General features: G+C 48.7%; 3 protein-coding genes across 7 annotated transcripts in view; 2 read left to right on the top strand and 1 right to left on the bottom strand.

Moving 5' to 3' along the window:
• Positions 1–93,816, top strand: part of ABCC1 (ATP binding cassette subfamily C member 1) — a 155,198-nt gene extending 61,382 nt beyond the window's left edge. Inside the window, exons 6-32 of one of the 4 annotated variants that reach the window (XM_052652080.1) lie at positions 9,233–9,294; positions 10,977–11,108; positions 21,727–21,957; positions 23,157–23,334; positions 24,536–24,697; positions 31,186–31,278; positions 32,927–33,130; positions 42,800–42,946; positions 44,826–44,913; positions 47,660–47,735; positions 50,283–50,409; positions 54,774–54,950; positions 57,021–57,188; positions 59,078–59,261; positions 66,830–66,856; positions 69,612–69,702; positions 71,648–71,780; positions 74,818–75,025; positions 76,303–76,613; positions 82,948–83,147; positions 84,531–84,657; positions 85,228–85,329; positions 87,968–88,114; positions 89,347–89,505; positions 90,222–90,388; positions 91,501–91,695; positions 92,255–93,816. In XM_052652080.1, the coding sequence (XP_052508040.1) occupies positions 9,233–9,294; positions 10,977–11,108; positions 21,727–21,957; positions 23,157–23,334; positions 24,536–24,697; positions 31,186–31,278; positions 32,927–33,130; positions 42,800–42,946; positions 44,826–44,913; positions 47,660–47,735; positions 50,283–50,409; positions 54,774–54,950; positions 57,021–57,188; positions 59,078–59,261; positions 66,830–66,856; positions 69,612–69,702; positions 71,648–71,780; positions 74,818–75,025; positions 76,303–76,613; positions 82,948–83,147; positions 84,531–84,657; positions 85,228–85,329; positions 87,968–88,114; positions 89,347–89,505; positions 90,222–90,388; positions 91,501–91,695; positions 92,255–92,363 (4,005 nt within the window). In that variant the 3' untranslated portion in view covers positions 92,364–93,816. Of the gene's footprint in view, positions 1–9,232; positions 9,295–10,976; positions 11,109–21,726; positions 21,958–23,156; positions 23,335–24,535; positions 24,698–31,185; positions 31,279–32,926; positions 33,131–42,799; positions 42,947–44,825; positions 44,914–47,659; positions 47,736–50,282; positions 50,410–54,773; positions 54,951–57,020; positions 57,189–59,077; positions 59,283–66,829; positions 66,857–69,611; positions 69,703–71,647; positions 71,781–74,817; positions 75,026–76,302; positions 76,614–82,947; positions 83,148–84,530; positions 84,658–85,227; positions 85,330–87,967; positions 88,115–89,346; positions 89,506–90,221; positions 90,389–91,500; positions 91,696–92,254 lie in introns of all 4 variants that reach the window. The other 3 variants (XM_052652079.1, XM_052652082.1, XM_052652081.1) reach the window with 3 other exon arrangements.
• Positions 93,817–99,102: 5,286 nt separating this feature from the next.
• On the bottom strand, positions 99,103–164,396 carry ABCC6 (ATP binding cassette subfamily C member 6). The gene is made up of 32 exons (XM_052635750.1): positions 164,361–164,396; positions 162,998–163,180; positions 161,439–161,564; positions 161,159–161,287; positions 157,608–157,733; positions 154,929–154,990; positions 151,216–151,347; positions 146,726–146,929; positions 142,821–142,998; positions 139,360–139,521; positions 134,482–134,574; positions 134,083–134,286; positions 133,364–133,510; positions 132,690–132,777; positions 130,459–130,534; positions 128,379–128,505; positions 128,031–128,207; positions 126,125–126,292; positions 125,505–125,679; positions 123,180–123,230; positions 122,512–122,587; positions 120,055–120,175; positions 118,381–118,588; positions 111,922–112,232; positions 109,678–109,877; positions 107,632–107,758; positions 106,163–106,264; positions 104,738–104,884; positions 102,472–102,630; positions 102,019–102,185; positions 99,525–99,719; positions 99,103–99,211 (listed from the first exon to the last, which is right to left on the bottom strand). Exons 1-32 carry the CDS (start codon positions 164,394–164,396, stop codon positions 99,103–99,105), a joined length of 4,566 nt encoding a protein of 1,521 aa, XP_052491710.1.
• A 3,044-nt stretch (positions 164,397–167,440) lies between these two features.
• On the top strand, positions 167,441–223,986 carry LOC128063884 (nodal modulator 1). Of its 2 annotated transcripts, XM_052656715.1 has the most exons (31): positions 167,441–167,681; positions 172,388–172,477; positions 174,016–174,061; positions 177,289–177,389; positions 178,297–178,403; positions 180,727–180,799; positions 182,575–182,727; positions 184,292–184,429; positions 184,760–184,849; positions 187,894–187,999; positions 188,180–188,330; positions 192,837–193,011; positions 194,343–194,484; positions 195,686–195,817; positions 197,071–197,207; positions 198,698–198,785; positions 202,293–202,356; positions 202,918–203,013; positions 206,181–206,399; positions 206,502–206,584; positions 207,411–207,570; positions 207,930–208,056; positions 209,582–209,695; positions 210,549–210,676; positions 211,597–211,738; positions 216,423–216,506; positions 217,676–217,786; positions 218,745–218,846; positions 220,324–220,443; positions 222,847–222,939; positions 223,419–223,986. In XM_052656715.1, exons 1-31 carry the CDS (start codon positions 167,517–167,519, stop codon positions 223,548–223,550), a joined length of 3,669 nt encoding a protein of 1,222 aa, XP_052512675.1. In that variant the 5' UTR covers positions 167,441–167,516; the 3' UTR covers positions 223,551–223,986. The 2 variants fall into 2 exon arrangements, with proteins under 2 accessions (XP_052512675.1, XP_052512684.1); XM_052656724.1 differs by lacking the exon at positions 195,686–195,817.
• The last annotated feature ends 61,572 nt before the right edge of the window (positions 223,987–285,558 follow it).

The raw sequence follows: 285,558 nt of genomic DNA, 5'->3' as shown, positions 1-285,558 counted from the left end.
TCTTAAAAATTACTCAGCTCATTTGGTGGAAGAGGTATTTTTAGTCCTGTTTCATAAATATGGAATATTTTACACAGAGCGTTTCAAACCTGCAGAAAAGTTGGAAGACGCAGTGAGTACTTGCCATCTACCTGCCAGCTAGATTGCTAAAAGTTAACATTTTGCTAAACTTGTTTTTATCACGTATCTGTCTAGCCAGCCAGCCGGCTAAGATTTTTGGTATTTAAAACTGACCTTGAAATAACATCAGTATCCTTCATCCGCACACTTAACCATGTGAATCATTAGCCAGAACTCAACATCTCATTATGGTTCTATCTGGGGTTTTGGTTTTTTTTTTTCTTCCTTCAAGTAAATTTACATAGTGACATTCCTGAATCTTAAGTTACCCATTTGATGAGTTCTGACAAACGATAACTCAAACTCCTGGAGCCCCAGGAAGTCCCCTCCTGTTCCTTCATGCCAGCCCTACCCTTTGCAGCCCAGAGGCCACTGCTGGGCATAGACTGTTAATGAGAGCATGGAAAACTCCACTTGTAATTCCTTTCTCTACCGTGTAGTACTTCATTGTGCCAGGGGCTCTGCTGGGCTCTGAGTACCTAGAAATGAACAGACCTCGACCACCCCAAAGGAGAGATGGAGGAGGAGGCAAAGGCCCAATAAGCCAGCTCTGTGGGATGGACAGAGGGTTCCCAGGCAGGGAAGTGCTGGGGGCTGTGGAGGAGCAAGGAGCCAGTGGTCCTGAAGTCAGCCCGGGGCCCCAGAGCCGGCATCCAGACGAGGGGATGCCTCTGGCCAGTAGGTTGAAGGCTGGAGGATGGATGGGAAGGTTCTCCTGCTGGTGGAAGCAGCATGTCCACAGGCCCAGCGGTGTGATGGAATCTGTGGGTGTTTGGGAACTGCATGGCCTTGTGCTTGGCCAAGTTAGGGGAGCCAGGGAGCTGAGCATGAAAGATCAAGGGTAGAATTGAGTGTCACCATATGGACTTGGAATTATAATCCGAGGGAAAGTTTCTCAGCTGGAGGCGAGTGACACACTCAGGTTGGAAGATCCCTCTTCTTTTGGACGATCCCTCTGGCTGAAAGGAGGGTGCAGGAGGCTGGTGGCACCTAGGAAACCATTACCGGAGCCCAGGCAGATTGAGAGGAACGCTGGCCCGAAGAGTGACCCTGTTCAAAAGCCACGGAAGGAAGACGGACAAGTTCCTGGGGAAAGCACACGTGGTGTGTGTGTGCCATGGTAGAAGAAACCGTGGTCCTGAGCCTGGAGGAGATTTGCGTAGCTGAGAAGCAGCAGAACGAACCAAGAACACCAGTGTTACACACTGTATCACCGGATTTCTTACTGTCAGACATTTGGGTGGTTCTAATCAATAATAATAATAGCAGCCTTGGGTTAATAAAATTAACTTATTTAATCCTCACTGCAACCCAGCATTGAGGTGGAACTATGAGTCTCCCCCCATTTTACAGATGGGAACGCTGAGGTTCAGGGTGGTGTAGTGTCACCTAAGTTCACAGGGCTGGATCGGGGGGTGAGCCCTTCACACCTGAGCAGGCATCAGGATCACCTGGAGGGCTTGTTACAACTCAGATCATTGCTGGGTCCCCCCTGCCCCCAGAGCTTCTGAGTCAGTCGGTCTGGGTGGAGCCCAAGGCTTTCTGTTTCTGACAAACCCCCAGGCCCGCAGATGCTGGTGATGAGGTGGGGTCTGAGAACCTCTGGTCCGAGCCACACTGCTGCCATGCATCTCTTACTGCTGGGCATTTAGGCATGCCGAGTTGGAGTCCTCGGCAGAAAACTGAACTAAAAAGCAGAATCAAAACCAGAAAGGGCGGCGGGGGGGGGGGCACCCAGAGAGTTTCTGATGGAAATAGCTGAGGGCTGAGGGCCCCAGACAGGGTCCTTCGAGCGGCCCCTGCGAGGTCATGGGGGACCAGTTCCCAGAGCCAGCGTCTGGGGCTGTTGTACCAAATTAGTTTAAACCTCCCGTGCCAGGTAAAGATGCCAAAGAACAGCTCCCTCTGTATGAACAGCTTATTCCTTCCTCTTCATCCACCTTCAGCTGGGGCCTGAGTTAATCTCGTTTTCACTGAACGGGGGATTGGTCATTAATAAGCTTCCTTCCTCCTGGGACAGGAGTTCCTCCGTTTCAGTCTCAGAGGCCCAGAAGCCCCGAGCCAACATCCTTGCCTTCTCCACTTTGTGGATTAGACCAGAAAAGCTTTGCTTTGTTTCAGCTGAATGAAGTGCTGCTTGGATCCTTGGCCAGCAGCCCTCCTTTTTTTTTTTTTTTTTCTTCTTTAATGATCAGTTCTTGATTACTTCAGACCTCTGATTATGTTATCACGTAAGGCCTCTCACTCGTGTCAGATAGGGACTTCCAGAAACCGGCTCCCAAATTACGTAATTTCTTGTCTGGTGATGGGACTCGGTGTCTGCCCAGTGTGATCTGAAAGTCTATGTCTGGATCCAGGGGGAGGGAGCAGGGCTGGGGAGAGGAATTACGGGAGACTCCTGGATGCTGCAGCTTAGAAACTGCAATGCTTATGTTGCTGACCCAGACTCAACTGAATCTGGGCTGGGGGGAAGGTGGGGTTGGCTCTCCCAGGGTAGGATTTGTACTAGCCAGAGTGAGCAGGAATCTCTGCCCCTGGGCCGTCACGCCTTGTGGTCTCAGGTAGGACTCCATCTGGGCACAGTTGGGTATAAAGGGGTTGAATTCATCTCCACTTATGCAGCCTTCTCCCTTCCCCCACCCCCAGTTTTATTGAGGAATATTTGACTTACATCCCTGATTTAGCTTAAGGTGTGCAACATTGATGGTTTCATATACGTATATTGTGAAATGATTATTATAGTAGGTTTAGTTACCATCTGTTGTCTAATACAGATAGAATAAAAGGAAAAGAAAAAAGCAGGGGTTTTTTTGGGCTGATCTGCACCAACCAGGATCCTTGCATGGCTTACAGAATCTTAGTTCCCCAACCAGAGGTTGAACCCAGGCCCTCAGTGAAATCATATTGGACCTCCAGGGGATTCCCCGCAAAAGAAGCTTTCCTGGTGGCTCAGATGGTAAAGAATCTGCTTGCAATGCAGGAGACCCAGGTTCAATCCTGGGTTGGGAAGATCCCCTGGAGGAGGAAATGGCAACCCACTCCAGTATTCTTGCCTGGAGAATCCCATGGACAGAGGAGCCTGGCGGGCTACAGTCTGTGGGGTTGCAAAGAATCAAACACGACTGAGTGACTAACACTAAACTTATAAATGTTGAGACCAAGACTGAATGCTTCCACCTCTCCTTCCTCATCCTCTCCTCCCAATTTTATCATATGTTAAATTATATCAGTAACTAGTGTTTCCAGCATTATAGCAATTGTAAATATTTTTCACTTGCAGAACTGACTGGAGTCCTATGTCTACGTGTCCTTTTTTAAACCGGAAGTATAATTGACCCACAACACTGTCAGTTCTAGATACACATCATAGTGATTCACTGTTACTATATGTTTACAAAACTATCGTTATAAGTCTGCTGCTGCTGCTAAGTCGCTTCAGTCGTGTCTGACTCTGTGCGACCCCGCAGACGGCCTCCTACCAGGCTCCTCTGTCCCTGGGATTCTCCAGGCAAGAACACTGGAGTGGGTTGCCATTTCCTTCTCCAATGCATGAAAATAAAAAGTGAAAGTGAAGTCGCTCAGTCGTGTCTGACTCTTAGCGACCTCATGGACTGCAGCCTACCAGGCTCTTCCGTCCATGGGATTTTCCAGGCAAGAGTACTGGAGTGGGGTGCCATTGCCTTCTCCGCATTATAAGTCTAGGTTGCTTCATTTTTTTTTTTTTTTCTTAAACCTTATTTTAATACCCTCCTCACCCCCCAAATTGGGACAGACCAGAACAGTCTGGGCTGGGTTTAATTTTAAATTAATACACATTTTTTTTTGTCATTGTTTAAATCAACAGTGTGGCAGTAAGGGGTTATCCTTGGAAAAAGTGAAACCCATGTTAACAAAAGACATCATGGAAGAACTCCACTTAGTGATTCACTGGCTACTTACAAGTCTCCTTGCTGTTCTCTGAAACTCTGCATTCAGTTGGGTATATCTTCCCATTTCTCCTTTGCCTTTCACTTCTCTCCTTTTCTCAGCTATTCGTAAGGGCTCCTCAGACAGCCACTTTGCCTTCTTGTGTTTCTTTTTCTTGGGGATGGTTTTGGTCACCACCTCCTGTACAGTATCACCAACCTCTGTTCACAGTTCTTCATGCACTGTGTCTACCAGGTCTAGTCCCTTGAATCTATTCGTCAGCTCCACTATATAATCATAAGGAATTTGATTTAGGTGATATCTGAATGGCCTAGTGGATTTCTGTACTTTCTTCAATTTGAGCCTGAATATTGCAATAAGATCTGTACAGTCAAAGCTGTGGTTTTTCCAGTAGTCATGTATGGATGTGATAGTTGGACCATAAAGAAGGCTGAGCGCTAGAAAATTGATGCCTTTTAAATGTGGTGCTGGAGAAGACTATTGAGAGTCCCTTGGATAGCGAGGAGATTAAACCACTCTATCCTAAAGGAAATCAGTCCTGAATATTCATGGGAAGGACTGATGCTGAAGCTGAAGCTGCAGTACTTTGGCCACCTGCTGTGAAGAACCGACTCATTGGAAAAGACCCTGATACTGGGAAAAATTGAGGGCAAAAGGAGAAGGGGGTGACAGAGGATGAGATGGTTGTATGGCATCATGGACTCAATAAACATGAATCTGAGCAAACTCTGAGAGAGGGTGAAGGACCAGGAAACCTGGCGTGCAGCAGTTCATGGGGATGCAAAGAGTTGGACTTGACTTAGCGACTGAATGGTAACAACAGCTTACAAGTTGGACTTATGCATGCAGTGGAAAGAGGCTTTGCCCAGACTCACTCAAGCCTAGTTAGTTCCAACCAGGCCCTGGAACTAAAAAGAGCAAGAAGAAAGGGCATCGCTTCTTTAGAATGAGGGCAGAAAAAGAAGCTCGCCAAATAAGATGCTACAGCTTTCCTCCTAAGGACTTGGGGGAAAGGAGGCAGGAACTTAGAGGGAAGGCTTGGAGATGCAACATTCCATCCTGGGCTGTTTCATTCCTGATCCACATCCAGGCTTGCCTGATTTCAAAGGAATGGCAGGATTTATGAGGCCCCTGGGCGTATAAGTCTGACACGCTGACAGTTTGCGCTGGGGTCTCTATGCAGGTTAGAGAAAGGCACCTGGGGAGCTCCCTGGCAGCTCAGTACTTACGACTCTGTGCTCCCACTGCAGAGAGCGTGGGTTCCATCTCTGGTTGAGAAACTAAGATCCTACGTGCCGTGTGGTGCAGCCAAAAAGAAAAAAAAATTTTTTTTAATTAGGAAAAGGTGTCTGGCCCCCCTGGGTGGGTGAATTTGAGAAAGGCCCTGCGTCCTTCCTGCTAATGCAGTCCCCCCTCCCTCATGCCCCCGTGGCCCCCAGGTCCAGGCACCGGCTGAACTTCAGCCCCCACTTGCCCCCTTGGCTGGGGATCTTTGTGCAGGGCTGACCCTGTGTTGATGGCCAAGACTGAAAGAAGCTGCATTTGAGCTCCAGTTCCTCTCCTTAAGAATCCCCATCTTTAATGTCATGAAGTCTGATGTAAGCAGGGGTTAGCCAACTTTTTCTGTAAAGAGGCAGATGTTAGATAGTTGTAGACTACACGGTCTTTGTCGCAAGTACTCAATTCAGCTGTAGCTCAGAAGCAGATATGAACAGTACGGAAATAAATGGGCATCACCATGTCCAAATAAAACTATTTTGTAAGCGGCTGGACTGTGGGCCTGAGTTTGCCAATCTTGACATGAAACATCTGCTTGGTATGTCAGGGTCTGCAGGAAACGGACTTGTTACTGGAGTTACCATTAGTATTAATGTTAATACTGCTAATGTCATCGCTTGAGCTTTTTGCTCTGCACCAGGAACTGTCCTGAGTACTTCGCAGGCTTTATTTCATTTAATCTCACCATCACCAAGTAACATGGCCCAGGCCCCTCAGTCAGTAAGTGGCAGGGCTGGGATTCAAACCTCCTTCCAATCACCTTACTCCATGTTGCTTCACCTCTGGGCGCCTCCTACCCTGGTACCCGCCCTCTCCCTCCCCACCCAGGCCCCTTGTTTCGTTGTTGTTCTCCACATAGCTCTGACCATTTATCTTTGTGTATTTATTTGCATCTTGGTTTGCTTACTGTCCTGGAGGCGGTACAGAGCGAGGACCTCACAGGCTGGTCTTGGATATAATGATATTTAGCCATCTGGCATATAAGCAGGTCCGCCCTCAGTATTTGCCTAAGAAATAAATGAGTCACTGTCCCAAGCGTCTCCTCTCTCTGCCAGCATTTTACAGGGGCAGGAACTAGGCGATATTTGAAGTGCATTTGTGACTCTTTGATAACCTGCCCACTTCCTGGGGGGGGCGAAAAAAAAGCCTGCAAAACAAATACCACCACCTCCTCCGGGAATAATGCTGCGGCCTCGGGTTGGAAAAATTGCAGCTTCCACGCTGTCCCAAGGACCTCGTTCCTCCTGGGAGTCTGCTGGGGGAGGCTGAGCAGTGTGTCTCACCTGACTCCCATTTCCCAGGTGTGAAAACTGAGACTCTGGGGTGAAAAGACTTGCCCAGGGCCATGCAGGTAGAAAGTGCAGGGTTGGGGGATTCAAACTCAGGACCATGTGGCTTTTGGTTGGTTCGGAATGTAGGTCTGTGGGCCAGCTGCATCTGATGAAAGCTACCCTGATGGCCAGGGTCCTGCCCCCAGAGAGGGTGATTTAGTTATTCAGGGCACCTGTGCTTATGACGCTCCCCAGGTGATTCTGGGACAGGTAGGACTAGTGAAGCCCGGTGGTTCTCGGCTCAGGCTTCATATTTGACTCATTGGGGAAGATTTTCATGATAGAAACTTTCAGCTGTGTACAGCAGTGGACAGCATAGTATAATGAGTGCCATGGAGTATTTTATTTATTTATTTAAAATTTTTGCCTGCCATGGAGTATTTACCCTGCATCACATGTAAACATTTCATTAGGTATCTGCAACAGATAAGGAATTAAAAATTTTTTTAAACATTTTATTTTGAAATAATTTGACCCACAAAAAGTTACAAAAATGGTGTTGTTCTTGTATACCCTTCTCCAGCTTTCCACAATAATATCTGAGAGATGAGGATTTTAAGTTATACAACAATGGTACCATTATATGGCCTAACAACTTACTGATTTCTTAATATCACCAAGTATTCCAGAAATGCACTGTGGTTGCAGAGTGGTGCAGCCCCTTAAGTGGTATTGTTCCTTCTCCACCTGATAGCTGAACCATTTTATGCAAAGACACGTCCCCTCATCTCTTTGGTCACCCCGTGTTGTCATAGACAAATGCTTGTTTCTTTCCGTCTGTTTTCAAAACAGTGACTTGGTTCTCTAGTACCATCATCACTGACACCAAGAGGTTTTCCTTTTCTTCCAGTATCAAGGTGGACTTGTGTATTTAAAATGTGATGTGTCTCAGTCCTTTTGCCTTACTGTCTGTATTGCAGCTCAAATTGTCCCTTTCTGGGCTCGTGAGAGCCACTTCTGGTTGCATCTGAGGTCTTTTACCTACCTTTGTCTTGTTGGGTGTGACAAGATATTCTGGGCTTATCTTGTACATTTCCTGCCCAGCCACTTGGCCAAGGAGACTGGGAGCTGAAAACAAAAACAATAATTCAAGTACCTGGACCCACCCCAGACCAGCTAAATGTGAATCTCTGGGGAGCGGGGCAGATACAGTGTGTTTTCTGAGTGCCCCTGGCCGGGGTGGACAACCGCTTGGGTAGAATGTGTTTCCTCATCCGTCTCTCAGTTTCTTTCTTTCTTTTTAGGAGTTTTAAAATATCTTTATTGAATTTGTTACAATATCATTTCTGTTTTATGTTTTGATATTTTGGGCCACTAAGCATGTGGCATCTTTGCTCCCCTAGAGGGATGGGACCCACACATTGAAAGGCAAACTTTTAACCACTGGACCTCCAGGGACATCCCTCCCCAGCATCTTATCTCTGCAAAATTCTGGGATGGAGAGTGACGTCCTCGGCTAGTGATCTTGTTGTTAGTCTGGTGACCCTACCTTCGCCAATGCTCGCATCCCCAGATTTAGACTTGAATGTATCAGCCCTCGTGTGCAGTCCCAAAGGCTCTGTCTGATGGCCTTGGCTGCGTGGCCCTGAACTGGAGCTCATCTCTGTGGCTCTGGGAAAGAGGTTCTTTGAAAGCCTGCTTAGAATCTGTTGATGACTTCCTGTTGCCCTTGGGATGGAGACCAAAATCCCATACGTGGCCTCCATTGTAGCCTGAGCACAGCTTCCAGTGTAGACTGCTCAGGCCCCCTCTTGTTGGCTGGAGCCCACTGCGCTCCCCTCTGCCTCGGGGCCTCTGCACACATCAGTCGCTCTGCTGGGACCACCTCCCGTCTCTCTCTTCACTTAGTGATCCTCTCCTCACTTTCCAGACCCCAGCTTGAATGCCTTCCCTGACCTCCACCAACTGGATCAGCCCATGAGGTCCCAGTGATCTCACTGGTCATACTAACCTGCCTCTGGGATATAATCCTTGTTACAGTTGTGGTTTTGAATTTGTTCACATGATTGATTAATGTTTCTCTCTGACTATTTGGGACTCATGTTCTGTCTCCACCGCTTCCAGCTCTGGCACCCTGGGGATGGCTTTTCATCTCTCTGCCCCTCAGTGTCCTTAACTACAGAATGGAGACGATGCCTTTATCTAGTTCCTAGTGTGATTATGAAGATTAAAGGAGATCATTTTCATAAAACATTTAAAACAGAACTGTTACTAGCTAGCAGAGTGTTAGCAGTTGACCTGGATTAGGGTTATGTCTGTTAGTTCAGATTTGTGTATAGTAGGTGCTCAGAAAATACTTGTAGAATCAGTGAGTGAGTGAATGAAAGAAAGAGGAATAGAGGTCATACCAGGTTCTGTGAAGATACGAGATAATGCTAGTACTTTGTCTGTGCCTGCCACTTTGTAGATGCTCAGTAAATATTTGTGGAATAAATGAATGAACTAATAAATGAATGAACCATTGGCCCACTGGGAGGACCAGGGAAGCTGGCTGCTCCCTGCCTGGAGCTGGCATAGACGAGAAGTTTAACCTGTCATTTCCCCTGGGTTCTGCACCCTGTGCTCTCTCTCCATAGAATCCTTGCCCGGAATCCAGTGCCTCCTTCCTTTCCAGGATCACCTTCTGGTGGATCACAGGGTAAGTCCTGGCCCCCAAACCTCGGGCGAGTGCTGGGCCACCAGTGTGCAGCTCTCCCTCCCTCGCGCTTGCCGGCAGGGCTGTGTCCTGAGTGTGTGTGCCCTGGGCATGGGTCTTGGAGACACCGACCCTGAGCCCGCAGTCATGTGATACATGTATAAATAGCTCGGCCTGGGCAAGAAGCTGCACACTCCTGGCTCAGCTTCAGATTTGGCTGGTTTTGTTTTGCACTGGGTGTAATTATTATCATTATTCCCCTCCCCCCTGAGATAAATAATGATCGCGCCCCCCCCCCCACCCCCCGAAATAAATAACACAGGGAAAGGGGGTGAGAGAAGCGTGTCTGGACTGGTAGCAGCAGAGGCGCCGCCACCCGCAGCTCAGCACACTGCCTGCTCGGCCTCCTCTGGTTTGCATGTTGTTTTCTGCACATTGTCAGCGTCTTACTAGGGGTTATTTAAATCCCTCCTCCTCCCCCCCCCAAGCATTGTTTCCTTGTCTTTATGAACTTTTTACACTTTGTAATTTAGTATTTTTCTGAACTGATTTTCAGTTGCTGTTAAAGAAGAGCTCTGGGACAGTTGATGGAGTTTGGGCATGGCCCACAGGTCACGCCAGCCAAGCTCATGTTTCTGATTTTGGTCTCTGTCCTCTGGTGATATCAGAGTGTGTCCTTTCTCTTAGGGGGATATACACTGATATTTAGGGGTGAAGGTGTGGAGGGTCTGCAGCCTCCTCTGAAATGGTTCAGAAAAAAGATAGAGGCATGCTTCATTGTGCTTCCCAGCTACCGTGTTTCCCAGATTGAAGGTTGGTAGCCACCCTGTGTCAAATGAGTCTGTTGGCACGCTTTTCCCATCAGCTTTCACTCAGTTTGTGTCTCTGTGTCACATTTTGGTAATTCTCACAATCTTTCAAACATTTTCATTATTATTATATTTATTATGGTCATCCTTGCTATTATTACTAGGATTTGCTGAAGGCTCAGATGATGCTTAACTTGGCATTTTTTAGCAATACAGAATTTTTAAGTTAAGCTCTGTATGTTACTTTTTAGACATAACGCTAGCGTAAATATAACTGTAGTATGGGAAACCAAAAAAATTCTTGTGACTCGATTTGTTGTGGTATTCACTTTATCATGGTGGTCTGAAACGCACCTATAGTATCTCTGAGGTCTGCCTTGTATGTGTTCGCACACTTGTGAAATGTGAACAGTCTTGAGCTTGGTGAAGGGTCGACAGGAATTCTTTGTACAATTCCTATGGTTTTTCTGTGAATTTGAAATCTTTCGAAATAACAAGTTAAAATACTAAGTTTCCCTTTTATAATGAAAGTGTTCAAAGCAGAACGACTAGGCTAATAAACCTTAAACTCATCACCTAATATAATGATGGTTAATGCTCTGCGATGTTAGCCTTAAAATTTTTTTTGAAAGTAAATTAGAAACATCCTGCTACTTTCCTCCTAAATACTCTGTATATTTGCCTAAAAACGAGGCCGTTTTTCCTGGGGGATCTAACGGAATTCGAAGTAATGATGCCATGTGCCCACATGTCCATTCATGCTGAGATTTCCCTGATCACGGCTGCCTGCGGTTGTGTGGGCTGCGGTAGCAGGGAGGGCCATCGTGTCATCTCCTTCTGACTCTCATCGCCTCCCCTCTTGTGTTTTGGCCACAGGATGATGGTTCAGGGCTACCGCCAGCCCCTGGAGAGCACCGACCTCTGGTCCCTGAATAAGGAGGACACGTCAGAACAAGTCGTGCCGGTCTTGGTAAAGAACTGGAAGAAGGAATGTGCCAAGTCCAGAAAGTAAGTACCAGGCATCCGGCCACGGGCAAGCCGGACGCTCACTAGGTTGACCCGATAGCCTTGTCCCTCCACTGTGGCCCGGGATGGTCTCAGTGCCACCCCTTAAGTGTCATAGCCCTGGGCGGGCTGCTTCCCTTCCCAGAACCACGGTTTGCTCACCTGTGAACGGAGTCCAACATGTAGCTCAGGCAATTTGGATAGAAGAGAAAAGAGAAAGATGTCAAGTGAGCGGATTCTGTTTGCCGCGACCCTCAGCGACCCCGTCCTCCCAGAGTTGTTTGTTTCCCCCCGCTTCTCTCTGAGCAGCTGGCATCCTAAGCGTTCTTACTGTTTTAAATGGTTTGGTTTGACACGTCAAATCAACTGCTTCTCGAGGTGTTCAGCCTAAGAAGCCCCAGTTGAGGGTGATTTGGGCTGCACTGGATTGTTTTTTCAACAGACTTTTATTTTTTGGAGCACTTTTAGGTTCGCAGCAGGGCTGAGCAGAAGCTGCAGAGTTGCACACACTCCTCCCCCACCCGCTGTCAGGGTACCCCTACCAGAGGGGCACATCGGTGGCAGCCTATAAGACTACACTGAGTACGTGGTTTACATCACTGTTCACTCTCTGTCTTGGATTTCACACCCTCCCCTCCTTGCGAGCTGTATGCCAACCCCAAGCTCTGTCAATCGGGGTTATTTTGGGCGTCAGGCAAGGGCCTCTCCAGCATGTATTGTGTCTTATTTCTTCAAATATAAGAGTGATCAGCTGTGCTGTGCATCATTATGATGTCATCACCTGTGTGATGCACCAAGGAAAACAGCTGCCAGTTAAACCGGGCTATGACATTGACTTAAGACGCATCCCGCGTCCAGAGAAGCCCGACAGGAACTCGCGAGGGACTCTGATGGCAGGGGATGGTGTCAGTCCCCCTGTAGTCATTATGGGATGGTGCCCACCGTGGAGAGCTGGCTGACGAGGGCCCGGCCTGGTGTGCGTGCATGTGTGCTAAGTCGCTTCATTTGTGTCTGATTCTTTGCAGCCCTATGGATTGTAGCCTGCCCAGCTCCTTTGTCCATAAGATTCTCTAAGCAAGAATACCGGGGTGGGTTGCTGTACCCTCCTCCAAGGGATCTTCCCTACCCAGGGATCAAACCCACGTCTCTGGCGTCTCCTGCATTGTTTACCACTTGTGCCCCCTGGGAAGCCCCAAGCCTGGTGCACAGCCCCACAGAGCAGCTGGCCTCCCAGGAGAGGAACCCTGGCTCTCCAATTCCTCACCTTTTGCAGGAATGCCCAAGCTCCAGGTCTTCAAGCTGCATCAGGCTGTGGGTGGGGAATGTGGGCCATTGATGCTGCTGGCCACCAGGACGTCAGCAGAGGACCCTGTGACGGTCTGCAGTGGCCATGAACAGAGGAGACGTTGTCTCCTGGGAGGTGGGTTGAGCTGAGCGTCTGTGGCCTTCGTGGTGAGGAGGTGCTCTGTGCGCATGTGACTCTGGCTGGGTGCCGTGTTTGTGACCCAGTGGAGGTTCTCGGGCATAGTTGGGGTTTCCGGTTCCCTTTGGCCTGGCCTGCAGCCTCCTCCCTGACGAGAAGGCGTGTCCACAGGCTTTTTCCCACACGAGGTGGCAGGGGGTGCCCACCCGGCTGTCCTCTGGGGCTCCGCCCATGAGCCGGTTGCTGCAGCTGTGGGAGAGGTCAGCAAGGAGACTTGCTAGGAGAAGCTCCATCACCAGCCTGGCCTTTGGTTGTTTTGTTCAGCAGATAGAGTTGATGACTGCCGATGTGCTGAGCGTGGTTTAGGCCCTGGAGGTTCAGAGAGTGGAACAGGAGAGACAGGATCCTTGTCTGGTGCAACTTAGATTCCATGTGGGATCCAGGGCTTAAGAAGTCAAACACACCCTGTGAGAAGCTGGAGAGAGTGTGAAGTGAGATGATGAGCTTAACAAGGAGGGGCCATGAGGGCCAGAGTGATGGGGTTGGGTGGTCAGGGGTGGCCCCTCTGAGTGGAGATTCGGTGTCAAAGGAGGGAGGGAGCTAAGTGCAAACATGGGAAAGGGCTTTCAGTTCGCAGGAACGGCTAGTGCAAAGGTCCTGAGGTAGAGGTGAGGTGGCGTGCTGACAGAGCAGCACAGGGCTTGTGTGGCTGAAGTGCAGTAAGAGGTGGGGAGAACGGGAGGAGAAAAAGCAAGAGAAGTATTTGCAGGGGTTCATGGATCTGCCTAGTGGCTCAGATGGTAAAGCGTCTGCCTGCCATGCGGGAGACCTGGGTTTGATCCCTGGTGGGAAGATCCGCTGGAGAAGGAAATGGCAACCCACTCCAGTAATCTTGCCTAGAAAATTCCATGGACTGAGGAGCCTGGTGGGCTACAGTCCATGGGGTCGCAAAGAGTCGGACATGACTGAGCAACTTCACTTTCACTTTCATAGGCTATGGTACTGGGCTAGGGTTTGATCCCGGATGTGGTGGGAAGACAGGTGGGCTTTTTGCAGGGCAGTGGCACATCCTCTGGGTCTTCCTGGCATGTGAGATCTTTAATTGCGGCATGCAAACTCTTAGTTGCGGCACGTTGTGGGATCTAGTTGACTGACCAGGGATTGAACCTGGGGCCCTTGCATGGGAAGTGTGGAGTCTTAGCCACTGGACCACCAGGGAAGCCCCCGGGAGTTCTGTTTTGTAACAACCAGTTGGGATGCTCTGGGGATGGTGGATCATGGGACGAGAATCGAGGGAGATGGGTCCCTGGCTCTACTCCTGGAGGTGTGAACCATGCCAGCACCTGTGACCCCTGGGGGTGTCGGTGTAGGTGGGGAGGGTCTGCTGGGCGCCCAGGGGCTCCTGGGGAGCAGGGGACCAAGACCTGGGCAGGAGGGCTGCCTTGGCTTTTTGGGCTCAGGCTTCCACCTCCTCTCCTCACCCCTGAGTGCCTCCTCTCAGGGCCAGGTCCGAGCTGCTTCCCCCACTCTCCTGACCTTTGGGTTTTAAAATCCAGTGGTTCATTGGTTTTTATCAGATGATTTTGAGTGTAACAAAAAAAGAGTGGAAATTTCTCAACTTAATGGCCTCCCATAGATTAAGGCTACGCTGGACAGTGGTTCCTGTTGGGTTGACTATAAAATGATTTGGCAGCTCTGAAAAAGACTTGGGCAGTTTAAAAAAAAAAAAAGTTAGGGACTTCCCTGGTGGTCCAGTGGTTAAGACTTCACCTTCCAAGGCAGGGGTGGGGTCCAGGTTTGATCCCCGGTCCAGGAGCTGGGAATCCCACAGGCCTCGTGGCCAAAATACCAAAACATGACACAGAAGCAATATTGTAACAAATTCAATAAAGAGTTTAAAAATGGTCCACATCAAAAAATATTTTTTTAATTTATTAATTTATTTTAATTGGAAGCTAATTGCTTTACAGTATTGTGGTTTCTGCCTCACATCGACATGTATCGGCCATGGGAGTTAAACAGTTACGATACCACCCAGCCATTCTACTCCTAGGTGTATACCTGAGAGAACCGAAGATGTATGTTCATGAGCTCGTGCAGAGATGTTCATAGCAGCTTTGTGTGTGGTGGTCAAAGCTGGGAGGAACCCAGACAGCTGTTAACAAGTGAGTAAGTGATAGTCACTCAGTCGTGTCTGACTCTTTGTGACCTCACAGCCTGCACCCCACCAGCTTCCTCTGTCCATGGAATTCTCCAGGCAAGAATATTGGAATGGGTTGCCATTTTCTTCTCCAGTTAACAAGTGAATAGGTGTGCAAATCTTGGTGTAGCCATGCAAGGGAGCACTTCTGAGCAATACAACAGAATGAACTGTTGATACACTCAGCAACGTGAAAATCTCTAAATAATTAAGCTGAGCAAACAAAGCCAGGTAGCGGTACCTACTAGGTGATTCCTTTTATGTGCCAGTCAAGAAACATGAAAGCAAGTCAGTAGTGACAGAAATCAGATCAGTGGCGGCCTGAAGGAGGAGGAAGTGGTCAGATGGGAGGGAGAAATTCCAGAGAGAGGAGGGCCCTGTGGAGGTGATAGGTGTGTTCATTGTCTTGATTTCCCAGATGGTCTGACAGGTGTATAAATATGTCCATCAGGTTGTGCACTTGAAATGTCTGCACTTGCTTTGCAGGCAGTTTTTTTTTTTTACCCTCTGAACCACCAGGGAAGCTCTGATCTTATATCAGTTATACTCATAAGAAAGCAGTAGTGTTTAAAGAAAGGTGGCCATTTTAACTTAATTGTCTCTATTTCATAAAGGATTGCAAACAGCAAATAACAAACAAAAACCAAAAGGCTCCGAAATACAGGTGTTAAGCTATGGTTCCCAACCTTTCAGATCCATTGCCCCCTTTAATAAGAAAGACATTATTATTAAAGACATTAAATATAGATATTAGTATAATACCTCCTTAAATGTAAGGATATCCATTAACATAACCCAACCATGTGTCTTAGTTTAAAAATCAGCAAAATGTTCTTGCTAAGCTTTAAAGCTAAAAGGTGAGTGATTTGTAATGAATCGCCATGTGTGTCTATGTAAACACTCAGGCACGCGCTAGAACAGAGAGCGAGGAATTGCTGTGTGCTCATAAGTGGAACCTTTTCTGCGGCAGCTGCAAGTCCTGACCAGCTGGGTCTGGTGGTTCTGGAGACCAGAACCATCGTCACCCTCACGGACAGGGTTTTGCGAAGTGGCGATTCATACTTGGCAAAGTTCTGAACAAAACTTAATTTGCACGCTGACTGCATTTCTAAAAAATCAAGGTGTATTTCATCTTGCAAAAGAAAATACATGCTGTGTGTGGATTTTTTCTCAGTCTTTCCCAGCATCAGGGTCTTTTCCAATGAGTCAGCTCTTTGCATCAGGTAGCCAAAGTATTGGAGGTTCAGCTTCAGCATCAGTCCTTCCAGTGAATATTCAGAGTTCATTTTCTTTAGGATTGACTGACATGCTGCAGTCCATGGGGTCACAAAGTGTCAGACACAACGACTGAACAACGATAACAGCCGTGAATTTATGCTGAAGATGGAGTTAGAGTCAAGATTTGGGTGATTTGGGGTACTTCCCTGTTGGTCCAATAGTTAAGACTCTGTGCTTCTTCTGTAGGGGACTTGAGTTTGATCCCTGGTCAGGGATCTAAGCTGCACAGCATGGCAAAAACAAACAAATCCATAGATTTGGGTGATTTTAGGCAGACTCTGCAATGAACACGAACTTGGGCAAACTTTGGGAGATGGTGAGGGACAGGGAAGCCTGGCCTGCTGCTGTCCATGAGGTCGCAAAGCGTCGGACTTGACTGGGCAGCTGAACAACAACAAGCCAGGCTCTTCACCTACATGGGTGCCTGGTGGGATTGTCTTTGGGATGGTCCAGTACATCAGTGGTACCCAGCGTTTTAGGCACCAGGGACCAGTTTCATGGAAGACTGTTTTCCCATGAAGCAGGAGGTAGGGGATGGTTTCATGATGATCAGGAGCATTACATTTATTGGGTGCATCAGTTGGTAAGTCATGTTTGACTCTTTGTGACCCCACAGACTGTAGCTCGCCAGGCTCCTCTGTCCATGGGATTTTCCAGGCAAGAATACTGGAGTGGGTAGCCATTTCCTTCTCCAAGGGATCTTCCTGACCCAAGGATCAAACCTGCCTCTCCTGTGTCTCTTGCGTTGGCAGGTGGGGTCTTTACCACTGAGCCATCTGGGAAGCCCTAACTTTATTTCTGTGATTGTTACATCATGATAATGTGGTAATACAAGCGGGGGAGAGCGACTGTAAATAGGGATGAAACTTCACTTGCTCGTCTGCCCCTCACCTCCTGCTGTGCTGCCCAGTTCCTAACAGGCCACCGACCAGTACCAGGGCTGGGGACTCCTGCCAGATGTCAGAGAGAGCCTGGTCTCTGGCCCAGTCATCGTCACGTCAAAGGCTGAGAAACCCCCTTGACAGCCTGTTTGTGAGAAACAAAAAGCGCTCTCCAACAACAACAGAAAGGGGGAGAATGATCTTGAGTATGGGACACGGTTAAAATCTTACCCAGCTGTACTTTAGTAGGGGTGGGGAGGCGGTTGCCACACCCATCTGTGGTTTCCAAAACCATCATCCCTACAGCTCTGAGGAGGATAAAAATGTGCGTTAAGGGTGTTAAGTTCATTCTCTGCCCTTCTGTATTACACTGGATATTACGGATCAAAGACCATGCTCAGAGTACATCCATAAAATTGACTGAGCTATGACCTTTTTCAGTTTGAGATTTTTGCCTTTGGCCACAACGTTAGAGATCTTATTTATTTTTTATAACAAATGACAAGCACAGCCTGTGGGAGCTCCTTGTGGGCCTCTGGTTGGTTCACTCCCTGCCCAGTCTGCTCTGGTTCCCTGAGGTTCTTGGAGTGGCTGCCTCACCTCTTTTCAAAATCCCTCAGTCCCAGGCCATGCTGATCCAGTTCCCCCTGCCTAGAGTGCCCTTTCTCTCACCGAGTGGACTCGCTCCCTCATCCTGCAGGTTTCAGCTTTGATGTCACCTCCTCCAGGAAGCCTCCATGATATACCTGCCCCTCACACAGACTGATCAGATTCTCTCACAGGGCTGCTTGATCGCGGGGCTCTCCCCATGGCTCAGCCCCAAGCAGGGCCTTCGTGGAGGAGAGCGCGATGGGCAAGTTCCTTTTTCTTCCCAGCTTCCAGCTTCCCCACCCTTCCTGTTCCCCTGTCCTGGGCAGTTTTCTCCTGACTCAGACCTTCCCTCTCCAACTTTCCTTCCATTCCCGGCCAGACCATCCAGATGCCCAGCTTTCTTCCTCCCTCCAAGAGCGCCTGCTTCCCTTGGAAGCCTCTTGTTCACTGGATGTCTTTTTCTCTCCTGACTCGCCATAGCTGGTCCCTCCCTCTGCTCCTTCCACCCAGGCCTGAGCCTTCCTCCTCTCTGCCCATCCGAGACCTTCCTCCAGGCCCTTTGGCCGCCTGTCTACTGGCCCGCCAAAAACGATCCTGTGTCAGTGCCAGGGCCCAGCTTAGGACGTGGTGCAGAAAATGAATGGCGGGTGTGGGGAACGGAGCCACTTCCTGTCCCCCCTGCCCTGCCTTGTTGTCCTCCTTTCCAAGAGGGCATGTGTGTGCAGAATGAAATCACACTAAAAATCCCCGCCAAGATCCCAGCTTCAGGGCAAGTCAGTGAAATGAGCAGGGAAAGTGCTTTCACTGACAATACAAGAAGTAGCAATAATCCTCTGTGGTTGGTAGAATGTCCTCCCCACCCCCACCCCCCCAAAATAAAGTATATCCACATCCTGATCTCCAGAACCTGTGTATACGTTACATGGCAAAGTTCAGCTCAGGGTGTGCTCCGTCATGTCCAACTCTTTGTCACCCCATGGACTGTAGCCCGCAGGACTCCTCTGTCCATGGGATTTCTCAGGCAAGAATACTGGAGCAGGTTGTCACTCCCTTCTCCAGGGGATCTTCCCAAGCCAGGGATCAAACCTGCGCCTCTGGTGTCTCCTGCATTGGCAGGCAGGTTCCATACCACTGTGCCACCTGGGGAACTGGCAGAGTCCCTTTGCAAATGTGATTAAGTTCAGGATTCTGAGAAAGGTGACTATGCTGGGTTTTTTGGGTGGGCCTGATGTAATCATCATGAAGGTCCTTATAAGGAGGAGACAGGAAGTCAGAGAGGGAAAGTGCTGAGCTGCTGGCGGGACGAGGAGGCAGGCCCTCCATGCCCAGGTATGCACGCATCTTCTAGATGCTGGGAAAGGTGGGAAGAGATTCTCCCATGGAGCCTGCGGGCCAGCTTAGCTGACCTCTGCAGCTATGAGATGTGAGCTTTGTGTTATTTCAGTCCACTCGTTTGTGTTCACTGGTCGCAGCAGCCACAGGCAATCCTACAACTTCACCCAGAGTTTACGTTTGAGTCTGGACGCATTGGGAAGCCAGCAGTGGAGCCGAGGTTGGGGAATGAAGTGCTTTAGGAGGATCCCATTGGCTGCCATGCAGGGGCTTTGTTGTCAGGGAACAAGAGTAGAAGGGAATGGGGGAGCACGGGGGGGGGTCCCTGGTGATGGTCACTTGTGTGGGTTGGAGGCCGTGGTGATGGATAGTGTGGATGGATGACTGCACACACATTCCAGGAGTGGGACGTACATGACACACACCTGATTGGACCTGGGAGCGTGGAGGAAAGGGGGTCAGGGAGGATTCCCGTGTTTCTGGTCCTTTCCTGGGGTGGGAACATCGAAGGGAAGGATCTGGATTTGACAGAGCCCACTCCAGTGCTCGGATCTCTTACCACTTCCCAGCTGGCGCCAGTGGTAAAGAACTTGCCTTCCAATGCAGAGGATGTAAGAGACTCAGGTTCAATCCCTGGGTCAGGAAGATCCACTGGAGGAGGGGTTGGCAACCTACTCCAGTGTTCTTGCCTGGAGAATCCCCATGGACAGTGGATCCTGGTGGGCTGTGGTCCACAGGGTCACAGAGTCAGACACGACTGAAGTTTCTTAGCATGCATGCACGTACAGACCAGTGCCCATTGGAGTAGGGATGGGGAGGGAACCAAGGCAGACTGGGAGGCTGCGGTCTCCAGGAGGGCGTTTGAGCTGGTCCAGATTGTTAGGTGTGGCTTGGATGGAAGAGGCAACAGTCCCTTGTGATTAAGCGCTGTTCAGTGATCTCCTGCTGTGGACAAATTCTGTAAATGGTGAACCTTATGGTTGTGTGCGGAGGAGCTGGAGCTGGAGCTCACGTTTGGCCATTTGAGGGTGTTGCTTTGTCTGCATTTTGTGGGAGAGGTAAACTGAACCTATTGCTACACAACAGGTCACCCAAAATGTAGCAGGCTTAGGGAAGAACGAACATTTACTGTCTCACACCATGTCTCTGGGTCAGGGATCTGGGATGGGTCTGGGTCGGTGGTTCTGGCTCAGGGTCTGTCGTGGCTGCAGTCATCTGAAGGCTTGGCTGGGGGCACAGATCTCCTTCCACGTTGCACATGGTGGGCATGACTGTGCTGGCTGTTGGCAGAGTCTCACCATGGGGTCTTCTCCAGAAGGCTGGTTGAGTGTCCTCATGACCTCGTGGTTGGCTTTGCCCAGAGTGAGTGATTCATGAGAGGGCAGGACAGAAGCCATGATGTTTTCTGCAACCTAATCTTGCAGGTGACAACTCTCCGTTTTTTGACAGAGTTGTGAAGTCATTTCTCCAGTATCCGATTCTGAGTGGGAGGGGACTTCACAGGGGCGTGTATGAGAGTTCCGATTTCTCAACATCCCTGAAACCTTGTTATCTGACTTTTTGACGATAGCCGTCCTAGTGGGTGTGAAGCAGTGTTTCATCCTGGTATTGCTTTGCATTTCCCTGATGACCTAAAGAAGTTAAGCAATACTTCATGTGCTTAGGCCATTCACACGTCTTCTTTGCATCTTTTTAAAATTGGGTTGTCTTTTTTCTTACCAGGTTTTTAATTGGCAAATATTTCCTCCCATTCCATGGGCTGTCTTTTCACTTTCTTGGTAGCACCTTTTGAAGCACAGAAGTTTTTGGTTTTGATGAAATTCAGTTAATTTTTTTTCTCTTGTTGCTTGTCCTTTTGGTGTCGTATTTAAGTATCCAGTGCTAAATCCAAGGTCGTAAAGATTTTGCCCCCTTTTTGCCTTCTAAGAGTTTTACAGTTTTAGTTCTGTGTTAAGTCTTTCATCCATTTTGAATTAATTTTTGTATACGGTGTGAAGTAAGGGTCCAACTTCATTCTTTTGCCTGTAGCTATCTAGTTTTTCAATACCATTTGTTGAAAAAAACGATTCCTTTCCTGTTGAATGGTCTTCACAACTTTGTCAAAAATCAATTGAGTTTATTTCTGGATTTTGAATTGGGTTACATTGATCTCTGTATATGCCCATCCTCATGCCTGTCTTGGGGGTTTCCCTGGAGGCTCAGACAGTAAAGAATCCACTTGTAATGTAGGAGATGTGGGTTCGATCCCTGACTTGGGAAGATCCCCTGGAAAAGGGAATGGCAACCCACTCCAGTATTCTTGCCTGGGAAATCTCATGGAAAGAGGAGCTTGGTGGGCTACAGTCCTTGGGTCACAACAGAATTGGCCATAACTTAGTGACTAAACAGCAGCAACATGTCTGTCTTGATTATGGTTGTCCGGTAGTAAGTTTCGAAACTGGAAAATGTAAATCCTCCAACTCTGCTTTTCTTGTTGAAGATTGTTTTGGCTCTTTTCTATCCCTGGAGCTTCCATATGAATTTTAGGATTCGCTTGTTCATTTGTACAGAGCGCTCGGATTCTGATACAGATTGCGTTGATTCTGTAGGTCACTTTGAGACTGGCGCTTTTCTGAGCCCTTCACCTACAGTAAGTCACTGAATTTTCACGAAAGCTCCGGGAGGCAAGTCCTACTTTCCCCCCATTGTACAGATGAAGAAACTAAGAGCTGGAGAGGTTAAGACACTCACCTGAAGTCACACAGCTGGCCGGGGTCCTGAGTCTGCGGTCGTAACTGCCATGCTCGGCTGCTTCTCTGCAGTGACTGGTTTTCTGGGGCTAGGCCTCTGTGGGGGTGAGCTTCTCCAGTCCTCTCCCGGCTGGTGGGCTGAGGCTCTGGCAGACCCCACAGCCGCTCCTCACTCCTTGTGTTCTAGGCAGCCGGTGAAGATCGTGTACTCCTCCAAGGACCCCGCCAAGCCCAAAGGGAGCTCCAAGGTGGATGTGAACGAAGAGGCCGAGGCTCTGATTGTCAAGTGCCCCCAGAAGGAGCGGGACCCGTCCCTGTTTAAGGTGTTATACAAGACCTTCGGGCCCTACTTCCTCATGAGCTTCTTGTTCAAGGCTGTGCATGACCTGATGATGTTTGCTGGCCCGGAGATCTTAAAGTAAGCCCCCCACCCCATCCCAGCCGGGCATCGTCCTTGACCTTCCACTTGGGCGACACCCCTCACCCTCCCCTGGGGTCACACGCTCAGGGTTCCCTGGGCTCAGAGCCAAGTCTCCCCATCCTCACCTGCTTTCCCTGATGCTTTGCTTTAATAAGCCATCTTAAAGGCTTGTTAAACCACGATGGTTGTCAGAAACAGAAATCTACCAGGCTCCCCTGAAGCCAGAAGGGAGAAGACGGAGGCTTATCTCTGGAAGTCAACAGCAGGGATGTAGGGTAAGGGAGTTAGAGAAGGTGAGGTTCGGGAAAAGAGAGACCGACACTTTGCAAGAACAGCTCACCTTTAGTGAGGCGAGAAGGGGAAGCAGTCAGGTTAGTGAGCTGCTGCGCTAACCCAAGAAAAGAGTAAGGCTCTGTAGGCATATATGTGGAAATTTACTGTCTCCCCTGGTGGCTCAGAGGATAAAGCGTCTGCCTGCAATGCAGGAGACCCGGGTTCGATCCCTGGGTTGGGAAGATCCCCTGGAGAAGGAAATGGCAACCCACTCCAGTATTCTTGCCTGGAGTAGACACGACTGAGCAACTTCACTTCACTGTCTTAAGGGGCCTGTTCTTCTCCAAGGTTGTCAGATTAGTTATCTCTTAAAGGGCTGGGGCAAGGAATTCAGATCAGTCAGAGGCTGGGACCAGCTGGGAGCTGGGCGTAATCAACCTTACTGTCCATTTTTTCCTTCTGGTGAGAGTTCTTTGTTTTGCATAGAATGGTGGGGAGGACGCAGAGGAGAGTTTTCACTCCAGGCTATTTTGAGCCCTGTTAACTTTCCTTCAAGGGAGTGTCCGATTGTCTGAAAGCTTCGAGCTGAAACAAGAAAGGTTTCCCTCCCTCCCTCCATCTCTGCTTCTCTGTGTCTCTTTAGGGCCACTCCTTTGTTCTCTTTGCCTCCTTCCCTCTGCCCTGTGCTCCTTGCTGGGTCACTTTTGCCTGCTGAGGCGGAGCGGTCAGTGTGAGGAGCCCCGGGCTTCACCCCTGCAGCCCCGGGTGGGTTGGGCTTCCCATCCTTGAAACCAAAGCGCGAGTGCCCGACTCGCCCGGCTGGCTCGGGAGAGCGCCACCTGCCGACACCAGAGGGCTTGCCCCCGCGTGGGCGCGTGCTGTCGCGGTCTCTCACGCCGGCTTCTGTCCTCGCTGCCGCACAGGTTGCTCATCAACTTCGTGAACGACAAGAAGGCCCCGGAATGGCAGGGTTACTTCTACACGGCGCTGCTGTTCATCAGCGCCTGCCTGCAGACCCTGGTGCTGCACCAGTACTTCCACATCTGCTTCGTCAGCGGCATGCGCATCAAGACGGCCGTCATCGGGGCCGTATACCGGAAGGTGGGGCGCGGCCCCCCGCGGAACCCTCGTGGGGGCTTGGCCAGGTCACCTCTCAGGCCCAGCTTGCAGACCAGCGGCATGAAGGTGGTCTGAATGGCTGTGGGTTGGCAGGGGGTGACCATCAGGCTTGACAGCTTAGCAGAGCTACTCCTAGAGGCTTGTCTGGGGGGCAGTGCCCAGGAGCCCCCCTGCCCGGGTCCACTGCGGGTAATTGCATTTCTTGAGTTGGGACGATCCAGATCCTCGCCCTACTGTTAATGTACTATGTGTGAGCGTGTTCTGACTCTCCATTTGAACCGAGAAGATGGTACCTCCCGTGGATGAGAGACTCTCAGCACAGAGAGCCTTAAGGGAACTGAATTACCTCCTCGGCCCCTTCATTTCTTAGCCTCTGGGCCCCACAGGTTAGGAAGAAGCTCTTCGGCAGCTGGTAGGGAAAGATGGATTTGATCATTGGCTCTTAGCCGTGTCTGCATGTTAGACTCATCCAGGGAGCTTCAGAAACTTCCAAGGACCAGGCTGCACCCAAATCAAGTCAGAATCTCTGTTAGGGGTGGGGGGCCAGGCATCAGTATTTCTAAAACTCCCTAGGTGACAGCATGAAGCCATCGAGAGCCAGGGCGAGTTTATCCCTCCGTGAGATGTTGGCAGTGTCTGGTTGTCATAACTGGGGGTGGAGGGGTGGAGACTGGGGATGTTGCTGAACGTCCTGCAGTGCACAGGACAGCCCCCCAGAGGATCATCTGACCTCAGGTGTCAGTAGTGTCACAAAGGAGAGACCCTGGCCGAGACCTTGGTCCTTCAGGGTGAAGTGGGGACCAGCAGTGTCAGCATCTCCTGGGGCTTGTTAGCAATGGATAGTCCCCCTCCAGTCTTACGGAGTCAGAAATTGTCTCCTAACAGCCTACCTGGAGTGTGTGTGTACATGTACACACTCAAGTGCATGAAGCCGGGTTTAGGCAACCTCTGAGGTCCCTTCTGTACTGACGAGCTCAGGATGGGGGAGGCAGTGGGTGCTGTCGATAAGAGAGGGGGCTGTGTGACGAGACACACGGGCTGGGAAGGCAGATAAGCCACCAGGGGAGGAGAAAGCGGCGACCTCTCCGCTGGTGCACTGTCTCCTTCCTCCACGTGGGCCTGGACGGGGGCCCTGGCTCTCCCCCACCACACCCACCCTCCTTCCCTCTCCTTTGTCCCACAGGCCCTGGTGATCACCAATGCGGCCAGAAAGTCCTCCACGGTCGGGGAGATTGTCAACCTCATGTCCGTGGACGCCCAGAGGTTCATGGACCTGGCCACGTACATTAACATGATCTGGTCAGCCCCTCTGCAAGTCATCCTTGCCCTCTACCTCCTGTGGCTGGTGTGTGTTTGACGTCATTTCCGTGGCGTGTGGGGAGGGACCTTCATGTGTGGGCAGTGGGGGGCGAGGGAGTGGGTGCCAGGGATAAGAACCTCTGTAGCTCACTGGCATTTCTTTAAAAAAAAAACACACAAACTTTTATTTTGTATTGGGGTATAGCTGATGAGCAATGTTATGATAGTTTCAGGTGAATAGTGAAGGGACTCAGCCATACGTATACATGTATCCATTCTCCCCCTAAACCCCCCTCCCATCCAGGCTGCCATATAACATGCTTGCTGGCGTTTCTTGCCGTCATTCACATTTTATTTTCTGGCTTGTCAGCCAGCTCCTGGATATTTTGGTCCTTTCTTCCGTTTCTTGCCGTCATTCACATTTTATTTTCTGGCTTGTCAGCCAACTCCTGGATATTTTGGTCCTTTCTTCAGTTGTTGGGTTATGTTCTCTCAGGTGATGTGGTATTTATTTGCATATTTCTTTTCTTGACAGTAAGTGTAGTTAACCACTCTATAACATATCCATTGTATTTCTCCCTCTGTGTCTTCCCAAACAGTCAGCAAACTCATTTATTCATGAGTCCTAAGTTATGTTGGTCTTTCAGTTGCAGGGGGTAGAGGTGCATTTTAGAGCAACATAAGGAAGTAAAGGGAATTTTATGGGTGGGATAACTGAAGAGTCTAGGGGACGGGCTTCAGGGATGGATGGATCTGGGAGTTCAAGCAGTGCTGTAAGGACGCAAGCTCATGCCCTCATCATTTCTTAGCTTGGTGTTTCTCTGAGTTGACTTCATTCTCAGTGGGATTTCTTCACATGGCTTCCATAGCTTTGGGTTTATATCACATTCACAGGTATTGGTGCCAGACAAAAGAGAAGATAACTCCTTTCCTCTTTGTCTCAGTCAGACTCCCAGGGAGGCCTGTGGCCCAGCACAGTCCTAGTCGCATCCTTGGAAAAATGTCAGGGTGAAATAGGCAGCATTCTCTGATTGGCCAGCCTGGGTAACATGTTCTCTCTCATTGTGAAAGGGGTGTGATTGACAGCCCTTCCACATGGGAAGGGCACTTCCCAAAGTTTGAAGATGATGAGCAAAGATGCTCATAGCCTAATCCAGGCCTTACTGTTTCTACCTCTGGGCCTTGGCACATGCCTTTCCTTCCACCAGGAATTCTCTTTCCTCCCTACTGATGACAAGGACTTCCACACTATCCCAAAATTTAAGGCTGTGATAAATACCACTTCCTCTGATTTTTGCCCCCTTTCAATTAGATGGACTTCTTCATGGCAGGTGTCTTGGGGCATCTACTTCCCCCAGAAAGTGCTGTCGTGGAACAGTCCATTTAGAATTGCCTTCAGGGTTGATTTGTGGACCACTAAGAAAATGGCTTTATTTTAAATGAGAGTTGCTGAAAGTGTTATTGATACGTGGGGCAGGATGCTTCTTCATTGTTGGGGGCTGATCTGTGTGTTTCCTCCCTAGCCTCTCGCTAGGAGACACCAATCACATACCACCTCTTCACCCCTACACTCCCACCACCACTTGCGAAAAGGTCTCCAGACGTTTTCAAATGTCCCTTGGGGGAATATGCCTCACTGGTTGGGAACTGCTTTATCAGACCAAAACCATGCTTTCTCTGACAGTCAAGAACATAGGATAACAGGCAACAAGACGGCTCTGAAATCGGGCCCCAGTTCAGATCCTGCCTCTTGCAGCTCTTAGGGCTTAATGTCACTACGTCTTGATGTCCTCATCTGTAAACTGTTGACAGTCAGGAAACATCATTGCAGTGATTGATGTCAGGACAGTTGAATGAATTGCTGCAGGTAGTGTTCCCTGAGCAGTACATGGTACAAAGATCTGCCCGGTGTCTTTTAGTTACTATGATTTGCTTTCAGAGTTGATTCTGAATGCTTCAGATTGTTGGTAGGAATCACCTTCATTCTTAGAGGTAGATTAATCGTCACTCAGCAGAGCTCCATCACAGAAAACATTTGGAGCAGTTGGTGTTCAGTCGCTCAGTCGTGTCCAACTCTGTGACCCCGTGGACTGCAGCACGCCTGGCTCCCGTCCGTCACCATCTCCCAGAGCTTGCTCAAACCCATGTGCATTGAGTCGGTGATGCCATCCAACCATCTCGTCCTCTGTCACCCCCTTCTCCTCCTGCCTTCAATCTTCCCCAGCATCAGGGTCTTTCCAATGCATTGCCTCTCTGCATCAGGTGAACAAAGTATTGGAACTTAAGCTTCAGCATCAGTCCTTCCAATGAATATTCAGGGTTGATTTCCTTTAGAATTGTCTGGTTTAATCTCCTTGCTGTCCAGGTGACTCTGAAGAGTCTTCTCCAGCAACATAGTTTGAAATCATCAATTCTTCGGCACTCAGCCTTCTTTATGGTCCTACGCTCACATCCATACATGACTACTAGAAAAACCGTAGCTTTAACTAGACAGACTTTTGTTGGCATAGTGACAGTGGAGCAGTAGGCTGGAGCAGTAGAGCAGCTTTTTGGTAACTAGGACTGGAGCACCCAAGGGTGACTCCTTGGAAGGGACTAACATGCTTACCCTGTAGTTCCGACCATCCATCTCAGCTGAGTGCGTATACACTGGGCAGACTCCTCAGGCTGTCTCTTCTGATGTGTGTAACTTGCACGTTGAAAAATGTCGATCCGTACCTTGCCCCAGTCATGATTTCTTAACCTTTCTGAGGTGCAGTTTCCTTAATCTGCAAATAGGACCACAGAGCAGTCTATAGCTTCTTATCTACAAGTCCTCATATCAAAAAGCTCTAAAAACCGAAAGATTTTCTTAACTCGTTTGGTGGCCAGAGCTGACCTGAGCAGATGTGTGATTTATCATCTTGATTATCCCTCTCAGTGGGAATTTTCCCATTTGCTACTGAAAAAAAGAATTGCATTTCCTTATGGAGTGCTGTTCCAGGGTATGGTGGGGTGCGATATACAGGCATATCCACCTATGTCAGGGGGTCCCTGGACTCCAGCAGGTTCATGATTTGCTAGGGTTACAGCAAGATTAACAAAGGTTGAAGGGGAATCAGGGACAAGCTTCCAGGCGTCCTCTCACCCTGGAGTCACACAGTTCAGTTCAGTTCAGTCGCTCAGTCGTGTCCAACTCTTTGCGACCCCATGAATCGCAGCACGCCAGGCCTCCCTGTCCATCACCAACTCCCGGAGTTCACTCAGACTCACGTCCATCGAGTCAGTTATGCCATCCAGCCATCTCATCCTGGGTCGTCCCCTTCTCCTGCTGCCCCCAATCCCTCCCAGCATCAGAGTCTTTTCCAATGAGTCAACTCTTTGCATGAGGTGGCCAAAGTACTGGAGTTTCAGCTTTAGCATCGTTCCTTGCAAAGAAATCCCAGGGCTGATCTCATTCAGAATGGACTGGTTGGATCTCCTTGCAGTCCAAGGGACTCTCAAGAGTCTTCTCCAACACCACAGTTCAAAAGCATCAATTCTTCGGCACTCAGCCTTCTTCACAGTCCAACTCTAACATCCATACATGACCACTGGAAAAACCATAGCCTTGACTAGACAGACCTTAGTCGGCAAAGTAATGTCTCTGCTTTTGAATATACTATCTAGGTTGGTCATAACTTTTCTTCCAAGGAGTAAGCGTCTTTTAATTTCATGGCTGCAGTCACCATCAGCAGTGATTTTGGAGCCCCCCAAAATAAAGTCTGACACTGTTTCCACTGTTTCCCCATCTATTTCCCATGAAGTGATGGGACCAGATGCCATGATCTTCGTTTTCTGAATGTTGAGCTATAAGCCAACTTTTTCACTCTCCACTTTCACTTTCATCAAGAGGCTTTTGAGTTCCTCTTCACTTTCTGCCATAAGGGTGGTGTCATCTGCATATCTGAGGTTATTGATATTTCTCCCGGCAGTCTTGATTCCAGCTTGTGTTTCTTCCAGTCCAGCGTTTCTCATGAGGTACTCTGCATAGAAGTTCAATAAGCAGGGTGACAATATACAGCCTTGACGTACTCCTTTTCCTATTTGAAACCAGTCTGTTGTTCCATGTCCAGTTCTAACTGTTGCTTCCTGACCTGCATACAGATTTCTCAAGAGGCAGGTCAGGTGGTCTGGTATTCTCATCTCTCTCAGAATTTTCCACAGTTTCTTGTGATCCACACAGTCAAAGGCTTTGGCATAATCAATAAAGCAGAAATAGATGTTTTTCTGGAACTCTCTTGCTTTTTCCATGATCCAGTGGATGTTGGCAATTTGATCTCTGGTTCCTCTGCCTTTTCTAAAACCAGCTTGAACATGAGGAAGTTCACGGTTCATGTATTGCTGAAGCCTGTCTTGGAGAATTTTGAGCATTGCTTTACTAGCATGTGAGATGAGTGCAATTGTGCGGTAGTATGAGCATTCTTTGGCATTGCGTTTCTTTGGGATTGGAATGAAAACTGCCCTTTTCCAGTCCTGTGGCCACTGCTGAGTTTTCCAAATTTGCTGGCATATTGAGTGCAGCACTTTCACAGCATCATCTTTCAGGATTTGAAATAGCTCAACTGGAATTCCATCAGCTCCACTAGCTTTGATCGTAGTGATGCTTTCTAAGGCCCACTTGACTTCACATTCCAGGATGTCTGGCTCTAGATGAGTGATCACACCATCGTGATTATCTGGGTCGTGAAGATCTTTTTTGTACAGTTCTTCTGTGTATTCTTGCCACCTCTTCTTAATATCTTCTGCTTCTGTTAGGTCCATACCATTTCTGTCCTTTATCGAGCCTATGGTTGCATGAAATGTTCCCTTGGTATCTCTAATTTTCTTGAAGAGATCTCTAGTCTTTCCCATTCTGTTGTTTTCCTCTATTTCTTTGCATTGATCGCTGAAGAAGGCTTTCTTATCTCTCCTTGCTATTCTTTGGAATTCTGCATTCAGATGCTTATATCTTTCCTTTTCTCCTTTGCTTTTCGCCTCTCTTCTTTTCACAGCTATTTGTAAGGCCTCTCCAGACAGCCATTTTTCTTTTTTGCATTTCTTTTCCATGGGGATGGTGTTGATCCCTGTCTCCTGTACAATGTCACGAACCTCATTCCATAGTTCATCAGGCACTGTATCTATCAGATCTAGGCCCTTAAATCTATTTCTCACTTCCACTGTATAATCATAAGGGATTTGATTTAGGTCATACCTGAATGGTCTAGTGGTTTTCCCTACTTTCTTCAATTTGAGTCTGAATTTGGTAATAAGGAGTTCATGATCTGAGCCACAGTCAGCTCCTGGTCTTGTTTTTGCTGACTGTATAGAGCTTCTCCATCTTTGGCTGCAAAGAATATAATCAGTCTAATTTCGGTGTTGGCCATCTGGTGATGTCCATGTGTAGAGTCTTCTCTTGTGTTGTTGGAAGAGGGTGTTTGCTACGACCAGTGCATTTTCTTGGCAAAACTCTGTTAGTCTTTGCCATGCTCCATTCCGCATTCCAAGGCCAAATTTGCCTGTTACTCCAGGTGTTTCTTAACTTCCTGCTTTTGCATTCCAATCCCCTATAATGAAAAGGACATCTTTTTTGGGTGGTAGTTCTAAAAGGTCTTGTAGATCTTCATAGAACTGTTCAACTTCAGCTTCTTCAGCATTACTGGTTGGGGCATAGACTTGGATTACCGTGATATTAAATGGTTTGCCTTGGAAACGAACAGAGATCATTGTGTCGTTTTTGAGATTGCATCCAAGTACTGCATTTCGGACTCTTTTATCGACCATGATGGCTACTCCATTTCTTCTGAGGGATTCCTGCCCACAGCAGTAGATACAATGGTCATCTGAGTTAAATTCACCCATTCCAGTCCATTTTAGTTCACACAAGAGGTCACACAAGAGGTACTTAATTCCCCAGTTTGGACGACTGTGACAACATGTGTGAAACGTTACCAGCCAGGGAAGCTCTCGAGAGACCCCCGAGTCCAGGGTTTTCACTGAGGGCTGATCACACCGGTAGCCTCTACCTGGCGCAGACCAAAGTTCCAGACACCACGGGGGAAAAGGCTTAATCAGCAGAAGCCATGTTGTTTGTACCATTTAGGCACAGTGAGTCAGTCTTACATCAGTTCTGACAATTTTGGGAGCTCTCTCCAAACCCAAGCACCCAGACCCCAGCCAGGGGCCTTTGAGCAAGATAGCCCGTCAGGTGGGTGTATTCACTATTTTCTGTTTCATATCTCATTACCTTTATGAAATCTTTCAGTTCTCATTTGCAAAACCCACCCTGTTGGTAGAAACCAAGACAATACTGTAAAGCAATTATCCTTCAGTGAAAAATAAATAACAGCAACAACAGCAAAAGCCCCGACCTGGTCTTAAGGGTTTCAGATAAAGGATCGTGGCCTTAATATTCTTATAGGGTTTGTGGGGCCCTGAGGGATGCTCTGGGATCAGTCTGAGAAGTGAAAGAACTGCATGGGGTGGCTCAGCCTGTGGAGGCCCTGTGCTGAGGCTTTGTTCTCGTTTCTCCCGTAGAACCTGGGCCCCTCCGTCCTGGCGGGGGTGGCCGTGATGGTCCTCATGGTCCCCCTCAATGCTGTGATGGCCATGAAGACCAAGACCTACCAGGTAAGGCAGTGTCTCCATGGGCTCCGAGCCGGGCCCCTGCCTGAGGCCTTTCCACTGAAGTGTTGGCTGACTTCCTTCTGCAAAGGCCATGGGGGCCTCAGCCTTGCCTGCCTGTGGGAATCCTCTGGGGCGCTTTCATAAATGCTGGTCCCCACGCCCCATTCCAGGAATTCTGAGCCACCTGATATGGGTGGGGCCTGGGCATCGGGTTTTTAAAGCTTCTCATTGGGCCGCCAAGGTTGAGAGCTCCTGAAATATTTAGACCTCGTGGGCCAGTGTGTGAAGCTGCATCTGTGGACCTCTGGGAGATTCCTCATTTCCCATGGGTTCTATTCCTTTATGTGGGTATGCGTTGTCCAGAGCTGAGCAAAAACCACCCCTTGCTTTTTTCCCCATCACCTTACGCTGGTCACAGCTACTTAGTATTTTTTAAGTTTTCAAATAGTCAAGTAACAGAGTGAATGTCTTCTCATTATATTTTAAAAGTTCAAATAATGCAAAAGTGTAGGGCCTGTCCCCTTCCCTGTCCTTTCAACCACAGTGAACACACCGAAGAAAATCCTTCTCGAACTTTCTGTGTGGTTATGTAGAGATCAGACTCCCTGTATAGTTAGGCTTGGCGTGTATAATTGTGTGCATTGTGGTGCTATCGCCATATATATTTTAATACACACAGGCCCTTTTGGCAGCATGATTTTGTCGTTTGATACCATGCCTGGGGGATCTTTCTGTGGCATGCCATGTGGTCTGAATTCATTCTCTTGAGCTCATGTCTAATAGTCCATAACAGAGGTGGGCTGGAGTTCATTTTTTTTTTTTTTTGCTTCCCCATTGATGGTTATTTATGATATGCCTGTGGAATTTCAAATGAGAGAGCTTGGCTGCACTGATGATGCCGTAGGAGAGACAGGTTCCAGAACGTGGGCCTGGTGGGATGAGGTTTGGGAGGGTAGGGGGATGATGATGGCCTCTCATCTTCTTCCCTTGAATGGTCCACCTCTGAAGCAGTTTCCGTCTCTGTCCTTGACCTCATGTTGCTTAAACTGTCCTGTTCTGTGACCCAGGAGGGACATGGCACTTAATGATAGGGTTCTTGTGAGCAGGACTAAATGCCCATGAGAAGCTTAGAAAAGTGTCTGGCTTAAGGAAAAGGCTAGGTGATATCAAAAATATTTAACAGCTCTATAGCACGGGTACCCAGTGGTCAGAACCAGTGCTGGCAGGTACAGAAATACTTCAGTATTGTAACAACCATGTACTGGCTGATAAGCAGTAAAGAAAATAAGAAAATGGAGGGGGGAAAAGTATCTCTCATATTTGGATCAGCAGAGTAAGGCATGTGCCCCTTCCTCCCTGGATGGCTGTAAAGTTTTTCTTGCCTCTCTTCTAATTTTAAGAGGTTTTGCTAATAATGTCAAATCTAACATGATTCAAAGCAGTTTTTTGCCTTGAAAAAACGAATCCTTTGGAGGGCTCTCAGGGTCCAGAGTCAGGGTTCCCAGGGATTGCAGGCCCACTTTGCCACCCTCAGGAAGGCCCATTCTTAACAGATGGAGCTGTTGGTCTGGTGCCAGGGCCAGAAGTGAGCGGCCAGCCACCCCCCCCCGCCCCACCCCCGGTGAGGTGTTGACCACTTCTCTCTTCCAAGGTGGCCCACATGAAGAGCAAGGACAATCGGATTAAGCTGATGAATGAAATTCTCAACGGTATCAAAGTGCTGAAGCTTTACGCCTGGGAGCTGGCATTCAAAGACAAGGTGCTGTCCATCCGGCAGGAAGAGCTGAAGGTGCTGAAGAAATCTGCCTACCTGGCCGCCGTGGGGACCTTCACCTGGGTCTGCACCCCTTTCCTGGTGAGTGAAGCCAGATTTCTCCTGGCCCACACGGTCAGATGTTTTATCATGTCGTCATTGCCTAAGTATTTTTCGGAAGTCGCTATTTCAGCACAGTCTTCTCCGACCACTCTTTTTGAAAGTACCACCCCTGCCCTTTGTTTTATTCACAGCACTTAATAGCTTCTAGCCCAGGGCTACCTGGAGCAGCCAGTTCAGGAACTGTTACAGGTTCACCATGAGCGGAGAAGCTCGTGCTGGAACACAAACCTCTGCTCTCTGCGTCCTTCATCCAGAAAGTCTGGCTAAGAAACAAAAAAAGTCAGCAGAACTAAGCTGCATGCTTGGTGCCTTAGTTGAGCCACTTGATGGTGTCAGCTCCTTATCTGTGGGCATCTGGTCACACACGGAGGGTTGGCAGTGACTTGTGGACCACACTCTTAAGTGGCCGTGCCAAACACACTCTAAAAGTTGCTTACTATTTCATGAATTGTCTTTCTCCACTAGAATGTCAGCTCCAGGAGGGCAAAGATTTTTTTCTGTTTCCTTCTGTACCCTAGTGCCAGAACCAGTGCATAATAGGTGGTCAACAAATACTTCTCATTCATTGAAAAAAATAATTCAAATCATATGAAAAGTTACGAAATAAAAAGTAATAAAAGTATATTATCCTTCCATCTATCCCTTTCCTCCAAAATGACAGTTTTGTATATCTTTTTAGGAAAAAAATGTTGATGTGTGTGGATATTTTAAAAATATTTATTATATATTCAAAAGGAGTCATACTTACATGGTGTTCTGGACCTTTGGACTTAGTATATAACTGCTCAGTCCATGCATTCAGCTCTGCTTCATCTGTTTGACCGATGTATACTTGTCCGGAGCGTGGGTGTGCCGTTGTGGACTTAACCCATCTCCCATGGCTGGCCTTTTAGGCTGCTCCTTGTTCTTTGCTGTTACTGAATGTTCTGATACACACGTCTTGGGTTACTGTAATGGGTCTGTTCCTAGCTGGCCATCCTTGAAACGTTTAAAGACAAGAGTGTAAGTTACTGTTGGCCCAACCTGGCCGCAAACCCAGGAACCATACAGAGAGGGACTGTGGAAACCCTTTAAGCCCAGTGGACCGTTAAACATGGTTAAGGATGACTTCAGATCATGCGTCCCCCCACCACCCCCCACCATGCTTCTTTTTTCTTTCTGTCTTTGTATTATTAACTATGTCATTCTTTTTTTGAAAATGTTGTGCTAGTAGTGAGTGTTACTTCTTATTTACATTGGCAAATATGTATTCCTATGGGAAGTTCCTATGACCAAAACCACAATTTTCATAAATAAGACACAGAGTTTTCTAATAGGCTACCAAGTTGCAGGTGGAATGTTTAAGGAAGCTCCTGCTTTTTTCGATGTTTGTCAAAGTATATTCATTTGGATACTGGATTTTGTTAGGCTCAGCTTGATGTCTCCTAGATTCTTAACACACACACAAGGCAATGTGGTGGGAATCAGTGATGCTCCAGCTTGTGCAGGCCTCACACTCACCTGCAGGCCTTGTTAAAGCCATGCTCGCTGGGCCCAGTTTCAGATCCAGTCTGTCTAGGAAGGCCCTGAGTATTCACATTTCTAACATGTTCCCAGGGGCTGCTGCTGCTGTGGGCCTGGGGCCCACACTTTGTCCTCAGCACTGGGGCCCATAGACCAGTAGCATCGGCGTCACCAGGTTGCTTATTAGAAATACAGACTCTTAGGCCTCACCCCAGACCAAGCCAAGACAGATCTAAATTTTAGCAATTGCCCCGCCAGGGGATTTGTATGCACATTAAAGTTTGAAAAACATGGGCAAAAAGGCGGAGTAAGCACAGTTTTCTGTATAGGACCACCCAGTGAATAATTTAGGTGTCCTTGGCTGTGTGATCTCTGTGGCAGCTGTTTATCTCTGCTGGTGTAGTGCAAGAGTGGCTATGGATGGGACTTGACCGGTGGTCCAGAGGTGAAGACTTCTCCTTCCAAAGGGGGCACAGGTTCAATCCCTGGTCAGAGAACTGAGATCCCACATGCCGTGGGGTGTGCCCAAAAATTTTAAAAAAACAGTAGGTATGGATAAGACAGAATGAATGGGTATGGCTGTGAGCCTATAAAAATTACTGTATAGACACTGAAATTTGAATTTTTTATACTCTTCTACGTGTCATGAAATGTTTTCTTGGATCATTTAAAAATTGGGGTTTTTTTTAGATCATTTGAAAATGTAGACTCCGTCCTAAGTTCATGGGCTGAGACATAACCAGCTGAGTCTTGGCTTAGAGGAGTGGAATGTTTCTCTGAGAGTTAGGACGCCTGCTGAATTCTCCTGCCAGCTCACGGAGTGATCTGCAGCCGGTCATTTTACCTCCCTGCCTCTGGATCTTTGAGCAGGAGAGATGAAGGGGCTGGAGCTTTCCTGGTGGCTCAGTGGTAAAGAATCTGCCTGTAATGCAGGAGACACATGTTGGATCCTTAGGCTAGGAAGATCTCTTGGAGGAGGAAATGACAACCCACTCCAGTGTTCTTGCCTAGGAATCCCCATGGACAGAGGAGCCTGGCAGGCTACAGTCCATGGGGTCGTAAAGAGTAGGACATGACTGACCATGAGCATTTGGCTTGACTTGGCTTTGATGAAGGGGTTGGGCCCCAGGGCTATGCGCGCGGCCCTGCCCTCCGCAGGCCCCTTGCCTCAGCCAACACCCCTGGACAGTCATGGTGCTCCCTTCCACTAAATTATGCTCAAGCAGTCCTCCAGGCGCATGAACACTGCCAGTGGACTGGAGTTGGCCCAAGCAGCAAGGTCACTTAGCTGTTCTGGGTCTCTGTGTTCCCTAAGATCCCCTCCGGCTCAAACTCTCCCACACTCCAGGCTGGAAGGGTCTGCTGTCTCATTCTTTTCACGCTCCAGCCTCCCCAGTCTTCCCCAGGTCCTTAGTGACTCTCTTTGTTTTTTTTTTGTTTTGTTTTGTTTTTTTGCTGTTTAAATTGTTTTATTTATTTATTTTTTTTAATTTTAAAATCTTTGTTTTGTTAAAAGTAAAAAATACAATGCTGCATGGTAGTTAACAGGGGTTGTTCTTATTTTCTTCCAACTGTTCGATCCCACCAGGACCCTCTGTCCATGGGGTTCTCCAGGCAATAATGCTAGAGTGGGTTGTCATTTCCTTCTTCAGGGGATCTTCCCCACCTAGGGATCGAACCTGCATCTCCTGCATCAAAGCCAGATTCTTTACTGTCTGAGCCACTTTCTGGAGGCTCAAATGTTCAATAGTTCATATGCATTAAATACAACTGTTAAATAGTCCTTACTGTATATATGATGCATTTTATTTTAAAAACAGAAAGTAATGCATTCGTGTGGTGAAGATAGTTAAAGCTGTTCCGAAGAGTCTGCAGCTGAGCTTCTCAACTCCAGCACTGCTGACATTTGGGGCTGGATAATTCGTTGTTTCTTCTTGGGGAGCTGTCCTGTGCACTGTAGGATGTTGAGCAGCATCCCTGCCCTTCCCCCACTAGATGCCAAGGGTACCTCTCCCCAGTTATGATGATCAAAATATCCCCAGGTGAGAAACACCTATCTGCAGTGAAAGGCACTGCCCTTGCTTCCACCGGCCCCCATCACCCAGCTTCCTTGTCCACACCAGTTTCTTCTGTGTGTTTACGGAAACAGCCTGCATGTATACCAGCATAACATTGACTATATACAATAAATGTACTGAAACTGCTACATCTATTTTATCTACTTTCATACTAGTGATAGCAAATCACACAGAAATCCAAGATGTTTGGATTCCTTTTTGTTCTTTTTTATAAATAGGCAAAGATCTGAAGTCAGATCAGTCAGTCAGTTATGTTATGCTTAGGACAAAAGGATCTTTCCCCATAACCCTTTGCTCTGCACATCAGATCCTCTGACAAAACCTGGCCATTTCTAGCTAGGCACCCAAACTGCCAACCGTTTAAATAATCATTTCCTGCCCTGGTCTCCCTTAGGAAAGCACAGCAAGAGTTGCTTAAAAAGTGTGACTGGCTTTTCTTGACCTTCAATTTGCCACTCAGCTTTGGGGTGATGGTGGACTTCCAGAGACAGAGTTGGCTGAGCTGTTTGTCATGAAACAGATGAGCCTAGGAGTCGGTCGGGGACCTTGACCCTGGCCGAGACATCGAAGCCTCTGCCTACATTAGGATAAAATATGTGGCCTCTGAGTCCCTTGGAAGGTGTTTGCATGTTCTTTCCACTGGTGGATTCCTGCACTTCAAGGATGATGATGTGTTTACCCACTGGTAGGTGTGATGGAAGACAGAGTCCTGAGGAGGTCAGGCAGGAATGGGGATGCCAGGTGGCAGGATTGATGGGATTGTTTTTCTGGAATATAGAGCCTGGCATTTATCATGTCCTCATGTCCACCTAATGCACTTTCCTAAAATAGCATCCCCAGGCAGCCGTCAGTATTTAGCATTTGCTATCTTAGAAGGTTTGTGAGCGTCTTGTCATCTCTGTGCCTTGTATGTCCCTGCTTTAGAGTAATTACCCTTCTATATGCTGATTACCCGTTGTGCAGTTCTCCACCGACCAGGACATGCACGGCTCTTCTCTTTTATTGCTTGTATCCCTGAAACACAGTGCATGCTAAGTTGCTTTAGTCATGTCTGACTCTTTGCAGGTAGCCCACCAGGCCCCACTGTCCATGGGATTTTCCAGGCAAGAATACTGGAGTGGGTTGCCATTTCCTTCTCCAGGGGATCTTCCTTACCCAAGGATCAAACCTGGATCTCTTAAGTCTCCTGCATTGCCAGGAGGATTCCTTACCACTAGCACAACCTGGGAAGCCACTGAAACATAGTGGACTCGGCAAATAGTACCCACTCATTAGGTGTGTGTAGAATGACTGACTGAATAGACTGAAGATTTGGATAACCTGTATTAGTTAGGAACCATCTTGCAAGTGGCAGAAACCTAACTTAGATCCACTCAAGTGAAATGAAAAGAAGGGAGATTTTTGAGTCACAAAACTGAAGTCTAGGAAGATGTTGGTTTTAAGCATGACTGGGGTTTCAGGCATGGCTGGATCCAGGTGCTCCAAAGATAATGTTGGGTATAATTCCTTCCCTGTCTCCTACCTTTGCTTTCTCCACAGTGGTTTCTTTGTCAGATGCAAAGTCAACATGCGGTTACAATTGATCCTGTCATCTCAGTAACCACAATGAGGAGAGAGCTCCCCTTTTCCCATCAGTTCCCACAGCAAAGCTGTGGGGTTGAGTCTCATTATGGTTGATTGAATGCTTGTCCCTGAATCACTGGAGTCAGGGAACAGGGATGCTTGGATTGGCCAGGCCTGGATCATGTGACTTCTGTCAGAGATTAGGCTGTAATGTGGACGTTTGATCTGTGGCTGAACCTCGTGGACTGAAGTTGGGGGAGATTCAGCTGCCCAGAGGAAAACTGACGTGTTGTTACAACCAACAAGAGGGGATGCCAACCAGGCAGAAGGAACAGATGTTCTCACAAAGACACGGCAGGTTTTTAGGGGTTGGGCTGGGGTGGTTGGTTCGGGCCTTTGCCCCATTTCTCAGTGTGAAGGGAGGCTCTGTTTTCACCCAGAGAGGTCAGTAGTTCTTTCTTGTTTGTGAAGGATTTTCCAAATGCTTGACCCTCACCGTTTGTAAGGCTGTGGCAAACCCCAGCTCCCCAGCCACCTCCACACACTGGCAGACACCCTTGCTCCAGAGACCCTGGTTTACTACCTATTTCCTGCTCGACTGTGAGTCTCAGTATCTCCAAGCCCGCCGTCCACAGTGCCTGGCACACAGAGGGTGCCACAGATGGATGAATGAGTGCCCTCTACTTCCTGGAGAAGCGGACGCTGCAGATCTCACAGGGCCACTCGATGCGCTTCCCGTGCTGCCAGCAGTCACCCCATCAGTTGGGCCAGTGGAGCTGGGGTATCCTGGTGGTGAGATGCCTGGTTTCTTTGTTGTTGAAGAGACACCCCTGGGTGTGTGCTTTCTTGCAAATCCATCCACTCACTCACCCATCCATCTACTTACCTATCCCACCCATCCACTCACCCACCCACAAACATTTTCTGGGTGTCTGCCACGATCCAGGTGCTGTCCCAGGCACTGATGATAGAGCGGTGAACACTACAGACAAAAGCCCTCACCCTCGTGGGGTGTTCGTTCATTCATTCTAACTGGGAGAAATAGACAATGCACATAATGAATGCATAAAGAATATATAGTATGCTAAACTGTCATAAGTGCAACGGGAAAAAAAAAAGGTTCTGGCTAGAGCAGCTGTGAGGGCTTACAGTTTTTAAACGGGATGATCATGGGAGTTCCCTGGCGATCCGGTGATTAAGACTCCACGCTTTCACTGCATGGGCCGTGGATTCTATCCCTGGTCGGGGAACTAGGATCCTGCACTCTGCGGCCCAAAAAAAAAAAAAAAAAGGATGATCCGAGACTTCACTGAAAAGGCGATACCCAAGTGTTCAGCTGGTGGCAGTCAGGGGCCCGACATTTGAGAAGGGAGAGTGAGTGCAGAGGCGCTGTGGCAGGATTGTGTCTGCCTCACGGAAGAGTAACCACAGAGGCCGCGGGGCTGGAACAGAGGGAAGGAGCGGGGAGAGTGGTGGGAGAGGAGGGCAGACAAGTTCAGAGCTGTGTCGTTTACCAATCAGTCAGATCCTGGGGCCTGAGTCAAGACTGTGGCTTCTACAGTGAGTAAAATAGACTGATATTGGAGAGGTGATTTTTAAAAAAATTTTATTTTAATGATAAATAATTCACCACATCTATGTGTGCAGTTCCGTGGTGTTTATTGTATTCACCGGGCTGGGCAGCCATCCCCACTGCCTAATTCCAGAGCACTTCCGTCACCCCAGAAGGAAACCCCGTACTTACTGGAGTCACTCCACATCCTCCAGCCCAGGGCGTCCTCTCTCTACCGTCTGTCTCTGTTTCTGTTCAGTTGCTCAGTCGTGTCCAGCTGTTTGCGATCCCATGGACTGTAGCAGACCAGGCTTCCCTGTCCTTTACCATCTCCCAGAGTTTTCCTCAAACTCTGTTCACTGAGTCACTGATGCCATGCAACCATCTCGTCCTCTGTCGTGCCCTTCTCCTCCTGCCTTCAATCTTTCCCAGCATCAGGGTCTTTTCTAATGAGCTGGCCCTTCTCATCAGATGACCAAAGTACTAGAGCTTCAGCATCAGATATTCAGGGTTGATTTTGATTTGCCTCTTCTGGAGATTTCATTTAAATGGAATCATATATAATGTGTGTGGCCTCCATGTCTGTCTCCTTTCATTTAGGACCATGTTTTCAGGGCTCCTCTGTGGCGCAGTGGGTGTCAGCACTTCAGTCCTTTTTGAGGTTGAATGCTGTTCCTCTGTGTGGATCTGGTGGGGGAGTTTTGAGTGAGGAGACTCTCCAGGTGGGAGGCGAGTGTGGCATCAGAATCTGGGGGAGGGGAGCCAGCATGTGCAGGCGTCCCAGGGATTGGGTGTCGGTGGCTTTTTGAGCACCTAACCTCCCTTGTGGCCACAGATCCTGGAAAATTTCCATGCCTTCCCTCAGGGTCACCTCCCTTGTTAATGTCAGAACCTGCTCTGCTTTCCAGTGCCCTGTTCTTGGTGGTTTGGTTGCTAAGTTGGGTCCGACTCTTGCGAGTCTGTGGACTGTAGCCCGCCAGGCTCCTCTGACTATGGAATTCTCCAGGCAAGAATACTGGAGTGGGTTGCCATTTCCTTCTCCAGGGGATCTTCCTGACCTAGGAATCGAACCTAGGTCTGCATTGCAGGCAGATTCTTTACCGACTGGGACCCGGTTAATAGATTCTTTGGAAAAATAGTCCAAGGACTTCGAACTGAGTCCTAAAACAAGAAATAAAACAGCCACCATCTGTTGCATTTTACTGTTCCCCAGGCACAGGGTTAAGCACTCTTCACTAGTGCCTGGTTCCTTGCTGCCAAAAGCCCTGTGCATGCTTATTCTGATTTCCCACTTCATAGATGGAAAAACAGAGGCTGTCTACTGCCCAGGGTCACACAGCTGATAAACAAGCAGAGCTTATGGGTTTAATGTTTAAGATGTATGACCTTCTAATAGGTAGCAAAGAAATGAGGCAGCTGAGACCCTGAAAATACCCCAGACCTCAGCTGCACCAGAATCTTGGCCACACTGGGATCTCCTGATTGATTGCTGGCCATCTGTCCCGAGCTCAAGAATGAGGTCCCAGGCGGTTTTTTTTCCCCCAGGGAAAGCCTTTAATGGCTCTTGGAGCCTGGGCTAACGTGGGGTTGGAGACTTGTGCCTATCTGCTGGGTCCAAGGTTTTCCAGATTGCCTTGGTAATGTGTGCTGGTGACCTCCAGGGGATGTTGTTAGCCTCGCCGGCAACACCTGGTACTGTCCTGGCCCCAGCAAAGGGGCGGGGCCCGGGGACACACCTGTTGATCTTTTCCCACCTAAACAGTGCAGCCCAGCCTTGGATTATTTGGAGTCTTTCCTTTTTCCTGGTGAGGGAGGGCCTACTGTCTCAGACAGCTGAACCCAAATTCCCGTTGCCTGGGAGTTGAAATCCTAAGCCTCCCCACAGGACTTAAGGAAAGTCTGATTTTGTGGGGAAGGGAGTAGGCTGAAGACCTTTGGCTGTTTGTTTTTTCTTTTTTTAAAAAAAACCTATGTTCCTTTCCTGAGGGTGCTCTGAGCTGGAAGGAGCTTTCAGCAGTGGTATGAGTCCTCCATGTCCACTCCTATTTCACAAATGAGACAGTGGAGGCTGGTGAGAGGAGGGGACTTGCCTGAGGTCTCAGGGCTCCTGTGTTCCTGGGGTCATTCTAGGCACTGAGGATACAGCCACATACACAAGTCCCTACCTTTGTGGAGTTCGCATTTCAGTGCAGAAGACAGACACTCAATATCTGTAATCTTACAGTGTAAGGTAGTGATAGGTGTTATGAAGAAAAATAAACCAGGGTGTAAGGATGGTGCTGGAGAAGACTCTTGAGAGTCCCTTGGACAGCAAAGAGATCAAACCAGTCAATCCTAAGGGAAATCAACCCTGAATACTTATTAGAAGGACTGATGCTGAAGCTCCAGTACTTTGGCCACCTGATGTCAAGAGCCGACTCATTGGAAAAAACCCTGGTGCTGGGAAGGATTGAAGGCAGGAGGAGAAGGGGGCAACAGAGGATGCGATCCTTAGGTAGCATCACTGACTCGATGACCGTGAGTTTGAGCGAACTCTGGAAGATAGTAAAGGACAGAGGAGCCTAGTGTGCTGGAGTCCATGGGGTCACAAAGTCAGACACAGCCTGGCGACTAAACAGTAGCAACAAGGATGGAGAGTGGTCTCGGGGCTGTTGTAAGTTGGGCATCCTCTCAGAACAGGGAGAGACTGGATGGGAAAGTCGTTTTGGGCAGAGGGCACTGCACTGACGTTGGCTCAGAGGTTTGATCTCGCTTGGTGATGTTGAGGGACCCCTTGAATGCCCATTCAGTGTCCACTGGAGAACGGTGGTGGGAATGGCCGGGACTTTTGGCTCCTAGCCATTGGTTTATCCAGTTCATTCTCTGGGTGTTTAGTGAGTGCCTGCTGTATGCTAGGCTTTGGGCATGTGCCACTGCTCCTGTGACTGAGATGCTGACCTTGCCTGCTTGCAGGTGGCCCTGTCTACATTTGCTGTCTATGTGACCGTCGACGAGAACAATATCCTGGATGCCCAGAAGGCCTTCGTGTCCTTGGCCTTGTTCAACATCCTCCGCTTCCCCCTGAATATCCTCCCCATGGTCATCAGCAGCATTGTGCAGGTACAGGCGAGACCGGGGGGTTTCAGGGAAGGGGCTCGGGGGAAATAAGGCCAAAGGGCACGGAAGTCCCCTGGGTGCAGCTGCCTCTGTGTGACTTGTCCCACTGTGCTCAGGGCGGGGGGGATGGTGATCGAGGCCCGGACCTTTGTGCTTTTGTTGGTCCTGCCCTAAAGAAAAAGATGCATACCCAAGTGTATGTGTGTGCGCGCGCTTGCGCTCAGTCAGTCGTGTCTGACTCTGCGACCCCATGGACTGTAGCCCACCAGACTCCTCTGTCCATGGGATTCTCCAGGCAAGAATACTGGAGTGGGTTGCCATTTCCTTCTCCAGGGGATCTTCCTGACCCGGGGATCGAACCCACGTCTCTTGTGTCTCCTGCATTAGCAGGCGGGTTCTTTACCCTTGCGCCACCTGGGATGCCCCAGGTGTGTGAAACAAAAGTTATTGCAGCTAGGCTTTCCTGAGCTCCGCAAGATTCTTTCTGGATCCTCTTCTATTCTAATTGAGTCTCTTCCACCCTGCCCTGTCGTACTGTGTTCTGTTTCTTACACCTCCAGCTACTTCATGCTGATGTATTACAGAAATCAAACCAATATTGTAATTGAAGCAATTATCTTTCAATTAAAAATAAATAAATTAAAAAAAAATGCCGCCACTAAATTGGTTTTGCAACCCACTCATGGGCTTGGCTCACCATTTGAGAAGTTCCAGCTGGACTCCCTGGAAGCCCCTAGCCCAGGTGGTGATTCTAAAGGAGAGGAAGCCACTCAGTCACACTTCTACCCTCTGAAGCTCCTGCACTTTCTTGCCCACGGCGTTGGTCACACTCTTCTCCCTAATTGTCCACACGTTTCCATGAAAACTGTATCATTAGCCACATTGACAAATAAGCCTTAAGGTTTCATTGTCCAAGCCCTGGTCAAAGCTTTTAAAAAATAAGCCAGTAAAACCCCTTCTTATTATGACCAATTTCACGTGTATGCAGAAGTGACGAGAATAGTATAAGAATGCCGCGTGCCCATCACCCAGATCCAGCGTTTCGCCGTGATTACTTCATCCGATCCTCTGTCTTCCTTCCTCCCTTCATTCCTTTCTCTCTCTCTCTTCTCTGAAGAATTTTAAAGGAAATCCCAGATCTCTTGGCATTTCACCCATAAATATTTCAGCATGCATTTCTTCTTACATAAGTAACACCATTATCAGACCTAACAGAAGTAACAGTAATCTCTTAAAATAATACTTGTTCCATATTAAAATTTTCTGGATTATCTCTCAGAAATGTCCTTGCTATTGGACTGTTTAAATCAGAACCTTTGCTTTTTTAAAATTTGTTTTTGTTGAACATATGTTCAGTACACACAGCATAGTGATTTGATACATGGACTTGTGGCACTGCTGTTACGACCATAGCGTCAGCTATACCTCAGTCACCTGTCACGGTTATCGTTTGTTTTTTGTGATGGGAGCCATGCAGTTCTCGTCTCTTAGCAGCTGTGGAGTTTATCATACAGTATCCTTGGCCACAGCCACTGTGTAGTGCATTCAGCCTTCAGGACAACTTTATCTCCGAGTTTCAAGTTTATCTTAAGCAAGACCATTGCCTTCGGTTGCTTCTCAAGTCTCGTCAGCCAGGATGGTCCCCCACCCTCCTCTGTAATGCCACCTGTGGGCCTTTTAAAGGAAGACACACTAGAACCCAGACCCATTTAATTTTTTCTTCTGAGGCGTCCGCTCAGGGTAGGAAATGCAGAAACTTAACAGATAAGAGAGGATGTGGGCCCCTCCGCACCCAGGGGAAACCACTGTGAGTTAGCCTCGGGTCTGTTTTTGCAAAAACGTGTTTAAAAATAACTGCAGCCTGTTGTTGCTCTCCGTGCAGGCCAGCGTCTCCCTGAAGCGCCTGAGGGTCTTCCTGTCCCACGAGGACCTGGACCCTGACAGCATCCAGCGCCGGCCCATCAAAGACGGTGCGTCCCGGGAGCGTGGACAACCTACAGGCCTTCCCAGGAGGGTGAACGTGCACCTCTCTTATCTGCCTTCTTGTGAGAGGCCCACCCCTCCCCGAGGGCCAGGTTCCAGGGCCCCAGCTTCCACTCCATTCTGGGCAAATCAGCAAACTGAGGAAGTTGGAGACTCAGCAGACGCCACCCCTGCAGCTGTGCTGCCTCAGGCGGGTCACTTCACTGCTCTGAGCCTCACTTTCCCCATCTGGGCAATGGAAAGGACAGTGCCTTTCTTTCTTTTGTGTTTGGTAGATTTGTTATTCTGTAGCTTATTGATTTATCCTTTCCCAATGGACCCTTGAGCAGGGATCTCCAGGCACTCAATAAGAAATATTCATAGCACTAGTGGTAGTAACTGCTTTCATTGCAATGGCACGCCTGCTAGGTGTGTCCTGTCCTAAGGACGTCACCATACTCACCCGTCCATTGCTCACTGCAGCTGTGGAAACCCTCCATCAGCAGACGAGGACGCTTGCCTGGGTAACTCACACACTAGTACGAAGTAGTCAGGATTCACATCCGCTGCCCGTCAGCATAATCTGTGTTCTCACCCATGGTTCCACATCTCCGCACTGAGATTTACTGAGCACCCGCTATGTGTCAGTCATTGTTCTAAGGACTGTCTGTGTTGCCTCATTTTTCTCCTCATGACAGCCCTGTGAGGTTGATCCCATTAACAATCTCAAGTTTACAGATGAGGAAAGTGAGGCACAGAGAAGTTAACTAACTTGCCTGTGCTTCTCCAGCTAGGAAATGGAGATTTCCTAGCACACGGGATTTGAACCCACAGAGTCTGGCTCCCAAGCCCAGTAGATGTGATCAGAGGGATGAACGTGTGTATGCATGTGAGCGGTACATCGCGTGTACACACGTGAGCAGTGTAGCAGGTATGTACATGTGAGCGGTGCAGCAGGCATTCAGATGTCCTCAGTGGCGTATGGAACACCCAGCACAGCACTTGACAAACAAAGATCATGGTAGTCGACCCCCCCATGTATGTGCGAGGCGGTCGGCATGGGGGGCCGCACCCCTCAGCCTCAGCACCACCAACATTCGGGTCAGGGTCGCTTTGCTGTGGGGATGTCCCGTGTGTTGTATTGAGTTGGCCAGAAAGTTCATTTGAGTTTTTCTGCATAATGTTACGAAAAACCCAGAGTTTTTGACCAGTGCTATAGGCTGCTTGAGCAGCACCCCTAGGTGCCAGTAACACCCATCCCAGGTTCGACAACTGAAAATGTCTCCAGACATTGTGTCCCTGGGGGATCAAAGTCACCCCTAGTTGAGAACCACCACTTCCTGGAACCTCCCTCCCGATTTCCCTGGCCTGTGGTTGTCCAGTTTCTGTTGTGTTGAGGATCGAGTTATTCCCTGCCCCCAACACACACACACACACACGTGTACACAGACATGTACACACAAACACGTTGCAGAATGATGCCATCTACTCCAGGGTTTGGGATCAACCAAAGAGGTTTCAAGCTCCCCAGATCAGCTCACAGCAAGAGTCACGTTGGAAAACCCCTGGGCCTGGGTCCAGGCCTCAGTTGAGGCCTTAGCCCCGATTCCCTGCCCTGAAGGCAGCCTCTCTTAGGTGCTCAGCCTTTGAGATGTTTATCCACACTCTCCAGGTGCCAGATGGGGGCCCCTAGGCAGCTCCTGGCCAAGTCTTATAGCCTCTAGCTTGACCGACTCTAGTGGCTTTTCTTAAATTCCTTAAATAGCACCTTCCAGCTTCCTCCTTGTTTGCTGTTGCAGGGGACAGATGGGAGCCAGGCAGGTTAAGTTTGGTTAACCAGTAACTTCCGCTCCTCACAGATTTTGTTGCTTTGGTGGGTGGGGCAATTTATTTATGCCTTTGACAACTTAGAAGCAACCCCCATCCCCCCATCCCCCCCCCCCCCCCCCACCATCTTCTCTTTAGATGGTTTCAAGTTGCCTCATCATTTAGGTCAGAAGTTGTTTGTGTAAGTGAGGGGCATGGAGTAAAAAGAGAATAAAAGGAGGGAATGTTGATGCAGGCAGAGGGCTAGAACACATAGGGCCGCCTTACGCAGACTTTGTCTGGCGTGCCTTCCCCTCCCCTGCCACGATTCCCCATTTCCTGTTGCATCCCCAAGTTTGCACAGTTTACAGAGATTGGTGTTGAGGGGAAGACTGACCTGCCCTGACGTGAGCGGTGTGGCTGGAGGAAGGGAGAGAGGGGATGCAGGGAGGTGAGTTAGGAGGCCTTCCCGGAATCCGGGAGTTTCAGGGTGAAGGACCCTACTTTGAACATTAGAGGAGGGGCCCTGGAGGTGTAATGAGGGCCAGCCTGAGCTGATCACGGGCGACTGCATGAGGGAGCTGTTGGCGCCCTGTGACCTTAGCTTCTGCTCACCCCGCCCCGCCCCTCCCCCAGAGCTGCCGGAAGCTCCCGGAATGAGTACGGGAGGCCCCGGGGGTCCCTGGCCTTCCCAGATTGTGCGGCCTCCTATCTTTTAAAGGCAGAGCCCTCTCGTGGTTTCAGCTCTCTGGGTGGAGGCCGCTTCCAGAGCTGCTGGTTGAAGTTCTTCAGAAACAGTGACTGATGTGACCAGATAATGCCTAGCATGGGTGTCCCGCCTCTGGAGTTGAACTGCCTGATACGGAAAAACAAAAAGTAAGAGCCTGCTGCTCCAGCGCAGGCCGCGGCTGCCCCTCCGCCTGACGTGTTATCTCTGGTGCCTTCCAGCTGGAGCCACGAACAGCATCACCGTGAAGAACGCCACATTCACGTGGGCCAGGAATGACCCCCCCACGCTGCATGGGTAAGGGGGACGTGGAGAGAGCCACGGGGCCCTGGGCAAACGCAGGTCTGAATTCCAGCGAGCTCCAGCTCTGTGACTGTGAATGGGTCACTTTGCCTCAATGAGTGTCAGTTCGGCTCATCCGGCAGGTCCCGTCGCACCTGCTTGGGCTTCGGGGAGGAGCAGATGACCGTGGGCCTGGCTCAGAGGGTTCCCTCAGACTGTGAGTGACTCGAACCTTGCCCAGATCGGCTTATGCAACAAAGAGAAACTTCTGGTTCTCGTAACTGCCAAGGTTCACTTTCAGGTTCGGTGTGATCCGGGGACTCAGACAGTGCCTCTCCTTCGTGTCTTTGTTCCCCAGCCATCTGTGCTGCTTCCTTCTCAGACGTCCTCTTCCCTCAAGATCCAAATGTCTCCCATCGACTCCAGATGTCCCCCCTATGTCATCAGGAGACCCACTTGCCTCTTATTGGCCCAGGTTGGGTCACGTACTTCTCCGTGAGCCAATCGCTGTGCCAGAAGAGACGGAGCACACTGATTGGCTGAGTGGGTCTGAAGTTGTGATGGTGGCAGGAAGGATTGGGTCTGCTGAAAACTTGTCCACTCACCTGTGATATCAGACTGGGTTGTTCTCCATCCTCTCTCTTAGCTGCCTGGTTCACCCTTTCCCACCATTTCTATGTCTGAGACACTGCCCACCTCAGTCCTTATTTTTCTAAGTCACAGCATCCTGGGAATTGACCTGCTTCCCTGGCTACTTGTCCAATGCCTCTGAGTTCTTTCCAACTGCAGGCCTTGCTCCGGGGATCTCAGACTTCTTAAGGAGTCCCCCATCACAGGGCCAGACAGGACATTTTTAGGGGCCAGATTTATATCCCTCCATGCCCCTAAATAATTGCCCCCTTACTGAGTAGCCAAATTACTGCTGTGTTTTATTTGAGGATGTGGGGAGGGGCAGATCAGACTTTCTGGAGAAACGAGTCTGTGTAACACTACCCTGGATGGGACTGCATGTTTAGGAAGTTCTTCCTTATGTCTAACTTAACTCATGTCAGCTTCAACTTTAGCTTTTCTCTTGTCCTCCTTCATAAGTGAGTAGTCTGTGTCTATGCCTCTGTCCCTCTGTCCTTCCAGCCTCAACGAACTTTTTGTTCCCGTCACCCTCTCTTGACCGACCCATTGAATATCCACCCTTCAACCCCCACCGACCCCAGATTTCTCCATCCAGACCTATAAAATTTTCCCGTCTTGCCTGGATGATCACAGGAGCTGTCTCACTGGGCTGACTGTTCTGTCCTGGCCTCTTCATCCATTTTCCTCCCAGCATAGAACAAAAGAACAATCAGTGTGACAAAAGAACAATCAGTGTGACCACGTAGCATGTATGGAAGAATTGAACAATGCGAGCAAAAGCCATCAGCCTTTCCAACCTTTCCACCAATATGTTGAAATCATAATAGCAGCTCTTGGAAAGTGCAGCCAATGCAGGTGAACCCGAGGAGGCCCTGGACATGCCTACCCTCCCCCAGCGGGTGGGATCCCCCATCTCCACTTTGCTGTCTGCTGTGGAGGGCCGGGCCTGGTCCTATAACGTGTGACAGCCCATCTTGTCTGCAGAGTGTTGAGCCTGTTGTGTTTGGTTGGCCAAAACGTGTATTCGGAGTTTTCTGTAGCAGTTTATGGAAAACCCTGAACAAACAGTTTGGCCAGCCCAATACTTCGATTAATGTTATATCCGCCAAAGGGCTGTGTCAGTAGAGACATGTTTCTGAAACTCTGATTCACATGTGTTAGGCCCTCCTGTCTGGCTTCCAGCTGGGAAGCATGTCCTCTGGGGCCCTCTCGAGTCTGGACGCCACCCACCCACCTCTTCAGGACTGCCCCCCCACTCCCTGCCTTATCTTGTGTCATTGACGTGTCTACCTGTGGTCACACCTGTGATTTCACACCCACGGGCCTTTCCTCAGGCTGTCCCCAGGTGTCTGGGTCATGCTCCCCCTTCCTCTAGCCTTGGTTTTGGGATGGCCTCTTTGTTGAGCTTCCCCGTTAGTTCAGTAGCAGAGAATCCACCTGCAATGCAGGAGGTACAGGAGATGGGTGTTCAGTCCCTGAGTCGGGAAGATCCCCTGGAGGTGGGCGTGGCAGCTCACTCCAGTATTCTTACCTGGAGAATCCAATGGACAGAGGAGCCTGGTGGGCTACAGTCCGTGGGTCACAAAAGGTTGTACATGACTAAGTGAGCACACACGCACCCTTCCTTGAGCACCTGCATCACGCCCCCAGGTGAAGGGAATCCCCCTCCACTCAAGCCCCCTTCTCCTGTCTCGGGGTCACTCAGGTCGCTCCTGCAGGGTCTTTCCTAAGATGCAGCTGTGTCAGGCCTGGCACAGAAGCCTCTGGGGCAGTTCCCTGAACTAATAAGCTCATTGTAGAAACAGTGGGAGTGATGTCCAGACCTCAAGACTCCGGACAACCCTGCCTTCCCTCTCTCCCAACTTGGGGCCCATCCAGCGTCGGGAAGCCGGGCTCCCCCATCTGAGCCCAGGGTGTGTCATGTCGTTTCAGCATCACCTTCTCTGTTCCGGAAGGTTCCCTGGTGGCCGTGGTGGGCCAGGTGGGCTGTGGGAAATCGTCTCTACTCTCAGCGCTCTTGGCCGAGATGGACAAGGTGGAGGGACACGTGACTGTCAAGGTAGGAAGCCTGGGTGGGGGCCAGGTAACTCACGGCCAAAGGGAAGGCCAAAGGGCAGTGCGGTGTTTCCTTTTATGACCTTTTATGACCTTGTTCAGCAGGTGGGGACTCCTTCGTTCTCTTCTTCTCTGCCCTCCCAGAAGGCAAGATTGTGGTGTCATTTAGCTCCTGCTGTGTCTCAGCACCTAGAATAGTGCCCAGGATGTAGTAGGCGCTGGATAAGTAGTTAGTAAACACACAAATGCCCCCTGGTCCACCCTCTGCCCTCGACTCCCTCCCCATCACCACCCTGCAGTATGCATCCCGGGGCCGCCTCAAGCATGGCTCTTTCGGGCTTGTTCTTTCTCTTTGTGGTTCTCCTTGTATCTCTTTTGGCAAATGTAACAACACTTAAAATTTTTTATTGATGTCATTGGAATATTTCCTTGGAGAATTCTTTTTAAGGGACTTATTTAAATTCTCAGTGTTTGTTGGATTCTTAATATGGGGCTAAAGGGAGACTGTTTTTACTGCTTTTAAATACACAGTGTTTTGAACTGAGTTGCAGTGTCTTGGGAGAGAGTTTAAGAGGCTGCCTTAGTGAACAGATGTGTAACATCAGAATCAGGAGCCTTGTTTGGCATTTAGCTCTGTCCCCCACCCCCAAGACCCTTCCCTGGGGTTGAGGATATTTTCTTCCAGAGTTTTATTGATACCAGCATTTCTTGGAGCATGATCTGCAGCAAATTCATCTTACTGTTCAGGGAATAAAGAGTCCTGGGCTCAAACAAGCTTGGGAAATAGTACAGATTCTGATTCCTTTCCTGTTGAGCATTTAAAGGCTCTGATAAGTCCTGCAGGGAGGGGGGGAAAAAAACCCACCTGTTTAACTTTGGTTAATCCTGCGTGTCCCAGACACATTTGCCTGTACCTCTTCATTGCCTAGACAGCAACTCCTTATGTCTTAAGATTACTGTCTCCTGGAGTCTACTTTTGGGGCATGCTGGTTTGTGCCATCATATGCCCTTGAGCCTAATGTGCGTTAGAGCAAAGTGTATGATAGTTGGGTCCAGACTAATGAGCGTTTCCCAGGTGGCGCTAGTGGTAAAGAACCTGTCTGCCAGTGCAGGAGACACAGGAGACAGAGGTTCAATCCCTGGGTCAGGAAGATCCCTTGGACCTATTGTTTTAAGAAATGATCTGTCATTACTTTCAAATACATGTTATAAAGTAAAGTTCATAAGCAGCATGAGCTAGGTTAATTGGAAGAAGACTCAGGATCATGGTGGGATCCACATTGCCTTCTGTTCGATTAACTGTGGGTTTCCACAATCACAGCCCTATTGACATTTCATGCCAGATAATTCTCTGCTGTGGAGGCTGTCCTGTGCACTGTGGGGTGTTCAGCAGCATCCCTGACCTCTGCCCATGAGATGCCAGAAGCAGCCACAAGTCATAGCAACCAAAAGTGTCTCTCGACATTGTCACATATGTCCCCTGGGGGGCAAAATTACCCCCAGTTGAGAACCACTGAATATATAGATGATGGACCAAAAAGTGAGGGTGTTTGAATATTTGGTTTGATGAGGTTGTAGATTTATTCGTGACTGGTTATTTTGCCTTGGTAAGGGAAGGGCTACCTACAATGTGGGTAGACCCCAGGTTCGATCCCTGGGTCAGGAAGATCCCCTGGAGAAGGGAATGACAACCCTCTCCAATATTCTTGCCTGGAAAATTCCATGGACAGAGGAGCCTGGCGGGCTACAGTCCATGGGGTCATAAAGAGTCGAACATAACCGAGCAACTAACTACAACAAGGAAAGTGCGGGAAATGTGTTTAAAATGTTTATTTTGTCTCAGTAGTTTAGTTGGTAGGGCTCATGCATACTGTGGGAATTACCTGTGGGTTCTGCAGTGAGGCTTTGTGACAGTCTGGCCACTTTAAGTTAGGATATTGACGTCAGCAGTTTGGTTATTTATCTGAGAGTGGAGATGAAGAGCTGGGCTCCCTGGGTTTCATTTCCAACCTCATCCTCCTAACATCCCTTTATTTAACAGTCTTTGAGGGCTCCCCTTTGCCCTTTTAGTGAAGCTCATACTTCTCATCCCAGAGAAGGGAACGGCAATCCACTCCAGTATTCTTGCCTGGAGAATTCCATGGGCAGAGGAGCCTTGTGGGCTGCAGTCCATGGGGTCGCAAAGAGTCAGACACTACTGAGCTACTGAACTGATCTGAACTGAACTGAGCAACTAACACACACACACACTCACACACACTCACACTCACACACTTGTCACTAGGACCACCAGCCTCGTGTGAATCCCCTCCCACCCCCCAGCTCCTTCCTGCCTGTCTTCCTCTCACATCATGGTCCCATCACACTGGCCTTCCTGTTGCTCAGACTTGCGAAGTTCCTCTTGATTTTGGACACACACAGCAGTCAGCGGCAGCTTGCAGCAAGTGGCAGTGAGCAGTAGCTGGCAGCCAGGTCTTAGTTTCCTGAACTGGGAGTCCTAACCCCGGACCACAGGAGCCAGCAGTTAGGGCCTGAGTCCCTAGCCCTAGCCCTTGCCCACTTGGTCAAGAACAAATTCAGGAGAGGAGGCAGAAGGTACGAGTAAAGTAAAAAGTTTGTTGAAAAGAAAAGTGCCTGCAAAAAGCTCCGTGGGCAAACTCAGAGAGTTGGTAGTTGCTTTTCGGAAGTTTAAATCCTTCATAAGGGGGCAGTTTTCCAGGTCTTTGTCTTCCCCTGAGGTGTGCACACCTTAGCCAAGATGGATCTCAAAGTGGAGGCTTCTGGGAGGAGTAAGACTCATTATCGTCTGACATTATTCTCTGACTTTTGACCCTAAGGAGCCTTTCCATGCTTGTGCAGTGTCTCCTTTGTTCCAGAAAAAGGAGGGGAGTGGAGATCCCTTAATCCTTTACCCAAACAGGATTTTGCCCTTCTTTGTCCTGACCATGACTATTCTCTTAAGGATATTTACAAGACAAAGACTGCCTATTTACCCTGTTTCTGTTGTTCCATTTTGGAGGGCAAATAGGCTGACTGTAAATGCCTTGACTGGAGCCCACCTCTCTTGTCTCAGGAAATGCAAAGAGGAGATGAGTTGTAAGCATCCAACCTGAAGCCCACTTCTTTGTCCCCCCATGAAACGCAGGCAGAGGTCACGTGTAAATGTCTAACCTGGAGCCTTTCTGTCCCCTGCCTCCCTCTCACGCAGTTCCTCAGACTGAAATGCTCTTTCCTCTTCTCTTTATCAGACCAACTTATTTTCACCTATCAGTCCTTGTTTAAATTATTTTTTTTCAGTTACTGAAATACATGAAACAAATGCCCTCCTCGTAGTCTTTGTTCTTATGCCATTCTGACACCTTGCATTATGTGGAAATATACAGCAACTTTAGAAACGGACAGTTTTTATACAGATATCTTTGCTTAAATTTCATCAAGGAAATCTCAAGGGCTCTTTTAATGTTGTCCCAAACTAAGTCTCCCTTTAAAAAAAAGTTTTTTTTTAATTGAACTATAGTTGATTTACAATGTTGTGTTAGTTTCTGGTGTACAGTGAAGTCATTCAGGTAAATGTATATACGTATTCTTTTTCAGATTCTTTTCCGGTATAGGTTAAGTCTTCCTTTTAAAGGACTTTTTGGAAAGTCTTATATTTTTCTCTCTCTTAGCCTGTGCCACAACAATAATCAAATAATTATTATTATTATTATTATTCAGGTACTTCCCTTTCTTGGGAACCAGGAGGTTTTGGTTGTTGTTTATTTTAAAATTTATTTTATTTTAAATATTTTATAAAATTTCTTAAGTTGAAATATAGATGATGTGGGGGCTTCCAGGTGGTGCTAGTGGTAAAGAACCTGCCTGTCAGTGCAGGAGACATAAGAGACGTGGGTTCGATCCCTGGGTTGGGAAGATCCCCTGGAAGAGGGCATGGCAACCCACTCCATTATTCTTGCCTGGAGAATCCCATGGAGAGAGGGGCCTGGTAGGCTACAGTCCATATGGTTGCAGAGTGTCAGATGTGACTGAGGCGACTTAGCACACAGATGATGTACAGCATTTTATAAGATTCAGGTGTGCAGTGTAGGGGAGCTAGGCGTTTTGTTTGCTACTAAATACATAACTAATCTCATTAACAAGGACTTCAGCTCTCAAACTCTCAGTATTGGAGCCAGTGACTGGCCTAGAATGGACTCTGATCCCAGCCCTGGTGTCTGTAGTCCTTTGGGACTTGTTTCCCTCTTGTTGAAACCATAGATGTGATGAAGGTATCTTGTGCAGTAAGGCCTTCCTGGACAGGGTGTAGGCCGGCTGCTCTCTTGATGACCAAGTCTGTCTGTCCTGCCACCTTCTTTGTTTGCCACCTAGGGCTCAGTGGCCTACGTCCCACAGCAGGCCTGGATTCAGAACATTTCTCTCCGAGAAAACATCCTTTTTGGACGCCAGCTACAGGAACGGTATTATAAGGCTGTGATAGAAGCCTGTGCCCTCCTCCCAGACCTGGAAATCCTGCCTAGTGGGGACCGGACAGAGATTGGTGAGAAGGTCAGTAGACTTCAGCATGGCCCCGTATCAGTCAGCTATTGCTGTGTAACAAACGAGCACAAAAAAAATCTCAGTCACTTATGATGTTAAACACTTATGGGTGGGTCAACCATGACTGGGTGACCCAGGCTGGGCTCAGCTGGGTGGCTCTGTTCCACATTGCAGGCCAGCTAAGCCCGGTTCCAGGCTGTGGCTGTGGCTCAGGTCTTCTCAGTGGCTTCTTACTAGGGCCTGGGTGAGGGGACAGCAGCTCCCCAGGGGGAAGCTTTTTCAATGGCAGCAGCAGAAGCCCAAGAGAACAAGAACAAGAACAACAAAATGTGATGTCTTTTAAAGCACACCATCCTTTCTACCCATAAAGCAAATCACTTGGTTGAACCCGAAGACAAAGAACCAGAGAGTGCATGTTACTTTTGCGGTCATATGACAGACAAGTCCCAAGACCATTGGCACTATACAGGGCATAGGGGTGTCAGTGATTCAAATGTCCACAGCCCTTTTCAAAACATTATCATTATGATAATGATACACATAATAATATAATAGCTAACACTTATGGAGTAATCGCTATGTGCCAGGCACAGTGCTAAACACTTTATACATATCTTGTCCTTACAGCAAGCCCAGGAGATGGGATTTACTGTTAATTCTGTGTAATGGTAGAGGAAAAGGAGGCACAGAAAGGCCAAATGACTTCCGGAGCCCCTTCCTATCTCAGGGCCTTTGCACATGCTTTCCTCTCTGCCTGGCTGGCTTGCTCAATTGCCCCCTGGTAGTTAAGTGGTGTGCACATGAGGAGTGCAAATGGTCTGGAGCCGACTAAAGAGCTTTCCCGTCCTTGTTTTTAGTTATTAATGCAAGCCAGTGGCTCCACCAACTTTCCTACTTTGTTAGCCATTTATTTGAGTGAAACCTGCAGTTCCTTGGAAAGAAAAACAAAATTATTAGAGCTTTTTGGGTTTTCAAGTGGCAAAGAATCCTGAGTGAGAACTTAATTTACAGGCATTGTGTGGAATCCAAGGGCTGGAATGTGGTGGGGCTCAGGAAGGGACTGATTCCTCCTCTGAATTTCGTCTCTGCTTTTCTGCGGAGCTTTGTCGTTTTTTTTCCAAAATGTATATATCTGCCACTTGGAGATTCCTCACTCTCCTTGTTTAGGCTCTAGTAATCAATGTGGGGGCTTCCCAGGTGGCACTTGTGGAGATGTAAGAGACGCTGATTCGATCCCTGGGTTGGGAAGACCCCCTAGAGGAGGGCATGGCAGCCCACTCCAGTATTCTTGCCTAGAGAATCCTATGGACAGAGGAGCCTGGTGGGCTACCATCCATAGGGCCGCAGAGTTGGACACGACCAAAGTGACTTCTCAGGTACACACGCACCTAGTTTTGGAGGAAGAGGATGTGATTGGCTTAGTTTGGGTCTGATGTCTGCCTGGGGCCAAAAAGCTGTGAACTAGAGGAACTCTCAAAATGAACCTGGCTACCAGGACCCTGTCTCAGAGCAGGGGGAGGGTAGGGTGGGCATCTCTTGGGACGGGAGCTGGGCGGTTAGCCTAGCAGGTGTCCACTCTGACTCCAGCCAGATATGCAAGTGATGCTGGCTTACCTGCTGCAGGAGGGCCCCGTGGACCTTGTGCCCTGGTTCAGATTAGCAAACATTGCCCTTCCTGCTGGCTGGCGGGGTGCAGGCTGGATTGCAGCACCCCTGGGGCACAGCCAGCCTTGACTGCATGGCTTCACCAGTGAGCGAAGCCTCAAGATCACGAGCCTTCCTGTAGCCAGCACTGTGTGGTGCCACCAGCCTCGCCTTCCTGACCGTGCCCTGCTCAGCAGCATCCGGCGGCTCGGGTTTTCTCTTGGCGGGTTTCACAGTTGAGGCTGAACCCGGAGCCAGGACTTGAACTCGCGTTGGCACAGGCGCGATCTTGCGCCGTTACCACTGCTCCTTCCGCGGGAGGCAGGCTCAGCCCTGCGGGGCCTCTGGCGAGGGGCGATGCATGGTGAGCTGGTGCACCCCTCTGCCTGTCTCGGCTTCCCAGGAGGCCCACCCTTCTGCCGTGTTTCTCCGCAGGGTGTGAACCTGTCCGGGGGCCAGAAGCAGCGCGTGAGCCTGGCGCGGGCCGTGTACTGCGACTCCGATGTCTACCTCCTCGACGATCCCCTCTCGGCCGTGGACGCCCACGTGGGCAAGCACATCTTTGAAAACGTGGTTGGCCCCAAGGGGCTTCTGAAGAACAAGGTACCTGCTGTGGGGGCGGCTTGGGATCCCCGCTCTTCGGTCAGGTCGTGGTGGGTCCCCTTTGGGACCCCTTCGCTTGATTGGACTGGAGATCATATTTTCGAATCCATCCCTTGGCGGCCTTCCGGGGACAGCCTTCTTGTTCTCATTGCCTCCGCTTGGCAGAAAGAAGCCTTTCTTTCTGCTTAAACAATAGGGGTGGTGTCGCCGAGGGAAGTACCCTCCCCCACACACCATCCCCTGTCCCAAGGAGCTGGCCCTCCTTTCCCTGCTGACGTGGCCGTGGGCTGAGGGACAGAGGTTTGAGCAGGAAAACGGCCACCAGACCTTAACATGACAGGAAAGGGTTCCTTTCCTCTTTTATTCTTTTTGAAATTTGTTTGTTTAGGGGAGTTACAGAGGCTCTTCTTCAGCCTCTCCCATTAAATAGTAAGACATGCCCATGGGAAAAAATGTAGCAAATTCAGAAAACCATGAAGGAGAAAAACAATTATGCATCGTCTCACCACTTAGAGATTTTTGTATTTCTTTCAAGTCTTTTTGCTGTGTATATAAGCTTTTTTTGTTTGTTATTTTTGGCTGCACTGGGTCTTCCTTGTTGCCCACAGACTGTCTTTAGTTGTTTGGGAGCACATGGAGCTGGCTGGCCACTGTCTGGTTTCCATGTGCACGCTTCTCATTGTGGAGGCTGCTCTTGTTGTGGAACACAGACTTTAGGGCACAAGGGCTTAGTTGCTCCTCACATGTGGGAACTTCCCAGACCAGGAATCAAACCTGTGTCCCCTGCACTGGTGGGTGGATTCTTAACCACTGGGCCACCAGGGAAGTTCTGTATAAGCTTTTTAATATGATTATCACATCATGCATATATATATATATGTATACATATAATAAACATGCTCCTTAATCTGTTGTAAGCATTCCATGCACCCCATAAGAATTCTGTTTAATTTTTAAATATTAAAAACTTGTTTTGGTTGTGAAAGAAATACATGCCTATAGTAACAAAACCAGACAGTATATGTAAAGTTAAAAAAAAAAAAAACCAATTCTCTCTCATCCTGCAGCCCTAGCTGCTCTTGAAAGCAGGGGCCAGTGAATCTAGCCCACTGCCTGTTTTGTAGGCAGCCCACCAGCCAAGAATGGTCTTTACATTTTTAAGTGGTTGGAAAAAAATCCTGAAGACAAATATTTTGTGACATAGGAAAATTGTATTAAAGTTACATATCCGCTTCCATAAATAAAGCTTTACTGGATCATGGCCAGCCCATCTGTTTATGTCTTGTGTATGAGCAGAGGGCCCATAAAGCTGAAAATGTTTACCATTAGGCTGTTTTAAGAAAAAGTTTGCCAACTTGTGTAAACGGTTTGATGCACATCCTCCCAGACTTTCAGTTAGATAAAATAGATACCCATGTACAAACGCTGTAGTCTTTTGGGGGTGGGGAAATGAAAAACTTAAGTCACAGCATGCACATTTTTTTGCAGGAGCGTCATTGTTTTATTCATCTACACATGGATGGTTCCTTCTCTGCGTCTCCTCCAGATTTTTGTTCAAAACCAACTTTCCTCATCACCCTTATTAAAATTGCAACCCCCCCACCCCCCATCTCGGTATCCTTTCCACTTTACTTCCACGTGCTCACAACACAGCACACAGCATTTTACTCATATCGGTCTGGACCCTAGAATCTGGAACAAGGATCATTGTTTCCCTCACTCCTGCCCGTGCCCCCGGCGCCCCCACCCCAGCTCCTGGCCTGCAGGTTGCAGTGCTTCTGTGTGCCTGCATCCCAGGCGCATGTACAGGTGTGTGGGGTGGGGGTGGGGTGAGAAATTCCCTCTTGCGCGCATGCGCTAATGTGGCTGTGTCTCTGCTCTCCCTGCAGACGCGGCTCCTGGTCACGCACGGCATCAGCTACTTGCCCCAGATGGATGTTATCATAGTCATGAGTGGTGGCAAGATCTCCGAGATGGGCTCCTACCAGGAGCTACTGGCTCGGGACGGTGCCTTCGCCGAGTTCCTGCGTACCTACGCCAGCGCCGAGCAGGAGCAGGGGCAGCCGGACGACAGTAGGACTGTGTGGGCCTTCGGTGCGGGTGGTGTCTGGTCGGCCCCAGGTCTCCCTCTGAAAGTTCTCACCAGCCGCCCTGGAAGCTCAGGAGGGCATCAGGTGGGGGGCTAGGCCAGGCCCTCTCAGGAACCATCTGGAAGGACTTTCAGTTGAGAGGGAGTCCCAGTACTTTAGACAGCTGGGTCAGCAGAACTGGACACAAGTCCCGGTACTTTAATACGATATATCTCTGGGCCTGTGGAGTTACCGTGGTTTCATGACAAAGATGGAGGTAGTGATAATTACAGTCCTCCTGGCTCCCAGGAGGCTGTGAGAAGCCAGTGGCACATTCACCTTGTTGTCGTTCAGTTGCTCAGTCACAGCCAACTCCTTGCAACCCCGTGAACTGCAGCATGCCAGGCTTCCCTGTCCCTTGCTGTCTCCCGGAGTTTGCTCACATTCATGCCCATTGAGGCAGTGACACGGGTCATGAGGCCAAACCTGGTGGCTGAGCCTGCAGGATGGAGGTTGGCAGGACCTTAGTTCCAGTCTCAGCTGCTGCTCTTTCCAGCTGTGTGACGTCTGGCCATTCCTGATGAAGCAGTGAAACAACAGACCCGACCTTCTGGCGCCTGAATGTGCTAGATTACTGGAGCCTTTGGCACAGTGCCAGTGACAGCTGCTGCTGTTACTTTTCTTGGGAAGAGTGCCCCCTTTTACCCTATGCATGTGGCATCTGCCAGGTTCAGGTAGACCTGCCCACTTCTCAACCACCACACCTGCTCTGTCCTCACAAGAGCATGCTCTGAATTCTGGGCTGGGGCCTTACCCTGCCTTTATTTGAAGCAAACAGGGTGAGGCGTCTAAGAATCCTGTTCTCTCTTATTATGTGTATGCGTGTTAACTGGGTCGTACCTGACTTTGCAGTCTCATGGACTGTAGCCCACCAGGCTCCTCTATCCATGGGATCCTCCAGGCAAGAATACTGGAGTGGGTTGCCATTTCCTACTCCAGGGAATCTTCCCTACCCAGGGATTGAATCCGGGTCTCCTGCATTGCAGGCAGTTTCTTTACTGATTGAGCCAGCAGGGAAGCCCCGTTCTCTCCTTTAGTTGGTTTGAAATTCAGGGAATTGGTTGGCCTGCAGGTTGCCCTATATTTATGTCAGATGGGCATCTGGAACGGATCCTCCGCTGGTTGCTCCCCACCCCCTCCAGGAGCCTTGACCTGCCTTACACAGAGAGGAAAGAAGTCATCTGATGCCTTTTCTACTTTGGTTTCAGCTGTTGCTAATAAGAGTGGAACTAAAGCGAGATGGCCTGTCCTGCTGTGATCTCCCTCTTCCAGGAACTAATTACAGACTCCCTGGGCCCCTGGGGTGTGTTTGTTACATGCTCAGTCCCCAGGCAGGTCTCAGATAGGCTGTCTCCCAACCCCCCACCCCCCGGTTGGGGCTGCAGGACTGTCCTGTTGCACAACTCCCGTGGGCAGAGTTGTCATCGGGGTGTCTGTGATGTGAGGATACATGTCAGTGAGTGATTGTTGACTGCTGACCAGGGCTTCTGTCCCCGACAGGGGTCATCACGTTGGCTCACTCACTCCTCCTCACAGCTTCTCATGGGAGGGAAGATGGTGGTGCCCAGTCCACCGGGGAGGAAAGTGAGGCTCGTCCCGGGATTCCCTGGCGCTCCAGTGGTTAGTACTCTATACTTCCACTGCAGGGGCTCAGGTTCAGTCCCTGATTGGGAAACTAAGACCCCACTTGCCAAGTGGTGTGGCTAAAAGATTAAAAACAAAAACAAAAACGGGGTCTTGTCCCTCGTGTGCCAGGGGCAGGTGGGTCCCTGTCTCTGTGAATGCGGCTGAGCACTAAGAAAGCTATTTACCATTCACTGATTGGTGTTCACTGAGCACTCAGCCATGTGTTAAGCTCTGCTTCGTTCTCCTAGGGCTACTGTAACGAGAGTCCCGCTAGCTTAAACGATGGGAGTGGGTGGTCTCACGGTTCTGGAGGCTGGACGTCTGAGGTCAAGGTGGCGGCCTTCTCCTGAGGGCCGTGAGGGTGCCATGCCTGTCCGCCAGCATCTCGTGGTTTGCTGGCGCTCTGTGGTATTCCTTGGCCTGCAGGAGCATCTTGTGTGTGTGTCTGTCTCCAGATCTCCCCTTCTTACGAGGCACCAATTATATAGGATTAGGGTCCATCCTCAGGAGCCCACGTGAACAGTTAACACCAGAGACCATGGCTCCTCATGCAGTTACATTCCTAGGTACTGGAGGTCAGAACTTCAACGTATGAATTTAGTTGGTGGGGGATGTAGTTTGGCCCTTAAACTATAAGCGTTCTAGATTTGGGGGAGACAGAAGTGAGCAAGATCCAGGCAAGTCCTGCCCTCACAGAGCTCAGGGTCTAGTGGGAGAGAAAGGCAGTCAGCAGTCAGCCAATGGAAATGGTTCTGTGCAGCATTAAGTGCTGTGAAGGAGAGCATGTCGGGCAATGGGCTGAAGAGTTTGGGGGTTCAGGCACCTCAGGCAGCGTGGTTAGGGTTCCCTCTGGGGAGCAGTGTTCTGACCCAAGTAACAGCAGAGGCCTCAGCCCTTGCATGAGCTCAGTCTGTTCAAGGAACAGGAAAGAGGCCAGTGTGGCCACACCATGGTGGGCAAGGGCTGAGGGTGGGAGATGAGGCTGGCGAGGGGGTTACCCATCCGGGTCTTTCAGCGTGAGGAGTTTGGGGTTTGTTCTCATTGCAGCTGGGGAGCTGATGAATGTCAGAGACGGGAGGGCCCACAGCCAGAATGCTCAGCTTCATTCCTCTGCGTGAGAGTTTGCTGGAGTCCTCCTGGTTTGGGGTTTTTCTTTTTCTTTTTTTTTTTTAATGTGAGCCATTTTTCTAAAGTCTTTATTGAATTTGTTACAGTGTTACTTCTGTTTCCTGTTTTGGTTTTTTGGCCCTAAGGCATGTAGGTTCTTACCCAAGCAGGGATAGAACCTGTACCCCTAGCATTAAAAGGCAAAGTGTTAACCACTGGACTGCCAGGGAAGTCCCCCTAGTGGTTTTTAATAAGTCCTTTATTGAGATACAATTCACACATCATGTGATTCAGTGAGTTTTAGAAATACTCCAGTATTTTATTTGTGCAGCCATCACCAAGATGAGTTTCAGAACAGTCTCACCCCCTCGAGGAAACCTCACATCCTTTGGCAGTCACTCCCCATTTCCTCCCTGCCCTCTAAGTCCTAGGCAACCACTTAATCTGCTTTTTTTCCGTCTGATTTTTGAGTTGTAATTTCTTCTGATTTGTAATTTACAAAGAACTCTGTGTAAATCTGAGGCATGGGATTTGACTTAGTACATCCTGAAATAGGACCACAAGAAGTTTAGTGTACATCCATCATTTCATATAGTTGCAAAAGTAAAGAAACAGAAAAAGAATATTTTTGCCTGTGATGAGAACTCTTAGTAATTACTAAGCAGTTTTAATTATATTAATCATGTACATTATATTTCTAGCACTTATTTTATAACTGGCAGTTAGTGCCTCTTGACTACTTTCATCCAATTCTTGCTCCCCCCACCATCTCTGGTGACTACAAATCTGATCTTTGTTTCTATTTTGCTTTTAAAGCATAACTTACCTACAACACTGTGTTAGTTGCCAGTGGTATTTCTATTTGTCACAGTGGTCACCACACAAATCTACCTTCTCTATAGGTTTGTCTTACTCTGAACATTTCTGTACGAACAGAATTCTTTTGTGACTGGCTTCTCTCACTTAGCATGACATTTCCAAGGTCCGTCTGTGGAAGCTTGCATCAGAACTTCATTTCTTCTGATTGTTGAATCATATTCCATTGTGTAGACACACCACATTTTATTTATCCATTCAACAGCTCATGAGCATTTGAGCTGTTTCCCGTTTTGGACTATTATGAATAGTGCTGCTGCAAACCCTAGAGGTTTCAAAAGAAAAGTATTTACTTTTGCCAGTGTGAGATAGCCAACTCTCCCTTTTAGCATTTAAATGCCCGATCAAATGAGTTTCTACATGTCTATGCTCCTGTGGTCGGAAAGTTCTGCTGTAAGTCTAACCAGCTCTCCTCTTGCTACAGAGTCTCCTTTCTCAGATTGTCTCTTAGCCCAAGTCAAGCCAAAGTCACACAAAGCGTGGTAGCAATTTTGAAATAACATATTTCCCGCATCTGCTTGGTGGGCGGCTGCTGCTGCTGCTACTTCTAAGTTGCTTCAGTCATGTCCAACTCTGTGCGACCCCATAGATGGCAGCCCACCAGGCTCCACCATCCCTGGGATTCTCTAGGCAAGGACACTGGAGTGGGTTGCCATTTCCTTCATTTAGGCAAAAATAACCCTCTGTGGATTTATCTCAGTTTTTTTTCCCCAGAATGAATTCTCTCTCTTCTCCCCATTCTTTCCAGGTGAGCAAGGACAGTCCTTACACCCTATTGGCCACAGAAGGGATTTTTTTTTTGCCCTTCTCTTTGTCCCCAGCCACACGCATATCCAACGCAGATTATGCAGAACATGGGATGCTGCCAATTAAAAAATTTTTTGTGTGTGCACGTCAGCACTTAATTTTGGTGGTAAAAATACCATCCAGTGCCCTTGCACCGCTGTGGGGTCATTTCTCCAATTTAGCCACTCAGCCCCCTGCTAGGCAGGTCACAGAGGTCCTCTGACTGTGGGTCTAAAATCAAATTTGCTGTCTCCCCCCACCCTCCGGTCTTTTCACCTCTCTGGAGGGACCCTGACGATAAGGCTTGGCGTCAGGGACCAATCTTGCTCAGCTGTGGCCAGTGCCAGTGACCTTGGATTTGTCTGAAACACATTTTTGGCTCCTCCTAAAGGGAAATTTTTGTTTCCGTGTTGGATTAATCACGTCTTTTGTAGAACACCCAGGCTGGAGGGCGAGTGTTTGGTTTGGTGGAATTCTGTCTCTCTCAGATGGAGAACGGGAGCTAGGCTTGGGATGGGAGGCATCAGGAGCCGGGGGGGTGCTACTGACTCCCTCCCTGGGAATATGCCTTATCCTGTTTCTAGGAGACTTTTTGTTTGTTGGCAAAGAGATTGACAAAGTGGTTCATTAACCTTTGTACCTGGAAGGTATAGAACATGTTTATTTACTCTGGTGACTTTATTAGGAACCTAAAACCTAGAATGGCAGTTTGCAAACAACATTTGTGCCTCCCGGGGACACTTGGCAATGTCTGCAGGTGTGTTTGGTTGTCATAATGAGGGAGAGGGGGCATCCCTGGCATCTTATCAGGAGAGACTAAGGATGCTGCTAAACACTCTGCCATGCACGCGGCAGCCCCCTCCCGCCTGCCCCACGCCACCCCCCAGAAGCAGAGAATCACCCCCCGACGATGTCAGTGGTGCTGAGGGTGTGGAAGCCACTCTGCTTTGACTTCTCTCTGCCCAGGCTCTTCCCTTATCTTGGGAGAAAGACCTTGACTCCAGCAACGTGACCGGTTTTCGAAACCTTATTCCAGTCTTATTTTCTCAACCTTGTCACTCAGTCTTATTCCCCTCTTTTCCAGATTTTTGCTGAACTTTTTTTTAATCTGATTATAAAATCAATATGTGCCTCTTGTAGACCATGGCAAATGGTAGAACAGCTCCAAGAACCAGCAAAAAGAACGTCCTTCAGCTCTCCCACCGCCCCAAGGGGAGCTGCCCTGGCATTTGGCCTGTTTCCCACCTGTCTTTTTCGTTTAGGACCTTTTTCCTAGGGTGCATTTTTGTCGCCAGTTTTTCTGTCCCTCTTTTTCGTTTCTTTGCTTAACACTAGGTCCCAGGTGCCTCCCCTTGCTGCAAAAAGTCAGTCGTAAGCACAGAACAGCAGCTGGAGAGCCCGTCAGATAGATGGCACATTCCTCCCCTCTATCCTCAGTGTCCGTGTTTCTTCCCCTTTTGAGTCTGAAGAACTTGCAGGGCTGAGGCGGGAGGCTCGGGCCGGGTGATGTAGCCAGTCGATTCCGTTTTTGGTCAAAAACCCGGCATTGACTGTAAAGCAGTGACTTGAATTCTTCCCTCAAGGGGGAAGCTTGCCTGCTGGCTCTTGCCCAGGCAGAGTTCCAGAACCTTCTTGAGAATAAACAGCCTGCGAGGTGCCAGCCTTGAGGATGAGCGGCTGGCTGAACACTCGGCCCAGGCAGCGTTTATGTGATTCAAGGGCCGGGAGATGCCTGGTTACCAGCATCACAGCCCCGTCCCCGGGTGCTCGGAAGCCCTCCAGGGAGAGCCATTGGGTTATAAATCTTATGTCTTTGCTTCTGAATTATTTTAAATGATCCTCCCTCTCCCAACTCCCCTACCCCCGCATCATTCATATTTCCTCCTTACCTGGCTTTCTGTTTCTCTGTAGCGTTTAACACTGCCTCACGGTAAATTCTGAATCTGCTACTTTATGCTCTCTTTCTCTCCCTTGGGATCCAAGCTCTGTGAGGGCTTTTGGTCACCTCTGTGTCCCCAAGACTGAGAACAGTGCCTGGTGCATCATAGATACTCAGGGAATGTGTTAAATAAGTGAATGAATGAGTTACGTCTTTATCGTTTAAGGCATGTCCTGCGTAATGGTCGGACAGTAACACAGCTGTGTATATACCCCAGATTAGGAACAACTGTGAGCCGATTTTACACATTTCTCTCAGGGCTGGTTTAGAAACCAGCTTTGTGGATATGGGCTACGACATGGCATCACTGTGTCTGATATGGTGCCTCTTCCGGCATTGGAAGGTCATCTCTGCTTGTTCATGTGGCCGTTCATTTGTTAATTTGTCCATCTGCTTCTCTGCTGTGTGCCACGGGGACATCTGGTACTTGAGCTACCATGTGGAATGGTGCCCTGTGGATTGTGCAGTGCACATCCTGTGCAACCCCACATGGCCATCAGATGCACAAAGTGCTGGGAATAGAGTGGTAGATAAGACCTCGGAACGCTCTCTTGAGAGCTCACAGTCTGATGGGGGAGACAAATGCTAAATAATCAAGGACATCACCGTACTAAACATGTGAGGGAGGCGAGCCTGGGGAGTTGGAAGGACCCTGAGATGGGTCCCTGTCCTAGCCTGGGAAGGTCCAAGATGATATCTGAGCCGAGTCACCACCCCTCCCCCCTCCTCTCCACGTGGAACTGGCTCAGAGCAAGGTGTTCGTGCCCTTGAAGAAGCAAGGACTGTGGCCTGGCTAGGGGCCTGTGCCACCTTCTGGCTGGCACGCCTGCCCTTCACACTGTAATACTTTCTCTCTCTCTCCCTCTGCTGCCTGGAAAACAGGCATGAAGACAGAAGGTCAGTCTGCATTTTTCTAGCTTTCCTTATGTTTGAACACTTCGAGCTTTTAGAGAAGGGAGTAGGCCCCAGGCAGTAGTGTTCTTGTCAGGGATACACCCAGATCACGTGGGATGGGGAAACCAAAAAGCACAAACGCAACAGGTCCCTTAGCTGTCCTTGCCCCTCACCTTTAAGGAAAAACATTCGTCCGCCTTCTCTGGGCATTTAAATGGGGGTCTCATGGGGAGGGTTCTTTTGCCTTGGTTCTTAACACTTTCTTGGGTCTTGTGAATTCCTAGGCGTCAACGTGGTGGATGAGGAGGAAGGTCAGTGCCGGCGGGTTGGAGTTGGCTGTGCCTGCAGCTCGAGGCTGCACATGACTTGTCCTGCTGCTGCATGCCTGGGGAGGGGCCTGTGAACGTCTGCATTTCCATCCCTTTCCGTCATTCATCCAGCATTTATTGGGCACCTACTGTGTGCCAGCTTTGCAGTTGTCCCTTGGGGATACAGATCGACTCTCCCCATCTCTCACTGGTCAACTGAGTGACAGTGGCTAAGCTGTACTGTGTCGCAGGTCAGATGACCACAGGCAGCGAGCCTTGAAAGAGACCCTGGTTGTGAAATGCCCAGCACCCAGTAGGTGGAAGATGCATGGTAACAGTTTGGTTATTACGATCCCACCCACACCTCCTGGGCATGATTAAGACCCAAGCACAGGGTGATGGAGCCCCTCGTCGAGTAGCTGCAGGTGCCAGGGGTGCCCAGAGGTGGCATGTCTTCTAGAAGAACTTGAGCAGGAAAGGCTGCCCAGTCTCCCTCTAGTGACAGAAAGGTATGAACTGGCCCCAGAGCAGACCCATGCCTCCTACCTTCCAGAGCCAGCAGTGTGTGGCTGGGGGTTCACACCAAGGCCCCTTTTGACAGCGACTGAAGCTGATTTTGGCCACTTAAACAAGGGTGTTTACCAGAAAGATTCCAAGTAGCAAAAGGAAATCAAAAGCAGATAGCAGAAATCAAAGGCAAAAGTGGATGATCAAGACTCAGACATTGGGAGCTCTGGACGTGAGACTCCTTTGGGGACAGAGCAGTTGTACAGATCTTTGGTCCTTGTGGGGCCACCACTCAAAGTCCTCTGGGGGAGAGGTCCTGATGGGCTGACCTTGGGCAGGTTCCCCCTTGGCTGGGAAGCCTGGGCATCCTGGGAGACTGGGGAAGGGGGCAAATCCCCTGCAAAGAACAGGACGATGTAGCACACACATTCCCATTCTCCTCCTGGGACTCACGGTCCCTCCCTTGCAGACGAAGGTTTTCCAGCTGCCCCAGTTGGTGTATCGCCAGTGGACTGATAGGGTTTTGATGAAGGGGCCACCATGGAGGCCACTGTGGGGACCTCCACTGCATGTGAAGCAGGAGGGGGTAGAGAAGGCTGAGGTTCCAGAGGGCGCCTGGGCAGCTGGGCAGGACGGGGCTCTCTGAAGTAGCTGTTGCAAGACGGGGGTCTCTGGGAGTGTTGTAAAGCACCCCCACCCTGCATAGCGGAAGACAGGCAAGGTCAGGCTTGGGCCCCAGTGTTATGCATGTGTGTTTGCGCTGTCTGCAGGCCGCTGCGTGGGAAGTCCTGCCTGTTATCACTCTTCTTTTTCATTTGTTTTACTTCCCCCCCCCCCAATTTAAAAAAAAATTGCTGATTTTAAAGGAAACATTTAAAACAGTGATTCTCAGTCGTGGATGTGCCCCAGAATTATCTACGGGACACGTTTAAAAATGCAGATAACAGTAAGCACCATGACCTCGTCTTCCATTCAACAAGCGCAGCGTCATTTCTTCCTCTTGCTCATGGGGGCTGGTGCTGCTGTTCCTCCCATTCTGCAGATGTGGAAAGTGAGGCTCAGAGAGGTTCATTGCTTTTCTAGTTCACACAGCTAGGAGGTGAGCAAGCACTTCCCACGCATCCCAGCCCCCTGACTGCTCACAGCGTGGGGTCAGCCTCCCTGGCAGAGTCAGTGCAGGGACCAGGGCCGGCCCCAGGTCATCCCCAGATGATTCACACACGGCCAAGATTGAGAATCACCGGCTCAGGGCCCCCGCATCAGCCCAGGAATGACCCCCAGCCCTGCTTCCTTGCCATCCTCTGTCACTTCCCGTGGTTGTTGCCTGAGAGAGTCACTCTTGCTGGATTCTGCTTTAATTCATGTCGCATCAGCATGTTCGCGAGTTTGCTGCCGGCTGTGTATTCATACCCTTTTGTAGCTTCTCTCCTGCATCCTCTGCCAGGGTCAGCCCTTTGGAGTCCTACATTACGTTCTGTCTCCCGGCACCAAAGAGTGAGGAAGTCAGTGCAGAGTGGGTGGTAATAAACATATCCCTGACTTGCCGGAAGATTAAAGGAGATAATGTATTTCAGCAGAGCGCAGTGGCTGACACTGAATAAATGTCAGCCACTGTCCCTAAGGTGACAGGGATCAGTGTTAATGCTGGGCGGATACTTCCTGGGATTGGAGCAGATACCCAGCTGGTGTGCCCGTGGTGCCTGTTTCAGTTGTTGAAATAGTTCCGTATTACTGGGAGAACAGCCACTGCCCCAGCAGTCCCAGGTAACCCCTTACCCCGATCTTCAGGACCTCCCCTTGATCCTGCAACCAGTGGGTTAACCCCTTGGCTGGGGGCGCCTGGGACTCCAGTGTCTGATGCCCTTGTCCACAGGGGTTGTTATTTATTTGGGGTTTCACCCCTGTCTGGGATGCTTGGGGACCAGAAGAACGTGTCCTTTCTCCTGCGTGGTTCATTTGTGTCCTGACCCCATGAGCCAGGCTGCATACAGCCCAGGACATCAGCAGAACTGGATTTTGCTGGTTGCTGCTGGCACAGGGCACTTGCTCAGGACTCTTGAGATGGTTGCAAAACACCATCCCTGTCCCCGGGAGAGCTGGCCAGCCGGGAAGCCTGTCTGTGGCCGCTGCAAAGCAGGTCTTGCTTTCTGAGCTTCCTGGCGGCCAGGTTGTCTGTCGTCTCCCCACACGGTGACAGGTGTTGGTGTCCAGCCCTTGAAATCACCATCCTCCCCCTCCTCCTTTCTGCCAGGCTTGGCAGGTGTCGGCGGTCCAGGGAAGGAGGTGAAACAGATGGAGAACGGCATGCTGGTGACAGACACTGCAGGGAAGCAAATGCAGAGGTGAGGTGGAGCAGGCCGGGGGACCCTGTGGATTTTCCCGGCACCACGTGTCTCCCCCTGCCAGTGGGGAGGGAGGAGGAACGGGGTGTCCGCAGCAAGGCTTAACGCCAAAAAAAAGCCTTTAGCTTCTGCTTCCCCCGCCCACCCCCCCCAAATCCTGGCAGAACCTCACTTCCCAGAGAGTAGAGGCTCAAAGGGGAAGCCTCGTTGTGCTCCTGCCAGGGGGCATGGCTCACGCAGGCCTCACAGCTGGATTTAACCATCCGTCTGCACTTCTGACACTCAAGCTCCCTACATGGCGTGGCTCTTTGCTCAAGTCACTCAGCGGGGCCTGGAATGTTGAGGCTGTAAGAGCCAACAGCCAATTCAAAATAGTCACAGTAACAATAGCAGCTGCGTTTTATGTGCCATTAGGAGCCAGGCGCAGTGCCAAGTCCTGTATAGTCCATAAACCTGGAGGTAGTTTCTCTTATCTTCCCATTTTACAGGTGGGCAGACTGAGAGCTGTCCACAGGCCATACAGCCAGAGAGAAGCTGGGCTTTAATATTTGAACCTGACTTCAGCCTCTGAGCCAGTGCTCCTAAGTTTTATGCTTTGGTGCTTTAAAGAAGGTTGCTTTTGGTCAGATCATGGGGTATTTGGAGGAGCGGCATTGACCTGCCTGTGCCTCGGTTTCTTCCATTGTCGAATGGGGTCTTTGGTGCCCCTGCCGTGTAGGATTGTAGGAAGGCCTCTGTGATGTGGCATGTGAGCGCTCAGAACCGTACCTCCTGCCTTCGGCACTCAGTAAATGCTGCGCAGTTATTATTTAGGTGAGCTGGAGCTGCCTGGGGTTACTTCTTTTGGGGTGGGGGGATTTCACAGACATGGGCTGGGAAGAAAATGAGCATAAGCTTCTGTGCCCCTCAGAACCCTGCCCACAGTCCCCCTCCTGCGCCCAGCTGTGTGTCGTACACGACACACTTCCTTCTCTGCTCGGGCAGCAGTCAGGGTGTGAGCTTGGCATGTGTGTGAAGCATGCATAACAGTGCTTTGCCTGGAGCATGCACGGGGCTGAGGGGGCACTGCCCTGGTCTGTGCAGGCGGCCAGCATAAGGGAAGAATTGGCTGAGATGGGGCAGGCGCCTGCAGGCAGTCCTGGGGTTTCGGAGCAGGTGACCACAGGACGCTTGCAGCAGCACGCCATGGGTGGACCGAGCAGAAACACACAGCAACTGGGTATTCATTTTTCTATTGCTGCGTGACAAGTGATCACAAGCTCAGTGGTTTGTCATCTCAGTTCCTATGGGTCGGGGTGTCTGGGCACAGCTTAGCTGGCTCCTCTGCTCAGGGTCTCTCAAAAGCGGTAACCAAGGCATCAGCTGGGGTCTCAGCTGAAGGCTCATCTGGGGAAGGATCCTCTTCCAAATGCACGAGGCTGCTGGCAGGACGTGGTTCCTTTTCCCTAACTGGCCGCATTCTGGAGGACCCCTCGGTCCCCAGCTCCCTGGGCCTCTCCCACCTCCACACGCACAGCATCGGGGCAGACAAACAAACCAAGAAGGCAGCAGAGTTGACTACAAGATGGAAGTTGCACCCCATCCTTTGCTCATGTGGATCTGAGCCATGTGCACACGCGGACACACATGAACACACACACCCCACGACGTCCCGCAAGTACACACCTCCTCAGGGAGGAAAGCTCTCTGGGTGATGATCTGTCATGATCTGCATAAAGCTGATGAGCACGGGGTGGGGGTGTAGGGGAGATGCTTTTTGAATAAAATCTGCCTAAAGGAATAGTTCTCCCATGGGACCCTGGGGCCAGACCCCTCCCCTCTATGAGTCTCCTCTACATAATCAGGAGCGTGAACGAGGCCTGGTGCTTAGGGCAGGGGGTGGGGGGGGCATCGACCCTGCCCAGGGCCTTCATCTGGGGGACACCCGTGTGCCTTGCTTCCCCAGGCAGCTCAGCAGCTCCTCCTCCTACGGCGGGGATGTGAGCCGGCATCACACCAGCACCGCCGAGCTGCAGAAGCCTGGGCCCACGGAGGAGACCTGGAAGCTCGTGGAGGCGGACAAGGCTCAGACGGGGCAGGTGAGGACGGCAGTCAGGTTGCTGTGCGTCTGCGGGGGCTGGACCCTGGGCGGGGTGCTCTGGTCATCTTGACTTAGGTCTTCCTCCCCAGGAGGCTTGAAAGGTACTGTTTTAAGCGCTGGAAACCAGGGTGGAGGGCCAAGGTGACTTGCCACAGGTCACGGCTGGTGAGCAACAGAGCTGGGATGTGAACCCAACACTCAGGCTCCAGGGTTGGCATCTGTAGTCTCTGCCTGCCTGACCGCTGCCTCCTTTGAGCAGCTGGGGCCTTGGTGGCCATAGATGACGCGATGCCTTGAATCCAGGCTCCAGCCTCACAGGGGTCAGCTGTGTGTGGGTTGGTTTCAAGTCATCACAGACGCAGCCCTGAAGAACATTAGTTGTGTCATCAGAAAAGATTATCTTTCACTTCTTTTTATTTTCTTTTTGCCCTTATTACAGGCAGATCTTGTTTTATGGCATTTGGTTTTGTGGTATTTCACAAATGCTGTTTTTTACAAATTGAAGGTATATGGCAATCTTGTGTTGAACATCAGTGCCATTTCTCCAGCAGCATTTGCTCACGTTGGCTCTCTGTGCCACATTTTGGTAGTTCTTGGAATATTTCAAACTTTATCATTATTATAGTTTGTTATTAATATAAAATATTATATTTGTTATTGTTATACTATGTTAACATAATATTTGTGATCCTTGATGTTACTGCTACAACTCACCGAAGGCCCAAATTATGATTAGCACTTTAGCAACCAAGTATTTTTTTTAATATAAATTTATTTTAATTGGAGGTTAATTACTTTACAATATTGTATTGGTTTTGCCATACATCAACATGAATCCACCACAGGTATACATGTGTTCCCCATCTTGAGCCCCCCTCCCTCCTCCCTCCCCATACCATCCCTTGGGTCATCTCAGTGCACCAGCCCCAAGCATCCAGTATCATTCATTGAACCTGAACTGGCAATTCATTTTATATATGATATTATACATGTTTCAGTGCCATTCTCCCAAATCATCCCACCCTCTCCCTCTCCCACAGAGTCCATAAGACTGTCCTATACATCTGTGTCTCTTTTGCTGTCTCGCATACAGGGTTATCGTTACCATCTTTCTAAATTCCATATATATGCGTTAGTATACTGTATTGGTGTTTTTCTTTCTGGCTTACTTCACTCTGTATAATTGGCTCCAGTTTCATCCACCTCATTAGAACTGATTCAAATGTATTCTTTTTAATGGCTGCTTAATATTCCATCGTGTATATGTACCACAGCTTTCTTATCCATTCATCTGCTGATGGACATCTAGGTTGCTTCCATGTCCTGGCTGTTACAAACAGTGCTGCAATGAACATCGGGGTATATGTGTCTGTTTCAATTCTGGTTTCCTCGGTGTGTATGCCCAGCAGTGGGATTGCTGGGTCATATGGCAGTTCTGTTTCCAGTTTTTTAAGGAATCTCCACACTGTTCTCCATAGTGGCTGTACTAGTTTGGATTCCCACCAACAGTATAAGAGGGTTCCGTTTTCTCGACACCCTCTCCAGCATTTATTGCTTGTAGACTTTTGGATCGCAGCCATTCTGACTGGCGTGAAATGGTACACAACCAAGTATTGTTAATTAAGGTGTGTGCATTGTGTTTCTAGTCATAGTGCTATTGCACACTTAATAGACTTCAGTATAGCATAAATACAGCTTTTATATGCACCAGGAAACCAGAAAATTCATGTGGCTCAGTTTATCAGGATATTCGATTTATTGTAGTAGTCTGGCACCAAGCTTACAAGTGTCTAAGGTGTCCCTGTTTATCACTGAGAAGGTCTCAGCTGGGGCTTTGTCTTTAATACCTGTCTTAGTCCCTTTGGGCTGCTATAACAGAAGACCGTGGTACAGGTGGCTTAGAAACAACATACATTTATTGCTCATAATTCTGGATGTTGGCAAGTCTGGGATCATGGCGCCAGCAGATTCAGTGTCTGGTGAGAGAGCTCCCTGGTTCATAAATGGCCATCCTCTCACAGCATCCTCATATGACAGAAGGGTGAGGGATCCCTTTTATAAGGGCACTAATCCCATTTATGAGGAGTCCACACTCATGAAAAGCCTGATGTGACAGGGAGCACACACAGGGAAAGATACCTGGAGTTTGCCGAATCCATGTCACGCAGGTTGGGTGTCAGGCTGACCCAGAGCACACTGCACCCATCCGTGGTGTGCAGCTGTGCTTTGAGTCACCACATGTAATTACACGGACCCCATGAGGGGCTCCACAGGAGATACCGGAGTAAAAGAGGCCCCCAGCTGTCACTCCGTGGAGCTGGGAAACAGGCTGAGCAAGCGCCCAGCGGTTAGAGGCCAGTTGCGAGGGGCAGGAATTGGTGTTGTGTTCAGAGGACTGAAGCTGTGGGGAGTGGATATGACACTTGGTCATGGTTGCTAGGCAACATGTCCCATGTTCCCATTTTCTTCAAACTCTTTGATGCCTTCCTGATAGTCCTGGAGTAAAACTTAATCCTGTCCAGCATCCCTCGGGTCCTGTGTGGTCCAGCCACTCCCTGTTCTCCAGCCTTGCCTCCTTTCTGCTTCCCTCCTACCTCAGGGCCTTTGCACATATTGGTCCCTGTGCCTGGAATGCCTTTTTTTTTTTTTTTTAATTTTCACCTGGTTAATTCTTTGATGTCCCTTCCTTACAGAAAACCTCCTCTGATTCCTCTCCACCCTGGGTTAGGTCAGGGTACCCAGTTTCATATTCCCATGGAATCATGTACCACTTCCAGCCCTTCTCAGGGATTATACATTTATCTGGGCAGTTATTTGATAAAAGCCTGTCTCACTGCTCAGCCTGAAGTTCCATGAGGGCAGAAACCTTGGCTTTGCTTCTGTTGATTTCTTTGCCAAGTAACTAAGGGGAAAGGGATTGTAGGCTTGAGCACAGGTGGGGACAGTGGACTGCACAGGGTCTGTTGAGGCTGCTTACCTTGGGTAGGCACGGCTGGTGGGTGTGTTCTGTAAGATGCCTTCTCTCCTGGTCTCAGGTCAAGCTCTCCGTGTACTGGGACTACATGAAGGCGATTGGACTTTTCATCTCCTTTCTGAGCATCTTCCTTTTCCTGTGTAACCACGTGGCTTCCCTGGCCTCTAACTATTGGCTCAGTCTCTGGACGGATGACCCCATCGTCAACGGGACCCAGGAGCACACGCAAGTCCGGCTGAGTGTCTATGGAGCCCTGGGCATTTCACAAGGTGAGCCTCTCCAGGCCCCCACTTGCTGTTGGCACTAGGAGCCACTTCCATTTCTTGTTATAGAATCAGATCCCCCAACTTGTCAGGGTTTTGTTAGACCCACAAACCAAGCTAAACACACATGAACACTATCACATAATAGACACTCAGATATTTGTAGAATGAACGTTTCTCGGATGCTCTGTTTCCTGTGGCTCTGGGAGACAGAGGGGAAGGGAGCTCCAACGTGCCTATTTTACAGATGAGTTGAGAAACAGAAGGTGACCAGGGACCCTTGCCCCTCATTGTTCTGGCAGGGTGATGGAGTTTCTGTGAAGTCCTATTTGTGGACTTCTGCCTTCTGCCCAAAGGTGGGAATTAGTTGCTACTTGTGGTTCGTAACACAGGCAGTGCTACCCTCATGTCTAGAGATACTTAGAGTTTAGTCATATCTAGAGATACTTGAAGTTATCACAACTTCCCCGTGGAGGCAGGTGCTGCTGGGATCTAGAGGCCAGATGTTGCTAAACGTCCTGCGGTGCCCAGCGCAGACTCCACAATGGAGGATGATCCAACCTCAGAGGTTAACAGGGAGGATGCTGAGAAGTCCTGTGTATACCCTTCCTGTGATCCCGCAAAGATCACCAGATGCAGCAGCGTTACCAGTCATAGCTAATGTTTGCAGCACTTACCTGATGTCTGGTTCTGTTGTCAACACTTTAAGGTGTTTTATTCTACTTTTTCAGCAGTCACATGAGGTAGGAGCTCATTTTTCTTAGTTTTAGAGATGCGGAAACTGAGGCCCAGAAGGGTGCAGTAAGTTGCCCAAAGTCACACAGCTTATTCATGGCAGAGCTGGCACTGAGCAAGGTAGTGTGGCTCAGAGCCCACCCTCTTCTTCCTGAGGGCAAAGGAGTTCACCCATCTGAGCTTCAGTTGGGCTTCCCTGGTGGCTCAGCTGGTAAAGAATCCGCCTGCAATGTGGAAGACCTGGGTTCGATCTCTGGCTTGGGAAGATTCCCCTGGAGAAGGGAAAGGCTACCCACTCCAGTATTCTTCCATATCTGTAACATGGGTACTAATAGAACATATACAGGGTCCTCAAAAGGATTAGATGCACATAAAAGACATGGTGAGTTTTGCACATAGTGTGTGCTGGGTTAATAATAGCCACCATTATGGTTGTTATTAGAAGCTGGGAGTCCAGGCTGCTTTGTCCACATGGTCACATGGCTCCTTGCCCCTGCCCCAGCTCGGTCCCTCTCCTGCCGTGGAGTTTGACACGAGAGTGTTTGTAGGTATCACAGTGTTCGGCTACTCCATGGCGGTGTCCATCGGGGGCATCTTCGCCTCCCGCCGCCTGCACCTGGACCTACTGCATAACGTCCTCCGGTCGCCCATAAGCTTCTTCGAGCGGACCCCCAGCGGGAACCTGGTGAACCGCTTCTCCAAGGAGCTGGACACGGTGGACTCGATGATCCCGCAGGTCATCAAGATGTTCATGGGCTCCCTGTTCAACGTCATCGGCGCCTGCATCATCATCCTGCTGGCCACGCCCATGGCTGCCGTCATCATCCCGCCCCTGGGCCTCATCTACTTCTTCGTGCAGGTGAGAGGTGGGTCCTGGGATCCAGGACGAGCCCTGCTCTGTGTCACTGTCCCGAGAGAGCCATTTAAGTTTAAATGGTTTAAACTTTCTACTTTTAACTTAAATGGGGACCACTTAAGTTTCCCCAGCGTGAGGCTGTGGAAGATGTCCCAGAGGAGGGTTAAGGTTTGTTTTTGTTGGTTTTGAATACCTAAGTTGATGGCTTTCAGCTTGCAATAATCAAACATCCTTTTTTCCTAATAATAAGGGTTTTATTAAGCTGAAAGTTTTAAAAGGAAATAAGCTATAGCCATGAAGAAGTGAAGTGAAGTGAAGTGAAGTCGCTCAGTCGTGTCCGACTCTTTGTGACGCCGTGGACTGTAGCCTACCAGACTCCTCCATCCATGGGATTTTCCAGGCGATAGTACTGGAGTGGGTTGCCATTTCCTTCTCTGGGCAGATAATGGCGACATGATAATAACAGCTGTGATATTTTTTCCCCTGTGATAGGAATCTGAAAGTGGATGTGGAAGTGTGAGCTGCTCAGACATGTCTGACTCTTTGCAACCCCAGGGACTGTGGCCCACCAGGCTCCTCTGTCCATGGGATTCTCCAGGCAAGAACACTGGAGTGAGTTGCCATGCCCTCCTCCAGGGGATTTTCCCGACCCAGGGCCATCTGCGCCATCAAGGAAGCCATAGTAGAAATTTAGAGGTGTGCTATTCAGGGCTGATAAGACAGCTTCCGGCTTCCCAGGTGGCTCTAGTGGTAAAGAACCCACCTGCCAATGCAAGAGACATAAGGATGCGGGTTCAGTCCCTGGGTTGGGAAGATCCCCTGGAGGAGGGCATGGCAACCCACTCCAGTGTTCTTGCCTGGAGAATCCCATGGACGGAGGAGCCTGGTGGGCTACAGTCCATAGGGTCACACAGAGTCGGACACAACTGAGTCGAGTTAGCACGCACACACACATCTGACAGCTTCATGAGTTTGGTAGCTTCAGATTCCTTCACTGTTTTGTTTTGGTGTGTGTGTGTGTGTGTGTGTGTCTGTGTGTGTGTGTGTGTCTGTGTCTGTGTCTGTGTCTGTGTCTGTGTCTGTGTCTTTGTCTTTGTGTGTGCTTCTGTCATCTTTGCCTTCCATTCTTAAGTTGGTTTCATGGTCCAGGATGGCTGCTGGAGCTCCAGCCATCACAAATAAGCTCAAGAAAAGTGAACAGAGTAAGGGAGCATTTGATGGCTGCATCAGCTTCACTGTGGTGCTTCCAGTTAACAGATCAGCATGTTGAGGTCCAGGGGGCAGAACTGGGAATGTGAACTCACATCTGATGTAACTGTCACTGTGCTTTCCTTCCCCTGAAAAGGACACCTTTTTACCTTGCTCATGCTGATTTTAAGTGTTCTAAATTCAGAGTCATCAAATGCATGTTGCTGTTGCTGTTAAATCACTTAAGTCATGTCTGACTCTGTGTGACCCCATAGACGGCAGCCCACCAGGCTCCCCTGTCCCTGGGATTCTCCAAGCAAGAACATTGGAGTGGGTTGCCATTTCCTTCTCCAATGCAAAAGAAAGTGAAAAGTGAAAGGGAAGTCGCTCAGTCGTGTCCAACTCTTCGCGACCCCATGGACTGCAGCCCACCAGGCTCCTCCATCCATGGGATTTTCCAGGCAACAATACTGGAGTGGGGTGCCATTGCCTTCTCCGTCAAATGCATGTATATTAGTAAAAATATTTTTTTAATTAAAAAAAGTAGCTGCAGCATACACGCTAATGGGTGACTGCTATTTAGATGTGAGCCTAATAGCTGTTGCACAAAATAAGAATAAGAAGCCACGGGGTGCTCTGTACCTCACACTGCACTGTGTGTGGCCTGTTGGTGTGGGTTCCTAGAGGCCTTGGCCAGGTCAGCCAGACCCCATGCCCTCCCACACCATGGCTTGGCATCACCCTGTGGCCCGGCATTGGTGTGTGAACAAAGAGGGAATCAGAGCACGTCCAGTTCCCAGACCCTCTCTGTGTTCTCTTTAAATCAATGCCAGCTTTTGTGAAAAGTCCTCCAGCTGCATTTATCAAAAATGTTACCCATGTTCTGACCCTGGCTGGACCTTTTCCTGGAGGACCCAGTTCAAAAGAACAAACGAGGAGGCCCAGGGTGACGTTCAGGGCAGTTCAGATGCCTGCCGGCAGCAGGGCCTTGAGCACACCGCGGATAATGTGGCAGTGGACTGCTAACATCCCTCTAACAGGAGAACTGGGAACACACTGTTGCGGCATCAACAATTTTATTTTTAAACAACAAAGGGAAAGAAGTTAGCCAAGGCCCATGTTGTCGGCACACTGTCATTATAACTGACAAAATGCGTAATGTGCGTGGGCAGGACTGGAAATGGAGGTAGAAAAATGAAAACATTGCCTTACTAATCCTTAGAGATTATGGGAGAACTTTTTTCATAGCATTTAACTAAATATTATTGTTGTTCAGTGGCTAAGTCATGTTAAACTCTTTGTGACCCCTTGGACTGCAGCACACCAGGCTTCCTTGTCCTTCATCCTCTCCCAGAGTTTGCTCAAACTCATGTCCATCGAGTTGGTGATGCCATCCAACCATCTCATCCTCTGTCGCCCCTTTCTCCTCCTGCCCTCAGTCTTTCCCAGCATCAGGGGCCTTTTCCAGTGAGTCAGTTCTTAACATCAGGTGGCCAAAGTATTGGAGCTTCAGCATCAGTCCTTCCAGTGAATCTTCAGCGTTGATTTCCTTTAACGCAGCATCTCACTCAGTGTGTATGCTAGGAGAGGGACTTCCTTGGTGGTCCAGCAGCTAAGATTCTGATCTCCCAATACAGGGGGCCTGGGTTCTATCCCTGGCTGGGGAACTAGATCCCACATAAAACGACTAACAGTTTGAATGGTGCAACCAAAGATCCACATGCCACAGCAAAGATCAAAGAGCCGTTGTGCCTCACCTAGGGCTTGGCGCAGCCCAATAAATAAACTTAAAAAAAAAAAAAAGAATCAAGAGACTGTATCACAGAAACCAATCGGCTAGAATGTGCTTAGTGTTTTGATTCATAATTACCCCAAATGTCCATCACAGGAGGATGGATGCATACATTGCGGTGTATTCATACAAAAGACGTGACCTAGCAGGAGAGAGGAATGAGCTACTAATATGCACAAGGAGGATGAGTCTCAGAGATACTATACTGATCAGAAGAAGCCAGACACAAAAGAGTGCATTTGTGTGATTCTGTTTTTATGAAGTTGAAGAACAGGCAAGAGCAATGAAATACAAATCAGAATAGTGGCTCTACGGGGAATTGACTGTGAGAGAACACGAGGGAATTTCCTAGATTCTGATCCGGTGGTGCATATACAGGTGTAGATAAAACGTTAAATTCACCAAGCTGTAAAGAGTTAGTACACTCTCTAGTGGAAGTAAGTTGCATCTCAAAAAGAGCCTTTTAAGATGTATGTGTGTAAGGGTAGGTGTTCTTTCTCTCTCTCTGGAAAATAATTAAAACATTATACACTGAAATCAGAGTAGTGGTTATCTCAGGATCATTGACTTAATGTAATGTTTTTCTAATCATCCTATCTGTATCACTTGAAAAAAAATTTAAATGGATATACATTAGTGTATATCTAGTATACATGAATTGTGTATTATATACATTATAATTATATTAATGGTTAATATACACTAATATAGAAGAGGGCTTCCCTTATAGCTCAGTTGGTAAAGAATCTGCCTGCAATGCAGGAGACCTGGGTTTGATCCCGGTTGGGAAGATACCCTGGAGAAGGGAAAGGCTACCCACTCCAGTATTCCAGCCTGGAGAATTCCAGGGACTATACAGTCTATGGGGTTGCAAAGAGTCAGACACGACTGAGCGACTTTCACTTTCACTTTCAAATATAGAAGAAAAGCTATGACCAACCTAAACAGCATATTAAAAAGCAGAGACATTATTTTGTGGACAAAGGTCCGTCTAGTCAAAACTATGGTTTTTCCGGTAGTCATATATGGATGTGAGAGTTGGACTATAAAGAAAGCTGAGTGCTGAAGAATTGATACTTTTGAACCATGGTGTTGGAGAAGACTCTTGAGAATTCCTTGGATTGCAAGGAGATCCAACCAGTCCATCCTAAAGGAGATCAGTCCAGACTATTCATTGGAAGGACTGATGCTGAAGCTGAAACTCCAATACTTTGGCCACCTGGTGCAAAGAACTGACTCACTGGAAAAGACCCTGATGCTGGGAAAGACTGAGGGCAGGAGGAGGAAGGGGCGACAGAGGATGAGATGGTTGGATGGCATCACTGACTTGATGGACATGAGTTTGAGCAAGCTTTGGGAGTTGGTGATGGACAGGGAAACATGGTATGCTGCAGTCCATGGGGTCACAAAGAGACATGACTGAGCAACTGAACTGATACATTAGTGTTTGCAAGTCATTTTTAGGAAAAGCAATGTAAGAGGTAAGGTGATGTGCAATTCTGTTGGGGCCTCCAGGTTGTTGGAATAAGTAATTTCTACTCCTGGAATTGCATGGCATCTGTGAAAATTCCCTGGCACTTGCCTTAGTGTCTTAGCTCCCAGCCCAAGGCCAGCACCAGACAGGTGTAGGTTGAACATTCATTTTCATTCACGAGCACCAGGCACTCCTTGGAAGAATCAGGTGAGTCCACGGGGTGGATTCTCTCCAGGAATAAAGCTTAAAAGGAATTATTTTTATTTAATTTTTTAAAACTATTTTTTGAAAAGTCAGACTATTCCATAACAAAAATAAGTCTCAGGTTCACTTTTTAGAGGAAATAAAATTCAGAGGACCTGACAAGTGGAATAAGTCGAGCAGGTCAAACATTTTAGAACTGTTTTCACCCAGGAGGAAAGAAAGCCGGGAGAGGAGGTGATCCCAGAAGAGGGTAATGAGAGCAGATGCCGGGGTCCTTGAGCCAGACCACGGGGTCTGGACTGCATCCGAAGGCAGTGGGAGCCGCCGGAGGACAGGTGGCATCTGACCATGTGCAGGGATTGGCAGAACCCCCGATCTGAGGTGGCCCGGGTTGGTGTCCCCCCTGGGTTCTCAGAGTTTCTGGGGCCCCCAGAGGGCTCCCCAACATGTGGTTCAAATTCCCATGTGAGCTGGCATCCAGAAAAAGTTTGGAGAACCCTTAAGAGCTGCCCACTCTGTTCAGTGTTCTCCATGGAAGGTCTCTGCCCCTGAAGATGGCCCAGGGCACCCAGCACAGCCCAGGAGGCAGGAGACATGGCCCTCAGCACCTGTGTTCACTTGCCTGGCTCTGCTGTTGAAGCCGGTGCAGACACGTTACATCTTCAGCACGTCCGGGAGAGGGCACTTCGGTCTCAGCGGGTCCTTTTGTACAGATGTAGAAACTGAAGCCAGGAGAACAGAGGTGTCTTCAGATGGCCAGTCCAGCCTCTGTCAGAGCGCCTCAGTGCTCCCGGGGGGCTCTTGTTCTGTCTCTTAATGAGCTGAACACCCGGGTTAGGGCAGGAGTAGAGTGGATGTGGTCTCTGCCCATGGGGACAGGCGGAGGCAGGGTTTACGCTGAGGTCTGCTTGTACTAAAGCAACGCTGTGGGGTCCATAAACCCTCGAGGTCAGTGGCATCAGAGAGGCCATGCTGTGTTGAGGTCAACTCTTTGAGACCGGACTGTTGGTGTTTGAATCCCAGCTCTGCCACTTCCTAGCCACATGGCTTTAGGGAAGAGGTTGACCTCAGTTTACTCGTTGTGAAACAGGGTTGAGCACCTCATAGGTTTTTGATGAAGATTAAAGAGCTGATGGCTGTGAAGGTGCTTCAAGTAGTGCTGGGACGCTGGGCTTCGCATGTAGTGTAGTGGAAGTCACTCAGTCGTGTCCGACTCTCTGCGACCCCATGGACTATACAGTCCATGGAATTCTCCAGGCCAAAATACTGGAGTGGGTAGCCTTTCCCTTCTCCAGGGGATCTTCCCAGCCCAGGGATCAAACCTAGGTCTTCCTAGAATCGCACTGCAGGCGATTCTTTGCCAGCTGAGCTACAAGGGAAAGCCCAAGAATACTGGAGTGGTCTAGCCCCAGGAATTGAAGCAGGGTCTCCTGCACTGCAGGCAGTTTCTTTACCAGCTGAGCTACCAGAGATCCGGGCTCCACCGGAGCGTGAGCTATTATCACTGCTGCCGCCCTGGTGGTTGTAGTCAGTGCACCTGCCGTTCCTCGGGTGAACGCAGCCCCGGTCCAGCATTCCGCCCCCAGAGAGGTCATTTACGTCCAGTCTTTCTGCAGCACGGCCCTGGAAGGATGGGATGAGGGGCCCCTCGCCTACCCCTGGTCCATTCTCTCCCCTAGAGGTTCTACGTGGCCTCCTCCCGGCAGCTGAAGCGCCTCGAGTCGGTGAGCCGCTCGCCGGTTTATTCCCACTTCAACGAGACCTTGCTGGGCGTCAGCGTCATCCGCGCCTTCGAGGAGCAGGAGCGCTTCATCCGCCAGAGCGACCTGAAGGTGGACGAGAACCAGAAGGCCTACTACCCCAGCATCGTGGCCAACAGGTGGGCGCGGGGCCGTGGGGGAGGCTCCCGGAGCCGCGGTGTGGGGCCCAGCGCCGGCCTCACGGGAGGGAGGCTTGGCCTCGGCGAGAGGAGAGGACGGAGGGACCGTCAGAAACGGGCGCGGTCAGCGCGCGTGTGGCCGCAGGGGCCGCTGAAGCGCAGGCGCAGAGAGTTCTGAGTCGGGAGATAGCGCAGGGCCCTGCTTCAGCCGTGGCCCTGGTGATACAGGACCATCGGCGACGGCGGCCTCGGCTCCTGAGTGTTCTCCTCACATGCCTCTCTTCACCCCCGCCCCCGGGTGATGAGTGTGGGAAGCAGTTTTATTAGTAATACTATTAGGTTAGACCGTGTGAAATTGCCCTTTGGGGGATCAAGCATGGTTGAATAGCATCGGGCTTAAAAGAAAAAGGAGTAGAAGTTGGCTAATTATTGATGGAATCTAGACCATCCCGTCCTCACTTGCTTACATCCTAAGATGTTTTTTGAGATATGAGAGAGAGAGAAGACTCCGGGGAGGGGTCAGAGCACCCTGGCAGTGACCCACTGCACACCGGGTAATCCCTTAGTGTGAGACAGGTGGGAAGATTGGGCATTGCTGGAAAGACCTTGCAGTTCCCTTGCAGAGTTTGTTTAGGGAGTTTGTTGAAATCTGAGTTTCTGTAGGAATAACTCACACCCCGAGAATCCGTCACATGGATCTTTAAGAATGTGGTGGGAAAAAAACAGATTGATAATACTGCCTCTCTAGAATGCTTTACATTTTCAAACATAAAAACAGTGTTCCTATGTGATAGCATACAAAAGTTAGCTTTAAACGTGTAGATCTGTCTATATTTTGAAGGAAAGATAATACATTTTAATGTTTCTAAAATAGCGGTGATCTAGGTCTGGGGACCCTTTGGCTGTGTTGAGAAGGGTCGTTTATTTTTCACTCTCCCCTCCCCCCATCCTGCCAAGAGCCGTTTGTTTTAAATCAGGGATGCCTCTCAGAGTTGATGATTTTTCTTAGCATTTCGGAAGTCTCTGAGACATCTTTGTTGTAAAATGCACACATGGGTGTGTATTTTTAAGGTTTCAGTGAGAAAAGGTTGGCCCTTAAAAAAGCAAGTTTCAGTTGCCTGGGAAGATCACTTATGGAGAACTCTAGTTATTCCCTGGGGTTGCCAGACCAGTGAAGAATTCCTGAAATTGTGTCCCTTTTTCCCCATGTCCCATGAACTGGACAAACAAGGCCTCTCTCAGGAGCTATTGGGGAATTATTTCAGTAAGCAGAGTGGCCACCCAGCTCCCTCACCCCACCCTCAACCGGAAACCAAGCCTCTGAGAAGCTGACCTGGGCGCGTGCATGTGTGTCCCTGTCCCTCTGCCTGTGTCTCCACGCAGGTGGCTGGCCGTGCGGCTGGAGTGTGTGGGCAACTGCATCGTCCTGTTCGCCTCCCTGTTTGCCGTGATCTCCCGGCACAGCCTCAGTGCGGGCTTGGTGGGCCTCTCGGTGTCTTACTCCCTGCAGGTAAGCCGGGGGCACTCTCAGGTGGACTTTTCTCTTACTGGGGAGCCGGTTGTCAGGCGCTTGGGCCTTTACTTTGAATCTCTGTGGGCGTGGGGGAAGGGGACGAGGCCAGGTGGAGTCTGAGGTGCAGGTCTAGAGCCCAGTGACCGACTGAAGCAGGGGAGAAATGAGACGGGCAGCCAGGACTCCCCCATCAGCCAAGGAATGTCCCTGACGGCTTGAGAGGATGCCTCCAGCTGCCAGAAGAATGCACTCAATACTATAAATTTCCCTCGAGGCGCTGCTTTAGCTGCATCTCCCAAATTCCGACGCAGCGTGTTTTCCTAACTGTCATCTAGTTGGCAATACATTCTCATTTCCTTTCTGATTGCTTGTGTAGCCCCGTGGGTTATTTTGAAATGTGGCGCTGGCATAAGAGACGCACAGTAGCAGGTCTGGCCGCGGTATCTGAGGTAGCTATCTTCTGGGCCTTCATTATCTGAATCGTTTCATAATTCCTTCTGTCTTCATGAGAAGAAAACAACTCACGCTCACTCTAGATGCTCCATCGGATGACTCTTCCCCTCACAGGTCACCGCATACTTGAACTGGCTCGTTCGGATGTCGTCCGAGATGGAGACCAACATTGTGGCCGTGGAGAGACTCAAGGAATATTCGGAAACTGAGAAGGAGGTAACATAAGCAAGCCCCCGGCCTGACCTCTTGACCATGGTCTTCGGTGTAACTTGACTCAGAAGAATCCTCTGAACCCCAGCATGTGCCTTCTGCAGGCAGCCTCCACCTGACCCAAAGGAAAAAAAAAAAACCCTCTGTTATTTGTTAATGTGTTTTGAATGGGGATTTACATTACGCAAAATGAATCATACTAATTTTCTCTTTAGAATTAAAAGTTAAGTACAAGTGAGTCATTTAAAAATATCAGGTATCAGTAACGAGAATCAATATAAGGATATTGCACAAATTATGCTATTACTGGTAAGGAGTTTCCCGAAGTTTGGGAAACCCTGCAGTTATTTCACCCAAGTCCTCATTTTATGGATGGAGGAAAAGGGCACGTAGTGAGGGGCGATGGCTGGTCTGAGGTCACGTTCATGGTCAGGAGGACAACTGGGAGTAGGGCCCAAGGCTTTGGTGTCACATTGCCCCTAATAACTGCCTTATTCTGTCTGCACACCATCTCTGAATAGCAGGAGTAGTGTTAATGACAATAGCAGTAATGCCTAGCGATAACTCCATCCCACCACCACCAATAATAATAGGGACACACACATTGGGCCCTTGTGTGGTGTCAGGCCCTGTTCTAGACACTCTGCGTAGAATAATCCATTCATCCTTTACACAACCTTGCAATTCACCTTCTACTGTCACCCCCATTTTGCAGGTGAGGAAACAGACACAGAGAGGATTAGTTACTTGCCTAAGATCACATGGGCTTGCTTCCCTGTAGCTCAGACGGTAAAGAATCTGCATGCAATGTAGGAGACCGGGGTTTGATTCCTGGTTGGGAAGATCCCTTGGATAAGGGAGTGGCAGCCCACTCCAGTGTTCTTGCTTGGAGAATCCCATGGACAGAGGAGCCTGGTGGGCTACAGTCCACGGAGTCTCAAAGAGTTGGACACGACTGCGTGACTATCACTGCATTCCAAGAAAATGCCCCCCCGGGAATGAAACTAAAGGGACCCTGGTTAGACTCTGACTTAAGGATTTACTGAAGTGATCTGTGCCAAGTCCTTGAATTCCGTGAACCAGGGCCCACCTCATCAGAGAGCATTCTTCAGAATGATGTGAGTGCCCCCTGTGGAAATAAGAGCACATTACAACAGCAGGTTCCCACCCTACCTTGATTTATCCATTTATTTATATCAGCTTTTGAGGTATAATTCATATGCCATGCAGTTCACTCATTTAAAGTGTGAAATTCAGTTTTTTACTTTTAAAAATACTGTACTTATTTTCACTACTTTTAATTATTTATTTTTATAGTTTTAGAATAAGACCAAATTTGAAAAATTCAAGAAAAAGATCTCCCAGAGTCTTACCACTATTAAAATATATCTGTTTACTTATCTGTTTGTACATATTACATAAGATTTACAGGTAGAAAGTTCCACCAATTTCTCTCCAGTCCCCTCCGTGTTCTTATAGCAGTGTCTCCTTATTTATATGAGGGGTGTAAAAAAATTACCGTAAGAAGTTTATGGGGGAGAAAGGATGGAAGTCCTCTTTATTGTCTTCTCCGTTCCTCTCTTCCCTGAAGAGAGTGTGGAGCGTAGCCCAGAGCATATCCAGGTGTAGACCTCAGGAAATGTGACCTGAACGGAGTAGCTTTTCAGAAATAGGGGCTGTGTGACTCCAGGCAAGTTGCTTTCAGTCTCTGTGTCTCAGTTCCCTCGTGTGTAAACTGGGGATGGGAAGGGACTCCACTCTTGGGATTGTAGTGAGGATTAAAGGAGGTCATGGGATAGAGTGACCGTCAAGTGTTGGCTGCTGCTTTTACGGTCGCCCTCCAGGCCATGGACTTCCCTGGTGGCTCAGACGGTAAAGCGTCTGCCTACAATGCGGGAGACCCGGGTTCGATCCCTGGGTTGGGAAGATCCTCTGGAGAAGGAAGTGGCAACCCTCTCGAGTACTCCTGCCTGGAAAATCCCATTGATGGAGGAGCGTGGTAGGCTACAGTCCATGGGGTCCCAAAGAGTCAGACATGACTGAACAACTTCACTTTCACTTTCAAACTTTCCAGGCCTTCGAAGCCATCAGATTATCTCTCCTTTAGCTTTGTGTCTGTCTAGAGGAGACCGCCATTCATTGATTCAGTCCACAGATGTTTATTGAGCACCTCCTGCGTGCTCTGGGCTCTAGGATGTAGCAGTGAACAAGTGAAAGAACCTGTTCTCGCAGAGGGGCTGTTCCAGTGAGCTGTGGGTGACGGAGTAAAGAGACACTTGCTTACAATGCCAGGAGGTAGTGAGCGCCCTCAAAGACAGTGGATGCAGAGAGTGTGGGAGAAGAGGGGCCCAGGGCTCGGAGGGCCATTGCATTAACCTGGATCCACAGCAGCCAAGCAGGCCAAGGGGGTAGTTTGGCACAGAATGTTCCAGGCAGAAGCCGCAAGTGCAAAGGCCCAGAAGCAGCACATGTGGGTATGTTTAGGGAACAGTCCAGAAGTCAGTGTGGGAGCAGTGAGGCAGTGAGTGGGAAGGAGGGGGCCGTGAGGTCAGAGGGGTCATTGAAGCCGCTCACGTGGAGCCCTGGGGCACGTGAGACGGACTTCAGACCCCTCACGCCCACCCACTGCCCACTGTCATCGCAGGCTCCCTGGCAAATCCAGGATATGGCACCGCCCAGTGACTGGCCCCAGGTGGGCCGAGTAGAGTTCCGGGACTACGGCCTGCGGTACCGAGAGGACCTGGACTTGGTTCTGAAGAATATCAATGTCACCATCGATGGCGGGGAGAAGGTGGGTGCCCCTCGACCCCTGCCCGTCCGTGGGCGGGCACAGGCTGCCACCAGGTTTCCCCTGCCCCCGAACCGCAGGGTGGAGGGGGAGAGCCTTTGGCAGTAAAATCTGCTCAGAGTGTCCCAACTGCAGACTGGTAGCCCAGGAGCCAGAGGAGATACGTTTTGGAAATTGCCAACACTGAAAAATCTGGAATGTTTTATGTTAAAAAAAAAAAATTCCATTTCCTGCTTTTCTTGAAAGCTCAGAACTTCTGGCAGCACCGGGCCCATCCTTCCCACCTGGCTCTTTCTAGATAAGACGTGAGCCTCCCAGTTCACTGACCAGTCCCTTCCTCCCCTTTTCATGTGCCCCCTTGGCCACAAGGCCTCTAGAATAGAAAGATGCCCTCCTCACTACTAGGGATGGCTCAAGGGTATCGCTGCTCCTAGAGGACGTCTTTGCCCTGAGATCCTCAGACCCTCCTGAGGAATCAGACTGAGGGTCTTTGTGCCCATTTGCCAGAGGCCAGTGTTTCTTTCTTCTCTGAACATGCAGGAGTTGTTAAACACCCAGTCAGGAGGCCCAGAATATTCCATTCCCATGAGAGAGTTTCTCTAACTTGTAACAAGAGGAGGAACAGAGTGGGTGGTGTTCTAATGGAGACTTTCTGGCTTATGTTGCATAATGAGGCTGCCCTGTGAGTTGCTGTCTGAGGGTGGAGGAGCCTGCCTCTCTGAAGCCCAGATGAGAAGGGGAGAGTTCTGCCTGGAACGTCAGTCATTAGCCATTAAGTGGGGAGCCCAGTTCCCTCAAGAGGATAAGTGGAGGCCTGGTCATACCCATGACCTCTGCTCACTCAGCTGGGATACAGCGGCATCTTCCTGAACCTTTAAGATATTCCAACACCTCAGGATGGGGAAACTCACCATCATAGAACTGAAAAACCATTTGATTGTTACTTAATACTGTCTTGAGTTGCAAATAACTAACTTACTAAAGGAACTGATTATAATTTTTAATTTCTAAAAAGAGCTGGCAGAGACTAGGAAGTCCTTCTTGACCTTTGCCCAAAACAGCCCCTAAAGGAATGTCTCTGGAAGCTGCTGAAGGGAGTAGATATAGTAGGAGAAGGGTGGGTTGACCAGATGACTGAACTGCTCTGTGGCTGGTTAAACTTAAGGATGTGAGGAGCAAGAGGTCAGCCCAGATACCAGTGTTCCCATTTCACCCAGGCCCTTCCTGCCTCACAGGTTGGCATCGTGGGGCGGACAGGAGCCGGGAAGTCGTCCCTAACCCTGGGCTTGTTTCGGATCAAAGAGTCAGCCGAGGGAGAGATAATCATTGATGACGTCAACATCGCCAAGATAGGCCTGCACGATCTCCGCTTCAAGATCACTATCATCCCCCAGGTGGGTGGGGTCACACTGAAAGTGACGCGTGTGTATTTTCACAACAGATGGACATTTGTTCCTGCTTTGTGGTTTTCATGACTTTTTACTGAAATTGTGCTATGTTTCTTCATGGACTCTCCCCTTCACACATAAATAACAGGGAGAATTAACTAGGTTTCATTCATTGCTTCACTCCTGCCACCCAGTAGGCAGTGTCCTAAGCATCTCACAGCATCCAGTTAAGACACTGGCTTCTCTGCTGGACAGGAATCTCTCACCTTCCCAAGAGCTAGGTGAGAATGATGAATTTTCTAGACTGATTCCTGTAGGTGGCGATTGCATAATATGTTGCCTCTTAGTGTTGTGTTGCCTTAAATTTTTTCTCAGATTTTAATTTGGAGGCAGGAGACGGAGGGGAATCCATTTACCTTGCAATTAGGAATCGCCCTAATCTGCATGCTGGTTCTTGCTTCCAGAAGGTTCCCAACACGTTTGTGTACTGAGTGCTCTGGGAAATCTAACAGGAAAGAAATCTGTTTTATTTCCCTTAACTCAGAGTTTTCCAGATTTTTTTCCCCCATCTTCGACATCTTCAGAAATGGTGATTTGGAGGAACTCCAAAACCCCATTTTGAACAATTCTAGCAAGAACATTCTACATCCCACCTATTTGCCCACCCATGTCCAACTGTGCCTCGAGCCTCACACGATGTCTGCCGTCTTCCCTCCAAACAGGACCCTGTTTTGTTTTCGGGTTCCCTCCGCATGAACCTGGACCCATTCAGCCAGTACTCGGATGAAGAGGTCTGGACGTCCCTGGAGCTTGCCCACCTGAAGGGCTTCGTGTCAGCCCTTCCTGACAAACTGAACCACGAGTGCGCAGAAGGCGGGGAGAACCTCAGGTAGGCGGAGTGATGCCCAGCCGGGCCTCCACATCACCTCTGTCGGGGCCTTGGTAGGTTTTGTCTGTTTGCATCAGGTTCAGACCTGGGCTTGAGTTCCAACTCTGCCACATGAGCCATTTGTCTCCTAATCTCTTGGACATCAAGTTTCAGTATCTAAAACGGGTTTCATGCTGGGCTGATTTTTACCATGAGGTGTAACCAGGATGATCCCAACAGCTCCTTTCTCACACCAGGTCCCTTCGGTGGAGAGTGAAGTTGTTACATTTTGGAAAGGCTTCTCTCCCAGTCAGTAAATAGCCCTGCTCTGGGCCCTCCCTTCCCCGACCCAAGGCCCCAGCTACCTGGCCCTTCTCCCAGGGTCCACCCGGGATCCAACAACTAGAGCGGTAATGCCTGGCACAGCAGGGATCCTCTGCCTCTCCCGCTGCATCCATCACCGTGACCACCAAGCACCACCCCTCAGGTGTGCTCAGCAAGAGCCGGGGCCACTCACACCAGGGGGCGGCCAGCCAGGCGGCTCTGCTGGTCTTGGCTCACCCACGTGGGTGGGAGCCGCTGGCTGCAGGCGGATATTCTAGCTGGCCTCCACTGGGGCCGTTAGGCTCTGCCCTGGGTGTCCCTCCTTCCCCGGCAGACCAGCCCAGGCATGTTGTCACGGTGATGGCGGAGGTGCAGGCGTGAGCACACCCTGGTGTGCACCCTGTTCAAGCCTCTAGGTTTGCCAGCATCCCAGTGGCCAAAGCCAGGCACAGGGTCGAGTCCAGCGTCCACTGAGAGAGGCCCTGCAGAAGGCAGTTTGCCTTCTGGGGCAAACTTTGCTTGGGGCCAGTTTGCTCATTGTTCTACTCGCTGTACTGAACTGATCAGATATCCTGGCTATCACCTCCGAGCTCTGTGTTGAGAGTGAATCTGAGGCTGCTTCTAGCTCAACAGGAAGACCGTGCTGATCGATTAGTGATGGCCAGTGTGGGCGCGGATGTGGCGGGTGGACGTGCCCTCCTGGTCTGAGCAGCAGACAGTGTCTCCTCTTCCTCCTCTCAGCTATGGCCTGGACTCAGCGTCAGGGGTGATTTTGACACTCATTTCCTGGTCTTTCTCTCCTGGTCAAGCGTTGGGCAGCGCCAGCTTGTGTGCCTGGCCCGGGCCCTGCTGAGGAAGACAAAGATCCTCGTGTTGGACGAGGCCACGGCGGCCGTGGACCTGGAAACGGACGACCTCATTCAGTCCACCATCCGGACGCAATTTGATGACTGTACCGTCCTCACCATCGCTCACCGGCTCAACACCATCATGGACTACACGAGGTGACGCCCTTGGCCCAGAAGGCCTCCAGGCCTCACGGTCCACCCCACCCACCCCGTTTACCCACCCATTCATTCATTCATGCAACACTGACCTCATACCTAGTGACAGCCCTGGTGTCTCTTTGTCCTGGTTAGTACCAGGCATTTTTGCCATCACTCAGTCAAAAGTTAACACATGTGTGGATTGTCAGCCACATTCCTGGCCCTGTTCCAGACACTGGGGACTGAGCCAGGAGCTGTCACACAAGGAGCCTGCCTAAGGGACCTTATGGATTAGTTGGGGGCTGGGTGCAGAAATAGATAATAAACACAGCAACAAATAAAAGCGAATTGTGCTGGGAGGGAAATACACAAGGCGATAAGAGTACTGAAGGTGATGTCACAGGACACTGACTAGAACTGGGGTTGAGGACAGGCAGCCAGGTGGATGGCTACTGCAGCAGGCCTGGCAGAGGGTGTTAGGGGTCTGACCCAAAGCAGGGACTTGTCCAGGTAGACTCCTGGAGCACGGGGTGCCAGCCCCTCCCCAACGCCTCACGTCTGTGTCCCTCCCTTGCAGGGTGATCGTCCTGGACAAAGGAGAGATCCAGGAATGGGGCTCCCCCTCTGACCTCCTGCAGCGGAGAGGTCTCTTTTACAGCATGGCCAAAGATGCTGGCTTGGTATGAGCCCAGAGCGGGTGCAGCTGGTCAGAACTGCAGGGCCAACCTGCCAGCAGTCAGGGACGAGTCAGCATTCTTCGGAACCCAAGGCTCTCAGACTGAAACCAAAAAAAAATGAAAACCCCCAAAACCAAAACATACACAGAGCAGCCGCCCTCTGGCCCTTTTGCCTAGAACTGGCCGTGAGGAAACAGGAGAGACGCTGGGATGCAGCCCCCCCAACAATGCACACGCCCTCGGCTCTGTTACCCCCCGAAGATGCACACATGCTCTCACACCCCTGGGAGGGCACATATGTTCTCCCTGCTCTGTGGGGACATTCGGGCCACCAGACTTCCAGAGAAATCGGTTGCGTAAAATCTGCTAGTGACCAAATCCAGCCAACTGCCTCAGGTCTCTCCAGCTGAAGTCTGTGGATTCCGCACCTTGGGGAAGCTCGCTGGTCCCTGGCACCTCTCCGTCCTTGCCTGGCTCTCCCTAGATGCTTGTCTCCCCAGGGCTGCAGTTGGAGGTCAGGGGCCTGGTGAAGCCCATGCTCACCCTCAGGCAGTGTCCCGAGGACCACCGACAGCCCTCTCACCAGCCGTCTGGTCTACGAGGTGCTCAGCTGCTGGGAACCAGCCTCCCAGCCCTGTCTCCAATGGGACTTGCTGCCTGGACTCCGGGTGACCGGGCCTGGAGGTCCAGGCTGGGAGAGCCCTCTCAGTGCCAGCTTCCCTGCTTGGCTGCTCACCTCCTTACCCACCCCAGTCTTTGCCTTCCTCCCTCCGTCTTTTTACCCATGGCTAGAATGGGTTTACGCCTCCAGGTGCCTGAGAATGAAAACCTGCTCATAGTTAATGAAGCATTCTAAGCCAAGAGCGCTGGTCCCTCCGGGTGGGAGCATCTGGTACTGAAAAGAGCCCCCGTGAGTCCCCTCCTCGTTTGTAGATTTCAGTTTCTCACTGGGGGCCACTGGTTCACTGTCAGGGCCGGCTTGGTGGATGACTTGACTTAACGGTTACTGAGTCTCTTCTGAGACAAAAAAAGGACCTTTTCACAAGTGTCAGTGATTTTCTTTTTTTTTAAAGTACTGCTCCAGGGAGATGAACAGTCTCAAGACTTTATTTTCTTGGGAGGAAGCGTTAGGCCGAAGAGCAGCACCCCAGGGAATGGCCAGGTAGGTCCAGCATCTGGAGGTTGGGGGCTGTCTTCTCAGTCCTGTAGGTCCCTCAATTGGAGACCAAAGTGAGATGCCAAAAGCAGAGAGAGGTTGCTATTCATGCTCGCTATGTGAATTACATTGCTGACTTCAAACCAGAGAAGCATCTTTCTCCTTTTAGGTGAAAATATATATTTATTTTTTGTAAGTTAAACCATTCTTTCACATTAGATAAACCAAGTGTTTCTTGGGGATCTTTTTGTAATGACTTAACACTGGAAACGTGAACATTTGCAAATAATTTGCAGTAAAAAAAAAAAATTTATTTCTTTCTAAACGACTGTTCCATTTTCTTTCTGTCGAGGATTTCTGCTCTCTCTCCAAGAGTCAGGATGGGGCACTTCTCGTCTGCTGCTGTCCTTTCTTCTTGGCAAGCATGTTGTTTCTAGCGGGAGCTCTTGGAATTGGGAACCTAGAGGTTAAGAATCTGGTGGGGACTCAGCATGGCATGGTGGACGGACTTGAGTCCTGCCCTCATCCTCTGCAGGCTGTGTGACCCTGGGCAAGTCACTTAGTCTTTGTGCCTCAGTTGCCTCATCTGTAAAATGGGGCTGATCATACCTGCCTCCTGGGCTTGCTATGAAGATGAGCACTGATGTGGGTGTTATGTGCATGGCCCAGGTTGGGTTCTAAGACACAGGCAAGGCAAGCATCACGTGTGGCAAGAATTTCCCTTGGGAGCTTCCCTGGTGGTCCTGCGGTTAAGAATCTGCCTTCCAGTGGAACGCATTCCCCCCACCCCTGCACGACGGTGTCCCTCTCCCTCCAGGCTGCCTTGCCAGAGGGGCTGGGGGGCGGGGGGTAAAGATGCTCAAGGAAAAGCAGCTGTGAGGTTATCACCCTTAGAATGAGAGGCACGTGGGAGAGCCTGGTCGGTTTTAGATGTGCATGTATTTGTCTCAGGGCCTGATGCTGAGTGTTAAGATCCCAGGTCAGTGGCCATGGGACCTGCATGTGCCTGTGGGGACGTTGTGGTTGAAGTTCACCCGCCTCATGAAGAGGTGTGGGTGCAGCCTGAGGAAGGGGAGGAGGCGGCCCTACACACCCGCCCTTCCAGGTGAGCACCCCAGTGCCGTGGAAGAAGGGGGACCAAGCTTGGTTGTGCACCTGCTGTGTGTCAGGTCTGGACTCAGCGCTTTGCACAGTTGTCCTCTGGGAGGGGAACTGGGCCGGAGAGGAGCCCCAGGCTCACCCGCCTGCTCACCTCGCTGCTGTTCTTCCAACCTCAGGGTCCTCCCTCTTCCCCCAGCTGCTGGCGTCCCCTGCTCTCTTGCCTGTTTGACAGTGGCAGCTCTGTGTGAGCAGGGCTGTCTGTTCCTTGCTGAATGCCCACCTCTAGAGCAGGGCATAGGACACGTGCTCAGTGACCACGTTCTCTGAACCGGGCCTGAGCCCAGAGTGGAGTCACTGGGGCCCTAGAACTTGCCCTTCTGGAGTCACGGCCTCACTGGTAGATCTGGGATCCTTGTATCCACCTGACCAAGTGGCTGTGAGGGTGAACACTGATTGAGGTAAAGCACCCAGCATATGCCTCGCCCTTAGGATGCCTTCATACATGGTGGTGCCGTTCGTGCATTCATGCGTCTGTCTGTCCGTCCATCTACCTGTCCATCTCTCCCTCCATCCATCCATCCATACAGTAGGTAAATGTTGACCCCTCCTATGTGCTGTGTACCGTGCTGGGGCCAGGGAGAGCACAGCCAACACAGATGCACCAATCTCCCATCTCGGCCCAAGAAGAAAAAGATCCTTTTCCCTCGGGGGTGGGGGGGTGGTGGTTCTGGAGTGGAATTTAGCTGTTATCCGTGAGCTGATGTTAGAGAAATGTGCAAGGAGTGGTGTGGCACAGTACTTCAGTTGTGGGCTCTGGAGCCAGCCTGCCTGGATTCAAATCTCTGCTTAGCACTCTGTTTTGCTCACCTGTAAAAGGGGCCTCATAATACTACCTTCCTCAGCAAAGCATCCTAGGAAGGCGCAGGGTGACATAACTTCCCTTTCCAGTTGTGAGGATTAACTGGGCAACAGGCATTTAGAGCCTGGCTCTGCTGGCAGTGACCAGTGGGACTCAGGTGAGGTTAAAGGACCTACTGAGAGGCACTGACCAAGGAAGGCCTGTATGTGGCTTTTCTGGCTCTTCACTGTCTCCGCCTGCCAGCCAGGCACTGCTGGCAGGACCCACAGCAGGGGGATTAATGGCCCGGGTGGCCAATGGGCTGGTGTCCAAGGAGCTGTGGGGTGCGCCAGACAGCAGCCTTGTCAGCAGGCTTTCAGGGTGCTGGCTCCATGGCCCACACTCTGCTTTCTGGCAAAACACTTCCCTCCGTGAAGGAGGCTCTTGTGGCCCTGGAACGACCCCAAGGGAGGGTGCCAACCACACAGCTGCTGCCCATGGGGGCTCTCCCGGGGTGGCAGGTGGCTCAGCTCCAGGCAGAGACACAAGCAGCGCTGTGTCTGGTCCTTTGCTGCATGTCGCCGCATCTTGCAGTTGGATGGACACCCGCCTGAGATGACGTGGACTTTGGCATCAGGCCCAGGGTAGATGCCCGCTCTGCCACTTCCCAGCTGGGGGGCCCTTGCCAGGTCACGTCCACTCCCCGAGCCTCAGTTTCTTCATCTGCAGAATGGGGCAAAATCACTAGTGATGACGACATTTGGCTGGCATGATGGGCAGGCAAGAGATGACAACACCCAACCCATTTTGAAGTTATCAAAATGAACTTCTGGTCACATCCGGAAAAGCGGGAGGTAGCAGCTGGGTTTAGATTACTCTGGGCTGAAAATCCCAGGTCAGGATGGACACCTCAAGCTGGGTGGGACACGGCAGGCTGTGTCCGGACAAGTAGGTGGGTGTCAACAGGCTCCTCTGACTCACTACCACGGTGCCCAGGTATCGGTGCATTGTTGATGGCGGGGATCAGTGACTCAGTGGGCAGTCACTGTTTCATCACAACTAGAGGAGAGGGTGCTAGTGGCTTCGAGTGGGTGGAGGCCAGGGATATCACTGACCATCCTGCACAGGGGCACAGGACGTCCCTGACCTTGGCTTTCCAACAGCATCTCCCCCCCTGGCACCTGGTAGGCAGAAGTGTGACCAGAAATTCCCTGGGTGTTCCAACTGCTGCTGGGGCAGAACTCGGTCTTTGATAAACAAATGGATGAAACTCCAAATCCTGAGCAAATTCTCCCGGTGAGGCCCAGAAGACCTGGCTCCTCGCATCTCGGTTTAGGAACTGAACTGCGTGCTGGGTTTGTGCCTGGAGAGGGCCGTCCCTTGTGTGGGTTGTGGTTTGTGCATCTGTTCAGACAAGATACTCCCAGGAGCTCAAGGATGAGGCTGAAGCAGTGGTTCTCAGTCCTGGCTACACATTGGAATCACATGGGCTGGACCAGTGATTATGGGGGTGGGAGGGAGGCAGGTGTGGTTGAGGGGTCCATGTAGAGATGGAAGCGGGCAGCATCCCAACTGTGGCAGATGCAGGAAGTTGTATGGGTGATGCCATTGCATAGAAAGTAAACACATACACAGTGAGTACAAGTAAAACTGGGGATCTGAACAGGATCTGTGGGCTGTACCAGTGTCAATTTCCTGGTTGTGATATTGAGCTATTGTTTTTTAAGACGTTACTGTTGGCTTCGTAGGTGAATTCTATCAAACATACTATACCTATCCTTCTCAAGCTCTTCCAAAGAACCGAAGAGGAGGGAACACTCAAAAGACATTCTAGGAAGCCACCATCACCCTGATACCAAAACCAGACAGACACCACCAAAAAAGAAAATTATGGGCCAACATCTTTGATGAATATAGATGCAAAAATTCTCAACAAGATATAAATAAACTGAATCCAACAACACATAAAAAGATCATACGCCACAACCAAGTGGGGTTTATCCTAAATTCACAAAGATGGTTCAACACACAAAACCAATGTGATACACCACGTAAACAAAAGATAAAAACCACATAATCACCTCAATAGATGCAGAAAAAGCATCTGACAAAATGCCATTCATGAGAAAAAGTCTTAGCAAAGTGGGTACTGAGGGAACATATCTCAAGATAATAAAAGTCATTTATGACAAGTCCACAGCTCAGAGTACTTTGAAAGCCTCTCTGCTAAAGTCCAGAATAAGACAAGGATGCCCACTCTTACTTCTGTTCAAGATAGTACTGGGAGGCCTATTCACAGCAATCAGACGAGATGAATCCAAACTGGGAGGGAAGAGGTAAAATCGTCATTATACGCAGATGATATGCTACTATATATAGAAAACCCTAAAGACTCCGCACAAAACCTACTAGAACTGATAAATTCAGCAAGATAGCAGGATACAAGCTTAACATAGAAATCTGTTGCATTTTTTTACACCAACAATGAAATGTCAGAAAGGGAAGGTAAAAAAAAACTTTCAAAATTGCAACCCCCCCAAATAAAATACTTAGGAATAAACCTAAGGAGGTAAAAGACATATTGCTGAGAACTCTAAGATATTAATAAAAGGAATTTGTGGTGCTGGAGAAGACTTGAGAATCCCTTGGACTGCAAGGAGACCAACAAACCAGTCTATCCTAATTGGAAATCAATTCTGAATATTCATTGGAAGGACTGATGCTGAAGCTCCAATACTTTGGCCACCTGATTTTAAGAGCCAACTCTTTAGAAAAGACCCTGATGTTGGGAAAGATTGAAGGCAAAAGGAGGAGGCAGCAGAGGATGAGATGGCTGGAAAGCATTACTGACTCAATGGACATGAATTGGAGCAAACTCTGGGACATAGTGAAGGACGGAGAAGCCTGGCGTGCTGCCTGGGGTTGCAAAGAGTCTGACACGACTGAGTGAGTGAATGATAACAACCACAAAGATGGTTCAAAGAAATAGATACTCCATGCTCTTGAACTGGAAGAATTAATATTGTTAAAATAGTCATATTTTATGACTTTTATGATGTATATATAGCACGGGAAACTATACTTAATATCCTATAATCATAATGGAAAAGTATTAAAAATATATGTATCATCACTTTGCTATACAGTAGTAATTATCACAACATTGTCAATCAGCTATACTTAAAAAAGAAAGATGTTACTATTAGTGGGGAAGGGGTATACAGGAGCTCTCTGGACTATTTTGTTTTTAACTGCTTGTCAATCTGCAATCATCTCAAAATAGAAGGGGTACTCTGTAAAAGGTACACACACCATTGCTCCAGTCCCAGGGATTCTGATTTCATTGGTCTGTGGTGGAGCCTGGGCACAGACGTTTGGGGGTCCCTGGTTGAGTTCAGGGGGCAGCCAGGGCAGACAGCTGCTGTTGACTTTGGATCTGGGATAGAAGGGGTTGGATGGGCCCTGATCAGGCCAACTTTGGGGTGGCTGCGTCCTCCTGGCTCTGGGATGATATGGCACTTTCTCCTCCCAGAGAGTAGAAAGGAGTCTAGACTCAATTCCATGGGGCCATTGATGACCCCAAGTCAGCATGTCTCCAGGGCTTGGCAGAATCTCCAGGTTGGTGGGGCCAGAGGAGGATCGAGGGGCCACACTCAGACCAGGCCTGACTCCTGTGCCAGCCTGTAAAACAGGCCCTTCTGGGCCAGCAGCTGGGCCGGGCTGCCACTCTCTGCCACCTGCCCCTCGTCCATGACCAGAACCCTGCAGGGGAGAAAGAGACAGGCAGCTCCTTAGATTCCAGCCCACGGACTCAGTTGCTCTGAAGGCCGAGCATGTCTGCTCTGAGAGAGTCTGGCCTTCCATGCAGCTTCTTGACCCTGATGACCCAGTTGGAAGCATCTGCTGGACATGTGTCCTCAGGCTCATCCTTCCCTTGTGGGCATCAGTCTTGCCATCTGTACAATGGGCACTTGATAATGTATTCCAGAGCCCTTCCAGCTGTAAACCCTGATGCCTTCCTCTGCTTGCAGGAGTGCCAGCTACATGGAGTAGGATGGAGGGGAGGGAGGCTTACCTGGCACAGTCCAGCACGGAGCGCAGGCGGTGGGCAATGAGCAGTACTGTGCACTGCGCAAACCAGCTCCCCAGGGCGGCCTGCATCTGGCGCTCTGTCCCTGGGTCCACAGCAGCCGTGGCCTCGTCCAGAATGAGGATCTGGGTTTTCCGGAGAAGGGCACGTGCCAGACACAGGAGCTGCTTCTGGCCCACGCTGGGAATGAGTGGGACAGTCAGGCCAGATGTCTGCACCTCGGGCCTGACGTGCAGGACATGCCCACAAATGTGCCCCCACTCCCACGGGAGCCACAGGAGCGAGGGATGCGTGTCCCCGCTTGTGGGTCCCCTATCTACAGAGCTGATAGGAATCCTCACCCTGCCTTTTTTTGAGCAGAGTGACATTAGGCAAGTCATACAAAGCCTCTGTGCCTCAGTCTCCCCATCTGTGGAATGGCTATTTCTATCTCTATGCTATGGTCTTCACTGTGTGCCAGACACATCTCGTGTGCTGGTGGATACTGACTCATCTCATGGAGACCACAAAGGTGGGGGTTATATTACAGAATCCTTCCTCACTAGGTTGTAAGGACAAGCTAAGTCATGTAAAAGCCGTGATCATCACAGAGTAAGTCCTTCTTTTACCCCAGTTACAGATGAGGAAGTTGAGGGTCAAGGACACGCAGTCACTGAGCTCCCAGAGCCTGGAGGCTCAAGGGTCTTTGAGGGGCTATTTCCTGCCATGTTCAGCTTCTGCTCTGAGTAAACCCTTTAGGGAACCTGGACTGACTGGCCTGGTGGGTGTCAGATGCCTGGACCTCGCTCCAGACTCACCACTTATGAGCCAGGCAAGTTGGTAAGTCTGAAGCCCCAGATTCCAACTCTGTAAAATGGGATTAGTGAGACTGTAGCTTTGAGGATTAAAATGAATAGTGAAATGAGTATTTCTTACACACCAGGCACTGTGTCAACAACTTTACATGTATTGTTCAATCCTTTCATGGGTAGGCAGGTTCTAATTATTATTCCCATTTTGCAGATGAGGAAACTGAAACACAGGGGATTAAATAACTTGCCCAAGGTCCTCCACTATGTCTATGCTCTTGGCCACCAAGCTCTGCTGCCCCTCTACTGCCATTACCACCCATGGGGCCTTACCACCCATGGGCCCTTACCCATGGGTAAGGGTTGAAGAACCCAGAATGTCTTGAGTTTTAAAAAGGGATACAACTGCACATCTATGTTCACAGCAGCACTATTGACAATAGCCAAAATGTTCAAACAACCCAAGCACCCATCAATGGATAAATGGATAAGAAAAATGTGATCTATCCATACAACAGAATATTATTCAACCTTTAAAAAAGGAGGAAATCTGGCACTTGTTACATCATGGGTGAACCTGGAGGACAGTATGTTATGTGTGATAAGCTAGTCACAGGAAGACAAGTTCTATAATATTCTACTTGCTAGGTAGTTAAAATAGGGAAACAGGGCCCCAAATGGTGGTCCAGAATGACAATGGGAGAACATACTCACACTTCTTTCCCTGATTGGACCTGCCGAGTTCATGCCTCATTTACATTTGCACAACATCCTCCTCTCAACCCCTGCCCTGATTGGTCTCGGCTTATGCTTCATTTGCGTAAGAAATTGGAGCCCAGAGGGAAGACACGACCCCTTCCCTGATTGGTTTTGGGCTCATGACTCATTTGCATGGGGCACAACCAATCAAGCCCCAGGAACCACCAAAGAGGAAGTAACAAGAGATATAAAAAGGAAAACTGAGACAAGACCCTTCCTACGGGGGTTGGTCTGCTTTCTCCTCTCAAGAGAGTACTGCTTGCTTAATAAATCCTGCCTGCTTGAGCCGTCCTGGCCTGTCATTTCAATCCTTTGCTATGACAAGACAAGAACCGAGGGAGAAGAACTGACCCAATATCCTTAAATGAAGTACCAAGAATTGTCAAGCCCAGTGAAACAAAGTTAAAGGGGGCTGGAGGGAGGGACAAATAGAGAATTGCCATTTAACGGCTATAGAGTTTCCATTTCACAAAATGAAAAAATTCTGGAGGCACAATGCTGTAAATGTACTTAACTCTGCAGAACTGAACACTAAAACATGGTTAAGATGGTAAATTTTATGCTATGTGTATTTTACTACAATTTCTTAAAGCTTTTAAAGGCATACATCATATATTACTTAACAACCCCAGTGAGAAAAATAAAGACATAAATTGCCTTGTGTCAGTAGAGGTTGGCTTTTGACACCAAAGAAATTTAGAAACAACTTTAGGAAAAAGAAGCTTGATACTCGGAGATTGTGTTGGAGTTAGAATTGCTTATGAGGGATGGGATTTGTACTGAGGTTACGAACAGAACAGGGTTGATAACCCTATATGATAATCCTATGGAGACGACTTCCAGGGCATATTACCCTGGTTGGGGGGACATTGGCCACACCTGCCTCTCCCCCAGCACCTCACAGAGCTTTTGGCTGGCTGGGGCGACCCTACCTCAGGTTGTCGCCTTGGTCGGTACACTTGTAGTGCAGCTGGCCAGGCAGGCTGGCCACCGTGGCTCTGAGTTGCACCGTCTCCAAGACCTCCCAGATAGCTTCATCCGTGTGCTCATGTAGCATGTCGAGGTTCATTCGCAGAGAGCCAGGGAACAAGGTGGGGTCCTGGCCAGGAGGGACAGCGAGTCAGAGCTGGGCCCAGTCACTCCTCCCACCTCTGCCCACCCCTCCCGCCTCTGCCCACCCCTCCCATCTGTGCCCACTCCTCCCACCTCTGTCCACCCCTCTCACCTCTGCCCACCCCTCCCGCCTCTGCCCACCCCTCCCACCTCTGCCCACCCCTCCCACCTCTGCCCACCCCTCCCACCTCTGCCCACCCCTCCCATCTGTGCCCACTCCTCCCGCCTCTGCCCACCCCTCCCACCTCTGCCCACCCCTCCCCAGGCCTTACCTGGGGGATGATGGTGACCCTGGACCGCAACGTGTGCAGCCCCACTTGGGCGATGGGGACCCCGTCGATCCAGATCCCGCCCTCAGCTGCCTCCACGAGCCGCAGCAGGCCCCCAGCCAGGGAGGACTTTCCGGCCCCTGTCCTGCCAACAATGCCCACCTGCCAGGGGATGGGATGGCATGGTCTGTTCCAAACAGGCCTGGCCAGAAGGGAGGCCACAGAGGGTTCCTGGACATGTCTTTGCTAGATCTTTACCCTGCACCCAAGATCCATCCATCTATCCATCATCCTTTGTGCATCCATCCTTCTGTCTGCCCATCTGTCCTTCCATCTGCCCACCTGTCCATATATCCATTCATCAATCCATCCAACCGTCTGTCTGCATTCTTCTCTGTCTTTCCCTCATCCTGATATCTCTCCCATCTTTTCATTCATTTCCCCACCCTTCCTTCTGCTCCTTCATCCTTCCATCCTTTCCTATCCTTTCATCCATACCACTCCATCATTCTCACCTTCCCGTCATCCCATGTCATCTGTCTATGTCCCATCCTTCTCTCAGTGCCCCTTCCTCCTACCCCTCCTTCCCTCACCCTTCCTTCCAACTACACTCTGATCCTTTCATCTGTCCATCCTTCCTTCCACACACCATCCTTCATGTATACTCCTTCCTTCTGTCTCTTTCACTCCACCCTATCCATCCATCCATCCATCCATCCATCCATCCTTCCATCCATGCCTCTTCCTTCCTTCCATCCAGCCCCCAACCCCAGCCATCCATCCTTCATCCTTCCATCTACCTGCCCATCTTTTAATCCATCCCCCAGCCTTCCTTGACATTTTGTGGAGGATCAACACGGTTTAATAAATGAATGAAGCATCTGTGTCACCCACTGTATGACAGGCACTCTTTAAGGCACCAGGAATACAGAAATTAAGGAGTCCCTGCTCCAAAGGGCTCACCATCTGGTCTTGGAAATAGCGCCCTTGAGTAAACTTAATTTTAACACAGTATGATGAACAAGCCCTCTCTATAGTCAAGCTCTGGCCCTGCAGCAATGGAGGCAAGCTGCTGTTCATGTTGCCTGGGATGGAGGTTGATCAGAGAAGGCTTCATGGAGGAGGAGATACTTGAGCGGAATCTTGAAGGATAAGCAGGAGTTCAGGGAGGGCGAAGATTCCAGCTGAATGATACCAAGTATTCGGCTGCAACCTCTCCGAGGGCACCACCGTGTGTGCATCTGGTCTAGAGGCCGCTGCTCCACAAATGGTGCCTAATCCCTTGTCGGACAGTGAGTGAAGTGGGTAGCTGGGTAGGGCCTTGCATGCCAAGCTCACAAGTTTGGGTTTTACTGGAAGAACGTGAGGAGGGAGGGAGGTCTGGAGCAGGGAAATGACATGCTCAAATCAAGATCACAGGAAAACAGGCTGGAGGTTGTGAAACAGGAGGTTGGGGGGCCTGGAGCAGTGGGGGGAGGGCAGAGAGGAAGTACCGTTGTGTGGGGAGGGTAGAGAAGGATTCAGGGATTCAGTGAAGCAGCCTGACTGCTGCTGCTGCTGCTGCTAAGTCGCTTCAGTCATGTCCGACTCTGTGCGACCCCGTAGACGGCAGCCCACCAGGCTCCCCTGTCTCTGGGATTCTCCAGGCAAGAACACTGGAGTGGGTTGCCATTTCCTTCTCCTGACTAGGCATCTGTAAATAAAATGATGCTAGGCTTGATGTTGGAGTGAAAATGCAAATAATCATGACTAAAAAAGAATTGGTGAACACTTTTATAGCACTTGCTATGTGCCAGGTAGGCACTGCTCCATTCAGTTTCTATGTATTAACCCAGTTCAATTTCTCAACAGCTCTAGGAGGGTGCCATTATTATCCCCATTATTACAGAGGAGAAAACTGAGACCAAAGCATGCCGTGACTTGCCCAAGGTCAGCCATAGCAAAGCCAGAAACAGAGCCCATGCAGACTGGATAATAATGTGCATTCAGCACAGCACCCAGCACATAGTAGGTGTTCAACTAATGACAGAGGAAAAAGAAAGAAGTTGGGGAGATGCTTCATTATCTGAGACATCAAAAAGGTGAGTGGTTTCACCGAGAAGGAAGTTGGTCTGGGGAAGATGGTAAGTTCCATCAAGGGAGGCGGGGGTCTGGAGACTGGGGACCTGAGGTGGGGGAGTGAAGGAAGGAGCTGGTGCTAAGCACCGGGACCCTGGGGTGATGCCCAGCCTGGCCACCACGAGGAGGAAGTTGTAGGTGAGCCACTCACCTTCTCTCCTGCGTTGATCCTAAAGGACACGCCCCGCACGGCCAGTGGGAGCTCGGGTCGGTATCTCAGCCCAAAATCCCGGAACTCAATCTGCCCCCTACAAGGCCAGGGTGGGTGGGCTGCACAGGTAAGCGGCTTCCAGGGAGCCTGAGGCAGGAGGGGACACTGGGTCAGGGGAGCATTTCTCCAGGCTTCTCATGAAATGGCCTACCTCTCTGATCCTCAGTTACCTCTTCTGTAAAATCGGCATGCATGCTAAGTCACTTTAGTCACATCTGACTCTTTGGGACCCCACAGACTATAGCCCGCCAGGCTCCTCTGTCTATGGGATTCTCCAGGCAAGAACACTGGAGTGGGTTGCCATGCCCTCCTTCAGGGGAGCGTCCCAACCCAAGGATCAAATCCATATCAATCATGTCTCCTGCACTGCCAGGTGGATTCTTTACCTAGTAGTGCCACCTGGGAAGCCCCATAAAATGGGCATATTTATTGCTATTCTATAGAGTTCTTAGGGGGCATAGACTATAGCAAGGCTAAAAACAAATAATGAGTATTGTGAAAATTATAGTGGTGTTTGCTACTCTTTAAATTATTATTATTAGCCAGTATTAATTGTCAAGTAATATTCTTTCACTAATAGAGGTAGATACTCTCCTTTTTTCTTAATGAAAAGTGCAACTCTGTGCAGTGTGGAGACTCATGCTGCCATTCGCTATTCCTGTGACCCTGAACAGGTCACTCTACTCTCTTGAGCCTTGACTTTCCCATCCATGAAATGGGGCTAATGAGAGCGGTGGACATGTGTTGAGCATTTACGGTGTGTTGGACTCGGTATGAAGTCTTTATTGTGGGATGACCTCCTAGTACACCCAGAACTGTTAGGCTGCTGCTGTGTTTCTCTTCTGCTCCTACAATGCTCCAATTATGTTTCAGTAAAACCAATCCCATGGACTGTAGCCTGCCAGGCTCCTCTGTCTATGGAATACTCCAGGCAAGAATGCTGAAGTGGGCTGCCATTTCCTTCTCCAGGGGATCTTCCCAATCCAGGGATCAAACTCAAGTTTCCCGCACACTGCAGGCAGATTCTTTACCATCTGAACCACCAGAGAAGCCTCCAACTATCATGTTACTATCACGCTATTGCTATGCTTCTGTAATGTTGCCATCATGTTACTATCATGCTGTTACTCATGGCCCCCTGTCATTCAGAGTGCCCTGCTGTGCCTCAGCTAGGAAGCAGAGGAATCAGGATTTGACCTTGTTCCAGACCCTACCCTCTTAACTATGACTACCACCTGGGCTGTGACTCCGATCTACAGCGGTGGGGGCCCTGAAGCCGGCGGCAGATGTCAACCTGGGTCCGCCGTCCTGTGCTGTGAAGCTCAGATGGGACCTGCTGCCCCCGCCCCACCTCCCGCCCGTCACCTCCTTGGGCGTCTGGGCATAGTCCTTCAATCGCTCCACCGACACAATGCTGCTCTCCAGGTCTGTCCAACTGCGGACGGCCCACTGCAGCGTCTGGGTCACCTGGTGCGAAAAGACCCCTCAGGACAGCTTCAGCAAGACCACCCCGTAGGTGAGGCAGGGGCTGGGAGGTGGGATGCAGGGCAGACGAGGGGGCAGAGTTTGACAGTAGCCACAAGGACCCCTCTTTCCCTTTAGTCAAACTGGAGTATGTGGACCAGAAACGAGCCCTCAGACATCAGCTTGTCCAGTCCTTCTTGAAGCAGGTAGGGAGACAGGACCAGAGAGGGCGCACAGCCCTCCCTAGGACACCAGCAGGGCCCAGGCCCGCTGACTTCCATTCAGAGAGGACTCCCTCCATGGATTTCCCGTCACACCGGGAACCTCACTGAGCTCCTCACCAGGGCCCACTCGCCCTGTCTGCGCCAGCCCTGCCCCCAGCCCTCCCAGCCTCTCCCTCTAAGCTTGCCCTCACTCTCCAGCCACACCGCCTTTTATGCTGTTCCGCTAACAGCAGTTGCACCTCTCCTCCCATGCCAGGGCCTTTCCTCCTGCTGATGCCTCACCAGGACCACTCTCCACTTCCCTTCCCCATCATCCCACTGAAGAGTTGCAGATCTCAGGCCCCCTCCTCAGCGATGCCTCTGGACCACGTGCTAGAAAAGGACCCTTCCGTCAGGCAGGCTCCCTCCCCTTACTTGGTGCATCCTTAAGCTAAGTTGCCTCAACTGTAGAATGAGGACAATAACAGTACCTGCGGGACTGAATGAGCCAGTGTTTATAAAGCTCTTAGAACAATGTCTCATTCACAGTGAATGTCACTTGCATATGCAAGTGTGTGTTTATATATATATGTGTTGTTTTTTTTTTCTTCCCTTAGAAGTGAAAAAAGTGAAAGTGTTAGTTGCTCAGCGGTATCTAACTCTTTGTGATTCACAGACTGGAACCCGCCAGGCTCCTCTGTCCATGGGATTCTACAGGAAAGAATACTGGACTGGGTTGCCATTCCCTTCTCCAGGGGATCTTCCTGACCCGGGGGTCAAACCCAGGTCTCCTGCATTACAGGTGGATTCTTTACTGTCTGAGCCACCAGGGAAGCCATCCTTTACAGATGTCATAACCTGACACTAGATATTGTTATTAAGAGTTAACAAAACATTAACAACATGCTGGAAATGGACTCTGTATATGTTATCTCAATGAATCTTTACAACAGCTGGAAGGAAGGGGTTACTGCCCATTTTTCAGAGGAGCACACTGAGGCTCCGGGAGGGAAGAAGAGTCTTGCCCGAGGTCCAGCCTAGGCTCTTGCAGAGCCGTGTTTTTCTCAATGGTTGGTAGACTGGACTCGGGTCCTTGGTCCCCCTGGCAGGGGTCTGCGTCCACTCTGCCCACAGCCCGGAGCCCAGGTTGGGGGGTGTCTGGAGTACCTGGAGGGCGGCAGAGACAGAGAAGCCCACGAGGCCGGGGCTGAGGTGGGCCTTGCTCAGCACCGCGCACATGGCGGCCGCGAACACCAGCCCATTCCCCACCAGCTCCAGGTTGGCAGCGAGCCACCTGTGAAGGGACAGGTAAGAGTGGGGTCAGTGAGGGCCTCTCGAGGGACACCTGCTTCCCTGGGCACAAGAGCTGTGCCAGCTCGAGTGCCCGCAGGGTCCTGGCTACAATCTCCTTCACACCCAGGCCCCGCCCGAGCTCGGAGGGTGGGGGAGGCCCAGGCTGCCTCATCTCGCCTGCGCCCAGCTCAGGACCCAGCACACAGTAGGTGCTCAAGTAAGCTCTGCTTTCTGTCCCTGGGCTGTGGCAAGCCACATCCCCTGTGTTCCCCCTGCCTGAACCCCACCTCCATCTTCACCTGACCAACATCCTACCCTCACACAAGTCAGCTCAGATATCACCTCCTCGGAGAGCCCTTCAGACCACTCCTTCCTTCTATCACTCTCAAAAACTAAACTAATCTGCCCTTGACTGTCGGCCTCCACCAGCAGATCGTGAGCTCCATGAGGGCAGCAACTCCGTCTCACTCACGGCTCTGTCCCTGCCAAGAGCCCAGCACGGGATCCGGCACGCAGTGGGTGCTCAACAGATAGATATCGAGCGGCTAAAGAAATACGCACCCCTTTTACTACATTCCTGCGCTACCATTCATTCGTTTATTCATTCGTTCAGCAGCTGTGTATTATTAGGCGCTTACTGTGTGCCACATATGCAGGAGATGCTGGGGACGAGATAAAAAACCCTGTCTTCAGGGAGCTCTGGGTTTCACTGCACATAACACCCAGTCCTCCTAACAACACCATGGTGGGGAGACTCTTGTCCCCAATGGACAGATGAGGACATGGGGGCTCAGAGGGTCCCAGTCCACACATATAATAAACACAGCAATGTGAAGCCACATCTGCCTGATTGAGGGTCTGCCACTTCCTAGATGGCTGACCTTGAGGGAGTCCCTTCACTTCTTTCCTCCCTAGCTTACCCATCTGTGGAATGAAATAATATCTGGCTTATTACAGTTGAGAGGGTTAAATGAGATACACCTGCCATATATGGTGCAGAAATCATTGACCTCTGGACAAAGTAGGTGCTTCCTAGATGTTTGTAAGGTTCCTCCTCCCTAGGCTAGGACCCCAGGAAGGGGCCAGGGCAGGTCCCCCAGAAGGCAGATGGAGTTGAGACACTACCCACAGCTACAGAGCTTCACAGCCCCAGCTGGCTGGGGACCTGGGCAGAAAAGAGAGGAACTGACATTTACTGAATTCACATCTGCTACGTGCTTGCCCTTCTCCACACTCTGGCATCACACTGTCTGGATTCAAATTCTGATTCCACCATATATTTGCTGTGTGGCTCTGGGAAAGTTCCTAAATCTCTCTGTGCCTAAGAGTCATCCTTTGTAAAAAAGTCTCTGCCTGGTGGCGTTGCTAAAAGGATTAAATCAATTAACCCACAGAAGATGCTCAGGACTGTGCTGGGTATGTGGTGAGCACGTTACAAGTATTAGCTATGAGTATATTTGTTTAATCTCAACAGCCACTCCACGAGTGCAAACCCACTTTAACGAATAAGGCTCAGAGAGGTTATGTGACATGCCCAAGATCACCCAGCTAGCAAGTTGGAGAGCTGGGATTTGTACCTGTGTCTGTTTGTGCTCAAAGCTGGTGTTCTTATTCTTGCTTAGTACTGGAAGAAGGCTGAAGATGTTTATGTAGCCCCTTTGTCATTAAGGCAACAGAGGGTTCTGCCCTTTTTCTGACATCTGTACCTCCTGCCCACCTGCTGTTGGGGAACCCCCCAGGCCAATCTGCATCTGCTCATAGTGTGAGCCCTGTGCACCCCTGGGATCTAGGCTCTGTTTACCCTCGACTCGCGGTGTGACCCTGGGCAGGCCACTTGACCTCTCCAGCCACACAGTATGACATTCTCTCATTCTCAGAGGACACAGATGGATTACAGGGGCTTCTCTGACCCCTTCCTACCTGTCAGCCACCAGCCGCGGGAAACTGACTCTCTGGCTTTCATCCATGTGGGCGTCATTCTGAGCCACAAAGGGGCCCTGGACCCGGAAGGCCCTGACCACTGGCCCGCCCTGGAATGTCTCGGCCACGTGAGAACACACATACGAGTATCTGGCTGACTCCAGGCGTCTGAGCTGGCACGAGCTGGCCACGTATACGCTCTGAAGTGGGACGGCAGAGAAGTCACAAACACAGAGAGTCTGAGAAGCAGAGGGAGTTGTCACCAGCCAGCTGTGTGACCTTGGGTCAGTTGCCTCTCCTCTCTGGGCTCCAATGTTCTTGCAGAATCAGAGTTCCATGGGTCGTTTTAAAATCACCTGGGAAGCTTCAAAAACTCCCAGTGCCTCACCCCAGAACTATTAAGTTGGAATTTCTGGCATCATCAGCATGGCTTTGGAATTTTTGAAAAGCCTTCAAGTGAGTCTCAAGCACAGCCAGGGTGGAGAAAGCACTAATTTGTTGTATATGCCTCATTCTCAGCTCCAAGACCAACTGCTTCATGCAGGGCCAGTCATTGCGGGAACAAAGCCACAACAGGCAAGGAAGGCAGCTGGACAAGCCGAACGCATTCACTTAACTCGAGGATCACATGTCGGGTGCTGGGACCACAGTGATGTACGCAACATATGTTGTTAACTGCTTTGACATTGGACATGTTGTATAGCTGGCAGGGAGGGAGGAATCTGCCTTTGTTATCACCGGGCTGCATGCCAGGCTGTTTCCAAATACAGCTGACTCTTGAACAACATGGGTCTGAACTGCATGAGTTCACTTATTTGCGGATTTTTAGTAAATCTCAATAGTAAATACTACCCTATGACACAATCCAGGCTTGGCTGAATCTGTGGATATGAAGAAACTGTGTATACAGAGGAGTGACTGTAACCTCGAAACACATTTTCAATAGCAAGGAGGGTTGGTGCCTCTAATCTCCATGTTGTTCAAGGGTGAACTGCAGTATTCGGTCATGGTGAGGTGGGCGTTTGGAGGTGGGCAGTGATGTGAATATAGAACCAGTAAGCATCATTCACAGCCTATATGTAAGAATACCAGGGACTCAGAGGGATTAAGAAGTGGTCCAAGCCTCTACAGAACACAAGTGCCAGGACCTGGATTCAAATCCATCTCTGCCCAACTCCAAAGCTTCAGACAAAGGAAGCAGTTCCTCTCCCAGCTCCAGAGGGCATAGAAGAGACTTGGGATAGTTGTGGAGGGAAGTGATACCATGGACATTGTCTGGCTATCGTGCTGTTTTTTTCTACTTCTGATTTCCTTGAGGGGATGGGAGGTTAGCTGTCAATAATAAGATCTGATCAAGGAGGTAGTCACATGACACAGCCCTGCCAGGCAAAGTAAACTATCCCTTTGGTCACAGTGATGAGTTCAGGATGAACACATGCCCCATGAAGGGCCAATCTGAATCTTCCCTGGAACTGATGTATGATTGCCGAGCTGGAGAAAGGTTGCTTGTGCTGGGGTTGCTGAGGTGGGAGGCTGTAAGTACAGAGTTGCCACTGGGCCATCAGACCTGCCCTCTGGAGAAGGCAAGTGTGCAAAATTAGGCCAAGCAGAACTGAATAAGTGATTCTTAAATATTAGCATGGATTGGAATTATCTGGAAGGTTCTTTAAAATCCAGATTTCTGGGCCCCACCTCCATAGTATCTGAATCAGGGGGTCTTGGATGGGGCCTGAGAAGGTGTATTTCTAACTAGTTCCCAGGTGAAACTGATGCTTCTCTTCTAATAACACACTTTGAGATCCACTCAGGGGTGATATGGAGTGACAGCATCCTGATAACTGCTGATCCCCTACACCCTGGGAGCATAAGTCATTGAATTCGGTTCTTGCGTTTAAGCTAATTTCAGCTGGTCTCTGGTTTTAACCACTGAAAGAGTCTAGCCTAATACAACAGTCTTCAAGAGCTTGCAATGCCTCCTTGGTTTCCAGATCACTGGAGAACAGGAAGCTGATTTCAGCAGCAGCCTGATAAACTGTTAGACATGAAGAACTTAGATGTGAACATTTGAAAGACAGAGATGAGAGTAAGTGTTAGACTGTGGTGTCTCTGTCTCTGAGAATTCTTCTAGGGGTGGCCCCTAGATGTCCAGCTGTGTGGAACCTCTTACACTGAGTCCTGTCCAGAGACAGGGCCTGGTAGCGGTGACGTTGGATGACCCCAGGAGCCTCCTTGAGCTCTCCTTACCTGAAACCCAGCATAGAGGAGGAGCAGCGGCAGGATGGCCACGACAGCCAGTGGGGTGGCCACCGTCACCACCAGTCCAACCTCCAGGAGTCCGAAGGCGTACATCAGTAGAGACCGGAGTTTGTCTGGGATGTCCACATCTACTGTGTCTGTCTCCTTGGAGAAGCGGTTCAGCAGGTTCCCAACGGGCGTCCGCTCGAAGAAGCCAATAGGAGACCGGGCCACATCCCACAGCAGCCCCCGGAAGAGCAGGCTCGATGCCTGGATCCCACCGAGGAGCACTGTGGCCATGGAGGCAAACAGCCCGATTGCTGGGGACAGAGACATCAGGGCATCAGGGCTGGGGACCCCATCACCCCATGGTGGCTATCTTATGATCTGACCACCCTGACTATCCCTTGATGGAACCACCATGTGGAGGGTTGAATAGCGTCCCCCCTCCAAACTCATGTCTACCAGGAATCTCAGAAAGCAGCCTTATTTGGAAATAGTCTCTGAAGATATTTTTAGTGAATGAGCTTGAGACAAAATTATCCTGGATTTAGGGCAGGGTCTAAATCCAATGAGGAGAAGGCAATGGCGCCCCACTTCAGCACTCTTGCCTGGAAAATCCCATGGACGGAGGAGCCTGGTGGGCCGCAGTCCACGGCGTCGCCAAGAGTCGGACACGACTGAGCGATTTCACTTTCACTTTTTACTTTCATGCATTGGAGAAGGAAATGGCAACCCACTCCAGTGTTCTTGCCTGGAGAATCCCAGGGATGGGGGAGCCTCATGGGCTGCCGTCTATGGGGTCGCACAGAGTCAGACACAACTAAGGCAACTTAGCAGCAGCAGCTAAATCCAATGACTGGTGCCATTGGATAAGAAGAGAAGATGCTGTGAACGTGCAGTCAGTGGTGCACCACAAGCCCAGGTAGGCCAAGGAGGGCCGGCGACTGGCAGAAGCTAGGCGAAAGGCATGGGACAGTCTCTCCTTCAGAGCCTCCAAGAGGGACCAATTTTTGCTGACGCCCTCACTTTGGACTTCTGGCTTCAGAATTGTGAGAGAATACAATTTCTGTTGTTCCAAGCTACCAAGCGTGTGGTAATCAGTTTTATGGCAGCCCTGTTGTTCTTGTCGTTTAGTCGCTTAGTAGTGTCTGACTCTTTTGCAACCTCATGGACCGTAGGCTGCCAGGCTTCTCTGTCCATGGGATTGTTCAGGCAAGAATACTGGAGTGAGTTGCCCTTTCCTCCTCCAGGGGATCTTCCTGACCCAGGGATCGAACCCGCGTCTCTTGCATTGGTAGGTGGATTCTTTACCATTAGTGCCACCTTGGGAAGCCCCTGGCAGCCTTAGGAAACCAATATACCCACTTCCTCCCAGAGCCCAGCTATGTGCTTGGAATGGAGCTAACTTCACTCTCTGTTTCTAGAGAAGGGAGAATTTCATCCCTGGACAATCCAAACCTCTGCAGTTAGTTCAGGGGTGAACACATGACCCAAGTCAGACCAATAAGAGTGAGACCTGGGACTTTGCTAGGACTTTTGGGAAGAGGTGCTCACTTTTTTAAGGTGGCCAGACTAGAGCTGTGAGATACCATCTTACCACCAAAGCAGGTTGCCTGCCTGCACAGGAAGCTATCATAGAGGAAGAAAGTGAAGCTAATCTTCTAGCATTTGTTGAGCCTCTGGATTGAGCCATACCTGAAGCTAGTTACCTATGGATTCCAGTCACATAAGCCAATACATTCTCTTGCTGCTTAAACTAGGTTGAGACATATAGTTTTATATAGTTAGTACATTATACCTATATAGTTTGTAGCTATATTAATTTCAAATAGAGCAGACTTTAGAGTAAGGAAAGCTATCAGGTATAAAGAGGGCATTACATAATGATAAACATGTCAGTTCTTAAAAAGACAGAACAATCCTTAATGTGTACTGCCTAACAAAAGGGCATCAAAATATGTGAGGCAAAAACTGGTAGAACTGCAAGCAGAAATAGATGCATCCATTATCACAGTTAGAGACCTCAACTCCTCTCTATAAGAAAAGGACAGACGCAGTGGGCAGAAAATCAATAAGGATGGAGATGAACTCAATACCACCATCAGTCAACTGGATACAATGAACATCAACAGATCACTTCATCCAATGGCAGCAGAACACAAATCCCTAAGTTTATATGAAACATTCACTAAGACAGACCACATTCTGGGCCATACACCTTCACAAATTTAAAAGAGAAGAAACTTTACAATGTCTATCCTCAGACTGCAGTGGAATCACACAGAAACAACAAATACTTGGAAAATCCCCAAATACTTGAAGATTCAACAACACATTTCTAAGTAACACATGGGTCAAAGAAGAAACCTCATGAGACGTTTTAAAATATTTTAAACTAAATGAAAATAAGAACACAACTTATCAAATTTGGAGGAGGTAGTAAAAACAGTACTTAAAACAAATGTGTAGCACTGAATGGGGCTTCCCAGGTGGTGCGAGTGCTAAAGAACCCTCCTGCCGATGCAGAAGACGTAAGAGATGCAGGTTTGATCCTGGATGAGAAGATCCCTTGGAGGAGGGCATGGCTACCACTCCAGTATTCTGGCCTGGAGAGTCCCATGGACAGAGGAACCTGGGGGGCTCCAGCCCATAGGGTGGCAAAGAGTCAGACTGAAGTGACTTAGTGAGAGACTGATAGTACTGAATAAGTACATATTAGAAAAAAAGGAAGATCTAAAATTCACCATCTGAGCTTTCACCTTAGGAAACTAGAAGGAAGAGAAAACTGAATCCAAAATGAGCAGAAGAAAGTAAACAGTAAAAATCAATGAAATGGAAAACAGGAAATCATAAAGAAAATTAATGAAAACAAAGCCAAGTTCTTTGAAAAGATAAAAAGTTATTTAAAAAAGATAAAAAAGATAAGCTTATAGCCAGACTAAGAAAAAAGAGAGAGGAGACAAATTACTAATATCTGAACTTTTAAATAAAAGGATGTCATTACAGGTCCCATGGATATTAAAAGTATAATAAATGAATACTATGAATAACTCTATGCCTATAAATTTGACAACCTAGGAGAAATGGACCAATTCCTTGATAGATACAATCTACCTAGACTTATACAAGAAGAAATAATCCAAGTAGGCCTATTCAGAAACTATTAGAGAAACTGAATTGATAATAGCTTTCCAAAACAGAAAGTGCCAGACTCAGGTGAGTTCCTTGTTGAGTTCTAACAAATATTTAAGGAGAAATTAGATTAATCTCTACAATCTTTTTCAGATTCTCTAGAATTTCTTTCAGAGGATTGAAGCAGTGGGAATATTTCCTAACTTACTCTATGAGGTCAGCATTCCCTAAAGCCAGAATCAGACAGACATTACAAGAAAACTACATAGACCAATGTCTCTAAAGAATGGACATGTAAAAATCCTCAACAAAATAACAAATGAAATCTGACAATGTATGAAATGAATTATACATCATGACCAACCGGAATTAATCCCAGATGTGCAGAGCTGCTTCAACATTTGAAAAACCAATTAATGTAATCTACTACAGAGCAGACTAAAGAAGAAAAATCACATGATCATATCAATAGATGCAGCAAGAGATTATAAAATCCAGCACTTGTTCGTGACAAAAAAACAACCCCCCCCAAACAACAAAAACCTCTCTCAGTAACATATGACTACATTAAACTAAAAAGCTTTTGCACGGTGAAGTAAATTATCAACAAAATGAAAAATTAGCCTACTGAATGGGAAAAGTTATTTGCAAATGATATTTCTGATAAGGAGTTCATATCCAAAATATACTAAGAACTCATCCAACTCAATGTCAAAAAACCAAACCACCCAATTAAAAAATGCGCAGAGAATCTGAATGGACATTTTTTCAAATATTACATACAGATGGTCAATGGGTGCTTAAAAAGATGCTCACCATCACTAGTCATCAGGGAAACGTAAATCAAACCACAATGAGGTATCATCTCACACCTGTCAGAGTGTCAGCTATTCTCAAAAAGACAACAAAACAAGTGTTGGTGAGGGTGTGGAGAAAAGAGAACCCTTGTGTGCTGTAGACGGGAATGTAAACTGGTGTGGCCACGATGGAAAATTGTATGGGGACTCCTCAAAAAATTAAAAGTGGAACTTCCATACAATCCAGCAGGTCCATGTCTAGATATTTATTCCCCCAAAATGAAAACACTAATTTGAAAAGATATAGGCACCGCTATGCTCATTGCAGTATAATTTACAAAAGCCAAGATATGGAAGAAACATAAGTGCCCACTGATAGATGAATGGATATATAAGACGTAGCATATATACAACAGAATATGACTCAGCCAGAAAGAAATCTCCTGCCATTTGGGACAACATGGATGGGCCTGGAAGGCATTGTGCTAAATGAAATGACAGAGAAAGACACATCCTGTGTAGTTTGACTTATATGTGGAATTGAAAGAACAAAACAAACAAACATAGCTAAACAGAGTCACACATACAGAGAGAAAAACAGGAGGTTGCTATAGGGGAGGGGAGAGGAGGGAGGAGAGAAATAGGTCAGAGAGGTTAAAAGGGACAAATTTCCCTTCACGATATAAATGGGTGAAGAGGCATGAAATATATAGTGTGAGGTAATATTGTCCATAATTATATACTGTCTTTTTATGGTGACAGAGCATAACTAAGACTTCCCGTGGTCATCATTTTGAAATGCAGACAAATGTCAAATTACCGTGGAATTCAACAGGAAACTGGCATGAGACCAACAGTCAACCAGTACCGTAAGGGAAAGGTGCAAACTCTGGAGAGGAAGTAACGCAGCGTTGTATGTATTACACTTCAAAAACAAGCACACTCATATCAGATTTCTGGTCACCAGCAGTGAGGTATGGGGGGAGGGAGAACTGGATAAACGTGGTCAAAAGGTACAAACTTCTAGCTATTAGGTAAGTAAATACTAGGGGTGTAATGTGCAACATGCTAAATATAATTAACACTGAAAGTGAAAGTGTTAGTTGTGTCCAACTCTTTGCAACCCCATGGACTGCAGCGCGCCAGGCTCCTCTGTCCATGGGATTCTCCAGGCAAGCATACTGGAGCGGGTTGCCATTCCTTTCTCCAGGGGATCTTCCCGACCCAGGGATCGAACCTGGGTCTCCTGGATTTCAGGCATCTTCTTTACCGTCTGAGCCACCTGGAAGCCCTAATTAACACTGATGTATGTTGTATATGAAAGCTAAGAGAGTAACTCCTAAGAGTTCTCATCACAAGGAAAAATTGTTTAATATTTGTTTAACATTTTGTATCTTATACAGAGATGACAGATGTTCACCAAACTTATTGTGGTAATCAGTTCATGATGTAAGTCAAATCACGTGCTGCGTGTCAACTACATCAGTAAATGTGGAAGAAAAATACAGTATAGAAGTCAAAAAAAAATAAAAAAGACTGTGTGGTACTGGGTGAAAGCACAGACACTCAGATCCATGAAACAGAGGTCAACGTGTAGAGCGCAGATAATTGTAGGGCAGTGAAACTATTCCATATGACACTAATGGTGGATATATGTCATTATGCATTTGTCCAAGCCTACGGGATGTACAACTCTCAGAGTGAACCCTGATGAAAACTGGGGACTCCGGGGGACCTCCCTCCTGGTCCAATGGCTAAGACTCCGCACCCCCAGTGCAGGTGGCCCAGGGGGGATCCCTGCTCTCGGAGCTAGATCCCACATGCGGCAGCTAAAGATCCTGCATGCTGAAACGAAGATCAAAGATCCCACGTGCCTCAACTGAGGCAAAGCACGGCCACCCCCGCCCCAAAAAAAAGAAGAAGACTGTTAAAAAAAAAAAAAAACTGTGGACTTTAGGTAGCTAGGATATAGGTTCATTATCTGTGACAAACGCACCACTAGGGGGGATGTTGATAATGACCTAGGCTATATTTATGCCGAGGTGGGGGGTATGTTTCTATACCTTCTGCTCAATTTTGCTGTGAACCCAAAACATAAAGCTATTTAAAAAAAAAAAAAACAGAGAGAGAAGTTGGGGGCAATGATGGTGGGGAAGTGGTTCAGGATCCACCTCCTCTGGGGGTTGGGAGGGGGGCAGCGGCAGCCATGTAGGGCTGCTGGAAGCCACCAGCAGCCAGACTTTGGAGTGGTCCTCTGCTTGGGGGAAGGAGAGTCCAGCTGACCTGCTGCCCCACGTAAGTGCTCAGGTGCCCCCAAACCTGGGGGCCAACATTCTGCCTTTGCCAATGAGGCTGGGAGAGACTCTAAGGGGTCTGTAAAAGTAGGGACTTCCCCAGCCCCAGCTTAAGGATGCAGGTCTGTGTTTGCACCCAGGACGGTTGCACAGATGCTCAGGAAAGAGAGGGTGAGCCCGGGTGTGTAGGTGAGGCAGCCCCGAGGAACTCTTGGGTGCAGCTGGAGGATGGAGAGGGGTACCTTGGAGACAGCCCAGGAGCCCGAAGACCCAGCCCCGCAGGGCCGCGTGAGTCTGCTGCCCATCCACGGTGGGGTCGTCTGCCCACAGGCTCAGCCAGTAGCCACGGCAGAAGGAGGCCACTTGCTGGCAGAGGAAGAGGAAAAGTGCGTACAGGCAGAGCGGGGTGCCCACTGCTCGTAGGTAGGTCAGGTACACGGTAGCCTTCACCTGTAGCACACATAGGAGAGATGTGGGCAGAGTGACGTCCCAGGGGGAGACAGAAAGGGCCAGGGGCTCCCAAAACATGCCAACAGGCAGATGGAACCACCATGCAGTACCTCCCGCCTGGAGCACCACCTCCCCCAGGCCCGCCCGGTCTCAGGATCCCCTTCCTCTATGGCTCCCAGGTGGCCAGTGGGAGCCTTAACGGGACAGGCGGTGGCACTTTCTGGGTTGGGAGTGCTTATCTGAACACCTACTACAGACAGGCACGTGTCTCCATCCTCCTATTTCCCTCTTGAGAGATGGGAAACTGAGGCACAGCGTGGGTCAGTCATTTATTTAAGGTCTAGTTCCTACAAATATGAAATTCTGCATGCAGCTGCACCCAAAATGAACTTGTTCAAACCTGACCCCCATTGCTGTTGCTGACCTGCCCTTGACTTTCTCTTGCTCTCAGAAGAAATTCCGAGCCTCGGTACACCTTCTGACCTCACCTGCCCACTCTGCACTATCTGCCGGCCTCATGGGATCCTTCTCTCTGGCTTCTTCTCGCTTCAAGGCCTTGACCCCGGCGGTTCCCTCTGCCTGCAATGCTCTTCCCTGCTCTTTCCATGGCTGGTTCCTTCACCTCCTTCAGGGATGTCAGATGTCGCTCTTCAGAGCATCCTATCCAAGCAGGCCCCCGACTCTTGGTTGGTCCCTATCTCATCACTTTTCTTTATTTTCTTTATAGCATCTATCATTACCTGATATCACCTTTCTTATTAGCCTAATTGTTTCCTAACCCCACCACCACTGGCCTGCAATCTCCACCAAGGCAGAAACATGGTCTGGCACACGTGGGAGTTCTGAAAATGTTTGCTGGGTGGATGAGTAGGTGGATGGTTGAGTGGATGAATGGGTGAGTGAACAGGTAGATGGGTGGGTGGAAGAGTAAAAGAGTGGGTCTGTAAGAGGCTGGGTGGAGAGACGGATGGCAGCATGGATGGATGGGTGGGTGACTGGGTGAGTGAAGAGTTGGATAGCTGGGTGAGACAGATAGAAGCCTGAGTAGATGGGTGGGTGGAAAGGAAAATGGATGGATGGATGAATGAATAGGTAGGGAGTGGATGGGTGGACAAAGAAGCATAGGAAAGAAGAAATACTGTAAACTTCAGATTCAGACTGTCCTAAGTTTGAGTCCTGAGTGGTCACTTGCTAGCTGTGACAACACAGACAAATCTCTAAACTCCTTAAGGACTCAGTTTCTTCATCCCTAAAATGGAGCCATCATCATCTGAGTTTATGGTGGTTGTGAACATTAAGAAGTATGAAGTGTCTGGAATCTTACCTGGCACATAGTAGGTGGTCAATAAAGGTGAGTCATGCCCCCCAGCCTCTTCCCGCACCCAGTGCTGTGTGTGCTGGGAGGTCCCGAGCCCCGGGGGCAGCAGCAGCCATGGATGTGGGGGGAGGGGGGCACAGATGGTTACCCTGCCATACTGCGTGCGGTCCTTTCCTTTCGGCTGTCCTGGCCCCTCAGGATCATCCAGGGGAAGCCCTGTCTGGGCCTCTGAGGCAGCACTGTCCTTCTCAGGCACTAACTTCACGAACCTGTCATTTAGAGCAAATGAGGACAAATCAGCATCTCTCCTCATGGGGTGTACGGTAGCCACTGAGCCACTCACTCACTCATTCATTCATTCAACTAACACTGTGAGCACCAATTAGGTGCCACGCTCCCATTTTCCATCTGCAGTGCCAGCTAGATGCCACCTATTACCCCAGAGTCAGTCAAGCCTGTTCTCACTGAAGGAGCTTCTCGGCTTTCATTTTGGCCTGAGCATTGCTGCAATCATTTTGCACCAGCTGTTTACTCTCAGATTTGTCAGTCCAGGTTTTCAGGAAATCTGCTGAACACTTTCGGATTGTTCCTATTAACTGTGGCTGAGTAGGCAGATGACCTTAAGTATGAATTGCTATTTACTGTGAAACCATGGGCAGTTGACTAATCTCTCCGTGCCTCAGTTTCCTCAGATGTAAAATGGGGATAATCTATGTCTATCTATCTATCATCTATCAACCAATCATCTACCCATCCATCTATTTATTCATCTATCAATTTATCTTTGTGATATTGTGATTTATGTTAAGAAATATGTATTTGGTCTTTGACCCCATCCCTGGCACAGAGCTCCTAAAACCCTTGTAAATTCCTAAGTGAGAAGAGCCTTGAGAGCATCTCTGTTCTACTGAGATGACTCTGGGTGGGTTCCTGGATGGGGGCTGGTCACCAGAAAAACTAAGCCATGATTAGAAGCTTGGGATATTCAGTCCCACCCCAATTCTCCAGCGAGGGAAGAGGGGCGGGAAATGGAGTTAATGATGAACCATGCCTAGAGGTTGACACACCAGGCTCCACACAGACAGAAGCTCCTGTGTGTGGGACCCTCCCAGACCTCGCCCTGTGTGTCTCTTTATTTGGCTGTTCTATCTCCTTGATCACATCCTTCAATAAACTGAATGCAGTGGGCTATTTGAGCAAATTAATCAAACTCAAGGAGGGTGTGATGCAAGCCCTCGATTCTTCCCCAAGTAGGACAGAAGTTGTGTGAACCCTGGGGACCTACTACTTGTGACTGGCATCTGAAGTGGGGGGAGCAGGCTTGAGGGACTGAGCTCTTCGCTTGTGGGATCTGACATTCTCTCCAAGTGGTCAGCGTCAGAACTGCGTTCAATTGTAGGACATCCTGTTGGTGTTGGAGAACTGCTTGCTGTGAACGTTTGCGGGGGGTAGGGGAGCACCCATCTGGTGTCAGAAGTGAATGATGTAGTTGTGTGAGAGCTTCCCTGATGGCACAGTGGTAAAGAACCTCTCTGCCAATGCAGGAGACACAGGTTTGAACCCTGGGTTGGGAAGATCTCCTGGAGAAGGAAATGGCAACCCACTTCAATATTCTTGCCTGGATGATCCCATGGATAGAGGAACCTGGCAGGCTATAGTCCATGGGGTCGCAAAAGAGTCGGACACAACTTAGCAATGAAAAGACAACAATGATGGAGAGAAAGGGGGTGGATGATTAGCAAGTTTTTCCAATACAATATTCATCTACCTACATCTATGTATCTGTTTTTCTCTGTCTTGCTATTTATGTACCTACCTAGCTACTTACCTCTCTACCTATTATCTATCTACCCATCATCTAGCTACATGTCTATCTATCTGCTCTTACTTAGGATACTATACACCATGGGCCTGCCCAGCAAATGGCCCAGGAGTGCTCTGGGTGACTGGCTGTGATGGGAGGAACTGGGCCCAGCCTCAAGGACTGAGGCCCCTCCACTGTCCCTTGTAGTCCCCCAACGATTGGCACTTAAGTTCTCCCTCTCTGGCACCCAGTGGTCTTCTTGTTCTCTTTTACAAGGTCACTTTCCATAAAAATGGAGCGCATAGGTGGTCCGTCCCCCTGTTGCAGATGGCACCTCAGTGAGTCCATCAGTGAGTGGCTAGAGGGAGCCGGAGAAAGGGGGACACCAGGCCTCCCCCTGGTGACCCCGCCAGCACCAAGTGATGCTGAAACCCCTCAAAGCATGAGCCACAGGGCCTGGCACGGACATTAACAAGCATGGTCTGACTCCTTCTTTGCATCGGCCCTGCCCCACTACGGCCACGAGACAACTCTGACAAAATCCACGGCCTTCATCACACCTGAGATTGGTCATTCTGTGAAAGGGACACATGGGGACTTAGTTATTTTGGCTAATTGACCGGTCAGCGGTCTCTGGTGAGTCGTCCTGCACTGGGCCCCGTGGTGGGTCTTCAGCAGGTGTTCAATCCAGAACGGTTGGGGCTGCCCCACCCTCCTGAGATGCAGGCGGTATAACACTGCACCTCTGCTTTGGCCTCGGCTTTCGGGCCTTCCCTGTGCTCAGCACCACAGCGAACTCACCTCTCTGATCCGCCCTCAGGCCTCCCACCTGCAGCAGAGCCTCTGGGGTCTTTGGCACCGGCCGGGCATTCTGTTTCTGCAAGGTCAAGGGAGCCGCGTCACTCGATGCAGGTCAGTGCCTCGGGGTCCAGATGCTGGCTATGATGCACACTGGCTGTGCTGCTTCCACTCGCTGAGCGTCTGCGTCCTCTCACCTGGCTCCTTCTCTCTCACTCCGTCCTCCCTGAGTTCTTCCTGGAACCTCATTCATTCACTCACTTATTCACTTGGCAAAAATAACCAAGCATCTGCTATGAACTTGGGGCTGGGAAACAGCAATAATCACTGCACCAAGTCCAACCGCTTGAGACCCCCCAGTGCCCTCGCACAAGCAGTTCACTGTTTCTAGAATGTTCTTTTCCAGGTAGCTCTCACCCAAACTCAGATGTCCTCTCCCCAAGGAAGGACCCTCCTGCCCACCATCCCCCAGGCTGGGAGGGTCCTATCTTCAAGCCCCAGGTGGGTGACACAGTGAATCAACGTTTAGGGACTTTACCACGGTGAGCCACTGCTTAGCAGAGGAGGCGGAGCCTGGGATGGGGGAAAACTGGCTGTGAGCCCCAACTCTGTCTTGCAGGGGCAGCAAACAGCATACAGATGGAGGTTCAAACCCTGACACTGCCACTTACGAATCAGGTCAACATGGACCAGTTCTTGAACTTCCGGGCTTCTGTTCTCATCTAAAAAACGGAGGTTCCTGGTGTCATACATCAAACTCCCACTGGCTATCTATTTTACATATGATAATGCATGTGTTTCAAGATGAAGCTCTGTGATAACCTGGAGGGTTGGAGTGGGGAGGGAGGTGGGAGGGGGGTTCGGGAGGGAGGGGACACAAGTATGCCGGTGGCCGATTCATGTGGCTGTATGGCCAAGGCCATCATAATACTGTAATTATCCTCCGGTTAAAATAAATAAATATTTTTTTTAAGGAAGGTGAGTACAGTACTGAGCTCACAGGTGCTAAGTGGTGATTAAATGAGTTAATGGAGGTGACCTTGGCAGTTCTTTATCATCACTGTGGCTGAACGTGGATCACTGACTTTCCTACCAGAACACTGTCAATTTTTCCAGTAAGGATTATGTTCTCTGGGTAGGTAGAACCCCTAGCTGGCATGCCCAGGGCCTCTGGCCTCAAGGCACCAAGTGACCTCCTTGCTCAGTCCCTGTAGCAGTTACAAGCACAGACTTGGGAGCCGAACACACCCAAGTTCTAATCTTGAGGTCTTGGGCAAATTATTTAACTCTCTTTTGGCTGAGCTGCTCCTTGGAAAAGTGGCTGCGATAACTGCACAACAGGATGGACTCACAGAGCAGTCTAGTGAGCACGTTGTGGGCCTCTTCCTGCTCCGACCTGGACCCCGCTGCTGAGCCCTGGCGGCCCCATCCCCTTCCTCCTTGGCCACCACGAGGCCATGGGGGCGCTGGATATGCTTGGGATCTGGGGTGGTGGGTCCTGTCTGCGGGCTGGCGGCAGTGGGCGCCCAGAGTCCACAGCTATGCCCTGAATCTGCTGCCCTAGCACCTGGTCCTGAGGAAGCTCTCGGCCGGGACATTCCATGCAGCATGGGGGATTGAACGCATAGCCCCGGGACCAGGAACCCAGAGTCTTAACCACTGGACTGCCAGGGAAGTCCCACCCAACAATGCTTCTGATAACGCTACGTAACTCAGTAGGATTAATCATGGCAGAAATAATAAACTCAGGATGAATCTCCTGCCCCAACACGAACGTCAAACTTTCAAACTGCTGGCAATTCATTGAGCAAGTGCATATCCCCCATCTAGTAACAAAATCAAATAATACCTCTGTGGTACACAGCACCCACAAAAAACACAAAACTTTCTTGTGTGGCTGTCTTGAAGATTTGCATGAATACCTACTTATATATACCTACTTGTTCTGATATAAAATGCTATAATTTACTTACCACTAAGTTACATTTGCCAATCAGAGCTACATTCTTATTGCCTTATTTGGTATATCACAGTACATCTAGGTATTCTAGTCTGTTTTCAGTCACTAAGTCATGTCCAACTCTTTGTGATCCCATGGACTGCAGCTCACCAGGCTCTTCTGTCCATGGAATTTTCCAGGCAAGACAACTGGAGTGGGTTGCCATTTCCTACTCTAGGGGATCTTCCTGATTCAGGGATCCAGCCTGCATCTCCTGTGTTGGTAAGCAGATTCTTCACCACTGAGTCACCAGGGAAGCCCTCGTACTATACTTGACCTTCCCTGAGAGCTCAGCAGGTAAAGGATCTGCCTTCATGCCAGAGACACAGAGGACATGAGTTGGATCCCTGGACTGAGGAGCCTGGTAAGCTCAAGTCCAAAGGGTTCACAAAGAGTCGGACACAACTGAACAACTATGCACGCATGCACTTGACCTTGGCCAAAAGGCTGAGAAGCTAGTCTAGGTATATCATATTTGGGCCTTGTTACTCAAAATGTGGTATATTGACCACAACCATCAAAAGCCTTTGAATCCCAAAATCTTCATGGGGAGAGCTTGGAATGGCATTTTAAATGAGTGTTTCAAGTAAAATTTTGCATCCAAAAGTTTGTGAACCACCACTGTGATGAAGAGATGTGAGCCTGGCTCATGTAAAGACATATAAGCATGAAAGTTGGACTCGCATGCTGCATTTGCTTAAAAAAATGAAAAATAAGGTGAAAAAAATAACTGCACAGTGCCTCATAGAGGGTTGTGAAGACCAAATAAGACAATGCATGTTTATAGAAGCACTTAGCACAGTCCCTGGCTCATAGAAAGTTCCACTGGCACCAACTGGGGGACGGGTGGCCTCATGGGAGAGCGGTCTGCCTCTGGCCTGGGCCTGTAGGGAGGGTGTGGTCTGAAGGCTCCACTCTGGACAGTGGGAGCTGTGTAGCCTCCTCTCAGAGGGTGGCAGAAGCCAGGCACAGAGAACCAGCAAAGCCCAGCCGGTACCTGCTTCTCCTCCATCTCCTGGCTGTCTGGCTCCATGCAGAAGGCCCACCAGGGCCCCCTTCCTGTGCAGCAGCTCCTGGAAGGAACCCATCTCTGCAATGGCCCCATCTTCTAGCACCACGATCCAATCAGCCTGGGGCAGGACGTGGAGTGCGTGGGTGACGAGAATCCGAGTCTGGCAGGAAGGGATGGAAGTTACACTCACGCACTTGACCACTGTTCCAGAGCTGGGGGAGGGGGCTGGCAGTGTCCTGGGGCTCAGAGTGGGGAGACCTCCCCTTCTTGTGCTCCTTCCCTGTTTCTTGAAAATAGCATGTCCCAACAGAGAAGTAAAGGAGCTCCTTCAACCTGTCTTGAAACCAGAAGACACAGTTCACCTGAACCTGGCCAGTGACCTGACGCAGAGCTGTGGTAGTTTAACCACAGACCCGTAGGCAAGAAATGACTGAAGTTGTGAGCCACTGAGATTTGGGGGCTGTTTGTTATGTGGCGTGGTCACAGCAAAAGCTGACCATTACAAAGAGGAAAACTGAATTCCAGGAGGGTGGTGGTGAGCAGATGTAGGTTAGAAATTTCTCTACCTTTGCACTATGGCCTCTGAGACATTTTTCCAAACTTACCGTCCCCTGGAGCAGCCCGTCAGGCCCAATGACCCGGTTGAAAACATGCTGGCCAACATGGGCATCCAGAGCTGCCAAGGGGTCATCCAGCAGGTACACGGCAGCCTTCCTGTAGACGGCCCGGGCCAGGCTCAGCCGCTGCTTCTGGCCCCCAGAGAGATTCATGCCCTGTGGTGACAAGGAAAGGATGGGAACCTGGGTCTACACCTGCAATGCCAGTGTGATGGGGACACGCCTGCTCACCAGAGTGAGCTATGGCTCACAGTGCCCGTCCTCCATAGCCATCTCCAACCGGAAGCACCTGCTCTCAAGACAACATGCCCCCAGCCTCCACCCACCTGGCTTCTCCCCTTCCACCCAAGCTTCCTGCATCTGCCTCTCCCTCCCCTTGAGTCCAGTTTCTATCCCCATTTCTCCACTGATACAGCCTTCCTCATGGACACCAGTCACTCCCCTGTTGCCTAATCCAGTGGGAACTTTCAGTCCTTATTTTCATTCATTCATCATTCTACTCATATTTACTGCATGGCTATTATGTGGGGAGAGCTGATGTTGGGGTGGGGCATGGAACATTCTAGGTCTGCCTCAAAGGGGGATCCAGCAGGATTTGCTGATGGATTAGACATGGGTGTAAGAAAAAGAGAGAATCAAGGAGGACACCAAGGTTTGGGCTCTGAGCTCTGCAAGGATGGAGCTTCCGTTATCCAGCATGGGGTGGGTTTCGGGGGAGCAGGGAACGGGAAATCATGTTTGGTTTAGGATGTGACAGAAGTGGAGGGCAGCCGGCACCCCACTCCCTCTGTTTGGCTGCAGGATGCCTTGTCTTTCTCCCCAATGTTCCTTCTCAGCTGCTCTTTCTGGCTCCTCCAGACCCTTTCCTGGAAACTCTCCTCTTCCTTCCAGGAAACCTTACCCATTTACTTAACTTATCTCCCATTTCTCCACCCTCAATTCCTTAATCCAAGGGTCAGCAAATGTGTTCTGTAAAGGGCCAGACAGGAGCCATTTAAAGGTTTGCAGGGGCTTCCTCGGTGGTCCAGTGGTTGAGAAGCCATCTTGCAATGCAGGGGGATACTGGTCTGATCCCTGGTCTGGGAAGATCCCATATGCTGTGGAGCAACTAAGCCCGTGTCCCCCCACTACTGAACCCACATGCTGCAGCTACTGAAGCCCCGGGTACCACAGGGTTCACGCTCTGCAACAAAGAGAAGCCGCCGCATTGAGAAGCCTGTACATCCCCATTAGAGCAGGCCCCGCTCTCTGCAGCCAGAGAAAGCCCACGTGCAGCAACGCAGACCCAGTGCAGCCGAAAATAAATAAATAAAGCTTTGCTGCCCCACCCCCACCCTAGTCTCTGTCACGGCTGCTCATCTCTGCCCTGATCGTTCAAGTGCAGCCACGGACCACAGGTAAATGAATGTGCATGGCTGGGTTCCAATAAAACTTTATTTACAAACCCAGCTGGTGGGCTGGATTTGACCTGTGGGTCATAGTTTGTCAATCCCCGCCCAACCCATAGCTCTGGATGCACACATCCTGTTTATCAGGCATCTCAGCCCAGATTTTTTGGTGAGGTCCTGAGACAGGAAGCAATCTGACCATTGTCATGCAGAGAGGCAGGGCAGGAGCCTGGGTCACTTCATCCCCAGTTGTTAGAGAGCCCCCACCCCCCACCCATCAACCCCTGCCATGTCTCCCAGCCTCTTCAGTCTCCATTTTCAACCATTCTCGTTAAAGACTATTTATTGAACACTTGCTATGTGCCTGGTCCTGAGCTGGGTCCCTTTCCTCCCCTACTTTCTTGCCCACTCTGTCTCCCCAGTATCCTTCCCTCACAGGTCAGGGCAACCAATGGCTCCCAGTCGCCCCACGTCCCTGGCCCATGAAGGCCCCCCAGGACCCTTACCTGCTCCCCGGTTCGGGTGTGGACCCCTGCAGGGAAGCCATCCACATCTGGCCACAGGGCACAGGCCTCCAGGACCGTCTCCAGCCACGGTGCATCCAGTTCCTGCCCGAAGCACACATTGTCCACCACAGACATGTTCTGGACCCAGGCCTCCTGGGGCACATAAGCCACCGGACCCTAAAAGACAAACAGGCTGATAGGGACGGGGTTGGGAGCAGTTTTGGAGGAGCGGTGGGAGCCAGGTTCTTGGCAGTGGTGAAAGGCAGAGAGGAGCTTAGCTGTGAGATGGTGAACCGGGAAGAGCAGAGGTGGGGGACAGTCCAGTGAATGGCAGGGGCCTAGCCTCACCTTGATGCTCACGGACCCCTCCACCTTGGACAGCTCCCCGAGGAGGGCAGACAGCAGAGAGGACTTTCCTGCCCCCACGGGACCGACGACAGCGAGCAGGCAGCCCTGGGGCACTGTGAGGTTGATCCTGGCAACACAGAAGGGGCGACGTATCCCTGAGTAGGACTCAGCCTGAATCTGGACAGAGTTGGTGAACCCCAGACAACTGGCCTCGGCTCCTGGTGACTCACAGGGGGCCGCTAAGAGGATGTCTGGGGCCTCCCTTCCTCTCCCAACCCCTGTATGGCTATGAGAGCTGCCATCCTGCATGCAACTGTACACGTGCCCACACATGCATGCACATGTGTACACAGATGCACACACACATGGGTCTTGCACACTCACTACACCACACACACATGCTCATGTGTACACAAATGCACACGTGCACGCACACAGGTCTGTGCACACTCCCTATACCACATCCACATGTGTATGCACATGGGTCTGGGCACACTACACCACACACACCTGCACATGTGTACACAGATATACACAGGTACACAAGGGTCTGTGCACACTCACATCACACATGCATGCACACGTGTACACGATGCTCACATGGGTCTGTGCACACTCACTACACCATACCTCATACACACCTGTACACAGATACATACATGCCAGCATACACAAGGGCACATGTAACTGCCCACATGCACTATACACACAGACTGCACACAGATGCACACCCTCACACAAGTACACACACATGCACACCATACATGTGCATAGAGACATGCACATGATGCATGCACAATCTATGTACACACAAGTGCATACACAAATGCTCTCATGTACACATGTGTGCACACACATGTACACCCATATGTACACATGTACTCACGCACACAGAGTTTACTGGTTGGGAAGATTTAACTAGCATCTCCTGTGGCCCAGGTCACAGCCACAGGCTCCTCATAGCTCTCCCTACTGAAGCCCTTGCCCCCAACCCTGTCCAGGCCCTTCAGTCCATCCCCCACACACGGGCCCGAGGGGCCTGTTCAAACCCAACTCCCCAGTGGCAGCCCCAGCAGTTCCCGCTTCTCCTGGGGTAAAAGGTGAGGTTCCGACAATCCTGAAGGATGCCCAGCATCCCATCACTGCAGCCATGCTGATGTCCTGTTTCTCAAACACACCTGGGGGATCGTGCCCCACAAGTGTCAAGTGGCAAAGTCTAGAGATACTTTCAGTTGTCACACCTCGTGGGGCTGCTCTCGAATCTACTGGGTTGATACTGGGAGTTCTGCTAATCCTGCGACAGGGCACAGGACGGCCCCCACCACACAGAACTCTCAGCCCCAAATGTCAGTGATGCCGAGGTGGAGAGTCCTGGGTCCAGGCACACACCTGCCTCAGGACCTTGGCACTTGCTCTTCCCACTGCCTAGAAAGCTCCTGTCCCAAACACGTGCAAGGCTCATTCCTGCCCGTTATCTGACCTCTGTTTAAATGCCAGGCCTTCTCTCACTGCACATACCCCTCCCTTGACATCACTCTGCCCCCTCACCCTGACTTCTCATTTGTGCCCGCTGCCCCACCCCCACCCCACCCCACCCCCTGCCATCAGAATGTCAGCCCCAAGAGCACAGGGCCCTTGTCTGTTTTCTTCACTCTATTCCCAGTTCCTAGAACAGGGCCTGGCACATAGCAAGTGCTCGATATACACCATGAAATGAGTGGATGACAAGCAACACAGATACAGTCCAGGGTGTTTCCTCTCCCTTCACAAGGAGCTTTGCAGTTGGCTGGGGTTTTCTGCCACAGAGACCCAGCCAAAGAGCTGGGGGCTGGAGGTGACAATGGCCAGTCTGACATAGCAGGGACAGAAGTTGCCACGGCTCACCGGACCCTGGGGCTCCTTGGCCAGGCCTCCATCAACATCAGCATGACCAGCCTGGGGACCAGGGGGTCGTCTCCTCCCTGACAGGCAAGGCTCAGAAACCCTGTTCCCCGTCCATCTATGGGAACTCTCACTTTCCCGTCCTCCCCCACCTCGCCAACATCCAAGGGAAGGCTGTTCCCAGGGCCACCACTTGTACCTGTGCAGGCAGGGAGCGCTTTCCTGGGACCAGGTGAAGGTGCCTTCCTGTATGCTGATGCAGTCCTCCCCAGCAGCTACAAGGCATACAGGCCAGTTACACAAGATGCTCCCGGCTTGCCCCTCCCCCAGGACACCCACGGGCCGCAGGAAATCTCCCCCACTAAACAAACGGTTCCTCCGTGCACTGGCTCGTGTGACCCTGCGGTGGTCACATTCTCTCCCTGTCGGATGGTTACATAACTTGGTGGTTGGCAAACCACAGCCTAGGGGCCAGACCCTGTCTGCTGCCTATTTTTATAAAGTTTTATTGGAACACAGCCAGGCCCATTCATTTATGTATTCCTGGGGTTGCTTTCACACTAGAAAGGCAGAGGTGTGCGATTACGACAGAGAAAAAAGGACTTGGAAAGCTTAGTGAAAGTCACTCAGTCGTGTCCGACTCTTTGCAACCCCACAGACCGTACAGTCCATGGGATTCTCCAGGCCAGAATACTGGAGTGGGTAGCCTATTCCTTAAAACAAGTACAATTGGGTCCTTCACAGAAAAGGTTAGAGAGCAGCTGATACAATTTATCACCTGATCCTGGACCCTGGAGATGGAGTGTTATTAATTTCACTGGGACCACTGATGTAACCAGGGACATATAGTCTCCCCATGTCCCTGGGTCTCAGATATTTTATCTATGTAATAAGGGAGGCACCAGATTAGTGGTTTCAGACCCTGAATTCACATTTAGAATCACCTGGAAAGATTTTTTTAAAAAAACACAAAGCTCTCCATGGTTCAGCTCAAACCAATAAAGGAGACTCTGCTTGAGGGTGAGGCCTGAGAATCCTACATTTAATAAGCAGTCATCCACTGGATTGGATGGTCTGTAGGGGAGGGTTTCAGACACACTGCAGGATGCCCAGTTATATCTGAATTTCAGATAAACCATGAGCACTTTTTCAGGATAATTTTGCCCCACACGTTGCATGGGAGATACTTATGCTTAAAAATCCAAATTTCTTAATATGTGAAATTCAGATTTAACTGGGAGTCCTGTGTTTTTGTGAATTTGGCTACCCTGCTCCAGGGGCTTGTCCTTTCTTAACAGTCTGGGGTGTGGGGGTACGACTTCACTCCCATCTGTAAAGTGGGTTGGTCACGGGAGCACCTACTCTGTGGTGCCATGGTGAGGTTCGAGGGGGTCATCACTAAGTCAAGCACTTCCAACGTGCTGGCTCATGCTAAATGCTTGGTCATTGCCAGCTGTTGGCGTTTGTGTTAACCTCACTGTCACACACCTTCACGGGAAGAGCAAGGACTGGGGTGGGGGCAAGGGGGTGTGGTGAGGCTCCGGTCATAGGCAGGTGATAAAGGGTGTCAGAGTCATGACTTAAATAACACTCAGGGGTTCTGGTCCAGGGTCCACGGGGCTTCCTGCCAGGATTCAGGCATGACATCTCAGACCCCAGGCTAGATATCGGGCAGCTCCCGAGAGTCGGAGGCCTGCTCTCTCTTGGCGGCCCTCAGGACAGTCCTGGCGGAGGTGGGTTGCCACAGTGGGGAGCAGAGGCCAGGAGTGGGGTTGTTACTCCCTGGGCCACAAAGCTGGCAAGGCAATCCTGGGATTCCAAGCCAGCATCCACTTCCAAACACCTGAATCACACCAATTCGCCTAAACATGGCTGTGCCCTGCTGAAAGTGTGCCAGAGCCATGAGCAGCCTCAGAAACACCAATCTGGGGTTATTTAGAGGTCTCTTTGCTAACGTAAGTTTTATTGGATTATTGGATTTTTTACCAATAATAATTCTAACTAAAATGCATTGGATGCTGATTTGCTTCAGAGCCCTGCTCTAACTGCAAGGCTTCAGAGGACCCATTCAACCCTCACAACAATCTTGTGCAGAGGTGCTGTGATGATCACCATGTCCATTTTGCAGATGGGAACACTGAAGCTCGGGCAGATTAATAACTGGTCAAGGTCGCCCATTCTGGGGTCCGTGCTGGAGCCAGAATTTGGATTCGGATGATTTCTAGGTAGGCAGCTTGACGCTTCCTTAGTGACAAGGGGAGGATTCATACACAATGCCTGTTCCAAGTAACACAGCCTACAGCATGGTCTATACATGCAGTCCCATTGCTGGCAGCCCCCAGCTGGGGTCCTGGCATTCCACCAGCGGGAAGGGGGCTCCTGCTGGTTCTCTTGTCTCTCCCACCCCCTCCTACTGAACTCAGCTCTCACCGCATCTGGAGGGACTCGAGTCCACAGCCCCAGGGTCAGTTTCTTCCAGGGACAGGAAGGCAGCTAGGCGGTCAAAGGACACCCGGGCCTGGAGAAACCAAAGCCTTAGGTCAGCCACAAAGGAACTCAGACTTTGGGTGTCGGGTGCCTCAGGATAGTGGGAAAGCTTCCTGCCTACCAAGCCCTACGCATTTACAAGGCAACAGCACAAGCTTTTCAGGTCGTGGACAATGAAGCGCATGAGGTTGGCACAGTGCTGGTGGTGACCTCTCACCTCCTTGCTTCCATCATCAGGAACAATTACACACTCTGTCCACCTCGGGGTGTCTCCACCCCCGGCCCCAAGCCCATCTTCCGGGATGAAAGAATGAATAGGAATGTCTCAGCTGGAGCAGTTTCCTCATTTTCATCACACTCAAGGAGGCACAGTGTGAGTAGAGAGAGTAAAGGAAGAGAAGTGAAATGAGATCCCTTTGTATTAATGTAAAAAAGGGACCAGAATGAATCCTCGCAGACGGATTTGCTAGAAAGGTGATGCTGCCTATTTTGAGGATGTTTGCTGGCTTCTTCCCACTGTTCCCGGTGACCTCCTGCCTATTTTCCTGCTTTGTTTCATCATTTCAGCCCAGCCTGCAAGGTTCCTCCCGGACAGCCTCCCCTCCCCGCAGCCTCACCTGGACGACGGAGTGGATGGAGAAGGGCAGGAAAGCCTGGGCCTTGTTGAGGATGTTGAGAACCGTGAGGGTCACGAAGGCTTTCTCGGCGTCCATGGCATTCTCCTCGGCTACCAGAGTATGCACAGCAAACACAACCAGTGCCACCTGGGTGAGACACAGGTGGTGACAGTGAGCTGCTAACTGTGGCCAGGGAAGGCAGGCTAGCTGCAGTGTCTCCAGGGGCCAAATGGCCACACCTGCCATGTTGGAATGGCTTCTCTTCCACCCAGATCGTCCCCCAGATTCTGCTACTGATGGAGGGAGTTGTGTGCATGTAGCCCCCACTCTTAGTATCAGAAACTCTTAGTTCCAGGCATTGGATGATGATGCATTTTTCCATCTTGTTAGCATTTTCGTGGTTCTAGACAATGGTGGGATTTATGACCCTAGACTCTGGGAAGATGACTCAAGTTGCAGGTATCAGCCACCACGGAGTGCTCTGGGTCCTGGTGGCACTCCAGGTTCTAAATGTCACTGGGTGGGGGGTTCATTTCCAGGGGTTGGTGGTGTTATGTTTCCGGGTGTTGTTGATACGATGGTCATGCTAGGTGATGGTCAGTCTGTGACGGTCACTCGGTGTGATGGGACCCCGTGAGCCTATATGGGGAGCCCTCATCCCGCATCCCCAGCACTCCGCCCCTAGTCCTTGCTCTGCAGGGGGACCAGAGTGACATCACCAGAAATGTGGACACTTGGAAGGACACCAGAGACACGGAGAAGAGGAGGCTGGAGGTCTTCAAGGCGCCCAGCTCCTGGGTCCGGATGTGCAGGACTCTGTCCAGAAAGGCTCCCTCCCAGCCATGGTACTTGACCGTCCGCACGTTCCTGAGGATGCAGCTGGTGAGCCGCGCCCGACAGTCCTTCTGCCTCATTTGCTCCTCCTGGGACCAGAGGGAAGAAGAGAGGAGAGGAGAGGAAGTCTGGAATAGGATAGGAAGTTCCTTTTCTGCAACCGCCACAAGCCCCCACCCCTACCCTGCACCTGCCTCCTCCCCCCTGCACCAGCGCGGGTCCTGAGACCTGCAGGCTTGCCACCCCCTTCTGGCCTGGAGCGTCCCTTCTTCCAAACGCCAAACCTGATGGTGGTTCCTCTTCTTGGTGATGAAGAAATTCAGAGGGAGGAGGCTCACGAAGACAGCAATGGCGGTGAGGGCAGATGGTCCTAGAAGCTGGATAAAGAGTGGGCCAGATGTCATGAGACGCCTCCAGGAGCCTAGCTGTCAATACGGGGCTGGCTGGAGCGGGGGAGTGGCCAGGAGCCTAGCTGTCAATACGGGGCTGGCTGGAGCGGGGGAGTGGTTGTGATGCTCATACTCGGGCCCCAAGCAGTGAGGTGTCAGAGAGTCCAATGAGAGAAGCCACCAGGTCATAGAGACCGGGACTCCTGGGCTCCTTAGAAGGGGACACGTGGAAGATGGAGCCCATCTGTGTTTGGTGGGGGAGGGAAAAATGATGAACCTCACATGATGGAGGGGGCGGTCATAGTCATGACAGGACATGCATCCAGATGGGCAGGGTTAGGCCTGGCTACAATGGTGAAAACAGACTCTGGAGGGGATCTGGGTTCCAATCCTGAATTTACGCCACACTTTGGTGTGGCCCTGGGCAAGTGAGAGCTGGACCCATAAGGAAGGCTGAGCGCCAAATAACTGATGCTTTTGAACTGTGGTGTTGGAAAAGACTCATCTTGAGAGTCGCTTGGACTGCAAAGAGATCAAACCAGTCAATCCTAAAGGAAATCAATCCTGAATATTTATTGGAAGGACTGTTGCTGAAGCTCCAATACTTTGGCCACCTGAGGCAGAGTTGACTCATTAGAAAAGGACCCGATGCTGGGAAAGATTGAAGGCAGGAGGAGAAGGGAACACAGAGGATGAGATGGCATCACCGACTCGATGGACATAGTCTGAGCAAGCTTCGGGAGTTGGTGACGGACAGGGAAGCCTCGCGTGTAGCAGTCCATGGGGTCACAGAGTCAGATATGACTGAGCGACTGAACAGCAACGCCTGGGCAAGATACTAACCCTCCCTAAGCTGCCGTTTCCTCATATTAGAGGGGAATGGAGCTGTTTCCACCACCTGTAGCAAGTGCTGCTGTTGTACAATCATTAGCTGAATCTTCAATTCACCCCCCGCAAGGGTTGCCAGACTTAGCAAATAAATATATTTTACTGCAGGCCCAGTTAAATCTGAATTTCAGATGAGCAGCAAATAAGTTTTTAGTGTAAATATATCCCATGTCATGCCTGGGATAGACTTATAATAAGACATACTTCTGTTGATCTGAAATTCACCTTCAGTTGGACGTCCTGTATTTTCTCTGGCAGCCCTGCCCCCACCAGCTTTGTGACTGGGGACAGGTCTCTTCCCTCACTCTTTGGTTTGTCTCTCCGGAAAATGTGAAAGTGGCCGAGAGGATAAATGATTTTTATGTGGCTGAAACAGTAAAATGAAACAGCTAGCCCGTCTGTTTCATTTATGCAGCAATATCGCCACCCAGGGGTCACATGGAGAGGCTCCCAGAAGGCAAACACCTGCCAGAGCTGGGAGAATACTCAAAGGACTGTGAACAGAAGGTTAAATAAGCTCTCTCCGGCAAAAAATGCTATAAACACTAACCCCAATGCCCACCCCTCCCCCTTTTACCAGGGTCTCCTGGTGACTTTCTAAAGTTAGGGATCGTCTGCCAAGAGGCAGACAAAAGTGATGGGTGGTGTCATCTGCAGATTCACTGGGGTCACTGGTCAGTCTGCTTCACTGCCGTGTATTTTACCCTGTGTCCTTCCTCCCTTTCTCTCCAATAATAACAGCTCACATCTGTTTACCTGCGGAGGACTCACTATGTGTGCTGGTCCTAGACTGCAAGGTGGCAAGTCAAAAAGCATCCAGGCTCTTATGGGGGGAGGGGAGTGGAAGCAGCAGCAGCGGTACAATAATGATGATAACACAGCTGGTATTCTGGAACATTCCACACTCACTCACAGTCAATAAGCCGTTGATACACCCACCCAGGGGCCTGTAAAACCCGGCATGCAGGCCAGATTCCTCCATCTGCTTATGTGCAGACCTCAAGCTGTACAAAATGATCCATAGGTTTTCCACTACCAGACGACTGATAATGAAAATCAAACGAAGATTCTACAACACGTGGAAATTATGTGAAATTCAAACTTCATTGTCCATAAGTGATTTTATTGGAAGCCCACCAGGCCTGTTTGAGTAGTATGGTCTGTAGCCGCTTGTGCACTAGAAGGGCAGAGTTGAACAGTTTTAAGAGAGACCCTGCTGCTCCCAGAATGTCATACCCTAAGAAAACCACGACTCAAAAAGACACAGGTACCCCCATGCTCACTGCAGCATTATTTACAATAGCCAGAACATGGAAGCAACCTAGACACCCACTGACAGATGAATGGATAAAGAAGATGTGGAATGTGTACACAATGGGATATTACTCAGCCATAAAAAGGAACACATTTGCATCAGTTCTGGAGAGGTGAATGAACCGAGAGCCTGTTATACAGAGTGAAGTCAAGTCAGAAAGAGAAAAACAAATATTGCATATTCATGCACATATATGGAGTCTAGGAAAATGGTACTAAGAAATCTATCTGCTGGGAAGGAATGGGGATGCAGATGTAGAAAACAGACTTGTAGACACAGCGGGGAAAGGACAAGGTGGCACGAATTGAGAGAGTAGCGCTGACACATATATACTGCTGCTGCTAAGTCGCTTCAGTCGCGTCCGACTCTGTGCGACCCCAGAGACGGCAGCCCACCAGGCTCTGCCATCCCTGGGATTCTCCAGGCAAGAATACTAGAGTGGGTTGCCATTGCCTTCTCCAACGCATGAAAGTGAAAAGTCAAAGTGAAGTCGCTCAGTCGTGCCCAACTCTTAGCGACCCCATGGACTGCAGCCTACCAGGCTCCTCTGTCCGTGGGATTTTCCAGGCAAGAGTACTGGCGTGGGGTGCCATTGCCTTCTCCGACATATACACACCACCATGTGTAAAACAGCCAGCTAGTGGGAAGCTGCTGCATGTCACAGGGAGCCCAGCCTGGCGCTCTGCTGACCTAGAGGGGTGGGGAGGGGGTGGGAGGGAGGCTCAAGAGGGAGGGGATATAAATATATAGACAGGTAGATAGTCATAGTCATGACTGATTTGACTTATACAGCAGAAACCAACATAACATTGTACAGCAATTATCCTCCAAATACAAAAGCTTTTTTTAAAAAAAGAAAAAAAATATATCTGACCTGGTGCTCTACAGAAATGTTTGTGAGCCTGACACCCACACCTGGAGCAGAGCAGAAGATCTTTAAAGTGCTCCACCCCCATGTGTAATCAACAAGACAAACACTTATAGGGTACCGCTGGGTCTCGCTGTCTACGCACTCAATGAATTCCGTAACTCAAGGGCAGAGGCCCTTTCTTTAATTCCATATGCAGGGTATGATGTTGGAGGCAGTAGGGTCTCTCTTGGAAAAGTTACTGATTATTTTGTAGAGCTTGAGGTCCGCACATAAGCAGGTGGAGGAATCTGGCCTGCATGCCGGGTTTCACGGGCCCTTGGGTGGGTGTATTGGTGGCTAAATAGCTGTGGATGCGTGGAATGTTCCAGAATACCAGTTACGTGTTATCATCATTATTGTACCTCGGCTGCTGCTTCCATCCCCACTCCACCCCCATAAAAGCTTGTAGCCTGGATGCTTTTCGACTTGCCACCCTGCAGTTCAGGACCCAGCACACACAGCGGGTGCTCAGCAAGTACACAGACGTTAACTATTATTATTGGAGAGAAAGAGAGGAAGGACATGGGGGAAAATGCAGGGCAGTGAAGCAGGCTGACCAACGACCCCAGTGAATCTGCAGATGACACCACCCATCACTTTGCCTCTTGGCAGACGGTCCCTAACATCAGAAAGTCACCAGGAGACCCTGGTAAAGGGGGAGGGTGGGCTATGGGGTTAGCATTTATAGCATTTTTGCCAGAGAGAGTTTATATGTCGTTATTACTTTGCAGATGAGGAAATTAGGCACAGAGGGGCTGGTTATGGGGAAGTTTCACAACTAGTGAGTGATAAAAGCAGGGTATGAGCTCACTACAAGGTCTGTGATTTTAATTAAAAATTTTAAAAGAAGGGAATTCCCTGGTGGTCCAGTGGCTGGGACTTCAAGCTTTCACTGCCAAGGGTGTAGGTACAGCCCTGGTTAGGGAAATACGATCTCACAAGCTGCCTGGGCAACCAAAAAAAGGTCCTACATCACAAAACAGATGTAAGGGAGTCAGAATTAAGTTCTGATTCCACCCCCCCGCCCCAGCCCCCAGTGGCTACTTTATGTGTTTTGAAAACTAAGTAGTAAATTCCTGCCCCTAAATTCTCTTTCTGTTTCATTTTTGTTCGTGGTAGTGGTGGTGGTGCTGCCCCAGAGTTACTGATAACTTCAAAACGTGCCCAACCAGCCTACTTGGTATCCTGATGCATGCGTGTGTGCATACGTGCGTGCTAAGTCACTTCAGTTGTGTCCGATTCTTTGTGACCCTATGGACCGTAACCTGCCAGGCTCCTCTGTCCATGGGATTCCCCAGGCAAGAATACTGGAGTGGGTTGCCATTTCCTTCTCGAGGGGACTTTTCTGACACAGGGAGTGAACCGATGTTTCTTACGTCTCCTGCACTGGCAGGCAGGTTCTTTACCACTAGCGCCACCTGGGAAGCCCCGATATCACACCCCCAAAGTGCCCATGTCATCACCACCATCATCATTATTTGACAGACGGGGCAACCGAGGCCCAGACAGGTGAGCATCCTGCCCAGGGTAAAGTGAAGGCCGCCCTGGCCTGAGACTTTGGCCACAACAGCAGCCCACGGGGTGCGGAAATAGACAGGATTAAAGGGGATGAGGAGGAGCAGGGTTCCGCTCAAATCCCGCTCCCCCTGCCCCAGCACACCTGCCAGAGGTAGACAAAGCACACGACGATCCAGATGAGCGGCAGCCACAGCCCGTTGAGGTAGGTGACGCTCTCGGTCAGCCGCTGCACATCCACAGACACCAGGTTGACCACGTCCCCCACTGCACTGGACTTTCTGGAGCTGCTGGACAGAGCCAGGACCTGGGAGGGGCGGGCAGATGGAGACCTGAGTCGGAGGGACGCAGGAGAGGCTGACGGCCACCCGGCAGGCTGGGCTCTAAGTTATGCTGCCCCTGCTGGCTGAGGCAGGTTTCTTTACCATCTAGGCCTCAGTTTACTCATCTGTAAAGTGGGCTGATAAAATCTCTTAAACCCAACTCCCAGGACCACTGTAAGAATCCAGGGAGATGACAAAAACGAAACTACTGTGATTTCCCTGAAGTACTGGAAACAATGACAATAACACAGTACATCAAAACCTTGGATTTATGATGATACTGGTAGCCATCTGCCGGGCGCGCTGTCCTAGCTGTGCTGTTCTCTGCCCTGTCGGTCAGGCTCAGTCGTGTCTCACTCTTTTGTGACCCTATGGAATGCAGTCCACCATGCTCCTCTGTCCGTGGGATTTTTCAGGCAAGGATATTCAAGTGAGTTGTCATTTCCTTCTCCAGGGGATCTTCCTGACCCGTGGATTGAACTCACACCTCCTGCATCGACTGGTGGATTCTTTACCACTGAGCCACCAGAGAAGCCTGATTGCAAAAATATATAGTGTTTTATCCACAGTGTTTTAAATTAAACGACACATACTGTGCCTGTTCCATACAGCTGTCTGTTGTGTCCCAGCATGGAAAAAATGAGAGAATGTTCATTTATTTAGCACAGTGCCTAGGACATAGGGTTTCCCAGGTGGTGCAGGGGTAAAGAACCCACCTGCCACTGGAGGGAACCCAAGAGATGCAGGTTCTATCCCTGGGTCAGGAAGATCCCCTGGAGGAGGAAATGGCAACCCACTCCAGTATTCTTGCCTGGAGAATCCCATGGACCCAGGAACCAGGCGGGCTACAGTCCATGCAGTCACAGCTGAGTTGGACATGACTTAGCAAGTAAACAACAATTTTTGTATCACTTTGGGGGGAAAAAAATCAATGCCAACCATTCAGTAAATTAAAACATCTTGATTAAAAGAGGAAAGAAAAAGTGAAACTAGAATCAATGAGATGGATAATTATTAACCTCATTTCACAGACAAGGAAACTGAGGCACAGAGAAATTGACCAACTTGCCCAGAACCAGAGGGTTTGGATTGGAATCCAGGATAACAGAGGCTAGACAGAGTGTTAGACTGATTCCCCCAGGCATTCAACGTGCCTTGTAGATACTAACCTGGTTTTCTAACAGCCACAAATTTGCCCTGATTCTGGGGTCACAGTGGACCCCTTCCAGCCTGTTGAATACTACATCCTACTTGCAATCCTCTCTGCTGGGTGTGTCAGGGAAGAAGTGAGGGGGTGAAATGATGGGCTGGAAATAAACAAGTACAGAAATTCTCCAAAAAAATCTTCCAGTCTTTACTGAGCACCTGCTCTGGGCCTCACACTGGGCTCTATGGTCAACAGAGGCGAGGTGCTTGGTCTCCTGGGAGTGGAGTTTGAGCTGGGGAGCAAAATTAAAGATGTACACAGTTCACCGTTTAATAGTAATTATGATGAGTGTCATGAAGTGTTTTAAAATATAGGTTTTATTATTATTCAAGTATGGCAAGCCCACAGACCAGAGAAGACTGATATTGACAAGAGGGTTTATTACACTCAACAATCTCAATAGAAAGGGGTATTCCACGCTATGGGAGGGGGGCACTTGGGGAAGCACTGGGGTGGGGCAGGGTGGGATGAACCATAGGCAAGAGCTTGCTGAGGTTTTCATGGGAAGGTCAGACAGGGTCGGCAAGTTTAGGATCGGCTAGTTTGAGTAATTCCATCTGCTCTGGGCATAGGAACTGGGCCTTATTGTCTGATACCTGGCCTTGGGGTGATTACAGCAAGGACAATGGCCAGAGGCTGAGGGCCTCAAAAGGAGGCAGCTGGATTGTGAGTTAGGGTGGGTTGGTTTGCATGTGAAAGGCATGCTTTCCGATGAGTCACTTACCATCTGGAGGAACTGGCTGACCTCGGAAGGGACAGAGGGACAGTCCCTCCAGGGTCAGCGAGGCCCCAGATGTCGAAGCACCAGACACAGAAAATAAGGAAGCATGGCTGGACTTACCTGGTGGTCCAGTGGTTAAAAATCCGCCTGCCAGTGTAGGGGATATGGGTTCAACACCTGGCCAGGGAGGATCCACATGCCTCGGGCAACTAAGCCTGTGAGCCTCAACTACAGAGCCTGCACAGCAGAGCCCGTCCTCCACAACAAGAGAAACCACCACAATGAGGAGCGCACAGCCCGCAACTCGAGAGTGGCCCCTGCTTGCCGCAAATGGACAGAGCCCGAGCACAGCAACAAAGACCCAGCGCAGCCAAAAATAAATTAATTTTAAACCTGGTTAATACAGAAGCAGCCCAGAGGGCAGACTGGGGGGTCTGACCCATCAGGAGATGAAGAGGCTGCCCTGAAATTCTCCAAGAAATGGGAAGCGCAAAGCCCTTAGGCTGCCTTCCCGCAGCCTCAGCTCCACGTGTGGACTCAAAAGATGGGACAGGCCACACCCGTCCCCAGCGAGCCACGTGGTTGGGAACTCAGGAGCCACTCACACAGTCACCCTGGAGCTGTTCCCTTCGCTCCCCTCCTCTCCCAGGTGACAGCTCAGGTGTGAGAAAGTGACTCGGCGGGGACTGGGTCACCCTGGCTCAGAGGCTGCAGACCCAGAGGGGCCAACATGTTTTAGAGCAGCAGCCTCAGGGGCTTCGTTTCCAAGAATGACTGCACAGAGAGAAGCCCAAAGGGCTGGCTTCCCTCCAGGTGTCCCAGTTCACTGACAGAACTTCCAGCCCAGATTCCATTTACCAGTGGCTCAGGGGTCATTTCAACTGTAAGCAGTGCAACCTGGTCAAATAGCTGACAGTCTACCTTTATCTGGTTTCCACACAGCCCAAAGGTTAGTTCTTTATCCACAGAGAGACGGGCAGAAGTTCACTACATGAAGAATTGGGGGAAGGGTGCCCAGGCAGTGGGAACCACACGTGCAAAGGCCCTGAGGTAGAAGGATGCTTGAGGCACTGAAAGGAGACTGGTGCGGCTGTAGGAAAGGGAAGGAGGTGTGAAGGAAGCATGTGATGTAATCAGACAGAAGAGGTCTCAGGGTCAGATCACACAAGGTCTTAGAGAAATAACCAAGAAGGTGAGAGTGCAGTATGAGCAACTTTGAGAAAAGTGATGAATGAGTGTGCTTGGGGGCGCAGGTGAGAGTTCAGTGACATGGCTCTCCTTGGCTGGGACGTCTGTGTGTAAACTGGGACAGGCTGGAAAGAGAGGAAAGGCCACGCCCCTCCCCCGGGGCTCACCTTTCTGTACACCAGGCCAGTGACGGCCGTTCGCAGCCTCATCTGTAGCACCTTGAGTCTGTACATGTGCTGCTGCTCGAACAGCGTTTGCAGGCAGGCGGAGAGGAACATCAGCACGGCGAGGAGATAGCCTTTCCAGGCCGGGGTGTTGGGGTCCCCGATAAACTCCAGGAAGAGGCTTGCAGCAGGAGAAGGAGGGAGAAGTCGGTGAGAGAGGGTGCTCGTGGCTACTGCCTCTGCCTAAGCCTGGCCAGGTCTGGAGGACCAGACAGTACTGGAGGGTCTTTTGTTTTTGCAAAAACGGTTGCAACTATTTCTCCCACTGTCCACGCTCATTTCCACCATGACTTACACCTCCAATCAATAGGCGGAGTTTTTATCCTCACCTGTTATGGCTGAGTTGTGTCCCCCCAAAATGTATATGTTAAGGTCCTAACCCCCAGTGCCTGGGAATATGACCGTGCATTTGATGACAGGGCCCTTTAAAGAGGCGATTCAGTTCAAACGAGGCCGTTAGGAGGGGCCTGAATCCAGGACAACTGGTGTCCTTAGAAGAAGAGGAAATCTGGATGGACACACAAGAAGACCCCAGGGGTGCGTGTGTTCCGAGGAAAGAACACGTGAGGGGGCAGGGAGAAGGCAGCTGTGTACAAGGCAAGGAGAGAGGCCTCAGCGGAAACAACCTTGATCTTGAACTTCTTGCCTTTGGTGATGGGAAGACAAAAATGTCTGTTGTTCAAATGGGACCTAATTGAATTTAGAAGCTTTTGTACAGCAGAGGAAACCAGAAACAAAAATGAAGAGACCACCTCCAGACTGGGAGAAACGATGTGACCAACAAGGGATTCATCTCCAGAATCCACAAACATCGCCCACAGTTCAATATCAAAAAAACAAGTAACCCAAATAAAAAATGGACAGAAGACCTCAACAGACATTTCTCCAAAGAGGACACATAGATGGTCAAAATGCACATGAAAAGATGTTCAGCGTTGCTAATTCTTAGAGAAATGCAAATCCAAACTACAACGAGGGATCACTCCACACCAGTTAGACTTCGTTGTGCAGTCGCTAAGTCACGTCCAATTCTGTGCGACCCCATGGCCTGGAGAACACCAGGCTTTCCTGTCCATCACCATCTCCCGGAGCTTGCTCACATTCACGTCCATTGAGCTGGTGATGCCATTCAACCATCTCATCCTCTGGTCAGAATGGTCATCCCCAAAATGTCTACAAACAATAAATGCTGGAGAGGGTGTGAAGAGAAAGAGATCCCTCCTACACTGTTACTGGGAATGTAATGTGAGAGGGGTAGGAATGTGAGTGAAAGTCGCTCACTCGTGTCTGACTATTTGTGACCCCATGGATTATACAGTTCATGGAATTCTCCAGGCCAGAATACTGGGGTGGGTAGCCCTTCTCTTCTCCAGGGCATCTTCCCAACCCAGGGATCGAACCCATGTCTCCCACATTGCAGGCAGATTCCTTACCAGCTGAGCCACAAGGGAAGTCCAAGAATACTGGAGTGGATAGCCTATCCCTTCTCCTGGGGAAGAGAACAGTATGGAAGTTCCTTAAAAAACTAAAAATAGAACTACCATATGATCCTGGAACCCCACTCCTGGGTATATCCAGAGAAAATTATAATTCAAAAAGTGTCTGTGTGTGTGCTCCGTCGCTCAGCCATGTGCGACGCTTTGAGGCACCAGGGACTGTAGCCTGCCAGCCTCTTCTCTACGTGGAATTTTCCAGGCAAGAATACGGGAGTTGGGTACCATTTCCTACTCCAGGGGATCCTCCCAACCCAGGGATTGAACCCACATCTCTTGTGTCTCCTGCCTTGGCAGGATGATTCTTTATCACTAACACCATCCAAAAATATACATGCGCCCTATATTGTCACCCTGCTTATGTAACTTCTATGCAGAGTACATCATGAGAAACGCTGGGCTGGAAGAAACACAAGCTGGAATCAAGATTGCCGGGAGAAATATCAATAACCTCAGATATGCAGATGACACCACCATTATGGCAGACAGTGAAGAGGAACTAAAAAGCCTCTTGGTGAAAGTGAAAGAGGAGAGTGAAAAGGTTGGCTTAAAGCTCAACATTCAGAAAACGAAGATCATGGCATCTGGTCCCATCGCTTCATGGGAAATAGATGGGGAAACAGTGGAAACAGTGTCAGACTTTATTTTTTGGGGCTTCAAAATCACTGCAGATGGTGACTGCAGCCATGAAATTAAAAGACGCTTACTCCTTGGAAGGAAAGTTATGACCAACCTAGACAACATATTAAAAAGCAGATTACTTTGCCAACAAAGGTCCGTCTAGTCAAGGCTATGGTTTTTCCAGTGGTCATGTATGGATGTGAGAGTTGGACTGTGAAGAAAGCTGAGCGCCGAAGAGTTGATGCTTTTGAACTGTGGTGTTGGAGAAGACTCTTGAGATTCCCTTGGACTACAAGGAGATCCAACCAGTCCATTCTAAAGATCAACTCTGGGTGTTCTTTGGAAGGAATGATGCTAAAGCTGAAACTCCGGTACTTTGGCCACCTCATGCGAAGAGTTGACTCATTGAAAAAGACTGATGCTGGGAGGGATTGGGGGCAGGAGGAAAAGGGGACGACAGAGGATAAGATGGCTGGATGGCATCACCGACTCGATGGACGTGAGTTTGAGTGAACTCCAGGAGATGGTGATGGACAGGGAGGCCTGGCGTGCTGCAATTCATGGGGTCGCAAAGAGTCGGACACGACTGAGTGACTGAACTGAACTGAACTGAATGTTCATTGCACTATTTACAATAGTTAAGATGTGGAAGCAACCTAGGGTCCATCAACAGAAGAACAGATTAAAAAGATGGTGACTACTCAGCCATAAAAAAGAATGAAATAATGCTATCCACAGCAACATGGATGGACCTAGAGATTATCACACAGCGAAGTAAGCCAAAGACAAATACATGCTATCACTTATATGTGGAAGCAAAAAAAAATCATACAAATGAACTTACGAAACAGTAATAGACTCACAGACATAGAAGACCAACTCAGCGTTACCAAAGGGGAGGGGGAGGAATAAATTAAGAGTTTGGGATTAACTATTATAAAATAATAATGACCAACAAGGATCCACTGTACAGAATAGGGAACTATACTCAATAGTTTGTAATAACCTATAAGAGAAAAGAATCTGATGAAACTGAATCACTTAGTTGTGCATCTGAAACACAGCATTATAAACCAACTAAACTTCAATTTTACAAAAAAGAAATGACAGTAGAAAAGATAAGCACCGGAAAAAGGATTTCTGTTCAAGACATCCAGTCTGTAGTCCTTGGCTATGGCAGCTTGAGCAAAGTAACAGGCCATCCCTTGAATCTGGGCTGGCTGTACAACCAGCTTCGGCTTCAAGAGAAAAGGGCTTTGTCTAGAGACCCTGCCAAGCAGCCCTGTGAACAAGCTGGAAATCAGCCTTTTGAGGGTGACAGACCATCAGGGGAGAGACGAGGTGTCCCAGCTGAGACCACCTTGGTGACTGCAGACACACGACTGAACCCACCAAGGAAAGAACCACCCAGCTGAACCCAGCATGAACTGATGCCCCACACCATCACAGCTAAGGAAGCGGTTTGAAGCCCCTCACTTTGGGGGACTTTTGTGGTACAGTGAAAGCAAAGTGATCTAGTCAGGCCAAATTCATTCATTTTCCCTTCCCGAGGGAAAGGGGAGTCACTTTTTCATTTATTTCTGTTCTTCCTCAGCACCCTTTTCATCCACCCTCAGTGCCTTGAGCAACAAACGTCCAGGCAAGGGTGGAAGGAGGGTTGAAGGCCCACCAGGCCTGGAAGGACACTGTTCAGGGACCACCAGCCTCAACAAGGCACCCAAGGCCTGGACCCACCTGAGGAGCTTGGGCACCGTGAACCGGAAGACATCACCGATGATGAGGCTGAGGGTCCCCAGGAGGAAGGTGGAGCGGCCCACCTGCCAGATGGCCCTCAGCAGCGGGCCCCTCTGCCCCCGCTGTTTCGGCAAGAGGGTCTCCATCTCTGGGGCCTCCTTGTTATGGCTTCCTTTCCTTTTAAATGCTGTCGCCTTGGTGTGCCTTAGGGGAGAGAAGACATCAGCTCTGGGCCCTTTTAATAGACTGAAGGTTTATGTCCCCACCCCCGTCCCACCCACCACCCAAATTCATGTTGAATCTAATTCCCAGTGTGATGGTATTAGGAGGTGATTAGGTCATGTGGGTGCAGCCCTCATGAATGGGATTAGTGACCTTAAGAAAAAGACCCCAGAGAGCGGGTGTTACCCCATTTCACAGATGAGGAAACTGAGGCTCAGAAGGTAAAGCTGGGGAAGGATGCACGGTTGAGAAATGAAAGGGCTGGGATTCAATCTCAATCTTCACAGAATTTTCTGATCCCTTAGGCAGCCTACCCCAGCCAGCCCTGAGGTAGTTCAGAGCTCGTTGAGGACCAGTTTAGAATCATTGCTGAGGTCTGAGCCTGGCACCCCTGGTCTGAGTGAAACCACAGATGGAAGCTCTGGCAGCTGTGACGTCTAAGATCCCAGGCCCTGGGTTATCAGGGAAAGGTTCGGGGGAAGAAGTGGCAGGAGGAGCAGGGAGGCCCGAGGGCCCTTCCAGAGGCAGGCTTTGGCCGCAGGGAGAGCCTGGCAGCCACACGGTTGCTGGGTGGCCTTGGGCAGGCTGCTCCCCTCTCTGTGCCTCTGTATCCTCATGCAAAGATGGAGCTGGCCCCACTCTGGGTCCCTTCCAGCTCTGACAGCCTATGAAGTTATCAGAACTTCAGTGGTACTGAGAGCTGGGACCCAGAGCCAGGCACTGGGATCAGTCCTTCACGCACATAATCTCATCAACTCCTCTCGACCTCCCTGCCCCCTGGCTGTCACAGGGTCCCCATTTAACCTCAGAGGAGACGGAGGCTCTGAGAGGTGGTGATAGGTGCCCGAGGTCACACATGGAGGACGGAGCAGGGATTTGAGCCTAGAATTTTTTTTGAAGATTTTTTTTTTCATGTAGATAATTTTTAAAGGCTTTATGGATTTGTTACAACATTGCTTCTGTTTCATGTTTTGGTTTTTTCACTGTGAGGCACCTGGGATGTCAGCTCTCTGGGCAGGGATTGAACCTGCATCCTCTACACTGGAAGGTGGAACTCTTAGCCACTGGACCACCAGGGAAGTCCTGAACCCAGACCTTGACTCACAATTCACACAGAGCCCCCTCTCTCACCCAAAAATTAAAAAGAAAAAAACCCTTGATGAGTGTAGGTACCCAAGCCCTCACGAACGAAAGTCAAGGTCTTGCCCCTCCCCACTTGGCCCGGCTTGTGGTTTAGCTTGGCATCTCCCATGAGCTGTGGCTTGGCCTCTGTCATGAGCTGGGCATGGCCTGCCACTCGCATTTGGATACTTGGGTCTTGAATGCCAAAAGGATATTACCTTCTTATAAAGGCCATCCCTGCCCACCCCTGCCCACCGGATGGAATCATTTCATTTATCAGCCTCAGAGCCATGCTGTCTCCAGCTCCTGTTCTCATCTGTCTTGTTAGGACTCCAAGTGGGTAGACCGTGTTTTTTTTTTTTTTTTTTTCCTGCATAAAATCCTTCAACGGTTTAATAAAATGTCTCTATTTCTAGACACAGTCTTGTGTGGCCTGGCCCCCGCCCACTTCCCCACTTCCTCCTGGCCCTCTTTCCTGGGCTGGTTTTCTTTCCGCTCCTTGACACATCCGCAGCTCACCTTTCTCAGGCCTTGGCATGAACTGCCCTTGATCTGGAATGTGTCTGCCCAAGGCTTGACTTCCATTTCAGCATCACCTCCTCAAAGACACTTTCCCTACTGGCTCCAACTCCAGTAGCTCTGTTTCCCCATCCCAGACCCTTATTTCTGTCCCAGCACTGACTTCAACTTGCAAGTATCTGTCTCCTCCACCAAAAAATCAGCTTTCTGGAACCAGAGGCCTCAGCTGTCTTGTGTTCGGTTGTATCCCCATCCTCCAAACAGGGTTTGGCTGCCAGGCCCTCAGTCAAGCACCCACGGCCTGGGAATGGACTGACTTCTCCAGATTTCCTCCTGACATTCAACTTAACCCACTGGTTGCTTTTACTAGAATGCTGTGCAACTAGTCTCCTGGGCCCGTTTTGACAGAGCCGAGTTTCCAGTTGCCTTGCAGAGCAAATGGCCCAGCCCTCCTCCACGTGAGTGAGTTTAAGGATCAGTGGCGTTCCTGGGCCTCTTTCTTCAGAGAGACAACTTGCGATATCTCCGTTCCCTGCCCCCTCAACGCCAGCCTTTATACTCCCAGAGCGCAGCTAACGGGGTGAATACCCCTCCACCACAAGCTGGGCCTCCAGTCCCCCATTCCCCTCTCAAGAATCTTCTGAGCATCTCCTCCGGATGAAAAGTGTGAAAGTGTGAGTTGCTCAGTCGTGTGTAACTCCATGGACTATGGCTCGCCAGGCTCCTCTGTCCATGGAATTCTCCAGGCAAGAATACTGGGGTGGGTAGCCATTCCCTTCTCCAGGGGTCTTCCCGACCCGGGGATTCTTTACTCTCTGAGCCACCAGGGAAGGCCCCCTTAGGATGAAGGGGAAGGACAAATCTCAACTAGCAGTCCTAGGACAATTTGGTATTTTTAGCACAAAAGGCTACAAGGAGCCAGTCATTACCAACCTGCTTGCAAAGAAATAAAGAAATATTAGTTTACTACCTGTCTTGAAGCCTATCCCTACCCCCAGCCTCTGAGGCCAGCAGTATTTCTAATTCAGCCATTTTTCTAACCCTGCACTCACATCTCTACCCTGGTCATCCCTGTAGCCCCAAGATGTCGCCTTTCCTTGGCCCGGCAATCTAGGGATCAAACTCGGGTCTCCTGCATTGCGGGCAGATTCTTTACTGTCTGAGCCACCAGGAAAGCCACTAGACTTGTTGGCTGGTCTTTGGTGTCTGGTCCCAAAGCAATTTAGTGCCAGATCCAAAAATGACCACAGAGCAAGGGAGGGGGTGTGAGGGCCGGGTGTAGCTGGGGGATGTAAAAGGGAATGGTAGAGACTGTGGCAAAGTGAAGCACACACGCCCTGTCCTGCAGGGCAACCACTTCCCAGATCCATCCCGCTGTCACGAGGGATGCGACCTAACACTGCCATTCTACTTTAAGAGACACCCAAATTCCATATTTTTGTGACATCTCTAACAGCTTAAATGTTGGTGACTTACCCCCCAAAACAAAACAAAGCATAAACCTCAAACAACAGCAAGATACATGCCGGCCAAACACACCTGTGACCCCGACTTGGCCAGCAGACGAATCAGTCTGTGACCTAAGATGATGTCTTCACCCTTCCCGCAAAGGTTGCAACATCTTTCAGAAACAAAACCAAAGTTCTGTCCTGTGCATAAGCAGTGAGCTCAGAAAATGCCTGAGCCAGATCTCTGTATAAACCTGCCACTCTGCTTTCTTACTGTCAGTTGTTCACAGATTCTCAAACCGTCCTGGAGAATGCTTCTGCTGCAGCTCTAATACTGGGTGACCATGATTCTTATGCTGGCAGTGGAGAGCAGAGCTGGGAGAGGGTGGACAAGACCTCCAGGGACCATTGGGATGAACTCAAAACTCATTTAAGAGTGGAGGGGCAGTACAGCAAGATATGCCTGAGGTGAGAGAGAGCTGCTGTTTCGATTTGTCATATTCTTTATCCCTTTTGGAAAACATACACTCTTCCTTCCGGGAGCAGCCCCTCCCCTCCCTGTGTGGCTCTGATGCCAATCATGTGGCCTGCCCTCCAGCCATGGGATTGGCCCCTGAGAGGCACATGACTCAGCCAGCCAATCAGAGTCCTTTCTTGAGATTTTTTTAGGTGGATGGTGGGGAAGCGGGTGTTGAGTTGGCCTAGCATGGGACAGGCCTTATGGAGAGACCAGTGTCGGGACAACAGCTGAGCTTAGAGATGGAGGGAAAGAATTGAACATCACGCAAGTTCTGAATCCAGCTACACCTGAGGCCAGACCCACCTTCTCAGCTATATGAGCCAGTAGACTCTGTCTCTCTCTGGCTCCTTCTAATGTGTGGGATTTAGCCATCGATAACAGTAACCACGAGGTCCTAGAGTATGCAAGGGAACCTTGGCAGTCCTGCCACAGAGCTACTTTTGTCCGTGTCCTGAAACATCAAGCTCCAGTGAGGTCAAGCCACTTGTCCCAGGTCATCAACCACTCGACGGCAGGGCTACATTTAACCCAGGCTTAATTATACCTATTTGAGAACTTATTTCTCAGGGACTCAGCCCAGAGTAGGGGAGGGGGTGTTTGTAGGACCAAGGGCTTTGCTGACCAGCTTCGGGCTAAGCACCCACCTTCTACACACTCACCGCTGGGTGGCGCTGCGGTTCCTTGTCCATTCCTTTTCAAGCCGGGAAACCAGTTCTTCAGAGGAATTTTCGCTCCCAAGTGACCAGAGGTCTTTTGGCCCCAGAGGCCTCCTGTAGCCCTTCCAGACCAACCTATAAAAGAGGGCCACAACAGCCAGCCCTTCCCGCGTGCGCCTCTGCAGTGACCTGGCTTGGTAGATGTGTGGTCCCTGGTAAGTTGTTTACCTCTCTGCACCCCCGCTGGCCCCTCGGTACAAGGAGAGCAATTTATCTAACTGCACTAACAGTGGTAGGCGCTTCTCAGACTACAAAGATTATCTCATTTAATTCTCACATAAGCCTATATGATAGATTTCTATCGACCCATTTTACAGATGAGGAAGAAAACAGAGGCTCAGAGAGATTAAGTGACTTAACCAAGGAGTAACTACAAGGCGATCCAACCAGTCCATTCTGAAGGAGATCAGCCCTGGGATTTCTTTGGAAGGAATGATGCTAAAGCTGAAACTCCAGTACTTTGGCCACCTCATGCAAAGAGTTGACTCACTGAAAAAGGCTTTGATGCTGGGAGGGATTGGAGGCAGGAGGAGAAGGGGAAGACAGAGGATGAGATGGCTGGATGGCATCACTGACTCGATGGACGTGAATCTGAGTGAACTCTTGGAGTTGGCGATGGACAGGGAGGCCTGGCGTGCTGTGATTCATGGGGTCGCAAAGAGTCGGACACGACTGAGCGACTGAACTGAACTGACCCTGTAACAGGGGAAATAAGCCTCCCTAGGAATCAGAAGTCCAGAGTTGAAAACTATTACAGTGGAGGAAAATTGAACTTCTCCCCATTCTCCTCCTGGTTCACTGCTCCAGCCGCCTGGCCTCAGGACCTTTGCACATGCACGTCCCTCTGTTTAAAACTCTTTCCCTGACACTTCTCACTTGTCCTTCATCTCTGGCTTGGACACGATTTCCTTAAAAGCCCACTTGATGACCCCCACACCTGAGTCCAGGTAGATTCTCCCATTGCAAGATCCCTTAGTTTCCTGAGCTGTTTCTTTCTAATGCTTGCTGGGATGATCATTGTTTACTTTTTTTGGTCTGATTGTTTATTTAGTCTTTCTCTTCCATTAGCAGTAAGTTTCATGGAGACAAAGATTCTCCCTCTTCTATCATCACCTCCTAGCTCAGGGCATGTGTGTGCATAGGTGCCAAGTCGCTTCAGTTGTGTTCGACTCTTTTGTGATCCCTGGACTGTAGCCTGCCAGGCTCCCCTGTCCATGGGATTTTCCAGGCAAGAATGCTGGATTGGGTTGCCAGGGAATCTTCCTGACCCAGGGATCAAACCTGCATCTCTTATGTCGCCCGCATTGGCAGGCAGGTTCTTTACCACTAGCGGGCTCCGGGCACAAGATTTGTCAAATAAAATCACCACTTTTCAGTGTTGTGACCCTGGGCAAGTCACTTCCCAGCAATGGACCTCAATTTTCTCACCTTAAAATGAGAATGTTTTCTCGCGCTTGGGACTGCTATATGAGATGACTGTAGCTGGTGCACTGTTGAAGGAGGTCATTGAGAGGATGTGGCCACTGGTGGACCTATGACCTGGACCCGGGCAATCTGAGGCTCCTCCCTCCCCTGTCCTTGGAACATACGTTCTGTCCACTGTTCCCACATTAGGAGCTACTTTGAGAGTAAGTGTTAGACTACCTGGATGGTGTACATGTCTGAACCCCATTAAGGCTGCTCTGTAAATTCTAGGGAGTCCAGTGAGATGTACTCAGCTTGCAGGGCCCAAGACAAGCCTCGGATGTAAGATCCCTGGCTTGTTGTTAACCCTGCCTCCTTCCAGCCTGGAGTGGCTGCCTCTTCTGTCTCTCCTTGCCCTTGGTTACCTGAGGCCAGTTTTCAAACCAACACGCATACACAAGAAGTTAACTTCCCTGGTGGTTAGGAATTTAGCAATCCACCTTCCAATGCAGAAGATATGCATTTGAGCCCTGGTCAGGGGACTAAGATCCCATAAACCTTGGGGCAAATAGGCCTGCAGACCATAAAGAAAAGAAATTAACTACTGCAGACTTCCATAGCAGGAATGGTTTTTTTTCCCTTTTAGGTCTCTCATCGTTCTTGTGACACCAAGGAGGCCTTGTTTGGAGCTGGTCTTGAGCTCCTTTTTGAGACTGTTCAAGTTCCTTTTTCTAATACAGAGTAAACTCAGGCAAGCAACAGTTTGAATCCAGAAATTATTCATAATATTTGTTTTTCACTGAAACTACTTTTAGCATTCTACATGGCAAGGCATTCTAGATTTTTGTGATCTTGGTAGTGATAGAAAGTTTCCCTTATAAAAGGTTACTAAAGTAGAGAAAGGAGACGGAAATGGCAACCCACTCCAGTGTTCTTGCCTGGAGAATCCCATGGACAGAGGAGCCTGGCGGGCTACAGTCCATGGGGTCACAAAGAGTCAGACACAACTGAGTGACTAAGTACACACACACAAAGTAGAGAAAGCAAATAAATCTAAAGAAAAAACATTAAGTACATTGAGTATAAGTGATACCCAAATAAGGCAAAAAACTTGAGGAATGGCCCATAAATGCCTGCATTTGGTAAACAGCAGGCTAGGTTCTCTTCAGAGATGTTTAGCAAACTTCCAGGTTCTTTCCACCAATTCCATACCCTCCACCAATTCCATACCCTCGGAGTAGTCTTCGTTGTTGTTTAGTCGCTTAATCATGTCCGACTCTTGGTGACCCCATGGACTGTAGCCCTCTAGGCTCCTCTTGTCCATGGGATTCTCCAGGCAAGAATACTAGAGTGGGTTGCCATTCCCTTCTCCAAGGGATCCTCCCAACAAAGGGATCGAACCTGTCTCCTGCACTGCAGGAAGATTCTTTACCATCTGAGTCACCTGGAAAACCCTCATAGTTGTCTATCCTTCATTTATTAAACAACCAGTTTGTATAAAACTTTTTATGGGCCAGATTCTGTTCTAAGTGCTTCAGAAACCTCATTTCATTTAATCCTCAACCCTGTGAGGTAGATGCTATTATGATCCTCATTTGACAAGTGCAAGACTGACGCACAGAGAGGTTAAGTAGCTTGCCCAAGGTCACACAGCCAGGAAGTGGTGGAGACGGAATTCAAGTATGATCCGATGGCAGTGTGGTCAAGAGAGGTTCCAGGAAGTAGGTACGTCCTCCATGCCTGGTGTGCTAACCCTGGAGAAACATCTTCTCCACCAGCCTGGGAGCCTCTAGTGAGTTAAGATTTGGTCTTTTGCCTCCTCACCCTTGGTGCTTGGCAGATAGTATGTGCTTATTAAACACCTACTATGTTGGTGGAAGGACTAGATAGAGATATGATTTTATTGAGTGCCTTCTATATACAAGCACTAAGTACTTTACATTTAATGAAGGTAGAGTTGTTCCCATTTTACAGAGGGGAAAACTTAGACTAAATGCTTGTGATGTGGCCAGCTAAGAGACAGAGCCAGGACTCCAATCTCACTCCAGTGAGTGAGTGGCAATGGGATATGGATGGTGGACGCACTAAAATCCCAGCACCCAGGCTGGGATGGAGAAAGCCTGGCTGACTTTGGTAGGCTTGGGGAAATCTTTCGGAAAGAGCTGTGGTAACAAATAAGAGCGGCACATGTAGGTGGGTGGGGGCACCCCCCCTACCCCCACCCCCGGCCCCTTCCCTGCTACTTTACTTACCCAGAAACCCACCAGAACATGGCCTTGGAGGGGAAGGAGGCCCCAGCCTTAGGACATGGATTCTGCAAAGACAAAAGATTTAGAAGTGGGAGGACTTGGTCTCATAATCCATGGCCAGTATGTGGCAAGCAGAACTAAGGGCAGGAAGACAGAATGAACTGACAACAAGCTTAATACTGAAAACCAGACTGAGATGTCCTGTATACTTCACCACTGCTGCTGCTGCTGCTAAGTCGCTTCAGTCGTGTCCGACTCTGTGCAACCCCATAGACGGCAGCCCACCAGGCTCCACCATCCCTGGGATTCTCCAGGCAAGAACACTGGAGTGGGTTGCCATTTCCTTCTCCAGTGTATGCATGCATGCTAAGTTGCTTCAGTTGTGTCTGACTCTGTGTGACCTCATGGACAGCAGCCCACCAGGCTCCTCTGTCCACGGGATTCTCTAGGCAAGAGTACTGGAGTGGGTTGCCATGTCCTTCTCCGATCCTTAACCACAATAGATACCAAAGGGCTTGGTGCTTCCTAGCAGGCAAGGCAAAAAGGGATTTGGTCACAGGACTGAAAGTGCCTCAGTTCAGTTTAGTTGCTCAGTCGTGTCTGACTCTTTGCAACCCCATAATCGCAGCATACCAGGCCTCCCTGTCCATCACCGACTCCCAGAGTCCACCCAAACCCATGTCCATTGAATTGGTGATGCCATCCAACCATCTCATCTTCTGTCATCCCCTTCTCCTCCTGCTCTCAATCTTTCCCAGCATCAGGGTCTTTTCCAATGAGTCAGCTCTTCACATCAGGTGGCCAAAGTATTGGAGTTTCAGCTTCAACATCAGTCCTTCCAATGAACACCCAGGACTGATCTCCTTTAGGATGGACTGGTTGGATCTCCTTGCAGTCTAAGGGACTCTCAAGAGTCTTCTCCAACACCACAGTTCAAAAGCATCAATTCTTCGGTGCTAAGCTTTCTTTATAGTCCAACTCTCACATCCATATATGACCACTGGAAAAACCATAGCCTTGACTAGACAGACCTTTGTTTGGCAAAGTGATGTCTCTGCTTTTGAATATACTCTCTAGGTTGGTCATAACTTTCCTTCCAAGGAGTAAGCGTCCTTTAATTTCATGGCTGCAGTCACCAACTACAGTGATTTTGGAGCCCAGAAAAATAAAGTCAGCCACTGTTTTCACTGTTTTCCATCTATTTGCCATGAAGTGATGGGACCGGATGCCATGATCCTCGTTTTCTGAATGTTGAGCCTTAAGCCAACTTTTTCACTCTCCTCTTTCACTTTCATCAGGAGGCCCTTTAGTTCTTCTTCACTTTCTGCCATAAAGGTGGTATCATCTGCATATCTGAGGTTATTGATATTTCTCCCAGCAATCTTGATTCCAGCTTGTGCTTCCTCCAGCCCAGTGTTTCTCATGATGTACTCTGCATAGAAGTTAAATAAGCAGAGTGACAATGTATAGCCTTGACGTACTCCTTTTCCTATTTGGATCCAGTCTGCTGTTTCATGTCCAGTTCTAACTGTTGCTTCCTGACCTGTATACAGGTTTCTCAAGAGGCAGGTTAGGTGGCCTGGTATTCCTGTCTCTTTCAGAATTTTCCACAGTTTATTGTGATCCACACAGTAAAAGGCTTTGGCATAGTCAATAAAGCAGAAATAGATGTTTTTCTGGAACTCTCTTGTTTTTTCAGTAAAAGTGCCTAGGTAAGAACTAACAGTTGCTCAGAACAACTTAATAAATACTGAGACCAAGAAGTTCTCAAAGCAAGGACCATGCATGACACCAGCAATGTTTTCAACAGTATCCTTCAGTGAATGTGACAAGGAGGTGAAGAAGAGGTGAGATTTTACCAGTGGCTCCAGGAAAACTGCACAGATTTAAACTCTTCACCAGTAGGGCATGAGAATGCTCACTGCACCACATCTTTGCCATCAGCGTGTGTTATCAATTTTAATTTTTTCCTGCTACTCATTGGACAAAGTCCTGTTACATTTTAACTTAATTATTCAAACTGTTGAGCATCTTTTTAGATGATCTCCACTCAACTGTCTTTTTCTCAGAGAATTCTTTCCAGATTTCACAGTGTTATCTGCTGTAAACTCTTATGGACCATGAACTTCTATGGAGCACTTCTATTGAGCAAGTCACTTTAATCCTGAATTTTTATGATGATGAGTTTTAATTTTCCACACATTTGGGTAATTGTGTGATTAATGGTTCCGCTAGTGGGTATTAGTCGCATGAGGACAGAGACATCACTTTTTACTAAAGATCCTCAGTACTGAGCTGGCACACAGAATAGGTTGGCAAACTACAGCCCCCAAGCCAAATCTGGCCCACTGTTTTTTCTCTGCGAATAAAGTTTTACTGGAACACAGCCATGTTCCTTTGTTGACATATAGTCTGTCTGCTTTTTGCAAAACCTGACCTCCGTAGCTGCCATACAGAGACCATATGGCCCACAAAGCCCAGAATATTTTCTATCTTGGACAGAAAGAGTTGGCCAACCCGTGGCATAGAGTTGATATGTAATATGGTTTTGGCTGAATGAATTAAAAAAAAAAAATAAAGGCCTGTGCTTTAATTTAACTTCCTTCCATCACTTGGGGGGCACTGAGGACCAGAAGAGGAACAGGGACAAGCAAGGCATTGGTTGGAGACGTGGTGACTTACAGCCTGTGGGGGCCTTTTCGGGAAAAGCGGGGGTTGATCAGCAAGGCAAGACAGTGCAAACTGCGCCATCACCAGAGACAAGTACAGGTAGGGTGACAGGTGGCGGAAAGGGTCGCTCTGGAAATCCTGCGGGAGAAAGCGGGAGAAAGCAGAAGTCTCACTGAGTCGGGGCTTAGGAGAAGCAGAGACTGGGGAGGGTGTCAGGAAGGGGAAAAGGGATGGAGGCGGAACGGGGTTTTTGATGCTGGGAGCAGTGCCCGGCTGGGGGCTGGAGCCACCACGTTTGAGAGTCAGAGCCCCCAGCCTTCCTGGCCTTGAAAACACTTGGCTTACACAGATTCTGTCCAGACAAATGGGCAGGCAGGGAGTGTGCCCTTAGGTGACCACTGGCCTTAGCCACCAGGACACAAATTGAAGGACTCTTTGTCCTTCTCCCTGGGCAACAAAGGAACCCCACCCCCCAATCTCCCGTCCCAGTCTCTGTGGCCAGTGTTTTCTGGTTTAAGAAGGGAGCTGGTTTCAGGGAGCATTCACTCTGCCTCGGGCACATGCTGGAGTCTTTACACACACTGTCTCGTCAATTCCCCCCCGACCCTGCCCCAGCTGGGGTTTACTTGTTCTGTGTTACTCATTGGGAAACCGAGGCTCAGAGAAGTGGCAGTACCTTGCTCAAGGCCACACAAATGATCTGCTCCAGATCGCGAGCTCTTGCTGCCCTGCCATGATTGCTTTTGCACCCCCTGCCCTTTCTGGCCAGAGCACCCTAACTCTTCCCCTCATGCTCAGGTATGAGGTTTATGTAGAGCTGATTCCATCCTGGGGGGCGGGCAGGGCAGGCAGATGATGGAGGCCTGACCAACGAGCATGTTCCCGTCCCTGGCTACCGTGCTTGGGCTAGGAACAGACGCAGGACCTGCGCTGGACCAACGAGAGCTGGACCCATCAGGAGATCTTCCAGGTTTGCTATATTTGTGAAGCGAAAGCCTGGAATAATTGGGGCTCTCCTTGCCATCCCATTGGAGAGTGAAGCCAAGAGGCGAGAGCCAAGGGACAGGCAGAAATGGAGCTCTAGCTGAGTTCTCTGAATGTCTGGGCCAGCTATGCCTACTAGCAGGTCCCAGGTATGTGAGCTAATAGATACCCTGGGACTTTTCCCCCTTGAGCCAGTGTGAACTGAGTTTTTATGTTTTTAAACAAGAGCCCAAGTTTCAGATCACAATTTCTCTATTGGATTTTTTCCTTCCCTGTTTTTGGTTTCGTTTTGGGGGACAGATACTAGACAATTTGATAGTGCAGCTACATTACTCCCCATAGTGTCATTTTTACTATCGTTCCTGTCGGAAAGGTTGTCCTGAATTTGGGTGAGATGGACTTTGGCTGCATGACCTAGAGGAAGTCGTTTACTTCTCTAAGGCTTAGGGTTCCTCATCTTTAAAATGGGATCATTCAGATCTTCACTGAATTCATGACATCAAGTGCCTGCCACAGGGCCTCGCACATGGAGCTCCAGAGCATATATAGTCCCAATATTAGTCTTTCAGTGCTGTGTTCCAAACAGCTAGCTGCTAAGTCAACGTAGAAAGCTGCTGCTGCTGCTGCTAAGTCGCTTCAGTTGTGTCCGACTCTGTGCGACCCCAGAGACGGCAGCCTACCAGGGTCCCCCGTCCCTGGGATTCTCCAGGCAAGAACACTGGAGTGGGTTGCCATTTCCTTCTCCAATGCATGAAAGTGAAAAGTCAAAGTGAAGTTGCTCAGTCGTGTCCGACTCTTAGCGACCCCATGGACTGCAGCCTACCAGGGTCCTCCGCCCATGGGATTTGCCAGGCAAGAGTACTGAAGTGGGGTGCCATTGCCTTCTCTACCCTCTCATAAATCAGTGAGGGCCTGGGGGCTATTCCCATTAGTTACAAAAGTTGCTTTGTTAAAAATCTGTCCTTTAGGACAGAAAGTGTTTCTCTGCCTTCTTCTTTCAGGAGCCGGAGGGAGTAACCATATGAAATGCTGACCAGCAGACTCTGATCAGTTTCCTGATCAGACGTCTTGGGTGAGCATACCAGCCATGCAAGCGGTTTTCAACCGGGGGTGACTTTGCCCCCAGGGGACACTTACCATTGTCAGGAGACCTGTCAGGTTTCCGTAATGGGGTGGTACTACTGGCATCCAGTGGGGGGAGACCAGGGATGCTATTCAACATCCCACAACACACGGGACAGCTCCTCTCCGCCCCCACCCAAGAGGGAAGTAGGTAACCGGTGCTGAGGTTGAAAAACCCTGGTTGAGGTTATAGATTTTTCTCTTTGCAGATCACGCCCCCTAACATGGAAATACAGGTGAGTGTGCAAAATGAGTGTGTAAATACAGATGCATGAGGGCACGGGTAAAGGTGGAGAATAAGGAGAGACACGCACTTACGTGGCATCAGAATGAACACAGCTGTGTGCCAGAGGAGGTCATCCAGAGGACGTGACCCCTGGCTGACCTGGGAGCTGGACCCAGAGGTTCCTCACCCCCACTTGCCACTCCCGTCCTTGAAGTGTGCATTCTGGCCACACTGTTCCTGCACTAGGAACTACTTCAAGGATGCCACCTTGAAAGAGCAATGTGTTGGTGAGATCCACTGGATGGCACATATGACTGAAGCCTGTTAAAACCTCTATAAACTGTTAAGTTTCTGGTGGGCAGGTGCGGAGATCAATGTATTTTGCAGCGGCCAAGACAAGCATCTTCCATAAGTTCCCTTGCTTATGAGAATTGTCACCTTCCAACTGCAGTGGCGGCCTGTTTCTTTGCTCTCTCTTGGCCCTCCAGATCTGGAGTTGGTTTCTAATTTCACCCGGGAACCCCTGAGGTTTTGAACCAACAGTGTGTCGGTGCCCATGCAGTGTGTGTGTGTGTGTGTGTGTGTGTGTGTGTGTGTGTGTATGAGTGTGGGACATTTGTGCACAAGTCCTGTAGGAGCTTGAAAGCGTAGACACAACTGGATGGCAGCAAGTGTGAGTGCAGGTGAGTGTGTGTGTGTGTATGGTGTATGTGATGTTTTGGAGTCTGTGGTTGTGCGATACACGAATGAAAAAAAGTGAAGTGAAAAGTGTTAGTTGCTCACTGGTGTCCAGCTCTTTGCAACTCCATAGACTGTAGCCCGCCAGGCTCCTCTGTTGCTGGAATTCTCCAGACAAGAATACTAGAGTGGGTTGCCATTTCCTTCTCCAAGGGACCTTCCCGACCCAGGGATTGAACCTAGGTGTCCTGCATTGCAGGCAGATTCTTGACCGTCTGAGCCACCAGGGAAGCCCAATGTGTGAATGGGGGCATACAAGTGTGTGCAAGTGAAGTGTGTGACTTGAGTGTGTAAGACAATAAGAATTTCTGTTGATAAAAAGGTATGGGGTGATAAGAACGTCTATGTGAAATGCCTGTGTGTGTTGCTTGAGTTTCAGTGCTTGCAGAGTGTGTGTCTCTGCAAGGAGAATAAGCCGTGGTGGAAGCGGGAGGATGAAGGATGGGACCCAAGGCCTGAAACCACCATACTGGTTCCCGGAGCCCCCACTTACCCCTTGCGAGGCCTGCTGGGTGGCGCTGGTGGCTGGGAAGAGAAAGCAGAGTAGCCAGTACCCGAAGAGCACCCCAGACGCCTGGACGCCCTTCTTTCTCTCGGCATGGATCAGGAACACGGCGAAGCTCTGGACAAGAGGGTCGGGTGGGAGGTGGGCCGGGGGTGGAGGAGGCTAGGGGAGGAGAGGGTCGGGAGGGAGCCCCCTCTGTCCCACCCCTCCACCGGGGCAGGAGAAGCAGCAGCCAGGAGCAAGCCAGCAGGTCTGGGCCACGACTCACCATTGTGGTGAGCCACACCGTGGGGTGTATGAGGAACTCGAGGGCCTGGGGCGTTCCCTGCTGGATTCTCCAAAGAGTCACAGACACGCTGGAGGTACACAGGATTATGAGGGTGAACCCAAGAACCTGGGGAAACAGGCTGGGATAAGGCTGGTGGGGGAAAGAAAGATGGCAACCTTTATGCCAGTCCCTGCCAACTGGACAGGGACTCCACGTCCAACTGGACAGTGGCCCCAGGTGGGGCACTGTAATGTACCAGCATGACCACTGAACAGGCCGACGTGAAAGAAAAACTCTGTAAGGGGTGATGCAGCTCAAGCTTGACCTGTAACTGTCACATACATAATGCACCATACAAATAACGTCAGCGGTTTCCAAAATGCCAGTGGTGCTCCCACAATGCACAGGAGGGTGCTTCGGGGATGAAGGAACAGCATGAAAAGCTATTTACTCTCCAGGTGAAAAAGTTATACCCTCTTTAAGTCTCTTTCCATCCCTACTGTTAAATCAAGGAGGGACTCTCTGTTGGGACTGATACGTTTCCAGGCCTTCTTTGACCGAGCTGCCATCGGTCAAATCGGTCTCTCTTTTGGACAATCAAGAAGGGGAGAGAGCACACACACGCAGACCTGGGAGCCTCGGAGAAACCACCGAACATGTCAGTTAGTCTTAAGCAGGAGTCAAAACTACCATCGGCGGTCTGAGTTTGGCCTCTTGTCTGTTGTTGTATCACCTCGGAACTAAGAGTGGGTTTCCCATTGTTCACTCATTGAACGAAAATTTGACGTGACATTGATACGAAGTGCAAATTTCTGTAACTATAAATGAAGTTTTACTGAAACACAGTGATGTCTACTTGTTTACTGTTTCTCGTCTGTGGCTGCTTTACTGCTGCAAGAGCAGAATTGAGTAGTTAAGACAGAGACCACACATCCTTGGAATCTCAGACAAGTACTGATACTCTCTGGCCCTTTAAGGAAGAGTGTGCTGACCCTGGAGAGGTGGTTGGCAAGAGGTCAAACATTTACAAGGTGGTGTGGGAGTAAATGAACCATGGAGGGTGCGCTTCTAGAGGTTTGGGGAACAGGAGAATGAGCAGAGACGCTCACATTTGGAATGCCAGTGTTTTTCTAACACTGGACAACAACTACACACCAATTTTAAGGAGTGTTTTTTAGTACTGCCCGGAGGGGAAACACAAAAATCAATGCCTCAGTGTTAACATTTAAAAGGTGCATCCTGGTGTGGCTCTAAAATCACCGTGTGTATCTCAGGAGTGTACACCGCACACTTTGGGGAATGCCAGGCTGTGGTAGCCATAAACTCGTCTGGATGTGTGTGGGTGTCTGCGGGTGTGTTTGGGATGTACGGTTTTTATTATCTGTGATGATTGGTTTGAGAGCGTCTATGCCACTGAGTTTCCCTCTGCAGCCTCTGGATATTGCTCTATTTGATTAACAGGGTCCCATGTGTCCACTTTGGGGTCTCTACCTGATTCTGGCCTGCTCCCCCAACCCCTGACCATTGTCTGATTATAGGCTCCCAGAGGAAGGGGCTACCATCTTGGCCTTGAAGAGGCGGGACATTTGGATGTAGCCCTTGTCATGGCGGTGGATGTAGAGGAGGTGGATGGGGCCAAGGACCCAGAGGTACATGGGGGGCACCCAGACTCCTGCTGTTTTCAGGAAGCACAGGCTCAGCAAGCGGGCAGCGGCAGGCTCAGGCTCCGTCTGGTTCCAGACCTGAGGGAACACCAGGGTGACCCTTATGATGGTACAATGCAGGGGTCCCAAACTCACCACTTGGGGGGCCAGGCAACTCTTTGGACCCCCAATATTTACATGAAAAACATGCTAAGCACTTTTTGTTGTTGTTCGGTCACTGAGTCACGTCCAACTCTTTGCAACCCCATGGACTGCAGCATGCCAGGCTTCCCTGTCCTTCACTATCTCCCAGACTTTGCTCAAACTCGTGTCCATTGAGTCGGTGATGCCATCCAACCATCTCATCCTCTGTCGTCCCTAGAGTACTTCATAAGTGAGTAACTCCGCTGACCTCACCCAACTGGACAGGGGTGGTGCTGGGATCTGAACCAAGGCAGTTGGGTCCCAGAATCTAGGACACCTGGGATCCATGATGAGTGCTGGGCACAGACTTAAGACCATTCTGCTGTTGTTGTTTGGCAGCTAAGTCACGTCTGACACTTTGTGACCCCAGGACTGCAGCCCTCCAGGCTCCTCTGTCCATGGGATTCTCCAGGCAAGAATTCTGGAGTGGATAGCCATTCCCTTGTCCAGGGGATCTTCCCAAGCCAGGGATCGAACTCATGTCTCCTGCATTGGCAGGTGGATTCTTTACCACTGAGCCACCAGGCAAGCCCTAAAACCACTTTAGGAGGCAGGTATTACTGTTCCCACTTCATAGACCAGGAACCTCAGAAGCTGGGAAGGTAACAGGCTCTTTTAGGCCCACGCAAATAGGAAGGGCCAGAGCTGACTCCGCGCTGGCCTGGCTAACTCTGAAGCTTGTTCTACCAGAGGTCTCCATCTGTACTTCTTACCTCAGATCTTCTGCTGGCCTTTTCTAACCAGAGAAGTGTGAATGTGAATTTCAGAAAACAGGGTTGCTTTAATTCTCTCCCTCCTACAGCAATGCCACCCTCCCACTAGAGACTTTTGCTGAGGCAGGAACCAGAGACGTGGGGAGTCCTGTAGCTGGGGGTGTCTAGAGGCCCCTTTCACAGGGTTGGTCTCTTTGGGGAACAGCTTGGTTAAGGAGATCGCCCAGCCTTGCTGTTAGCCTGGCACATCTGTTACCCTCCCGGGGGTCCGCCCCTCTCCTGTATCGCAGCCCGAGAGAGATCTGTCCAAGAGATCTCTCGAGCCAGCCGGAGAAGGAGTGCAGCGGGGTGGGGACACTCACCCCCGGGCCCGCGCAGAGCTCGCCTTGCCCGGCCATCGGGCGCCGTCCGTCTGTTGGTCTGTCTGTCGGGGTCCGAGGACGGCTTTCTTGGCCGCGTTCCGGCGGGGGGAAGGGGCGGGGATTCGAGTTCTCGGATTGCGAGGCCGGGGGCAAGGTCCGGCCGGGCGGCGGGGGTGGGGCCCGGAGGGGTGAAGCGAGGCGAGGTGGCGAGGCGCTCAGGACGGCCACCCAGGGCAGCGAGGGCGGGGATCCCGGAGCCCCAGAAAGTGCGGCGATGTCTGCATATAACCCCCTTTGCCCCTGGCGCAAGTGTCATCCTGAACTTCCCGAATACTCTGGGTCAGCAATTCCAGGAATTTATCTAGATAAACGAACCCAACAGGTGTGCACAAGTCCAGCGACCGACGGAATGGGGGATGGGAGGACCCCGGGTTAAGTTTGGAGCCGCAGCCCCCTCACCTGTGGGACCGACCCTGTCTGCCTCTAGGATGGTGGGAAGATTTTAAGATTACTAATAAAACGTCTAGCAGAGTGTTTGGCACACTGTAAATGGTCAATCAGAGTTAACTTTTATTAGCATTCGTAGTATGATTTCATCCCTAGGTTACTGAGCAGTGGTTCAAAGTGCCATTGAAGAAATAGGTTTAATACGTTAAAATGGTTACTGAATGCTAAGCGAGAAAAAAAAAAGATTATAATACAAAATAGTTTATGATATATGTGCAAAGAAAAAAAATAGTATATGCTTAAGTTAGGGAAAGTGGGGACTGAATTCAAGTCATTTACGTTTTTCTTCTGGGTCTTAAAAGTAATGTGTGTCCCAAGCCAAGCCTTCTTTAGGGAAATGACTTTATGTAACATATATGCATAGACAAAACGATGGAAATGCATTAAAGCAGTGGTCATGGAACTCCTAATTTTCTATTGTTTTTCCTTGCGTTCCTTTTTCTATTTTCTTTTCTTCTGCAATGACCATGTATTCCCTTTCAAGACAGGAATAAAAGACTGAGCTTTTTCAGACAGACAAGAACAGGTGCTCAGTTTGAGTGAAGAATGAAAATCCTTTGCACTGTCCAGGCTGCGTTGTTACTTTGGTGTCTTCTTTTTCTCTTGCCCTTTTCAGGGCCTCTACAGCAGGAGCTCCCTGGTCTTTTCTCCCCTTCCTTTCCTGAGATTCCTCAACCCTCTTCTGGGGCCCCGGCAGTATGCTTTCAGCTGTCTTCCTGCTTGGGTCTTCTGAAAGAGCAGGGATGCAAAAACTCAAGGCTTTTTCTTGAAGCTGAGTGTGGCAGGTCTGCTGTTTACATTCTGATCATCTCTGTTTGTTTGAGGTGGTTTTGGTGAAGGCTGATGGAAATTATCAGGAGACTTGAGGACCGGCCCCCCTCCCAGTCCCCACTGCAACTGGACATGGTCCTAGAGCTTTATTTCTTTGTATATATGAAGATGAATTTGAGGGAAATGATGAAGGTTTGAGGGGGGATGGTCAGATAGGCAGAAAGCACACAAGAGGAAATCAACCAGGTAAGCCAAGAACAGAACTCAAATATCCCAGAACCTACTTCCAGCTCTCTGAACAGCACATGGCTGAGTGCCGAGCTCTGGTGGTGGTGGTTTAGTCGTTAAGTCATGTCTGACTATTGCAACCCCATGGATTGTAGCCCATCAAGCTCCTCTGTCCATGGGATTTCCCTGGCAAGAATACTGGAGTGGGTTGCCATTTCCTTCTCCTGGGGATCTTTCTGACCCAAGGATAGAACCCAGGTCTCCTGCATTGCAGGCAGATACTTTACTGACTCAACCACCAAGGAAAACCCCAACCCTAGATAAGTCCCCTTACCTCTCTGGGCCTCCATTTCCTGTCTGTAAAATAAGATGATTCCATAGGCCAAGCACTTCCTAATTGATGACTTTCAATCCCCTGGTATTTGCTAAGACAAACCAGGGATTTATGTTAGGAAACAAATGGAAACATCTGTTTTAATTGTAATGATAAATAATGAACCTCTAAAAAATAAAACAATTACTTAAATGGTTTCTCTTTATAATCAGTGAGTTGAGAGTCTCACTGTATTTGGAATGAGAATGAAGAGAGAGAAATCAGATGCTCTTGGCTGAGATCCTCTAGGGGATGTATCCTTCCATTGTTGCCACTGTGTAGTTTAGTGATTCGTAGTTGCACAGTGCTTGAGTCTTAACCACAGTGGCAAATTTCCGTGGGAAATCTCTTTACTTCATCATTTAGGAGCAAGGTATAAAAACTATCAAAGTAAAAGCACTTGATTTTCTTGAGTGAAATGGAAGAATTTCAAACATCTGGTCAGAAGGGCAGTTTTTGTCTATTTTGATATAGTGACTTGTAGTTCATCTTCATTATGGTATACATTCAGTCTTGAGACAAAACATAACATGCTGATTTTTGAACTGATTTTCAGACAGATGCTTTCAGATGATTTTCATGCATCACCTCACAGAGCTAGTTCAAAGTAAGTCAAACTGCATGTATATTTTGCTTCCTAGGGGAAAACCCTCAAAGTTTGTTTCTATAAAAATGTTACTAGAGGTGGGATTAAATACAATTTAAATATTTTTTTAATATTATGCTGAACTTAAACGACATGTTTTGCTTTAAAAAAAGCTAATTGATCATTTATCATGGAAAGTTACCCAGTCAACATAAATCCCTAAAAGGGGTTTGAGATTATACATCACTTGTGAAATTTACGGGTCAAATAGATTCGGGAAATTTGTTGGATACTTCGATCCATAGTCTCTCGTCATTTCCAGTTTCAGTGCTATTGAATTACAAAGTAGGGGATTTGGAATTCCAAATTCCTAATTCCAAACTAGTAAACTACGAAATTCAACTTTGCAGTTGACGCCTGTACATCCGCACCTTGCAACTGTACCTGCCAGAAGGTGCGCGGAGTCCTCCAGGCCTCCAGAGGGCACCAATGATCTCCTTTCATTGCTGCGCTTGTACCGTAGTTATTTGGTCTGGGGGAATAGCCGTGGGGGCGGGACGCTCATGCGCGGTCGCGGCGGGGGCGGGGACAGGGCTGTCAGTTGCCATCGGAGGAGGAAGCGGGCGGCAGCGTGCGGAGTGAGGGGCGGGACCCGGAGGCCTGCGGAGGTTCAGGCTGCAGAGGCCGGGCCATGCGGGGCCGCCGGGGTATGCGGCCCCCCGAGCCGGCGGTGGTGGCCGCCACCGTTCTGCTGCTGCTGAGCGGGGTAGAGCCCGCGTGCGGCTCCGAGGACATCGTGGTGGGTTGCGGGGGCTTCGTCAAGTCGGACGTGGAGATCAACTACTCGCTCATTGAGGTGAGTGCCCGCCCCGCGGCCCGGAGCTCGGTGTGTGACCCGGGGCCGGGCGCACAGCCTCGTTGAGCCGCGATGGTCTCGCCTCCCAGGCGATTGCCACCCCCCCTCCCCGCAACTCCCCGCATTCTGGGAGCCCTTTCTTCTTGAGAGGCGCTGCTTTCTGCGGGCTCTCCGCTGGTCTCCTCCCCGGTAGCGCTGGAGTGGGGGTTCTTATGTTGGGGTCAGCTACGCGGTGGGGTGGGGGTGGGGTGCGGAGCTCTGAAGGTGTGAACATATGGGTGTGAAGGACGTTTTTGGTGACGATGATAATGGTTTATAACTTTTGTTAGGTCACACAAAACTAAGGATCCTCCAGATCGAGACCCCAGGTACTTAAGAAGGTAAACTCCAGATCCCCACAATGCAGGCCCGAGATCTCTTAAAACCCACTCTCAGCAGAACGCAGACCCCAGATCCTCAAACCCCCAGGAACCCAGACCTTCTGAAACTCAGATTTCCTGAAACCGATATTCCAGAACCTAGAGACTGCAAGTCTTAACCTCCACAGCACTGAGTTACCCCCAGATTCTAATCGACCATTCCTCCTGCCCTCTGGGAAGCTTTAAAAGAGCATGAATTCTCATCCCAGAGATCATGACCCAGTTACTGTCGATTGGCAACTCTGGGGCTGGGAAACTATTTTTAATCTCCCTGATAATGAAGAGTTGTGAGTGCCCTGATCGCTGGGTAGTTATTGGAATTACACAAGAGATTTCTGCCGAAGTCTTTTTATTAAGTTGCAAAGCTCTCTACAGTCAGATGGTTATTAGCTCAGTGGAATTGTGACCCAGAAAGCTTTTGTGAAGAGGAAGGGAGATAGATGGAGGTGGGCATAGAAAATCACTTGCAGGACAGATAGGAAGGGACCCCAGGGAGGGCTGGCCTCTATTTTAGGAGGGTAGTTACTGATGATGAGTCAAAAGAAGGGAATTAGAAAAGAAAGATCCTGGGAGATGCCGAAGCGAAGGGACTGGGGACCAAGACCCCAAAGGCATTCTGCCTGAGTAGCTAGAGGGCTAGGGTGAAGAGCTGAACCAGCGTGTTCCTACAAAGCAGGTTCCTGAGAATTTGGGGGAGGGATCAGAAGTAGATTCTACAGTTGTTTGACTTAGCCTTGCTCCAAGTCCCAATTTTTGTTCCTGTAGCATGGTACAGATACTTAAGAAGGAAAACTCCAGATCCCCACAATGCAGGCCCGAGATCTCTTAAAACCTACTCTCAGCAGAACGCAGACCCCAGATCCTCAAACCCCTAGTAACCCAGACTTTCTGAAACTCAGATTTCCTGAAACCGATATTCCAGAACCTAGAGAGTGCAAGTCTTAACCCCTACAGCACTGTTCAGTTCAGTTCAGTCGCTCGGTCGTGTCCGACTCTTTGAGACCCCATGAATCGCAGCACGCCAGGCCTCCCTGTCCATCACCATCTCCCAGAGTTCACTCAGATTCACGTCCATCGAGTCAGTGATGCCATCCAGCCATCTCATCCTCTGTTGTCCCCTTCTCCTCTTGCCCCCAATCCCTCCCAGCATCAGAGTCTTTTTCACTGAGTCAACTGTTCACATGAGGTGGCCAAAGTACTGGAGTTTCAGCTTTAGCATCATTCCTTCCAAAGAAATCCCAGGACTGATCTCCTTCAGAATGGACTGGTTGGATCTCCTTGCAGTCCAAGGGACTCTCAAAAGTCTTCTCCAACACCACAGTTCAAAAGCATCAATTCTTCAGCGCTCAGCTTTCTTCACAGTCCAACTCTCACATCCATACATGACTACTGGAAAAACCATAGCCTTGACTAGATGGACCTTAGTCGGCAAAGTAATGTCTCTGCTTTTGAATATGCTATCTAGGTTGGTCATAACTTTTCTTCCAAGGAGTAAGTGTCTTTTAATTTCACGGCTGCAGTCACCATCTGCAGTGATTTTGGCGCCCCAAAATATAAAGTCTGACACTGTTTCCACTCTTTCCCCTTCTATTTGCCAAAGTGATGGGAGCGGATGCCATGATCTTAGTTTTCTGAATGTTGAGCCCTAAGCCAACTTTTTCACTCTCGTCTTTCACTTTCATCAAGAGGCTTTTGAGTTCCTCTTCACTTTCTACCATAAGGGTGGTGTCATCTGCATATCTGAGGTTATTGATATTTCTCCTGGCAGTCTTGATTCCAGCTTGTGCTTCTTCCAGCCCAGCGTTTCTCATGATGTACTCTGCATATAAGTTAAATAAGCAGAGTGACAATATACAGCTTTGAGGCACTCCTTTTCCTGTTTGGAATGAGTCTGTTGTTCCATGTCCAGTTCTAACTGTTGCTTCCTGACCTGCATACAGATTTCTCAAGAGGCAGGTCAGGTAGTCTGGTATTCCCATCTCTTTCAGAATTTTCCACAGTTTATTGTGATCCACAGCACTGAGTTACCCCAAATTCTAATCGACCATTCCTCCTTACCCTCTGGGAAGCTTTAAAAGAGCATGAATTCTCATCCCAGAGATCATGACCCAGTTACTGTCTCTTTGCATCTCTGGGGCTGGGAAACTATTTTTAATCTCCCTGGTTCCCCCATTGGAACCCCTTTCCTCCGATAATGAAGAGTTGTCAGCGCCCTGACCACTGGGTAGTTATTGGAATTACACAAGAGTGGGAGAGAGGCTGCAGAGCTCAGCATCGTGTATTTCCTAAAGAAGTTACTCATCACCTTCAAGACCCCTATATCTGTAGCTTTTCCATCATTTTTGGTCTTAAGAAGTCAGGCATGGGACTTCCTTGAAGGTCCAGTGGTTAAGAGTTCAGCTTTCAATGCAGGGGGTTGTGGGTTCAATCCCTGGTCACGGAACTAAGATCCCACAAACCCAGTGGGACATAAATAATCAGAACATGAATAACAGAAGGAATATTGTAGCAAATTCAATAAAGACTTTAAAAATGGTCCACATAAAAAGAAAAAAAAAAATCTAAAAAGAAGTCAGGTGTTTAATGAGTCTACCCACTGGCAGTGGCAAGGCTTCTAGGATCTCTGGGTGCCCATGCCACCTTCTGGGCTGTGGGCACAGGGCATTCCAGAAGCTGTCTTGAACAGCTTTGCAACTTGTAGCTTCCTGGGGCTTCAGGAGAAACGTGTAGAGCGCCAGGGACACTCCCACCCCGAATGCTTAATAGTGACTGGGAGAGTGGAGGGCAGGTTCTGTGACCTAGTGTGAAATATGTTCCCTGAGCCCTAGGGCTGCCTGTCCAGGTGGCCTGAGAAATTCATTCTTTCTTCATTTCTGATTATGAAATCTAGTGTTTCATACACATAATGTATCTTGTCATTCTGTGTCCTAACCTGTGCTTTACAGAATAAATGTAAATAAGATATTTTACAATCATTTCTGGGTTGTGTTTTCTGTGTCCCAGTAAAACTACCTTCAGTCCTCTCCATACTTCTTCCCTTCTGGGTTATTTTCCCATCATATTCATTCAGTAACTGTTGAGTGAGCCCCAGCGTGTTCTGAAGCCTTGTCCCTGGTGGGTACAACAGTTCAGTGAGCAGAGCAAAGTACCTAAAAAAGAAAAACTATATTCGTTGCTAATTCTTTAACACTTAGGAGGTTTCACATTAAAAACTGCATTCCTGATTTCCCTGGAAAGCCAGCTGATCTTTGGGCTGCAAAACTTGTCTTGGGTTAGGAAGCAGTCCTGTCCCCTTTTAGATGAATGCCCATTGATGGGACTTCCCTGGCCCCCTCTGGACAGGTGGGTCTTCAGTCCCTGCTTTAAGTGCATGCATCTGAATTTCTTTCTGGCCTGTGAATAAGGTCGGGTATTTATGGAGTGTTTACACTACATAAGACACTGGCCCAGGCACCATGAAGTGTCAGCCATGGTCACTGCCCATGGGAGCCTGCAGTCTATACATAATTGCAGTGTTTCTTTCCCAAGCACACACATTGTGAATTTGCTGCTTTCTTCATCATCTTAGCTGGTATGACATGGGTTCTGTCGTTTTCATGTTAAAGTCACGGATTATTAACACTGAAAGTTTTTAGATGGATGTTACTCCAAGTATTAATATTTTGGGGTTCTTTATACAGATCGCTGGCCCTCACCTTAGACCTTCTGTTTTAGAAACAGAAGTGGAGTTCAGGAATTGGATTTTTTTTAAGGTACTTAAAAGAAAAAAAGAAGTACAGTTGACTTACAGTGTTGTGTTTAGTCCCTGGTGTACGCAAAGTGATTCCGTTATATGTGTATATGCATTCTTTTTCATTGAGGTTTATTGCAGGATATTGAATATAGTTCCTTGTGCTATTCAACTGTGCCTGGTTGTTTATCCATCTTGTATGTACAGTAGCTTGCTTCTGGTAGTCACAAATTTCCAATCCAACCCTCCCCGGGAATTGAATTTTAACAAGCCCCTTTCTAATAGCAAAACTGGTTTTAGACCCCAAAACAACATAGAGACAGACTAAAATAAACTGAAAAGCATTGAAAAGTACAACTTTTTAGACTAGTTTCTAATCTGAAGAATAGCAAATCACATTTGGGATGCTTTGTCTTATTTCCCTCTGTCTGTAATGCCCATTGTTAACAGCTTCCTAAAGTAGGTCCTCAGCAAATGCATTTTGACTGAATGCATTCAGGTTCATTGTATGTAGCTAATTCTCAATGGTGATATCATGACTTCTCTTTCCTTTCTAGATAAAGTTGTACACCAAACATGGGACTTTGAAATACCAGACAGACTGTGCCCCTAACAATGGTTACTTTATGATCCCCTTGTATGATAAGGTAAGAAGAGAGAGCACTTCGTGGTTTTTGATGGGAAGTTGTCAGTGTGGCCCACAGGGCTGCGCTGACTGGGAGAGTGGCTTTCCCAAGTGAGCAAATACACCTCTGTACTGTAAGTTATAAGCGGAATATGGCAATTCTGGCCAAACTATGAGGGTGACGGCTTATATACTGGCTTGATTGATTAGCACTGATTCTCAGTGTCTCCAGGGATACTTGGCAATGTCTAGAGACATTTTGGCTTTTACAGCTGTGAGGGAGGGAGAGTGGTCCATTATCTCCTGCTTGGAGGCCAAGAATGGAGCTAAACAGGCTGCCATGCTGTGCAGGTCAGGGAAAATGTCAGTGGTTCCAAGTTCTGAGAAACCCTGACTTAATAGAACTTCCTATTAATACTTGCAAGCGGGTTAAAACATTGTTAAAAAGTATTACACAGGGCTTCCCTGCCACTGGAGGGGATACAGGTTTGATCCCTCTTCCCGAAAGATCCCACGTGCCGCGAGGCAGCTAAGCTCTTGCGCCATGGCTACTGAGCCAGTGGTCTGCAACGGGAGAGGTCACCGGAGTGAAAACACTGGGCACCTTGGAGAGTAGCCCTTGCTTGCTGCAACTAGAGAAAGCCCATGCACAGCAGTGAAGACCCAGCACAGCCAGTAAACAGACAAGCAAATAATTTTTGAAAAGTATTATACAAGTAGTGTATGAATTCATGAGTATCGTGGGGGGAAAAAAATCAAAGTTTTTAGAAGTATATGAAGTAAATTTTATCTTTCATCCCCCAAGTCCCCCTCCCTCTGTAGTGATGACTTCTGATAGGAGTTTTGGTGCATATCCTAGCAGATGGCTTTCTCAGTATTTCGAGTTGTACAGATATCCAAAAATATACATGCATGTACACATATGCAGACATGCAAACGCATGTGCTCAGAGATGGGTATCCGCATGCCTGTACTCCTACTCCCCAGCCTCCCCACATTTCAGCTTTTTATGTGGAAATATAGATAAACACAAGAAGTTACAAAAGTTACTACTAACAACACAGAGATAAATATTCTTGAACTTATATCTATACATAATACCTAAGATTGTTTTCTAGAGGTGAACTAGTTGATATTGAAATCTTTTTCTTTTTTTTTTTTTTTAAAGCATTCTCAAGGAACCCTTTACTCAAGGGTGTATGAATAAAATCTCGTTTTAAGAATTGGCTTTAGTTTCTAAAGATCTGGCTGACCCTGGCAGACGTAAGGTTAAGGGTTAACATATGAAGGGTTAACATGAGACAGTAGAATGTTTGGTATTGAAAGACCATGAGTGGCTGAATACAGTGTCTCCAAGTCTTTGCTGGATTAAGTAGGAGTTTCTGGGGTTGAACTTGCCACACTGGTAGGGAGTCAAAAGTCCACTCCCATTTATGAGCGCAAAGTTTACACTTGGAATTCCATTCCGGGTGTGAAAATTCTACTTTCCATGATTGTAAAGGTTGAAGCGTCATCAGTTCTTAGTCTTCTGCATTGATTTTTTTTTTTTTCCCCTCATAGGGAGATTTCATTCTGAAGATTGAGCCTCCTCTAGGGTGGAGTTTTGGTAAGTTAACAAATAACCAGGTATACTTTGTAAAGGATTAGGCTGTATGCTGAATATTAAATTGATGGAGTGCAGAAATTGTTAAAATATGAAGGATTCATTTCTAGTGTGCAAGAACTTTTTTTTTTAACTGTTCCATCCCTGTTACTTTAGAGTAGATTGGATTTACTTTAGACCTATCCTAAGGTTTTCTTTCTTGTTTCTTGAAATAGGCATTTTTTCTCGTACATGATAGGAAATTCAGTTTTTGCAGCTTCATTCATTAAGTGCCAGAAGATTGATGACTATAGGGGTCAGGAGTGGGGACTTGATTTCTGGCCTGGGATGTCTTCTTTCTTAGCCCCCTCAGTGTTTTTTTAATAAACTTTTTTTTAGTGAATTAATGGTAATATTAAACATTGTGAAGTTTGACATAAAAATTCAGATCTACTTAAGAAATCAGAAGATCTGGCAACCTTGAGGCCTTACCAGCTCTGTGACAACTTTGGATGAGTTATTTCCGCTGGGTCAGCATCCATCAGGCTCCCAGATGGCTCATTGGTAAAGCCTTCACCTGCCAGTGCAGGAGACACAAGAGACACAGGTTCGATCCCTGGGTCAGGAAGATCCCTTGGAGGAGGAAATGGCAATTCACTCTGGTATTCTTGCCTGGGGAATCCCATGGATTGAGGAGCCTGGTGGGCTACAGTCCATGGGTTTGCAAAGAGTCAGACACGACTCTTAAAATGTGTTCAGTTGTGTCCGACTCTTAAAAGCAGTCTTTCTGCACACCGAAAAGCTGCAGACTTCCCTGAGGTGAGTGTCTTTTAGCACGGTTGGAGGAGCGAAAGTGGGGTTGATCAGAAGAAAGGGTTCTACTGTGGTGTGGCTGATATTTTTGGAGAGCAGAGCCTGGATATTTCGGTAGAGGTGGGTGTGTGATCCCAGTTCTGTAGCTTGAGGGGAGAAAGGGGGCCCAGTTGTTCCTACCAGGCCTGCCTGTGAGTTAGGGGACGAGGAATTGAGTCCCTGCTGTCACAGAGGCAGTGACGTGCACCTGGGAGACCAAGTCCTTTCTCAGGTCACAGCTGGGGCTGCCTGGCTGCTGGGGTCCAGAAGCTGGAGGGGAGTCAGCGCCAAGCCCTGGCCCCAGAGGTCACAGATTGGAGGCCTGCAGGAGTGTTTCGCGTGAATCCCCTCCCTTCTTGTCAGTTCTTTTTCTTTTGATAAGCTTGTTAATTGAATCATAGCATGCGTGAGTGCACGTGTGCTAAGTCGCTTCAGCCACGTCCGACTCTGCGCGACCCTGTGGGCTGTAGCCCACCAGGCTCCTCTGTCCATGGGATTCTCCACCCAAGAATACTGGAGTGGATTGCCATGCCCTCCTCCAGGGGATCTTTGTGACCCAGGGATAGAACCTGATTCTCCTGGTTTCAGAAATTCTTGTCACAGAGGTATCAGGCAGTGAAGTTCAACAAAATGAACACACAGAAGCACCACCTAGATGAGGAGACAGAACCTGACCAGCTCCCAGAAGTGCTCCACCCCAGGCGCTTATGAACTGCCCTGCCCGACCCAAAGTGATAGATTATTTTACCTGTTTTGACTAAATGGAATCATCCAAGGTACAGTTTTGTGCCTGGTCTCTTTCTCGATGTTCACAGGATTCATCCTCACTGTGTGTTACTATGTTAGTTCATTCGATTCCTGTGTGACAGAAAGTGATTTACCCCTTCTGCTGTTGGTGGGCAGTTGGATTGTGTCCCGATTTTGGCCACTGAGAATAGTGTTCCTGTGAACGTCCTTGTTGCTCCTGTGAATCTTGCGGTGCACACGTGTCTGCGTTCCCGTTGAGTGTTAATATATACCAGGGTGGAATTGCTGGGTGATAGACTTTTTACACGTAATGCAGCCCTAGTAGGGATTTTTAGACCGGCAGAGTAGGTGTTGCAGAGCTTTGCCCTAGCAGCCGCGTGTAAGAGTTCAGTCCTCCACATCCTCACCAGCGCCGGCTGTCAGTCTCTTTTATCTTAGCCGTCTTGATGGTGGAGCGGTTTCAGCCACTCACCGTGGTCTCCACTTGCATTTCCTGATGGTCCATGAGATTGAACACTTTTTCATGTGTGTATTGGCCATTTGGATATTCTCTTTTGTGAGGTGCCTGATAAAGATTTTAACTATTTTTCACTGACATCTTCCCCTGAGTGTGTGTGTAATTCTTTATTTTACTTGACGTTCTCTTTTTTAAAAAATTATCTTTTTTTTTTTCGGCCACACCACACAACACGTGGAATCTTAGTTCCCTGACCAGGGATCCAACCTGGGACCTTGGCAGTGGGAGCGCAGAGTCCTAGCCACTGGACCGCCAGGGAATTCCCCTGAAATTCTCTCGATTTGTCCATTTTTTTTTCTGTACCTATCACTTCACATTCTTCCTAAATTTTTAAAAACTCAACTTTAACCATATTATGATGAACTCTTCAGTTATTTTTAATTTCCTTGAATTGGTTGCTGATACTGAAAAATCAGGACACAGCGGATAAGACCCAGATTTTCAGTTTTTCACGAGAACTTAGAAGCTCGGGCAGCACTGGGACATGCGGCAATAGTGGGTGGAAGCTGTCCCCTTTTTTCCATTTGCCTCAGTCCACACTTGGCCTCTGCTGACTTCCAGTCCACCTGTTTACTATGGACACTGGCGTTTATGGTCTTGGTATAATGTGGCTGAACTCACATACTTGATCAGGAGACAGATCTGGAGCCAGACTTTGGGGGTTGAGAGTGGGCTCTGTCCCCAGGAGCTCTGTGATTTTAGGAGAATCCTTAACCTTTCTGTGCCTCAGTTTACCCCTCAGTCAGCTGCAGTGTTACTACCTACCCCTGAGATAATTGTCAGGCTTAAGTGCACCCAGCTCAGTGCCTGGTCTCTGGTGGGTGTTCAGTAAATAAAAGTTTCTGGCACTCACTAGATTTTCCTTGGGACTCTGAGATACAAGTCAGCCGCGAGACTGTTACAAACTGTTTTCTTATACTCTTAACCCTGGTTCCCTCTGGGGTGGGGGAGGGAGACTTTTCCCTCCTCCTCCTCCCTTTGGATTTCTAGCCATGAGAGTGGCTCAGAAATGAATACAGTGAAAGTTAAGTAGTGCAGTAGGTTTTATGTGACAGTTTATATCCTGTCTGAGAACTCAGCTTGCTTTGTGTCCTGTCCTCTGTCCCCCACCCCCCACCCCCCTGTCATTGCGCAGAGCCGACCACTGTGGAGCTGTACGTGGATGGTGTCAGCGACATCTGCACGAAGGGCGGGGACATCAACTTCGTGTTCACAGGCTTCTCCGTGAATGGAAAGGTCTGGCGTTTGTCACGTTTGCTCTGTGGTATAGACTCAGTCTCCTCTTACCTTTAAAAAAGTGAGAATTTTGAAATGGGAGGCTTTGAGGCTATAAGGGATGCACAGACAAGCCTCAGCAGGGCCTGGGAGCTCGATGAAACTGTATGTAAAATGTGGCAGGGGTTCTTGGGGGCTGGGTCTAGGTTGCGGGTCACTTCGTTGTCCAAGTACAGACGGCAGGATGGCCTTGTAGAGAGATGGGGTCTCAGGGGCCAGTCTCCCCCTCGCAGCCTACAGTGCCGCGGCTGGGATGCGCCTGTTATTGCCTGCCTTTTCTTCACGGTGGGTTTATTCTCCTTTTCCTTTACCCTGAGAGGGAGGGCCTTTGGCCCTGGCTTTATGTCTGGGTTTCTTGTTGGAGATGGGGACCCTGGGTATTTATTCTTCCTCTGTGTTTTAGTTGTGCGTCTTTAATTGATGATGCTCTAGAGTCTTTCTCAGGTGGTAGAAGGCATCCTCAGAGGTAAAAGAATCCCCCTGCTAATGCAGGAGACATGGGTTCAATCCCTGGGTCGGGAGGATCCCCTGGAGAAAGAAATGGCAACCCAGTCCGATATTCTTGCCTGGAAAATTCCATGGACAGAGGAGCCTGGCATTCTACAGTCCAGGGGATCACAAAGGACTGGATGTGACGGAGCAGCCAAGCACACAATGGAGTCAATGGCTGAAGTGCCGTTTTCCCGCTGCCGTTCCTTCTCCCTGTGCCCCTGCTTCCCCAGGAAGGGCAACCATGGTCTCTACCGTCTTTTCCAAGGAATCCTGACCCAAAGAAGGTCGTGGCAGCAGGCGCAGGCTGGACAGTGCTGCTGAGGGGAGCATGTGACTGCTGGGCGGCTCCTAACCTCCTCCTCCTCCTCCACGGCAGGTTCTCAGCAAAGGGCAGCCCCTGGGCCCTGCAGGAGTTCAGGTGTCACTGCGAAACACGGGCACCAATGCGAAGATCCAGTACACAGTCACACAGCCTGGCGGAAAGTGAGTTAATGCCTGTGCTGCCCTGCCCTGCAGCTAGGGCTGGACCCTGATGCTGGGGGGTGGAGCTCTGGACTGAGGGAGGCCTGGGTTCAGATCCTGATTCAGCCTCGTAATTACCTTCAGACAGGTTCATACCTCACAGGGCCTCAAGTTCCTTACCTGTGAAGTGGAAGTCTTTTGACCCATATCTAGTGGTGATGAGATGATTAAAAATGAGATAAATAAAGCACCCGCTGCAGGACTAGGCCTTCATTTACTGGCTGGGACTGGCTCTGGTTCCCAGGTGGCTCAGTGGTAAAGAACCTACCTGCTAATGCAGGAGACGTGGGTTTGATCCCTGGTTTGGGAAGATCCTCTGGAATAGGAAATGGCAGCCCACTTCAGTATTTTTGCCTGGAAAATTCCTTGGGCAGAGGAGCCTGGTGGGCTACAGTCCATGAGGTCACGAAAGAACTGAACATGACTAAGTGTGGCATGGCATGGCACTGGCTCTGGGGCCCAGCAGCCGGTTTGAATCCTGTTTCTCCCATTTGCTAGCTGTCTGCCCCACGGCAAGTTACTTAAGACCTCTATGCTTTGGTTTCTTCATTTATGAATGAGGATAATCATGGAACCTACCACCTAAGGTTATTGAGAAGATTAAATTATGATATTATTGTTTCAAACTGTCTGGCATAGAATATGCACTTAATAACTTTCAGCTCAATGCAGATTAGCTCAATTACGATTTTCAAAAATCATTTTATCACTATTACATCGCAATCATTTTGTAGTTGGAACTGATGACTATTTAATTAACCTTGTTGAGTCAAATTTAAAGCATTTATGTAATGGATTTATATTGTTGCATTGTAAATGTGAATAGATGTGCCAAGATTAATATCCGAATAGTTCCAACTGATCATTTTGAAAGCATACAAATCACCATTGACTGCTTCAGTACACAAATCTGACTAAACTGCAAAATAGAAATTTATAATGAGCCTGTCAGTATATCATCCAATTTTTAACTGATGCTTGTTGAAATTATATTTCAGTTTTGAAAAATACTTCTTGTTGCCTCTCCAGCTCCCTCCTCTGATCTGTAGAAGGGAATGTAGGACTTTCATTTTCTCTTGTCTCAGTAATTTGCTGCTGGCCCTGATGGGGAAAGGGACCTGAGCTTTCTGAACCCCCTTCCTGTGCGCACACTACACGGAGAGTCACATGCAGAACTGGGGTGCTGTAAGCACAAGCTAGAGGCTGAATCTGACCCGGAGTGAAATCCAGTGGCAGTATCAACGCCCCTGTAGCTGGCGCGGCCCTGTGCTGTTGTTACAGGCAACATCGGATGTGATAAAATACCACTGCAAAAGAAGGAACTGAGTTGAAATTTTGGCATTCCTGTCACTGGAATTAGCCCGCCTGTGGTCTGGTGCTTTTGCACATCTGAAGGGCTGACTGTGTCAGAATCCTGGAGGCAGTGTTTCCAGCCTCAACTCATCTCACTCTGGTCTTGGTTTGTTCACAACTGCTGGAACAGTCTTTGTCGGCTTCTGGTTTCATCACAGTTGCTTTGCGCAAGAGCCCAGAGTGGCTTCTGTTTGTTCCTGATAACAGATCTGAATAAACTCTCTGGGGTTGGAGTCAAGCTCGTTATCACCTGTCCCCTGACGCTTAGTGTCATCTTGCGTCAGCGTCCGTCTCAGCTCAGCGGGCCTGTCTGCCGATTGCTTTTTTTCAGTTTTCTCCTTTAATTTTTTAATGAGTTCGGTTAGTTACTTGGTTGTGGCCTTTTTTTTTTAAATATTATTTTTTGTCCTCACCATGTGCCATGTGGGATCTTCCTTCCCTAATCAGGGGTTGAGCCCTTGCTACCTGCAGTGGAAGTGTGGTGTCTTAACCTCTGGACTGCCAGAAAAGTCCCTGTCCCCCATTCTTCACAGATCTTTCCTCCCTTCCCACTTCTCTTCGTTTAGACACTTCCCCTCTCCTCACCTCTTCATGCCTCTCTGTCGGCACACACTTGAATGATCTGTGACTGACCCCTGCTGAACCACGGGGGCTGGTGTTTAGACTAGAATCCCTGGGGCTGAAGGAAAACATCAGCCTTCCTTCTCGTCAGCACACGAGCCCCTCTCCTTGCGCATAGCCAGTGCCCAGTAAGTGCTGTCTGATGGGGATTTGAACAGTGAAGGATTGAATTTCATTTATCCTCCTTTAACTGGCTCAGGGCAAATTTGTGGTAACTCATGCATCATTTTCTTGTGCTTGGAAGAGTAGTCCTAAATTGCAAATATTCAGGTTGCTGGAAGAAAGTGAAGTGGTATTTTTTATTTCTTAGGTTTGCATTTTTTAAAGTTCTTCCTGGAGATTATGAAATCGTTGCAACTCATCCAACCTGGCCATTGAAAGAGGTGAGCATTTATTTCCATTATGTTGATGGCCATGCCAACAATGTGCTGATCTGGGGACAAATGGAGTGGTTTTCAATTCCGGATATGAAATTATTTTATGTTTTTTCTAGAAGTTGATGGAAAAAATAATAATGCTGCTGATTAGTTTGGTGGTGTTTATACAGGAAAACTCCCACACTGTAGCAGATGTTGCTTATGTTGGTTTTTGTTTTAGGTAACAACATTGTCTTCCTGCTGTGAAGTTGGTTTGTTATTAACTTATACCTATTTTAAGCTAAATCAACACCAGAGGGACCTGATGAGATTATTTTATTGTTCTTTTTTCTGTCTGTAACAGCAATACTTATTCTGAATTCTTGTTCTTGTGCCCAAGGAGAATATGTAAGAGTGTTTATTGCAGCTTTGTTTGTAATAGCAGAATATTGTAAACAACCTATATGTCCATGAAGGGGAGAGTGGATTGTGGTTTCACCACATGATAGAGTTCTGTATATCAGCAATAGCAAATGAACCAGAGCCACGCATATCAATGTGACTGTATTTAAAAATATAACATTGAAGGGAAAAGGCAAGTTGCTGAAGGACAAGGAAATATGATACCATTTATATAGTGATTAGAAACACTTGTGATCAGAACCACTTCTGGATACATTCATATGTGGAAAAACCATAAAGATGCTGCAAATGGGAATGGCAAGTGTATTCATTATGGTGCTGATGTCTGCAGCGGGGGGAGGGGTGTGCAGGGCTGCAGGGTCTGGAACTGAATTTCTTCTCTTTTATTCTTTAGCTGGTTGGAGCTTATATAGGTTTTCTTTGGTATAGATCCCTGTATCTTTTTGTTTGACTGAAATAGTTTATAATAAAAGGTCGAAAAAAAGAAGACAGCTACTAAATGTGGTTCTGTAAATAACTGAAAAATCAGTTTGAAATAAGACCTAAAGGACATTTCAAAAGGTTAGCTTTTATATTGGTTTTGAGGCTGTGTTTCATTCTTGCTAAAGAAGCATCAGAATTTCAGTTTTTACTGTGTGAGTTTTATGCATTTAAAAGTGATGGTATAATTTCACACCTCGATGTGTCTGTATCCTGTCTATGGTCTGGTTCTTAGGATCTCTCTTTTGGTCAACATTTTAAAATGTTTCACTTAAAACTCAGTAGCTTATAGGTTATAAATAGAATACGTTTTAAGATTTGCGTTGTTAGTTGTATGCAAAAGGAATTTGAGTTTATTCATATAAAATTGTGTTTTAGAGTAAAGCAGGCTATTAAAAGTCAGGAAAATGGTTGCCCTTTGGGGGAGCAGTATCAGGAAAGGAACAAGAGGGGGCTTCTGAGGACCCAGTGTCTGTTCCGTGTCTGGGTGCTGGATGCATGGTGTGTTGGGGAAAATTACTGTTCCTATGTGAATTGTATTTTAACCAAGAGATTAAAAATACATGGATGCATACCATTCAACATAGAAAAAAGTGTTCATTAAAAAAAAAATTGGAATGTACACAAGAACATAAAGGAGTGGAAATGGAAGTTTTGGAAGGTGGAAAAGTGTAAAAGAAATAAAATGCCACCATCATCATTTCCGTTTTGCTGCTTTCCCCTGCACTTCATCTTGCCCGTTAAAAACAGTTGTGGTCATGCTACACATTCATATGCAATTTTATACCATTTCATTTGTTGCTTTTCTCTGACTTAATATTTTAGTGGAAGCATGTCCTCTTGTTGTTTAACGCTTCATGAGCATCTGTCCTTTTGGAAGTTACAATCTTCTTTTGTAGGCGAGCACCACTGTGCGAGTGACCAGCTCCAACGCCAACGCCGCAGGTCCCCTCATAGTGGCCGGCTACAACGTGTCTGGCTCTGTCCGCAGCGATGGGGAACCCATGAAAGGGGTGAAGTTTCTTCTCTTTTCTTCTTTAGTGACCAAAGAGGTAAGCAAAGAAGAGTGAAGAACAAGAGAGATTGTGGGTAGGGAGTGGAGGAGATGGGAGATCAGAGAGTAAGAAATTCAGGTCAGTCACAGACATGGAAATCAAACTTAGGGTTACCCAAGGGGATAGCTGGGTGGGGGAGGATAAATTAGGAGCTTGACATTAACATATACACACTACTGAATATAAAATAGATAAACAAGTAAGATCCTACTGTATAGCACAGAGGTGCATACGTACTCAGTCGTGTCTGACTCTGTGTGAGTCCATGGACTGTAGCCCACCAGACTCCCCTGTCTATGGGATTTTTCAGGCAAGAATACTGGAGTGGGTTGCCATTTCCTCCTCCAGGGGATAGCACGGGGAACTATATTCAGTATCTTGTAATAAACTGTATAATTGTGGTGTTGGAAAAGACTCTCAAAAGTCCTATGGACTGCAAGGAGATCAAACCAGTCTATCCTAAAGGAAATAAACCTTGAATATTCACTGGAAGGACTGATGCTGAAGTTGAAGCTCCAGTACTTTGGCCCCCTGATGTGAAGAGCCAATTTACTGGAAAAGACCCTGATGCTGGGAAAGGTTGAGGGCAGGAGGAGAAGGGGGACCACAGAGGATGAGATGGTTGGATGGCATCACTGACTCAATGGACATGAGTTTGCACAAACTCTGGGCGATAGTGGAGGACAGGGAAGCCCGGTGTGCTGCAGTCCGTGGGGTCACAGAGAGTCAGACATGTCAGTGACTGAACAACAATAAGCTGTAATGGAGAAGAATCTGAAAAAGAATGTATATATGTATAACTGAATCACTTTGCTGTATAGCAGGATAAAATTCAACATTGTAAACCAACTATACTTCAATTAAATAAAAAAATGCAGATCAAAGTTGATGGATAGTCTCACCATCTAAGAACCTTGTATCTCTCTTTTGACTCAAAATAAATTGAATGTCTGCTCTGGGAGGCAGTGTAATTCAGTGGAAAGTGCCCAGGCTTTGAAATCGAACAGACCCAGCTTCAGACAGATCCCAGCTCTGCCTCTGGGCAGCTGTGTGAACTTGGGCCAGTATGGTTTCTCATCCGGACTATGGTGATCCATGGTAGGGGAGGACAGTCATCATTTTTTTTTTCTAAGAAGGCTGTACCATTTTTAACTTTGCAAATGAAAATTGAAGTGTTACTCACTCAGTCATGTCCAAGTCTTTGCAACTGCATGGACTGCAGCCCACCAGGCTTCTCTTTCCATGGGATTCTCCAGGTAAGAATACTGGAGTAGATTGCCACTTCCTCCTCCAGGGGATCTTCCCTACCCAGGGACTGAACCCGGATCTCCTGTATTACACTCAGATTCTTTCCCATCTGCGCCCCCTGGGAAAACCTTAACTTTGCAAACTTGTATGTAAAGATTTTTATATTGTGCTCTGTTCTCTACTGCATCGTAGGTTTCAGAAATATTTTGTGAAATAAAACTTAGCGCAAGTTTTTTGAAAGGTGCCTATTTGATAATAATCAGAACGTCGAAGTGGAAAAGGAAGTCATTTTGGCCTTTTTTTCCTGACATAGGATGTCCTGGGCTGCAACCTCTCCCCAGTGCCCGGGTTCCAGCCCCAGGACGAGAGTCTGGAGTACCTGTGCCATGCTGTCTCCAAAGAAGACGGGTCCTTCTCCTTCTATTCCCTGCCGAGCGGGGGCTACACTGTGGTGAGCAAAGCTGACTTCCATTCTGTTTATGTTTGGGAGTCTTAGGACAGGAGGTATCAGTGCCCTTGCAATGTCAAAGGACTGAATGGTTGGCCTGCAGTTCCACAAACATTTTATTTAGCAGTAACTTAAGGTGTGACTCTGTCTCCTCAGTAGCAGCTGCAGAAAGCCTAAGTCTTTCCTCTTTTAAATGTGAAACCATTTTGATTAATAGTGTCTGTTTGCCCACTTTGAACCTCTAGTTATTTGTGGGCTGCTGGCTTTGAGTGTTAGTATTGATGGCTGAATCATGTTCCTGGCTGTTGGTAATTAACAGACTTTTCCTTCCAGATTCCGTTCTATAGAGGAGAGAGGATTACCTTTGACGTTGCTCCTTCCAGACTTGATTTTACCGTGGAACATGACAGCCTGAAAATTGAGGTAAGACCTCCCTGCCTTCTGGAGGGACAGGTGTTGGAGTGCCCATTCCTGGGCACAGGTGTTGCAAACGTGTTAAAAAACAATTAATATTTATCTAAAAGTGCTGTTGGAAAAAACAGAATCTTACACTTTCTTCCACTTTATTCTGGGATCCAAGGAATCCTTCATGTTGCTCACGTAACATCTGTATCTTAGTGAATTGGAGCCCTAGTTTTATCTACTTCATTCAGTGAGATATGTTCACTGAGTGTCAGTGACATATATTTCAGGTACTGTTCTAGTCATGGGCTTATTGGAGTAATTGAAAGAGGCAAAAACTCCTCTTCTTGTGTAATTCATGTTCTGATGGCAGAAGGAGACGATACATTTATAAATAAGTAAATCAGAAAGTGTATGAGAAGGGCATGTGTTCTTTAGAAACGAAGCAAGAAGGGAGATTATACCGTTTCAAGGTCAAGTGGGGGTTGAGGTCTCCTGGGTTGTACTTGGGTAGGCCTCACGGGGAGGTGACTTTTGAGTAACAGCCTGAAGGGGAAGAGGCAGTGAAGTGTACTTACGTCTGTGGGAAGTGTGTGTAAGACCCGGGTGTGGCAGGTGCGAAAGTCCTGAAGCACGAGTGTGGCTAGGAGGTGTGGGGAACCCCCAGAGGCCAGGGCGGCTGGAACGGAGGGAGTGAGGAAGGAGGGAGGAGGAGAGGGGCCAGAGCGGTGATGGGGCAGGTCGTGCAGGTCCTGGCGGGCTTTCTGGGCGACAGTTGGCACCACTGAAAGGTTCTGAGCAGGAGCAGGTGCGCCCCCCTGCCTGCCACGGTGAGCAGAGTCTGCAGGGAGCAAGGTGGAAGCAAGGAACCAGCCTGGAGGCTGTGGCAGGAGACCAGGTGACCTGACAGAGTCTGGGCCGTGTGGGTTGACAGGTGAGGTGACGGGTAGGGTGAGAGGTGGCCTGACAAATGCTTTAGACCTAAACCAGGTGGTGAACGTGCTTTTCATCACCTTTCTATCTTTAATTACAGAGGTAGAAGATGGTTACTATAGAAAATGCGCTAGGTCAAATCCCCAAAGAAAACAGCAGCCTTTTATAAGTGGACCACCTAGTGTTACAGTTATTGAAAACAGTAGATTTTAATAGTTTTCTTTTACATTAGAAAGGACTACATTGAAGTAGCTTAACCGGGTGGAAGCTAGCTTTCAGGGTACATGCTCAGCAGGATTCTGACTCTGCCTTTTAAGATCCACTAAAGCATTTGACTGTATGGGAGGGTAAAGGTCAAGCCCTTGGTGCTTCAAGGGACTTGCCCAGAAGGATGGGGGCAGGTGAGTGGGGAAACACATTTCCCGATTGCAAACCAAAGTTTTAAACAGACATGAGTGGAATTTCAGGAAGCAGTCTATAAGCTAAATAATGTAGGACCGTTGAGTCTTGTTCTTTTACTGTATTTCTAACACGTGGTTTAGTGCCAGGTACATGGCAGGTGCCTAATAAAGATGATTGTTGAGCGAATAGATGATTTAATAAGTGGGTTAACCATGTCTTTTTAGACAAAGAGCTATCTGACTAAAGAGGAAGCCGTTTTCTTAAAGCTCTCAAATACCGTCACATGCATGCTTTCCATCCGTTCATTCAGGAGCCATTTATTGAGTGCCTACTGTGTAGGCAATGGCAACCCACTCCAGTACTCTTGCCTGGAAAATCCCATGGACGGAGGAGCCTGGTGGGCTACAGTCCTTGGGGTCGCGAAGAGTCGGACACGACTGAGCAACTTCACTTTCACTTTTCACTTTCATGTACTGGAGAAGGAAATGGCAACCCACTCCAGTGTTCTTGCCTGGAGAATCCCAGGGATGGGGGAGCCTGGTGGGCTGCCGTCTGTGGGGTCACACAGAGTCAGACACGACTGATGTGACTTAGCAGCAGCAGCAGCAACTGTGTACCAGGTGACTAAGACAGAAGAGGGCCCTGTTTTCATGGAGCTCCCATTCTAGTGGGAGGCAGACAAAATAGGAAGAAATCAAACAAGGACATTGGAAAGTTACTGGCTATTGGGAAGGTTTTTGCTGAAGCCGCCAAAGTAGATTAGTGTGATTGTCAGTGCGTGGCTGGGGCAAGAGGCAGGGGCTCCCAGGAGAGGGTAGTCAGGGATGGCGTCTCGGAGGTGGTGACGGTTTGAGCAGAACCTGGAGGATGAGATGGGGCGGCCCGTCTCCCATCTTCTCAGGTGTGGGAGGAGATCCAGGCTGAGGGAGCAGCTGGTATGAAAGCCGTGGTGAAGGCACATGGGAACCCCAGATCAGAGTGGCTGGAGCCCAGCAGCTGTGGAGGGCTGGGCCCTGGCCCTCACAGGCAGGGAGGGTGCAGACACATAAACCGAGCTGAGAACATGGGGTGAGGGGATGTGCAGCAGCAGGGGCTGAGCAGGGGGTGTAGGCGGACCTAGGACTTGAATTCTGGTGTGGCAGGAAGGCAGGAGAAGGGCCCGAGGGACCTTGCAGAGGTGGAATCCACGCACCTGTGATGCTGGGGGCTGGGCAGCGGGGTGCACGGTGATCCTGGGTCTAGATTGGGAGACTGCGGGGTGGCCTGGCCCCACGGAAACAGCGTCTGGAGGGGAGCGGGCATGGAACGGTGCTCTCACAGGTCTGACTCAGTGGTCTCTGGGGAAGTCAGTCTCTTGATCTTTTTCATTCAGTTATTTGACAAATACCCAGGTTTTGGGAGAAGGAAATGGCAGTCCCCTCCAGTATTCTTGCCTGGAGAATCCCAGGGACAGGGGAGCCTGCTGGGCTGCTGTCTGTGGGGTCGCACAGAGTCGGACACGACTGAAGTGACCTAGCAGCAGCAGTAGCAGCAGGTTTTGGGAATCTGAGGAGGAAGGAAGACAGTCGTGGGAAGGGGTCGCTGGTGGGTGAGTCGAGAGGGAGCCGGGCTGTCACAGGGGACCAGGAAGAGCCAGCGTGGGCCGGGGTGCTGAGCGATGGCCTGAGGGGCCTAAGGGGGGCTTTCTCAGCTCAAGTACACGACAGCTTCTCCCTGTTCCTCATCTTCAGCCGGTGTTCCACGTCATGGGATTCTCTGTCACTGGGAGGGTCTTGAATGGACCGGAAGGCGAAGGTGTCCCGGATGCGGTGGTCACCCTGAACAGCCAGATCAAAGGTGGGCAGACATGCTGGGCCCAGGCCTGATTTCCGGGGCTGGGTTTTGCTACAGGGGGAAATGGAAAGGAAACAAAATCTTGACTCTGTGAAAACAGGCCAGCTTTCGGTATCCCCGTGTAGATGAGGGACATGCAGCTGTTTTTGGCTCATCCTTTGTCAGCATGTTTTTGTTCCACAGTCAGAACAAAAGCTGACGGCTCGTTCCGCCTGGAGAACATAACCACCGGGACGTACACCATCCATGCCCAGAAGGAGCACCTGTACTTTGAAACCGTCACGATCAAAATCGCACCCAACACACCTCAGCTGGCTGACATCATCGCCACAGGGTAAGGGGGTCATGGGGGCCACAGGGCTTACGCTGGCAGTCAGCAGAGACCAGAACACCTCGATCTGACCGTGTGTTTCTACCACGGAGCCTCATCCAATCTCTGACACCTGTGGAGACGCAGCTGGCTTCTTTAAAAAGATCAGAGCTAGATGTCATAAACTGAAGGTACTTAGCTGTTGGCTGCGCCCCGAAAATCATCTTGCTTCAGAATTAGAGTGGGCTTGCGATAGAAGAGGATCTGTCGTGCCTGATTTCACATCTGTGGGGCCTTCCTTGGCTTAATTGGAAGGTAGTGTAGTTGGTTGAGAACGTTGGTTGTAAGATGCTTTGGGTCACGGGTCACAATTCTTCCTGTTTTGTTGTGCTTAGCGTGAGTTGTGAGGGGACGTGCCGCGGTTGAATTCCTGTAGTTTCATCACACAGTGACAACGTTTAGTGCAGAGAACCCCGGCCTTGGAGTAGAGTCTGGGTCTGTCTTCTCTGCATGTTCCCTAGAGAGTGGAGGGGGGGGGAGGCTGCCATCTTTTCCTCGGCAATAGGTGCTCACTAACAAGTTACTTGGTGGCTCAGTTGGTAAAGAATCTGCCTGCACTGCACAAGAGACCCGGGTTCGATCCCCGGGTCGGGAAGATCCCTTGGAGAAGGCAATGACCACCCACTCCAGTATTCTTGCCTGGAAACTCCCATGGACAGAGGAGCCTGGCGGGCTATGGGTGGGGCAGGGTCTGCATGGAGAGCGGCCTCTCAGAGCAGCGTGGTGTGGATGAGGGAGGGGGGCACAGCGCCTGGCGTTGCTGGAGTGGAAAGTGCTGAGCAGACGGAGGGAGCAGGTGTCGCAGGGCCTCTTCATGCCCCATTGGAACTGGAGGGCTTTTTCCATCAGGGAGAAAAGTCAAAGGCCAGTGAACAGTTGTAAACATGGAGGTAACATGGTTAGATGTTTGTCTTCAGTGAGACATGTTGGTGCCATGGCGGGGCAGGCCTCGAAGGGTCGAGATGAGGGTGCGGGAGGCTGAAAGCAGAGTTGTCTGATGGAGAAATGTCTCGGGGTTCCCAGCCCGAGAGGCCGAGGCCCTGGAGAGGAGCCAGGTGGGGCTGAGGCTTTGGTTGTGACCACGGGGTCCGCAGGCCCGCTAGGTGGCGCTCTTCACCAGGTGCTCAGATGGATTGTGAATCCGGAAGACTTGGTGGCAGAACCTTGGAAAGGGTAGGAGCAGGTCATGGGTCACAATTCTTCCTGTTTTGTTGTGCTTAGCGTGAGTTGTGAGGGGACATGCCGTGGTTGAATTCCTGGCGTGGAATCTGTGGACCGGAAGTAGAATGTCAGCCCTCGAGGGGCGGCCTCAGGAGAGCCTGGGGCGGGGGCTTTAGATGTGACCTCCCGCCGGTCACGGGGTCCGGGAGCTGAGCCCTGAAGACATGCGTTACTGGCCTGGTCACTGAGGAGGTTTTCTCTAGGCAGGTGGGGGCTCTGGGTCAGGGCTTCAGCGAGGAAGCCGACCCCCGAGGAGCCTCAGGAAGTGATCCTGGGCTTCAGTTCTCCCTTCCTGAGCAGTTCTGAGCGGCGACTCTGGGTGAGGCACCGAGGTGAATGCTGGGTGTGTACAGTGAGCCAGACTGTAAGTTACGGTGTCTGTAAGTTACGGGGGGTGTGCCGGAAGCGCTTGGGGACCCCCAGGGGACTTCCTTCAGGCTGGGGGTTGTGGAAGCTGAGACCTTCGGGAGGACTGAAAGGTAGCCGAGTGGACGACTTGGCAGGTGGAGGGGTCAGTGTGTTGCAGGAGGGGGGCTCCTCCTGGAAGGTTCTCTGGGTAGAGGGGTGGGCGGACAGACAGTGAGGGTGGGGGTGACGGTGAGGCCTTGTGGCCATCTTGTGTGGGTGAGCTTTTCCCCAGGTGAGTGGAGCCCCTGGATGGGTTTTCAGCAAGGGAGCTGTGAATCAGGGTGCTTTGGAAAGGTTTTCTTTTCTTCTCCTGACTGCTGTGTGGGGAATAAATGGGGGAGTGGGGAGCCAGAGTAAACTTGAGGGAGTAAATAGGAGGTGCTGGAGGAGTTCCCTGGAGGAGATGGTGACCCGTGGGACCTGAGACCGGGTTCTGGGGGGGATGGGAGGAGTGGGTAAGTTTGATGTGTGATAGGCCTGTGCCTCAGAGCTCAGGTTTCCTATTTCAGCCATTTGGGTAGATGGACGAGGTACCATTCCCCGTTCATGGAGGTAGGGAAACGTAGTTTAATTTTACATTTACTCTTTGAAATGGAATTTTGAATCAAAGAGAAACCGCATTCTTTGAATACCTTTGGAGAAGCTGATCATTTTTCTTTTGGGCCATATAGCACATTTGTCTTTTAATTCATTCATATTTCTTACTTTTTCTTTTATTCCCTTTTAAAACATTATTTGAAAAAGAGAAAAACTGAGTTAAATGACAGAATGTAGCTGTCTCACTAGGCACCAAAATTACTAATTTCTCTCCATAAATGTATTAAATTCTGATGAAAGAATTTTTTTTTTCAGAGTTTAAGCTTTTTATTTTGTATTGGGATATAGCCCATTACCAGTATTGTCTGATGAAAGAATTTATTGACACAAATTGATTTTTAAGGGCTTCAGTATAACAAACACTCTCCTACCAGCTTTTAAGTTCTTTTTCTAAACGAATGTGTATTTGAGGTTTAGTGTAATGGGTCACTTCTCTTTAATGGAGAATATGAGCTAAAACACATCATATGGTTAAAGTATTAAAACTTAGGCAAGGGGGTTCAACTTGTAATGAATAAGGGGACTCCCCCCCCGAAAAAGACACAAATGAAGAGCTTATGGGAGGGCCTTGAGAACCGTTCTTTCGGTATTCCCTTCCTGTTGATTTTCTCTGAAAGCACATAGTAGGGAACCGAAAAAAAAAGGCAAACCTTTGCATCCAGATCAGGGCTTGGCACACTTTTTCCATCAAGGACCAGAGAATAAATATTTTAGACTTCATGGGCCCATACAGTGTTTGCGACGAAGCCCACCGTAGACAATTCATAAATGAATGGGCGTGGCCACGTTCCAGGAAAACTTTATGTGCGCACACTCTAATGATACACTTTTTATATGTCATGAGGTAGTCTTTTGATTTTTTTTCCCCTTTTTAACCCTTTAAAAGTGTGGAAATCATTCTTAGTTCATGATCCCAACCAACACAGGTGGCTGGTGTGACTTGACCCGTGGGCTGTGGTGTCTTACCCCCTGCTGTCCAGCCTGAACCCTGGTGGCCAGCCTGGTCACGGCCATCTAGAGCAGGGGTCCCCAGCCTTTTGGGCACCAGGGACATGTTTTTTTTTTTCTCTTTTGAGATCTGTGTTTTGGAAGACAGTTTTTCCATGGTCTAGGGGAAGGAGGGGGATTCTGTGATGATTCAGGTGTACTTTATTTATTTATTGTGCACTTTATTTCTTTATGACATCAGCTCCACCTCAGATCATCAGGCATTAATTAGATCCAGGAGGTGGGGGCCTCTGCTCTAGAGAGACGACTGTGGCCTGCACCGCCTCGTGGTTCCTTCTGTTTTTTCTTTGCAGCCAAGTGGGCCTGCCAGCACCTCGTGCACCCCATTATTGTCCAGCACTGAACCCAGCATTTTTTATTCTCTTCCTGTCAAAAGTAGCAACTGGTTTTTATCTAAAGCGATCCTCTTGAAGATTACAAAATGTAAATTTTAGGCCGTTGAAGAATTGCTTGTGACCTCCAGCGGTGGGACATGATTACAACTGACTAAACATGAAGATGGCCACTCAGGGGACACTGGGCTTTGCTGGTTTTTATTAGCGGGTGGGTGTGCCTTTCCTGTGCTTCTGGAAATGTGCCATGTTGTACTTTACACTCTGCTCATTTACAGTCTCCAGTCTGAGTCATTACCTTAATAGGGCTTTTCAATTATAAGTTGCTTCTGTAGCTCCTAGCTCCTAAGGAGTTCAATTTTAGCTCTGCATTTCTTTAAACTTAATTACCTTTCCTATTCAGATCTCTCAGATTGCTTTTCTGTGTGCATTATATATAATCACAGGCGAGGAAGCCGTCTTTGATAACCTTGCCTTGTTTTATCGCCTGGGTAATACCACACTTCCTTAGGCAGCTTACAGCTCTTGCCTTTAAGGACTCATCCGCATTCTTGGTTGTGGCTGCTCCACCGTCAACGACCCAATTACCTGAAACATTTTTATCATCCACAAATTGTCTGAAAACCGCTTCTGCAGTGGGGAATGGCCAGCTGTCACCCAGAACACACAAACAGCCCTGCCCCAGGCCCTCTCTCTGCCTTTCTGTGTGCAGAAAGCGGTCCAATCTTCTTTCTAATGATTGCTTATAAAATTGGAGTCGTTTGGTCTGTATTCCCGTCTCTTCATTAAGATCACACTAGTCTCAAGGATGAGGGCTGGAAGCGGGATTCCAAGTCTGGGTTGCCAGCATCTTTCCTATGATAATTGAGTTCTCCTGCTGGGCTGAATGGTCCTCTTGTTGCAGGTTCAGTGTCTGTGGCCAGATATCAATCATTCGCTTCCCTGACACTGTCAAGCAGATGAGTAAATACAAAGTTGTCCTGGCCTCTCAAGACAAGGACAAGTCTTTAGTCACCGTGGAGACGGACGCTCAGGGATCATTCTGTTTTAAAGCGAAACCAGGGACCTACAAAGTTCAGGTATGACGAGTTTTGTTCCGTTTAAGATATTTGAAAAACAAACAACAACAACAAGGATTTGAAAGGGTTATTTTAAGATGGGATCAGAGAAGGAGCATTTTCATTCCCAGCTTCTTCTTTTGATAACTTTACATTCCTGCGTGTCAGTAGAGCAGATAGGCAGCCGCCTTGAAAGGATGCGACAGGTGTTTCTCTTTTCCTGTCCTGATGTTTGTTAGGGGTTAGTATCAGGCTGCCAGTCACATGTCTACCTCCTCAGGCTTCTGGCTGCTGTAGAATATCCATGGGTCGCCAGACGAGATCAGACTGAACTCTCTACTAGTGGCAGCTCAGTTACATCCACAGAGCATGGCTTCTGGACCCTGAGGCCAAAATGGAGCTTCCCGTTTCCTGCCCTGCTGTAAATTGGAGATGCTGAGCAGGCACCCCCTGATTCCTCTATCCATCTTCCTGGTGAAGAAGCCGGGGAGACCCTGGCCTGTGGTCTCACCACTGGGGTGAAGGCCTGAGCACAGGTGGGGGCAGGAGGCCAGAGGTGAGACAGAAGCAGAGGTTCAGCCCACCAGCCCTGCACTGAGACCGTGTCAACTGCTGCTGTTGCAGCGGTTGGGCGAGGGGAGGGAGTCAGGGAGGGTCCTTCTAAGACTTTGCTCTCCTCCAGGCCAGTGGAATCTCCCCACTCTGAGGAGGTGGGGTAGAGGCACAGCCTTCCCCCTGCGTCCAGGAACAGCATGCTGTGTGGGTGGTCAGCTCCTTTACCAGCCAGCCAGCTTCTTGTGATGTTGGCCACATAGACAAGCCTTTGGAGACTCCATCAGAGGCACAGTCAGGGACTTTTCCAAGGAAGGGCAGCTCTGGAATGTGATCTCTCTAAGGATGAAGGAGGCCAGCACTGCCTCTTCTCCCAGCCCCTCTTGTGAACCTAAGAAAGGCACGCAGAAATGAGGGAAAAAGAAATGGCCCAGGTCCACTATTGGTCGTCCACGTGGGTCCACAAGCTCATAGTTCATGTCACAAGTGACCTCATGCCAGAATTCTAGGATTCTAGAATCCTGGTTCTAGGATTTAGTGATCAGTAACAGCTTTGTGTGCCCCGATACGCTTTTGTGTGCACCCTGACACCACGGAAGGCTGGTGTTCTGTGTCTGATTAGAAATACATTTTCTTCACACCAGCAATATGCAGATTTGTTGTGATTATAAAACTATGCCTAGGAATGAACCTTCTCCTTCAGAATCCATCTAGCCTCAGGCCCAGATGATCTGGTGTCCTGTTGGCCAGGGAGCAGTGACCCTGATGTAGCCACTGATCTTGTCCTGTGTGTCCCACAGGTGATGGTTCCTGAGGCAGAGACCAGGGCGGGGCTGACTTTGAAACCCCAGGCGCTGCTGCTGGCTGTGACCGACAGGCCTGTGATGGATGTGGCCTTTGTGCAGTTTTTGGCATCGGTTTCTGGGAAGGTCTCTTGTCTGGGTAAGACGTTAGTTGAAAGCAAGAACGGATGAGTTCGAAGAACCAGGCTGAGAGAGGTGGGATTTGGGTGGGCTCTTCCTCACTGGGCGGTGGCCAAGATCACAGCAGAAGCTGATTGGGGGAGTGGTGTGTGTGAGGCCGTGTTGTGTGCAGTTCTTTCTGAATAATCGCCGCAGTCATCAGGAACATTTCTCTTGGAATACTCCTGCTTTGGCTCCCAAAAGAACGTATGGGATTCTTTTTCTGAAAGGAGTTGGGCCCAGGTTTCAGTCCTAGCTCTGTCATTTACCAGTATGAGACTATAAGCATTTACTTGCCCAGCCTCAGTTTTCCTTCAGTAAAATGGGAATACTGCTGCTCTCAGAGGGTTTCAGTGAGGCTTAAATATGGTCATATCAAGAGGCCGTGTAGCATAGTGGTTAAGACCATAGACTCCAGAGCTGGACCACATGGGTTTGAACCATCGCTGTGTGATGTAGGGCAAGTGACTTAACCTGTGCTGTGAGTTCCTCATCTGTAACGTGGGGATGTTATCAGTACCTGCCTCACAAGGTTATTGTGACGATCAAAGGAGTCAGTGTGTGTATGGTAAAGAATCTACCTGCAATGCGGGAGACCCAGGATTGATCCTGGGTCAGGAAGATCCTCTGGAGAAGGGCATGGCAACCCACTCCAGTATTCTTGCCTGGAGAAGCCCATGGACAGAAGAGCCTGGCAGGCTACAGTCCACGAGTTCTCAAAGAGTCAGACATGACTGAACAGCTAACACTTTTTTCATAGCCATTAGAAGTATCTGGAACACAGCAAGAGCCATATAAATCTTTGCCGTTGTTAGTAATATGATGATGATGATAAAGGGCCCAGTACTGTACCTGGTATGAAGTGGGCATTCAAGAAAGTTTCACTGCTTGTCTGACTTTTTCTCTGGCTCCCATTGGTGCTCCCTAGATACTGTTGCTGCCAGTGTGGTAAATGCTGGGCAGCCTTATTGCTTGGTGCCAGTGCCTTACGTGGTGGGAGAGGTGGGGGTGTGGGGAAACTTCTTAGAATCAAGTAGACGCCTGTTAGCTTTGAAGGACCCATCCTGGGGCTGCCCTTCAGGAGCTAAGTGGTAGCAAGCAATACACAGCAGTCAAGGGTTGAAACAGGTGCTGTGGTTCCCAGAGCTGCCAAGCGAGGCCCCTGCATCTTTTCTCTACAGACACTTGCGGTGACCTGCTGGTGACCCTGCAGTCCCTGAGCCGCCAGGGTGAGAAGCGGAGCCTCCAGCTCTCCGGCAAGGTCAACTCGATGACTTTCATGTTTGACAGCGTGCTGCCCGGAAAATACAAGAGTAAGGGCTGAAGGCAGCACTTCCTGTCTCTGTAAACTTTCTGAAAACTCGCCCTCTAGTTGCATCCCAACGATACTTGTTTAACTCTTGTTTGTCTTTGTCCTTTGACCTTGGATTTGCATTATTTAGCTTGGGCAGTGATGCAGGAGTTGAGGCTTTCTGAACCAACTGCCACCTTATCAGGATGATCCACACACTTCTCCTCCTGCCATTTTATTTGTAAATTCCTGAAAACAGTGTCACATGATTACACTGACGTGCTCTACCACTTAGCAGCTGTGTGAGCCTGGCAGCTTACTTGATCTCCCTGGGGCCCGGTTTCCCCTTCTGAAGCAGGAGTCGCAGAACCTTTCTGCAGAGTGATGGAATCCGGTTTGTAAAGCCCCGGCACAGTGCCTGGGAAGGAGAAGGCACTTTTCCTCGTCTTCCTCAAGAAGCTGCCCATTGCCTATATTTTTGCTCTGTCAGAATTCAGCTTGAAGCTGCTGGCTGTAAACAGCCTCGAAAGTAGTAGACTGATTTTTCAGGGAGATTATGTTTTCTGTTAATGTCGGGTGTCGGCAAACTATGATCTGAGGGCAGCTGCCTGTGTTTATGAATAAAGTTTTATTGGAACACAGCCACGCCCGTTTGTTTGTTTGTTATCTGTGGCTGCTTGTGTGCTGCAGAGGCAGAGTTGAATAGTTGAGACCGTGTGGCCTGCAGAGGTGAAAATATTTACTCTCTGGCCCCTTAGAGAGCAAGTTTGCCAGTGTCTGAATGTCTTACCTATAGCCTGGTCTTAGGCCAGTTGGATTTCTTTGTTAGTGATTTTAATGGCCATTGGTTTCAGTTTTTTGTTTTTTTTTTTAAGCAATTATTTATTCCCAGCATGGCCAGCTCTCTATATATACCTATACACACACACATACTTGTTTGTATGTATGTGCGTATAGGAGCTTCCAGGGTGGTTCAGTGGTAAAGAATTTGCCTGCCAAAGCAGGAGACAGAGATTTGATCTCTGGGTCGGGAAGATCCCCTGGAGAAGAGCATGGCAACCCACTCCAGCATTCTTGCCTGGAGAATTCGATAGAGGAGCCTGGTGGGCTACTCTCCGTGGAGTCTCAAAAGAGTCGGACATGACTGAGCGACTGAACAAGAAGAGCAGCATGTGTATAAACTCATTCATGCACTTCATTAGCACTGTTTCTCTGGGGGTATTCAGGGAGGTGGTACGCTCTGCCCACATGGTGTCCGTGTCGTGTCCTTTGCAGTCAGCATCCTGCATGAAGACTGGTGCTGGAAGAACAAGAGTCTGGAGGTGGAGGTTCTGGAGGACGATGTGTCCGCCGTTGAGTTCAGGCAGACGGGCTACATGCTGCGGTGCTCCCTTTCCCACGCCATCACTCTGGTAAGCGGGCTGCTAAGGATGCTCTTATTTGGAAGGACACTCACCTTTGGAGAGAGAGAAGGACTAGTGTGCCAAGAGGACCATCAGCATAGTCAAGCCAGATTTCCTTTTCTGCCCCTCAGCTCACCCACCTATTATGGAAACACCGTCAGGAAGCATTTCAAGTCCCTTAGTGGAAAGATGCCTTTGTTGGGGAGAGTTCTTTGTCCTGGCTCCACGTTAAACTCTTAACTTTGACTAGTGATTTTGGAAAGCTGTTGATATAGTGCAGAGCATGTGGGCTTTGTAGGCCCTGCCAAGTTCAAGTAATGTTTGTGAGCCTCCATTTTTCTTTCTGAACTTGAGATCGTAATACTCACTCCCCAGGGTTGTAGTGAGGTATGAGTAAATCTCTCATGTATTTGAAGTTTTCCTGTGTACCCTGCTCTTTCTTAGGAACAGGTGCAGCTGAGCAGAGTTGGTTGTCCTCTTGCAGTCTCTGTGGCTGGGTTGGCAGTTACCCAGTGGGTTTTAGGATGGGAGCATCTGTGTAGCCCTGCGTAGGTCTGTTCCTGAACTTTGTATAATCTTCTGACTTATAGCAATGGCAGGTGTCATTGTCAGATCTCAGTGGCAAAACGGGGGCAAATGACAATTAAGTGGCTGCTTTTGTTAGACACCAGAGCAGTGAGACTGGTCTCTCTAATGCCAATTGAACACTCGAACCACTTAACTACAAATGGCCCACAGACAGCTTTGTTACAGGAAACGGGTTGATTACTATCCAGTTGAGAACAAGCGAGAGGGATTCGGGAAACCAGTCCTTGATTTCCATTTCTCTTAAACTAAGAACGTACTCCTAATGACGGCCAGCCCTTTGCTGACTCCTGTCTCACTCCCTACCCGTCTCCCCCTCGTTCACTAGCTGCCTCCAGTTCCACACCAAGCTCGGTCCCTTCTCCGGGCCTTTGCACATACTCTTTTCTGCCTGAAATGCTGCATCTTCTCTGCAACTGAGTGTGATTGCTTTTCTCATCATTCAGGCTGAAGCCCCAGTGTTACCTGCTTGAGGGGGCAGGGGGTGGGGGGCCTGTCTTGAGGCCAAGCTGAACAAGCCTCTGCGGAGGGCACTCTGTCCTGCTCCCTATTTATTTCCCGCTAAGCTCTGTGACTTCCTAGCTGACGTCTACTGACTTCTCTGTTGACTGCATGGATTTTCTGTCTTCCCGTATCAGAATGTAATCCACGCTGAAAACAAGAGCCATGGCAGCAGCCAGGGCCCAGCCTTGGGCCGGCCGCATGGCAGGTGCCCAGTAAATGTTAGTTGACTGAATGAAAAAGGTCACGTTTCTGTTGGATGTTTTGGAGGGCCTTTAATTTTCCCCTGGCTTCCAGCTGTTCAAATGATTAATGTGCAAAACAGGTGACTGGTTCAGAAGCAGAAAGCTCACTCCTCGTCCGGGTGTCTCCATCTTCCCTGGTAAGGCATCGGCTTGGCTTTGTTCCCGTAGGAATTTTACCAGGATGGGAATGGACCCGAGAACGTGGGGATTTATAACCTCTCCAAAGGAGTCAACCGGTTCTGCCTGTCCAAGCCCGGTGAGTCTGGAAGGATCGATGTCCTCTGAGCGAGGGAAATGGAGAGGCTCTCGAGAGTGTTTTCAGAGGTGTTTTTCCCCATCTCGGTTCAGTTTGCATCAAGCTATCAATTTTGGTTGTGGGTAACGCCTTTGGAGGGAGCAGCACTTTTACCCAGAGAATTAGAGCTGGGGGTTGGCACATGTTCCCAGGCTCTTGAGTTTGAGTTGAGTCCAGACCACAGGGCCCTTTGACTTTGAAAAATCGAACACCATCGGCCCATCATCTTTCCTGCTGGGTGATCACTCCCACCTTGCTTAAAATCCTTCAGTGGCTTCTTTCTCTCTTTGTTAATCACTTTATTGAGATGCAATTTGCATACCATAAAATTCACCCACTTAAAATGTACAACGCAGTGATTTTTAGTAAATATACCTAGCCATATAACCATATAATCCAGTTCAGAACATTTTCATTGTTCCAGTGATTCCTTCCTACATGTTTATGGTTCATCTCTATTCCCAGCTTTTGGCAGTCACTAAACTATTTTCTGTCTCTAGGAATTTGCCTTGTTTGGACACTTCATATAGTGAAGTCATACAATACTGTTATTTTTTAGGCTCCTTTCACTTAGCATAATGTTTTTGAAGTTCATTCAGGTCATAGCAGATATTAATAATTTGTTCCTTTTTATTGGTGAATAGTATTCCATAGCATGGATATATCACAGTTTGTGTATCCATTCACCAGTTGGTGGGTAAATTGTTTCCAGTTTGGGGCTATTATAAATAATGTTGCTATGAACATTTGTGTACAGGTTTTGTGTGGATATCTGTTGGGGAGATATCTAGGAATGGAATCAAATGATAAATTTATGTTTAATTTTTTAAGAAACTGCCAAAATATTTTCTGAAAAAGCTGTATTTGCCATTTGATATTCCCACCAGCTATGTCTGAGGGTTTCAGTTTTTCTACCTCTTTACCATTATTTGTTGCTATCTTTTTGATTTGTAGCATCCTGGTGGTTCTAAAGTAGGATCTCATTGTAGTTTTATTTTGTGTTTTCCTAAGCAATAATTTAGGGACTTTTGTTGGTTCTCAAGATAAAGTACAGTAACCTCCATTTACCCATGGTTTCACTTCCCACGGTTTCAGTTACCTCTGGTCAACTGCAGTCCGAAAATGTTAAATGGGAAATTTCAGAAATAAACAGCTTATACCTTTTAAATTGCATGCCTTCTGAGTAGCATGGTGAAGTCTCTGACTGTCTTGCTCCTGTCTGGCCCTTTGGCACATCTACATATATGTTACCCACCTGTTAGTGTAGGTAAAAACTTAGTACGTAGAGGGTTTGGTACTGTCTGCGATTTCAGGCATCCACTGGGGGTCTTACCACGTGTACACCACTGATAGGGCACAGTCATGTATAAAACCCTTAATCAGACCTTGGACTCCTGTGTAATCTAGCTCGACCTGTCACCCTCTGTTCCAGCCACTGTTTCTGTGTTTTAATTAGGATACCTTTGGCTGCAGGTAACAAAATCTGTATGACAACCCCCGACAAGTGGAGTTAATTTGATTCATTAACGAAGACTAGCAGCGGGACTTCTCTGGTGGTGCAGTGGTTAAGATTCTGCCCTTCCAATGCAGGTTTGATCCCTGTTTGGGGAACTAAGATCCCGCATGCCATGCAGTATGGCCAAAAAATGAAAAAAAAAAACCCAAAACCAAAAAACAAAGACTAACAGCTCAGGCGTGGGTTCAGATGGTAGGTGTTAGGGTAGGTGTCTTTGTGATTCTTTTAGTCCTTTTCCTTTTTCTTTTTTTTTCTAATGAACTATGCACTGCTTTTTTTTTTTTAATTTTTAAGAAGTGTATTTTGTGCTTGGTCTTCATTAGTTTGTGGGCGTTTCTTTATTTGCAGTGAGCAGGGGCTACTCTTTAGGTGCAGTGTGCAGGCTTCTCATTGTGGCGGTTTCTCTTGTTGCTGAGCATGGGCTCTCGGGCACCTGGGCTTCAGTAATTGCAGCTCCTGGGCCCTGAAGTGCCGGCTCAATAGTTGTGGTGCAGTGACTACACAGCAGCAGAACGGGCTCAGTTGCTCTGTGGCGTGTGGAATCCTCCTGGACCAGAGTTCAGACCCTTGTCTCCTGCATTGGCTGATGGGTTCTTTACCCCTGAGCCACTAGGGAAACCCCCACTTGGTTTTTTTTCATTTTCTGCCTCGTGTTTTCAAGGAGCCTACTGTTGCTCCAGAAAACTTAGGTCTAAGGCAAGAAGATGAGAGGAGCGGTGGGCAAACATTTTCCATGCCACATCCTCCAGGAAACTTCCTTTATGTCTTATCATCCAGAACCGTGTCCCTTGGCCACTTCTAGCTGCAAGGGAGCCTGGGGCAGCTGGATTTGCTGCTGGAGGCTGGCATGCTTTCACTTGAGCGTAAGCGGGAGCTGGTTTGAAGGCAGGAAGGCAGCTGTTAGGGAGGCAGCCAGCAAGCCCGTGGTTCAGATGCTGTGCTCTGCCGCAGCGCCCTCCACCCCACCCGCCTTCACCTAGGTCTGCCTGCCCGCCTGCCACTTCTTGGTTCTGATGTTCCTCCCCAGGGAGGCTAGTTCCCCAGTGTTGCTGGGAGCTCGGCTGTGCTCGTGCCCACGAGGCCTAGTTCCTCCCCGGACCGCACCCATCACACCTGGTGGCTGTGGAACTCTTCTCTCTCTGTAGATGGCAGGCCCCATGAAGGCAGGGACTCTGCATGTTCCCCACTCTGTCAGCACTCGGCACAGCACCTGGCCCGAGTGTTGCCCTGCCAACGTTTGTCAAGTGAAAGAACAAAGAAAGTAAATGAAGAAACCTAACAATTTGTTTTTTAGGTAACTGCACTGAGGCTTGATCAGTGTGATGAGAACCGCAGAAGTGACTTGAACGAATTTCATGTTTGGGCTGGGTGGATGGCCAGAATGCTGGTGAAAGAGCATTTGGGAGAATCCGCTATTACACTTTGCTCCTTTCTGAAACTGTATTCTTCTGGCAGACGACATCATATGCCCTTAATCTGAGTGTTAGCCTGATGAGCTCATGGCATGGAAGTGTTTTCTGTAGTTATTTCTTGGTTTTCTGAGACTTCCCTGCCCCATGCACCTTTTAGGAATATTTATAGGACAGAGTCCAGACTGTGGCTGTCTTTTGGATCTTTAACAGAATCTGTTAAGTAGGAAATTCTCAGTGTGAATCCCAGTAGAAATGTACTTCCTGTTCCTCCTCGTGCATGTGTCTGTTAGCTTGGTCTGCGCAGAATAAACTACTGTGAGCTGTTAAATGATGGAAAATGAAAATCCTGACCTGGTGAGCAGACCTTTGAGTGGATGGGTCATTGGTAAGAAGCCGTCCGTAGGCAGCGGAAAAGGCATTTCAGATCCTGTGTGTGATCTGTTAGGAAAGAGAGGCACCGCCTTGGGATTCCAGATGTTGGAATTGCTCAGTGGAGTAGATGCTGTCCTCTGAAAATGACTTTTGATTTCCTGGCTGCAGGCGTGTACAAGGTGACCCCTCGCTCCTGCCACCGGTTCGAGCAAGCGTTCTACACCTATGACACGTAAGCTGGGTGCTGACTGCTCTGTGCTGTCTGTGGAGGGGAGTGAGCGTGGATCTCTATGACAGTTATTTCTGAGAACAAGCGAGTTTTTTTGTATGTTTTCTGGAAGTAGTAAGGTTAGGGAGTGAAAAGAATTTGTAGATAAGGATTTTAAGACACTTGGGTAAATAACCGAGGAAGCGAAGATAGAGCTCTTCCCCAAGAATTCTGTAAACCCAGGACGGAAGGCTGTGGTTTTGAACTGTCTTGCACGTAACGTCTGTTGAGTCTTCCAGTCTCACTGATAGGAATTTCTCAAGCTCTAGTCTGCCATTTTCCTGTTTTCACAGATGCTTGTGGGTTTCACTGGAAATTAGAGACGTAAAGTTTGGGAGTGGAGAATCAGTTTACCCTTAAAGACACTTGTATGTATTTCAGAAGCTTTCTCATGCCAAGCTAAGAGCAGTTTCACATAGTATATTTCAGGGTCAGGAAGGTTGCCCATAAAGGGTGTTGTTTGTGATCCTTTGAGGACGTCGAGGTGATGTTATGGTGTTTTCTTTCCCCCTCTCTGATTTACAGGTCTTCACCCAGTATCTTGACATTGACAGCCATTCGCCACCACGTCCTTGGAACGATCACCACTGACAAAATGATGGATGTGACCGTGACAATCAAGTAAGGCCGGTGTTCCGTGGTGGGCCGAGCGTGGGAGGGTGGGGGGCCAGGCCATCTTCTCTCAGAGCTGCTCTGAAAACTATTTTTGATTTGTTATCTCTAGGTATACATACAAATGGCCTTCGCTCTTATATGACATGGCCGTAAATTCACAACAGCCCTCCTTTCCTTTTATGATTCAGGAATTAACCGTGGATGAGGAAGAGCCTCCCGACAGCTCGTTTCAGTGCCTCAAATTTCTGCCTGAGCTCTTTATACTTCCTGTCTCTGCTAAGGGGAAAAAAAAAGAAAATCTCTGGTTTGTTCACTGTATTTCAGGTGTTTTAGCAAATTCAAAAAAATTTGCGTATTTTTCTTTAGACCATTTCTCGAAGTCTTGGGAAACAGAGATGGCACCTTGTGTGAGAAGGGTCGTGAGAGAAAGCGGGTGAAAGGCATTGTCTCGCTGAGGGCCACGTTTGCTTGCGCACCACCTTTGAGAGGAACTTTTGCCCTGTGGTGGCTGCATCTGACACCCTAATTTTCTCAAGAAATGAAGGGGTTTTAACAGTATGACTGCCTTTGTCAAAGAGAATGGCTATCTGAGTAACTTTCTTCCAACTTACCTTATTTGAAGTTGCCTTTCCAGCCACGTCTGCATTTTTCTGTACACCTCCTGTTCACCCATCCATCTGTGAAGAAAATACTTATGGAGCGTCTCAGTATTGTGTTAAAGCACTGGGCCTAGGCAACAGCCCCTGCCCTCGTGGGACTTACAGTCTCACAAGGGAGGCAGATACTAGTCCAGAGCTATAAAACTGCAGCTGTGTTAAGTGCTTTGCATAGAACAGGCTTCATAGCTCAGTTGGTAAACAATCCACCTGCGGTGCAGCAGACCCTGGTTTGATTCTGGGATTGGGAAGATCTGCTGGAGAAAGGAGAGGCTACCCACTCCAGTATTCTTGGGCTTCCCTTGTGGCTTAGCTGGTAAGGAGTCCTCCTGCAATGCAGGAGACCTGGGTTTGATTCCTGGGTTGGGAAGATGCCCTGGAGAAGGGAAAGGCCACCCACTCCAGAATTCTAACCTGGAGAATCCCATGGACTGTACACTCCATGGGGTGGGGGTGGGGGGTCTCAAAGAGTCAGACACGACTGAGCAACTTTCACTTAAGTGCTTTGAATTTGACCTTGTTGGGGGGTTGGGGTCCATGCAGGAGAGGTAGGCTGCTGGGCCCAGGCCATGTTAAGGGTTTTAGCTTTGGCCCTGGATACTCTGACATATTTCAAGTAGATGGGTCATGCTTTTTGTTTCAAGAAAGTCCCCCTGGGTGCTGAGTAGAGAACAGATACAAGAGGCCCAGGAGTGGACGTTGACCAAGGCAGAGGGCAGAGAGTCCTTAGGAGACGGGCCGAGAGAGGATGGGGGCTTCATCCAGACGGTGGCAGTGGGTGGAGGGCAGTGGACAGATTGGAGAGTCATCGGGCAGACTGAGTGGTGAGACATGGCAGCAGGCTGACCATGTGGGCTCAGGGAGGGAAGAATATCAGGGGCAGCTGTTGGTCTCTGACTTCATTACTGGGGTTCATATTCACCAGGGTGACCAGGTGGTGCCAGAGCAACATCTCTTCGTAGTTTTCCACCTGAAAAGTGTGAATTACTGGTATGACTAGGAATTCACATTTTTACCAGTAGTGAGTCCATGTTATATTGTGTTTGGTCTTCATTAAGTTTATTTTTGTAACCTCAGAAGAGTTTTTGTTTTGTTGGCTTGTGCTGAGAGTTACATGAAATGCAGCTGGACATGGCCAGGGGTGGGGTCCCTTATGGGGATCTTGTACTTCCCGGATCCAACACCGGGCTCCTGGTGGTCACCCTCCACAGACCTCCTCTGTAGCCTTCCCTGTTTCATATATGGCAGCTCCGTCTTTCTCGTTGGTCCTTGACAAAACCTTTTTTTCTCTTGCATCGCATACCTAGCTGACCCACCTGCAAATCCTGGGCTCGACAATCCATGGGAGTTGGTTCCAGGACCCCCCGTGGTTACAAGAATCTACAGATGATCAAGTCCCTTATAAAGCAGAGTCCCTTTGCATATAACCTGCTGCACATCTTCCCCTATGCTTTAAATATATCTCAAATCATCTCTGGGTTACTTACAATATCCAGTGCAATGTAAATGCTATGTAAATAGTTGTAAATACAATGTAAATGCTACGTACATAGCTACCAGCATGGGGCAGATTCAAGTTCTGCTTTTTGGAACTTTCTGGAATATTTTCCCCCCAAACATTTTCCATCTGTGGCTGGTTGAATCCTCAGGCGTGGAGCCTGTGGAAGCGGAGGACTGACTGTGCGTCTGCCATCCGTGGCTTTCTTAGCACTTGGCTCTGTGCTTTGGTTTCACCCACTGTTGTCTCTCGCCAGTTCTGTTGCTGTAGCTTCCTGTCTGACCTCTGTTTTGGCTGTTGCTTCATAGCAGTGTTGTTCATGTGAAATCAGAGTGATCTTAGTAGAAGTGAAGTGAAGTGAAGTGGAGTCGCTCAGTCATGTCCGACTCTTTGCGATCCCATGGACTGTAACCTACCAGGCTCCTCCGTCCATGGGATTTTCCAGGCAAGAGTACTGGAGTGGGTTGCCATTCCTTTCTGAGCCCCTAATAGAATATAGTCGCCCTCCTCCATCCCTGCCTGCCCAGCTCTCTCTTTCTATGCTGCTTTAGTTTTCTTTATTGTACTTATCATCTGACACTTTTCTGTTGGTCATCTGCCTCTTCTCACTAGAATGTGGATTCCACAGGTTAGGGGCTGCTGTCTGTCCTATACAGTCTCCCCAGCCCCTGATTCTCTTGCAGAGCACGTTCTCAATAAGGTTGAAAGACAGACGGAAGATGGTTGTGTGGAACCATCCTTTGGGAAGTTGACAGTTTCCTTCAGATCATAAAGTCAGTGATATTTCATCCTAGCCCAGATCTCCCAGATGCTTCCACATGGCAAAGAAGTTCAGTTTCCTGTTTTTTTTTTTTTTTTAAACTGTTTATCCCAAACAGGAGAAGACTGTGCCACAGTTGGTGGTCTTATGAGGTGTTTGGTTTCTTTTTAACTGATGGATCTCTGCTTGCAGAAGTGTCCGATTTCCACCGACCTCAGGGGTCCCTGACTCCGTGTTCTGGGCTGCTCCTTTCTTCCAGGTCTTCCATTGACAGTGAGCCTGCCCTGGTCCTCGGCCCCCTGAAGTCTGTGCAGGAGCTGCGGAGGGAGCAGCAGCTGGCCGAGATAGAGAGCCGCAGGCAGGAGAGGGAAAGGAGCGGCGGAGAGGCCAGCAGCGAGGGGAGGACCAAGCCCCCTGTGCAGGAGATGGTGGACGAGTTGCAGGGCCCCTTCTCCTATGACTTTTCCTACTGGGCACGGTAAGCGCCTGTGGTGGGCTTTCCCTGCAGGGTCCTTCTGTTCAGATGTCCTTCCTTCTAGGGGTACAAGCCAGCCACATTGAAGTGTCTTAATTATTTTAGGTCCGGAGAGAAAATCACTGTCACACCTTCATCTAAAGAACTGCTCTTTTATCCTCCTTCCATGGAAGCCACCGTCAGTGGAGGTAAGTGTCAGCTCAGCTAGCCGATGACACACCTTCACAACTGTTCTTTTCCCTGCCTTTAGGATTCTGTTCTGTGCTGTTTTATAGTGAAGCCATCTTCGTAAGGCATCTTCAGTCCCCACTGGCGCATAGATGTTACTATCTGATGAGTGAGTGAATGAGTGAGAGGTCTAAATCAGTAAACGTAACTCTCACTGTTAGAATTGGGGATCTTTTTGAAAAAGGACTTTCTTTTCCTTGATGTTATCAGGTTGACACCAGAAGGCAGATGAAAAGCAATAGCATCCGTGGTTGAAACGTCCGAAATGTCTTCATGTATCTGAACTGTTCGTGATGTTTATTTTGGGTTGGGGTGATGGATGGGTCTTTTGGGGATGAGATAACCAGGAGCTGGTGGAATGTTTAGGCAGCTTTTGCCAGCATCGTGGGTTCAGTAAACTCTGAGCATTTGTGTGTTTGGAAGGAGAGTGTTGAAAGGCATGGCTGTCCAGCAGGCAGCCTGTCTGGAACCGCCTTCCATGCTGGGTCCTCAGGTCTGGCTGCAGAGGCCCTGACCTGTGGTACTGGCTTCTCTCCTCACTTGTGGTCACTGAGGGCTGAGGAAGAGGAGCCGGGGAAAGCCAGCTTTGTTGGCTATTCCTGCTAACATTCCTGAAAGTTTAACAGGGCCGTTCATAAATGTTGAGAGGCTTGGGCCACTTGTAGTTACTGAGGATTCTGAGATAGTCAAAAGCCTCACTGGAGTTAACTTTGGATATCTCAGGTTTAGGCCCTTCTTTAATGGGAAGCCCCACTCTCTTCCTCTGTTTGTCTCTTTCCTTTGTAGAAAGCTGCCCAGGGAAGCTGATCGAGATCCAAGGGAAAGCAGGCTTGTTTCTAGAAGGCCAGATCCACCCAGAGTTGGAAGGAGTTGAGATTGTCATCAGTGAAAAGGGGGCAAGTTCACCCCTGATCACGGTCTTTACCGATGACAAAGGTGCTTATAGGTAAGCCCGTGACTAAGAACCAGTTGGTTGGGACCAGTCAGGGAGCCCATGCTGAGTCAGACGGTAAAGAATCCACCTGCAATACAGGAGACCTGGGTTCGATCCCTGGATTGGGAAGATCCCCTGGAGGAGGGCACGGCAACCCACTCTTCCCTGGAGTGTTCTTGTCTGGAGAATCCCATGAATAGAGGAACCTGGCGGGCTACAGTTGATGGGGTCGCAAAGAGTTGGAACACGACTGAGCAACTAACACTTCCACATTTTCAGTCAGGAAGCCCAGGAAGGAAGCTGGGGAGCCAGGTGATGCTTCCTCTAGGATTTGAAGCAAGGCATCACCAGCGTTTCTTTCTTTTATTCAGTGTTGGGCCCTTGCACAGTGACCTGGAGTATACTGTGTCCTCGCAGAAGGAGGGCTACGTTCTGACTGCAGTGGAAGGAACCATAGGCGACTTTAAGGCTTATGCCTTGGCAGGCGTGAGCTTTGAGGTAACACCGTGTGCTTTTAAAAAGCGGTTTTATGGAGTATAACAATCATTCAATAAACTGCACATAAAGTGTGTAATCTGACAGTTTCAACACGTGACAACACCCATGAGCATACCACCACAGTCAAAATAGTGGACACATCGTCACCCCTCAGAATTTCCTCGCACCCTTGGAAACCCCTCTCTCCTGGCCCTCCCCACCCCTCTGATCTGCCTTCTGTCACTGGATCAGTTTGCATTTCTTAGAATTTTATATAATGGAATTATTCAGGCCATACTCTTTTTACTCTGCCTTCTTTCACTTGTAATTTTGGAGATCTGTTGACTTCAGCTTGTGTGCATACCTTCTGGGAAGCATTTTAAGCTTTCATCCTTGACTCTGTTCTCTGTCAAAGGACACAGAATGTTCTTAGAGTGGAGTTGGTGTCTTTCTCTCTTCCCTCCCTCCTTCTTGGGAAGAAGCATGCTGTGTGGTGGCCAGAGTGAGCCCGGAGACCCTTGAGGCTGAATGTTGTTGACATCGAGACCAAAAGAGGAAAAACATCCCATCACCTAATAAATTAAAATTCTGCATTGCAGAATGCCTTTTAAAAACAACTGGAAAGATAGTCCAACTGGAGAGAAATATCTGTTCCATAAATAACAACCCCAGTTTACAAGAGTCTCCTAAAACCAATAAGAAAAAGACAAGCCAACAGAGAAAAGGCGAATCAAGGACATGAAAGGCCATTCGCAGAAGTCATCCAGGTCACTCGTAATCACTCGGGAAACACATGACTTCGATAGTGACTGGGCAAACGCAAAGGAAGTTACCATCGAAACACTGGGTTTGGGGTTAGAGTTGTAGTAATGAAGACACTATCCATTTTTTTTGGCAAGTGTGTGTTTTCCCATGCATAGGTAATTTAGGAGCTGGAAATGGCTACAGCCACCCTGGAGTTCAGTTCAGGGGTTTCTTTCTGGATTTCAAGTGCACACATCCACGAAGTCATTTCTACTCCTAGGAATTGACTGTTTGGAAAAAGAAAAACTTAATTGTGCAAAGATACACACACTTGGGGACTTTCACTTCGTCCCTTCTTTTCCATCGCAAAACTCAGAGACTGGCCTGTGTGCCATGATTTGCCAACCCTTGCTTTAGAATGAGATGCAGCTTTTCTGAACAGTGAGGCTGATTGGTGGGGACTGGTGGACGAAGGCAGTGGGGGAAACAGCTGAGGCCAGAGAAGGCGACTTGGCCAGAGGGTTGGGGACCCTCCTTCACCCCACTCTGACCCAGTCGCTTATGAAATCCATCAACAGTAGCCATAGTGTTGTCTCTTTGTGTGGGCACAGAGAGTTCTGGAAGGCTGCAAAGCAAATTGTTTATACTGGTTACCCTGGGGGAGGAGAGGAGACCTTCTGACCTCCCCTGCGGGCCCCAGTGAATGACAATAAAAGAAAAACTAACCGCGCAGAATTACCTCTTGACACCTTCACGGTTTGTATGAGTTAACCTTGCTCTGGGGTTCCTTTCTCACCCCCAGATAAAAGCCGAAGACGACCAGCCCCTCCCTGGGGTCCTCTTATCGCTCAGCGGTGGTGTGTTCCGTTCCAACCTCCTGACTCAGGACAACGGTATCCTGACCTTCTCAAACCTGGTAAGGTGAACCACTACTGCATTGCCTGCCCGGCTCCCCCATGAGCGCACAAGGACACGGCGGCCGTGACTTGTGTACCGCTTGACAACGTGAGAACAGAAAACCATTGTGGAGTGCCTCACATTTCTTTGGGGACCAGCAGAACTTAATGCTGCTGATGCACGTTCCCTTCTGCACAGACGTCTTGTTTTCTGGTCTCCCACTTGTCACTGAGACAATGTAATTAATTGCCCTGGCCCCAGCGGCTCCTGTCTTAAGTGTCCCTATGTTTCACCAGAGGATCTCATTGTTTATAATGCCAAGTCTGCTTCAGGGGGTGAGCTTGTGTTTCTTCTGCAAAGCACGCTCCCTGTGGTGGGTGGACAGCACCCATTTTCCACTGAGGATGTAGTCTGAAGCCCTGATTGGTGGACACGTCAGTTGGTCATCTTGTCAACCCTGGGAATAAAGTCACCATTCCAGAGATGTTGCAAACAGGCAGTGAAGTGTAGCCGAAAGACCCAGACTGGGACGTGAAGCACTCCCACCTTTGAATCTTCCCTCTACTACTTACTTCCCATGTCGTCTCAGGCTAGTTACTTGACCTCTCTGAGCTTCAGTTGCTTCATTCATAAAGTTCAGATTTCTACCCTGCAGAGGTACTCTAGGTGCGCAGTAATGACAGCTGGTGTTAGAAAGGTAATTGCTGTCACTGTAATGATTTACTGTAGAGTTAGTTACCGTCTCTGTGTGTCTGGGAAGCCTTGGGGCTCTTGGGGCCTCATTCTGGCCTCTTTCCTTCATGACTTGAGCTCCCTCTAACTCCACCCCTCAACTTGCAGCAGGGGCTCAGCTCGTGTTTGTGTCTTGGCAGAGCCCTGGCCAGTACTACTTCAAGCCCATGATGAAGGAATTCCGGTTTGAGCCGTCCTCGCAGATGATCGAGGTGCAGGAGGGGCAGAACCTGAAGATCACCATCACGGGCTACCGCACAGCCTACAGGTGGGCTGCCCCCTTTCTCGTCTCCCCCGGGCCGGGCAGTGGGATCACTCACACACTCTTTTCTCTTGGAACCCATCCCAGTCTTCAGGCTGGTTCTGTTTGGAAGACAGGAGCCATGAGACGCAGTCCACAGGTTCCTGACTGCCAGCCTTTTCTCCTAATGTCTCCCGTGAATGATTCAGTCACAAAGCTCCTCTTTTGAAATTGGCCTCTGAGAACCTACTGAGTTCCTAAAATTTTTATTTTTAAAAAACGTTTGAAACATGAGTTAGATTTTGGAAGGAAGGAAATGCATTCACTTGAGCAAAATTTGGAAATGTTGAAAAGAAGATATTCAGTGTGGAGTTTCCCTTCTGTCCTGGCCTCCCAGCCACCTAGGTGTTCCAGCATTTCTGAGTGCATCCAGAGATGGTTTATTCACATAAGTATTTATAATTATAGGCACACACATATGTACTTATATACATTTATAGAAGCACTTCAAGGTTGATTAATCAGAAGGAACAGGTTTAGAAAAACGGACCATTTTCAATTGAATATAAAAATAGAATGAAAGGGGAAGTGATTTGTTTTCATTTTATTGGATGCTTCATTATTTAAAATAAAGTTTAACAGAAAATACAACAAAGGGGAGTGAAAGAAAGTAGCCTTTTTAAATTACGATTTTTCTGGAGCATCCCTTAAAACATATAAGGAGAGAAATTGACGATAGGAATGGCCTGAGCCCTCTAGCAGGAAGGCTCAACTTGTAGGCGACACAGCTGGCAGGGAGTTGTCTGGGTCATTTGGGGTACAGTCCTCCACTGAGCTATTTTGCACTGTAAATTGTTGGTAAATGCCGGACACTGTCCCTGGAATCTTTTGTGTGCCTCAGAAAGCTCCGAGAATGTCGTGTTCCGTTTCTTCTCTCGTCTGTGTAGTTGCTATGGTACAGTTTCTTCCTTAAACGGAGAGCCAGAACAGGGTGTTGCCGTGGAAGCAGTGGGCCAGAGTGACTGCAGTATTTATGGAGAAGACACCGTGACGGATGAGGAAGGGAAGTTCAGGTTACGTGGATTGCTGGTGAGCCTTTGGATGTGTTTCGTTAGTGGATTTTTTCATACTGGGTTCAGCGGTGCCTGGGTTCAGTGGTGCCCCCAAGATTGCTAGGAATGAGGGCAAGAGGGTTGAGAGGGGGCATAGGGCTCTGAAACTTCCCAATCCCTATCTTAACTGACATATTCAATGCTTATGTAGCTGACATACTGGGTTGCAGTTTTATGGCAAAATACAGGTAGAAAACCATGTGTTTGGTACATCTTTTGCCTAGAACAGGTGGTCTAGCTTAGGCCAGCCTCTTAAATCAGATACCTGTAGAGCTCGAAGACAACTGTGAAAGGTTGGAGTGGACTGGGTGCCTGTCAGGAGCAGTGTGGACTGTGGATCGTAGACAGGTCCTGGCCCATGAGAAGGGGCAACCGCCATGCAGCTCCAGCTCTTCGTAGCCATGTGGGAAGATAACTCAGGGTTGCCAGATGATTAGAGTTTATAAAAGAGAAGTCAGAAATTCATATCTCCACGTGACAACTCCTGATTTTTAGATATTGATCACTAATTAAATAAAAAAAATAGGGGCTTCCCTGGTAGCTCAGATAGTAAAGAATCTGTCCACAATGCTGGAGACTGGGGTTTGATCCCTGGGTCAGGAAGATCCCCTGGAGAAGGGAATGGCTGGTTACCCACTCTGGTATTCGTGCCTGGAAAATTCCATGGGCAGACAGGAGCTGTGCAACCATAGGGTCACAAAGAGTTGGACACAACTGAGCAACTAACACTTTACTGGGGCCATGCTGTCCTTTCCCAAAGTTAAGAAGACCATGTCTCGTGTCTAGGCGTCCTAACTCTGATACTGGGAAGTCAGGGCAGGAGGTTGCTTGGTGAGCGAGGAGTGTTCAAGCCAAAGCAGGAAGGCAGGCTTGGGCGTGTCTCCTGGGGCTGTGCTGAGGACTGGAGAATGTCTGCTCTCGTGGGCTAGCTGGGTGGGCTTTCTTTGGGGTCTGGCCAGCCTTACTGCGATGCTCCCTTCTCCACCTCCTCTGTCCTCGGGGAGGCCCTGCCCGCCGCTAATGCTAACTCATTAGCACTTTCAGTGTGTGTGGCGTTGCCCTCTTGTGGCCGCCGACCCTTTCCGTGGAAAAGGCCTCGGATGCTGGAGGAGTAGCCTTGGAAGCGGAGCGTGCTGTCACGCTGCCACTGGGACATGTTCCCAGGGCCCCAGGGTGCTCCTTGCTGTCCCCCAGGCCTGCTTCCCTTCCTCGTGGCAGTGGTTCCAGAGAGAACAGGTGGGCCGCATGGGTGTCCCCCGTCCCCAGGCCAGCTGCAGCCAGGACCCCGGGAGAGGTGACGGGTCCTCAGATCCGGGTCTCTGTCACATGTGTTCATGCAGATGCAGGCTTTGGCACTGTGTCCTTAGTTGCCTTTCTGCCTGGGTTTGAATCCTGCTTCTGTCACTTCTTAGCTGTGTGAGTTCAGGCAGGTGTCCCATGCCTTCTGTGTCCATTTCATCATCTGTAAAGTTGGAGAAGACTCTTGAGAGTCCCTTGGACTGCAAGGAGATCCAACCAGTCCATTCTGAAGGAGATAGCCCTGGGATTCCTTTGGAAGGAATGATGCTAAAGCTGAAACTCCAATACTTTGGCCACCTCATGCGAAGAGCTGACTCATTGGAAAAGACTCTGATGCTGGGAGGGATTGGGGGCAGGAGCAGAAGGGGACGACAGAGGATGAGATGGCTGGATGGCATCACCGACTCGATGGACGTGAGTCTGAGTGAACTCCGGGAGATGGTGATGGACGGGGAGGCCTGGCGTGCTGTGATTCATGGGGTCGCAAAGAGTCGGACATGACTGAGCGACTGAACTGAACTGAACTGAAAGTGAGGATGAGGATCATGGCTGCCCTACAGGTTGGCTGTCAGTATGAAGTGAGTTAATACACACGGAGCGGTGCCTGGCGCACTGACTCCACAAATGGTTAGAAGCCAGGTCAGACTACTCCTTTTCCCAAGGTGTTCCTCACCAGAACTGCCAGCTTGGGGGATTGTGTACAGCTTTCCTCGGTCCAAGTCACAGCAGAAGGTAGGCCTGGGGGCCGTCTGTGCCCTTCAGTCTGCCTTCTTCACAGGTGGACACAGTGTTCTGGCTCATCTCTCTCTCACGGTTGTAAGAATTCAGATTCTGCATCAAGTGTTGATTCCCCCGGAGTCTTACTGGCCCATACATATTTTTCTTTTTTTAATATTGGAGTACAGGTGCATTACAATCTCGTGTTAGTTTCTGCTGTACAACAGCGGGAATCAGCTCTATGCATACATATATCCCCTCTTCCCTCGAGCCTCTTTCCCACCCCACCCCCATCCCACCCCCATTCTACCCCTGTGGGTCATCTCAGAGCCCTGAACTGCGGCCCCTGTGCTATACAGCAGCTTCGCATTAGTGATCCATCTTACACATGGTAGTGTATATATGCCAGACATGTGTTTCTAAACTCACCAACTTAACACGTTTAATTTAACTAAACCAAATATAGTTTCCTTCTCCACCTTGATAGATTCATGTTTCAATTAATGCTCCCTCACACCCTCCTCCTTGTAAGAGGTGTTAATTCATTAGCGCTTTCAATGCTGTGTGGAGTCACCCCCTTGTGACAGCCAGAGCCTTCCACGTGCCAGGCCTCAGATGCTGGAGGCATGAATAGCCTTAGATGGTTCCTGTCAAAGGTTTGGACTTGGTTTGCCAGGCTCCTAGGGAACACCCGGCTGGAGAGCCCTGGTTGAAGATTTCCTCAGGATTTTGACCCCCAGGAGAATGCATTTCTGCAGTTGATCTTTCTGGGCAGTGTATTTGGTGAGGCATTTTGGGTGAGAAGCTGCCTGAATCTTGCTGCCAGAGGCTGAGGTGAACCGCTGAGTCAGCGGCCAGGGGCAAGGAGCCGGGTGGTTGGGGTGGGCTCCTGCCCTGCTGGGCGTGGGAACGAGGGGGCAGTGCCCGCGGTGCCCATCTCCAGCAGTGCCGTCTCCTTTTTTTCACGCCTTGCTACCGTTTTCTGAGGTGCAAATAGCTGTTGCTAATAGCTGTTTTGAACAAGCCCAGTGCTGCCAGTCCTCACTGAGCTATAAAGTGAATTAATTTGTCTACTGGTGATCATAAATTTGACTTTTCTTGGTTTTTAAAAAAATAATAGTTTTACTGTCTTTGTAAAGGTTCCGTATGCTCATTATAAGATAGTTCAGAGCAACATACTGAAAAGGACAAAATTTTGAAAGGGGAAAAAGTGGATCACCCTTACACTCCCCCCCAGAAGGACTCATGGTTAATATAGAGGGAATGTTGTTTAAGGTGCTGTTCTGCTCACACACAGAGAAGCTCACAGTACACGTGGTTTTAGGAAACCGGGCCGTGTTATCCTCGCTAATGTACCAATGAGCAGCTACAGTCTTCGGGTTGTCCCCTCTTGGGATATATACACAGTCGTCTTTGGACTCGGCCCCCGACTCCAGATGCTCATGTGTCCTCAGATTTGGTGTGCAGTTGGTGCTCAGAAGTTGGTCATTTTAGAAGTTCTTTAAACCCTGCTAGTATAAGTGATCTGTCACCCTTTGGGGAAAGATGCAGATCTTTTCTTTTAATAAATGTGTAAGAAAAAAAAAGTTCAGAAGTTGACAAATGGTGGGTTCATTTAGCCTATTAAAGCCTTTCGTAAAGCTGAATTTTATCTGATATGCAGCCTTCTGAGAAGTTTTCCTTTGAACTTGTATATCTTTCTCTATCAGAGTTGCCTCTAGCCCACATAGCAATGTACAAAACAAACAACTTTATTTCTTCAAGGCAGTTTGTTGTAGCTTGTTGTTTAGTCGTTGAATTATGTCCGACTCTTTTGTGACCCCATGGACTGTAGCCGGCCAGGCTCCTTTTTCTGTGGGATTTCCCAGGCAAGAATACTAGAGTAGGTTGCCATTTCCTTTTCCGGGGGATCTTCCTGACCCAGGGATTGAACCCGTGTCTCCTGCACTGGCAGGTGGATTCTTTACCACTGAGCCACCAGGGAAGCCCTTCGAGGCAGTTTACTTCCCTCTGTTGGAAACTGTCGTAATGTGCTGGCTTAGAACAAAGTGCTTTACTGTGGTCTGCTAAAAAGTGATCTGAGTAAATAATGTACATCCTTCATGTGTGCAGTGTCAACAAAAAAAAGTTTTTTAGAATAGTGAGTTTTGTTTGGGTAAACATCATATGTCCCTATACATTTGAGGAATAGAATAAAATGTATAAAGAGGAAATCTGTTGTAAAAAGGAAAAATCTCAAATCCCACTTCCCAGAAATAATACCCCTTGGGAGTGGCGTTCCAGACACCACTCAGTACATACATACAGGTGCAGGGGAGGGATGGACAGCAAAAGGGAATAATTTTATCGTATTTATTAAACAAGAATAAGCTTATCTTGTTTGCAGTTTTGAAATCAGAAACCACATTTAATTTTCCTTGGGTAGAAGAAGCTGAATACAGTTTGAAGGAACTGTAAAACTTCAGAAAAAGGTTTCTACATCAGGGTGCTTTTTCAAGGAACTCTTAAGAAGGGTGATAGGCCTGGGAACCAAGGTGGGACAGAAACTTGTCCACCGGATGGGGGCCTGCAGGCAGAGCAGGCTCCAACCAGGTCTCAGGTGATAAGCCCTTTTCCAGATAAGTGACTCCTACATTTGTTTGCAGCCGGGCTGTGTGTACCACGTTCAGCTCAAGGCAGAAGGCAATGACCACATTGAGCGAGCCCTCCCCCACCACCGGGTCATCGTGGTAAGATGTGGAATTCTTCAGCAGAATCAGTGCATGATTGCATCTCTGATCAAAAATCCTTCAGCGTTCCTCTGGCTGGCTGCCTTTCATCTGTTGTAGAGGGGACGTTACATCCTAATTAAGGGTCCTCTCAGAATAGTGTCATCTTTACAAGCAGCGTCTTTGGGCTTTTAATGAACAGCAGCGCTGTCTTGCATCCAGAGCAGAAATCCAAGCTGTTGTTTCCCCACTTCCCCTGCTAGCTCTGATCATTATTCTACAAGTTGAGGATCTTAAGGCCTAAGTAGCATTTTAGATCAAGGGAGGGTAATAAAGGGAACATGGGCTTCATCAGTGACAGGGCCACTGACGTGTCTTATCTTCAGGTGACCTTGTTCTTCTCACCAAGGAGAGTCTCTTGATCTGTAAGATCATGACTCGGCTAACTGATCCCTAAGGAGGCAGCCCTCCAGGTTACAGGAGGTGTCCCTGGCATCATTTTCAGTGAAGTTTTTTCCCATGGAATAAGCCTCATTTGCTAGACCAGAGGTTTTGGGGCCAGACAAGAAGCCTTTGGTGGCTTTATTAGGTGGCATTAGGGATAAAGATTACGATGGGTCCAGAGGCTGGTGGGCCATTCAGGAGTTTTGGCCTAGACAGTGAGTTTTCTTGATGTCTTTATGGCCTTTGGCATTTTAAGTGGTTGTGATGGCTGCATCTTACTTTATATTTTCCTGCCATGGGGATTCAGATCGGGATCCCAGGCAGTCATGTGGACTGTGGCCCCACAGATGAAAAGGTAACTGATGGGGGCACATGCCCACCCCAGGGGGTGTGGAGGAGCTGGGGCTTGACTCCTGCCAATTCCTGCCAGGCAAGAACATCCTTCTCTTTTTCAAGAGCCGCTGGGAAATCTGGCTCTTTTAGTATGAAGTTTCTTTTGAAAATGTTGATAAGTCATTAAAACTTAAGGAAAAAAGTACTGTCTTTGTCAAAAAGCATGTCCATGGCAAGATGTCACCCATCTCCTCTCAATTTGGGACCTTAGATTCAGGCTGCTTGAACAGCAAGCTTTGTTCCTGAATGCAAAGGGAGGTCGCTAGGAAATAGAGCTCCAGGGATGTCCCCTGCTGGAACAGAGGCCCCCCTCTTCCAGCTTCCTTGGCCCAGCTTGCTTTCTCTTTTCCCAGGTTGGGAATAATGACATCGATGATGTGAACATCATAGTTTTCCGGCAGATAAATCAATTTGACTTAAGTGGAAACGTGATCACTTCCTCTGAGTATCTTCCTACATTGTGGGTAAGGCCAGCTGTTGATGATTAACGTGCTCTGCTCTTTCTGTCTTCGAGACAAGAGGGAGCAGGATATCCAGGCCTATCTAGCCCTTGCTTTAGCTGAGGGTTGAGGTTGAGATTAAGAATCTTCAGTCCCAGCATGTGTCTGGTGGAATGACTGCTAGAGAAGAACGTGGTCTGGTTTCAGATGACACTTTTGCCAGCCTTGTGTGTCTTTAGAAGCATCACAGTAGAAGCCTCATGAATGAGCAGTGTGATCTGGGATCTGAAACAGAGAGATGGTTTTGGGCAAAGCACCTGCTCACTTTCTAAATTCTGTGCAAGGTGCGTGTGGCAGGCAGTGGACTCAGAGTCAGACGATGGTGGGGACAGGCAGCGAACCTGGGCTGGAGGGAAAGAAAGGCCACCAATGGAACACTAAACTGCTCCTGGAAGTGGCCAGGAGCCCAGTGCCAAATGGGAACGTGTTTGGAGTTTAAGGAGCAGCTGTGGGTTAAGGTGACAGTACACGGTGGGGGGCACGCCGAGTGAACAAGGCTGGCGGTGATGACATCAGGTGACCAGGCTCTCTGGGTCTCCATGGAGACAACAGTGATGCCCCTTTGGGAGTCAGGGTTGGTGATGATGTACGTGAAGTGCCTGCCCTGCCCCTGGCATGTTACAGATATGTTAGAAGCTGTTCTCTTTAGTGTTACCACTGCACTAACAGGTGTTTACTCTTTTGAGCATTAATGTAAATTGTCAGAATCTTAAATTTTAAAACATTTTGACAACTGTCACATCACTGGTGTCTCAGATGCATTAGGAATGGCCCGTCGGGGAGGACGGTTGCCCTTTCAAAGATCGGCGTTTCCACAGTTCCTCTCCCCTAAGAGATAAGCCATTCCACGGTGTTGAAAATGCGGTGTTGTTTATCGCGTTGGAGTTTTAAAAGCACACCCTGCTTTGTCTCTGCTCTCCAGGTGAAGCTTTACAAAAGCGACAACCTCGACAACCCGATCCAGACGGTGTCCCTGGGCCAGTCCCTCTTCTTCCACTTCCCGCCCCTGCTCAGGGACGGCCAGGTGAGCCCGCTCCTCTCCGCGCTGTCTTTGCTAGAACGACTCCCCTTTTCCGCTGAAGGAGCTCAGTTTTCCCACTTTTTCCCCTCCTGCCACCTTGCTGACACAGTTGAGTCAGAGGAGGTGGGGCTCTCTAGGGATTTTTTTTTTCCAGAATTAGCTCCTTTTCTGTTATAAAAATAATACCCATTCATCATGGCAGCAGATCGGGGAAGGGGTGGAAATCAGACATAATACTGTCATTCAGAAGCAACTGCTGTTAACATGTCAGTAGGTTTCCTTTTGACCTTTTTTGACGCATGTGCATGTGTGTATAAATATAACAACACGTGTGTCTTCGTTTTAGTAACATGAAGCTGGGACTGTTGTGTACCTTTTCTCGTAATGTGTGCTTCTCAGTGAAGACTTTATCACCCGTCCTTTCTCAGGCATGATATTTAATGACTGCACAGGAGACCATGATAGAGAAAATACCGTGATCTATGTAACCAAGGCCGTCATCACTTACTAATGACGCGATGTTTGCCATCAGCTCTAATTGCACAGAGCCAGCTATTGTGGCTGCCCCGGTGGCAGCAAACTTTGGAGAGAGCTTGGTTCCTTTTGGGGACTTAGCCTGAGAGCATGAGTGGTGAGCCTGTGTGGTTCCTCCCCTGGCTTCCTGCCACCTGCCACAGGGATGATCCTCTGGCCTTTCCCAGTGTGAAGTGGCCGTGAAATAACAAAGCAGGTTGTGACAGTCTGGGGCCTCCCCCGCACTGCTCCAGGTGCCCGTAGTAATCGAGCCACTTCCGGCAGCACTGCAGTGTGGTCACAGGCTCCCCGGGGCTCGCAGCCTGCTCGGTGCCTTACCAGCTGAGTGACCCTGGGCACGTCACGCTTCCCTTCTTCGGGCCTCTCTCCCCCCATCTGTGAAATGGGGCAATAGTCCCGATCTTGTAAGTGGTTGAAAGCATACGCCTAACGTGCTCACAGCTCTGGGCCCCTGGCTGGGGCTCAGCACACAGGCCCGTGACAGTGACCAGGACCTCTGCAGTGGGTGCTGCATTCTTAGAACTCACCAGCTAATGAGCCAAGAATCGTCCCTTGGAACACAGCCTTGTTTTGGATGAAAAACAGTCTTCCTCAGTTTAACCGTGTGTCTCCCTCATCAGAATTCATTCATCAGAACTGTGTGTGTTTCGTAAAGTCAGGTGCTCTAAAGACCACGTAGCAGCCATGGTTTGATACACTTAGAAAGACGAGCCGTGGGCTCCGAGCGTCTGTTCAGAGATGGCAGGGTTGCGCGGCTGACCCTGCTGGACTGGCCCGCTGAGGCCGCCATGTGTGAGTTAGTGACCTAGGCGTGGATGTGTAAATTTGGGGGTTCCTAAAGGAAGCACGAGGTCCTTTGCATCACAGTCACGCATTAGGACTTAGTGTTCATTTGCTTTGCCCCAGCTGCCCTTTGTAAAAACTGCCCCTCCCTCCTTGTGCCCAGAATTACGTGGTCCTTCTGGACTCCACGCTGCCCAGGTCCCAGTACGACTTCGTCCTGCCGCAGGTGTCCTTCACAGCAGCAGGCTACCACAAACACATCACCTTGGTCTTCAACCCCACGGTAAGGAGAAGGGGGCTTCCGGGCGTGGAGTGTGCAGTGGTCCCAAGGTGCCACTGAGCGCTTTTCAGACCTCCATCCGTGTGGCAAGCTGGTGGAGTCCTCGTCCCTGAGATAGAAGGCGGGAGGCTCGTGTGTAGGGGAGCCTGTACTTGGACGTGGCCCTTCTGCTGGTTTCCAGCTCGTGCTCGGTGTCTTGGCCTCCACGGTCTTACCCTGAGTAGAGGGTTCCTCCTCTGGCCCCAGGAGGAAGCACTTGTCTCGTTCACCTCAGCAGAGACTGAGGAAGTGACAGAGACGAGCACGGCGGGAAGTGTTTGTCTCCGTGTGGAGGCACACGCGACCCCAGGGAGGAGCAGTGTCTCTGCGGAGGGCACTAGGGCTGCAGCCTGGACGTCTGCCGGGCACCTCCCGGCTCCGGGGAGCGCGTGGGCAGCCGAGGCAGCATGGAGGTGCTGCCTGGTGGGTCCCAAGCGATCAGGCCTCATCCCTGCCGCCAGGAGTGTGGCCCCACTTCTGAGACTGTGGGAGCGGAGCCACGTGCCAGGGGAGGGAAGGCCTGGTGGGTCCTCATCCCAATCCTTCGTGGGGAGGTGCCTCTCTTGCACCCTTCTGGTGGCTCAGAAAGACTGAGTGACTTACCTGGGGGTGCTCGGCAGAGCCAGGTTCTCACGTCCCAGCCGCCGGCGGGGTGGCTCAGCACCATACGCTTACGAGGGTTGTCAGGGCGCTTCACTGCATCCCGTGCTGAATGTCAGTTCCGACAACCACGTTCCTCATGCGTCACCCAGTGTTTCACGTGCGGCTAACCACTCCACACACCTCGTCATTCCCCACAGTAGGTGCTGTTCGTATCATCGCCATTTTTTAGTTGAGTCAGCCGAGTCTTAACAAGACTGCCCAAGGCCACACGGGAAGACCCGGCCTGCAGCCTGGACTGCGGTCCTCAAAGCTTCGCCTCACAGTTGCTCTGCCTCTCCCCACTGACTCCAACTTGCTCTTAAGGATTCACTTTGATGGAAACTGGTTTGGGATCTAAGACAAGTCAAAAAATGTGGGGGCAGACAGTTAGGGATCCTGCCGCTATTCTGTTCATTAAGGGAGCGTCTCGCTCCGGCTGTCGTCTCGGGTCAGAGGCCCTATGGTCCTTCTCCTTCCTGCGTGTCCGCAGATGCTTTGATCTTGGGACCTCTTTACACTGTTAAAATTCATTGCGAATCTCAAAGACCTTTGGTTTGTGTGGGTTATATGTATATTTATCATATTAGAAATGAAACCTGAGACATGTGGAAAACACAAGCATCCACAGGCCACACGTCCCGTTACCTGTCAGAGTGAGGACGTTGTTGCGCTGCAGCCTTGGGAACGTCCCCTGCCCGTTGTAGGAGCATGAGAGAGAGACTGGCATGTCGTATGTTCACAGTATAATGAGAGCAGGTTGGACTGTGCAAATCTCCTGAAAGAGGCTCCCGGGCTGTACCTTGAGAACAGCGCTATGGCTTGTTAACCTGTTTTATCATCATCCGAAAGTTCTTTATTTGTTTCCATTGTCGAGGTGGAGTGAGTTAGTTGGGATGTAGGTTCATTTGCTATTACAGAGACCCAGCACTTCAGGGCTTCAGCAGGAGGGAAGGTCTTATGTTGACCTTCCAAGGGTCGTGCGGAAACTCCTGGGTGTCGGGCTCCTCCTCTCCGTGGCTCTGCTGTCCTCCAGCACATCGCCCTTCCTGGAATGGCACAGTTGGCTGGAGGCTGTCCAGTCAGCAAGGAGGAAGGGCACACCCAGGGTAGAGCCTGGGTGTGGCACTTGTCACTTCTCTTCCTGTTCTGTGGCCAGAGTTGACTCCCAGGCCCCACCTGGCTGCGAGGGAGGCTGGGAACTGTGTTCTGTTCTCACTAGCCCAGCTGACAGCCTGGCCTCCCCTGGAAGGAAGGGTGAGCGGCCCCGGGTCCCCAGCACTGCTTCACCGCCTCACTGGCACTTGCTTGGTGCTCACGGTGTCCCTGAGTCTGGAACAGTGGGTTCTCGATGCCTCCTTAGAGGAAAGAGTCCCTGGGTGCGGCCGGGGCTCAGCAAAATGAGGCCCTCATACATTTCAACCACAGGGTCCCCTGCCGCCCGCAGCTCTGCGTCTCCTCAGTGTAGACAGTGAAGGGTCCGGGGGAGAGGAGCGCCTTGTTCTTGGAACCTGGTTATTCCTGAGCTTCAGAGAGCAAGCGAGGGGAGTTTGCGCGGCAGAGGATTCACTTGGGATTTAGTTGTGTCGCTCCAGTTACTTCTTTTGGGTACTGAGTGTCTGGGTCACGTGGGTGCTAGGGGTCTTGAGGAGGCCGGGCAGGACTGCGCTGTGGATGGGGTGCTGGCAGAGAGCTGGTCTGGGGTGACGGTGCTCTGGGTGTTCGCAGAGGAAATTGCCCGAGCAGGACATCGCCCAGGGATCATACATCGCCCTGCCCCTGACGCTGCTCGTCCTGCTGGCCGGCTACAACCACGACAAGGTAGGGGGCCCGAGCCCTCAGGGCAGCAGGCGTGCGAGTGGGGGGCGGATCCCTCACAGCTGGGACGTGGCCGGGGAGGAATGGGCATTGTTACAGAGGTGACCGTGTTTCATGATAATGGTGTAATAGCTGGGTCCAGTCGGACTCTTGCAACCCTATGGACTGTAGCCCACCAGGCTCTTCTGTCCATGGAGTTTTTCCCAGGCAAGAGTTACGGAGTGGGCTGCTATTTCCTTCTCCAGAGGATCTTTCCAAGACCAATGCCAAGGCCTCCTTTCAAGGCTAGAAGTCTCTTGTATCCCTCCTACCCCTTAACCCTGAAGTACTTCTGGGTCTCTGGTGACCCTCTCTGCGCTCGGCTAGGCTGAGAGCACAGAGCGGCGGGGATGGGCTGGGGCAGGCCAGGGGCGGGGACTTTGGTGTCCCGCTGGACAGAAGTCTCCTGGAGCCCCCCTCTCTCGTACCTTCTTTCTTCCCAGCTCATCCCCTTGCTGCTGCAGCTGACAAGCCGCCTGCAGGGAGTCCGAGCCCTTGGCCAGACGGCCTCTGACAACAGCGGCCCGGAAGACGCAAAGAGACAAGCCAAGAAACAGAAGACAAGGCGGACGTGAGGGATCTCCCTCGGGACAGGCCCCTGGTGTGGAGGACGTGCGTGACTCTTGTCATCAGCTCCGCAGGCGCAGCCACCCATCAGCCTCTCCTCCCTGGCCCCGATGTGACATCGTGAAGGAACCCTCCTGTCATTCTGCAGAGCACAATTGATTTTCTGAGTCAAAGATAATTTATTATTTTTATTTTTGTCAAAGAAGTGTTTAAGCTGTGCTGGTGGTGTGCGAATGTTATCCTGAGTCTTCCAGCTTCATTTGCAAAAAGAATTCCAGTAAATGGGTGTCTTGACTCCCAAATCAAGCTCCTGTTGGACTGACCCTCCCCTTAACATCCCTGTGCATCTGAGGTCCCTGCTGGAAACCTCACAGCCTGTGTGCACTCCTAAGAGGGTGTGTTCGGTAAAAAAGTCAATAAAATGGCCCACTTGTTTGTGTTGTAGCTCATCTTGGGTGCATTCCTTGGAGGACCCTGGCCTAATGCTGGGATCACGATCGAGCTGCCTGGAGGGACATGTGGGTCCTGAGTGAAGCCGAGATGACACGCGGCACCTGGCTTTTGGCCTCAATGATAGGAAAACGGGAGAGGTGGTGGGGGATGATGGCGTGAAGAGCCCTGCCTTGGTTGTGGGGGGTGACGGTGTGAAGAGCCCTGCCTTGTCTGAAGGAGTCCGAGAGGCGCCCTGCACTGTGCTACGGGATCACGCGTTCACGTCTCTAGAGAAGCCGGAAAAACTAAGTTTTCTGTGAACTCTTCCAAGTTTTAAATGTTAGCAACAAATTCAGTTTGTAACTTCTGGTGAAACAAAATGCATACGTAGGCTGTGTGAAGCTTGAAGGCTGCCAGTTTGCATAAGGGATCCACAGGAATTCTCAGCATTTGAACAGCATTAATTTCATTCTTATGGGAAGTAATTGAGTTAGGTTGGAAGCAGCGACATCCAGCCATCCAATGCTTATTGAGCCCCACCTGTGACAGGCATCGGGGCTATGAGACGAGCAGAGCAGACAGGAGTGTAAACTTCAGGAGCTGGATGAGGACAACCCCATTTTGTTCCTTGTCGTGTCCCTGGCGCTCCCTGTGGAGTGGGCACTTCAGAAGGAACAGATGATGAATGCATGCGTGGATAGGCGAGGATGTGGACACGTGGCACCCGCTCTCAGAAAGCACGACCCATCCACTGTTGGCTGGAAGACAAGCCTGTCAGGGGACAGGGCAGGGCGGAGAGCCAAAGGCTTCCTGGTGGAGGAGGCTCAAGTGGCCAAAGGGGCACAGAGCAGAGGTCAGGTCCCACCTGAGAGCTTAGGGAAGCTTCCCCGGCACGATGTTTAGGCTGAGTCTGGAAGGACCCAAAAGGGAAAGAGGAGTAAGGCAGGAGGTCTTGTTGGGCGCCACGACCAGTGAGGACAGTCAGCTTGAGGATTCCCGGGCTCCAGGGGGCCTCCCGAAGAGCTGCTGCATTTCCAGTCCAGCGGCTGTTGGGCTGTTGGCCATTTCACAGGTATTACTTTTTCACTGTGGAAGGAAGTACGCTCTTGGAGATCGGGGAGAGACGAGATGCATACTCCATTTCTTGGAGTGTTTTCTAACTCTTCTTCCAAGTGGACACCCAGAAACATGCCTTTTAAATGTTAATGGGGCTTTTTATTGACGCAGTGTAAAGGTTAAGAGCTTGTGGAAGATACAACTAAATGTCAGTGTGTTCCATCCAGTTCCGGACGCTGCCATGAAGGGGCAGTCTTTCCCCGTTGCTGCTGCAGGTCACCTTTCTTGCCGGTGGATCTTCTGAAAGGGCTCTGTTCCTGGAAAAGAAAAGGCTTCTGCCTTTCTCCGCCTGGATGGAAGTTTGGCCTGTTCTGTTGCCTGTGATTGTCTTCATTTTCTGGCAGTCTCAGGACAGCTCCCCTGTCCCCTCTGTGAGGTGTGAGGATGAATAGATAGAGGATTTTTTTTTTTTTTTTAATAGAGGATTTTAAATGCAGCAAAAGTTGTACAAGACAGATTTTTTTTCCCCCTGAGTAATTAAAGATGTCTTAAATGACGGGTCCCTGAAGAACTCCCTTGCTTGCTCCTTTTTGCTTATTATAAGTAGCCCAGCCTCAGCGAGGATACCCCCAGAGACTGACTGACAGGAAGGTGCCATTCTAAGGTGCTGGCTTCACCTGAGTCTTCCCTGGGTTTCCTTTGTTTGGAATGTTATCATCCAACCAGCAAGGATGGTTGGGCGTGGGTGGGGGGGTGCTGGAGGTGGGCATGGGGAGTGTGTAGGGGGCAGGGGCTACAAGAGAGAGGTAGAGGGAGGACGTGGTCCTCGTGCTCAACTCTCCAGGGGCTGTGTTCAGCCCTCAAGAGACGAGTCATGAGATGAGGGAAAAGCGAATGATTGCCTCCCTGAATGAGGAGCAGCGGCGGAAAGGAGTGGACCATGTGCCGGGCACCGCACTGAGTCCTTTCATGCATGAGATGCTGGGTCTTCAGGACCTTACGACATGAGTATGTTTTCAACTCTACCTCACAGGAGGAAGCAGACTTAAGAGCGTCACAGCCACTCAGTGGCAGAGCTGGGGTTCGAACCCGGCTGCAGGCTCTTAACCACTGTGCTCTGCCGTCTCCTGCTGTACAGAATGAGACGGGGCATCTATGTGCCAGGTTGGGGATAATTCAGGTGTTGAGAAAGAGAATGTTATATGCCAGACATGTGGGCATGAGCTGTGATCAGTTTAGTCAAAGCACAGTGACATGTAGCCGTGTGTGCAACAGAGGGTCCGGCCTTTAACTGTTCCTTCAGCATTGTTTCTAGGACCAGAGTTACATGGCTAAATGCTTAAACCCAGTTCCCCAAACACAAATCCAAATCCAATGGGCAGCATTTCCTCTTTCCTTGAAAGCTGGAGCAACCTGATGAGGGGAGTTGGGAAAGATTCTGGGAACAAAGTTTGTGTGGTTCCATTCCATTCTGTCTGAGCTGAATGCTCACTGGGAATGAGGACTGTGTCTCAGCCATCCACAGTTCCAGGCCCTGCACACAGTGGGGGCCTGAGGAACGGAGCCCGCCTCAGACTGACTCCCCCCAACAATCCCCACAGCCTTTTCATATTGGGGCCCCTCGCCACTGAGTCAGGGCTGGACTCAGGTGTGAGTGGTGACATGTGCCTTCTCAGATGGGGTTATAAAGGGCATCGCATAAACAGATGAATGGATGAAGACCATGTGGTGTGTGTATACATACAGCTCAGCCGTAAAGAAAAGCGAAATGATGCCATTTGCAGCAACATGGACGCAACCAGAGATTATCGCGCTAAGTGAGGTAAGTCAGACAGACAAATACTATATGATATCACTTACGTGTGGGATCCAAAATACGACACAGATTATGAGACAGAAACGGAATCACAGACAGCATAGACGGATGGTTGCAAGGGGCAGAGTGGGAGGGAGAGGGACGGGCTGGGAGTCGGGTTGGTAGATGCAGACTGTTACGTTTAGAATGGATAAACAACGAGGTCCTAATGTATAGCACGGGGAACTATACTCAATATCCTGTGATGAGCCATAGTGAAAGAATGTGTATAGCGCAGTGTTTGTGTATAGCGCAGTGTTTGTGTATAACTGAGTTACTTTACAGCAGAGGTTGGCACAACATTGTAAATCAACTATACTTCAGTAAGGGCTTCCCAGGTGGCTCAGAGCTAAAGAATCTGCCAATTCAGGAGATGCAAGAGATACAGGTTCGATCCCTGGGTTGGGAAGATACCCTGGAGCAGGAGATGGCAACCCACTCCGGTATTCTTGCCTGGAGAATTCCATGGATAGAGGAGCCTGGTGGGCTACAGTCCACGGGGCCACAAAGAGTCAGGCGTGACTGAGCAACTGAGCACACACACAGCATACTTGAATTTAAAAAATAATAATAACGGGCTTTGCGCTTGCCATTTTGTTCCTGGGGGAGACCAGCTGCCTTGTGTGGGGATACATAGGCAGCCCCCTGGAGAGCTGAGGGCCCTGGACAGCAGCCAATCCAGCTTGCCAACGAGGCATTTCAGGGCCCCAGGACCTGGATCCTTCAGCCCTGGTCAAGCCTTTGGATGGCTGCAGCCCCAGCCAACATCGGACTGCTGCTGCTTCAGAGACCCTTTCAGAAACCCTGACTGGCTGAGGTCTTCTCAAATTCCACGCAGAATCTGTGAATATGATGGATGATTGTATTAGGCCTCTAAGTTATGGGGTAATTTGTTATACAACACTAGGTAGCTGGAATATTACTCAACAAAGGTGTATCATCAATGGACAGTGACTGAGAGACCTCCAGTAAATCAGTGTATTTCTACCTGTGTTAGTCAAGGCTGTTTTCATTTCAAGTAATAGGAGCCCAACTCCAACTAGCTTAAGCAAAATGGGGCATTTCACTGCCAGTGTAGTGGAGAGCCCCAGGAGTGTCTAGCACCATTCATGGCTGCATCCAGTGTATGTCTTAGCCTCCCAGTTCTGTTTCCCTTTGTGAGTTGACCGTGCTCTTCCCTCCATCAAGGCTCTGTGCCAGCTCTCAGTGCTTAGCTCTGAAAGGGCCCTTTGCTGGAAACCGGCCGACTTTGAAACCAGGTCCACAGCTTCTCGCTCAGTCATGCTGTGCCTGAGGCAGGGCAGCCGTGGGAAGACTTCCACTGTGAGTGAAGTTTGGGAAAACTGCCTTTTGACTTCTGCCTGTCCTGCTTCTGCAGAAGGTGGTCACCCTGCAGCTTTGGGCCTAAATCATCCCAATTTGCAGGCCCAACAGAAAGAGAATTCCCATCCCACAGACCCTGTGTCCTTCTGGGTAAGGTGAAGGACTGATGGGCAAACTGCAGGATCGCAGGGGCCTGGCCAGGCCCCAAGCCACAGCTCCATCCATGCCATGCGAAGCTCCTGCAGTGGGGACGAGCATTTCCCAGAGAAACAAGGGATGCTGGGTGGCAAAACCAATAGAAGTCAGCTCTCCTCCCTCGTGGCTTGATGACCAGGTCGCAGTCACTCACCATTTCTGGCTTTATCTTTACATTAGCAAATAACCATGGCTTTGTTACAACATGCCCAGGGGAGGGAAGAAGCTCATCTTGCTGTGGGCCTACTGTGTGCCAGGGCCCAGGGGAAAGGTATGCAGAGACTCCCTTCCTCCCCCTTCTCAGGGGAGGGGGCGTTCATGCTTCATGATACAGTGGTGGGATTGCAGGGGGAGCTTGGCCACTGTCACTGAGTCCTTCTGCTGTCCCCCTACACCTGGGCTTGTCTGTGATGCTGCGCACTTCCATACCCTTTCAGATGAGCGACTGTTTCACTGTTCCACCGTGTGGATGAAACAGCAGCCCATCTTGCATTTGCTTTTTGGAACTTGAAGGTTCTGTAAAATAGATGAATGCATTGGAACAAGTGGTCCCCACGTCTGTGCAGAATCTTTGCCTCCGGGGACTGATGGCTGCCCCTCCCTGTCTAGTCTGCAGGGGAGACGGCTGGCAAGAAGAGGGAAGCTGACAGCTGCTGTATTTTTATCCTGTTTCTGCTCTTGGAGCTGAGAGGAAGAGGTGGCTGACCGCTGCTGTGTGATCAAACTCCAGATGGGCCTCTCTCACTTCCTCTTCAGGGCTGGGGTGGATGGGTATATGGAGAAAGAACATTCTGCTGCCTACCCAAAATGCTGCTTCCCTTGCCAGTTTTGGGAACACTTCACCGAAGTGATGAGTGATACTTAGTTAATGGTGGCAAAGAACTGATCACATGTGAAGGCAAGGTCTAAGAGTGACAGTGGTTGAGGGTGAGGGTCTGCAAACCCCGGCCCCCAGAGTCTACTTCTGTTCTGCAAATAAGTTTATGTGTATAACTTTTTAGAATTCCATATATAAGTGATGCCATATGACATTTATCTTTGTTTGATTTCACTTAATATGATATTCTCCATGTCCATCCATGTTGCTGCAAATGGGATCATTTCATTCTTTAAAAAAAAAAACTTTTAACTTTATATTGGAGTATAGCAGATTAACAAAGCTGTGATGGTTCCAGGTGGACAGCAAAAGGATTCAGCCATACATATGTATTTCATTCTTTTTATGGCTGAATAGTATTTCATTGCATATATGTAGCACATCTTTTTGGTCCATTCATTTGTTGAAGGACATTTAGTTTGTTTCCATTTCTTGGCTATTATCAATAGTGCTACTATGAACATAGGACTATATGTATTTTTTTTGAATTACAGTTTTCATCTTTTCCAGATATTTGCCTATGAGTGGGATTGCTGGATCATATGGTAGCTCTATTTTTTATATATTTTTTTAAGGAACCTCCATAATGTTCTCTATAGTAGTTGCTTGCAGACATAGAAAACACACTTATGGTTACTAAAGTAGGGGAGGGATAAATTAGGAGTTTTGGATTAATACACTCTTTAAGTGTATTAACACTATTGTATAGCACAAGGAACTATGTTCCATATCTTGTAATAACCTGTAATGGAAAAGAACCTGAAAATTAAATATATATATATATATATACATATATATACACACATATATGTATATATACACACACACATATATATATCTGAATCTTTAAGTGTATTAACACTATTGTATAGCACAAGGAACTATGTTCCATATCTTGTAATAACCTGTAATGGGAAAGAACCTGAAAATTAAATATATATATATATACACATATATATATACACATATATGTATATATACACACACACATATATATATCTGAATCACTTTGCTAACATAACAGGGTAAATCAATTATACTTCAATTTTAAAAAAGTTTCAAGTTTCTAAAACACAAAACAACCCCCTCCCCAAAACTACAACCCCACCAGGCCAACTAGTTCACTACTGTGTTTGTAAATAAAGTGTTATGGGAACACAGCTATGCCCTTTCATGTGCAGATTGTCCGTGCTATTTTAATCTGACAACAATGGAGGTAAGTAGTTGTGGCAAAGACTGTATGACCCACAAACCCTGAAATATTTACTATCTGCCCCTTTATGGAAAAGGCCTTTTGACCTCTAGTCTGGTGGGCACTTTGTAAAGTTTGATTTGGGCGGGGAGACATTGGTTCATTCGACAAGCATTATCTGAGCATCTGGACTATGCCAGACCCTGCTCTGTGACTGGGGGTTTAGTGGTGGGAACGTGCACCCAGGCTTAAACGCCAGGCTCCTCCATCCCTGGGATTTTCCAGCAACAATAGTGGAGTGTGCTGCCATTTCCTTCTCCAGGAGATCTTCCCAACCCAGGGATCGATCCCAGGTCTCCTGCATTGCAGGCAAACTCTTTACCCGACATTTGAGCCACCAGGGAATCCCAAGTGAATGAATGGTCATTAGTAATAATGTTGGTCATGATCCATCCACATGACTCATATTGAGACCATGTCACCAATTCACACTTGTCTTCTGTTTAGGATGAACCATATGAAACTGCCATTTTTATAGGTCAAAATGGTTGACTAATTCACACCATGCCCCTCCTCCAGGGTATCTTCCCAACCCAGGGATCAAACCTGAGTCTCCTGCATTGGCAGGCAGGTTCTTTACCACTAGCACCACCTGGGAAGCCCAACCATTATACGTGCATACTGAAATTAAACAAGTAAATGAATAGTGAATGTGGGAGCCAGTTTCTCATGGTTGGAGTGGAACGATACAAGTAAGCGAAGAAGACTAGAATGATCCATGTGGTGATGGATTAGAGTTGGAGACGTCAGTATGAACTCAAGTTTCATATAGACACAGATGGTTGCATTTGGAAATATTTATACATATGTGCACACACACAGGCTAGTAACATACATATGCTTCCTTGCCGTGCCAGCTGAGTGGGGCTAGAAGGAATGACAGAGTAGCGGCAACAAACCCCCAGTGCCTAGATCCCCGTTCTCTAACAACACCCTTCTTCAATAAAAAGCACCAGGGCTTCATGGAGAAGTGTCCTAGGACTGGGGTGGGATATATAAGATGAGCTTGGAGCATCCTATAGTGTCAGAAAGTAAGGAAGTGATACTGACCAGGGTTCTTGGCCTCCTCAATCAATAGAAATTGATAAGAGGCCAGACAAGACATTCAGGCAAGGCTTTATTGGGGTACAGCAGCGGGGAGCAAACACAAGTAACACAAGCTGGTAGGCAAAACACAAGTGGGACAAGCTGGTTCCTTATGCGGCTTGAGGGTAGAGGTGTGTTCAGGGATTGGGCAGGAAGGGTGGCTTAGGTGGTTTGCCCATCTCTTTGGTGTTGGTCTGGCTTCACTGGTGGCTCAGATGGTAAAGAATTCGCCTGCAATGCAGGAGACCTGGGTTCAAATCCTGGGTTGGGAAGATGCCCTGGAGACGGGAAGGGCTACCCACTCCAGTATTCTGGCCTGGAGAAGTCCATAGACAGAGAAGCCTGGGAGGCTATATATAGTCCATGGGGTTGCAAAGAGTTGGACACGACTGAGTGACTCACTTTCACTTTGGTGTTGAGTGCAGGGGGCACGCACAGGACCCTGTTTTTGCTCCCCATCCCCTGTTTTTTCTCCTGGCTCTTCAAAAGTGGCAGTTGGGTTTTTGGTCGCTTAGTATTTTGTCAGCCATAATTTGCCCCAACCATGCATGCACACAGTTATTTTTAGTTCATCATCGTTTCTCTGTGTTTTGTTGCTAGAGAGGGTTATCCAGGTATGAACACTGCAGCAAAGGGTCCCAGGTCCCAGCCTGTTTCAGGAGCACTAAACAAATCAAAACAAATCAGCACATTGATGATGGGGAGCGGGAGGGGAGCATCTCAAATGGGCACAGTAGCAGCTGAAAGAGCTCTCACAGTCAAAGCTGGTACAATTTTGACCAACAAAATGAATAAAGTAGTACTGGATTATAACTCAAAGTATAGAATAAATACCCATGGTACCATACTGACTGACATAGATTAATGACTGAAGAAATAAAGGGCTCAGAAAAATGATACTAAATAAAAGTGAGGAAATCTGAACAAATTTGAACTTTAATTAATCACAATGCATCAATATGTGGGCATACAGAAACTGTACTCTCTTTTCCCAGGACTGTTCTAAAATAAAAAGTTTAAACATTTATTTTAAAAAAGATAGAATGTGGCAATGTCACACGCTCAGCCTCGTAGTGTTTTTCCTGGTTTAGTTTGTGGGCATGAATTCATATTGTGCCATCTAACCTCTGTTGTCTGAACTTCAGCGTAGCCAGTGACCCCAAGGGACAAAAAGCCCAAGTTAGGGATATGTCCTGAGGCCAGGAAATGGCCCGGCATCCAGACTGCACACATTGGTTACCTGGAAAAGCCAAGGAATAGGATAGACAGGGGGTGGCCCATGGGTCAGATCTGGGGATGGGGTGCATTTTGTCAATAAAGGTTTATTGGAACATAGCCAGCCTGCTTATTTACATGTCATCTATGGCTGCTTTTGTGGGACAATGGCAGAGTGGATTGTTGCACCAGAAATCCACATGGCCCACAAATATTTATAATCTATTTGTTCCTTTAAGGAAAACATTTGCTGACCCCAGGATAGCAGACAGTTCTGTCACCATCCTTTAGCAGGAAGGGCAAGGAATCCCCATCTCAGGATAGGTCAGTCTTTTTAACAGTGGAGCACACAGCCGGGCAAAGCTCACGGCTCACTTCCTTGGGGCTGAAATGGGTCATTAATATTGAATGTTAACAACCTACTTGCTCCAGATGATTCCATTTAATTCTACTGTCTCTTGTAACAGGGCTCTCACGTGCAGGGGTCGGGGCTGTTTGTCTTCCTCGGCTTTCTGAGGCTTCAGAGCATATTGATTCTGTGAAATGTTCATTTCTCGGGAAAGAGCGTCTCCCAACATGACAGGATATCACACATCACTTGTTTCCCGTGCCTTTCATTCCCCTCTGAACATGATAAAATCATGATCCCAGCATCACCGAGGGACCCTCGTGTCTCTTGGAAGCAGGCCTTCTTTTGTTTGCCTTCTTTTTTCATCTCTTTCAATCAGTGAGGCAGAGTGGAATACTGTTCACTGGCTTGGAGGCAGGCAGGTCTGAGTGTAAGTCGTCCCCCGGTTGCCTGCTGGGCTGCATGACTTTGGACAAGCTGCCTACCTCCCTGGAGCCTGTGGCTGTTCCACAGTAAAACGGGGAGCAGGCGGGCATTACTGGGGATTCTGTGAGGATCAGGAGAGTGATGCTTGGAGAGCACCTGCTGCTGCTGCAGGGCTTGCCTCGTGGTGTAATCCCTTCTCAGAGGCGGGGCTGACATTAGGTGATACCCACTGGTGTGGCCATGACAGTGGAGATGGTCACCGTGCTCTTTCTGGTTGGTCACTACCCACACCGCAACAGATGCTCGATATTCTGAAAGGCATCGATGAGTAGAGATGAATTCTCTCCTTCCTTTCAGAGCTTCAGACAATTCCATCGGCCTACACTGTGCAGAGGCCGTCGGAGTCTGACCCAGACCCCGCTGGTCTGGCCAGGGCACCTTTCCGCAGCCGCCGTGAGTGCGGCACAGCTGTGCCTTCTCTAGAGAAGCGCCCTCTCCAGGGGGGAGGCGAGCCCTTGCCCCAGGGGGTAGACGCAGCCGCAGGGAAGGCTGGCCCCGCCTCTGGGTGCTGCAGTCTGTGCTCCGGAGCCCAGGTCCAGGGAAGACATTGTCCTCAGAGCTCAGCTCTTTCCCCTTAGCTTCCTCAGGCCCCCACCTCCCTTCTCCTGAAAGATCCCCACCCCTTAAAAACTCATGCCCACCCAAGTCCCTGTCTTTGGCTCTGCTTCTAGGAAACCTGGCCCAAGGGCACCAGTGTCCTGCTGTCACATATCTTTATGCAACCCCTGGAATAGTGACCAATCTTGGGGACCCAGTGAGCAAGGGTCTGAGTGGCCATGTGCATGGAGCTGGTTGGGTGGGGTCTGCAGGGGACCCCATGGGGAACATGATGCGAGGGTTTTGTCAAATATCGCTAATCCCTTGACACACATCAAAAACTGTGAGGTCACACCCCAGGCTTTCCCCTACAACACACTGGCCCCTGTTGTCTGCTGTGCTATCAGCAGGTGTTGAGTTTGGGAAGAGAGTGTGTGTGATGTATGTGATGTTTGTGTGTGGTGTGTGTGTGATGTGCGTATGCATGAATTTATATATGGGGTTCTCTGTGTATGTGATGTGTGTGTGGATGCATTTATATATGGGTTCTGTGTCTTGTGTGATGTGTGTGTGTGCTGTGTGTGCTGTATGTGTGATGTGTGCATGTGTGATGTGTGTGTGTCATGTGTAATGTATGTGATGTCTGTGTGTGTGATGTGTAATGTGTGTGTGTGATGTGCATGCGATGTGTGTGTGATATGTGCATGTGTGATGTGCATGTGATATGTGTGTGTGATGTGCATGGATTTATATATGGGGTTCTGTTTGTGATGTGTGTGTGATATGTGTGTGATGTGTGTGTGATGTGTGTGTGATGTATGTGTGATGTGTGTGTGGATGCATTTATACATGGGTTCTGTGTCTTGTGTGATGTGTGTGTGATGTGTATATGTGATGTGTGTGTGATGTGTGTGTGTGATGTGCATGGATTTATATATGGGGTTCTGTGTGTGATGTGTGCATGATATGTGTGTGATATGTGTGTGATGTGTGCATGTGTGTGATGTGTGTGTGATATGTGTGTGATGTGTGCATGTGTGATGTGTGTGTGATGTATGTGTAATGTGTGTGTAGATGCATTTATATATGGGTTCTGTGTCTTGTGTGATGTGTGTGTGTGCTGTGTGTGCTGTATGTGTGATGTGTGCATGTGTGATGTGTGTGTGTCGTGTAATATATGTGATGTCTGTGTGTGTGATGTGTGTGTGATGTGCATGTGTGATGTGCATGCAATGTGTGTGTGATGTGTGCATGTGTGATGTGCATGTGATATGTGTGTGTGATGTGCATGGATTTATATATGGGGTTCTGTGTGTGATGTGTGCGTGATATGTGTGTGATGTGTGTGCGATATGTGTGTGATGTGTGTGTGATGTGTGTGTGTGTGATGTGTGTGTGATGTGTGTGTGGATGCATTTATATATGGGTTCTGTGTCTTGTGTGATGTGTGTGTGATGTGTATATGTGATGTGTGTGTGATGTGTGTATGTGATGTGTGTGTGTGATGTGCATGTGTGATGTGTGTGTGATGTGTATATGTGATGTGTGTGTGATGTGTGTGTGATGTGTATGTGTGATGTATGTGTGATGTGTGTGTGGATGCATTTATATATGGGTTCTGTGTCTTGTGTGATGTGTGTGTGTGCATGTGTAATGTGTGTGATGTCTCTGTGTGTGATGTGTGCATGTGATGTGTGATGTGTGTGTGATGTGTGTGGTGTCTCTCTGTGTGTGATGTGTGCGTGTGATGTGTATGTCATGCATGATGTGTGTGATGTGTGTGTGATGTGTATGGCATGTGTAATGTGTGTGATGTCTCTGTGTGTGATGTGTGCATGTGACGTGTGTGTCATGTGTGATGTGATGTGTATGATGTGTGCATGTGATGTGTGTGTGATGTGTGTGTGCATGCATTTATATAGGGGTTTCTGTGTGTGAGGTTTGGGCCCCGCCTCTGGCTTGCCTCTGCCCGGGCCTGCCTCATCCACTTGCTCTGGGTCCCTCGGGAGTGACTGGCCGGCAGAGAAGGAGAGCACCGGGGCGCCTTGCTCATGGAGGCTTTGGACCATCCCCACCATATTGGGCCTGTTGGCCTCTGGGGCATAACTTGGCCTCTTCTGGCTTTGAGGGCCTGCCAGAGGTGCCATCCGGTCTGGGAAGTATTCTCAGACTGGGCACAGCCTGCTGGTCTGTGACGTCTCTGAAAACAGCCCAGCCTGACCTGAGTGGGCACTAGGGGTGGGGCTACATCTTGGGAAAGGTTGGTTTGGGTGAATTTCGTTTCTGGACTTGGTTCTGCCACTAAGGCACAGAGGACACTGGGCCAGTTGCTGCCCACTGGCCCCATCCTAGCCTGCCTAGAGGAGAGCTCGTCTCTCCCTGGGTGAGCCAGGCTGAACCAGCTCTGCCTGGGTGACAAGCTGCGAGACAGATAGTGACCTCTGGAGCAGCGTTGGACTAGTCAGCACTCTTATTTGCAAGGGTTGGAGACCAGCTTGCGTTAACTTAGACAAACGTCTCCAGAATCCAAGGAAGGGCAGGATGTGCTGGGCTTCCAGAACACTTGGAACCACCGGCCGAGCCCCTTCTTCACCTTTGGCACAGAAGTAAGGGACTTTATAGTATTCTCCTCATTTGGTACCCAAAACAGACTGCTGGACGAAACGGAGGCTCAGAGCGGCTACCCTCCCAAAGTCACACAGACTGTAAAGGTGTCACTGACTTCAAAGCCTGAGTTCTCAGCCACCAGGCATTGTATCAGTGTATTCACGAGAGGTGGCTAAACTGTCGTAACAAATAGACCCAAACCCAGTGGCATACACACAATGGAAGTTTATTTCTGACTCATGTTAACTGTGACGGGGGCCCCAGGTAAACTGGGGAAGGGGTGGTTTATGGTATGCACAACTGTTTGGGGCACAAGCTCAAAGTCTCTGACATCTCCAACTTGTGTCTTCTAAGGAACTCTTGGAGACACAGCATGGGGGAGCATTGTGGTAGGAGTTTATGGGCCAGAACAGGAAGTGGCACATCACTTCTGTTCCCATTCCATTGACTTGAACTCAGCCATGTGGCCCCTCCTAGGTGCAAGGGCTGCTGGGAAATCTGGGTAGCTGGTCCTTGAGGAAGGGAGGGACCAGATCTGGAGGGCAGCTTGCAGTCTCCACCACACTGCACAAGCGTTTCCATTACGTCTTGCTTTCTTCTAGTCCTTGCTCATAAATAGTTTTCCTACTTGAGCCACTATATATACATACATATATATATATATATATATATATATATATATATATATATATTCTAGTTTTTATCTGCTTTCTTTCACTTAACATAATCCTTTTTCTATGTGGCTCCACTGAGTTTTCATAACGATCATGATTATAGGCTGTGTACTCCAACTGTTGGACAGTTAAGCCACTCCAGGTCTTTTCAGATAATAAAAACAGTGAACACTCTTATACAAAAAAAAAACACACAAAAAAACACAAACTTTGCTACTGTTGAATTATTTCCTTAAAGTTTTAGGAGTGGGAATACCACGTATAATGAGTGAGCAGTTTTATGGCTCTGGACGCTTATTATTTCATTGCTTTTCAAAGGGTTTGTCATCATCCACAGTGATACTCATTGTCTTACCCATGAGTAAGCACTGGGTGCTATAATTTTTTTTTCTAACTTAGTTGTTGGAAACTGGTTTATTATGATGGCCTTTTTCAGGTCTCACTATATTAGGGGAGTTTGCGTGTGTGGGGGGTGTGTGTATCTGGCCTAATTCATCCCTTCTGTAATTTTAGCCTCTTCTTTTGTCTTTGGAGGTGACAAAATCATTAATTTACTCAACAAATATTTAACGACTGCCTGCTATATGCCCAGCAGTGGTCTAAGCCCTAAAGCATTTAGGGGAATAAAAAAAGACAGTCTTATAATGGGACCTAATAAAACTTAAAAGCTTTTGCATAGCAAAGGAAATCATCAACAAAACGAAAAGACAACCTATGGAATGAGAGAAGATATTTGCAAATGATGCAACTGACAAGGGGTTAATGTCTAAAATATACAACCAGCTCATAAAACTCAATACCAAAAAAAAAAAAAAATGGACAGAAGACTTAAATAGACATTTCTCTGAAGAAGACATATAGATGGCCAATAGGCACATGAGAAGATGCTCAACACTGCTAATTATCAGAGAAATGTAAATCAAACCACAATGAAATAACGTCTCACACCAGTCAGCATGGCTATCATCAAAAAGCCTACAATAAATGCTGTAGGGGGTTAAGAACCCAAACAGGAAGGCCAGCTGGGAGGTCACTGGATTAATCCAGTGGAGACACGGTGGAGGCTTGGACCAGGGCAGCAGTAGTGGATGTGAAGAGAAGCCGATGGGTGTGTGGTGTGCTTTGAAGCTTGCGTTGACATGAACTGCTCTGCCCAGGGAACCCTTTATCTTTCAAAGATGTCTCTTGCGGAGGTATTGAATATCTTAACATCATAGTCTTTGGGTTTAGATCTGAGTGCAGTCTGCTAGTCAGATGCTTAGAATGTAGTCACTCTTGCCTTTGGATACCAAATAACTTGTTCAAGTTGTGTGGCTAGGGGGTGACAAGACCAGCTTTGACCTTAGTCAATCTGGTCCTGGTACCCCAGTTACAGTCATCACGCTACACTATCTCTCAGCTCTGGCAAAGACTCTCATCACCCCATCCAGCTAGTATCTGATGCTCAGAGTTCTCCAGAACACCTGCCGGGGGGCCTGGAGGCTTTGTAGGAATGCTCCCAGGAGTGGGAGCTCATCACCTCTCCAAGTCTCTCTTTCTTGAGACAGCTCTGGGTATTAAAATACATAGATTAATAGTCATGAGTGTGGATGTGGGGCTTGGGCAGCCCTGAGCCCCACGACTTACTGGCTGTGTAACTTTGGAAGTCACTCTTTTCTCAGAGCCTTGGTTCCCTCAACTGAAAACCAAGGTTGGCAGAGAGTCCCCCTGGGGTTACTGGAGGACTGGGTGAGCATCCAGCCCCGAGACTGGCTCACACATAACAGGTGGCTCGTGATGCTGAAAATGTCGCTCCTTGTTCACTTACTGCTCTGCTTCCCATCCTAATTTTTAAAGGAGATTTCTGTGACTTCTGAATATCTCTGTGTAGCTCCACTAGGTGTTGGTGTTTATTAACTTGGTTTTCCGTGAGGGTGGAGGCATCTCTCTCCTTCATGAAGGTTTGAACTCCCCTAGAGCAGAGCCTCGGAGAAGGCAATGCCACCCCACTCCAGTACTCTTGCCTGGACAATCCCATGGGCGGAGGAGCCTGGTGGGCTGCAGTCCATGGGGTCGCTGGGAGTCGGACACGACTGAGCAACTTCACTTTCACTTTTCACTTTCATGGAGAAGGACATGGCAACCCACTCCCATGTTCTTGCCTAGAGAATCCCAGGGACGGGGGAGCCTGGTGGGCTGCCGTCGATGGGGTCGCACAGAGTTGGGCACGACTGAAGCGACTTAGCAGCAGAGCAGAGCCTGGACTTGTGGTCAGTGAACCCTGCACGCATAGCCCCTGCACACTGCTGGGCACAGGGAGCAGATGAATAAAATGCAGGGTTCTCCATTTGCTGTGAACTCCCTGGAGCAGCTCTTGTGAACCCAGTGACCCCATATCCTCACTCACCCCAGTAGCTGGTTCAGTGAGCTAAATAAGCATTAGGTGCTAAAGAAATGTAAATGTGACCACTTTGAACAACATATTTACACTCAGAAGAGGTTTGTTTGGGGGTCCTTATTTTTTAAAGATTTCTTATTTATTTTTGGTTGTGCTGGGTCTTCATTGCTGTGCACGGGCTTTCTCTAATTTGCGGTGAGCTGGGGCCACTCTGTGTGGCGATGTGTGGGCTTCTCACTGCATGCCTTCTGTTGTTGCAAAGCACAGGTTCTAGGTATGCAGGCTTCAGTGACTGCAGCTCATGGGCTCTAGAGTGTGGGCTCAGTACTCTGGCTCACAGGCCTAGTTGCTTCGTGGGCTTTGTATCTTCCCAACCCAGGGATTGAAGCCAGGTCTCCCACATTGCAGGTGGATTCTTTACCAGCTGAGCTATCAGGGAAGCCCTAGATGACAGCAGAGCATTAAACCAAGCCCAGGGCCTTTCTGAGCCCAGGGTCCTGTGGGGCTGCGTGGCCTCTACACCCATGAAGCTGGCCCTGCCAGCTGCATCAGTGCTGCCTGGGAGCTGGAGAGCCATGCAGACTCCCAGACATACTGAGTGGGAGTCTCTGGAGGTGGGGTTCGGGAAGCTTCCTGGTGATTCTCACGCACAGGAAAGTTGGAGTTCTGCCTTAATCTCTGGAGGAAGTCACAGAGCCCTATTAGAGGCAGAAGCCTGCACGAGCTGCTTCACTGGCCTGATCCAGGCCAGCATTTATCATGGGATAGTCTCCCTTTGGGTGAGTGGCTTTGACAAAAGAAGCCATTGCTTAAGTTGGTCAGGAACCAGGCACTTTATCTGCTCTACCTGTCTGATCTAGTGGCTTGCTCATTCTTCAAGTGCCTTCCTCTGGCGCCTAGTCCATCCATTGCCTTGGACACAGTGAAATGACTTTTCCTGAACAGACCGCTTGAATCTCATCTGGGTCTGGCAAGGTGAGACTCTTCAGATGCTGATTCTTTGCTAGAGGAGTGGTGAGCTCCCTGTCATGGGGACTGTGCAAGGGGAGGTCGGATGATCACCAGGCAGGGATGCTATCAGAAAGAGCCCAGAATTTAGTGTGGCGTCAGACTGGATGGTTTTGAAGGTCCCTCTCATTAATGAATAGCACTGCCCCTCTCTTTTTAGCATCTGCATCTCTTTTCTTTTCCTGGAAGCTTGTTCCTCACCACAATCTAGGCACGGTCTCAAGCTGTGTGAGAAGGAATAAGGATGAATAATACCAAGTATGGTAGAATGTAGCAGCTATGGATTTTAGAGTCAGACACTATTGTGCTGAACTGTGCCAGTTGTGCTCTAAATAACCGAGTGACTTGGGCACGAGTAGCAGTCTTGTTGCCCTGCCCCCGACCCCGGCTGAGTGATATGCAAATACCAGGGCCCAAGAGCCAGCTGTGAAATCTTAGGGAATTTTGCAAGCCATTTGATATCACATGGGTAGCTTGAAATCGACCATATTTACACCACAGAAATCAACAAATATTACAAATTAGGGCTTCTTCTTCTTTGTTTTTTTTTTCCATCTCAAGAGCCAGTCATTAAATATAGGGCTGGCCAAAAAGTTCATCTGGGTTTTCCTATAAGATCTTATGGAAAAACCCAACTGAACTCTTTGGCCAACTCACTCTTTCCCACCACACCATGGCTCTGGTCTTCCTACATCGGTAGGTATTGGCTAACTTATCTGTCTCTCCTCGCCTGTGGGCTTTCTCCAAAGCTGTGCAATGTGACCCTGTCCTTGCAGAGGGCAGGCTGGGAACTAGTGCTTCTGCGAGCAGCCCTCAGGTGTGTAAATACCCTGGTTCCCCTATCCCTTGGCTGGGATGGCTCTGAGGTGTTGGTTTCACATGCACTCACGGCCCTTCTCCATTGGATTATGCTCTAGTGGTGACAGCTGGAGCTGTCTTGAGACCAGTCTTTTTCAGTTGCCTTTCCTTCCTTATCTCACGTCCCTACTTGTAGACAGGTATTTTCTGCACTTCCCAAACCCTTGTGTTGAATCCCTGCCTTGTGTCTGCTTTTGGGGGAGCCCAAACTAAGACCGCCTATGATGTCACCCCTGCAGGCTTCAGTCTCCCAAATAGAAATGGGGTGCTAATTACTGGCTCCCAGGCAGGTGTGAAGGTTGACTAAGCAGAAATTGGTCTACTTTGAAGTGCACGGATATGCTCAGAAAACATGACTGATAGAACATAGTACATAGTAAGCACTCAGTGAGTGATCCAGCAGCATCCACTATGGCTAAACCTAATCCTACTGATCCCATCTCCTTCAGTTTCTAGTGACCAACGCCACCTCAAGCATACTTAAGCAATATGCCTGGATATTACGGGCATATGGAATGAGAGGGGTTGCTTCATGGACCATGGACTAGGGACTTAGTGACACCAAGATGCTGTCCATCTGTCCTCTCTGTTGGTGTTAACATCTCTTGGTGACTTGCCTTATTTTGTCCTAGTGCAGAAAAGCTCCTTCCTTGTAGCAGGGAACTTGGACGGAGTGAGGAGTAACTTTTGCGGCACTAAGTTACTGACATTTGGGGATTTATTGACCACTGCAGCATACTCATAGGTTTTCCGCACATTGTTTATAATTTTCTTACCTGCCTTACAAAGTAGGTATTCGTATTTCCACTTATCAGGTAGGAAAAACTGAGGTTCAGAGAGGTCGAAAAGCTTTCTCCTAAGATCACTCGTCTATTACATGGTAAATCCAAGAATCAAAGTGAGCTCTGATCATTGGTTGTAGGGGCTGTTTTCTTGCCTCACCAAGCTGGGGGTCTTAAAGGTGTAAATCAGTATTGAGGAGGTGGGGGAGGAGGAGAATAGCAGAACTGACAAATCGGATGACGTGGAAATGAATGTCAGTACAGCCCACCTCCTGCCAAAACCCCAACTGCGAAACGTAACAGATTACACAATGAGTCTGGCGCTTGGGATATTTTCAGATGAGCTAGCTGTTCTGGAGCATTTGCTAACACTCTGGACGAGTCTTCAAAAACCCCCTTCATATTTCATGCAGGCAGGCAGAGCAGGATGATAATGCATGATAACGCCCCTTCAAGGGAGTCCAGGAGGACTGTTCTCTTTAGTCCCTCATTAAAGTTGTGTGTGCACTTCTAGGGAATGATAGCCAGCATCTGGACCAGATGTCAGAAAGGCCACAGCTGGGAGGGCCCTCAATCCTTGGCCAACTGGTTTCTCCCCAGTGAGGCTTCTGGGCAAACTTCACTTGCTCTCAGGATGAAATAAATGCTAATGTCCCCAGCATGCTGCCTCCCTTCTCCTGAGAATGACTTTTCCCTGCATTCCCATCCCTCCCATTCTGACCCCCTAGTGGGCTCCTGCCTCCACCTCCCATGATTGATTTGGCCACACGTGATTGGTCCAGAGGTTGGTTCGTGACCCAAGCTGGGCCAACTGGTGCCCTTCTCTGGGATTTTGAACTTGGGAAGGGAGAGAGTGTCGGTCTGTCCTTCTGTCCGGTGTAGGCTACGAGACATGAGGCCCGGGGCTCATCTCCGGCCAGCAGCAGGGAAGGTCATCTGCTGGGAGAAGGAAGAAATTGACAGAGGCAGAGATGAAGAGCACGCACTGTTGCAACTCAAACGCTTGTTTTCAGTTGCACTTGCATACTCTTGCCCTTCTGGTTACTCCACTGACTGTAGTCTAATGGTGGTGGGTACAGTCACCAAGTTCACACAGTTCAAGCCCTAGCTCACGGCCTAGGTACATGACAGCAGTTTTTGCCTTTTGTAAAAAAAATGAGATAAACGAGCATACCTGCCTCACAGTGTGGTTGTAAGGAATAAGAGATACATGTAAAGTGCTTGGAATAGCATCTGGGAGGTATTAAATGCTGCATAAATGTCCCCTCTCCTTTTTCTCCTCTTCCCTCTTCCTCCTCCTAATAGTAATAATAATAGCAACAACCAAAATCTTATATCTACTACTACTACTTAGATATAATATTCCCCCAGGTTGATTGAGATATAATTGACATATAGCATTGTGTAAATTTAAGTATGCAACAAGCTAATTTAATATCTTCATATATTACAAAAATGATTACCACCATATTGTTAGCTAACAACCTCTAGGACATCATAGAATTTCTTTTTTGTGGTGAGAATATTTAAGATCTGATCTCTTAGCAACTTTCCAGTATATAATACAGTATTATTAACACTAATCACCATGCTGCACATTAGATCCCCAGAACATATTCATCTTATAACTAAAAGTTTGTACTCCTTGGGCTTCCCTGATATCTCAGTTGGTAAAGAATCCTCCCACAATGCAGGAGACCCTGGTCTGTCAGGAAGACCTACTGGAGAAGGGATAGGCTACATACTCCAGAATTCTTGGGCTTCGCTTGTGGCTCAGCTAGTAAAGAATCCACCTGCAATGCGGGAGACCTGGCTTCAATCCCTGGGTTAGGAAGATCCCCTGGGGAAGGGAAAGGCTACCCATTCTATTATTCTGGCCTAGAGAATTCCATGGACTGTATAGTTCATAGGGTTGCAAAGTGTCAGACATGACTGAGTGAACTTCACTTTTGTACTCCTTGACCAACATCTCCTCATTTCCATAACCTCCCAGCCCTTGGTAACTACAATAATAATATTATTATATCTAATAATAGGAATCTCAGTAATAGGCCACTATATCTGATATATGACTACTATTATACCTAATATCTAATAATAATATTATTATTTTTCATTCCAATCCCAAAGAAAGGCAATGCCAAAGTATGTTTAAACTACTGCACAATTGCACTCATCTCACATATTAGCAAAGTAATGCTCAAAATTCTCCAAGTGAGGCTTCAATAGTACTTGTACCGAGAACTTCCAGATGTTCAAACTGGATTTAGAAAAGGCAGAAGAACCAGAGATCAAATTGCCAACATCTGTTGGATCATTGAAAAAGCAAGAGCATTCTAGAAAAACAGGTACATCTGCTTTAATGACTACACCAAAGCCTTTGACTGTGTGCATCACAACAAACTGTGGAAAATTCTTAGAGATGGGAATACCAGACCACCTGACCTGCCTCCTGAGGAAATCTGTATGCAGGTCAAGAAGCAACATTTAGAACTGGACATGGAACAACAGACTGGTTCCAAATTGGGAAAGGAGTATGTCAAGGCTGTATATTGTTACCTTGCTTATTTAATTTATATTCAGAGAACATCATGCTAAATGCCAGCCTGGTTGAACCACAAGCTGGAATCAAGATTGCTGGGAGAAATATCAACAACCTCAGATATGCAGATGATATCACACTTAAGGCAGAAAGTGAAGAACAAAAGAGCCTCTTGATGAAAGTGAAAGAGGAGAGTGAAAAAGTTGGTTTAAAATTCAACATTCAGAAAACTAAGATCCTGGCATCTGATCTTATCACTTCATGGCAAATAGATGGGGAAACAGTGGAAATAGTGACAGACTTTATATTTTTGGGCTTCAAAATCACTGCAGATGGTGATTGCAGCCATGAAATTAAAAGACGCTTGCTTCTTGGAAGAAAAGCTATGACCAACCTACACAGCATATTAAAAAGAAGAGACATTTCTTGGCCGACAAAGGTCCATCTAGTCAGAGCTATGGTTTTTCCAGTAGTCATGTATGGATGTGAGAGTTGGACCATAAAGAAAGCTGAGTGCCAAAGAATTGATGCTTTTGAATTGTGGTGTTGGAGAAGACTCTTGAGAGTCCCTTGGACTGCAAGGAGATCAAACCTGTCAATCCTAAAGGAAATCAGTCCTGAATATTCACTGGAATGACTGATGCTGAAGCTGAAGCTCCAATACTTTGGCCGCCTCATGTGAAGAACTGACTCATTGGAAAAGACCCTGATGCTGGGAAAGATTGAAGGCAGGAGGAGAAGGGGACGACAGAGGATGAGATGGTTGGATGGCATCACTGACTCGATGGACAGGAGTGTGAGCAAGCTCTGGGAGTTGGTGATGGACAGGGAGGTTTGGCATGGGGCAGTCCATGGGGTTGCATAGTTGGACACGACTGAGCGACTGAACTGAACTGAAATGATACCTAAAAATAATAGTAATAAAGACTCTTCAGTGTCTTACCAGTAAGTTAGGCTTCTTTCACTTGCAATGAGAAACACTGACTCTTGAGAGATGAACTAATCCTTCAGAAATTGGTGAAATCCTCCAGAAATTAATCCTGGAACCAACTTGATCATTTACTGAGTACAGGATCTGACAGTCAAATATGCTCTACCAATGATCGCAGGGCTGACAGCTTCGCTTTGGATAGGATGGGAGGATTGGTTGGGCGGGCCTTGGAAATAGGAAGAGGCGGGGCTTCTGCCTCAGCTTTGGAAGGGAGGTGAAGGCTGGTGAGGGGTGGGTTTTAGGTGATAGAGCTGGGGGAAGAGGCTTCGGATGTCTAAGCTCCAAGCCTTGGGGCTTCCTGGGAGAAATTCGCAACTGGCCCCGCACACGGAGGGCCAGCAGAGACCGAGGCAAGCCACAGTCACTCCAAATTGGTCGGTGGTGTTTTTCACAAGCAAGAAAACTTACAAAGGAGGCTTGTCTTGGTGGCCACCCAATGAGATCTCTGCGCCTGCCCACCATAGTTTTCGAAGTCTACATGTATCCCCGCCAGAGGGTCTTTACAACACTGTTCTCAAGGCTGCGTCCTTGAAACGGCTCCTAGTGAAGGAGCAGTGCGTTCCAAGGACAGGAGCGGGTGAGGAGACCCCACTTCCCGGGGCCAGCTCTCAGGTTACCCAGTGACGGCTTCTCCATGATCTGGATGCTGAGCCTAAGAAACAGCCTCCCTGCCGGGCGGAGATGGCCGCGTGAAGCGAAAGGGCAGGAACTGAAGACTGCACTCCTTTCCTCAGCCTGCCTCATTTCATTGTACTCCCTTTTGTTTCTTTTTATGCCTGGAGGTTTCTCTTCAGCTTTTAACACCCGGCATCAGCAGAAGCCACCACGTGGCTCCACTAGGGAGCAGAGCAGAATTAAGATGGAGAGGTTGACCCCATAGTATCGTTTGGGCTCCTGAGTCCTACTATACCTGAACCCAGATCTACCCCAGGACTCTTAAGACATAAGAAACAGTGAATTCACTCTTTGCTGAATTGATTCCAGCTGCCTTTTTGTTGCTTTGCAATGGAAAGAGACCTGGCCAATATCACCTCCCAAATCAGCAAGTAAGAGCCAGATGCAAGCTATATGTAAACATTGGAGGAAATCAATTCAAAGTTGGAAAGGAAAAGGAAATCCCAGGGCTGAGAACTCTGAGCACATGTCCTGGGAATCACTGAACCAAGCAAGAGTTTGGACTGCTGGACTGTAGCTGGCAGCCTGGATCCAGGCAAGGCTGGGCCAGGAAGGGAAGGAGGGACCGCAGACTGACAGGAATGGCGGCAATATAAATCAAGCCTCCAGGACTGGTATGTGTGTTTCCTTGGAGGAGGATGGAGGTCTCATCAATGCCTGATGGATGAGAAGGACTCAGCTTGAGCCTGAGGGACCCTGATTGTTCAGGTGTGCTTCGTTTTGTGGGGTGAGGTTCTTGTTGAAAAAATGATGGAAAACAGAAGTTAAGAAAACTAGGGTCTGTTTTCCAGTTGGTTTTTGTACTGGCCACGGTTTCATTTGCTGAGCCCTGCAATATGCTGGACACTTACTCCTTCCAACCATGCCTGCCATATACAGCTGTTCATATCCAGCCCATCACAACCCCTGTGTGAATGGCATGCTTTGGAATTGTGCAGTGCACAACCTTTGCAGCTGTAGGGGCCAGTCATGTTTCTAACAAACTGTAAGCTAGGTGGTGTTATATCCTCATTTTATTCTTTTTTAATAGATGGAGTGTTAGACACAGAAGGGGTAGGTGAGTTGTCCAGGATAACATAGGTTGTGTGTATGTGTGTTAGTTGCTCAGTCGTGTCCGACTCTTTGCGACCTTACGGACTGTAGCCCTCCAGGCTCCTCTGTCCATGGAATTCTCCAGGCAAGAATACTGGAGTGGGTAGCCATTTCCTTCTCCAGGGAATCTTCTGGACCCAGGGACTGAACCCACATCTCCTAGGTCTCCTGCTAGGATAATCGTTGCAGGCAGTTTCTCTATGATCTGAGCTATCAGGGAAGCCCAACTTAGCTTGTGGGTGGGACCAAACCCAGGTCAAGTTAACCTGCCTTCCATTATATCACTTAGCTCTCTGTGAGATAAAATGCTCTTTAGGATAAATTTAGTTGCTTATCATGTCTCAGACTTCCATGAAGCATAGACCAGTGGAGTCATATTATTCATCTTGATTCCCCCAGTTCTTAGCATGGTACCCGTAACCAGTGGGTGTTTGGCAAGTGCTTGTTGAACTGAACTGGCACTGAATGGAGTACCAGGACTCCATGAAGAAAACCTCATCCAGGGGGCTGGACAGAGGAAAGTACACTTAAAGGAATGGGTTTTTTTTTTCTGGCTCCTCATAGAAGTAAATCCCAGCAATATATTTTTAAAGAATAATTTTATTTATTTGTTCTTGGCTGTGCTGGGTCTTCAGTGCTTCATGTGGCCTTTTCTCTAGTTGCAGCGTGGGCTTCTCATTGCAGTGGCTTCTCTTGCTGCGGGCCACAGGCTCTGGAGCACGTGGCCTTCAGTAGTTGGGTCTCCCGGGCTCTGCAGTACAAGTTCAGTAGTTGTGGGGCATGAGCTTAGTTGCTCGGAGACATGAGGAATCTTCCCGGCTCAGGGATCTAACCTGTATTTTCTGCCCTGGCAGGTGGATTCTTTACCACTGAACCACCAGGGAAGCCCCAACAATATGTTTTGAAGTTGATGGTGAAAGGGCTGATTTCTGTAGACAACTCAACACGCTGAGAACTTTCTTGGAGATGTCTGGTGTCTTGATGGAGTAGATAGCCAGGCCCGCCTGACTGCATAGTGGAGACTTGTTGATCACTGGTGTATCTTTCCCTGTTTCTAAAATACAGTAGGGACTCAAAAGCATGTATAGGGCTGGATTCAAAAAGGATCTTACCTTTGTTGGGAAATGCATCTTTGAGATGCTCAGCTGGGGGAAAATAAGGGCCAGAAATTGCAACTTAACTTGGAGATAGAAAAACCCATTTGTAAGACACTGAAGGAGTTGGGCATGACTGAGTGACTTCACTTTCATTTTTCACTTTCATGCATTGGAGAAGGAAATGGCAACCCACTCCAGTGTTCTTGCCTGGAGAATCCCGGGGACAGGGGAGCCTGGTAGGCTGCTGTCTGTGGGGTCTCACAGAGTCGGACACGACTGAAGTGACTTAGCAGCAGGAGCAGCAGCAGCAAAGGAATTTGCCATTTCTTCTTGGAATTGGCCTTGAGGTGGGGCCATGTTTGACCTGTGCCTTGTTTTAAGTAAACTTGAATTAAAAGCAAACATTTAAAAGTTAGAGGAGTTTACGTTAAAAAATCCCGATTTTTTGTTTGTTTGTTTGTTTGTTTTGTTCTTAAAAATCAGAGCATGATTGCTGGAGGTGAGAAGCAGCTGCCCTCTTTAGAAGAGCATGAGCTGCCCAGTTCAGCACAGTTCCCCCCAGTTCCTATTGTGTTATGCCCAGACCGCCTCCCTTATTTCTGCGGCTAATTGCCCCTTATAGATCTTTGAGTTTGTGATTCTTATTTTGGACTCTAAGCAGGAAGATCTATCTACCATTCTTGGTTTTTATTACAGCTTTTTTTTTTTTTTTAATCACCAAAAAAGAAGTCACAGAGATTCAGTAGTTTCTCATCTGTTTTTGTAGACAAGGAAACTGAGTCCAAATAGAAGTTAAATCACTTATCTGGGGTCACATGGCAGGGCAGTGTTGGTCCTGGAGAGTCTAGCGTCTTTGTTCTTGTGGACCATGAGAACAGCTTCTACTGCCCTTTTTGATGTGGCCACCAGGAAACTCGGAGCCACGTTTTCAGACCCAGTTTAGGAATTGAACTTCTGGCCTGTGTATCTTTACCTGTCTTTCTCTTTTATTCTAAATAATTTTTCTCTAGTCCCAAGTTTAATTTGTATTCTGTAATTTTGTCATACATATTTCTTGGAGTCTTCTGTAAGTTCTATGTGGGTAGTGAGTGAATAAACAAAATGGAATGAATTTTAAAAGTCCAAGAAGGGCCTGTGTCCCACCAAACTTCATGTTGGACGATTTGTCATAGACTCAGACTGTGGCTCTGTTATAACCATTGCCAGTTTTTGTTTGTTTTTAGCTCTTTGCCAACAATACATTTTGCTTTCCTAGCTTCAAAATGGTCCAGGCCAATGGCTTCAGCCTAGAGTGGCTTGGATGAGTCAGTCTGGTGTCAGAAGGGGATTGGCAGACTCTCTCCTCAGACAGGCATGGAGCTGGGGTTGGGGGCATCTTCCCTACCTTCCTGGCACCTGAGTCTCGGTCAGAGAAAGAATTCCAGGCTCTTCTGACTTCTGTTCTGTCTCCCATGGTTCCACCAGTGTGGCTTTTCCTGCAGAGATCCAGAGAGAAAACTTCCAGGCAAGAGTTTCTGGTCTGTTTGATTTTAAACTTGTTCCCTCACATCCCTTTCCTCACATCACCCTGTTGGTTCATGGACATTTTTTAAAGAAACAGTGGTAAGGCAAAGTCAAGTCCAAAAATTCAAAACAGAGGAGCCCTTTTTATTTATCTTGACTGTTTTAGGGTACAGAAGGGAACTCACATTTTTGGAGCTTATTCTGGGCTTCCCTTGTAGCTTAGTCGGTGAGAATCTGACTGCAATGCAGGAGACCTGGATTCGATCCCTGGGTCGGGAAGATCCCCTGGAGAAGGAAATGGCAACCCACTCCAGTATTCTTGCCTGGAGAATCCCATGGACAGAAGAGCCTGGCAGACTACAGTCTACGGGGTCGTGAGAGTCGGACGCGACTGAGTGACTAAGCACAGCACTGGACCAGCCGGGGTGCTCTGCTCCTAGCTGGAGTGCCTGCTTCTCCTTGATTTCAGCATAACTGAGAAATGGGTGACGCTCAGCCTGATCCTGGCTGACTTCCATAACTGCTTCTCCCTTCCTTGCCTCCTCCAGCCAAACTGGCCTCCTCTCACCACCTGTGCCCCCATCCTCCCAGTAGACCAGTTCGGCCAGACTGTCTAACTTCACACACGCTGCTCTCTGTACTGGGAAAATTGTCCCTCTTGGTCTTTGCTGGGCTGATTCCTTCATACCCCCAGGTCTCAGCTGATACAGACTTTGAAGCTACTTCTGATACTGACGTAGGTGATTATCTCACTGAAACCTCTTTCTTCCTTTACTGCACTCTTCAACCCTTTTTAATATAGTTTTCAGTCTTGATTTTTCACAAATGTATTTCTTTCATCACACTGTGTGTTTCTTTCATTATAAGTTTCATGAGGATGGAATCATGTGTGTCTTGTGTTGTGTTGTATCCCCAAGTGCCTAGCACATAGTAGGTGCTTAATAAAAATTTGTTGACTGAGCACAGAATCCCACAATTTGAGTGTTATCATTATTGTAATTATTACTAGTAATGAAACACTGACTCTGCGCCAGGCACTGTGTTGATTTTTCTAGATCTAGTATATAATTAATTCTCCAGTGATCCCAGTGGGGTGGATTGTATTATTCTCATACAAGAAGAGGAAAGTGAGGTTCGGGTTCTTGCTCAGAGTTGCCCTATTAGTGATACAGCTGGGATTCAAACTCAGTGTTTCTAATGCCAAAGTGGTGCTCTCCCCCGCTCCCTCCCCCTGACCCTCTGTTCCTCTTCAGAGGAGATGTCCTTGCACTGCCTGGCTTAACTGTTCGACATTCATGGAGGCATGTGAGTCCCAGGCAAGAAGGGCCGAAGGCTTGTCAGGTGGAGAGCTGCTTTGGATGTCAGCTGGGAAGGCTGATGGGGAAGTAGGGACAGGCATCTTGCTCCACGTAGCTGGGATGGTAGAATGTGTGTGTGTGTGTGTGTGTGTCAAAGATAGAGAAGGAGAGAAAGGGAGATTGCTTCTTTTTATAATGGCACAGTCCCTTCTGGGCCCCACATTTATGACCTTATTTACACTTAATTAGGGCTCCCCAGGAGGCTCAACAGGTAAATAATCTGCCTGCAATGCAGGAGACACAGTTTCAATCCCTGGGTGGGGAAGATTCCCTGGAGGAGGGTGTGGCAACCCACTCCAGTATTCTTGCCTGGAGAATCCCCATGGACAGAGGAGCCAGGCAGGTTATAGTCTATGGAGTCGCAAAGAGTTGGACATGACTGAAGCAACTGAACACAAGCACAACACTTAATTACCTCCTAAAGACCTTTTTTTCCAGATACAGTTGCACTGAGATCAGAACTTGGCATGAATTTTTTTGGAGGGGCAGGGGATACAATTTAGCCCATAGCAAGACCCCAGAGGGCTTTGGGGAGCCCAGGCACTGGGGCCAGACAAATGTAGCTCCAAACCCTGCCAGTCCCTTTCCCAGCTATTGGATCCTACTTTTCTGGGTCTCAGTTTCCTTCTCTGTGAAATTGGGACAACATGACCTGCGCTGATTGCTTTGCAGGGCAGTAAGGAAACAGAGCCTCTTGATGAAAGTGAAAGTGGAGAATGAAAAAATTGGTTTAAAACTCAACATTTAAGAAACTAAGATCATGGCATCCAGTTCCATCACTTCATGGCAAATAGATGGGGAAACAATGGAAACAGTGACAGACTTTACTTTTTTTGGGCTCCAAAATCACTGCAGATGGTGACTGCAGCCACAAAATTAAAAGACACTTGCTCCTTGGAAGAAAAGCTATGACCAACCTAGATGGCATATTGAAAAGAAGAGATATTACTTTGCTAACAAAGGTTCGTCTAGTCAAAGCTATGGTTTTTCCAGTAGTCTTGTATGGATGTGAGAGTTGGACCCAAGAAGAAAGCTGAGTGCCAAAGAATTCATGCTTTTGAACTGTGGTGTTGGAGAAGACTCTTGAGAGTCCCTTAGACTGCAGGGAGATCAAACCAGTCCATCAGTCCAAACAGGCACTCAGTCCTGAATATTCATTGGAAGGAGTGATGCTGAAGGTGAAGCTCCAATACTTTGGCCACCTGATGTGAAGAGCTGACTCACTGGAAAAGACCTTGATGCTGGGCAAGATCAAAGGCAGGAGGAGAAGGGGACGACAGAGGATGATGGTTGGATGGCACCACCGACTAGATGAATATGAGTTTGAACAAGCTCTGGGAGTTGGTGATGGACAGGGAAGCATGGCATGCTGCAGTCCATGGTGTCACAATGAGTCAGACACCACTGAGTGACTGAACCGAAGGATCCGATAATGTGGTGTGTGTGAATGCAGTTGGTTTTATTTGTACTACCTATTTTGATGATCTCTATTCTTGTGCAGGCCAACTATATTTTTTCTTCCTTTTTTCTTCCCACTCTTGAGTTGTTTGGAAGTTATTTTTGAAAGTCTTTGAAATGTCCTTTTCTGTACTTGGCCAAAGCAAAATGGAAATTGATAGCATTGTCACCAGCAGCACCCCCCTCCCTCAGGCTGCCTGTCTGGAGAACAATTCTGGCAAGACACGGGCTGAGGGGGCTGGCGGGGTTTCTGTTGAAGCTGCTATTTTGTTACTGTGTGAACATTTCTTGCAAGACCTGACCAGCTCTCCTTAGCAGTTTCTCCTTTTCTTGTTCTTTCTCCTGTCCAATGTCAGGTCCTCTGTGTCACTGCTGGATTCAGAAATCCAGGCAGCTGGAGTCAGACCCCAATCTGGCCACTTCCAGCTGCAAAGCCCTTCAGTGGCTTCTCTTTGCCTTAGAATAGCATCCAGTTTCTTTATTGTCACCACAAGCCCCATATGGTCCCCCTGTCACTCCCCCTCCTCACTTAGCCCCACTCAAGTGGCCTCCCTCTGTTTCTCAAATGCTCACATTCTTTCCACGATTTCAGTGTTGTCATTATTGTAATTATGGGCTCTTCTCTCTGCTTGGAACCCTATTCCCTCCTAGTCACGGACGTCTCCTTCGTTGCCATCTCTGCTCAAGTGTCACCTTCTTAGAGGGCCCTCTCCTGACACCGCCCCCCCCCCCCCCCGAAAATAAATCCCCTTTGCTGTTCAGTAACAGTCGGACATAACCTCAGTTAAGGTTACCAGAGAAAAACAGGGTTTCCCGTTAAGTTTGAATTTTAGATCAACATCAAATAACTTTCTAGTATTGCAGGAGACATATGGTACTAAAACGTATTTATTGTTACCTGAATTTCAGCTTTAACTGAATTTTATTTGCTTAGTCTGGCAGTTCTGCCCTCAAGATCCATGTTGAACAAGTGAATGAAGTTCTGAGCACAGAGCCAGGGCCACGGCAGTTCCTGGGAGCATGTGAGCTGGCATCTTCGTCCTCCTCCTCCTCTAGTTGCTTCTTGGAACGAGGTCTCCCTGCTCCCTCTTCCCTCTTTAGAGATGGACACGAGAATGTTTTCTACCAGAGGGCCATCGCCCAGCTCTTTAGAATAGCATGAAATATTCTCTGCTGCAGCTTTGGAATCCGATTGTGGTGGTGTTTGGCAGGGAAACGCAGTGAGTTATCACAGAGCGTTCCCTCCAGCGCTGGGTCATGCAAATATTTATTGCAAGCGTTAAATAATAAATGGAACAGCCTGCCCAATGGTAAATCTGTCATGTTTGGTTTCAGCCAGGAGTTGTGACGGCTCCGGAATTGCTGCCCGTTCTGCTGCCTCTGCTTGCCCTCCAGAGGGGCAAGGCAAACAGCCAGCTCTCCAGGGCAGACTCGCCGGGGCTGATTAGACACCTGGACACCAGAGGGGGCGGCGGGGGATGCTCAGCCAGGCACGGAAGACCAGCAGGTAAGGGCAGCCTGTGGCAGGAACCCCAGCCAGTGAATGAGATGCTGGGCTGGCCTGCACCAGGCCGCCACGCCTCCGCCGCGGTTCTCAGGGAGGCAGGGCTCCTCGGGGCCACATCTCGAGTCATCCCTGATATTTCCCCCGATGCTCCTGTCAGCTTCACTCAGGCAGACTGGGCAGAGCTGGGCAGCTTCTGAAAGTGGTGTCAACATGCCGCCCCCTTCTCTTCACTGAGTGGTGAGGGATGAGTGAGGAAGGAACGTATTAGACACTCAGATGCAGTGATGTTCCTAGACTTCGGACATGTGCTCAGGTTCCCTGTGGACGTTCTGCTGCTTAACCTAACCTTACAGAGTGGGACTCAAACTTGTGGGTGCGTGAGCCAGACAGATCTGAGTTGGGATCCTGGCTGCACTTACAAGTGGTATGACCTTGGGCTCAGCCACTTAACCTCCCAGAGCCATAGTTTCTTGAGCTGTAAGGTCAGGGGAACAATGGTCCCACCTCCTAGGGAGAGGTGTGAGACTGAAATGAGCTCATGGAGGTGACGGACTTCCACAGTGCCCAGGAGCTGGTGAGTGGTCGCCAGATGCCGGCTCTAATGCTTACTCTTGGTTCAGAGAAGAAAGTAACCTGCCCAGATCCCCAGACAGAGCTGCTGCGTTAAAGCACACTGATGGACAGGCCGCATCCTGGAACATGAGGTCAGCAGTGTTCTGGTCACACAGCCACTGAGTGGTGAAAATAAGACTCTAACCTGGGGTTTTGTGGCCTCCAGATAATGCTTTTTCTTATACCCCAGGTCTGCCCTCGCCCTTGTAGGATGGTGGGGAGTGCAGCCTGTGTGCCTGACCCCTACCTTCATAGCTCAGGGTTGGTGGTGTCTCCCAGCATGAGGGGTGGAGTTGGAACCTGCCCCGGGCTGCACACAGTGGGACCACGCAGGATGTGTTTGGCTCTGAATCATTAGGAACCCGACCGGAAGGGGCTCGGACAACAGAAGGCGACCCTGTGATCGGTTCATTCAAGGGCCTCGCCGTGTAATGGCCGATCCAGTCTCGCTTCACCTTTCTGCTCTTTTGCCCTCCACAGCATGTACCTTTTATCCTCAGGGGGCCCTTCTTGGTCTCAAGATGATACTGAAAGGGGAGGACAGAACCCAGTCTTTCTACTTGTGCCTTTTTTGATCAGTTTCCCAGAAGCACCCCCTAGCTGACTTCCCCCTGAATCTCATTGGTCAGAACTATATCACATGCCCTTTTCTAAGCCAGTCACTGGCAAGGGAAGTGGAATTACCATGATCAGCATGGACCAGTGGTCCTCAAAGTGTGTCTCAGACCTACCTCCTTAGCATCATCTGGGAGCTTGTTAGAAATACAAATTCTAGCCACACACCCCCCTCTTCCACCCTCTAACCTGCTGAATGAGAAACCCTAGGGTAAGGCCTACAATCTATATTTGAATGGGCCTTCCAGATGACTCTGATGGACACTAAGTTTGAGAACTTCTGGCTTAGACCAGGGATCTTTTCCTTTGAAGAACCAGATAGTAAATATTTTAACTTTGCAGGCTCACAGTCTCTGTAGCAACTACTCAGCTGTGCTGTCATAGTCCGCAAGTAGCCACAGATAACAGGTAAATGAATGAGCCTACTTATGGACACTGAAATTTGAATTTCATACAGTTTTTGTGTTAGGACTACTTCTTAGGCAGATTTTTCATTTTACCTCTGAAGAAAGTCTTCATTGTCCTCAGAAACCTGGACATAATCTGTCTTATACCTGAAACTCCAGCTCATAATCCTGGTGGTGCAGAGCCTGGGGAGCTAACAGAAAGTGGGTCCAGTATGCTGTTTGAAGCTTCCTGTGCCTTCTTTGTGATCCTCTAGGATGGAAATCCCTACTCACATTTTGTAGATGAAGCAACTGACAACTGAGTGAAAGTTATCTGCTCAGTCATGTCTGACTCTTTGCAACTCCATGGGCTGTAGCCCACAGGCTTCTCTGTCCATGAAACTCTCCAGGCAAGAGTACTGGAGTGGGTAGCCATTCCCTTTTCCAGGGCATCTTCCCGACTCATCGAACCTGGGTTTTCTTCATTGCAGTCAGATTCTTTACCTTCTGAGCATTGAAAGGTTACAGGCCCGGCATCGAGAGCTGCCTACAGCTTCCCAGTCCTGCGATCTTCTGCCAGTCCTCTGGGCTACTCCTTTGGAGGGTCAGCAATCTGTGGTCTGGCTGCTGGCCTCCCTCTTTCCTTAAAAATAATAAAAATGCTGACAATAGCAACAATAGTAATAAATAGCCACCATGAGACTAAACGTTTCCTGTCTTCCAGACACCATCCTAAGCACCTCCTTGATCTTATATCCATAATGTAGGTGAAGAAACTGAGGCACTGAGAGGTGAAATAACTCAAGGTCACCACCAGTGAATGGGGGGCTGACCCAGTTTTGAACCCAGACTGTTGGCCCCAGACCCCAAGTTGATCAATTACTAGAAGGAGGCTCAACATTAAAATAGAATCTGAATAAATAAACCGGAAACTTTAACTCTGCTGTTCTCCCATCCCTTACTTGACGTCTTTTGAACATGAACACAATGGTTTTGTTTTGCTTTATTGCCTTCTCTCTGGCCAGTTGAGGTCCAGTACCCCTGTTACACAAAGTGGTGCTAGTGGTGAAGAACACTGCTGCTGGGGCAGGAGACTTAAGAGGTGCCGATTCGATCCCTGAGTCGGGAAGATCCCCTGGAGGAGTGCGTGGCAACCCCCTCCAGTATTTTTGCCTGGAGAATCCCATGGGCAGAGGAGCCTGGAGGGCTATAGTCCGTAGGGTCACAAAGAGTCGGACACAACAGAAGCAACTTAGCATGCACACCTGTTAAAAGAAACATGCCTCTCGATTTTAGAATTGCTGTAGCCCTTCATAAACAAGATAATGGCTAGGAAAGAGGATTGCACTGTTGTTTTCTAGTAGAGAGAAGAGAAAATTGAGATTTCTGTTATCTGTCTTGAGCCATAGATTCAATTGTGTCCCTCGCAAAGACCTCACTCCTAGTGTGAAGGTATTTGGAGATAGGGCTTTGAGGAGGTGATTAGATTTAGATGAGCTCATGAGGATAGCATCCTCATAATGGAGTTAGTGCCCTTATAAGAAGAGGAAGGGGCTTCTCAGGTGGCACTAGTGGTAAAGAATCTGCCTGCCAAAGTGGGAGATGCGAGACTCGGGTTTGATCCCTGAGTGGGGAAGATCCTCTGAAGTAGGAAATGGGTACCATCTCCAGTGTTCTTGCCTGGAGAATCCCATGGACAGAGGAGCCTGGTGGGCTACAGTCCATGGGGTCACAAAGAGCCAGATGCAACTGAGCACGTGCATGCACACACACACACGAAGAGGAAGAGACCCCAGAGCTCTCTTTCGCTCTTCCATGTGAGGACACAGCAAGAAAGCAGCTGTCTGAGAGCCAGGAGTAGTGCCCTCAGCAGAACCCGCCCACGCTGGCACCCTGACCTCTGGAACTTTGTGAAAATAAATTTCGGTTGGTTAAGCCACCCCGCCTGTGAATTTTTTTGTTATGGCAGCCCAGGATGACTCAGAGCGTGGGAGTCTGTCCTGGCCTGTCAGGAGTATCAGGGCGCTCAGAATAAAGGGGGGAAGGTGACCGCTTCAGAGTTTCTAACTTTGCTGCCCCCCACCCCTTATCAACATGGGTCTCTCCAGTTCAAGATGTGGATGCAGCTGGTGAGGAGTGGAGAGGGGTTGGAATTCATGCAGACTTGAGAGATTGCTTTTGGCTCCGGTCAGCATCACGGGGACTCTCCTGGCCTCCCGCTCTTGGCTTCAAGGTGGCTGCCACGGCTCTAACCTCATGTCCTCATGTGTCTAGGTTCAAAGGCAAGATAGATCCTGTGAGGGTCCACATCCTTCCTTCTTGTGTTAGTTATCCATTGCCGCATAACAAATTACTCCAAAAATTTGAGGCTTGAAACGATAAGCCTTTATTGTCTGTGGCCAGGAATTCAGTACTTTACCTGGGTGGTTCTACTTTGGGGTGTCTCGTGAGGTTTCCGTCAAGATGTAGGCTGGGTCTGCAGTGTTCTGAAGGCTTGATCAGGGCTGGAGGATCTGCTCCAGTGTGACTGTCACACATGGCTGGCAAGTTGGGTCAGCTGTCATCTGGAAGCCTTCGTTCTTTTCGTGTGTTCTCCACAGGGTTGCTTGGGTGTCCTCACATGAGGGCCATGTCCCCTGGAGCCATCTGGGGCTGAGCCCATGGAGGAAGCAAAAATACCTTTCACATTCTAGTCTTGGAAGTCACACATTGTCACTTCTGTTATATTCTGTTCATTAGAAGCGAGTCACTAAAGTTTTGGGCTTCCCAGGTGGTGCTAGTGGTAAAGAACCCACGTGCCAGTACAGGAGACATAAGAGACACAGATTCAGTCTCTGGGACTGGACAAATCTCCTGGAGAAGGGCATGGCAACCCACTCCATTGTTCGTGCCTGGAGAATCTTATTAGACAGAGGAGCCTGGTGGGCTACAGTCCATAGCGTCACATAGAGTCAGACACGACTGAAAAGACTTAGCATGCACGCATGCACTAAGTATAGCCCACACACAAGAGGAAGGGAAGAGAATCCAAGAATTTATGCACATATTTTAAATTCACCACACTTATATCAACATGTTTGTTTCAGTTTTTTTTTTAAATTTAAATTTATTTATGAACCTACCTCACACCCCATCCCACCCCTCTAGGTCATCACAGAGCACCAGATTTGAGCTCCCTGCATCATACTGCATATTCCCACTATCAACCTGTGTCTTATCAGAGAGAGAGATCTACCCCAGAGCGTCCCCACCCTCAGATGCCCCTTATATGTATTTCACTGGCTAGTCCTGGGTCACATGACCACTTCCCACAAGGCACTGAGCCAACTTTCCTTAGATAAGCGTCCCTAAATAGAGCTGGGGTTCTGTTAGCAAGAAGAGCTATGGTGGGGAGAATGGCTTTTGGGTGACTGTTGCCAGACTCTACCATAGTACTTTATACACTGGATCTTCAGTTCTCTTAACAACCTGGCAAAAGTATGACTACTACCCATACTTCGCTAGTAAGGAAGCTATGGTTCAGAGGAGTAAGTAATTCCCCTAAGGTCACACAGCAAACTGCGGGGGAGAACCCGGGCCCATCTAGTTTCAAAGCCCGTGCTCTTCTCACCATGCCGCCTCTCCCATCCCAACCATGGGTCTCAGCTGTGGGCAGCCAGAGTGCGTTTTGACCCCCGGGGGACATTCGGCAATTTTTGAGGCATTCTCAGTTGTCATAACTGGGAGTGTCACTGCAGTTCAGTAGGTAGAGACCTGGGATGCTTCAGTGCACAGGAAGCCTGCACAACAGAGTGATCTGAGCCAAATGTCCAGAGTGCTAAGGCTGAGAGTCCTGGCAGTAGGAGCTCTGGGAGGGCAAGGATCGTCTCTCTCTGTCACTTCTGAATCCTCTTTGCTCAGCTTGGTCTTGGCACATTGTAAGTGCTCAATAAACACTGAATAAATGAACAAATGAGCTTCGCTGACTTCCAGACTCAAAGCCACGGACTTGGGGAGCTGCAGGGGCACAGGGGGGTGGAGAGTGACATCCCCCACAGTGGACTCACCCAAGCCCCCAGCTTCCCCTGATGGCAGGAGGCCTGGCGGAGACGTGGTCCTACATCTGAACTTGGTCCAGTACAGCCTCTGCCCCCCATCAATGGATGGTCGAGCTTGGTCACCAGTTCATCTCTGATATCACAGAAATGGGGGAACTGAACAAAGAAACACTTCTCTGAATCTTCCCGTTTCTAAATGGACTAACCACCGAGGAGGAAACAATGATTCATTTCTCACTACCCATCGTTCCACACTCTGCTGTTTGTGGGCAGTTGCTGGTGCTCCAGGGCAAAGATAATGAAAGTTTTTTTCTTGTATCAAACGCCTTTCCCTGGAGACAGAGCCCTGGGCATGGCCAAAGCAGAAGGCCTGGGCACTGAGAGGCTGGATCAGAGGCTCAGGATGTCCATGCCTGTGCTTCCCTGGGAACCGGCTGGACTTGGAGTGATTAGCAATTATCTTATAATTGACTTTTCAATACCTGCTGGCTTCCTCATTGGATGTTTCTGTAGCATATCAGGTTATGAGAGAAAGCAATATTCTGTAATGGCTAGACGAGACTGAATTTTTTCCCCTAGAGGTCAGTTTTTACAGCAAGAAAAGAGCTTTGAGTTTACTCACAACATGTCCCTGGCTTGGCAGTGGAAGCAGAATGGTCCTCTTATCCTCACAAACACTCATGAACTGTTATCTCCATTCTGCAGCTGAGGAAACTGAGGCTCAGAGAGGTTACATGGCTTGTCCAGATCCTGCGGGCAATAGGCGTAGAGCGGGAGTTTGAACACAGACTGACTGTTCCCCCCACCTTCTGTGTTGTCTCCAAGTCTCGGGACTGTTTGACTCTAAAGCCACACCGCACTCCCTCAGCCTTGCTTTTGTGGTGACCTGCATTTCTTCTTCAGAGTCTTGCCTACTACCAGAGGCTGAATATTTGAGTCCTCCCCAAATTCATATGTTGAAGCCCTAACCCACAATTTAATGGTGTTTGGTGGGTGCAGCCTTTGGAAGGTGATTAGGTCATGAGGGCGGAATTGGTTTAAACACTCAGGTCAAAGCAAAGAATTCTGGAAGAGTGTGTCTCAGTTTTTCAGGAGAGGATTGGACTCACCCACCTCCTGAGGTATCTTAGTCTGTCAACCCCTGAGCCTCCCATCTTCATGTGAACTTTTTCTTGACAGAAGTATCGGTGTGATATTTACTAAGAGAAAGGAAATTTAACAAGGCTAGTCTGGAAGCCGGTATCCTGAGAAAGGCCAGGCAAATGCAAGTTAAGTCGCATGTGGAGGTGTCTGCAACGCTGGTGGTGATTGGATTATTGCACAGATGCACATCAAGTCATCTGGTTGTATGCCCTACACTTACCCAGTGTTGCTTATGGATTATGTCTCAATAAAACTACATTTGACTGGAAACTAGGTTAGATAAGATTACATTTGTGAAGCCAAATTTGGGGTTCCACTAGGAAACTGCCCCATCTTCCAGAAACATGAACTCCCTCATCATGTAAATCTCCAGCAGCCCAATAACAGTGGTCATAGCTCCGTGGCTGCAAGGCTGACTTCCCTGCCATGTGGACTACTGTATAAAAGACCCCATGAAAATCTCAAAAAGACTGGGGGCAGGTCAAAGGTTAATTTTTCTTGAAACCAGGCTACCAAAGCATACAACATATGAGTGACCCTGAAGGTATTTTTCACATAGTCTCCTCACCCTGTTCCCATTCATGTCTTTCCTCAGCCCCTTCCCACGGACCTGCACAGTGCAGACCCTTCTGCAGCTTGTTAGTGGGAGAGAGAGAGCTGGTCTGAGGTTCCTTACGGCCCAGTCACACCCCTTTCCTGAGTTCTAGGTCATCTGCTGTCTCAGGACCGGCTGGCAGGGAAGCTCAGTTTTCCTCTGACTTTGCCGAGGGTCTGATTTTGAAACAGGCTGAGATCAGACTGAGCCTGGGGTCCAGGCAGGCGGAGTTCTGGCTCCGCGTATGCTGGCAGGTGCCATCTGACTGTCCTGGGGGGTGGCGAGGGAAGAGGTTCGCACCTGTCAGTGTCCGAGGGAAGAGCTGGCGGAGGGCTGGGCGGCTGTCTGGCTGGGAGGTGTGGGTGCAGGGTGTGCCGGGGAGGTGCGGCCAGCTGCTCCTAGGACCCCTGGGGACTCTGCCAGGAGGCTGTGTCTAGACAGCCTCTGTCTGACCCCACCTCCCCCTCACTGCACCTCCCTGTCCTGAGGCTTCCCACCCGACTGATCCAGGGAAGTGGTGTTGAACAAAGTCGAACTTGGCCGTGTGCACAGTACTGGGCTAGACCTCACTGCAGAATGAAAGCCAGCTTGTGTTAGTCTGCCGGGGCTGCCATGACAAAGTACCATAGGCTGGGCTGCTTAAACAACAGACATTTATTTCTCACAGTTCTGAAGACTACAAATCCAAGATCAAGGTGCTGGCCTGTTTGGTTCCTGGCTTGCAGATGGCCACCTTCTCTCTATGTCCTTACATGGCACACAGAGAGAGAGACAGAGAGAGAGACAGAGAGAGAGACAGAGAGAAAGAGTGCTCCATAAACCCCACTGTGAGGCCCTACCCTCATGACCTCATCTAACCCTAGTCTCCAACAGCCTCATCTCTGAATATCATCATATTGGGGGTTAGGGTTTTAACATTCCTATTTTGAGGAGGGGGCCACATTCAGTCCTTATAGCATACCTCCTCAGTCTCAACCCAGCTCTGTGGGCAAGAAGCTACCAGTCTCTCCTGGAGGTCTAATGCCTTGATGAAATATGAAGAGAGTTCCCAAAAATATACACCCAGGGAGTATGGGCCCTGCAAAGGTCATTTCATCCAAGCCTGAGACCCCAGCCTGTCAGAAGCTGGGGGCCAAGGTTAGGAAGGAGGCTGGAATCCAGGAAGCAGTCACAGGGCTGTCCAGACTCCAGTGGAACCTTGAGGAATGGGAGGAGCTGGGTGTATGAGGAGGGGCACGGTGGGCAGGAAGGGCCTGGGAAAGGCCCGGATGGTGGTGGGGTGGGGGTGTAGAAGTTGGTTTGGGTGAGAACCCAGTGAGTTGAGTGGAGATCCACTGCTGCTGCTGCTGCTGCTGCTAAGTCGCTTCAGTTGTGTCCGACTCTGTGCAACCCCAGAGATGGCAGCCCACCACGCTCCCCCGTCCCTGGGATTCTCCAGGCAAGAACACTGGAGTGGGCTGCCATTTCCTTCTCCAGTGCATGAAAGTGAAAAGTGAAAGTGAGGTTGCTCAGTCGTGTCTGACTCTTAGCGACCCCATGGACTGCAGCCTACCGGCTCCTCCGTCCATGGGATTTTCCAGGCACGAGTACTGGAGTGGAGATCCACTGGGCAGGGACAAATACACAAATGCATTCCTGGCTTATCTCCCTGGAGAGTGCAGCAAATTTCTGCATGCCCATTCTCCATCCAGATGGGCCTCGAATGTGGTCAGGGGATGAAAGCCAGGGGCCAGGGTTCAAATCCTGGCTCTGTGTCTTTTTCAGCCACATGACCTGGGACAAGCCACTGAGCTGCCAGAGCCTCAGGCTTCTCATTTGTAAAATGGCAGGAAAAAAGCTCAGTAGTAGTGGCGTCCAGATGTAGTTGCCCTGTGACATGTGGGATCTTAGTTTCCTGACCAGGGATTAAACCCACATCCCCTACATTGGAAGGCAGACCAACAGGCAAGTCCAGAAGGCCTTCATCCCTTGCATGGTGCTCATCAGAGTCTTGGGTGATGACAGATGAGAACGTGTCTTGTAATCAGTAAAGACCTTTAACCACATCCTCTGAGCATCTCTTATATGCTGGCCCCAGGACCAATTGCTGGGGGTCTGCAGTGGAAGAGTTTTGGGTGGTTGGTGGACAGAATGGGCTGGTGTGCTCACGGCTGGAGCCCAGACCTCCTCTGGCCTTTGCCTGCCCTGGGCAGGAGAGAGCAATGCCCACCTCACCTCAGGCTTATGGCTGTCCATTAAATCCACCTGTCTACTCCGTCCTTAGACTTAGGAAGTTTCTGGCTTGGAAGGGACTCCATTTTTGCGCACAAGGAGACTGAGCCTGGAAAGGGAGATGCTTCTCAGCATAAACGGCTGAGCAGCATTCCCTGGTTGGGTCCTGTGCTGGGGATTGAGTTGAATCAGATTTGTCTCTGTCTCTATGTGTATCAAGCCTGGACCGGATACAGTTTCTCCTGAACCTCTCAAACTCCCAAGCTATCACACACACCCCTCCACCAGTACCCACTCCAGGTCACCGCCAGTGGGAAGGTTAACAATTGCACTGCCGCAGTCTTCCAAGAGAAATTACCTTTCAATTTTCCTCCAGCCACAGAGCCCTGACTGCCAGCCAGCCAGCCAGCCAGCCAGCGGGCGAGCTGCCCCAGAGCACATTGTGGAGCCTGATTCCCAGGTCACCTCTGGGTACCCAGCCTCCTAGGTCGTGTTTCTTGGAAACCGAGTCTGGGAGGGGGACTTGCCTGGAGAAGGTGGCCGAGGGGGTCACACCTATGAAGGAGAGGGAAGCAGGATAGGTGAAGGGAGCTGCTGACTGTGAGGACGTAGCAATGGAGGCCCCAGCGAATCCCTCTCAGAGCTCTGAAGCTGGGGAAGACTGCCCCCTGGTGCCTGACACTGACAGACTGTGAGCTGAGGACTGCTCGCTGCAGTGTGACCCTGGGCAAAGTAACTCGTTTTGGCCAAGGGAGACTTGGGAAGGCTCAGTGGCGTACCATCAAGAGCCAAGCGCCTGGCTGCTGGGAGTGGTCTGTGCAGCCTGACGCGGTGCCCACTGCAGCTCCTGCCCTTCAGTCAGTGTCTGTAATGGAGACCGAACCCACTTGTACCCAGGATCCCTCTCCTTGCCTATAACAGCCGTGTTCTCCACATGGGTATGGTGGCGGCTGCTATGTTTTCCCATGTTGATCCCCTGGCAAAATGAACTGACTCAAAGGAGGGCACCTTACTGAGGCTGGCCCATTAAGATACCTGTCTTTATCGCCCCTGGTGTTTGGTCCGGATACGGGCACCAGCACTAGCCTGACACAGTTGTAATTCTTCCCTAGGAATGGGGTAGGGAGAGTTTTCTGTTGTTGATCAGCACTTCCCTGAGGATGGAAGGCCCACAGGGGAAACTCGGAAACTTTGGTGGTTGGAGGGGAGGCCAGCCTGCAGTGGGAGAGATGACTGGTGTGCAGGGGAAAACAGAGATGGAAGACAGGGACGAGTGAGTGCTGATGAATTGCAGCCTCCTGGTTCCAGCTGTTTCCAAAGCCTACCTCTGCCTTGGACCACAAGGAGATTAAACCAGTCAATCCTAAAGGAAATCAACCCTGAATAGTCATTGGAAGCACTGATGCTGAAGTTGAAGCTCCAATACTTTGGCCACCTGATGTGAAGAGCTCACTCATTAGAGAAGACCCTGATGCTGGGAAAGATTGAAGGCAGGAGAAGAAGAGGGTGACAGAGGATGAGATGGTTGGATGGCATCACTGACTCAATGGACGTAAATTTGAATAAACTCTGAGAGACAGAGAAGGACAAGGAAGCCCGGTGTGCTGCAGTCCATGGGGTTGCAAAGAGTCAGACACGCCTGGGTGACTGAACAACAGCAAATGGTTTGGTTGTTTAGCCTTTTTAAAAAGCTATCATTTATCCTTTTGTTTAAGTCAGTTTGAATCATTGAAAACCAAGTGACTCCCAGTACATGTAAAACTATAGAGTTGTTCTTTTGAATGTGGCTTGGTTGATCATTATTAACTCTTTGGTCAATTAAGTTTCAACTTAACAAATCCATCTAGATGTGGCTCTAGAGATCACAGGCAGGGGGGACGCAAGGACTACTTCCAGTCCTCAGATGTATTTTGTTTGATTGGTATGGTGTTTAAAAAATCCAGTTTCTATCATCTAATAGTTGGAAGATTTAAATAGCACCTGGCCTTTTAGCTTCTCTTAGTGTATTAGGAGGTCTGGTAGCATTGGGCCCATGTTTCCACATGAAAACAGTTGCTGGACACAAAATAAGCAGCAGCTGCCCCCCCTTTCTTCGTGGGCATGCACTCCAGTTTGTCGCAGACCCCACCTTTCTCCATTGCTTTCCATCCCTGCCTCTTTCTTTGTTTATGTGACCTGCCTGCCTTTTGCAGGCATGTGGCTCCTGTTGGTATATGTGTGCTGTGCTTAGTCGCTTAGTCGTGTCCAACTCTCAGCTCATCAGGCTCCTCTGTCCATGGGGATTCTCCAGGCAAGAAAACTGGAGTGGGTTGCCATGCCCTTCTCTAGGGGATCTTCCCAGCCCAGGAATCAAAGCAAGTTCTCCCACATTGCAGGTGGATTCTTTACCATCTGAGTCACCTGCAGCAAAGTTCTTGTTTGTATATAGACTTGTGAACTGTATGGCCTTCTCTGACCCAATCAAGCTTCAGGTTTCCAGAGGGAGACAAAAAAGATACTGCATATTGTGGTGGGAACAAATGAAGTAACGTGGCTGAAAGCTCGCAGGAAGCCTAAAGCTCTCTGAAATCACAAACCTATACAAATGAGAATCATCGTCATCATTATTAATAACAACTGAAAGGACAGGAGACAGGGAAGTCGGCCCCCACTCCACCGCCACCCCTCAAGCCCAGAAGGGTATTTGCGCCATCATGACGGTGTTTATCATCAACATTGACAGTTATTATTAAACCACGTCAACTTGCAAATGCAAAATGTTAACCAAATGAACTAAAATGAGCTGGCAGAAATAATATCTCGGCGCTGTCTACCTTGAACTGTTCTTTCTGTAAATTGTTGTGGCATTTCCCCAGGGCTCAGATCAACAAGGAAGAAAAGAAAGAACCCCTGTGGCTTGTTGAAGGTGTGACTTGTTATTCCAGCCGATGTCTTGTACGTCCCGCTGTCCACTCCCCCCTTCCCCGCCGCTGCTAATGTGGCGTCTTAGACTCTGGAGGCCATCCATCGCTGGCCAACTCCCTCCCCCGGACACATTTATTATAAAGTGGGTGGAGTGTCTCTCGCTTTGAGCCTGTCTCCTCCCCACATTGACGCTGATTGACGACAATGTACCATTTTTAAGCTCGAAGTGCAGGCAGAGGTTTGATGAAGTATCTTGCTGCGATCCGCAAGTGGGCTGTACTTAGAAAACATGAAGGTTTTATATAACCCTGTGTGTCTGTAGCCGCCTCATGGCTAGTGATGCCAGAGTCTCTGTGGCGTTACTTCATGCACACCCAGGAGCGCTGTAATCTGATCACGTCTCCCCAGTTCTTCTTTCTCCTCGTAGCCCCCTCCCTGCCATATTTATGAGTGTGCCCTGTGAGCTCATGCCTCCATGCTGTTCTTTTGTCTAAAACATCCTTCCTTCAAACACCTCATCTTTCCAGACTTTCTTTGATGATTAAGAAACTTCAGCACATACATCTTGTAATTCTGAAAATCATCTCCTAGTTCCCAGGACCCTAGAGGCAGCGGCATGGATGCTTTGGAGAGAGAATCCCATGGGCTTGAGAATCCCCTGGCTCTGCCATTTACTGTGCCTTTTGGGGCAAGTTACTGATTTCTCTGAACCTCAGTTTCCTCAGCTGTAAAATGGAGATAGTGATAGGACCTAAATCTTATTTTGAGGATTAAATGTGATACTGTTTATAGATTGTACATCATCACAATGCCTGGCACATGATGAATGGTTAACAGGAGCAATTAATCTAGCTTTTGAGATGGATTGACCTGAGGCAGATGCTGGAAACATTTTAAAGTGAAATCTCCTCTTTTGACTTCTTGACTCCCTTTCCCTAAAGGGATCTAGCTGATTGAAGTTTTTGGTTAATCAAGGGCTTATTACCTTCCGATGACTATGTGTTAAGATAAAGGCCAAAATCCTCAACATAGTTCACAGTGTCTCACATGGCTAGGGCCCTGATCACCTCTTTAGCCTCATATTCCACTTCTCACTCTCTGGGAGAGGCCCACTAACACACGGCCTTTGGACAGGCTGTGTTTTGTGCTGAACCACTTTAATCCATATTACCTAGGCGTCAACTCCTATTCACTCCTTAGAGTCCAGGCACATCCCCTGGAAGCCATCCGCAACTCCCTGTGTATCAAACCATATCTCTTCCCTACAGAGCACTTACTCTACTTTCTGATCCATTTCACACCCGTTTCTGTGTTTATTTGATCAGCATCTGATTTTTTCCACTGGATCGTGGCCCTCATGGACCAAGTCTGTGTGTTGCTTACAGTGGCATCCCCAGCACTTAACACAGCCACTGCCATAACGGGCGTTCACTGAATAGTTTGCTGAAGGCACAGGTGAATAGATGACTGATGTTTTACGAGCATGTGCAACCAAGATGTTTGCTTGGAACTACAAAGGCCTAAACTTGAAAAAGGAAGGACCAAGAGGTAACTCATTGGAAGACAGTAAATAGCATGATGGAACTGGGTTGCTTCTGACATCTGGGAAATGGACCATTACGGAGGATTTGAGAAGGAAATGAGCTTGTCTAGTGCTCATGGTTAAACTGACTTCTAACTCGGGAACTAAGTTTTATTTCAGAGTAGGACTGCTGCTGGCGATGAGGTTTCCATCTCTTGTAAACAGGGTGTTGATGGATGGGTGGCCTGATCCACCTTAGTGTTTTACAGGGTTTAAGGAGAACAGCCCTCACCTCTTAAATTCCTGACTTGCTACCAAAAACACTCCTGAAATAAGCCAAACATTTATTATCCCTGCCTGCCAATGCTGGAGGTTTAAGTGACATGGGTTCAATCCTTGGGTCAGGAAGATCCCCTGGAAGAGGGCGTGGCAACCCACTCCAGTGGTCCTGCCTGGAAAATCCGGTATACAGAGGAGCCTGGCATGCCACAGTTGCAGAGCTGACACAGCTGAAGCGACTTAGCACGCATGCACATCATGAATAGAAAATACTCAGGAAAGCAAGCGTTGTCTTCCTCCCACGAGGCTTGATGTGACAGTGTTAGCCCTTGTTCCAGGAGGTTGGGAGTCCCAGAACTGCAGGGTGTCTGATTTAAGTTGTGAACAGAGGCTTTGGGAAGGATGGTGAGGCCAAGAGACAGACAATGGTGCAAACAGAGGCATGGACTTGTGGAGCCCTTGATGTGGCCCAGACACTCATCAGGGGATTTTGGGTGGGGAGGACGTGTAAGGACCTCAAGGGTAGGATTGTCCTGATGAGAATCTGGAAGGTATGGTCTTGGAACCACTGAAATTTTCGTTTATTCACTCAGCAAGTGTTTCTTGAGTGGCTAACATGTGTCAGGTGCTGGACTAGGTGGTGGGGATTGAAAGGAACGTCAACATGGCATTCCCACACACATGTGTAAAGTGTGCAGAGAAGGAGCCTGACACGGTGCAGCCAGAGAGATTAGTATTCATCCCTTTTCCAGGATCTGCGGTTGGTAGTTATTCCCATGTTGCCAAATCTCTGGAAGGGGGTAGAGAGCTAAACTTTTTGTGAAACCTTTTGTCCATACAGATGATTGTGGCAAAGATATGCGGATGCTCTTTAATACGTATGTAACTAGTTGAAAGTCAGCAGTTTATGCTGCAGTTTCAATAAAACTAGCTCCGCCACTGTTGACTCTAACTTTGTTATATTATCAAGAAAACTTTCCTCAGGGCTTTGGGGTATGTTTTATGCTCCTTCAATCACATTGTGGTCCTCGGAGGACCAACACGTAGGCTAACGTTTATTACTTTTTTTTTTTTTTAATTACCTCAGGGAAATGACAGCAAAGCATTGGGAAGGGAGACTTTTCATATAAGTTGAAACGAGTCACGCTTGGAAGATGGCGCTTTTATTTACCTTACAAATAAAGTGGATACAGTGTGAATGAGCTGAAGGGCTCTGCAGATCAGCAAACTCAAACCAGACAGAGGGCCTTCTGAATGGGTGGGGTTCTGTTACACTTAGCATCTTTCATTTTTCTGTGTCAGGGGGTCTGGAGTTGAAAAATACCCATGGCCAATCCCAATTAGATTGCATTGCAAGAAAAATGTGTTTTTAATCCATTAGGCCCAAAGTCATTCTAGGATCTTCAAATTTTTCAAGGGTCTACAAAAATGTCTGAGACTTGGAAAAAAATCATTGTCTCCAAAATGCAAAGAGAAAGCAGTGAAGTTGAAATTAATGAATATTTAAAAAACTTCTCCCACAGTGTGCTACTTTGTCAATATTGCTAATTGTTAAATTTCATGTTCATAGAGATTTCATTACATCTGAAAACGCTGGTAGATTAAAATTTCCCACTTTCAAAAGCCTCTGAGTATGTAAATTGCCGAGAAATCACATCCAATCAGAAATTAAATAAGTCACTTATCGCCAAATAATTTCAGAAGCAACATTTAGAAATTTTCTCAAAAATGTTTATAGCAAAAGAGCCATTTAATGTAAGATGTAGGCAAATGTGTAATATGATTGAAATGCTGTCTAGTGAGGCCTCGCAAAGTAGGTGTGTTTCAGGTCTATGAAATTCTTTAAAAGGCCTTGGCATTCATCCTCCTCCCTTACCCACCTGTAAAATAGTTTAAAGAGAAAGTATTTTTAATTTTTATTTTTATTGGCATATAGCTGCTTTACAGTGTTATGTCAGTTTCTGCTGTACAGCAAAGTGACTCAGCCGTGCATATACATGTATCCCCTATTCCTTGAATTCCTTTCCCATTTAGGTCAGCACAGAGCGTTGAGTCGAGTTCCTGTGCTTCACATCATTAGTTATCTGTTTTATACGTAGTGTAAATCTCCTGATCCGTCCCACCCACCTTTCCCCTTTGTGTCCATGCGTTTGTTCTCTATGTCTGTGTTTCTACTTTTGCAGATAAGCTCATCTATACCATTTTCCCAGACTCCGCATATATGTGTTAATGCGTCTGTCTTTCTCTTTCTGGCTTGCTTCACTCTGTATGATAGTCTCTTGGTCCATCTACCTCTCTGCAGATGGCACAATTTCGTTCTTTTTATGGCTGAGTAATATCCCATGGTACCTCTATGTACCACATTGACAGAAGGTATTTTCAGTGGTGGCTCTTTTGTGAAGTGTTTGAGCTTTATGGTGGATTAGGTTACTGTTCAGTAAATATTCAGTCTCTCTCCCTCTTTACCTCATTGATGCTTAGTGAGGTCGTGTGACTTTGCCCTGATGAGGGCTGTAGGGTGCTTCCCCACCTTTTGACTGTTGAATTGGCCATGTGAAATTTTTTGGCCAATAATACGTGAAGGGAACTAGCTCTAATAGCTGCTTGAAATGTGCTTTTGTGGTCAGGCTTGCCCTCTGTGCTCCTGCCTTCTCCTCGAGAACAACACGCCTTAGTCACTGGTCCAAGAAAAATGGGAGATGCACAGAGCAGAGTTACCCAGCATGACCTCAGACGTATAGCCTCAAGCAGAGATGCCCCGTCTAGCCCACAGAATAATGAATGAGAAGGAAGCGCTTGCCCAGAGCTTACAGTTGTTTGTTTCACAGTGTAATTGCAGCCACAGCTGACTGATACAAGCACCTACACACAGTGGCACTTACTCATGTTTCTGATGCAATAATCAGTTGTTATTTTCAACCATATTGCTAAGAGCTGGGTGTCTTCAACCTTGCTGCAAGGCTCATAACTCTAAAAATTTGAACTTCAGCTACTCATTGGCATATATACACTACCATGTGTGAAATAGATAGCTAGTGGAAAGCTGCTGTATAGCACAGCGAGCTCAGCTTAGTGCTCTGTGATGACGTAGATGGATAGGATGGAGGTGGGTGGGAAGAAGGCTCAAGAAGGAGGGGATATATGTATATATATAGCTGATTCACGTTGTTGTACAGCAGAAACTAACATAACACTGTAAAGCAATTCTAATCCAGTTAAAAATAAATTTAAAAAAGTTCAGCTACTTTTCACATGCTGTTCCTTCTGCCTGAAAAGTTTGCCTCCCTGCGCTTCATGTGGATGGCTCTTTTTCATCTTTGTCTCTGGTTTTCAATATTATTTCCTTGGAATGACCTCCTCTGATAAATTATTTAAGTGCCATCTGTGGTGGAGCCTGTAATTTGCATATTCAAACATTCACATTCCCTTTTCTTCTCTGAAATAAAACTGAATTGTTTTCTTGTTTTGGAAAAAAAAATCTCAAACTAAAGAGAAAAGTCTCAACAACAGTCCAGTAGCCTCTCCTACGCACCAAATCATTTGTGAATAAATTTCTGACGTGATGCATCTTCATCTTAGAGAGTCAGGTTGGCTGAGGTCATGTTGGAACCCAAGTAGTCTGACTTAAAGAACTTCAGCTCTTAACCTCCATGCTAAACTGCCTCTGAGCAGCTCAGGCCTAAGAATTTCTGCATATCAGAGTTTTCAAATTTTTTTCCAGACAGTCCATTGTTAAAACGCTCACCAGCATACGACTGGATGTGTTCCACACTATTTCCCACACTTTCCCTTCAGGATTAAATGCCAGTTGTCCAGAGTGGTCACTTGCTTGATAATTCACCCTCTCTTGGCTGCCTTCTCTCCCCTGTCTCCCTTCCTCTTGATTCTTTTACCTCCCGAATAGAGTACTCGCACATGGACCTCAGGGTCTGTTTCTGCGGAAATCCAAACTAAGGCTGGATTTAAAACCAGGCCTGTCAGACCCTGAATCCCCACGTGTTTCACCAATACCCACCACCTCTGGTGTCTTCCCGTTTTCTCAGGGCGATGAACGTCCTCTGGGTGTGGAGGGGCCTCTGAGGAGTGAGACAAATGAATTATGTTGATGCAATTAGCTGGCAATTAAGAAGTTATCCTTCTTACATTAAAGGTTGGAATAATTAGATATAACATGAGGAAATCTAATTTACTTAGTAAATTATTCTTTATATAAAGAAATGATTTTAAAGCACAGTCATGGTTTCCATAAAACTTGTAGGCACCAAGATGGATTTTATTGCTCTCCTGTGTACTGATCCGCATCATGCTTCCATTTCATGCTTGTTATAATTTAGTGTTTATGGTTCCTAACTCTGTTGAAAGACCGGCTTGAATATTCAAGGGCCTCACCAGGTGGTTTAACAGATTTGACACACTGATGGTGTTGGTTGCAAACTAAAGAGGCCCTCAGAGGGATGTTAGGTGCAAACTAATAGACCCTCAGCTGAAAAGAGGCTGAAGTCAGAAGAGCTTACTTACAGTCCTTACCTGAAAGACCTTTGGGACCTTACCTGATAGACTTTTGGGACTTTTGTTCACAAGTGAAATTCAGCTCAAATGGGCCCTAATGTGTCAGGAAACTGGAAAAGAAAAAGAACTTCGTGGGACTTTCCCTGATGATCCAGTGCTTAAGAATCAGCCTTCCAATGCAGGGGACTTGGATCTGATCCCTGGTCAGGGGACTAAGATCTCTCATACTGTAGGGCAACTAAGCCAGCATGCCGTAATTTAGACTCAGCACATCCAAAATTACAAAAAAAATTTTCAAAAATGAATTTCATGCTTCAGGATATTGGAAAGTTCAAGGATGTAGATTTGGCCTCAGGCATGACTGAATCAGGGCTTTCCTGCTAAAGAAGTCTCTTTCTTTCTGTAGATGATAAACTTCATAAGGACAGGCACTTTCTTTGTTCCATTCACTGCGGTATTCTCCATCATATAAGACAGAGCCCAGCATGGAGTAATCATAACAGCAAATATTTACATAGCCCTCTGTAAGAAGATAGCAATGTTATAAGTGATCTACACATATCAACTCATTTAATCCTCTTGACCCAATAAAGTAGGTAAATATTAACGATGTTCCTCACTTTTCTTCATGTAGAAACTGAGGACAACCTTCAGAGCCACTAACCCACTCCCTCAAATTCATCTAGCCTGGAGATTTTGTGGCCCTGATCAAAACGTAACTTCCCTGGAGTCTTTAAAGTTAGACAAAAGGATATTCAAAATTGAGCCTGTCTTAGTACCAGAAAATATGAGATGCTCAGAAATAACTAGTATTTCTCTGTGGATGCTAAGTCGCTTTAGTAACATCCGACTCTGACACAGCTCCTCTGTCCATGGGATTCTTCAGGCAAGAATATGAGGGTGGGTTGTCATTTCCTCCTCCAGGAAATGGGGATCTTCCTGACCCAGAGATTGAACCCTCATCTCTTACGTCTCCTGCATTGGCAGGTGAGTTCTTTACCACTAGCGCCACTTGGGAAGCCCAGTATTTCTCTGTAGATGTCAGAAAGAATTTATCACTTTGGCAGAACTAGATGCAGGCTTTGTGGGACCTGAAGCTTACACAATTTGGGGATCTCTCTGTAGAAAAAAGAATACAAAATTATGAATATAAAATTAAACACAAATGGGAATGTTTGTTTGAAATGAGAAAAGTAATTAAGACACAGATTTAGAGCCTTTGGTTATTTAAATTCCTTTCTTCCGAGTTCTTTTTAGGTGATGAATCAGAAGTTTGGACCGGAAGGGTTTTATTCTCACAGCCCCACTTGAGTGCATGAAGTTTGGAAAGACATAGTTCAGTCCATGACACCATGGATGGCTGAAGAGGACACCATGCTGCCTCTGACACAACTGAAACTGGCTGGTCTTGGACAGGGCTCCTGCTCCCCACACCTTTTGCCTTGAGGTGGTGACCGGATTGGTGCCCACCTGAGCTCTTCATCCTTCAGTCTCCAGTTCTCCGACTTCCCCAGCACCTTGAAAGAGATCCTATATCTGTGTTATAAGGCAGCGGTGAAGAGTGTGGGCTCTGGGCTTAAATTTAGACTCTGCCCTTTATTAGCTGAGTGACCCTGGGCAAGTCATTTCACTTCCTCTAACCTTATCTTCCCCTTTTGTAAATTAGGGATTAATGTAAGTACCTGCTACCCACATTGTAGAAAGACTTAGGTGGGTTAATGAGCATTAATTAATGCTCACTGATTGCTAGCTACTATTAATAGAATTATTTTGGTTGTGAGGGACAGAAACTCATTAGCAGTAATTTAGGCAATGAAAGGGGCAATTTGTTGAGTCCAGTAGCCAAAACTGGGAAGGGTGGGGATGTAGTTGAGCAGGAGGAGCACTGGAACCATGCAGGAAACTGTCCCCAGGCCTCAGATATCTGTTTTCACTGTGGCGGTTTTGTTTGCTCAGAGTGCCTTTCCACATTTGGCTAGAACTGAGACTGACAACCTTTCCTGTTTCAGGATGAAGGAGATGCTCTCATGTGGTTCCTGTGTGAAAAATCTAAGGGAAGGACTCTACCCTGATGGGCTCAGTTTAGGTCACGTGGTCACTCACATGGCCAGGTCAGGGGCCAACATGAAGGTTCTATTAAAGCTTCTTAGAGCTGGGTAAATAAAAATAATGGGTGTCTCCCGTGTCATCTGAACGCTGTCTGTACTGAGCCTGGCACTTGGTAGAAATTAAATTCACTCTTTTCCTCTTTCTTCCTGATCCTCATGCCCACTGTCTATTATACAAAAGAGTAATCCAAAAGAAAGTCACCCTGCCTAAGGGAGCTGAGTAGTGAGGAAAACAACCTCTTCTGTGACCTGAGGTAGGAATGATGGCTTAGGCTGGCGTGGGCTTCTTATGAAATCTACCTGAGACTCTAGTCAGACAGATTATATTTCTTCCTGAAGACAAGACAGATTCCAGGCAGTGATTCACGTTTGTGTTTGGAGAGCTAATTGGAAATAGGTATGAATGGTCTTGGCAATTGTTAATGCCCTTTGACCCAACAAATTTCTAGTGTGGCAGGAGCCGTGTGTGTGCTTAGTCGCTCAGCTGCATCTGACTATTTGCAACCCTTTGGACTGTGGCCCACCGGGCTCCTCTGTCCATGGGATTTCCCAGGCAAGAATACTGGAGTGGGTTGCCTTTTCCTGCCCCAGGGATCAAACCCACATCTCCTGTGTCCTCTGCACTGCAGGTGGTCTGCTGAGCCATTGGGAAAGTCCTCAGGAACAAGGGCCTGAACTGTTGCTCCACATGCAAGCTAACAAGTTACCCTGTTAGCTTGTTTCATGGATGTGGGCAGAAGGCATGAAATTCCCGGGTCAGAGACGGAAGACTTCATTATTCATAGCACAGCAGGAAGCTTGTGCTTCATGTTTGTGCCCATTACCCTGGACCGGAAGCTCCTCAAGGATGACGTGGAAGTGAACCCAGATGGCTGCCTTGCATGTAGCGGATTTGCATCACAGTTGAGGAATCCCAATCACTTCATACAGGGGCTGTCCAACTTTTGCTCTTTACAGACCTGGTCAGCCAACAAATCTGCTTTCTGCCCTGTTATCTCTCTCTTCCAGTGCTGTTGGCTGTACAGACATCCTTATAAAGATAGACAGGAACAAAAGCTGGTAAAGATGTGCAGTAATGTGAGAGATGCATGGAGAATTGTCTCCTAATAAAGAGAACATTTCCTAAGGAAAATGTATCTGAATATAACATAAAGTTTATTTATAAACAACTTGAAGATCCAATATTAGGTGGGACGTTAAGTATACTGTTGTTGGAAATAGTCTTCTGTTTCTAAAAATGTTCTGATGCTCTTGGAATGGCAAGTGAAAATGTTCAACTTAAAGTATAAGGTGAAAAGTTCAGGCTGCAAAGTTGACTATGTAGAACAATCTATTATTGAAAACAATTGGGAAGGAGATTTGCTAAAGTCTTGGTAGTCTTTCTCTGGGCAGTGAGTCTAGGGGTAATTGTTTTTTTTTTTTCATTTTGAATTAAACTTTTTTTCAGTTTTCTATAATGAACATGTATTATTATTTTTTATAATGGGAAAAAAACCAAGATAAACTATTTTCGAAAGTAGTACATCCATAATTTGGCAAAAACAAGGGAAGAAAGCATGAAATAAGCAGGGAAAAAAAGGTTTCAGTTAAATTAGATGTCCAATTAAGCGATTTGCTTGGCTGCAAAATATCTTTTTGACAGACAGTTAGTTCTGGGCAAGTCAAATGTTTCAACAGTATGTTCTTATGGGACAATTAAAGTAATTCATATTTGATGTGCAGAAGTGTTGTGGTAATTGGGAAACTTTCTAGAGTGGCAGTTGAAGCTGGGCTCAGTGTATTTTATTTTCCTTCCTGCAAGTTGTCTTGACTGGAGAAGAAGTTAAGTCACTTCCTTGACAAGTCAGTCATCTAGCTAGATCTGCTAAGGGGGCTGGTGGATTGAGTGTGGAGTTTTCCATTGGTTAAAGGAAGTTGTATTCAGATCAGGCTCCCAGGATCAATATTAATAGCATTAATTATAGTATCAACCATATAAATCATGACAACAGTTATGTAATGCCTGTTTTAAGTGTTTATGCTGTGCCAGATATTGCATTAAGCACTCTGTGTACTTGCTAATTTCTGCAACTGTCCAATTAAATAGATATGATTGGGCTCTCCCTATTACAGATGGGTAAACTGAGGGCCAGAGAGGTTAGGGGACTCGTCCAAGGTCCTACAACCATCAAGTGATATTGCTGGAATCTGAGTCCAGTCAACCTGACCCTTGAGCTCTTGTTCATATTCTCCCAGACTTAGGTGCTGGAATTTCTTGGAAAATAATAACATTGTATACTTTTCTCTCTACTTTCCTGGATAAGACAATCTGACATTCTTTCTAAAGCAAGTAGGGTATATTGTATTTGCTCCATTTGGAAGAGGCTGAAGCACAGAATGAATAGGAATGCCCAAGGCACATAGTGAAAGAATAGGAAAATTCCATTTTTAAGATAGCAGAAATTTTATTTCTATATTCTCTGTAAATTTAAATTGATAATGTCTTTTATATTCCATGAAACTGGGTGAGAGGTAAGGTGGTATATGAGCAAAACTCTTTCAGTTACATGCTATTGTTCCATGCAACTTCAAAACTAACAAATAGGCTTGAATTTCAGGTATGGCTGGATGCAGGTGCTTAAATGGTGTATTTTGGAATCTCTCTGATCTCTAGCTCTCAGTTCACTTTTTGTCTATGTTGGCTTCATTCTCAGATAGGCTCTGTTCTGTGTCCTCAACAGCTCTTGACTTATGCCTTACCAGTGAGTAATCCCAGGTGGAGGGGAACTTATCATTGCTAAGAGGCTTGACAGAAGCCCTGGGGCTGATTCTCATCAGGCCATAACAGTCACGTGCCTGTCTCTGAACCAGTTATTCTGACTATGGAGTTGAAGATGCCTTTTGGTCAGTCCAGGTCATGTGCTCACCCTGAGTCTCAGGGGAAGGTGTCAGTCTTACCTAAACTATATGCATTAACAGTGAAAGAAGGATTGTCCCCCAAAAGAAAACACAAATGTAACCAGCAAAGGAGGATGGATGCCGACTGGCAGAAATAATGGTTTGTATCTGCAGCCAGCCAAAAAAATCAGAAAGGAATATATAGGGAATAAGAAGAGTTGATGTCTATTCCTGGCTCTGCCACTAACTGGCTGAAAGACTGTCATCAATTACTCACCATCTCTGGGTCTCAAGTCCTCTATCTATAAAAGAGGCTAGGCCAGAGGTCTGATGTTAATTTGATTTGCAGGTAGCAGGCATTCAACAAACAAAACGTTCTCCTTGTTGCCTTACAGCTCTCCTTTAGAATTTCAGCTTCCGTTGCTTGTCAAAGATGATTGTTCTCAATGTTAGAAAAAGTCATTTTATTAAACCAGGTGTGTACATGGGTAGTTGAAATCAGCACTTGCAAGGTTTTTTGTCAGCTTCATTTCTTGAGGTTTGAGTTTCGGGCGTGCCTGGTTTGACTGTTATTTTCAGTCATGATGTCTCATCTGCTCCTGGGGAGAAGGCATAGCGTCTACAATAGCAAATCTGATCCGCAGATGTTAAGTGGCAACTGGCCCGTTATGTTGGAGTTTTTGCTGCTGGTCTTCATCTAAAGGATAATTTGTTTAGTTTTGGTTGTTTTAGTCATAGGGAGAAAGGAAAGGAGGGAAAAGGTTTCAGAGGAAGGACAGCTAACCTTTATGGAGTTCCTTAATAGCTGATTTCATTTTTACTATCACCCCAGGTGACAGTATCTTCATGTTACAGGTGAGGAAACGGACCTTAAGAGATGCTGGATTGTTAGCACATCAAATTCATGTCCTTTCTTGACAGCCATTCAGCAAATGTCTACTAAGTTCTCATTATGATCCAGGTGCTATTCTAAGTACTGACAGCACAGCAGTGTCAAGAAAGACATGTTCCCTTCACGTAGAGGGCTCACAGAATAGCTGGGGAGACAAACAATACATAGGTCGGTCTGAGAAGATTTCCAAGAGTAAGAAGTACTCTGAAAAAATGAACACTGGAAACACTGTGATGGAGAATGTCTAAAGTGGGAAGTGCCATTAGATGGGGCGACTGGGCAGGGCAGCTGGGAGAACTTGAGCTGAGACTTAAATTAGGGGAAGGAAACAGCAACAATTCAAGAAGCAACAGTTAGAACTGGTCATGGAACAATGGACTGGTTCCAAATGGGGAAAGGAGTACGTCAAGACCTGTGTATTGTCACCCTGCTTGTTTAACTTACATGCAGAGTATATCATATGAAATGCTGGACTGGATGAATCACAAGCTGGAATCAAGATTGCCAGGAGAAATAACAACAACCTCAGATATGCAGATGATACCACCCTAATGGCAGAAAGAGAAGAGGAACTATAGAAACTCTTGATGAAGGTGAAAAAGGACAGTGAAAAGCTGACTTAAAACTCAGATTCAAAAAACAAAGATCATGGCATCAGGTCCCATCACTTTATGACAAATAGATGGGGAAAAAGTGGAAACAGTGACAGATGTAATTTTCTTGGGCTCCAAAATCAGTGCAGATGGTGACTGCAGCCATGAAATTAGAAGACCCTTGCTCCTTGGAAGGAATGCTATGACAAACGTAGATAGTATATTAAAAAGCAGAGACATCACTTTGCCAGTCAAAGCTATGGTTTTTCCAGCAGTCATGTGTGGATATGAGAGTTGGACCATAAAGAAGGCTGAGCACCAGAGAACTGATGCTTTTAGACTGTGGTGCTAGAGAAAACTCTTGAGAGTCCTTCAGACAGCAAGGAGATCAAACCAATTAATCCTAAAGGAAATCAACTCTGAAAATTCATTGAAAGGACTGATATCGAAGCTGAAGCTCCAATACTTTGGCCACCTGATGTGAAGAGCTGACTCATTGGAAAAGACCCTGATGCTGGGAAAGATTAAAGGCAGGAGGAGAAGGGGACGACAGAGGATGAGATGGTTGGATGGCATCACCAACTCAATGGACATGAGTTTGAGAAAACTCTGGTAGATGGTGAAGGACAGGGATGTCTGGCATGTTGCAGTCCATGGAGTTGCAAAGAGGTGGACACGACTGATCAACTGAACAATAACAAAAGCAACAGAGTGATGGCCTGTGGAAAGATGTCCCAGCAGTGAGTAGAGCAAGTGCAAAGGCCCTGAGACAGAAATAAGCTTGGAACAGGAGGAAGGCGCCATGGCTGGAGGAGGTCTAGTGACAAAGGGTGGTGAGCAGCGGTGTTAGGAGACTCGGGCAGGGTCCAAATCACACAGCTCTGGGAGGCCAGGGTAAGGGATAGTTAAGAGAAGGTCATTATTATTCTTTTCATTTTTTTTAAACATAGATTTTTGAGCTTTATTGTGGCAGCGTATTAAAGAGCAGAGACATTACTTTACTGACAAAGGTCCATATGGTCAAAGCTATGGTTTCTCCAGTAGTCATGTATAGGTATGAGAGTTGGACCATAAAGAAAGCTGAGCGCCAAAGAACTGATGCTTTTGAACTGTGGTGTTGGAGAAGACTCTTGAGAGTCCCTTGGACTGCAAGGAGATCCAACCAGTCAATCCTAAAGGAAATCAACCCTGAATATTCATTGGAAGGACTGATGCTGAAACTGAAGCTCCAATACTTGGGCCACCTGATGGCGAAGAACTCACTCTTTGGAAAAGAACCTGGTACTGGGGAAGATTGAAGGCAGGAGGAAAAGGGCATGACAGAGGACGAGATGGTTAGAAGGCATCACTGACTCGATGGACATGAGTTTGAGCAAGCTCTGGGAGTTGGTGATGGGCAGGGAAGCCTGGCATGCTGCAGTCCATTGGGTCACAAAGAGTTGGACACAACTGAGTGGCTGAACTGAACTGAACTTACACAGTGTAACTTTCATCCACTTTAAGTATACAATTCAGTGATTTTTAGTTGTTGATATGTAGAATTTATGACTATTACCAATGTCCAGTTTTAGAACATTTCCACAGTCATTGTCATTCCTTCAGTTTTGCTTGTGTTTAGCCTTTACATCCCAAAGCTGATTATTAGAATAAAAAATAATTTTTTCAGGTTTTATTGAGATGTAGTGATTTACAACATTGCTAAAGTTTAAGGTGTACAGCAAACTTCAGGAGATAGTGAAGGACAGGGAAGCCTGGTGTGGTGCAGTCCATTGGGTTGCAAAGAGTTGGACACAACTGAGCAATCACAACAGCAAAGAATACATAGCATAACAATTTCATTCACTGATGTATTCAGCCTGAATTCATAAGTCCAGGGCATATGTAATCAGTCCTGAATATTCATTGACGGACTGATGCTGAATCTGAAACTCCAATACTTTGGCCCTCTGATGCAAAGAACTGACTCATTGGAAAAGACTCTGATGCTGGGAAAGATTGAAGGCAGGAGGAGAAGGTGATGACAGAGGATGAGATGGTTGGATGCTTCACTGACTCAGTGGACATGAGTTTGAGCAAGCTTCTGAAGTTGGTGATGGACAGGGAAGCCTGGCATGCTGCAATCCATGGGGTCACAAAGAGTCGGACATGACCAAGCAATGGAACTGATGTATTCAGCCATGTTGCTTACATATTCATTCATCCCAGGAATGAATTCTTTTGATGTGCTGAAAAAAATCAGTTGTTTGAAAATGGAAGGGTCAGTCCAAGCACTTCAGTTGCAGGGTATTTTCACTCCATTCAATTTGGATCTTAAAACCACTCTTAAGAGATGAATATCACTAGCTCCATTTTATAGGTATGGGTGGTTGTGCAGAGGGCTTGTTTAACCTGTCTGAGATCACATAGCAAGTGGCTGAGAAACCAGGATGTAAATCTAGTTAAGGGCTCCTGACTTCAAGTTCAGTGCTTTCTTCTCCATGGCTAACTACTATATTGCTGATTTCTGCTCGTTTTAAATTGACCAGTTGATTTCTGACAAAACGGCTTCCTGTGACCTTTCTCTGCCTCATGGGGCCCAACCAGACACCATCAAGGCTAACGCTGAAATGCTCAGTGCAGAGTTTGTATGAGTTCCTCTAAAAATAAATCCCCCACTGCGTCTGCACAGGAGATAGGATGCTGGGAAGATGGGATTTGGAAAATAAACAGAAGCAGGCCATCACTGAGGCTCTCTTGTACTCAGGGAGTGCTGGGGGGAAAGTTCAGATCATCTTCTTTGGGAAAAGTTCTTTTCTGTAGGTACTGCAGTTATTCCGGGACCATGTGCATGGCCCTCATTCAATTAGCAAATGAGCAAAGTTCATCACGCTGTATGGAGCCCTGTGAGATTCGAGTTGTTTGGGTTGATTTATCCCTGAGGTGGGCAGTCAGTGTGGGAATCTCTGCAGTGGGGAGGACCCAGGGCTGGGAGCTGGGTTAGAGTCAGACCTGAAGAGCCAGAGTTTGGAGAATGTCAATGACTGGGGGCTGAGTGTTGAAAGCTGAATTTACAAGATGTCATGTTAGTGAGTTCCTCTGAAAAACAAGCTCTAGTATGCGACCAGACACACACGATTTTTATTAGGAGAAACGCCTGTGACGGGAAATGGGGAGGGATCCTGGAGAGGTGGGGAGAACCCCAGATGGCACAGCAAGTCCAACCTCCAGTGAAGGAGGGAGGGAGGGAAGTAGGGTGGCATCCCCTCAGGGGAGTCCTCAAGCCATCTTTGGGGACAGGACTCTTGTCTCTCAGGAAGGAGTGTCCCTGCCCTGCTCAGTCACCCCAGGGAGTGGCCTGTGGAAGCAAACAGATTTCGGAGCACAGTAGCCCCCGGTCAGTCTCATCCTCTATAGTGGAGGTCTGCGAGACTCCTCCTCAGGGCCACCGTGTGATGCCCTGTGCAGCACAGGGCTGGTGGGAACGTTGGTTGACTCATCATTTACATTAAAATGTGAGTTGCCAGCATGCAATTATCTGTATATTTTACATTTAAAAAACCTGGACCTTTTGCTTCTCTTTAAAGACTAGTGGCAGCCTGGCAACATTCAGCTTCCATTTCCACAAGTCACTCAAAATAGAGTCCTTGCTTCGATGAGGCATGCATTCTCCAGTTCGCCTCAGACCCCACCCAGCCCTGTCGTCCTGTCTCCAGCCTTCTTCATTCATTTGTGCTACATATCTGCATGCCGCCCTGCCCCATGGGCATATAAGTTTGCAACCCTTGCCTTAAAGATACCTGAAAGGACTTCCCAGTGGTACAGTGGACAAGAATCCACCTGCCAGTGCAGGGGACACAGGTTCGACCCCTGGTCTGTGAATATCCCACATGCCAGGGAGCAGCTAAGCCCATGAGCCACAACTACTGGGCCTGGGCTCTAGAGCCTGCTCACCACAGCCACTGAAGCCGGCGATCGCCGAAAGCCTGTGCTCCGCAACACGAGAAGCCGCTGCAGTGAGAAGCCTGGCCGCTGCAACAAAGAGTAGCCCCTGCTCTCTGCAACTAGAGAAAACCCGCACACAGCAGTGAAGATCCAGCACAGTCCCAGATTAATTCATTAATTTTTAAAAAGACACTAGAGAAGCTGAAACTCTGAAAGTCAAGCTCAGACATGGAGTCAAATGGGTCAGAGCCAACCTGGAGGTTGGGAGACAAGGCTTGAGGTTGACCAAACAGCCAAAGAGCTGTGAGTCAGCACCACAGAGCTGGTGTACCTGCTGGAGAAGCCATGGGGCTTAGGCCAAGACTGGAAGAAGTGATCCACAGGCAGAATCCTTGGTTAAGATGGATGTTTGAGCACGTAGGCAGCCTGCCTTTGTGTCAGGTTGGTCCAGGAACCATCCTCCACATGCCTGCACTTGGTGGGAGTGACTGCATCCTATCTGCTCAGCATCTCAGACCATGATGGGTTTGGTTGGTTTTTCTTGGCCCAGCATCATCTCATTTAGGAAGCTCTTCTTTCTCCTGTGTGGCTCAGCTAGGCTGCCAGTCCCTGGGCATCTTTCCTCTCCTGAAATAGCCACGGATCTCTTCGGCTGAGTTCCTCCATGAGAAGGCCCAGAGATAAGGATTTACACGTTAGTGGTTATTTGTAGGATGACTCCAGGAAGCACCAGCAGGAGTATGGGTGTGTGTTAGTCAGGGTACTCCAGAGCAACAGGACCAATAGGAGATTAATTAATTAATAGGCTCACACAATTATGAAGGTGGACAAATCCCAAGGTATGTAGGATGAGACAGCCCACTGGCGACCCAAGAGAGCTGATGTCTCAGTTTGAGTCTGAAGGCAGGAAAATCCTGATGTCCCAGCTCAAAAGCAGTCAGGCAGGAGAAATTCTCTCTTCCTTGGGGGCATGTGTGTGTGCTGAGTCATTTCAGTTGCATCCAACTCTCTGTGACTCTATTGACTATAGCCAACCAGGCTCCTCTCTCCATGGGGATTCTCCAGGCAAGTGGGTTGCCATGCCCTCCTCTAGCGGATCTTCCTACTCAGGGATTGAATGTGCGTCTCTTAGGTCTTCTTTATTGGCAGACGGGTTCTTTACCACTAGCCCCACCTGTGACCCTATTCAGTTCTTTTCAGGCCTTCACCTGATTAGGGAGAGCAGTCTGCTTTACTAAGCATGATTTAAATGTTAATCTCACCCCTGAACATCTTCACAGACACACCCAAGAATAGTTTCTTACTGGCTATCTGGGTACCCCATGGCCCAATCAAGCTGACACATAAAATTGACCTTCACAGGGAGAAATGAGACAATGGAGTTTAAGTCAATACAGCATACAGTAGGGCTTCTCTTTAGCTCAGCTGGTAAAGAATCTGCCTGCAATGAAGGAGAAAGAAAGTGAAAGTGAAAGAAGTCGCTCAGTCATGTCCCCATAGACTGTAGCCTACCAGGCTCCTCCCTCCATGGGATTCTCCAGGCAAGAGTACTGGAGTGGGTTGCCATTTCCTTCTCCAGGGGATCTTCCCTACCCAAGGATCGAACCCAGGTCTCCCGCG

This window comes from Budorcas taxicolor, chromosome 2, assembly GCF_023091745.1.
Source record: "Budorcas taxicolor isolate Tak-1 chromosome 2, Takin1.1, whole genome shotgun sequence".
NCBI classification, from domain to species: domain Eukaryota; kingdom Metazoa; phylum Chordata; class Mammalia; order Artiodactyla; family Bovidae; genus Budorcas; species Budorcas taxicolor.
This window is presented reverse-complemented; position numbering and strand designations above follow the sequence as displayed.

Bases quoted from the DNA above. Each gene is read 5' to 3' on its own strand.
- ABCC6 (XM_052635750.1), bottom strand. From the start codon at position 164,396: ATGGCCGGGCAAGGCGAGCTCTGCGCGGGCCCGGGG. The intron at 151,348-154,928 runs GTAAGTAAAGTA...CCTCTTTTATAG, and splicing joins ATGTTCTGGTGGGTTTCTGG to GTTGGTCTGGAAGGGCTACA. The intron at 99,212-99,524 runs GTAAGCCTCCCT...TCTCCCCTGCAG, and splicing joins TCCGTGCTGGACTGTGCCAG to GGTTCTGGTCATGGACGAGG.
- LOC128063884 (XM_052656715.1), top strand. From the start codon at position 167,517: ATGCGGGGCCGCCGGGGTATGCGGCCCCCCGAGCCGGCGGTGGTGGCC. The intron at 167,682-172,387 runs GTGAGTGCCCGC...TTTCCTTTCTAG, and splicing joins TCAACTACTCGCTCATTGAG to ATAAAGTTGTACACCAAACA. The intron at 220,444-222,846 runs GTAAGGAGAAGG...GGGTGTTCGCAG, and splicing joins CCTTGGTCTTCAACCCCACG to AGGAAATTGCCCGAGCAGGA.